Source organism: Delphinapterus leucas, chromosome 19 (assembly GCF_059928025.1).
Source record: "Delphinapterus leucas isolate spDelLeu-1000000601 "Yukka" chromosome 19, BTC_Dleu_Yukka2, whole genome shotgun sequence".
NCBI lineage: Eukaryota > Metazoa > Chordata > Mammalia > Artiodactyla > Monodontidae > Delphinapterus > Delphinapterus leucas.
Window position 1 is genome coordinate 49,724,131 of NC_143147.1, and position 263,290 is coordinate 49,987,420.

General features: G+C 49.6%; 12 protein-coding genes, 1 non-coding gene and 1 pseudogene across 48 annotated transcripts; 10 read left to right on the plus strand and 4 right to left on the minus strand.

The window, feature by feature from the left end:
- Positions 1-9,262: 9,262 nt before the first annotated feature.
- Positions 9,263-12,580, minus strand: LOC111166283 (ribose-5-phosphate isomerase pseudogene; annotated as a pseudogene).
- Positions 12,581-14,178: 1,598 nt separating this feature from the next.
- Positions 14,179-15,110, plus strand: LRRC3C (leucine rich repeat containing 3C). Its single transcript, XM_022557762.2, has one exon. It carries the CDS (start codon positions 14,256-14,258, stop codon positions 15,018-15,020), a length of 765 nt encoding a protein of 254 aa, XP_022413470.2. The 5' UTR covers positions 14,179-14,255; the 3' UTR covers positions 15,021-15,110.
- Positions 15,111-15,451: 341 nt separating this feature from the next.
- On the plus strand, positions 15,452-33,541 carry GSDMA (gasdermin A). Its single transcript, XM_089901830.1, is given in 9 exon segments — positions 15,452-15,574; positions 22,936-22,966; positions 23,390-23,483; positions 24,353-24,524; positions 31,057-31,248; positions 31,716-31,830; positions 32,555-32,628; positions 33,144-33,336; positions 33,339-33,541. Coding segments are annotated over 9 exon segments (1,041 nt in total). The 3' UTR covers positions 33,386-33,541.
- Positions 33,542-36,148: 2,607 nt separating this feature from the next.
- PSMD3 (proteasome 26S subunit, non-ATPase 3) lies at positions 36,149-49,922 on the plus strand. Its single transcript, XM_022557948.3, has 12 exons — positions 36,149-36,660; positions 39,015-39,205; positions 40,848-40,985; positions 42,220-42,356; positions 43,255-43,445; positions 43,620-43,723; positions 47,079-47,193; positions 47,277-47,396; positions 47,656-47,759; positions 48,042-48,197; positions 49,224-49,274; positions 49,460-49,922. Exons 1-12 carry the CDS (start codon positions 36,441-36,443, stop codon positions 49,535-49,537), a joined length of 1,605 nt encoding a protein of 534 aa, XP_022413656.1. The 5' UTR covers positions 36,149-36,440; the 3' UTR covers positions 49,538-49,922.
- Positions 49,923-50,032: 110 nt separating this feature from the next.
- Positions 50,033-59,727, plus strand: CSF3 (colony stimulating factor 3). 4 transcript variants are annotated; one of them, XM_089901229.1, is made up of 5 exons: positions 50,033-56,527; positions 56,641-56,795; positions 57,205-57,312; positions 57,459-57,605; positions 57,897-59,724. In XM_089901229.1, the coding sequence occupies exons 1-5, from the start codon at positions 56,515-56,517 to the stop codon at positions 58,293-58,295; spliced, it is 822 nt and encodes a 273-aa protein (XP_089757355.1). In that variant the 5' UTR covers positions 50,033-56,514; the 3' UTR covers positions 58,296-59,724. The 4 variants fall into 4 exon arrangements, with proteins under 4 accessions (XP_089757355.1, XP_022413779.1, XP_089757356.1 ...); XM_022558071.3 differs by having other exon boundaries at positions 57,932-58,210; XM_089901230.1 differs by lacking the exon at positions 57,205-57,312 and having other exon boundaries at positions 57,897-59,727.
- A 536-nt stretch (positions 59,728-60,263) lies between these two features.
- MED24 (mediator complex subunit 24) lies at positions 60,264-92,924 on the minus strand. 7 transcript variants are annotated; one of them, XM_022558192.3, is made up of 28 exons: positions 92,803-92,924; positions 84,769-85,505; positions 84,157-84,295; positions 83,986-84,068; positions 74,207-74,245; positions 73,787-73,860; positions 73,190-73,422; positions 72,990-73,046; positions 71,434-71,545; positions 71,132-71,282; positions 70,727-70,840; positions 70,173-70,220; positions 69,682-69,764; positions 69,311-69,397; positions 68,760-68,871; positions 68,159-68,301; positions 67,333-67,370; positions 66,807-66,919; positions 66,290-66,468; positions 66,072-66,171; positions 65,577-65,752; positions 63,457-63,721; positions 62,981-63,162; positions 62,713-62,803; positions 62,303-62,402; positions 61,386-61,466; positions 60,983-61,131; positions 60,264-60,821 (listed from the first exon to the last, which is right to left on the minus strand). In XM_022558192.3, the coding sequence occupies exons 3-28, from the start codon at positions 84,284-84,286 to the stop codon at positions 60,705-60,707; spliced, it is 3,057 nt and encodes a 1,018-aa protein (XP_022413900.1). In that variant the 5' UTR covers positions 84,287-84,295; positions 84,769-85,505; positions 92,803-92,924; the 3' UTR covers positions 60,264-60,704. The 7 variants fall into 7 exon arrangements, with proteins under 7 accessions (XP_022413900.1, XP_089757331.1, XP_089757329.1 ...); XM_089901205.1 differs by having other exon boundaries at positions 84,157-84,324; XM_089901203.1 differs by having other exon boundaries at positions 84,157-84,416.
- LOC115803085 (small nucleolar RNA SNORD124) lies at positions 66,968-67,071 on the minus strand. The gene has a single exon (XR_004023709.1). It is a non-coding gene; the product is annotated as a small nucleolar RNA SNORD124 (small nucleolar RNA).
- Positions 92,139-112,942, plus strand: THRA (thyroid hormone receptor alpha). 2 transcript variants are annotated; one of them, XM_022558198.3, is made up of 9 exons: positions 92,506-92,620; positions 103,080-103,427; positions 106,258-106,325; positions 106,875-106,975; positions 108,890-109,037; positions 109,647-109,852; positions 110,861-111,007; positions 111,601-111,859; positions 112,449-112,942. In XM_022558198.3, the coding sequence occupies exons 2-9, from the start codon at positions 103,375-103,377 to the stop codon at positions 112,697-112,699; spliced, it is 1,233 nt and encodes a 410-aa protein (XP_022413906.1). In that variant the 5' UTR covers positions 92,506-92,620; positions 103,080-103,374; the 3' UTR covers positions 112,700-112,942. The 2 variants fall into 2 exon arrangements, with proteins under 2 accessions (XP_089757342.1, XP_022413906.1); XM_089901216.1 differs by lacking the exon at positions 103,080-103,427 and having other exon boundaries at positions 92,139-92,620.
- A 3,157-nt stretch (positions 112,943-116,099) lies between these two features.
- On the minus strand, positions 116,100-124,011 carry NR1D1 (nuclear receptor subfamily 1 group D member 1). Of its 2 annotated transcripts, XM_089901215.1 has the most exons (9): positions 123,319-124,011; positions 121,741-121,909; positions 120,260-120,595; positions 119,876-119,964; positions 119,634-119,778; positions 118,644-119,287; positions 118,167-118,352; positions 117,223-117,433; positions 116,100-116,570 (listed from the first exon to the last, which is right to left on the minus strand). In XM_089901215.1, the coding sequence occupies exons 2-9, from the start codon at positions 121,775-121,777 to the stop codon at positions 116,371-116,373; spliced, it is 1,848 nt and encodes a 615-aa protein (XP_089757341.1). In that variant the 5' UTR covers positions 121,778-121,909; positions 123,319-124,011; the 3' UTR covers positions 116,100-116,370. The 2 variants fall into 2 exon arrangements, with proteins under 2 accessions (XP_089757341.1, XP_022413905.1); XM_022558197.3 differs by lacking the exon at positions 121,741-121,909 and having other exon boundaries at positions 116,101-116,570; positions 123,319-124,010.
- Positions 124,012-143,435: 19,424 nt separating this feature from the next.
- MSL1 (MSL complex subunit 1) lies at positions 143,436-155,903 on the plus strand. 2 transcript variants are annotated; one of them, XM_022557934.3, is made up of 9 exons: positions 143,436-144,533; positions 147,154-147,377; positions 148,653-149,035; positions 150,939-150,986; positions 151,439-151,503; positions 152,146-152,213; positions 152,608-152,732; positions 152,874-152,946; positions 153,347-155,903. In XM_022557934.3, exons 1-9 carry the CDS (start codon positions 143,766-143,768, stop codon positions 153,435-153,437), a joined length of 1,845 nt encoding a protein of 614 aa, XP_022413642.1. In that variant the 5' UTR covers positions 143,436-143,765; the 3' UTR covers positions 153,438-155,903. The 2 variants fall into 2 exon arrangements, with proteins under 2 accessions (XP_022413642.1, XP_022413643.1); XM_022557935.3 differs by lacking the exon at positions 150,939-150,986.
- A 2,300-nt stretch (positions 155,904-158,203) lies between these two features.
- Positions 158,204-179,185, plus strand: CASC3 (CASC3 exon junction complex subunit). Of its 2 annotated transcripts, XM_022557927.3 has the most exons (14): positions 158,206-158,454; positions 158,837-158,864; positions 159,210-159,247; positions 170,615-170,773; positions 170,863-171,014; positions 171,787-171,963; positions 172,700-173,385; positions 174,725-174,789; positions 175,090-175,204; positions 175,446-175,544; positions 175,798-176,012; positions 176,630-176,752; positions 176,938-177,001; positions 177,474-179,185. In XM_022557927.3, the coding sequence occupies exons 1-13, from the start codon at positions 158,224-158,226 to the stop codon at positions 176,959-176,961; spliced, it is 2,112 nt and encodes a 703-aa protein (XP_022413635.2). In that variant the 5' UTR covers positions 158,206-158,223; the 3' UTR covers positions 176,962-177,001; positions 177,474-179,185. The 2 variants fall into 2 exon arrangements, with proteins under 2 accessions (XP_089757332.1, XP_022413635.2); XM_089901206.1 differs by lacking the exon at positions 175,446-175,544 and having other exon boundaries at positions 158,204-158,454.
- A 94-nt stretch (positions 179,186-179,279) lies between these two features.
- RAPGEFL1 (Rap guanine nucleotide exchange factor like 1) lies at positions 179,280-196,039 on the plus strand. 6 transcript variants are annotated; one of them, XM_089901210.1, is made up of 16 exons: positions 179,280-182,119; positions 182,998-183,321; positions 186,124-186,202; positions 187,131-187,266; positions 187,491-187,588; positions 189,635-189,750; positions 189,989-190,156; positions 190,897-190,994; positions 191,092-191,214; positions 191,761-191,939; positions 192,014-192,104; positions 192,679-192,729; positions 193,073-193,160; positions 193,369-193,433; positions 193,790-193,868; positions 194,122-196,039. In XM_089901210.1, the coding sequence occupies exons 1-16, from the start codon at positions 182,041-182,043 to the stop codon at positions 194,244-194,246; spliced, it is 1,899 nt and encodes a 632-aa protein (XP_089757336.1). In that variant the 5' UTR covers positions 179,280-182,040; the 3' UTR covers positions 194,247-196,039. The 6 variants fall into 6 exon arrangements, with proteins under 6 accessions (XP_089757336.1, XP_089757337.1, XP_089757333.1 ...); XM_089901211.1 differs by lacking the exon at positions 179,280-182,119 and having other exon boundaries at positions 182,380-183,321; positions 193,790-193,902; positions 194,122-194,205; XM_089901207.1 differs by lacking the exon at positions 179,280-182,119 and having other exon boundaries at positions 182,381-183,321.
- A 9,656-nt stretch (positions 196,040-205,695) lies between these two features.
- Positions 205,696-248,740, plus strand: WIPF2 (WAS/WASL interacting protein family member 2). Of its 13 annotated transcripts, none has more exons than XM_022557779.2 (8): positions 205,696-205,806; positions 228,592-228,723; positions 232,810-232,942; positions 233,656-233,772; positions 234,125-234,781; positions 241,941-242,150; positions 243,506-243,607; positions 243,850-248,740. In XM_022557779.2, exons 2-8 carry the CDS (start codon positions 228,661-228,663, stop codon positions 243,888-243,890), a joined length of 1,323 nt encoding a protein of 440 aa, XP_022413487.1. In that variant the 5' UTR covers positions 205,696-205,806; positions 228,592-228,660; the 3' UTR covers positions 243,891-248,740. The 13 variants fall into 13 exon arrangements, with proteins under 13 accessions (XP_022413487.1, XP_089757347.1, XP_089757349.1 ...); XM_089901221.1 differs by having other exon boundaries at positions 205,710-205,806; positions 208,679-228,723; XM_089901223.1 differs by having other exon boundaries at positions 205,717-205,806; positions 223,086-228,723.
- CDC6 (cell division cycle 6) lies at positions 243,945-262,826 on the plus strand. Of its 6 annotated transcripts, none has more exons than XM_022557776.3 (12): positions 243,945-244,192; positions 252,359-252,549; positions 253,396-253,677; positions 253,802-254,001; positions 254,253-254,428; positions 255,063-255,169; positions 255,939-256,078; positions 256,926-257,026; positions 258,197-258,261; positions 261,197-261,399; positions 262,065-262,205; positions 262,513-262,826. In XM_022557776.3, the coding sequence occupies exons 1-12, from the start codon at positions 243,945-243,947 to the stop codon at positions 262,600-262,602; spliced, it is 1,944 nt and encodes a 647-aa protein (XP_022413484.1). In that variant the 3' UTR covers positions 262,603-262,826. The 6 variants fall into 6 exon arrangements, with proteins under 6 accessions (XP_022413484.1, XP_089757340.1, XP_089757338.1 ...); XM_089901212.1 differs by having other exon boundaries at positions 244,169-244,280; XM_089901213.1 differs by having other exon boundaries at positions 244,169-244,280; positions 253,449-253,677.
- Positions 262,827-263,290: the final 464 nt, after the last annotated feature.

Genomic DNA, 263,290 nt, shown 5'->3' on the forward strand with positions numbered 1-263,290 from the left:
TTTGGCTTTGGGTGGGAGGCTCTCGGATCTGCACTTTTCACCTCTGCATGCTCTAAAGGCAAGGGCACAGATTTTCCTGTCAGGTAGACTTAGCAGGCACTGCTTCACCAGCAGTGTCACCCTGGGCAAATAACTTGTCTTAATCTCCAATTCCATACCTGTGAAAACCTACCTCCGAGGTTGTGGGAATTCAGAAGAATGTATGTATAGCAACTGTTGCGTGGTAGGAAGCTGTTGCTGTAGGAGGTTGAACTAAACGACTCTTGAGGTCTCCTGGGTCACTCCCACTCTCCGTGTCACCAAGAGTGCCTTGTTTGAGGAGTTTCCAATCCCCTGACCCAGGTTCTAAGTCCACTCTATGCACAACAGGGCTGGAATAGCAGGGTCAGGTGATGTCATGACACGCCAATCTGACTGGCTGTAAACACACACTGAAGGTGAGGGGACAAAAAGGAGAATGCTGGCCCAGCAAACCTGGGGAGCACTCCTCTGTGACCTCACCCACCCCTCCTCAAGGGGGCTTCCAGGGAACAGCTGTCACAAAGCAGGAGTGGGGCCCCCAGAGGCACCTAGTGGGCACCAAGCAGGTGGATATCTGAACCACTCAGAGCAGAACAGGCAGCTTCTCGAATATTTCCAGGGCCAGTAGCCCAAGAGCTCTCAGCCCAAGACCTAAATGGTCACCCCAGAGTCTGAAAAATTTTTGCTGTGTCTTACGGAAGTTCCTACTGGTAGGGAGAGGCCCCTTTCCTTACAGTCAGCCTTGTGAAGAAATAAGCAAAAACTGAGTGTTGTCCTTTCCTTAGAAGCCTCCCCGGTATTGAGGAAAAAAAAAAAAAAAAATCTCTTGGGCTTCCCTGGTGGCGCAGTGGTTGAGAGTTTGCCTGCTGATGCAGGGGACACGGGTTCGTGCCCCGGTCCGGGAAGATCCCACATGCCACGGAGCGGCTGGGCCTGTGAGCCATGGCCGCTGAGCCTGCGCGTCCGGAGCCTGTGCTCCGCAACGGCAGAGGCCACAATAGTGAGGCCCGCATACAGGGAAAAAAAAAAAAAAAAAGTCTCTTATTTTTCCCAAAGTGAGCCTACTTGTCTCCTTCGACTTTTCTCTGGGATTCTTCCATCCTCCCCGAAGTTGATCAAGCTCTCTGATCTTCGCCAGTTTCCTCACTCTCTGTGAAGTTCAGTGACCCAGACTGGATCCATGTCTCAAATAAGGGTCTGACTAATGCATAGTCTTAACAGAAAGATTATTGGACATGCCATGCCCTATTAATAGCTCCTGTTATCAAGGGTTTGTTGTTTTTTATTTTTCACAACAGGAATGAACAGAGTACTGACTCACTCTAGGTTTGTGGTAAATTGTAGATCACTTTCTGCTTAATTTAGCCTGAGCCCCTGTCATCATCTTTCTCCTCTAGCTCTCTGCCTTCTTAATTATCATGTCTTCACCAAACATCCTTCAGCCTTGAATAGGCCTAAGTACTTAGAATGAGTGACAGCACTCTTGTGTGGTGCTGGGGATGCATAACCCCTTGGACAAACGCTTGGTGATCTGTGCCAAGAGGCTGAACGATTGTTCAGGCCTCAGAGCCATGATTCCATTTCTGGTAGCATATTCTAAGGAAGTACGTACCATGCACTATGTGTGAAGATCTTTAGTCCAACATTAGTTATAACAATGGAAAACTGAAAGCAACCCAAATGCCCAAGAAAAAAAATAATCGTACTATATCCATTGGGTGACATAGTAGGAAGCCATATAATAAGCAGTATAGGAAAATGTTTGCTAAGTTAGATGAAAAGATCAGGATACAAAATAGCATGAGCTGGGAGTTCCCTGGCGGCCCAGTGTTTAGGACTTGGGGCTGTCACTGCCATGGGCCCGGGCTCAATCCCTGGTCAGGGAACTAAGATCCCACAAGCCCTGCCCCACAGCACGGCCAAAAAAATATATATGTATATAGCCTGAGCATTCTCCAGGGGTGCAGTCAGCAAAATAAACACAATTCCCTCATTAACAAATAAATCGGAAGAAAAAAAGGAAAGGGAGAGACTTACACTTAAAAGAAATTAAGAAATCTGTCAACCAAAAGCCTTATCTGGGTCCTCATTCAAGCAAACCAACTTTTAAAACTATATATATTTTATTAAATTATTGAGGAAATTTGAATACTAATTATTCAAATTGATGATCTTAATGAAATATACATTTTAAGGCATGATATGGTACTGTGGTAATTTTTTCAATAAAAAACCTCGGGCTTCCCTGGTGGCGTAGTGGTTAAGAGTCCGCCTGCCAGTGCAGGGGACACGGGTTTTAGCCCTGGTCCAGGAAGATCCCACATGCTGCAGAGCAACTAAGCCCGTGAGCCACAACTACTGAGTCCGCGAGCCACAGCTACTGAGCCCGCGTGCCACCCTATTGAAGCCCCTGTGCTTAGAGCCTGTGCTCCACAACAAGGGAAGCCACCACGATGAGCAGCCTGTGCACCACAACGAAGAGCGGCGCCCGCTTGCCACAACTGGAGAGAGCCTGTGCACAGCAGCAAAGACCCAATGCAGTCAAAAATAAAATAAATACATTAAAAAATAATAATAATAAAATAAATAAATAACCTCCTTATCTTTTGGAGATAAATACTAAAATATGTGTGGATGAAATAATATGATGACTGGATTTGCTTCAAAATCATCTGGGCTGGGGATGGGGGAAGGGAATAAAAGAAACAAGTTGGGCCATGAGGTGATAATTATTGAAACTGGGGGAGGGGAACATGAGATTCTGTTTGAAATTGTCCATAATAAGTTTTTATAAACCTGCATATGCATTAACGATTATGATGAGACAAAATAGAGTAACACTGGTAAGATCCTGGCCCCAGACTGCCAGGGTTCAACTCCCATCTCCTGTAGTTACCAGCTGTGTGACCTTAGGCAAGTCACCGAACCTCTCTGTGCTGCAGTTCCTAAAAATGAAGGATGTTGATGATCATGGTGATACCCACCTCATGTTGTTGTGAAGATTAAATGGGTCATTAAGTGTGAAGCATTTAGAAAAATTCCTGGCACATAGCGAGTACTCTATATATGTATCAACTTTTGTTAATCCGTTCCACATTTGAGTGATATTTGAGCATCTACTTTACTAGGCTGTGGAAATTCAATAAAATAAAAACAGATCTTGTGTTAGGATGGAGGGTTTGGGGGTGATCTTTTTCATTCTCTAGTTTCAAACTTTGTGTAATGTGAGATTATTCGTTTTAAATTTTTTATGAAAACTGTTTGTGTTTTTAAAACAGAGTGAGTCACCTTTGCAGGCTCTCCCTGCCCTCTGGGAGCTCCTTAGTCTGCTCAAGTAGATGTGTTCCCAGCCTTGGGGTATTTCCATCTGGCAGGGTGGTGTGGCCTCTGCTTGCCACAGATACACTGTGTGGGCCAAGATAGCAAACACGGGCAGGGTAATAAGCTGGGAGTACATTCCTGGGGTGATGGCAGTGGTGGGAAGTGAGGAGGCGGGGCATCAAGAAACAGAGCCCCTTCTTCTGACTCCTGGGGGAATGAATGGCACCCCTCCATTCTTACCACCTCCTACTCCGCTCCAATTCATTCCTGCTACCCTCCGGCTCCCCACACCTCACCTCCCCACTTCCCGAAGGGGAGGTTTTGAGGTCACACCCAGAGCAAGTGCGACGAAGCAAGGAGCTGTTTATTTCATTGGCAGTTGTTTTTATTTGGGTGGGGGTACCATGGGCGTGTAGTGGCGGCAGAAGGGAGGGGGCAGTGATGCTGAGCAGACAGAGCACTGAGAGCTACCAAGCTGATGAGAAACAGGAGGAGGTGTCGGGACGGGCAGCATTGCCAGTGGGCACTCCGCTCTCCTCCCCTCGCCCAGCCCTGTGGTTAGCTATTTTGGGCTGCAGAGGGAAAGAGTCAAGCCTGCCAGGGCCTCCAGGGCCAGAGCCAAGGCCAGAGAACCAGAACCTCCCTCTGGGAACCAAGAGCGGCCTGTTCTTTAGGAACCCCTCAATCTGCATATTCTCTGATACAGACAATTGAGATTTTCTCTCATGAAATAAAACCAGTTTAGAAAACTGTAAATATTACAGATCAAAAGGGCAATGGATATAAAAACAGTAGCTTCAGGAAAAGCTCCCCTCACATCCTTCCAATCGCATTACTACCCTTAGCAGGCCTCACCTCTTTAGAAATTCTGGGCGGTCACTGCCCCAGATCAGCTTCCTCCTCTTCCTAACACAGCTCCTCCTTCAGTGACAATCACAGCCAACATTATGAGCGTTTGCTGTGTTCCAGGCACTGGGCAAAGGCTTTTACGTACATAAGCTCTCTTAAGCTTTAAAACGGCCCTGCAAAGTAAGTGTTTTTATTGTCTCCACTTTACAAATGAGGAAACTGCCGCACAGTGAGTTTAAATATTTTGCTGAGGGTCACACAACTAGCAGTGGCATTTCTCCCCAAAGTCAATCCTGGACACAAACACTCCTCCAACCATGAGTCCCTCATGTTTCCACAGGTGCCTCGTAAAGACTTCTCTCCTGGGCTTCCCTGGTGGCGCAGTGGTTGAGAATCTGCCTGCTAATGCGGGGGACACGGGTTCGAGCCCTGGTCTGGGAAGATCCCACATGCCGCGGAGCGGCTGGGCCCGTGAGCCGCAACTACTGAGCCTGCGCGTCTGGAGCCTGTGCTCCGCAACAAGAGAGGCCGCGATAGTGAGAGGCCCGCGCACCGCGATGAAGAGTGGCCCCCGCTCGCCCCAACTAGAGAAAGCCCTCACACAGAATCGAAGACCCAACACAGTCAAAAATTAAAAAAAATAAGTAAATAAATAAATAATATTAAAAAAAAAAAAGACTTCTCTCCTACACTGAGGGTGCTGTATTTAAGTTACCTGTTACACATCCGCTTCCCCTGGAGGCTGCCTGCTTCATATTTCTTACTCATATTTGCATTTCCTGCATATACTGAGTCCTCAGTGAACATTAGCTGAAGGAGGTAATAGACCCATACATCCCAAACTACAGTCACACCAAGCCCCTAACCATTCTCAGAACACACCTTACTCTTTCTTGCTCGTGTCTCAGCCTACAATGCCTTTGTCCATCTGGTAGACTCCTACTTGTCCCGCAAGGCCACCCCTCACCTGTCACCTTCTCTGTGAAGCCTTCCCCAACTGTCCAAACAGAATCCACTGCTTCTCCTCTAGGCTCCTCCGACACCTGCAAACACCTCAACTAGAGCCCACCCTAGGCTATCAGGGGGCTGTGTTTGTGCTCACATCCATCTTCACCATTGTCTGGGGGCTGTCCTACTTCTCTCTGCATCCCCAGTGCCTAAGAAGCCCGGGAGGTGTGCGTTGAACAAATGAGAGAGTACATCGGAGGATGGGAGCAGGAGGTGTATACACCCATGTCAGTTTCCGCAAGGAACAGGAATGGCAGAGGCCTTTGCTGCCCCTCCAGCCCACACTGCCTAGGACACTGACGTTAGATGGGTCCCTGGCTGACATGATGGGTAAAGTAGCCAGCCCTCCTGCTTTCCTTTTGACCCCCCTCTACCCATGCTGGATCTTCCAACGTCGGGCAGATAGGGTCCTAGAAGCCTGCTGAACTTCCTTCCAAGGTCACATCTTTGGGGCATGGAGTTACTCCCCTTGGAGGAAGGAGTTGTGACTCAGTCAGCCCAGGGTGGGGGCCTGAAGGACCTACTTTCTGGGACCCTGAACTTGGGAGCCAGGCCCTGACGTGCCTCAGCCTCTTCCCTGTCCCACCATCATAGACACATTGAACGTCAGGCTGGCAGGGATCTCAGAGGCCATGAGGTCCAGAGAATCGAAGGCCCAAGGGAATTGGGAAGGGATGTGCCCAGTGGCACAAATGTCTGATGATCTTGGGCTCCACCAGGCATAGCTCCTTCAGTCCCATGCTCTGGCGTCCACCCAGGCCCTCATCACCTCCCACCTGGACTGTTGCAGTAACTGGTCTCTCTTCCACCAATACATCCCTCACACAGCCAGCAACGTGATCCAAATATCAAAGGTAATTTTAAAACCCTTCAATCGGGCTTCCCTGGTGGCGCAGAGCCCATGCTCTGCAACGGGAGAAGCCACTGCAGTGAGAAGCCTGCACGCAGCAACAAAGACCCAATGCAGTCAAAAATAAATAAATAAATTTATTAAAAAAAAATAACCGTCAATCCATCAGCCATAGAACCAAGTCCTAAATCTTACATGGTGTATAAGACCACAAGGATCTGGTCCCTTTCCACTTTAACTGCAGCCTTTGACACCACCCCTTCTGCTCTACTGTCTAGGAGAAGCCAAGCCTTCTCATGCTCCCTTGACCCTGCACATACTCTGCTGCTTCATCTGATGAACCGAGCCTTAAAGACCCAGCTCAAATGCTACTCCTTGGTAAAGCCTTCCCTAACATCCTGGAAAAGTTAGTGTATCAGGTAGGAATGCTCTCAGTTAAAAGCAACAGAAAACCCAAGCAAAGGAATTTTTGTGACCCTAGGTTGCCATCAGAATCTCTTAAGGATCTTTAAAAAGTCCCATCACTGTACACATGCCAGATCAATTTAATCAGAATCTCTGAGGTGGACCCAGGCATCCGTAATTTTCAAAACCTCCCATATTCAAATGTGCAGCCAAGTTGAGAAGCACTGAAAGAAGCAGGAGATTATTTTTCTCACATAGTGAGTCCAGAGGTGGGCAGTTGCCTGTGTCGGTTGAGCAGCTCAGCAATATCCAGGCCAATGTCTCAGTGATACGCTTCACCTTTCCTTTCGGCTTTGCTGCCTCAAGGTCACAAAAGACTGTAGTTGACCCTTCAAAGCCTGAAGAAAGCTGTACGGAGAAGGGGAGGGCCCAAACCACCCTCTTTTATGAGCAAATCAAAGACTGTCCTAGAAACCCCTTTAGCAGACTTCTGTTTAGACGTCATTGATCACAGTGGACCACGCCCAGCTGCCAAGGTGTCTGGGAAAGTGGACGAGATTTCTGACAAACTGAGAGGACCAATCAATCAGCTCTGTCATGAGGGACGGAGCACATTGCTACTCCCAAAACAGTGTGTGTTATCAAGGAAGGCGCTTGAGAATGGATACTGGAGGGTGGCGGAATACATCACCCCAGGGGCTTCCCTGGCGGCGCAGTGGTTAAGAAGCCGCCTGCCAATGCAGGGGACACAGGTTCGAGCCCTGGTCGGGGAAGATCCTATACCCCGCGGAGCAACTAAACCCGTGTGCTACAACTACTGCAAGCCCACGCACCTAGAGCCCGTGCTCCACAACAAGAGAAGCCACTGCAGTGAGAAGCCCACGCGCAGCAACAAAGAGTAGCCCCCGCTCTCCGTAACTAGAGAAAAGCCCACGCGCAGCAACGAAGACCCAACACAGCCAAAAATAAAATAAATTTATTCAAAAAAAAATACACCACCTCAAAATATGCCACTTGGGCTTAAGGATTATTTTGAGCAGATGCAAGAAGAGCATTCTAATCTCCCCTTTTCTTCCAGAAAACGGGAGACCAAACCCCCATGTGAAAGATGCCCTCCCTGTATGGGGAGAAAAGAAACATTTTTCAATGGAGAATCAAAGCCAAGAGAATTCTGTACAAACAGGTCTTGTTAAAATAGTTTTTCCCTTCCTTTAAGCTCCCCGTATATTTTAGTCACTTCGCTACAATCACTGCTCTTTATTCAACCTAGTATAAAAGTATTAATGTTTTACCACTTCCCTAGGTCTTCATTTCCTTATGAGGGCTCCCGTGTCATTAATATAAATTTTTTAAAAAATGTTTTAATTGAAGTATAGTTGATTGTTTTTTTGGCCGCGCCACACACCTTGCAGCATCTTAGTTCCCCGACCAGGGATGGAACCCGGGCCCCCCTGCAGTGGAAACGCAGAGTCCTAACCACTGGACCGCCAGGGAAGTCCCATTGAAGTCAAGTTGATTTACAGTGTTTCAGGTGCACAGCAAAGTGAATCAGTTACACACACAGTAGGACTTTACAGTAGGACCTTGTTGTTTATCTTTTTTGTATATAGTAATGTGTATCTGTTAGTCCCAAATCCCCAATTTATCCCTCCCCCTCCAAGACATATAAATGTGTACGCTTTTCTACTGTTCATCTGTTTTATGGTACTTTAACTCCCAAGCCCACCTGAAAAGCCCTAATTGGGTAGAGGTTAAAATGTCGCCCCCCCCTCCCCCGACAACACCAGCAGATTCTGCCACAGTGACTTAACCTCTCTCTGGGCTTCACAGCTCTGGGCTTCACACATTGGCTCTGGCAGACATCACATTAAAGGCACTGTGCAGACGTGTGTCCACACGTCCATGTCTCCCTCTAGACTGGCAGTTCTTTTTTTTTTATTCTTTCAAAATGGCACCACACTGTTTTATTTCAGCCCTCAAACAACATAAAGAGGTAACAACTTCTGATGCCATGCAACTAACAATAAAGGAACAAAAAATTTTTTATTTATTTATTTATTTTTTTAAAACATCTTTATTGGGGTATAATTGCTTTACATATTTTATTTTTTTTATTGGAGTATAATTACTTTACGATGTTGTGTTAGTTTCTGCTGTAGAACAAAGTGAATCAGCTATATGTATGTATATATATATCCCCTCCCTCTTGGACCTCCCTCCTCCCATCCCACCCCTCTAGGTCATCACAGAACATCGAGCTGATCTCCCTGTGCTATACAGTAGTTTCCCACTAGCTATCTATTTTACACATGGTAATGTATATATGTCAATGCTACTCCCTCAATTCGTCCCACCCTCACCATCACCCCCTGTGTCCACAAGTCCGTTCTCTACCTCTGCATCTCTTTTCCTGCCCCGCAAATAGGTTCATCTATACCATTTTTCTAGGTTCCACATATATGCGTTAATATACGATATTTGTTTTTCTCTTTCTGACTTACTGCACTCTGTATGACAGACCCTAGATTCATCCACATCGCTACAAATGACCCAACTTCTTTCCTTTCTATGGCTGAGTAATAAGGGAACGAAAAACATATTAACAACAAAAACACAGTCTTTGAAAGGCTGCTCACAGCAGTAGGTTGGCAGCAGTGGCAAGTATTCCTGGCCAATGGCTTCCAACAAGAGGGGTCTGAACGAACCCCCTCATCTCAGCAAAAGAGCTCCCACATTTTCCCTCGATAGTTTACACACTCTGCATCACGAGTGCCACGCCACTACACTCACCAGACTTTTGTAATTCACATCTTAAAACATGTTGTGCGTAATCGCAACAAAAACTGAAAACAAAACAGTGTGGCAGAAAAGTAAACAAATCCAGTGTTTCCAGTAAGGCATCAGGGAATCACTGCTGGCTGCGCCCTTCATTTCACCAATTTAAAGAAAAGTTTGATTTACATCTCTCAGCAAACCCAATATTCAGAAGCTTAACCAGCAGCCTCAAGTTAAAAGTTTAAAAGACAGTCCTCCTTTCTTTTGGTAAATGGTTCATATACAACATGAAATCAAGTTCTACTTTATAAAAAAAACTGAGTATTTTAACAGCAAAAATATATATGTTTGTTTGTATTTCTCTTTTTAAAAAAGACATTTAATAACAATAACTCAGAGGACAGGATTTAACCTTCAACCCCCCACCCTGCCAAGCTGTCTACATGGCACAGATACTTTAAGGCAAAGGCTCCTGGAGAGGCATGTCCGCCTCGGCGGTGGGCTGGGGACGTGAGGGGAACACACTCCACTCCTGCAGGGCCACTTTAGAAAGGCTTCTCCCTCATGTTCACCGAGCCATCCTGCTTCCCAAAGTAGACTCTCTCCGCCATGCTGATCAACAGGCCCGTGTCCACCACACCTGGGATCATTTTGATAGCTGTGTTCCCTTCACTCCATTTGTGGACGCCGTCAAACTTCCAGTCCAGGATAAAATTCCCATTACTGTAAGTCCCCTACATACGAACCTTCAAGTTGCGAACTTTCAAAGATGCGAACGTGCGTTCACATGTCCAGTCACGCAAGTTAGTTCACATGTCTGGCGCACATTGTCACATGCGTGCATCCTTTGCAAGTTGCTGTGCTTTTGTGTACTTTACTGTACAGTGCTGTTGCTATGCAACATGAGGAGCTCACTAATGAAGACCTGGTGGAATTGGAGGCCCAGAGAAAGGACAAAGAGAGACAAGAGGAAGAAGTACCTAAAGAACCGAAGAGAGTCGGGATGCAAGAAATGGCAAGGGGATTTTTTTTATTTGAGGAGGCACTGTTAGTTTTGAAGCACAAGACCCGAATGTAGAAAGGTTCACGAAGGTTGCAGCTGCCGTTCAGGATGCAATCCAGTGCTACCATGTCATCTATGATGAGAAAAAAAGAGCTACTACCCAGACATCACTGGATCATTTTTTCAAGAGGGTAGATAGAATTGAATCCAGCAAGGAATCAGAACCTGTGCCATCGACATCAGGCATGAGTGGAATTGCAGCTTGCCTTCCGTCTCCTATTGTTGATCCTTCAGCTCTACCATCTCCCACCTCCTCTCCCTCCTCCAGTCTGTAACTCTTCTTGCTTGTTCACTCGATGCAGCCCCTGTATGCCAGCTGTTGTACCATACTACTGTACTTTTCAAGGTATTGTACTGTAAGATTAAAAACGTTTTCTTTAATTTTTGTGTTTGTTTTTTATGTATTATTTGTATGAAAGTATTATAAACCTATTACAGTACAGTACTATATAGCCGATTGTGTTAATTGGTACCTAGGCTAACTTTGTTGGACTTATGAACAAATTGGACATATGAATGCGTTCTCAGAACGGAACTCATTCATATGAGTTCTGTTCATATGGATAACAGGGGACTCACTGTTATCCATCACCAAGGGATCTGCCTTGTTGATGGCCATTCGAAGTTCAATCACGCCCCCAAACTTCTGGGTCACAGCTCGGCTCACTGGGACATAGGCCATCGGGATGACCTTGATGGGGGTTCCCCTTGTGCTACTGATTCCCTGAGGTTCTTTGAATCTTTCCTGAAATTGGTGATCACGATGAAGCAACTGGCATTGCCAGCCACAATTTTCTCCTGAGTCAGGCAGCCTCTACTGCCCTTGATGAGATTGAGATCAACATCTACTTCATCAGCACCATCGATGGTGAGGTCAGTCTCTGGGTGTCGGTCCAGGTCACCGAGAGTTCAGCCATACTGCAGGATGAGCTGACAGGCCTGGAAGGAAGTGGGAATACAGACGGGGTTCAGATTCTCTTGTTTCACCCTTTCAGCTATTTGCTGCACAGCGTGGACAACTGTAGAACCATTCCCAATTCCCAGCACTTGGTTATTCCTCACGTGGTTCTCCACCACTGCATGGCCTGCCAGCTTCTTGGCCTCCTCAGCCTTGGACGTGACGGAGGGGGCCAGGCAGATGCTGTTAGCATCCCCGCCACCAGTACTTGTCTAGACCGGCAGTTCTTAACTCAGGCTGCACGTTAGAAATACCTGGGGAGCTTTTTAAAATGCACCAGGGCCTAGACCCCACCCACAGAGATTTTAACTAAATTGGTCCAGGTAAACCCAAGCATAACTAATTTTAGAAGCTCCCCCAAGTGATTCTAATGTGCAGACTGGGTGAACCACTGGGTTAACCACAGCCATCTGAGACCCTCAGAACAGGGGCTAAATCTTGAGCACAGTACTACTTATAACATGGGGCTCACAGGAAACCCTCACTGAACGAATGGATGAATGAATGAATGGCAGGGAAGAACTTCTGCTCCGACCTTGTCAACCCCCAGTCTGCACTGTGCACAGTCCTGAGTGTGGTTCCTCCCTCCTCTCTGTTCTCCCTTCTCTACTGAGCACTGCACTTAACCACCCTCAGTGCACCACGTCCATGAGCCAGCTGGACCCTCCTAGGTGAGCAGACTTCCTACTTCTCCAGCAGCTGCTGGGCTGGAAACCCCAGTCCCACTCTTTCCTGGTAGCTGGCCTAGTCGGAGAAGGAGATAAGTCACCTCTTGTGCCTTAGTTAAAGTCCCTGCCCAGTGTGACGCGAGAGCAGTGGGAGGGGTAGGCTTCCATGTGCTTCCTCTTCTGCTTTCAGGTCCAATCCCAAAATGGACTCCCAAGTATTCAGTGGCGGAGTGCCTGGCCTAACTAACAAGCAACCACAGACAAAATGTTCACTTCTCCTGCCCAGATGTAAAAAGTGTGTCTTATCTGATTCCTTGGACAAATGGGAGTCTGAGAAGTGACCCTGTTGATGTCACCAGAATGAGTCAGTGGTAAATACATGCCCACAGATAACATCATCCAGTATCCTACCCTCTGATTCTGGCTTCCATCACGCGTCTGAAATTGCTCGTCCAAAGGTCACCTAGAGGGCCAGCTTCAGCGGCCTGCGACCTGTGCAGTCCCACAGGGCCTCACGCCCTGCATTCAGAAGGGCCCTGCACCTGGTTTTACGATGTGCTGTTGTTGCTGTCTTGAAATTCTTAACAGTTTTGAATAAAGGAGCCCCACATTTTCATTTTGCACTGGGCCCTCACTTCTGTTGTCGGATCCTGGTCACCCATAGCCTCTTACAAAATCCAGCAAGGTTTTCCTTCTCAGAAAGGTCTCCACAGCGTATGACCTCAGTCTCCTTTGTGCAAATCTCTGTGACACCCAGTTTTCTGTTCCCTTCCCTTACATTAAAAAAGGGTGGTGTGATGGGGTGGCATGGATGCACGTGATGGCAGGGATCAAAAGACCCTGGGGAATAAGTCGTACAAGCCCTCCTTGGCTCCCGGGCCTGAAGGAGAGTTAACAGTACCAACTTGGGAGCTCAAGGCCCCAGCAAACTAAGAGAATCTGAGTCAGCTCCAATCCAGAACAGAAAATCAGCGTGAAAACTTGTAGATGACCGTATTGGACTTCAGAAACCTTGAAGAACCCCTTCCAACTCCTTGAGGGGCCGTCTTCCAACAGTGCAGGGAACTAACGCAGCGCCCCCTGCCAGGCAAGGAGGTCGGGTACCCTGCGAGGGGCCAGGAGATGAGGTCCTCTGCAGAGAGAGACAAGTTTTCCAAGGAAAAGGCTGAGGAAAGTTTGTTCACCATGGGAGACGGTGCACTGTAGGAGGGCAGAAGGGAGGTATGGAGCTGAAGGGAGATGAGTTCAGGAGACAGTGGATGTGAGAGGGGGCCCACCCCAGTTCTGCCCCCCAAGCCTGCCAAGCAGGGATCCCTCTGCTCAGCCAGGCTCTGGGCAGAGGGCAGAGGTTCTAAGAGGCAGAGTTTCAGCCCCGGCTGGGAGAGGAAGGATGGAGGATAGCATGTAAAGGCCTTGGAAGGGGAACCTGAGGCAGGGAATGGAATTGGGGCCCAGTCTTCCCAAGGCAGAGCTCATCAGGGTCCGGGATCTGCCCTCTCTTGGCATCGCCTGGCCAGGCCATGGCTCAGGTATCTGACACCTGGGGCCTGGAGTCATATGCCAGGAAACCCAACACTCTTGGGCCCCAGCCCCCAACTTCCAGCAGCTACAAGCGAGCGAGCAAGGCTTCTGGAGGAGGAACCGGGTCTCCAGAGCCGAGCAGCAGGGAGGCTACTTCCGGGGAGACGGCAGCGCAGGAGAAGGCTCTCCCACCAACAGGGGTGAGAGGCTGGGAGGAGGAAGGAGAGGACAGGGAGGAAGAGTGGGGCGGAGAGGACAAAGCCGGGACGGGCAGAGGGGCGGACGTTCCAGGAGAAAGGGTGAACGGGTACGGAAGCTGGGGCCTGAATCACCTAGCCTAGCTGGATGCTGCAAAGCCCTGTTGCTGATCGGGCTCTCTGGGGCCTACCTGGCCCACCTGGCAGCCATCCAGGTAGGCTGGCAGGAAAAGCCTGTATTCCAATGAAGGAAATCAATACATGAGCAGAAGCAGACACTGAGAAGCCCCTAGACCCAGAATGACCAGTAGGGCTTTGGACCAAGAGACTTCATAGATTAGCCTTCCAGAATCAAAGAACCCTAGAAGAGTCTCAGGCCCAGGGGACCCTCTACTCAAAGGGCCCAATAAGGAGTCTTGGACCCCAAAGAAGCAAAAAAGCCACCCAGGCCTGAGGAGAGCTCCCAAAGGAGAGGCCTCGGCCCAAAAGGAATCCACAGGGGGACTTCAGGAAGAGAATGCTGGCCGTGGGAATGGAATTCTCTGGATTCATTGTTCATTTACGGGGCTTTTTCTTCCCCAGATCCTACTTCACTCCAGGACTATGCCAATCTGTGGCCATGCTCCCACCAGCTGGTCACCTCCTGTCCCTGCTGCTGGTGATAGGCACAGGGGGGACTGCGCCCAGCCCCCGGCTGGCTCCCCAGGGCTGCTACGTGGCAGAAGAAGCTGGGGAGCGGACATTCCGCTGCAGCCAGGCAGGCCTGAGGGCTGTGCCCACCGGCATCCCTAACGACACCCGCAAGCTCTACCTGGATGCCAACCAGCTGGCGTCCGTGCCGGCTGGGGCCTTCCAGCACCTGCCTGTCCTGGAGGAGCTGGATCTATCCCATAATGTCCTTGCCCACGTCTCAGGGGCCGCTTTCCAGGGCCTGGCGGGGACGCTGCGCCACCTCGACCTCTCTGCCAACCAGCTGGCCTCGGTGCCCGTGGAGGCCTTTGTGGGGCTGCAGATCCAAGTGAATCTGTCTGCCAACCCGTGGCGCTGCGACTGTGCCCTGCAGGAGGTGCTTCAGCGGGTGAGGCTGGCACCAGGCACTGAGACGGGCATCGTCTGTGGCCCGGGAGCCCGATCAGACCTCGTGGGGCAGGAGTTCCTGCCGTTGGTCGAGGAGGAAGAGCTGTGTGGGACGGGGCAGGGTGGGGCCCGGCACAGCACCGACGTGGCCCTGCTGGTCACCATGGGGGGCTGGCTGGTGCTGGTGGTGGCTTATCTGGCCCAGTACGTGTGGGAGAACCGGGATGGGACCCGACGTCCCCTCAAGCGGGCCCCCGCGCTGCCTGTGCACTCTGAGGACTCCTCTACCCTCAGTACCATGGTCTGATGACCAGGGCTACTCTTCCGACCCTGCACCCCACACCCCTGCTCCTATGCCCTCTCCTCTCCTCCCACCCCCTCTGCCTCCTCTGCAGCCCCTTCCCACCCCCAATTCCACCTCCTTCCTCCTCTGTCTCCCCGAAACACCTGATCTCTCTCACTCCACCAGCACCATCTTTGGTGCCTGGGAGTTTTGATGCCGACTCTGGGTCCGGGTTGTGCTAGACTCAGACCCAGAGCTTCTAAGTCCACAGTTATGGGGGGACCCCAGAACAGAGAACGGTGGTAGATGGTCACGTATGCCCACTTGGAGGTAGGAGCAGGCAGCTTGAGAGCGTGGCGGAGGTGATCTCAAAGCCTGCGCCGTACGGATGTTTGAACTGACTCTGCAAGAATGACGGGGGCTTTGGGCAGAAGAGGGAGGCCCCCAGCTGAAAGATGGCGGACCAAGACGAAGAAGATGTAAAACAACTTCGAATGTCTGAGCAGCGGCAGGACGTATCTGGGGGCTGGAGAAGAGGACGCATAGAGGGGCAAGGGGATGGCGGGACCAAGCTGGCAGTGAGGTCAGAAAGGAGCCCGTGGGCTCTTCCTCTCTTCTCCCGCCGCCTCTGCCGAAAAGCTCCCCTCCCCGCCCCCTGCCCCATGCTTCTTGCCTCTCTCACGGCCCCAGGCTCTTCTCCCTGTACCTTCTATTGTGACCCCCTGGCTTAGGGTTCCCTGCTTCCTTTTCCAGAGATTCCCTATCTCTCTGCTCTCTCCTTTTTACCCAGAAGGGCTTCCTGAACCATTTCCCTTGGGGGAGAAGAACTTTCTGCGCTGCCTGAGCTGGGGATGGGTCACTAGAGAGCTGGAAGGGAGGTGGGGAGGTTTCCCATCCCCAGAACATCACTGGACAATCCAATAAAGCCCCTTTATTAATGCCCCGATCTCTTTCTTATCATTCAGTTTGTTGAACACATGTGGCCCCGCAGTGCGGAGTGGGAGGGTGTTGAGGCCTTCTCTGCTACCTCCACCACCCCTTTGGTGCGGGTGCTCCCACTGGGCTGGGTGCCAGCTCCTTTCTCCCATGCTACCTCCCAGCTCCTGACACCAGAGCCTGTCTGCCAGGCATGCCAGGGCCTATGCATTAATGATGATGGAATGGAAGAAGGATGGGGAATGGAAGGGGACATGGAGGGAGGACAACAAGGGAGGAGGGAAGGAGGCCAAAGCCCAGGCATCAGTCTCCAGCCTGCTCGGGGTGCACAGGAAGCAAAGGAAGAGGGAGCCGGTACTCTCTTAACTGTCTGTCCCTTCTCTCAGCGGGAGTCTGAGCAAGGGGTAGGGAGAAACTAGATGTGCCCAAAGTTAGTAAAAGAATTCCTGGGCAGAGGGGGAGGGCAGAGACCAGGTTGGCTGAAGGAGGGGGCCATATGAGACATCCCTATAACCAAATAGGCTTTTCAAGGGACCCAAAGGGGCCAACACTCCCGGCCCCTTGCCCCTGTGAGGGTGGTTCATCATGTGGCTTCCATGGAGGAAACAGCCACTTTGGGAAAGCTCTTGGAACCCGTAGTAGAAACTGAAGATAAGAACCACTGAACCAGGGTTCCACCCAACTTACGGCAGAGCCTGGGGCAGACTAGGAGGCCACTCAAGGAGTGGCAAAGAGGAATCCAGTCACCTCCCCTCGTCCCTCTGACCCATCCTGACTTCCCTGTCTCCTTTCCAGCCCTGCCCCCTCCTCTCTTGATCCCTGAGGCTCTTCCCACCACTCCAACGCTGAGCTTCCTCACCTCATCCAGGAAACCTCAACTTGACTCATCTCAGAAGAACATGGGACAGCCCCCCATCTTCTTTTCTCATGGGCCTCCCTCTTCATTTCCAGAGGTGCTCAGGGATGGAGGAAAGAATTTGGATGTGGGAAGTTTCAGGCTGTAGCTTTGACCGTCCACCCAGCCACATCCTGGCCTGGGCCTTAGAATCCTGGCCCCATCCCTATCAAACCCTCCGTCACTCCCTCCCCTGCCACTCTCAGAATCTGTCCCACTCTGCTCACCCACCCCCTTCTGGAATCAGGCTGGGACTCATCTCCCTAGGTTCTGGGAAATAGATTGTGGAGACCCATGGGGGTGGGAGGGTGGGGGTCGGGTGGGGCACCGTGTCCCTATCGTTGATGCCCATTCCTGGAGGTTCATTCAAATTCCTGTCATCCTGAGCAGGGGAGATAGCATCTTTAAGGTCTGCAGAGAGTGGGTTCCCCTACCGTCACCCCTAACCCCAATGCTCAGAGGTAAGTTCAGGATGGGAAAAGATCCAGGGAGGGAAGCTTTGCTTGGAGCCCAGATCAGGAAGGGTCCTGGAGCCCTGGATAATAAACGTCCCACCAGTTATCATTATGGCTCCCCTCTGGCTCAAATTTCTTTCCCTCTCTGGAGCTAGGACAGGAGGAAAAGGAGAGGGAGGACAAGTGGGGCAAAATATGGGGGGGCAGGGTAGGGAGGTGGCAGACAGGTGCTTCACCGGCTCTCCTCCCCAGGGAGAGACCTCTTCACCCGAGCCAGTTGGGGTCTCTGAGTCAGAACTTGGTGTGAGGGGGGTGTCCAACGCAGTAACTTCAGCTCAGCCCATCACAGGAGACTGGGCAAAGTGGGGCCGCCACAGCCTCAGAGAAGCTCCTGCTAGGACAACAGTTACTGAACCCCTAAGCCCTACCATCAGCACCCTGGCCTCTGGGTTGTGCTTGTCCTCTGGGCAGGCAGGAAGGGGTGGCATAAGTGGTTTCAGCCCCATCCTTATCTCTGCCGGAGACCAGTGATCATAGAACCAGTGTTCCGAGATGCCACGTGGGCCCTGGCAAGGCAGCTGGATGGCCTCTTTTTGGTTGCCTGCTTCTGGACATTCTGCCTGGTACAGAGGAAAGGGGGACACGTTATGTCAAGACCAACCTCTCCCATCGGGATGTGCTGGAGCCAGGAACAAAGCTGCTTCCCTGGTGGAGCAGTGGGTAAGAATCCGCCTGCCAATGCAGGAGACACGGGTTCGAGCCCTGGTCCAGGAAGATCCCACATGCCGCGGAGCAGCTAAGCCCGTGCGCCACAACTACTGAGCCTGTGCTCTAGAGCCTGTGAGCCACAACTACTGAGCCCACGTGCTACAATTACGGAAGCCCGTGCGCCTAGAGCCCATGCTCCGCCACGAGAGGAGCCACTGCAATGAGAAGTCCGCACACCGCAACGAAGCGTAGCCCCCGCTCGCCACAACTAGAGAAAGCCCGTGCGCAGCAACGAAGACCCAACACAGCCAAAAAAAAAAAAAAAAGGCTGCCAGCTACCAAGAGAGCCCAGCTACACGCCTGGTCCAGCTCTGATGCAAGAACCCAGGAAGGCAGATCCCGGCTTGTCATCCATGGGCAGCACCCTGGAGCCGGTGGTCTGTGGGTGGAGGTGGGAGGAGAGGAGAGTCCCTCACTCAGCCCTTCCACCACCAGCTTCTGGAGCAGCAGAGGAAGCAGATGCTGCCCTCAGGGAGCCCCAGTCTGAGGAGGAGAGCTATGACCCTATCTCTCAGGGAACCCCCAGACTAATGGAAGAAATAGGGTCCTTTCTCTTTGGAGAGCTCTGATGCTGGTGAGACCAAGACATCCCCCAGACACAGAGACTGAAGCACGTACAAAGCCTAGTTATCTACTAAAGGAAGTGGAGAGAGAACAAACCGAGTACAAGGGAGCTGAGGGAGGCCGTTAAGAAGTAGTGCCCCACCCTTCCTGTCCTGGGCTCCTGTGCAGACATTCCAAGTGCAACCCTGAATGAGGGGTGTCAGTATCAAAACCAGGAGAACCCAGGCAGCTTCTTCCAAGTACCTCCCCCATTAGACTATGGGGAGTTCCAACCAGAAACAGTTTCCCCTCGTTTCTCTGGGGTCCTGTTATCAGCAACCTCGGTTGCCTGTAAGGCATGATTTCCCAAACCAGGAAGGCAGAAAACCAAGCAGACAGAGCAAGGCATCTTAGCTGCCAAAGCGCATGCCACCAGAAGTCCACTGGCTCGTTCAACAAACATTTATTGAGTTACTACTACATACCAGGTGCTGCAGATTCAAAGATAAGGAAATTGTGGTGCCCATCCTTGGAAGACCTGACAGTTAGTGATGACAGCCTGGGCGACAGAGGTGGGCGCAGGGGCCACGTGAGCCCAGAAGGGGCATCTAAAGCAAAGGCTCAGATACTTTGTTCACAGGAGCACTCACTCAGAACCCATTTATTTTGCCTATGTTTTAAAATCTTATTTTACATAGAGTTCTAATAATTTTGGAACTATGGTTTCCTTGATACAACAGGTTAGAAGCACTATATTTGAAGTAGGAAAAAAGTTCACTACAGATAGAATAATAGCAGGGATTATCAACAGCCTGACAGCAGGGAGAGACCTTACTAAAGGTATTTTTAAGAACTCAAAAAGCAATGCAGTAGGGCCCTGTAATGTCTTCTTTTTTAAAATTTATTTTATTGAAGTATAGTTGACTTACAATGTTTTGATAGTTTCTGGTGTACAGCAAAGTGACTCAGTTATACATGTATATACATTCTTTTTGGTTTTTTAATATTTATTTATTTGGCTGTGCCGGGTCTTAGTTGCGGCACGTGGGATCTTTTTAGTTGCAGCATGCAGTATCTTTAGCTGTGGCATGCAAACTCTTAGTTGCGGCATGTAGGATCTAGTTCGCTGACCAGGGATCAAAGCCGGGCCCCCTGCATTGGGAGCATGGAGTCTTAGCCACTGGACCGCCAAGGAAGTACCTACATTGTTTTCCATATTCTTGGCCATTATGGTTTATTACAGGATATTGAATACAGTTTCCTGTGCTACACAGTAGGACCTTGTTGTTTATCTATTTTATATATAATAGTCTGCATCTGCTAATCCCAAACTCCTGATGCATCTCTCCCCCACCCCTCCTCCTCCTTGGCAACCACAAGTCTGTTCTCTATGTCTGTGAGTCTGTTTTTATTTTGGAGATAAGTTCATTTGTGTCATATTTTAGGTTCCACATATAAGTGATGTCATATGATATTTGTCTTTCTCTTTCTGACTTAGTACAATAATCTCTAGGTCCATCCATGTTGCTGCAAATGGCATTATTTCATTTCATTCTTTTTTATGGCCGAGTAGTATTCCACTGTATATATGTACCACATCTTCTTTATCCATTCATCTATTGATGGACATTGAGGTTGTTTCCATGTCTTGGCTATTGTAAATAGTGCTGCAATAAACATAGGGGTTCATGTATCTCTTCAAATTACAGTTTTCTTCAGGTATATGCCCAGGAGTGGGATTGCTGGATCATATGGCAACTCTATTTTTAGTTTTTTGATGAACTCCGTACTGTTTTCCATAGTGGCTGCACCAATTTACATGTAGTGTCTTCTAAATGACCCTGTGTGGACAAATTATCCTCCCCGCCTCTAGGGGGCCTATGGATGTTGGCAAAATGTATACTATTAATCTCACTGACTTTGAGTTACCTGCAAAAAAGGTCAAATCTTGGAGTGTCCACTTTCAGGGACAGGGAGCCCGTGATGCATTTGAGAAAGTTTCCCTCCTATGAGGGCAGAAGTAAATAATGCAGAAAGACTATTGGAAAAATGCTTGTTCTACCAGGGCTGCCTCCTTGTTCCTTCCTCCACGGGACCAAGATCTGCCCTGAGGCTGTGCAGAGCAGCCCAGTCTCCCCCGGAAACGACAGCCCTTTGAATGGGTGAAGATGGCTCTCCAGCACCTGATTCAGCACATCATGGCCCTTCTCTGTTCTTGTCTCTCTGTCCCCGATTAATGTCCCACAATCACCACCACACCCACACACCTGCCTCAGGTCCCTGGAAAATCCAGCTTATCTCCTCCCAGTCACAACACTCATTTCTGCACTTATGACGATTACTCTCTTCCTCTTTTAGAAGTTTTAAAAAAAAAACAAAAGGGCTTCCCTGGTGGCGCAGTGGTTGAGAGTCCGCCTGCCGATGCAGGTGACGCGGGTTCATGCCCCGGTCCGGGAGGATCCCACGTGCCGCGGAGCGGCTGTGCCCGTGAGCCATGGCCGCTGAGCCTGCGGTTCCGGAGCCTGTGCTCCGCAACGGGAGAGGCCACAACAGTGAGAGGCCTGCATACCGCAAAACAAACAAACAAACAAACAAAAAACTCAAGTCCCCACACTGAAACTAATGTCTGAAGTCAGCACTCAATTTTCATTCATTTTAGGGGTCGGGGCAATTTATCATGCAGAGTCAAGCCATCAGGGAAGGTTCTCTCAAAGGATGTATGGGAACAAGCACAATGGCATGGTGTCTGTCCTGGAGAACCAAGAAAAGACTCCAAGATCACCAAGACTGCAGTCGTAGGGCTCCTGGTGAATATCTCTGTCACAGTCAGCAGCAAATGTCAAAATTCCATGGACATCCAAAACCTCAGCATTGTGAATGATCTGGAAAACCTAAGAAGGGGTGAGCTGCTGAGTGAGGTGGGGAGGCAGGTTGAGGATGCCAGGCCAGCCAAGGGGGCTGGCACCAAGGGGCATGCCCCCACCCAGCGGGGTTCAGGCTATCAGAGATGGCAGGGGTCTTCACTTTACAAAAAGGCCCAGAGAGGGATGGTGAGTTGTCCAAGGTCACACAGGGAGTCAGGGAAGAAGCAAGACTAGAACCCACAGGTCCCCTGTCCCTCTGAGACACACACACACACACACACACACACACACACACACGCTTCCTTCCAAGGGAATGGGCTGAGGGAAGGGTAGACCTAGGGGTGCCACTAAGGGAGCTGGACATGGATCGGAAGAGAGCCCCACCCACTCAGAGCCAGCTCCACCCCCACAGCTCAAGAAGCTAAGAAGCTTCAGGAGCATGGGGAAAACCTGTCTGTACATGGTGACCGAGGCTGTGAGATGCTGAGGGAAGCCACCCTGGAGGAGGGGAGCGAGACTGGAGGGGCCATTCCATCCCCCTCCTCACTGCTGCTGGATTCAGAGTTGGGAACCTCCAAGATGCTTTCCATGCCCCACCCCATCCATACACACGCTTGCCCCCACTCCTTCCCTCCCACAGCCCTTGAATCTCCCCTGCATCCTTGCCCATCATTAGGGCATCCTAATGTACCTCTCTCCCGTCCATACCTGCCTCTCATCCATTTCCCCTAATAATGGCGTCTTCATCTTTTATAATACCGCTCTTCTCTTTTCTAAGGATTTTTCCATCTATTATTTCACATGAGATAGGTAGGCTACTTGCTATTGCAATCCCCATCTCACATGTTTAGGAAACTACCTCAGAAAAGTCCATTGGCTCACCAGCTACTCAGTGGGCAATCCGTGAGCAAACCCCAGGCTTTGAGACTCCAGCGGGTGCTTTTCCCTCACAGCTCCAGCCCCTGCCAGAGTTCTCACCTCCCTCTGCCAAGTTCCCCTCTCTTCATTTCTCTTCCATCTTCCCCCACCACCACCTGCCCTTTGACGACCTGTCTTTCCCCAGGGCTCTCTCAGTCCCAACACCACCATCAGCCTACCCCAAGCAGTAGTCACTGGGTAGAGCAGGGGGGTGCCCTGGATGGAAGCCGGGTGAATGTGAAGGAGAGGAGGGGAGGCAGACAGCCCAGGGTTGGTCCCCCAGTCTCAGGGCTGAAATCTGGGCGGTGGGGGTCTTCCATTCCTCTTTAGGCTCTGCCCCCCAAACCAACTGATGACCCCAGCCCCTGCCTCAGGCCCTTCCAACACTTTCTGTGCAGCTCCCTAAAGCATACACCTCTCACCACTCCTCCCCTCTCGGAGACCACACTATGTGTGTATGTGTGGTGAGGCGAGCTGGCCAGGAAAGGCAAGGAGGAGTAGGGAGTCAGTGACAGCCAGTGCCCCATTTCTGAGCCCTCACAGACATCCTCCCGTTCAAGGACCAGAACCTGAAGCTGTTCCCCTCCGAAGGTGAGAGAAGCTGAAGGACTCTTCTTCCCTCCACATCCCATAATGTGATGGGGGCTGGGGAAGGGGGGACAAAGTCTCAGAAGGCGAGAGGGACACAAAGATCCCCCTTCTCCAGCAAACGAAAGAAACCGGTCAAGTGAGGAATTCAAGCCCAGAACCCTTTCTCAAAACCCTGGGGTGGTGGTGGGTGGGATGCAGAGGGGTCTCTCAGAATGCAGTGATGACAGGCATCCCAGCCACGGGTTTCCTGGGCCTTTAAGTGCATCCTCCCCCTGCCCCAGGCTCCACCAGGCTCTTCTAGGCAGGATGAGGCTGAACCCACCCCGGGCTGCACCAGCGGTCAGGAGGACGCCTCTTCCTTTAGGGCTCTCAGTCCTCCTTCTTCGGTCACAGTCACCCGTGGAGTCCCTTTCCCCTCTGCAGTGTCCTCAACGTCCATCAAAAAATACTGTAAGGAGCTGAGCTCCCCCGTCACCCTACACCAGACCCTGCCCCGATCCTCTTTCCCTGGGGAGGGGTACTTGAGGGAGACACAGGACACCAAGCCTCAGAAGGGGGCCTCTGTGCCTGGGGGTGGGGGGACCCTCTGGGTGAAGTTATGTGAAGGCAGACGGAGCAAAGTAGGGTCCTAGTCACCACTGTCCTGTCCTCATAGCTCTGTCTGGGCCTGAGCCGGTCCCCCGGGAGCCCAAGAGGTTTCGGGAGCTACTGGCTTAGGTGGAGGAGGAGCTGCTGGTGCTGAAGGGCCTGACCCCGAACAGCAGACCGCCGGGCTGAGGGAAGGATCGGCGCTGCTGGGCCAGGGGCGGAGGCTGCAGGAGCTGTGGGACACGGCGGGGGCGGGGCTGGGGCTCCTGGGGGCGGGGCCGGGGCTCCTGGGGGCGGGGCCGGGACGGAGTGGGCGAGATTGCGGGAGGCTGGGGGCGGGGTGATGAGGGAGTTCCGGAGCACGCTGGAGTGGTGACTGCAGGACTGAGGGGGCGAGAGGCGGGGCTTAAACGGCTGGCGGGGATCCCTGGGAGCGGGGCTAAACTGGTGATGGCTAGACTGTCCGCCGCGGGGGTGGGGCCGGATGGTGAAGGCGGGGCTACGGGAGCGAGGGGTGGGGCTTAACATAGCTGGGGGCGGGAGTGGGCGGCCTGGGGCGGGGCTACGGGTTGCAGGGGCCAGATGCAGGTTGGATGGAGCGTGACTGGCCTCCTCCGGGGAGATCTCAGCCAGCACGTCCACTCGAGGGAGGATTCTTTATGCTAAGGGAGAGACTAGGCTCCTGCCCTGAGGGAATCCTCACTCTGAGTGGGGAGACCTGCTCCCTCTCCGTCGGGGAGCTTTCTGTCTCACTAACTGCAGGGGTATCTAGCTGATCACTTCCCATCTCTCTGCCAGGTGGATGGGGCCCTGGATTTTAACAAGCCAGAGGTTCTGGGAGTCCGAGGGGCGGGCCTGGTTACTCCGTCCTCGAATGACTACAGGAGACTTCTATAGCAAACTCAGTTCCATACTGGCTGGATACATCCTCTACGTGCTGGAAGTTCTGAGTGATGAGGGTCGGGAGCGGGTATGGGGTCAGTCTCCGCTGTGACTGATGGGCCTACTGGGTTGGGCCCAATTGTACCAAGAAGGACGTGCAACGTAATTTACGAGTCCCACTGCAAAATGAAAAATACAGGGCTCCTTGTTAAAAATTTATTAAGAAATATTCAAGATGACAACAGCAGAGCGCTTAAACCAAGCATGGGACCCAGTGCAACTGCATAGGTTGCATGTCCATCAAGCCAGCTGTGGTACCAGCTACAAAGCAGAGTGTCTCAGGGTCCAAACCCACGTGTCACCTCCGAGGAAAAGGCAAGAAGTGCAAGCCTTTCTACCCCACCCACCCACCCACCCATTTTTCCTAAAAGAAAGGGGAATGTATCCTCTTAGGAATCTTCTCTTATCCTCTCCTGGAGGGAATTGAATCTGCTGCCCCCAACACACACACACACACACACACACACACACACACACACAACACACACACACACACACCAACTACCAGAGCTGCCTTACAATCTGCTGCCCACCAGAGGGAGAGTGTGCCCCTGTCCCTCACGTGGTCTCCACTCCTTTACCCTCCGCAGAGCTGAGCAAGGAGCAACAGCAGCTACTAGCCATGTCCATGGAGAAAGTGCTCCTTCCCCAACAGACAGAGCTGATGAGGATCTGAGGGTCGCAAGATGGGTGTCAGGGATGACAACTAGGGTAAAATTGAACACTAGAAACGATGTGGGAGCGCATCCAGCTCCACGCCCTCTCTCACTGATGAGCACTCTGGACCAGAGAGCAGAAGGTACTTCTCCAGGGCCACACAGCAGCCTCTTGGCAGAGCTCTCTACAGAACTCAGGTTTCCAAATTCTTAACCCATGCCTATTTTTCCTCTGCTCTAGCACTAATGGGTAGAAGGGGTCAAGGATGGGGGCAGGGGCTGAAATTTAAAATTTTACTGCAGGGACTTCCCTGGGGGTCCAGTGGGTAAGACTCCATGCTCCCATTGCAGGGCACCTGTGTTCCATCCCTGGTTGGGGAACTATATCCCACATGCACGCCACAACTAAGAAGCCCACATGCAGCAACGAAGATCCCACGTGGGGGCTTCCCTGGTGGCGCAGTGGTTGAGAATCCGCCTGCCAATGCAGGGGACACGGGTTCGAGCCCTGGTCTGGGAAGATCCCACATGCCGCGGAGCGACTGGGCCCATGAGCCACAACTACTGAGCCTACGCGTCTGGAGCCTGTGCTCCACAACAAGAGAGGCTGCGACAGTGAGAGGCCCGCGTACCGCAATGAAGAATGGCCCCTGCTCTCCGCAACTGGAGAAAGCCCTCGCACAGAAGTGAAGACCCAACACAGCCAAAAATAAATAAATAAATAATTTAAAAAAAAACAAAAACAAAAAAAGATCCCACGTGCCGCAACTAAGACCTGGCACGGCCTAAATAAATAATTTAAAAATAAAATAAAATTTTACTGCGGACCTCCTCTGAAGTTGGTAGCTCCCCAAATGCAAAGCATCTTGTGATGTTTATTCTCTACTGTGCAGGTGGTGATCATCCTGTACCAAAGTTTTCCAGGGGGATGCAGTGCTCTTCTGTCTTCACTTCAAGCTACTCAGGGGCTTTTAGGGCGAGGAGCTGAAGGTCACCTAGCCCTAGTCGGACTCTGCAGCCTTGACATACAAGGGGATGGACACCATTATACCCGGGACCCCAATGCCTTGTCACCATTCTGCGCCCTCCATGCCATCCTCACCGTATTTCAGGTGTGGCCAACAACACCTGGCTTTCCCCAACCAGAACTGGGGAAAACAGAGTGGGGTTTGGTGCAGGCCTGGGGGAGCTGGTGAAATGGAGAGGAGCTTCGACTCCAAGTTCTCCTGGAAGCAGAGCTTCAAAGGCTCCATCTGGGACCCAGTCTCTTCAACAAGGATCTGGGACCTCTGTCCCATCACGAGGGCCTAGCAGTCACAGCTGAGGAGGAAAGCTTCTCTTTCGTCAGCTGTGAGTGGACAGGAGCTCCAGCACCTGGCGCGGCTGCTTCTTTAGCCTGACTACAGGTAGGGGGCCTGGCAGCAGACGGCTAGGGGCAGCGAGGGCACCTTGTAGTTTGACCTTGAGTTTGACGTACTTCTTCAGTGATTCAGCACAACTTTGAATAAGTGTCACAAGCCACTGACCAGTGTCTGCTCAGCCAGGATTTTGGAGATGTCTTAGGCTCTAAAGCAGATTTGAGAATTTGGGAAGAACAATTTTTTAGGGGATAAGAAAAGAGTCTGGGGGTTTTACTCCATTCAGAAAAGAAGTATAGTTTATTTATGGAAGTATAGCTCACAGTCGGCAATCTGCACCCCAAAACTTCCAACCTCCCATGAGAGATATAATTTTTTTTTTTGGCCTCGCATGGGGGATCTTAGTTCCCCGACCAGGGATTGAACCCGCTCCCCATGCTGTGGAAGCGCAGAATCTTAACCACTGGACCGCCAGGGAAGTCCCCCATGAGAAATATAAAATGCAACGTCCTCACAGCACATTCTTCCTGCTTCTCCACCACTCCAGCCTGTCTTCATCCCTAGCTAGTCCACCTCCTTTTACTCAGCAAAGGTCTGGGAGTATGTCTGTGCAGGGGGTCCCTTCCCCCAAGTACTCCAGGCTTCCCACACCCTACAAATTGGCTCTGCCTGCTACAGGCACGTTCTTTAAGCTCCTTCCTGCCCTCATAACTCCCAGGGTGTCAGCTTCTTCCCATTCTTGCCAGGATCAGTGCCTTCCACCCTCCTGAACTTCAGTAACCTACCCCTCTCTCCTTCCTCTTTGGCCCCTTCCTGAGGAGAAAATTAAGAATAATAAAGAAGGACTTCCCCGGCGGTCCAGTGGTTAAGAACCCACACTTCAAATGCAGGGGGCACAGGTTCGATCCCTGGTCGGGGAACTAGGATAACACATGCCATGCAGCGTGGCCAAACAATAAAATAAAATAAAATCTACAACAGAAGGAAACCCCACCCCACCCCCCAAAAGAAGAAAAATAACTGTAAAAAAAAAGGAGAATAAAGAAGAAAATGGTTAAGTAAATAATGCCCCGTCCCAATGTCTGTGTCTGTCTTCAGGGTCTGCAGTGTACTCTGTGGGTCAGGGTCTTAGAGAACAGGTGGCTGGGGCTTCCTCCCCTAAGTCGATTCCCTTGCCTGACCCCCATCTCCTAGCAACCACACACAAATCACGAGATTGGAGCAAAACTCGGGGATAATTATCGCCCATTGCCTCCCTTAACTGACCACCAGAGGGAGATACAGAACAAAGCCTGTGGCCTGCATCAGCACCATGCCCTACCCAGGCTCCTGTTTCAATAAATCACTATTAGTTGACCTGAAGAGTACTTACACGTTAATCCAACTTAAATTTCCTCCAACACAATTTGAATTGTGTCCCAGATTCCCCTGAACATAAACAAGGACTCTGAGGAAAAGAAGTCTCTGGACCCTAAAGTGATTCTGTGGCCTATCCCTAAGGACTTTACTGGAGGTTTTCTTGAGGAGCTGGTGCTGAATGGGGTAGAGGGTGACAAAAAGACAGTATATGCTGGGTGGGAGGAGCAGCACTGGGACAAGCCTGGCATGGATGTTTTTTTTCCAAAAGCACAAGACCTTCCAACCTGACTGACCTCACAAGCCCTTATTTTTTCTCTGTGCTTTGAACCCTCAAAGGCTCCTGCTTGGAACACCATCATGCAGTTGGGGGGATGGTGCGAGGGGGTGAAGGTGGGGTGGGAGCAGGACAAGGAGAATAAGGACAGGCCTGGTAGAGTTCAGAGGGAATGAAGGAGGGCAAGAGAAATAAAGGAGCAAGATTTCTAGGTCAGAGGAGAGAAAGCTGGCTTGATGGGCTTTCTGGGTCCTCAGGAAGAGCAGAAACAGGTGTGACTTTTTTTTTTTAATATTTATTTATTTATTCTTGGCTGTGTTGGGTCTTTTTTTTAAATAAATAATTTTTTTTTTTGGCTGCATTGGGTCTTTGTTGCTGCACGCGGGCTTTCTCTAATTTCAGCGAGTGGGGGCTATTCTTCGTTGCACTGTGCGGGCTTCTCATTGCGGTGGCTCTCTTGTTGTGGAGCACGGGCTCTGGGCACGTGGGCTGTAAAGATCAGGCTCAGTAGTTGTGGCGCACGGGCTTAGTTGCTCCGCGGCACGTGGGATCTTCCCGGACCAGGGCTCGAACCCATGTCCGGGCAGACTCTTAACCACTGCGCCATCAGGGAAGCCCCTGTGTCGTGTCTTAGTTGTGGAACACAGGATCTTTTTGTTGCGGCACTCGGGCTCTCTCGTTGAGGCGCGTGAACTCAGTAGTTGTGGCACTCAGGCTTCGTGCCCTGTGGCATGTGGGATCTTATGTCCCTGACCAGGGATGAAGCCCTCATCCCCTGTGTTGGAAGGCGGATTCTTAACCAGTGGACCACCAGGGAAGTCCCAGGTGTGACTTCTTGAAATCACTATTCTCCAAGTCTTTGGAGGATGAGCTGAACCGGAAACCTTGGCTTGCAGTCAGTGGGAGGAAGATAGACACTAGGAAGAAACTCCTAAAAGTCTGGCTGAGGCAATGGTGGGCTGGGAAGAGGGTGGGGAGTGGAGCTGCCTTCTCTGGAGCTGATTAAAGGATGGGAGACTGCACAGCCCAGGACCACATGCTGGATTGCTGTCGTATCACATCAATGTGCTGAATAAGAGATACAGAGAGGAAGAGATGGAAATCCAGGAAGAACCAGGAAAAGAGAGATGGAAAGGTTATTACACAGACACACATTTCTGCATACATGTGCAATTGTGACAGGAACCGCGTGACTAATGTCAGCCTTCCCCCACGCCCAATCTCCCATCCCACCGCCTAAGGAGAAGGGATGTTTGTTGAAGGTAATGGTTAGAGCTGTCGAAGGAGGAGGTATTAGATAGCTGCACAAGACGAGCCCAGGGTGGATGGGAAGGGAAGTGAACCAAAAGATGCGGGCAGGGACCCAGCAGGGGCAAAGTCTTGTTTTGTTTCAAGACAGGGGAGAGAGATTTGGGAGCAGCTGTCATACTGAATGAGACTTTGGGGACAGAGGAGGAACAGTCAAGTTTTTAGAACTTTTGCTGTGTGTTATGTGGTCTAATCTCCCCCATTCACCACCAGCCCCTCAAGAAAACCTCCAGTAAAGACCTTGGGACTTCCCTGGCGGTCCAGTTGTTGAGTCCACGCTTCCAATGCAGGGGGTGTGGTTTTGATCCCTGGTCAGGGAACTAAGATCCCGCATGCTGCGCAGTGTAGCCAAAATAAAGAAGTCCTAACTTACTGTTCATAGCCTTCAAGGTCACATTTCATTTTTGATGGGTGATACTGAGGAGACCCTAAAGGTGAGTGTATGAAGGCTCAGTGGTATTCAGGTTATACATATGGATGCGCAGACACATATCCCAACACCACAGGAGCCTTGCTTGTAAATGTCTTGGTTTGTCATCTAGAGATCTGCCATGTGTGTAAAGTCCCCTTTAAAATTCCTTCCAGGCAGGGATTTAAGATAAGAGCAAGACCTTGGTAGGGAGGGATAAATTAGGAGTTTGGGATTAGCAGATACAAACTACTATATATAAAACATATAAACAACAAGGTCTTACTGTATAGCACGGGGAACTATATTCAATATCCTGTAATAAACCATAATGGAAACGAATATGAAAAAGAATATGTACATATATGTATAACTGAATCACTTTGCTGTACACCTGAAACCAACACAACATTGTACTGGGTTGGCCAAAAAGATCATTTGGTTTTTTCTGTAAGATGGCTCTAGCAGTGCTTAGTTGTCTTTAACTTCATTCAAAACAACTTTGTTAGATTGTATTGTGACAGCTGTCATATCAGCGTGCATTTAAAAAAAAATCAAAATTGGTGAATTTTTAGAATTATTTATTTATGGCTGCGTTGGGTCTTCATTGTTGCGCGTGGGCTTTCTCTAGTCGTGGCGAGTGGGGTCTTCTCTTGTTGTGGAGCACGGGCTTTAGGCACCCGGGCTTCAGTAGTTGTGGCACTTGGGCTCAGTAGTTGTGGCTTGCAGGCTCTAGAGCGCAGGTTCAGTAGTTGTGGCACACGGGCTTAGTTGCTCCGCGGCATGTGGGATCTTCCCAGATCAGGGCTCGAACCTGTGTCCCCTACACTGGCAGGCGGATTCTTAATCACTGCGCCATCAGGGAAGTCCAAAATTGGTGAATTTTTGTGTAGCCATTTTAATATTGAAGATGGAAGAAAAAAAGCAACATTTTCTGAATATTACGCTTTATTATTTCAAGAAAGGTAAAAACGCAACTGAAATGCAAAAAAAGATTTGTGCAGTGTATGGAGAAGGTGCTGTGACTGATCGAACGTGTCAAAAGTGGTTTGCGGGGGCTTCCCTGGTGGCGCAGTGGTTGAGAGTCTGCCTGCCGATGCAGGGGACACGGGTTCGTGCCCCGGTTCGGGAAGATCCCACATGCCGCGGAGCGGCTGGGCCCGTGAGCCATGGCCGCTGAGCCTGCGCGTCTGGAGCCTGTGCTCCGCAACGGGAGAGGCCACAACAGTGAGAGGCCCGCGTACAGAAAAAAAAAAAAAAAAAACAAAAAAAAAACGAGAGAGACCCTGGAAGTGGAGAAGCTGAGCCCAGAAGGGAAGAGCTCCCTGCTCAGCTCCCTCAGCAAACTCTTAGGGAAGAAAAAGGAGCTAGAAGACCTGGAGCTCACGGTGAGGACCCAAGGGAAGGGTAGGAGATGCAGAAGAAGGAAGGCTTTTGGTGGAGCTGTGTGTGGCTATCTGACGGATCTGGCAGAAGGTGGGCAGTAGCTAGAGGAATCGACAGTGGATGCCTTCCCCAAGGCTGGTCAAGTGTTCCCCAGGCTGCCAGGGTCGCCACTGCTCTCTGTGTCCCTCTGGAGAAGGACAAACAGTGCAGATTCCCCCGAAGCACATGCTCCCTCCTCATGGACAGAGGGTAGGCTCCCCCTCCGTTGGAAGGGGGCTGGACCTTTCCTTTCCAGAGTCCAGGGCTCAGACACCAAGGAACCCAGGAGTCCAGCACTTTTCAGGGCTTGATACCTTGAAAAAGAAACAAGGAAATGGAGATAGTTAGCACATCTCAAGGGAGTGCTATGTGCCAGGCACTATGCCCTTTAACTGTGTTGTCTTAAACAGTCACCCGACTTTCCCCACAGCTTGAAGGAGCTCTAGACAAAGGACATGAAGTAACCCTGGAGGCACTCCCAAAAGGTGTCCTACTCTCAAAGGAGGCTATGGGTGCTGTCCTCTATTTCCTTGGAGCTCTAACAGGTAAGTGGGGAGTGAGGTCTTCATTTATATACCTATTCAGTGGTAGGAATGAGTCACTAAATGAATTTCCAGATGAATAAAGGAATGAATGAATGAGTAAATAAGTAAATGTCAGGCCAATTATACTACAGTTAAGTAGTTTATATCCACACTTTTAAAAGTTGGTTTCATTCCTAAGGATTCACTTGGTCATCATAGCCTAGTCTTGCTAACAGAGGTTGGGAAATAACCCTAGTTTTATCAGCCATATATTTAAAACTTCTACATATAGCTAAGCTCATCACGTTTATATCGATATCTGTTAGTTTTAATTCAAGGATAACATCTTCTGATCTTGCCCCTGAATTCTCTTCTTCCCTCTGCAAGAAACATTCCCCCACCTTGAAAAACTCTCTGGACCTTCACGTGTAAGCTGAGGTGTTTGTTCCTTCACCAAGCCTGCCCTCAAACACCAAGACCAAAGTAGACCCTCAGCTATGGCTCCTGTAACAGCCTGATTATAATTGCATGTTACTTTGTCTTCTCCACTAGACTGCAAGTTCCTTGAGTGAAGAGAGGATGATTTTTACCTAACACATCCAGCAAAGGTGCCTGGCCTAGAGCAGGTATTCAACCATGGATGAATGTATGAATCAACGGATGCCAACATTCTGGAAATACACCCACTGGGAGCCTGTAGTCCCCTTTGCACCCATACATCTCTTTCTCTGCTTTTCTTCTCCAGAGCTAAGTGAAGCCCAACAGAAGCTGCTGGTACAATCCATGGAGAAAAAGATCTTACCTTTGCAGCTAAAGCTGGTGAGAAAAAATGGCAGATGTTGGGGAGAGTTTGCGAGGGAGTCAGCTAGAACCAGTGGAAAGATACAATTTCGCCTAATGACAGAACCATCCTCCAGGGCCTCTGTCTTTTCCCAGGAGCTCATGCCCACTTCTCATTTCTCTCCATGTTTCTTCCTGTTTGCTATTTCACAACTAGAGGGAAAAGAGTGCCCTTCTGGGCAACTATCTGGGTTTTTCAACCTGATCCTAGTAGAAGAGACAGAAAACTCTGACTTGGTTTATTCCTAGCCAAGGGATGTGAGCAAATCTTAATGTCTCTGAGTCTGCCTCAATTCACTCCTCTGTCAAATGGGGCTAAAAACAAATTGCCGCTCATCATTCAGGGTTATTAAAAGGCCCAGACAGAGTCGTCATGTTGTAACAAAAGGGGTTATAGTAAAAGAACGGTAGCCCTCTTCATGGTTTTTTTGAGTTAGGAAAAAGGAAGAGAGGTTTCTAGTTCTTCCTTTTCATACTACTTTGGTTCCTTCCAGGTGGAGAGCACAATGGAACAGAATTTCCTCCAGGATAAAGAGGGTGTTTTCCCCCTGCAGCCTTAGCTGCCTTCCTCTCTTGGGGAAGAGGAACTGACCCTCACAGAGGCCCTAGTGGGGCTGAGTGGCCTGGAAGTGCAGAGATCGGGCCCCCAGGACACATGGGACGCAGACACCCTTCCCCGCCTCTGTGCCGTTACGCTGGCCTCTCCCTCCTGCAGCTACTGACCAAGGCGTCCTAACTTGCCTTTTCCATTGGCTTCCTGCTCTCCTAAGGCCTTCCCTACTTTACTGTGCCCTGTCCTGACATGCAAGGGCATTTGGGAGCCAGCAGACTAAGGATGATGGAAACCTTAGCTGATTACCCAAGAAAATCAATTTCCACTTGTCCAACTCTGTATGTGCCCTGCCCCATGGCTCCACAACCCATCTGCTGATGCTTCAGTCCTCTAAAAGTGGAAGCGCTCAGACTTTTAAAACTATGACCCATTTCAGCAAAACCAAAATTAAACAGTTTCCTAGCCCAACCCTTACCCCTTTAGAACCCCCTATCTAATCAACTATCCGAAGTCCTCTTTTTCTTTATACATTCTAGGTGTTCATCCATTTGTTCCATTGTTCCACTGTGCTAAATATTCAGCGATGATTATAATCTGTGGCGTGTGGCTATGGATGTGTTTCCCCCATATGATCCAAATCATAGGACTGAAAATGTTCTCTCAGTTCAGGAAATGGTTTATCCAGTTGTAGATCTTCCAGTGCATCATCTGGGTAAAACCCCTACTGCTTATGATTCCAAAACATCAAGCTTTACTGGCATTGATGAAACAAATATTATTTCACCTTGGGTGAGATGTCTTTTGGTGTTTTTCTTTGAAGAACCTATCCTAAGGAAATTCTTAATTTGTGCCAGGAAAAAATAAATAAACATTATCGTACTACGTATAGATTATATGTACATGAATACTATCATGCGGTCCTCAGACCACCTGGAAAATGCTCAGAGAAGAACTGTGAGGGTGTGGAATATGGAGTCTAGATTCTAAAGTCAGAAGATGGGACTTCCCTGGTGGTCCAGTGGGTAAGACTCCACGCTCCCAATGCTGGGGGCCCGGGTTCGATCTAAGATCCTGCAGGCTGTGCGGCGCGGCCAAAAAAAAAATAATAAAATTTCTTTAAAAATGCAGATAATAAAAAAAAATGCAGATAAGTAAAACTAAATAAATAAACGGTACCCAAGAATTAGACTGATGCAAAACTTTAAAAAGAAAGTGTGATATTATCTTCTCATTTCACCTTTCCTTCTTCTGCCCCCAATTAGCGTGGTTGTCATATGGGTAGGTTTGGCACGTGGAAGGGCTAATACAGACATTCAGTCTCATAAAACTGTTGGGTTCATACCAGCCTCCTCTGCCTAAAGCTGGCTTTTAACATCTTCCCCCAATCTCTTTTAAAATAGTTTTATGGGTGGAATAATTTCTGCAAGGTTTTTGGCCCCAGGAGTCAGACTCTCCCCATTCTTAGCCACACCCTACCCAGGCTGCTTCCCTCACTCACCAAGAATTCATGACCCACTGACAAAAGCTTTGCGTTAAGCCATCCTCCCCATTCCGGGGCATCTTCCAAGGCCTCGCTATTTTGCTCAAGGACATACCTGCTGACTTGATTGTTTTTCCCTTGTGATGTAAACTTAACAATGAAGTGAGCTAACACCTTAACTATCCAGAAGGGTAACCTCATGAAGATGAACAACAAAACCTGTCGGTTTTCTTCCTTTACCATTCTCATGCCCACCTTCAGTTACAGATATGGTGTTACAAAGAAGAGATTTTCATGAGTTTATTCCAGTGATGATTCAAAAGTCCTGTTATCCTTCTCCCAGTCCTAGGGGGCAGGGGAACAGTTAGGGAGGAATTGGCCAAGGCATTTTTCCCCTAAAACTGGAGCACACACTTTTCCATTGAGCAAGTGGCTGTTCAGTGCAAGGAGCTATTCGCTGCAATAGTGCAAAAGGAGGAATACAGAGAATACCCTCTCTCTGTATAAATATAAAGGAGAATATAGTCGAAACATATTCTCTGCCCTCTAGGACCTTACAACAGGGCTAGGTTGTCTTGCAGGGTCTGACCTGGTCTAAAACTTAAAACTTCCATTTATGGAAGAGATAAAAGTTCCACGATAGGAAGGGAGTTTTTGTTTTGTGTCTTAAGAAATTGGAACCTGTATCCTCCTCCTGCAGAATCGCTGGAGGATTCCTTTGAAAGATAAGTGGCCAGGGTTTCAGGTCCAATTTCTTTCCCTTGGAGGATTCTTAGGTGCTCCTTAGGTGTACTATTATTCTGTTCCCCCATTTCACTACAGTGTCTGTCTGGATGCATAAAGGCGCCCCAACGTACTCCCTGAAGCCTCTCTCTTTCCTCCGGCCTCACAATACACAGCAGCCCAGAGCAAAGCTTCCAGCAGACTACATTCTGGCGCTGTTTTTTTACCACCCCTCCCCCTGAATGTGTTAGCCCTGGGCCTCACAGAGTGGACCCCTAAATTTTATTAAACTTAAGTAATCACACACAAACGCACTCTGCCCCCATCCGCACTCCCAGGCTGCAGAGATTTTATGCCTTATTTTCAGCACGAGCTAAACTCGGACAAGGAAGTCTGAATCCCATAGGGTTCTTCCTTGTCTCCAGTTTGGTTTTATTTTAAGTCCAACAACCTAGCTCCACATCCCTTCGGGAGGCGGTTGAAGACCAGCCTCCTGGATATCAATACGGACCTCTTGCCAGGCGCAAATTGAGCGAGTTTAGGCATGAAACCCTCCCAGCAACTCGTGGCGTCATCACGCCCTACGTTCCGATAGGCCCTACCCACTCCACGCGGGGCGGGGTGCTCTTAGAGTCCGCGGTAACCCAGTTGGAGCCTGAGGTGACCTCTTGTGGACATATACGGAAATGCACTCGAGAGGCGCAAGAAAAAAAATCAACACACTGGAGCACTCCAAAGCAAGCCCCGCAAACCCATAAAGGCTCCTCCCCGCTCTTTCTGAGAATATCCGCCTCCATCCTGCATCTCGGCGGTTGACTTTTTTCCCCCCTTTGATGACTCGGCCATCGGCCAGCCCGGCCTGGCGTTTCCCAGAAGGCCCAGCGCCGGGAAGGGGTTTGCAGGTGCTCCGTCATCGTGCGGCCCGACGCGAGTCCGCGCTCGTGTGCAGGCCCGGCTCGGTTCCTGGTCTCCGGTGCGAGGGTTCACGCGAGGCCCCGGCCTCGGTCCCCGGACTAGGCCGCGACCCCGGGCGCCATGAAGCAGGAGGGCTCGGCGAGGCGCCGCGGCGCGGATAAGGCGAAGCCGCCGCCCGGCGGAGGGGAACAAGAACCACTGCCGCCCCCGGCGCCCCAGGATGTGGAGATGAAAGAGGAGGCGGCGGCGGGTGGCGGATCAACTGGCGAGACCGATGGCAAGGCGGCGGCTGCGGCGGCTGAGCACTCCCAGCGAGAGCTGGACACCGTCACCTTGGAGGGTAAGAGAGCCCGGGCCGGGGACGTGCCATTATCACGGGTGACAGCGCAGCGGTGATCCACCCTCTCCTTGGGATCCCAGCGCATCCTCTACCACCTTGACTTGAGGGTTCCTTGGGATCACCCCGAAATGCCTGCCCCCACTACCCTGACACTCCCGACCCCAACCCGGATAACTGAACATTTTCTCTAGGCTCAGGACTCCTCCCTTCGCACACACCACCCCCCACCAGGGATTGCATCTAGAAGTAGGTCTCACTGAGCCCATAGACTCTTCTGAGTTTTCTTCTCTGACCTTGTTACTCCATTTACATCCCACCGGACTGATTCTAGTGACCCCAGTGCACGATTGATCTCTCTAAAAACCAGTGTCTGTATTTACGTTTGAAGGGGGTCAGAATGACGCCAAATACTGGCCCCTGCATTTTAAGAATGGTTTCTGTTGTCTTAACTACCTTTAGCAAACTCCCCTAAAAGAGCCCTTTCTACCTAGTATCTTGCTTCCTTGTTGCTGTAATTGAGGTGCCCAAACGATCCCATTGCTCTTTTTCTTTTCCTGCAAGCCCTTACTCTTACTCTGTTTCTAAAGAGTTTAAACACATTACACACTTCAACTTTTTAGGTGTCGAATGTGTGAGTTTCTAATGTTCACCTCCCACGTAAACTATATACCAATCCCATTTCTTTTCTCCTAGGTGCCTGTTCCCTGTTTCCTATCATCCTGTTGTTCCTCCAAGTTCATATTTCACTTTTCCTACTTAGAGCATCCTGTCCGCATTTGGAGTGGGTAGAGTGAGAGCTTCCCACTGTGACCCTGGTGCTTTTTTCTGGTTCTGGATCAAGTAGGACCGGACTATTTATCGGGTTTTCTCTGTACTTAACTGCACGAGAAACTAGCTCGAAAACATTGAAATAAGCAAAGTTAGGCTCCTGGGTGGTGATTTGAGGATGTGGTAGTGCTGACTGCATCAGCTTCTACTCTGAAGTTGGATAGCAGGCTCAGTATCTAATAAAGATCATTTTACATGAAATAACAATAGTCAACCAGTGGCAAAGGTGCCATTCAGCATTACCTACTGGGTATATACATGTGTTTCTTATAAACATTTTAATATGAGAGGTCTAAAGTAGGGGGGGGGAAAAAAACCCCACCATGGTTAACATTATTTCCTATGAATTTTTGAGCTGCTCTCCCATAATTGAGATCAAGTTTATATATACAGTTTGGAACAAGGCATAACTAAGTACAGATGATTTTGTGTGCCTTCATGTAACATATCCATAAACAAAACATTCAATGTATTCCAGAAACATTTATTGAATAACTGATATGATGGCTAAGAATATACGCTCTGGGATTAATTTCCTCATCTCTGTAAGTGAAAGTAATAGTACCTACTTAATTGGGTTGTTGTGAAGATTAAAATGTTTACAACTGTGCCTAATACGTGATGAAAACGTAGTAAAATCCTCCATAAATATTAGCTGTTATTATTATTATATCGTTAACGTGACCCCGGCACCCTATGCTAAAAATACAAAGGTAACTAAGAAACGACCAATTGAGTGCATTCCCTTATTTCTGGATATTTAAGTTGTGTCTATTTTTCTCTGTTACAAATAGCTTTGCAGCCGTCATCTCTGTGCCCAAGTGTCTGACCTACCTCTATAATTATTTCTTCATTAGAGATCCCTGAATTGAACGGGTATTTACGTTTGTTTTTAAGGTTTTTGGTAGTTACTGTCCAGAAAAACTGTACTGATATACATTATATGAGCAGAAATGTCTTGCTCACCCCTGTACTCTATATGTTATCATTTTTTAAACACCACTAGAATGGTAATTGAAAAATGTTTTCCCTTGTGATTATTTGAATACTAGTGAAATATACTTTTCATGTCTGTTATTTGTCATTCCTCTGTTTGTATTGTCCATTCGTGTTCATTTTTATTTATTGTAATCCTTTATACGAGCTCCTTGTAGAAAAACAATATGAATCTCTGGTCACATGTGTTGCAGATGTTTTTCTTTTGTTTACAGTTCTCAGAAGAATTTTAGAAGTCTTTTCCTATTTGACGATACGCTAAATCTCCACGTGTTTTTGTTTTTCATTGTTTTTTTCTTTTTTCTGTCACCCTCTACTCCTTCCCCCACCCCAGCTTTATTTTTCTTTGTCTCTTGGTTATGTCTTAAAATCAATGTATGGCATCCATAACTATTGCTCTTAGGGCAAAAGCGGTGATTGGCCACATCCTGCCATTTGTAAGAGGCTCCCTAGGACTGCTTGGCTGGAGTGGCGGGGGGTGGGGGGAGTAGGAGTTGGAATTAACATTTTTCTCCCCTCGTCCTCCACAGACATCAAGGAGCACGTGAAACAGCTGGAGAAGGCAGTCTCAGGCAAGGAGCCCCGGTTCGTGCTGCGGGCCCTGCGGATGCTACCTTCCACATCACGTCGCCTCAACCACTACGTTCTGTACAAGGCTGTGCATGGCTTTTTCACCTCCAACAGTGCCACTCGAGACTTCTTGCTACCCTTCCTGGAAGAGGTAAGTGAGTCAGGCCAGCATGAAGGGTGCAGGCTTGGCTTGACACACACATTCCACCCTGTGTAACTGTTTCCTATCCTGGAGACCTGTCTTGTTACCTGCCATAGCAGAGACATGAAGCAAGACAGCCCCTCTTAATACTCATTTGCCCTCTAACAAGGCGACCATCCTTCTGCCCTGTAGAGTCATTCTTCTGAGTCAGGAAGAAGAGCCAGGAATCAGGACCCTTCCAGCCACACTCATTTCCCACCACCCCCAACAGGGAGCCTATTCCACTGCCTTTTTGCCTCCGAAGCTTCACCATGAAGGATGTATAGAACAGTGGTTAAGGGACTTCCCTGGTGGTCCAGTGGTTAAGATTCCTCGCTTCCACCCCTGATTGGGGAACTAAGATCCCACAGATCCCACATGCCACATGGTGCGGCCAAAAAAAAAAAGCAACAAAAAAAGGAACAAAAGAACAGTGGTTAAAAGCACAGGTTTTGGAGGGGGTGTTGAATTTGAATCCAAACTCTACCGTTTGGTATCTGTGGGACTTGGGCAAATGACCTAACCTCCTTGTGCCTCATTTTCTTCATTTGGTAAATGTGATGAACAGATTTGGGGGGGCGAGGAGGAGGGGGAAAGCTCTTAGAACAGGGTGTGGTACAGAGTGCATGCTGATGAAGTTAGTTTGCTGGTGGCAGTGGTCTCCATGCCAGGAGAAACCTCTCCTTTTCCTTTCTGGCTGTAAAACTCCCCTTATCATCCATGATACAGTTCGGGTCCTGCCCCTTCTCAAACCTCACTGGCCCTTCAGCCACCTTCATCTCCCTAAAATCCTGTATGCTTACAGTCTGTTTCATAGATGTAAAAACTCAGAAAATCCTTGAGGTGGACAGTGAAGACTTTACTGTCTGGGAAAAAGGAAAAGCGCCCCCTCTCCCAGCCCCACCTGGAATGTTTTTAACCTTTACATCTCTAAAGTAACCCACCATGATCATCTTTTGATCTATTACACATTATTCCAGTTTTGGTGACTAGATCTGAAGGTAAGTACTATGTATATGTCAATTTCCCCCCAAATTCCTTTGTTCCCACCAAAAAAAAATTTTTTTTGTTTCATTATTCTTTTTTTTTTTTTTTTTTTTTTTTTTAATTTTGGCAAACCGCACGATTTGCAGGACTCAGTTCCCCAACCAGGGACTGAACCCAGGCCATGGCAGTGAAAGCCCAGAATCCCAACCACTAGACCACCAGGGAACTCCCTGACTCATTATTCTTGATCTCATCTCTAGAATTATATCCCTTTATTAACCCTGCCTGATAGAATTCGCAGTGGTTCCAAGTATGGTGGTTTAATCTCTACTTAGATTGTAGGCTCTCTGAGGGATCCTTACATCATCCTTTCTGTCCACATTGTATTCTGTAAGGATGTTATACTCCTGTAACCCTTTTCTGTATTTATTGTATTGCCAGCCTCCTGGACTCCCTTCAGAAAGAGACTGTGTCATCTTTATTTCTGTACCCCCAGCACCTAGAAAAATCTTGGCGTGTAGTAGACACTTATTAAATATTTGTTGAAATACATAGTGAGTGCTTAATAAATTCTTGGTTGATTGATCTGACTGAGCTCTTCCATGGTAACTCATGTCCTCTCTAGCCCATGGACACAGAAGCCGATTTGCAGTTCCGTCCCCGAACAGGAAAAGCTGCGTCGGCTCCCCTCCTGCCCGAAGTGGAAGCCTACCTCCAGCTCCTCGTGGTCATCTTCCTGATGAACAACAAGAGCTACAAAGAGGTAGCCGGGGCCCGTGCAAGTGACGGACGCGCCCCAGGCGGGGTGCGGGCTTAGTGGGGGAGGGTGCCTCTAGTGAAGAAATAGACAATCGCTGGGTTATTAACTGTCCCCCAGGCTCTTCCCCCGTGTGGGAATGCACCCAGCCCCACATCCGGGGAAGACCCCTCAACTCCTGCTCAGGCTCTGGGAAAGGGCTGGCAGTGGCCACTCTGTACCCGTCTGTGGTGCGATCCCAGTATAGTGGATGCTTTCGAGAAGGATAGGTCTGGAGACAGAAATACCTGGGTTCAAATCCCGTTTGTACGTTAGGCAAATTAATTTCTCCCAGCTGTGTGTAAAATGAGACAAACTGCCCACCTTACAAGATTATTGTTAGTATTAAATAAAATAATATATTTTAAAAATACTTAGCACAACGATCTGCACGTAGTAAGCATTCACAACATTTTAATAAATGGTAGCTATTATTATGAAACTGAAAGACTCCATTTTGGATAGCACTCTTCTACCACGCCTTCCAGCCGGGGCCAGCTCCTTTGTCAGGCTTAGCTGCTGTCCCAAGAGCATGCCCCAAAAATGACAGGTCTCCTCAGTCCTCTGTTTTGTTTTTTCCTTGCTCTGCCACTGGTTGGCTTTTGTTTGGTTGGTTTTTAGGAATAATTCACTCCCTTGAAAGTGTACAACTCAGTAGTCTTTGCTATATTCACAAGGTTGTACAACCGCCCTCACTACCTAATTCCGCACCAGTTTAATCACTGCCCCCCCCCGAAAAGCGCCGTACCTATCTGTAGTCACTCCTTGTTCCGCCCTCGCCCCCGCCCAGTAATCTATTAGTATTTTGTGTCCCATGGATTTTCCTATTCTGGGCGTTTTATCTAAATGGAATTATATAATATGTGCCTTTTGTGTCTGGCTTTTTTTTGTAGCGTGATGTTTTCTAAGTTCATCCATGTTGTGGCATATATCTGTACTCTGTTCATTTTTATGGCTGAGTAAAATTCCATCCTATAGATATACCACATCTTGTTTATCCATTCATTGGGTGATAGGCACTTGGGTTGTTTCCACATTTTGGTTATTGTGAATGATGCTGATATGAATGTTCGTGTGCAAGTTTTTATGTGAACGTATGTTTCCAGTTCTCCTGGACGTATGCCTAGGAGGGGAATTGCTGGCTCCGTGTTTAACGTTCTGAAACCCTGACGCTTGATTCTCTTTTGGCTGCCTCCCCCAGGCACAGAAGATCTCTGATGACCTGATGCAGAAGATCAGCACTCAGAACCGCCGGGCCCTGGACCTTGTGGCTGCAAAGTGTTACTATTACCATGCTCGGGTCTATGAGTTCCTGGACAAGCTGGATGTGGTGCGCAGGTACTGTGGCCAGCGGTCTGGCTCGTGGCCCGTGGGGTCAGAGACATGGTCAGGCACTACCACAGAGCTGTGGACTTGCAGGGGGCTGTGGGCTGGTAGATGTAACGTGCCCAGCAGGAAGTGGGGGTAATGGGTGTGCGAGGGTTTGAGGGCGAGGCTGAGACTAGATGAGGAAATGGAGACGACCACTGGCCTGTTAAGTCCTGTTTCCCAGGCTCTTCCCTTCACCACACGTCAGGGGAGGACTCATTAGTGGGTCAGAGGTGCAAGCAAGTTCAGGCTGGAAAGCCTTTCGCTCCTCTACTTGAAACCTGCAGCGGCTCCCCGTTTCCCTCAGGGAAAAGCCAAAGCCCTCATGATGTAAGCTTATAAGGCCCCACGGGGTCTGGCCCCCGTTACTGCCTCCTTGACTATATTTCCACTGCTCCCCTGACACTGGCCGCCTCGCTCTATCGCGGGCATGCCAGCGCACTGTTCCCTTGGCCGAGAATGCTCTCCTCCCTGCCTCTTTCAAGCCTCTGCTTAACTGTTACCTTCTCAGCGAGTCCTACGCTGACTGGGCTGTTTAAAGTTGCAACCCCATCCTCCTTTCCTTCTGCGGTTCCCGTCGTACTTACCCTGCTTTCGACGTCACCCCACCACCTTTTGTTGAGCTGCATGGTACGCTTATTCATCGTGATGGCTGTCTGTCTCCCCCCACTAGAATGCAGGTTCCCTGAGCAGAGTTCTGTCCTTCTGTGCACCTGGACTAGTGCTTCATTTGTTGAGTATTCAGTGAATAACCAGAAAAGCAGTTTGAGTCACTTTTTTAGGAATTGAGAGAGAATGGAGAGGTCAGAGGCAGCTTGAAGAGTTGTTACATGAAGGCTTTGACCTCCTGGTTCTTTCCTTCTTGAAGCTTCTTGCACGCTCGGCTCCGGACCGCCACCCTGCGGCATGACGCGGACGGGCAGGCCACGCTGCTGAACCTCCTGCTGCGGAACTACCTACACTACAGCTTGTACGACCAGGCCGAGAAGCTGGTGTCCAAGTCTGTGTTCCCCGAGCAGGCCAACAACAATGAGTGGGCAAGGTACCTCTACTATACAGGTGAGCAGGGCCCGGCTCCCAGCCGGAAGGTGTCTCGGGCTCACTCGGGGCAAATTTGCTAAGAAAGTGGTGTCCTTGGTGCGTAAGAGTGCGCATTTGGCACTCTGGTTTGCGGGGGGCCGGAGTTTGGATCACACCATCCTCTTGATCAGTTCTCTTCTTCTCCACACCCAGGGCGCATCAAAGCCATCCAGCTGGAGTACTCAGAGGCCCGGAGGACGATGACCAATGCCCTTCGCAAGGCCCCTCAGCACACAGCTGTCGGCTTCAAACAGACGGTGAGCGGCAGTTCTCACCCCTTTGACCCCCTTACTTGTCTCATACCATGTTAGTGCCTCTTCCCTATCTGAGGAGCCCAGGAGGTCCTTAATCTTCTTACCCTGAAGGTGGCATCGCATGTCTGTTTGCACGTGGCGCTGTTCAGGGCACGTTAGGCAGACGCTACCTGCGCCTCTGGCCGTTTCTGTCTCCAGTATTCTCCCCGATGCGCAGGTTTAGAATATTCCTGATTCCCCAGAACCCCCTGTAGTCGTTCCAGGTGAGGGCCTGGATTGTGTTGATAAACCCCAGGCCCCTACCTGGTCCCTCACATGCCCCTTCGGGAGCAGTGTTGTCTGTGGCCAGGGAACCCAGAGCTCTCCCTAAGGCTGTCTGACTCAGGTGGAGGTAAACCTTGGCCGTGGCAAAGCTGTCAGTCACCAGGTAGTTTTTTGAGTGCTGACCTTCACGTTGGGCACTATGAGGGTTAGAAAAGAAGAATAAGAAATGGTACTTGCCCTCGAAGAGATAGATAAAGAACATTGACTCAGAAAGGCTTGATGGCCTGGGTAAAGGCACAGAGACTGGTAGCCAGAATTAGGACCCAGCTTTCCCAGCTACAAACCTCTGCTCTCACATTAACACGCCCACCTCCTAGTGCCCTTGAAAGAGAGCAGGGTGAGCACGCGCAGTGATTAGCTCAGTGTGGTGGGAGGTTTGTTTTGTTTCAGTTCAGAAGTTCAGAGAACGGCAGATTCAGTTGTGGTCAAAGTAATCTTAAATAGTTAAATTTGATCTGGGTTTTGAAAGATGGGTAGAATTTTCATAGAAAGGAATGGCTTTTCAGACACATGGGGTACATTGCACAATGAGAGATTGCTTTTACAACATAGCACACACACTAAGTCTTCTTCAAAAATTCACTAAAAATACAGGTAATTAACATATAGGCTGTGTTGTGCACCAGGGAGAGGTCTCGTGGGGTAAAGCGGTGTTTTCAGACCAGGTTTTACTATGGATGGATAAGGTTTCACAGTTTTCTGTGGTGGAGCCAGGTCGCCGGAAGAAGGAGCAGAGGGTACTGGAGTACAGTCTTTGACCTGTAGACTGTTGGCCAGGGAGCCAGGAAGGAGGTGGGAGGGTTGCCTGAGAGGGGAAGGGGCAGAGCTGGGGAACTTGCCACCCAGAGAGACTTAAGCAAATAGGCGATGGGCCAAGGCCTTGAACAAGGTAGGAGGAATGGGATAGAGAGCCCACATGGAGAAGCCAGCTTTAAGTAAAAACAGGGAGAGTGAGAAGGGGTAAAGAGAGACATCGAATTTAACTTGGAGTCCACAACAGAGCATGTTGAAAGTATCCATCTGTAGAAAATCCACATTCTCGCCTTGGGTGATTGCATTTGCCTTCATGGCTCAGCTGTGACCTCCATGACGCTTCACCAAAGTCCGTTATGAACTGTCTTAATCTGCTCAGGTTGCTGTTACAAGACTGGGTGGCCTAAACAATAGAAATTTATTTCATCACAGTTTTGGAGGCAAGAAGTCCAAGGTCCGGGTGTCAGCATGGCCGGTTCTTTCGAGGGCTTCTCTTTTGCTTGTAGTTGGCCATCTTCTGACGTCTTCAAATGGTCTCCCCTCTGTGCACGTCTGTATCCTAATCTTTCTTATAAGAACCCCAGTCATATTGAATTAGGGCCCACTCATATGACCTCATTTTACCTTAATTACCTCTTTAACGGCTCTATCTCCAAATCCAGTCACATTCTGAGGTACTAGGGGGTTAGGGCTTCAGCATATGAATTTGGGGGTTCACAGTTCAGCTCATAATACAAATTCTGACCGCTTTCATGAAGCCAGACCTGCAAATCCGACTTCCCACCACGCATCTCTGTGTAGAGACTGCCTGACCCCTCACCCTCAGCTTGTCCAGACAGGCCCTTCTGGGCACCCCTCACCAGTCCTTCCTCCTGCCCTCCTGATCCAGACAGGAGCCTCCGGGCCATCTTGGATTCCTCCGCCCACCCCCTTCACCATCGCTGAGTCGTCTGTTGATTTGCCTCCATGGCTTTTGTATTCATCTCCTCTCTGATGTTACCAGTGCCCTTGTTCAAGCCGCTGACCCTGCTGGTCGCCATCCTCCCCTCCACCAGCCCAGCTTCCACACAGCTGCCTGACTCAGCGGAGCTCCAGGCCCGTCTGCGTGGCCCAGGAAGCTCGCATTTCTCCCCATTGCCTGCCCAGTAGAGTGTTGTAAGTCTTGTGAAGTAGGCAAGCCAGGTATTGTTGTTGTTATGCCCATTTTAGGGAGGTGGAAACCAAAGACTCAGTTGCTTAGCGTTTCCTAGCTAGCAAGTACAGCCTAGCTAGTTCTGTCTCCAAACTCAGAACTCAGCCTGGCATTCAAAACCACACGTCCCCGGACGGGCCCCCACTCATCTCTCCAGGTGGCCCCACACGCACCCCCTCCAGTATGCCGGCCTCTTCACCAGCCTGTTCCCTTGCCTGAAACGTCCTCCCTCCTTTTCTGCTTCATCAGAATCCTTAAGGCATGTGTTAACTTCTGCCATCGGCATGGCTTTCCCCTCACTCGTGGGGTACGCCGAGGGCCAAGGGACAGGGCAGCCTCGTGGGTGTGGGTGGAGGAGCGAAGGAAGGGTCCTTGCCCAGGGGTGGACACCATCAGCCACCACCCATTTTAACCCCTTACCTCCCTCGTGACAGTTGCTGTCACGTGGTTTAGCTGTCTGTGCTCCTGTCCCTCCTGCTTGGTGGGAGGCTCCGTAACTGCTGGGCATCGTCCCCTCCACCGTAGTCGTCCTTGCATGGTGCTGAATCCACGGGAGCCGCCGTTGAGAAATACCCACAGTGGTATTTGGAGGAGGAGCGGCCCGATTTTCCAGCCAGCCGGCTCACTCGCTGAGGTGCTGCAGGCCCTTCCTTGAGCTTCTGCCTCTACCCAGATAACTAATTTTACACATAGTTCACCTCCCTACCAGCATCTTTGGCTGACTCACATTCCATTGCCTAGGCCTCTCGGCCCTGCTTCCTCACCATTTCTGAGCCATAGAACCTACCCATCTGCCTGTACTTTAGAACTTTGCCATTTCAGGGCGCTGTGCACCGATTGGCCAGATGAAATGCAGTTGAGGGCCTGGTGTGGCCAAAGGGTCAGAAGCTCACAAGGCCTGTCTCCCAAGGCAGAGCTTCAGTTCCACGCCCAGCACAGCTTGAGGATTTTTTTCCTCTCTGTGGGCCGAGTCCCAGTGCCACGTTCCCTCTTTCCCTGTGTGTCTGGCTGAATTGAAGCCCCATTTCATCCTCCTCTCCCACCCGGTGGGGCTCCCTGCCCCCTGTGTTCCTGTGTCGCCTCCGCCAGGTGCACAAGCTTCTGATTGTGGTGGAGCTGTTGCTGGGGGAGATCCCGGACCGGCTGCAGTTCCGTCAACCGTCCCTCAAGCGCTCGCTCATGCCTTACTTCCTTCTGACCCAGGGTAAGGGCCGGACCCCTGGCGCCGCGGCCCCTCTTCTGTGCGCACCCTGTGCAGCATCTGATCCACGCCTCTCCCCACTGCAGCTGTCAGGACGGGAAACCTGGCCAAGTTCAACCAGGTCCTGGATCAGTTTGGGGAGAAGTTTCAAGCAGATGGGACCTACACCCTCATCATCCGACTGCGGCACAACGTCATCAAGACAGGTGTGGGGCAGCGCCGGAGGGCCGGAGCAGGCCCCGGACTAGGCTCAGCCAGGGGCAGGGGCAGCCCTGTGGGCGCCTGGGCGGGTGAAGGCTCTGTGCCCGCCCCGTCTTCCCCACAAGACAGGTGTGGGGCAGCGCCGGAGGGCCGGAGCAGGCCCCGGACTAGGCTCAGCCAGGGGCAGGGGCAGCCCTGTGGGCGCCTGGGCAGGTGAAGGCTCTGTGCCTGCCCCGTCTTCCCCACCGCTCCCTCCTCTCCCAGGTGTGCGCATGATCAGCCTCTCCTATTCCCGAATCTCCCTGGCGGACATCGCCCAGAAGCTGCAGCTGGATAGCCCAGAGGATGCAGAGTTCATCGTTGCCAAGGTGGGCCTGGCTCCGGGACCGCGGTTGTCACCTTCCTGCCTTATTTCAGAGATGGGGGTGGGAGGAGGTTGACCAAGGAGGGGAACGGGTAAAGCAGTGGCATAGTCTTTTCAGGGAGTGCCCGTCTTGCAGTGAAGCCAGGAAGTTGCCACAGAAAGAGAGAGGGTGTGTGCGTGCAAGTGAGTGTGTGAGAGATCAAGGAGGACAAAGAGATGGGACAAGATGTTCTAGGACTTAGAAGATGGACTTTCTGGTGACTCTTCCTACCTTTGGGGCCTGCAGGCCATCCGGGATGGCGTCATTGAGGCCAGCATCAACCACGAGAAGGGCTACGTCCAGTCCAAGGAGATGATTGACATCTATTCCACCCGTGAGCCCCAGCTAGCCTTCCACCAGCGCATCTCCTTCTGCCTGGATATTCACAACATGTCTGTCAAGGTGCGGAGCCCTGGGCTGCAGAGGCGATGCTTGGCAGCAACATGCCCCCCTCCACACCCACGGGTTCCTCAGGGAAGACTGGCTTGGTTTGGGGCGCAGTTCCCAGACGATCTCTGTAAAATCACTGGGTGTCCAGAAGGGGCAAAGGACTTTGCTTGTGGGACCACAGCACCTTCCCTTTGCTCTTCAGGGGTCTGGTTGCCAGGGAGGATCAGACAGGGATTCAGAGTGCAGTGTTCTGGATTTGGTTCCAAGTTTGAGTCATTTACCTTCTCTGAGCCTGTTTCTCCTTCTGTGAAGCTGATAATGAGGTGTTACCTGCCCTGCCTGCTTCGCAGGGTTGACAGGATTACATGAAATCACTGTCTTGGGGCACTTAGCGAAGTCTGAATTGTGTAAAAGGTAGGGCTGCCATCTCGTTCCACAAAAGGCTCTTAAGCTTTTACCCTGTGTCAGGCGCTGGGTTAGGTGCTGGTACTGTTGGGCTGCCGATTTTTTCCTGCTCTCTTCCCCCAGGAAACCAGGGATATAGCTTCACTTAAAACCAGGCAAACGCTGTGCTCTGCTAGACAGGAAAGGCCCTTCGTGATCGATCTGGTCCCCGGCGTCCCTGGCCTCCCCCCTACCCAGGACCTCTCCGCCGACCCCTCTCCTCCACCCCAGTTGGCCCCAGTGAACTCAGGCCGGGCCTGCTCACACCCTGAGTCCTCTGCCTGCAACGCCTTTCCTCCACTCCCACAGCCCGTCCATTCTTCGTCTTCCTTCTCACTGCCAGTCCCTCTCCCGGCCCGATCAAGAGGGTTAATCATTTATACCTCTGGCTTCTTCTAATTCTCCATCTTCAGCACTTATCCTGTGGTGTCGTAGTAATGAATTAGTCTCCATGCCTGGCTCCCCCACTGGACTGAACTAGGGAGTGATCACCTATCCCGCGCGTACCGTGGCACCTGGCACGCAGGAGCACGACGAGTGGGTGTTACGTTGATGCCTCCCCTTCACCTTGTTCTTCTCTCTGTTGTGCTTCAGGCCATGAGGTTTCCTCCCAAATCGTACAACAAGGACTTGGAGTCTGCGGAGGTAAGCTGCCTTCTGCTTCGGGTAAGACTGAAAGATCAAACTTCCCTCTAGAAAGGGGAGAGGGGAGCTTTTTGCAAGGGCTGGGGCAACTCCGAAGCTTGGGCAGTCTCTGGCCCTGGGTGGAGACGGAGTGAGAGAGCCCGACCTGTCCTCAGCAGCCCGGCCCTCGCCCCCTCTGTCCCCAGGAGCGGCGGGAGCGGGAGCAGCAGGACTTGGAGTTTGCCAAGGAGATGGCGGAAGACGACGATGACAGCTTTCCTTGAGCTGGGGGGCTGGGGAGGGGTGGGTGAGTGGGGACTGGCTCTTTATCCTTCCCCGTTGGGGGTCCCTGCCCAGGGAACCGGCCCCTTTTCCCACACGCTGCACACAGACTGCATATGTGCAGGGGCTGAGGGGTGCAGGGAGCCAGTCACCCCCACCTCATCCCAGGGCCCCTCCCCAGCCGGTGACGTAGCACACGTGGGCAGGAGGGCGAGCAGGCAGCCTCCCCAGGGCAGAGTCCTGGCTAGCAGTGTGGGCAGCAGGATGGGAGGGACTAGCCCTGTGCTCTCCTCCAGGGAGGAGGGCACTGGAACTGGGACACGTGTTAGGTTGTATGTTTTTTGAAGCTTCAGTTGTGACTTTTAAACAATAAAACGTCCTCCAGGACCCTTTGTACATCAGTTAATTACTCTTACTTCGCTCTCACACGTGCAACGCTAACAGGCCAGGTTTCTTTCTGGCCTGGGAGGGAACGCAGCTAGGGGAGGCAGAAACCCACGAGGCATCGTTCTGATAGCAGAGCTCGCTCAGCAGGAACGAAGAGCAAGTGTACGGCAACGCCCCAGGTGCCAACCAGAGAGCATCAATGATGCAAAGGACCCAGTGTGGGGAGCATGACCCGAGGGCCCGAAGCAGCTGTAGATGAAGAGGAGGCCGAGGGCTGGGTGGAGAGACTCTGATCTGGGATCAGAGGGCCTGGGTTTACTCTTTCATATCGAACTGGCTCTCAAATAACTGGCAGCTCTCCGAACTTCTCAGGCTCCTTTCCCATATCTACCAGATAAATGATTAGACTCAGTGACCTCCTGGCTCTAAAACTGGGAATCTGGGCTTCCAGTGGATCAAACACAAGGTGCAAGTCTGACCCTCAGGTGAGGTTCACAGAGGAGAGAAGGGTCTCCTGCAAGGCTGCAGCGGGTTGAGAGCAGGGTTCTGCCCAGTGGTCCTTATGGATAGGCTGCTCTCTGAGAGCAGAGCGGGGGTCAGGCGAGAGGGGGCTCCCTGTGGACCTCCAGCTGCATGTGGTGGGAAAATGCACCTGCCAGGGTCTCTGTAAGTCTCCCAGTCGCTGGCAGCGGTGCTCCCCACACTGGGTCCTTCGCATCATTGATGTTCTCTGGTTGGCACCTGGGGCGTTGCCGTACATGTACCCTTTGTTCCTGCCGCGCGAGCTCTGCTATCAGAACGACGCCTTGTGGGTTTCTGCCTCTCCTGGCCGCGTTCCCTCTCCTGTCCAGCTCTCGCTCTGCACCTTGCTGATTGCTACACATCTTCCAGGCATCGTGCCTCACAGTGATTCAACTCCCTGGCGTCTGAGCCACTCACTGGATAATCAAATTCTCTTAGGAGGTTGTCGCTGTGAAAGCCTTATCCTCCCAACTAGATTGTAACTTCTTAAAGAGCATGAGGCACTTCTGTCCCCCCAGGGCCTTGCCCAGTACCTGGCATACGAGCTGGTTAACGTCTTGTTTGTTAGGAAAGGTACACGATGTGTTCATCACCAACTGCTGATTTTCATACCCCGATAGCCCGAACTTCCATCAAAGGCATGTTTTAGACTGGCCTTGCTTTGGTTTCTGATCCCACCCCAGCCTCGGTGTGATTTGGTATTGCCCACTTCCTTTAAGCTTTTGTGAAACCCAGGTAGTGAAACTTTTTTTTTTTTTTTTTTTTGGCTGCATTGGGTCTTCGTTGCGGCACGAGCTTTCTCTAGTTGTGGCGAGCAGGGGCTACTTTTCGTTGTGGTGCGTGGGCTTCTCGTTGTGGAGCACGGGCTCTAGGTGCGCGGGCTTCAGTAGCTGTGGCACACGGGCTCAATAGTTGTGGCTCGCGGGCTCTAGAGCGCAGGCTCAGTAGTTGCGGCACACGGGCTTAGTTGCTCTGCGGCATGTGGGACCTTCCCGGACCAGGGCTCGAACCCTTGTCCTCTGCATTGGCAGGCGGATTCTAAACCACTGCACCACCAGGGAAGTACCTAGTGAAACTTTTTAAAGTTTGCTTTGTGAAACGGCACTTTTTTTTCCCAAGCTCCCCCCTTGATCTTTGTGGAAGGTGTTATTATTCCAGCATCCAAACTTTCCTTTTTTTTTTTTTTAAGGATTCAATCTTTTCCCCATTTTACAGGCCAATTCGAAAATCTAATAGGAGATCTTTTTTTAAATTAATTAATTTATTTATTTATTTTTGACTGTGTTGGGTCTTCGTTTCTGTGCGAGGGCTTTCTCTATTTGCGGCAAGCGGGGGCCTCTCACTATCGCGGCCTCTCTTGTTGCAGAGCACAGGCTCCAGACGCGCAGGCTCAGTAGTTGTGGCTCACGGGCCTAGTTGCTCTGCGGCATGTGGGATCTTCCCAGACCAGGACTCGAACCCGTGTCCCCTCCGTTGGCAGGCAGATTCTCAACCAGTGCACCGCCAGGGAAGCCCCTAATAGGAGATCTTTAATTCCCTTCCAGGAAGGATGGGGACTAACGGTGAGCACCCCTCCGTGCCCCTTCCAGGCTTGTGAGGACAGGCTTAGGTGGGACTTGAACACTGGCCTACGTGATACCAAGTTCAGGTCACGTTCTGTAGGCTGTGCAGCCTTCTCCCAGCCTCAGTCTGTGGCTGTGTTATCTGGTTGGTTGGTTTGTTGTTTGGTTGGTTGGTTTTTGTCCCTACATGGCTGTCCTTCTGGCCCATGACCACTTTACCTGACCTCTAAAATGACTTTCTTTTTGAGTGTGTGATAATTAGTTGTAATTACTATTATTCCCAATGACAAATCTTCAAGTCAGCACCCAGCCCAAAGTGCCCCATACCCTTTCCTGGTTGGTAATGGATTGGAGAGTCTATCATCCTGTTACACAGAGTTGGGGTCATTTGTCATGATTTCCTGGTTCTCAACCACCTTGAGTCTGTAGACCATTCTTCTGCCTGCTCACGGTCTGGAAGTTTCTTATAATTCATCGCCACTGGCTTAGCTTTCTTTTCCTGGAGAAGTTCAGTGTTATTTTTATACTTGGAGAGTTCACTGTGTTCTCTACCTTCCAGTTTTGTTTTTTAATTAGAAAACTACAGAGAAGTACAAAGAATAACATAAGAAATACCCATGTACTTTCCACCCAATTTTAATAAATATCAACCTTTTGTTATCATGTCAAGTATTTTCATGCAAGATAAAACATGACAGATGTTAAAAGCCCATCTTCCTTCCCCAGGCCTCCTCCCTCCTTCCCTAAAGGCAGCCACTCTGATGAATTCAGTGGGTATCCTTCCAGTTTATGTTTTTATACTTTTACTACAAAATATAGTATTGTCTTGAGTTTTTAAATCTTTGTTAATGATGTGTCACATGAAAGTAAGTTCCTTTCACTCAGTGTGGGTTTTGAGATCTAATCATGTTTAAACCCGTGCCCAGCACTGTTCTAGGGACCAAGAAAAGAACTGAATGAAACAAACTGCTTTCCTCGTGGGTTTTCTATTGTGGAAGGGTGGAGAGGCACATGTGGTATGAATGTGCCACAATTTATTTGTGCATTAATTTATTGGTGGCCATTGGTTTACTGTTACAAACAACACTGCAGAGGACATTTCTGTATGTCCCCTTGTACATATGTCCTGTGTACTAGTTTGCGAACTTTTCTTAAAGGGCCAGATGGTACGTTTTTTAGGCTTGCGAGCCATGTGCTCTTTCACAACTACTCACTTCTGCCCTTCTCGAAAGGGGCCTTACATAAACAATATGTAAACAAATTATTTATGAACACTGGCTTTTCATGATTTTTACCTGTGATAAAATATTCTTTGGGGACTTCCCTGGCAATCCAGTGGTTAAGACTCTGTGCTTCCACTGCAGGGGGCGAGGTCCCTGGTCAGGGAACTAAGATCTCGCATGCTGCGCAATGCAGCCAAAGAAAAAAGATCTTTTGATTTTTTTCCAACCACTTAAAACATGTAAGACCGATTCTTAACTCAGGGTGTACGTATCTTGGCCCACAGGCCAAGTCTGCAACAAAGGCATTACGCCGGAGCCTTCATAAGGACACTCCAAGCCCAGTTCCAGATGAAAACAGGAAGTGTGAGTGGAAGCCACTCACCCACTCTGGCCATTGAGAAATAACTGGGAAAGCCTTTAGGGAGCTGGAGGGATGAATAACAGCTAGCGGGGGGTCTCTGGAGCCAGGACCTTTGCCAGATCATTTCAGTCTGGCTCAGCCCGCATGTGTCAGGACTGGTAACCGGGCTTTCTCTCTGCCTGGTCTTTATTCTCTCGTGGGTGGGGCTGAGATCTGGATTGAGCCATCATCCAAGAAGTACGCACAGCTCTCTGAACAGAAAGATAGTGTAATAGGAGTGACGGGGGCTTGGGAAGGCTGATCACAGATCCTGCCTCGCTCTGCCCCCGACTTGTTCTGTGATCTTGGGCCTTTCGGTTCTCTGAGGCTGTCCCTTGTCTCTAATGGGAATAGTCCACACTTGGTTGATAGGATGAAAGACAAAAGTGTAATGGAAGGTGCCTGGCATATAAGAGGTGTCCGGTAACTCCCAGCCAACATTCGGATTTTCCCTCTATGGAATGGAGGCCAGAACACCTCCCTGGTCAGGCAGTTCACTTCCTCTGGAAGTAGCCCACCCCATCCTCCAGCACCTCTGGCGGTTAGAAAGCTCTTTCCTTGAGCTGAAAGCTGGCTAGCTGGGCTTCCACTCCCTGTCCCACTTCTAGCCCTCGAGACCACGCAACAACCTCTCCTCTTGACCAGACAAAATGGCGTGTTTTCTTCAAATCATGATCGCAAGCCCTTTCACCATTCTGGCCACCCTTGTTAGAAGTGGCATTTTCTGAGCCAAACCTCTGACACACTTGGACTGTAAGTGAAAATTAAAGTTTGGGTCTAGAGCTGGCCTGGTTATGGTTGAGGAAGGCCAAACATTGGTCAAGAGATTCAACGGTGGGCACTTCCCTGGTGGTCCAGTGGTTAAGAATCCACCTTCCAGTGCAGGGGACGGGGGTTTGATCCCTGGTCAGGGAACTAAGATCCTACATGCTGTGGGGCAACTCAGCCCTGTCCCTCTAGAGCCTGCACACCGCACCGAAATACCCCGCATGCCACAAGGAAGATCTCGCGTGCCACAACTAAGACCCGACACAGCCAAATAAATAAATGAATTTTATATAAATAATTAATGAATAGAATGAAAGAGATTCAATGGTTAAGAGTTTAAGACTCTGGCACAGTGCAGACCTTGGCTCTGCTAGTTTTGGGCAAGTCAACCTCTCCAAGGTCAGATTCATCTTCTGTAAAAGGGGAAATGGTTCTGATACATTCCTCATAGGCTTATTGAAAACAATGCATTTGCCAATGTACAGGGCATGCTCTGCACAACATCTGGGGCGGGCTGGGTCCTCTGGAGGTTCTTAGTGGGAAGGAGAGGAGGCATGTTTGTGAGAACCTCTGCCATCCCCCCACAGTTCTGTTAAACCCACCCCTCTCCTCCCATGGAGGTGGGCGCAGAACTGGGCTTAATAGGGGCATGGTGGCCAGTTGCCTGGCCTAAGGTGGAGCTGGGGGCCAGGGCGGCCCGGCAGGACCAGGGACCAGAGGCAGGACGTGAATTGATTAGCAGGTGAAGGCCCTGCCAGCTGTGGCCACCAGGGGGCACCCCCGCCCCAGAGATGGCCTCGCCCAGTCAGACACACCCACTCCTCATCCGAAGAGACTGTTCTGGCCCGTCCTGGGGTAGAACAACGTTCTGTTGGGACAGAACATGACAGTCTTGCGTGCAGTTGGTCAGACTTCCCCAGGCAGGCCCCATGGCCTGTGGAAAACTCTCAGGCCCAAGGCAGAGGTCTGGATTATAACCCTGACTCTGCTACCCATGACCTTGGGCAAGCCTCTTCCCTCACTGGCCCGGTTCACAGGGTTGGAACAGACTCCAAAGTCCCTTCCAGCGCTAAGAGTACGTGGTTCTCAGGTTTGAAGCCGGGTGGTTTCTTTTTTCTCACCCTAGCGCTTCTCCACTCAGGGCAGCACACACATGCCCGCTGGCAGTGAACCTGGCCAGGGAAGCCACCTGTCCCAGACCCTCAACTCCAAAGCACTGCGACACTAGGGGGGAGGGGTAGTGCGGGCGGGGTGGGGGGTGGTGCGGGGAGGAGGAAGGGCAAGGTCAGGTGAACCTGAACCGAGAGCCTCAATGGGTCTTGCTTCATTCGGGACAGACATCCGGTTTCCTCTGGTCTCTGCCAGGATTCCGGGGGCTTAAAGGAATGAGTCATGGGGGGGATTGGGGAGTTCCCAGCTAACCAGTTCGGGACAGGAACCAGGGTGATGCCTCTCAACATGTGCGGTGGGGAGAGGAGGCAAGACTCCAATGTTCCTATCTCAGGCCCCTGGCCCCTCAAGAGGGCACTCAGAGAGGCAGCCTCTGGGAATTGGGGGGGGATAGAAATAGGGCAACTGGTTTCTTCCTTCTCAGAATTGGGGGCCTAGGGAGCAGGTGGCTTGAGAATCCCAAGGGAGAGTGGCAAATGGGGCTGACCCAGGAGATGTGCCAGGGGAGGGCGGGAGGGAGGGCCCGGAGGCCTAGGCCTGCCTCTTCCCCGGGGTCGACCTGACTCCAGCCTCCCCGGCTTTTATCATTGGCTCAGCTTTGGTTCAGCGGTTCAGTTCAAACACTCTGGGGCAATTCAGACTTGGGTGGGGCTGAGGGGAGGAAGGGAGTTTGAGGGGGGCAAGACGTCAAAGAAGAATCAGAGATTCCACAATTTCACAAAACTTTCGCAAACACTTTTTTTTGTCCCAACCCCCCTGCATTGTCCTGGACACCAAATTTGCATAAATCTTGGGAAGTTATTACTAAGCCTTAGTCGCAGCACCAGGTAATTTCCTCCCAGGCCTCCATGGGCTTGTGTATAAAGGCCCCTGGACCTGGTCCCTGACAGAACCCAGAACCTACAGACCCATCCAGACCCCCGGCTGAACCTGCTGCCCAGAGCCCCATGAAGCTGATGGGTGAGTGTCCGGGCCCCAGGAGGGGAGAGCTGCGGGGCCCGGAGCGGCAGAGGGCAGGGTCCCTGGGCTCCCAGAAAGGTCTGCACGTCTCCTGAGCCCCCGTCTGCTCCCAGCCCTGCAGCTGCTGCTCTGGCACAGTGCACTCTTGACGGTGCAAGAAGCCACACCCCTCGGCCCTGCCAGCTCCCTGCCCCAGAGCTTCCTGCTTAAGTGCTTAGAGCAAGTGAGGAAAATCCAGGCTGATGGCGCTGAGCTGCAGGAGAGGCTGGTGAGTGAGGGCAGCCTGCGGAGGGACAGGGAGGGGACAGAGATACTGCAGCAGCGGGCAGGGAGGAAAGAAGGTGTGCGGGGCAGAGCTGAGGGGAGAGAGAGAAGCAGAGGGAAGCAAAGGGAACCATGGGGAAGGGACATGGGATGGGAGAGGAGAGACTCAGGGGAAATGGGAGGAAATTAGGAGAGGCAGAGCCCCGGCGGCTGGTGGGGAACTGGGGGAAGAACCTCTAGGGGACAGTGCTGGGAGGGGCTGGCTGGGGGCTTGGACGGAGGAACAGGGCTGGGAAGCCTGGCGGGACGTGGAGGGAGGGGAAGACGTGGATGTGGAGAGATGGGGGCACTCGGGAAGGAGGAGCCGCCCGGCTCTGCCAGTCCCCCTCACTCAGCATCCTTCCCATCCCCAGTGCACCACCCACAAGCTGTGCCACCCTGAGGAGCTGGTGCTGCTTGGGCACTCTCTGGGCATCCCCCAGGCTTCCCTGAGTAGCTGCTCCAGCCAGACCCTGCAGCTGGTGAGTGTCCAGAGGGGAGAAGGGAGATGAGGGGACGAGCGGGAAAGGATGACCTGGAAGGCTCCCCAGTCCTCCAGGCTCCATGCTGGGGCCCTGAGGGGAGCAGCCCAGGCAGCGTCCCCTGACTTTCCTATCCCATCTCCCAGACAGCCTGCCTGAGCCAACTGCACGGCGGCCTCTTCCTCTACCAGGGCCTCCTGCAGGCCCTCGCGGGGATCTCCCCAGAGTTGGCCCCCACCTTGGACATACTGCAGCTGGACGTCACCGACTTTGCCACCAACATCTGGCTGCAGGTGAGTCTCTTCGGGAGCAGCAAGCATTAGGGCCCCGGACCGAGCTGGTCCTCAAAGGTGGTGCTGCCAGCCTGGGGACCCCGGAGTTCTCTAGGGCTGGGGCAGAAACGTTCTCAGTGGGCTGGATGTAGGGAGCTACCACCTCATCCCAGGACCCTACCCCATCCCCCCTAGTTGAGGGCACTGGACCTTAAAGAGACCTGGGTTCGGTCCTGGCTCCACCATGAACCCTGGATCGTCTACAGCCCATCAGCCCTTCGCCTTTCCTCCCTGTGCTAACTACCCACTCAGCAGGGCCTGATTGCTGACCTCACCTTCCCCCACAGATGGAAGACCTGGGGGTGGCCCCTGCCGTGCAGCCCACCCAGGGCCCCATGCCGACCTTCACCTCAGCCTTCCAGCGCCGGGCAGGAGGGGTCCTGGTTGCTTCCAAGCTGCAGAGCTTCCTGGAGCTCGCGTACCGTGTCCTGCGCTACCTGGCCGAGCCCTGAGCAAAGCCCTCCCCATCCAGTGTATTTATCTCTATTTAATATTTATGCTTATTTAAACCTAATATTTAAGGACGGGGAAGACAGAAAGGAGCCCCAGACTCCTGGATCCTTCCCTCCACCTCCAAGTTTCATTCTCCCACCTGTAGCAGGGAGAAAAACTCCCGTCTTCCCGTCCCCTGGACTGGGAGGGAGTTGGTAAATACCAAGTATTACTTCCTGTGACTCCTCCCTGCCTGGCTCCGTGGTGGGCTCTGGGGAGAGCCACAGCGAACCCCTACCCTGAGGGTGCCTACCTCGGGGCCCTTGGAATCATCGGGAAGTCTCCCACGTGGGAGATGAGACAGCCCTGTTTAATATTTAAACAGCAGTGTTCCCCAACTGGGTCCTTGCACCCCTGGCTCTGGCCTGACTTGGCTGCTTCCCTCGAGTCCCCTTTGCCTCGGGCACGGAGCCCATCAGAGGCAGCCGAAGCCGGGACGCTTGACCCTGGGGTCCCGCGAATTTGCTGGGGAATCGTTTTAAGATTTTTTTCGGGCACGTTTTGGCTCCTTGTGTGGGGAGCGCAGGCATCCGTCAGCGACGCCTCGTTTTTCTGGATGCGCTACAGACACCATCAGTCTAGTGGCGCCTGCCCCACCCCGCCGGGGTCAGGGTCGGGATTCTGACTCCTTTTCAGGCTGGGCAGTCGTGTCTCTGCCTTGCTGGGTGGGACTGGGAATGTGGGAGGGAAAAGATGAGGGGGCTCGTGTGAGGGGGTGTGAGAGGGACGCTCGACTGTTCACCTTCCCCCTCGGCCCCCACTTTCTCATTGTAGCCAAACTTCACGATAATAAAGTGTTTGTCTCCAGTAAATGTCCTTCCTCCTTCTTGAGTCCAGCTGGTGCCTGGCCAGGGGTCGCGGGCAGGGAGTTGAATGGAGGGCGAGGCCCGAAGGAGGGGAAGAGGAGGTGCACCCACTGGGTGCAGACACTGGGCCGGGTGCTAGGACACGGCAGTGAACGAGGCAGGCGTGGTCCCTGGCCCCGTGGAGCCGCCGCCTAGCAGGGAGGACAGAAGGTAGATGGGTCACCCGTACCGGGGGAGGAGAGAGTAGGGTCGGGAGAGGGGGACTGGGGGGCTCAACAGTCCAGACACAGATGGACACGGGCCCGAAGTGAGGGAGGATTTAACATGTGCACAGGGCTTCAGTTTACCACCTTCCATAAACCTTCACCCATCCATGCTCACAGCCGCCCACAAAGACAGAATTATGAGGGGCCTTTTACAGATTAGGAAGCTGAGGTCAAGGTGACAGCTTGGGTTGGACCCCACATTCCAGGCTCTGCACTTCTGTCCTTCGTCAAGCACTGCCTCTGATCTGGCGGGGAGCCCGCAGCCTTCCTACCTGTCTCGGGGCTAATGGGCTGAAGAGGCCTGAGCTAACACCTGCGGAGACCGGAGGGGCCGCTTCACAGCACAGATTCAAGAGAAACCTCTCTGTGCTCTCAGCTGAAGACGCATGTATGCTTCCAGGCTGCCACCACCAGACCAAGGACATCCAGACGGCCAACCAGTCCCCAGGTCCCCTCCCAAGACTTCCCCATCCTCAGCTCCTGAGTCACTTCCCACTTCCCTTCCCCATCTGGTTCCTCAGAAGCAGGGTCGGGCTGAGTGGGGCTAGAACCCCCAGCTGCACGGCTCAGGGTCCCCGCTCTCTAGTTGGTCCTGAAGAACTGGGGCTTGGAGACAACCAGACAAAGAAGGGTTAAACAGAGTTCCTGCCTCCATCCCCCCTCATGCCTCAGCCCCTCACCCCTCATACACCCAAGTCCTTACCGGAGAGGAAAGATCCAACTCCGGGCCAGTCAGACTCTGGGTGGGGCTTGGCCGGGCTGGGGAACATCAGAACAGGACACCCTACCCCAGCACCAGCGGGGCCTTTAGCCAAAACCTCTCCCTTTTCAGAGTAAGTCTGACTTTGCGAGGTGGGGGGAAGTGGCAGGAGGGAATGAGGAAGGCAAGCTGCTCCCGCTGCCCCGCCCCGCCCCTACTGAGCGCACTAACAGGGACCCTGAGCCCAGCCCTCCTCTGCGCCCTCCTGCTTCCTCCAGCAGGGCCTGCAGGGGTCCAAGGCGGAGCCAGCCGTTCCCCACCCCCATCGGACACAGGCACCAACAGCACCAACAGGCACAGAGGGATCCACGAGGTCTTTATTTACAAGCCAGCCGAGGGGAACACACCCATGTAAAAAGAGATTTTATATATATATATATACGCACACACACACACATACCCTGCACCTGTAAAGTTCCCCGGAAGTAAATCCACACTTGGAAGCGGGAGGCACGCACAGGGGTCAGGCGGGAGGGCTGCAGTGAGGCCACCCGGAGCCAAGGAACCAGGCTGCTCACACGCCTCAGGTGCTGGCAGTGGGAAAGGAAATTATGAAAGAAACTGGGAGCCGTCTTAGAGGTCAGAAGTCAGGAGCAGGGGAAAGATCTGGAAACCGACTGAGGGCAGTTACATCATGTGGATATGAGCAATGATGTCTCATCTTTCCACACGTCCTTTTCTGAGGCGCCCGGGGCTGGGACCCTGCCTGCCAGCCCCTGTGGTCACTCCAAGCCCCTCAGAGAGCGGCAATGGCTTTGGCGGCCACCTGGCGGCCCAGGGGCAGGCTGAGGTCCGTGATGGCCAGAACCACCTTGGGGCTGGACATGGCTGACACCTTCACCAGTTCCGATACCTGTCAGACAGACAGACAGCTGCTCAGCAAGGTAATGGTGGGTGTGACGTCCAGGAGGAAGGAGCCCTCCCTCCTGGCTGCCGGACCCCAAGCCCTCCTGCGACGTGCTGACCCGCTCTGAGCTGGAGGGTGGGCCAGCGGCCTGGGGGCACAGCACTCACGGTGGTAAAGGGCATGAACTGCAGGATGCTGCCTCGGCCGCCCTGTTCCAGGCAGTCCACGCAGCCCTCCATGAACCACTGCGCAAACTGCGTGTGGGGGCCGGCGGTCCGAGAGCCCAGGATGGAGGAGATGAGCAGGAACAGGTTGGCTGTGAGGAAAGGGTGGCGGGGGGAAGGAGAACTCCATGAGAAGGGTTTGGGAAGAGGTCAGATTCTGGGAGAAGAAAGAAGTGCTAAGGGTGTCCCCCCAAATGGGGATGTCAAAAAGAGAAAGCACAAAGGAAAGCTGGGGGTGAGCCAGAGAGGGACGCGACGGGGGCCTGGGGGAGACAGGAGAGCTGGCAATCAGGGGGGACGGAGGGCAGAGGGGAGGAGGGTGGGGAGCAGGGCTGGGAGGCCTCACCCAGGACTCGGTTCAGCGGGTCTCTCATGTTAACCGTGTGAAGCTGGGAGGCTGACAGGTTGCTGCTCATGGAGCGGTCCGCTGTGGGGCAAGCGAGGGGCACTGAGCCAACGGCCTCCCACGGGAGCCCTCACCTGCCGGGGGTGGAGGGCCCGGCCGGAGAAGATGCTTGGGTCCAGTCACACGGGCCCCAAACACAGGCTTCCGCACAAGCAGGTAAGAGAGAACTACCATCTGGTCACGCCAGGTGCCAATCTGCGGGCTGCATACGGCTGAAACCGCTAATCCTCACATCTCCATTTTACAGACAAGGAAGCTGAGGCTAAGATTTGCTAAGTAACTAGCCAAAGGTCATGGCATCTTTCCTCTGTTCAAGTGCACAATTGGTCCCCTAGTCCCTAAAAGACCTCAGAGAAACTTCTAGGCTCAGGAGAAACCTCTGGAAACAGGAAAAATTAAACGCCACGGAAGAGTCCTTAGCAGGGAGAGGCGATGACATCTAGGGAAGCAGGTGGAGTTGGGGTGCTCTCCAGGCAGGAAGAGTGGGGAGCAGTCCCAAGTACCAGCCCAGGCCTGCTCCAGGTCTCGGGGCCTGCTTCAGGGGAAGGAAGGTCAGAGCTGTGAGTCAGTGGCACAGACTGTGACCAAGGCAGTGAACTCACTGCCGTGAGGAGTGGGGAAGGGTCAACTATGCACCCCGGGCTGGGATGGGATCTGGGCAGAAGAGCTTCAGCCCTTAGGGAGTGATCCACAGCAAGCTGTGGTTGCTCGAGGATAGGAAACAGAGCATCTGTAGGGGACAGAATGCGGCAGACTCCTACCACAGCCTCTCTGACCAGCCAGCGAGCTGCAGAGCAGCTCTCAGGAGTGAGTTCCCGGGAAAGGAAACAGCCCGCCCGGCCCGTCCACACACTCACTGGGACTCGAAAGGATATTTGCATCTTCCTCATTGGAGCTCAGCAGTCGCATCAACTTCGAGGGCTGCATGTCATCCAAGGGGAAGAGGCTGATGTAATCCTGGGGGGCAGGAGAGCCACTGTTACCCACAGCTGCATCCCCAAATCTTCCAGGACTGGAGCTCAGTTTGGAGTCAAGCCCCCATAGGCCGCAGGCAGCATCTCCAGGGGGTCAGCTTCCCTCTCCTCGCCTCTCCCACTACCCTAGGGAGAGACCCTCCCACACAGTCACCCCTGACACAGTGGCCCAGAGGCAGGGACCATGCCTGGCTGCCTGTGCCTGGGAAGGCGCCTCTTACCAGAAGAGGCTCAGTGAACATCTGCTGAACAAGCACAAGGGCAATGAATGGGGGAAGGGGCCCCTATCCTACCTCGATGTCTTCGCGCTGTCTCTTCTTTTGGCGGGAGGAGGCCTGCCCCTTGTGGGAAGAGTAGGAACTCAGGGCACACCAGACGGCCAGCCTGGCAAAGGGGTCCAGGAAAAGGGGGTAAAATCAAAGAGGCCCCAACGCGGTTTCTGTGCCCATGCTGATCAGGCCCCACCCGACAGGGCTTCCCCACAGCCCAGCTTCCTGGGTGGCCCAGGCAGGGTGCCCCACTCCAGGCTGGGGGTACTTAAGGCTCTCCACAAAATCCTACTTGGCGAGAGCGGTGCCAGGGGGGTCCATGAGGCTCTGCCACTTGGAGGAGTCGGTGAGCAGACCAGGCAGGATGTGGCCCAGCAGGACCAGGGTCACTTGCTGCATGTCCAGACAGAAGATGGAGTAGAGCAGCTCCACCGCCCGCAGCGTGTGCTCCTTCCGCGTCTCCTTCAACAGCTCCTGGAAGGACGGGGCAGAGGAGGACCGAGGAGCTGAGGGCCCTCAACGTGGGCAGTGACGTCCTGCAACTCCCTTCAGACCCCAGGAGCTCCCGAGGCGAGGACCGGCCTCTGGAGTCCAAGGAATCTTCTCTGCATTCAGTGGGCCTCGCAGAGAAGCCCCGCCGACTGGGCTGGGGGTTGAGAAGCCAGAGGACCAGACCACGCTTGGTCCCGTCAGGCGTTTTCTCAGCTGTCTCCGGCGGTCTGAGGACGCCTGTTCCCCCCAGCCCACCCCCACCCCCGACCCCAGTACCTTAATCAGGTTGTTGCAGAACCAGTAGACGCCTCCCATGTGCAGCAGGGTGTCAAAGATGTGGATGGAGCGACTGTCCACCCATCCCTTCTCCAGCACCTTAGCAAATATGTCCGTCAGCACCTCCTTGATGGGTCGCTTGGGGGGCAGCAGGTTCCAGTAGGGCATGGTGTCCATGCCCGTGGATGGGAACTTGATCTGTGTGGCCGTCTGCTGCAGCACGTCCGCACACATATGCTCCAGGATGGAGCTCATGATCACCACCCTGATGGGGGAAGGGAGGCGGGAGGTCCTGTGGTTCAGGCAGCAGCAGGTTCAATAGCTGGGGTGGGGGCAGGAACAGGCAGGCCCGACTCTTCCCAGGACTTGGGTTACGGAATTAACCCCATTCTATGCTGAGGGAGGAGACAAGGGGAAGTTGCAAACCCCTAGGAGACCTGACCCCACGAGTCCTGCTCCGGCACCAGCCTATGGGGGGCCGGGGCACTTGCCTCCCCCAGGTCATTCTAGCAATATATTCATTCATACTTTCTCTCACTCTCTCTCTCCAACTTCCTCCATCCCCCAGGCCTGGGCCCTGACAATCCTCTGGCATAAATAAATACAATCACTTCCCTCTAGGCTGAGTGCTTGCGGGGGTTCCCCACCCAGCCTTGGCCTCCTCCCAAAGTAGCTGTTACTTCCAGGACAGGGGCCCAAGGACTGCCCCACAAGACTTTTCCCGGCCGTTGGTAGCTGGGCAAATATAAATGTATATCCAGGAATTTTCTCATGAAGAGTCTTCGACAAGAAATGCAGGCCTGGGCCTGAGCGTTAACCGTTCGGGGAACACTGGGTGGCTCTGGGAGAGTCACTATGACTTTCACGGCCACTATTTCCACCTGCATGATGGAGCCACAGATTTCCCAGACAGGAGTCAGGGTGCTTTGAATGGATTACGTCACAGAAAACAGTCCATGACTTTTGCGGGGAGGACGCTGAGGGAGGGGAGGAATAAAGAGGAGACGGGATTTTACAGATCCTCCCAACCTCATTTCAGCTCAGTGTTTCCACTTCTCTTAAAAGATATCCTGATGGCTACCTTGTGGGTCATCACTCATAACTCATTGCTTGGTGCATGCCCACGTTCACAGCAGCACTATTTACAAATGCCGAAAAGTGAAAGAAACCCACGTGTCCATCAACCAAGGGATGGATAAGCAAAATGTAGTATATACATACAATCCAGCCTTAAAAAGGAAGGAAATTCTGACACATGCAATGACATGGTTGAACCTTGGGGACATTACACAAAGTGAGATATGCCCGCCACAAAAAGACAAACACTACATGACTCCACTTACATGGGGTACCTAAAGAAATCAAATTCATAGAAACAGAAGGTAGGACAGTGGTTGCCAGGGGCTGGGGGAAGGACAGGAAGGGGTGTTGTTTAACGGGTCCAGGTTCAGATTTACAAGATGAGAAAGTTCTGGATATCTGTTCCACAACAGTGTGAATATACTTAACACACTACTGAACTGTGCCCTTAAAAATGGCTAAGGTGGTAAACTTTATGTTATGTATTTTTCACCATAGTTTTTTTAAAAAGCTTATTGGATGGGCAAATGAACCAACACCACTGAACTCAACACAGCTGAAGTCGCTAGGGAGGTCCTCCAGGTCCCTGAAAAGCCCAGGCAGGAAAATGGCACAGAAGATGGCTGGGCCTGGAGGGGCAGGGTAGGGAGGGGGTGGACAGACCCAAGGCCTATAAGATCTACAGATGGGCTCACAGTTCCTTAAGAGTGACAGAGCTAAGATAACCATTCCATTCTGGCAAGCCAGCTCCCCAGGACTCGAGCCCTTTGAGGGCAGGAATCATAGCCATGCGGGGCCTGTAGTTCTGGCGCACACGCAGCGGGTGCTGGATGGTAACACTCCCGGCAGAGACACACACTAAGCGTTGCTGAGTCAGTGAGTGAAGACGTGATTGAGAACGTGAGTGAGTGAGGAAGAGACTGAGCAGGTGAGCGGCACGCTTGGGAAGGTAAGAGAAGAGGAAGAGAGTGGTTTCCGGAGGCGCTGGCCTCTCAGGACAGACCTGCAGAGTTCCAGAAGGGAGGGGACGGGCCGCTGACCTCTCGTTGTAGAACTGCAGGGTGTTCTCGCTGTACAGCGGCCCTGCCAGCTGGCGGATCATCTGCAGTGACTTCTCACGCTCGTCCAGGCCCAGCATCCGCACGTGGGCCACAAGCCAGGCCACAGCGCACACTGCCAGGCTGCACACCTTCCCCTTGATGTTATCCGTGATTTTCTGGGGGGGGAGGGGGGGAAGGGTGACGGGTCCACCCTCTCCCCTTCCCTGGCCACCACCCGCCCCGGCCTCCGTGGGCAGCTCAGCGCGGCAGTGGGATCCAGGGCCATGTTCCACGCCTCTTTTCACCACAGGTCTGATTTTCCCCAAGTTCCCTGCGGGGGACGGAGCAGCTAACACTATGACTACGAGAAAGATCAAGAGCCACACACAGGCTCCTGGATTAAGGGCCTTTTCGTTCTTAGGAAATCTAACAAGCTATCGAAGACTGCCTCTGTGTCTCAGGGAAGAGAGAAGGCCGCTGGAAAGGTGGGGCTACCTGGATGGACTCAAAGGCCAGCACCCCATTCTCCCAGGCATTGAGGATTTCCAAGATGGCCGCCGAAATGTTGAGACAGGCTTCATGCCACTTCATCTGCCTACAAGAGGGTGGGAATGGGAGAAAAATCACCACTGGGGGGCGTGGGATGGGCTGAGGGAGAGGGTCTGGGCCCTACCCGCACTACCACCCTTGGAGTGGGCGCCCAGGCCACTGACACCAGCTTTATCTCCGAGGAATTGTTGAGCAGAGCCACCAGGGACTCCACTTTGGTGGAGTCGGGCCGGAAGCAGGGGTGGTCAGGGTTCAGGATTTTTCCCTCCTCGGGCATGCAGGTCTGCATCCAGGTCTCAAAGAAGAACACCTCTCCTCCCGTGTTTGACTCGGACAGGATCACCTGAGAAAGGAGGGGGTGGGGAGGTGCAGCACCCTGCACCTCTCTTCCTGCCCACTGGCTTCCCCGCTCCCAGCCTGAAGAACTGGGGACAAATTGGTCTGAGGGGGAAAGACAGGGGCTATGCTGCCACCTAGTGGTGGGTGTGGAACTGAAGGATTCAGGACATGACAAGGGGGCATCTATTGACTTGGGGCGGGGGCATCTGATTTCTGCAGCCAGGAGAACTGGCTTGGGACATTGACGGGGGTGGGGTAGGGGTGTGAGGTGGGGAGAGTTATTGGCTGTTACCTTCCCCTTTGTCCCAAGTGCCCCAATCCTGACTGCTCCCCGTCACTCACCTCTGAGCCATAGGTCTGGGCCACGTGGCACAGCATGAGAAAGGAGATGTCAAAGAGCAAGGCTCGAACTGAGGCCGCCTTGGCTGTGAAGGATGAAAAGGCTGACCCCCAGCCTAGGGCAGGGGCCCAAAGGCCTTGTCTGGGTCGGGAGGGGCTCAGGATCTGCCTCAAGGAAGGTCAGGGACCGAGTGGCTCCTTCAAAGCTCTGAGGCTCAGAATCCTTTTCTTGAGTCTCAGTTGGAACATCATCCCTTCCTTGGAACCAAAGACTCCTGAACCCTCCTTTCCCCCAACACCTGACCAAATCGTAACGGGGGATGGAGAGAGACAAAGGGTGGTTTTGGGAAGAATGCTTTTCCCAGCATGACCCTCTTTCAAGGCTCCCCAAAAGCTTCAGTCAGTCATCCCTAGGGGAGAACACAGCCTCCCCAGGATGAGCAAAAGTGTCCTCTTCCCTCCCCTGTTCTCTCCCTCCACACCCCTCCTTCAGCACCACTGGGCCTGGGGGTGTGTGGAGCTGACTTACTGCTTTCTTCACTGCGGTGTGTCGTGAATTCATTCAAACTGCAGAAGGAATGGAGACAGGTTGCATCAACCAGGGCAAGGGCTGGGCAGCGGCTGGGGTCAGGGGCTCTGCCCACTCAGAGAGGCGGTCACTAGAGTCTGAATTATGGGTTCAACTTAAAAGGAACACCATTGCTACAGAAACAAGAACTCTTTCTATTTTTAAAAGATTTCCAAGGCCTAGAGAATGGCTCGCTGAATGGAACAACATTCTACACATCAAATTCCAGGTCAATCCAAAAAGTCAGCAGAATTTGAGAGTCCCTTATTAATAAGTGGGTATGAACACCATCCCTCCACACCTGCTGTCCAACACCTCGTCACCTTGCCAAACACCTGCACTCCATCCTCAGCTGAAGAGAAAACAGCACTTCAGGTTCAGAGAACGGGCCCTTCCCCCAGGTCTCCAGCTGGGATGTTCTGCCTTGGCATCTCTGGGGAGACTCAGACCCCAGTGCCTCGCCCTTATTCTGCCACCTCCTCCTTTGTTTTTTGCTTTCTTTCTTTTTAATATTTATTTATTTATATTTGGCTGTGCCGGGTCTTAGTCGCGGCACACGGGATCTTCACTGCAGCATGTGGGATCTTTCAGTTGCGGCATGTGAACTTAGTTGTGGCATGTGAACTCTTAGTTGCGGCATGTGGGATCTAGTTCCCTGACAAGGGATCGAACCCAGGCCCCCTGCATTGGGAGCACAGAGTCTTAGCCACTGGGCCACCAGGGAAGTCCCCACCTCCTCCTTCACACATGCCTCCCAGACCCTGGTCAGGGGCTCAGGCTTCCTTACTTGATGAATTTCCGGGCAAAGGACTTAAGCTTCCCAGTGGCCGCAGCAGCAGCCAGCAGCAAGTCCAGGCTCTTCCCGGACAGCATGTGGCCCAGGACCCCCAGCAGCCCCTCCGGGGACTTGGAGTGGTCTGCATCCATTGTCTGGGGACAAGACAGGAAACCAAGTCCTGAAGAACACTGAAGACCCCCCCAGATACAGCCTAGCCACAGTTTCTCTCTCTGCATGTCTCCATTAAACGGGATACCAGGACCTGCCATTTAATCGACATCTGACTCCAATCTGGAAATCCGTTCCTTAAATTCTTTGCTCTCCGATCCATTCCTCTCGACTAAACTGGGACGATGGCGCTGGAGTCAGGATGGGCGAGGTCTCTGCTGTGCGATTCAGCGCTGTTTCCACACCCACCACAGCGCCTGGCTGACCAGTGAAGCTCAACAAACACTTGTTTCCAGGGGCGCTTCCCTCACCTTCCCCCTTTCTCTACTTCCAAAGTAACCAGAAGAGAGAGAGGTCCGTGGCCTATTTACTTATCTGGAAGAAGAGGGAAACTGGAAAGAGGGAAGGTATGCCCCTGGTGGCAAGGGAACAGCGCACTCACTTTGAGGATGTTGGTGACGGTGGGCTCCGCGCGGAGGATCAGCCCGGGGTTGGGCTGGATGTTGGCATTTTCATCTGATTTCAGCTGGGGTGCGTGCTCCCGGTCTGCTTTGCTGTGGCCACAAGAGAAGGTAAGGGAACAGAGATGAATTCCTGACACGCTCCTTAGTCCAGGCCCAGGAGCAGAGGCACAGAGAAGGCGCGAAGCACATAAGCACCACGGGCTCGGGTGATGCCTATGAAAGTGCGTCCAGTATCGCAACTGCTTCAAATCGTCTCTAGTCATTACCTCTGTTTTGAAAGTTCATTTAAGACTGAAGGAAGTCTTACAATTTCTACTTCGATCACAAAGGAGGGCGAGAGTTAAAGCCCTAACAGTGCAAAACCCTGGTCTGCAGAAATCAGTGTCTCCTGTCCCTGGTAACCCTAGGTGTGGTTCCCGTCACCCACACTCAAGCCCTCGACAGGAGGGAAAAGGCACCCAGCAGCCCAGTCTGGACATGAGGCGGGTGGTCAAGGGGCCCTTGGGCCAGCCCGGGAGTTCATACTTACCGCTTGGCCATGAGGTTGTTCGTACTGGCTTCAGACAGAAGCCCCTGCTTGCTACATTCTTGGAGTAGGAAATTTGTACAGTCACAGCTGTGAGGGAAAAAGATGATGGGGGGCCTAGGCATACTGCAGGGATTATGGAGGGCGAGCCGTGAGGCCCTGCCCAACATCCTCCCTCCTTTAGGGTGAAGAACATTTTGAGTGCCTGAGGGGAGGCAGAGGGGCTTGGGCACTCGGCAACCACAAGGCTGCTGCCTCCTGCCCCTGCCGAGAGGAGGAACACGGAGCCGGTCCCCGGTGCTGATCTGGCACAAAGAGCAGGGGAAGAGCCGGAACTCCTTCCAGTACAGCGAGGTGAGCAGGGGACCTCATACTTGCAGCGCTGGTCGGCTTTGTCCAGCAAGGGTGTGAGCTTCAGCAGGAACTCAAAAGCAGAACTGACATCCTCGGTAAAGTCCTGCAAAGAGACAGAAACTGCCATCTGGCTTCCAGGTCCTCCGCCCACCCGTGGCCCGTGATGCAGGCTCACAATGACACCCTGCTGGGTACAGCAGCCTACAGGTCGGCCGTGCCCACCGCTGGCTTCCAGCGACTGGACGAGGACAGCACGGGGCATCACTGCTCCCTGCCATCTCGGCCCTGGTCATCCCGGGCGCCCTCGCCTCCGGAGCAGCCTGGCTGCCTTCTGTGCGTGGATGCCCACGGATGCTCGGGGGACACCCCCACTTCCAGCCCTCCCCAGCACAAGAACGCGCTACCGCCCAGGTAGGGCCAAGTGACCCTTCCCTTGCCCTTGTTTCTCCAGAGCTGTAACAAGGATTCACCTGTTCCCATGCCAACTCCCCATCTCATTTCTTTAACTTACCTTGTCCCCATGGGAGTATTTCTTCAACTTCACCAAAACCTGTGGAATCTACAGGGTGAGGCAGGGGGAAAAACAGGAAGCTCAATTTCTTCTCTCTTTCACCCAGAACGAAAGGCATCCCTTCCGCCCCCTGCTCTGGGTTGAGACAGGAACACTCCTGCCCTGGAAGTGAAAGCGCTCAAAGAGCCAAATGCAAAAGCTGACGTCTAGCCAAGCGCCCGCTGCCCTCAGCCCGCAGGGCCCAGGAACCCCGCACTTCCGTGGCTCAACAAGGAAATGCTCTAAGTGAAAGTGGGCTCCCGGAGCTGCCCCGTGCCAACATGGCTGATGACCAAGCTCCCAGCACCTGTGGGCCAAGACATGGCAGAGGCCTGCCAAGCAGGCTGAACAGCCCTGGGACCTTCAGGGAAAATCAGGGCAACTTGTGCTGGGGGACCTGGCAAGCTGGGCATGAAGTCAGCGGGGAGAAATGCGGGGCAAAGGTCCAGGGTGTCTCCGCTCTTCCTGAGAACCATTCTGAGACTGGCTCTCCGTGGCTCCCACGTCCCAGGTACCTTGAGGAAAGTGAAAGCTGTCCACTTGAGCTCCCCCGTGCCCTCAGGAGACTCGATAAGGCCCACGAAGCAGGCTTTCCAGATCTCCAGGACAAAGAGCGGGGTGGGGATATGCTGTGGGAGACCCAAGGGAGAGCATAAGAGGGCGCCCACCCCCCTCCCGTCTCCTGACCCCCGGGGGTCAGTGGGTCACAGGAGGGCAGCACAGGCACCTCCCCGACTCTTGTGCAAGAACCAGGGACAGCAGGTGACATGGCAGAACCATTCCACCTGACAGAACCATGCACGTTCCACCACGAATTAGGAGAAACCCTATTTCTCCCCTGAAAGACCAGAAGAATCCTCCCTCCCGCCCCCGCACAGCCAGCCCGCCCCGGGGACAGAGAAGCAGCGCTGGCCTCCCACCTGCATGCGTTGCACCATCACCAGCTGCTCCACCAGGGGCTGTGTCTCGCCGGTCAGGTTCACGGTGCCCTCAAGCAGGACCACCGCGTGGACTGTGGGGAAGCCAGTCTTGTGCAGCCGCTCAGAGTGCACGGACAGCATGGTGGGGATGCTGAGGGGACACAGAGGGGACAGTGTGCGGGCAGTAAGGGAGAGTCAGAGAGGAGGTGAGAGCAGAGGGGTCAGGGCCAGAGGCCACATCTTCCCCCCCATACCCGGGCCTTTCCTCTCTCCCTTCACCGGATCCCCCTGGGAGCAGGTACCTCCTAATGAGCGTGCCACACTGCTCAGCCTGGCTCCGGAGCTGGGGGCTGCTGAGATTGGCCAGGATCTCCCCAAGCTTCAAGAGACAATGCTCGATGGCAGTCCAGGAGGCTGGCAGAGAAAAGAAAATGCAGAGAATCATGGGGAGCAGAGGAGAGAGAGAGACTGGCCCCAAACTCCTTGACTTGGCACCCCCTGGGCCCACAAAAACCACGCAGGGAGGCTTCCCCCGAGGATGGCATGGAAGCTAGGGGCCTGAGGGCAGCATGCACTGTTTCCAGAAGGGGGGTGAGCACCAATGATGAAGCCACTAGAAACGATCCCCAGAAGCCCGATTCCTTAGGGGTCGCCCACAGCTGACTTCAGAAACTAGGTACGGCAGAAGACAGGCAGTGACAGAGAGAGGCCCAGGGGGCTTGCAGTCCAGTGGCCAGAACAGGGAGGTGACCACAAATCATTTCGAGAGTGGGCCAGCTTTGCAAGCGGCCACCGCTCTCCACCGCAGTCAAGCTGGATTCCTAAACAGCCTTCTGTGTTCACCTGCTCCCTGTCTGGGCCTTTGCTCTCGCTGTTCTCCCCTCTGAAAAGCCCCTCCTACTCACCTTCTCCCCTCACACAGTCACTACCCTGCGAGTCTATGTTCAAGCCCCGGCTCCTTTAACAACTTACCCAACTGGTCCAACCCACTGACCTCTTACTCCTAAATGCCTGGACTCATGGTCTATACCACATAGTTTGGCACTTATAAGTCACTTATCCTAGTTACACTTCCAGAGGGTCAAATGATGAATAATGGCACCAACTAGCCCATTAACCTCCATGTAGCATAGGGGAAAAAAAACAAAAAGATAAGACCTGAGATCCAATAAAATTAAGTTAAAAGTTCATTCATTTTTCAGCCAATAAACATTTGTCAAGCGCTCAAAATAGACAAACTGTCAACATAGCCCACTTTTACATAGTGATCATCTTCCTGGACTTTTCATAGCCAATAGCCATATTTTGAGAAGTAATGAATATACTAATCCTGTAACAAGTTCTTCAACCAGGTCCTAGAGACCTGGGTGCAACCCACCCCGGCATTCTCGTTACTGGAGAACAAGCGATCCTTAGGTGGCCCCGAGCCTCATTAGCAAGACCGTGGCCTTCAGGCCCCACGTCCAGAAATACCCGTCTTCCCTCCCACCAGGTGATCCGTCTGATCCCGGGCTCTGGAGGGTTCCAGCGTTTAACATCTGTGCTTGAGTAGACAGGCGTATGGCTCAACAGGCCTGGCAGCAGGCAGGCACTGCATTTAAAGGGATGTTTTAGGCAGCACTCAAACACAAAAGTTATTTGCTTTCAGATGAGTAACATGGAGACAAACACAGCGATGGATGGCGTGCTTGTCTTGACCTCTCGTTTTTTCCATGTATATCATGTACTAGCCTTGCTCCCCACTAGCACGTACACTTGTTGAGGGCAGGGACCCTGCCACATGCCCCTTCGGTAGCCCCCCGCCCCCACCCCCAGCACCTGGCACAGTGCTGGGCATACAATAATGCTCAGTAAATACCTGTTGGTTGATTGGCTCGGGTGCCACCCTGCCCAAGTCCCTGGGATGTATGCAATGCTTATGGGGAGAAAAAAAAGGAAGTGGGATGATTTCAGATCCTCCTGGAAAAAAGTGGGATGGCATCCTGCCTCTCCCCTCTCAATTAAAGAACCGGCTATGGGAGCAGTGACGGGTGGGGCTCAGGGAACCAGGGGACATACAGGCCTCCTCTAGTTTGGCGATGTGGAGCAGGGCCCGGTTCTTGGTGCTGCTGAGGGTCTTCTCCAGGCGCTGCAGGCACATGGCAAGCTGCTTCTCACCAGCCGCTGGGGTGCCGGCCTCCAGCCCCTCCCGGAGCCGCTCTGCAGAGGCTGCGGTGCAGCGCAGCAGCCAGTGGAGGGCGCTGAGAAGGGCCCGGCACAGCCCGATGCACTCCTCTGCTTTGCCGTGACAGCTACCGGGAAAGGATGCAAAATCTGTCTTTGATCCAAAGGCTGAAATCCGACCCACACCCATGTTCCCCAGAGTGCCTGGCACTCCCTTACTAGGGAAGAAAGTTGGGAAGCTTGCAAAGTCCTGGGGAAGACTGCCCTGTTGGCTTTCACTGGATAAGATTTCAAATGAGTTACTCCAAATAGAGAAGAGGCACTTTAGTCCTAAGGGAGTAAGTAGAAAAAGACGTGGATGGGTGGGTGCAGACGAGCAGGTGGGAAGAAGTGTGGGAACCAACAGAGGTGGTCTGAGCCTATATGCCGGGAGCTTCTCCTTTACACTAAGATAATGCTGGAAGGTGGTGAGCTCCTCATCCCTGCCATTACCTCAGTCGGTCACAAAACATGTCCATGATATCCAGCAAAGCCTGGACACACAGGTCCCGGGAAAAGTCATCAAACTGTGGAGAGAACAGTGGCGATGCGACGGGGTGTCCCAGTCACCCCCCAGTCTCAAACATGAGGCAGTTGGCGCATTCAGGAGTCCTGCTCATCTTTCCTCCAACCCCAGGTTTCAGACTCGGCAGCCTTTCAACATTGGAAATCGGCTCCTAATTGCCGGTGCCCACTTCCTAGATCCCCCTCCCTCTAATGGGAGGCAGCCATGCCAGCCAGAGGCATGCTGTGCCACCTGCCCAGCCACAGAGGCCACTCCATCAGAGCAGTCAAGGAGGTGGGGCCCCATCTGTCACTACCATATCTCTGTCCCCCATCCCCCATCTAGCTTGTAAGTATCTATGGTCATACCTTACTGATAGCTGTGAGGACGGAGGAGTAGGACACCATCTGGAGGGAAAGAAGAAAGATAAAGTTCAGAAAACTGGTGTCTGAGGGGAACAACACAGTTGAGAGGAACAAAACACAGACACTTAAAGTTGCTCCTAAAATCTCAACCCCTTCAAGAGGCCTTCCACAAGCCCAGAGGCAGTAACACCAGGCACTGTGCCCATCCCTGCTTCCATCAAACTCACTATGATTGACAGCACCAGCATAAACCCACTAAGAAGATGATTTGGGAGTATTCAAAGGGGCCATGTTTCATGTTCACCTGCCACACCCTGTCCACCGTATAGTACAAGGTTTGACTGCTGGTGGGCAGAAGAATGGACACGAGTGAGGTCAGTTACTCTACTCCTGCAACTCCTACCAAGGGTGATCTTATCTGGACAAGAACTGGAGACATACGAACTGCTCTTACAATGAACAGGTAGTAACTCCACTTTAAAATAGGAAGTGAATTTTAATACACATACTCATTCTCTAGGATACCTCCAGGACACCACCCAAAGCTGAAATCCTTTCTCGGTGCTCCAAGTAATCCCCTTAGACCCATCATTACACAGTGGGTACCTGCTGCCCCCACCAAACTAGGAGCTCCTTGAAGACAAGGGTGCTTAGGGAGGGTGGGAGGGAGACGCAAGAGGGAGGAGATACGGGGATATATGTATACATATAGCTGATTCACTTTGTTATACAGCAGAAACTAACACAACGTTGTAAAGCAATTATACTCCAATAAAGATGTTAAAAAAAAAAAAGACAAGGGTGATTTTACTCAGTGACCACCATCAACTTGTTGATGTTTGTAGAATGAATAAGTAAAACACACCTTTAGATCAATATTTCTCAAAGTACCTTCCAAAGCTGCACTGTCCAATAGGGAAGCCACTAGCCACATATGGCTGCTTAAGTTTAAATTAAAGTTAAATAACATTAAAAATTCAGTTCCTTAGTCGTAGTAACCACATTTCACGTGCTCAACAGCCACATGGGGCTAGTGGCTGCTGTACTGGACAGCGCAGATACAGAACATTTTTATCACTGTAGAAAGTTCTATTGGGTGATGCTGTTCCAAAGGGTCCTCAAGATGTTAAAAACTTTTACACACGCACACACATACACAGAGCTTCTGTGTGATATGAATTTGAGAAACCCTGAAATAAACATATACAGAGAGCTTTTTTTAAGGGTTCTTTTAGTAAAGAGCTTTCTTTACTGTAGGACTGCTCTTACCCATAATAATATACTTGTATACAATGAGACTCTCTAAGATCACTGGAGATGAAGCAAGCAATATTTTTCCAATTTACTTGACCAAGGAATCTCATTTAACTAGTACCTGCAAAACACATTTCGCAAAATGCCACCTGAACAGCAAGATCCCTGAGGACAGAAATAGCGTTAAATTTATATGTTTCCCTAGAACCTAGTCTAGGGCCTACCACATAGTAGGACTGCTTTGGTTTGATGAATTCTAGTAACTAGCATTCTGAAAAAATTTTACCATAACACAAATTTCTATTAGTAAAACCTATTATCACCATTGTAAGATTGGAGATGTAGTTCAAAAGAAATAATCTGTCCTGAATGAAATCAAACCTAACAGAGAGCTTTTAAGTTGTCATATTTTTAAAAAATAATTATAGCGGGCTTCCCTGGTGGCGCAGTGGTTGAGAGTCCACCTGCCGATGCAGGGGACACGGGTTCGTGCCCCGGTCCGGGAAGATCCCACGTGCCGCAGAGCGGCTGGGCCCATGAGCCATGGCCGCTGAGCCTGCGCGTCCGGAGCCTGTGCTCCGCAACGGGAGAGGCCACAACAGTGAGAGGCCCGCGTACCGCAAAAAAAAAAAAAAAATTATAGCATGCTGATCAAATATGAATAATACTATAGAAAATAGTTACAACTCTATACTCAAAATCAGTGGCAAAATATACCAAAATAAAAAGCAGAATACAATGCCAGAAACTGTCAGGATAATCACCTGCCTCATAGGTTGTCTTCACTAGAGGAAAAGAAATTTCCAAAGATTTAAGAAGAAAGCTAGGGCTTCCCTGGTGGCGCAGTGGTTAAGAATCCGCCTGCCAATGCAGGGGACACGGGTTCGAGCCCTGGTCCAGGAAGATCTCACATGCCGCGGAGCAACTAAGCCCATGCGCCACAACAACTGAGCCTACGCTCTAGAGCCTGCGAGCCACAACTACTGAAGCCTGTGCACCTAGAGCCCGTGCTCTGCGGCAAGAGAAGCCACTGCAATGAGAAGCCCGTGCACCGCAAGGAAGAGTAGCCCCCGCTCGCCGCAACTAGAGAAAGCCCGCGCGCAGCAACGAAGACCGGATGCAGCCAAAAATAATAAATAATTTTTTTTAAAAAAAGAAGAAAGCTAAGTCACCCTCAATGACTCAGTATGGCAAATTTTACATGCTTGGCAATGCCTTCCATGTATAATTTCTCCCTCACATGAACAGGCTGCTCTCTGTTCAGACATTTTTTAACCAGTATTCTTGGATAAAGAGGAGCAAAACACACAGAGGACTTAAATACGCAATTAGTGTTTAGCGCCACTCTCAGCGGGTCATGCTGTGAAGCACTAGCTGGTGTCTGACAGGGACCAGAAAGTTGGGAGCCTGCCTGGCAGGATGACCATAGCATTCCAGGCGAGTGTTTGTTTATTAATAACTGATGTCCCCATAGCAAGCTTGGAAGTGAACTGAACCTTGTTGGATACCAACCTGAAGGGGGAGCTGGACGTTTCCACTAGAAACTGACCCCAAACTACCACAAGAGAAAGTCCCAATTCTGTATGTTCTAAGGGATGTTGTTAGTTACTATAAATTTATTGTCTCCAAATTCAGAATTGTGTTCAGTGAATTTCTGCTAACAGTATCGATAAAGCCCTCTACTCTAAAGACCTAAAAATACTTTCCACATGGTGAACTGTCATTCACAGCAGGACTTATAAAACTTATCTCAGTCCTACTATATCTATCAACGTAGAAGCTCTGAACTACCACCAGCCCCCGAGGCTGGAGCCCATTGACGCAGCCCAGTGCACACCTGGCCAGCCCAGAGAGACCCTGCAGCTGCTCTCTAATCCCCCTTCCCTTCTTCATATTCTATGCCTTCAGCTACTCCTAAGGGCCCTCTACACGCACAGCACTGGACCAAAGAGCCTCTTGACTCCGAAGGAAGAATAAATTACTAATTTTGCATAGCACTTTACAAGTCATGGAGGTCTTGCATATATATTTATTTCTCACTCACTGGTACTTCAGCCTCTTCCTCTCTCTTGCCTTTGCCACCAGTTTACACATCTCAAGATTCTTCTCTTTTTAAAAGAAACTCCCGCAGACGCTATACTTCCAATTAACCACCACGCTCTCTTCACAGTCATAGGAGTTCTCTACACTCTACCTCCCCACCTTCCATTCACAATGCGACCCACTCCAATCACTTCTGTCCTTCCCACCACATGAAATCTCTCATTAAGCTCATCAACAAACTTGTTAAACCCCATGGATACTTCTCAGTTCTGATCTCGCTGACCTCTCAGCAGCATCTCACACCAGGAAACACCTCCTCATCCTTCGGTCCTCTCCTCCGTGGGCTTTGCTTTTTTTTTTGGCCACGCCTTGAGGCATGCTGATTCTTAGTTCCCCAACCAGGGATCGAACCCCCGGCCCCTGCATTGGAAGCACAGAGTCTTAACCACTGGACTGCCAGGGAAGTCCCCCCTGGGTTTTTCTTGATACCACACTCCCTTGTTTTCCTTCTCTCCTCACTGGCCCCTTCTTTTCAGACTCCTATGAGGAATTCTTTTCCTATGTGTGTTCCTTAAATGTGACTGGTTCCTTAGAAACATAGTTTGGGTCACTTCTTTGCTCCCTCTGCATGCTCTCTCTGGGTAAATCTCATCCATGCCCATAGCTTCAATTACCACCTGCGGCTGACAACTCCTAAACCGTAGCTCCAGCCCTGACCTCTCCTCCTGAGTCCCAGACATCAATGTTCTACTGCCTACTGAGTGTCTTCTCTTTGACAGCCCACACAGGCGCTTTCCACGAAACAAGGCCAGAATCAAACAAGGCATCTCCACCCCTCATCTGCAATGCTAACAACAGTCCTGCTCTTCTCCCACCATCTCCTTACGATCCCATCAGCCATCCGGATGTCCAAACCAGACACCTAGACACTGGCCTTGACTTCTTCCTCTCCCTCACACCTTTCATCCAGCTAATCACCAAGTCCTCGCAAGGCCACTTCCTAATTTGTTCTTGAATTCACCTTTTTTTTTTTTGCTGCCACTTCTCAAGTTTATGCTAGTATCATCTCTTATCTGAATCACTGCAACAGCCGACATCCGGGGCAGGAAAACAACAGCTCGCAAGCCGAATCCGGCTCATCACCTTTTTTGTAAATAAAGCTGCATCAGGACACAGCCATGTCCACTTACTTCTATATCGCCTACATGTTATAGGCCTGCTAACAGAGACCATACAGCCTGCTAAGCTGAAAGCATTTACTATCTGGTCCTTTACAGAAAAATTGTCTCCCTGCTTTCTGTCTTACCTCCCTCCAACTCATTCTTCAAACTGCAATCAGAGTGATCTTTCTAAAATTGATCCACAAATCCCCCAAATCCACAAAGTCAAGGAAACCCCAATCAAAATGCAAAAGGCCTTTTTAAGGAACTTAAGTCTAAAATCTGTCTGGAAAAGAAAATGCCTGAAAATAGCCAAGAAATTTTTGAAAACTAAAACAACTAAGGGAACACTTCCCTAACAAGATATCAAACATACTATAAAGGTATAGTAATTAAAACAGTAAAGTACTGGTACAAGAAAAGACAAGTATGTCAATGAAATATACTAGAATGTCAAGAAATAGACCCTAGTCTATAAGAGAATTTAAGATATGACAAAGAATGGCCTATTCAATAAAGGCAGTTGAGCCAATTGTCCATCTATTTGGAAAAATAAATAAATTTGGATCTCTTCCTCACACCAGAATAAGTTTTAAATGGATTAAACAAAGTGAAGTGTTGGCAGAAATTAAAGACTATATTCTGATCCTTGGAGCAGGGAAGCCCTTATGCAAGACAAAAGCCATATAGAGGAAAAAATAGTTAAACCTGACAACAAATACATATTTAAAATTCTTGGGAGGGACCTCCCTGGTGGTCCAATGGTCAAGAATCCGCCTTCCGATGCAGGGGACGCAGGTTCGATCCCTGGTCGGGGAACTAAGATCCCAAATACCGCGGGGCAACTAAGGCCGTGCGCTCTAGAGCCCGTGAGCCTGAACTAGAGAGAAGTCCACGCCCACAACGAAGATCCTGTGTGCCGCAACTAAGACCCGATGCAGCCAAATAAATAAATATTTTAAAAATTAATAATAAAATAAAATTCTGGGGAATTCCCTGGTAGTCCAGTGGTTAGGACTCCACGCTTTCACGGCCGAGGGCCTGGGTCCAATGCCTGGTTGGGGAACTAAGATCCTGCAAGGCACACTGTGCAGCCAAAATAACTAAATAAATAGAATTCTGCTAAAAAAATAAGATGATAAAGTAAAAAAGTGACAGAAAATCTAAAACATAAAAATCAGACAATGATTACAAGACAGGATATACTAAAAGACTGAAAAATTAGTAAGAATTCTTGGAGTGATGAAAATGTTCTAAATGACTGTGGTGATGGTTGCACAATTCTAGATACACTAAAAACCAGTGAATTGTACACCTTAAGTGGGTAAACTGTACGGTATGTGATTTATATCTCAAATAAAGCTGTTACTAAAACATTTAAGAAAACAAACGAATGACAGAAAAATGGGTAAATGATATTCATAAGTAATTCACACAATATACACAGAGAGCCAATAAACATGAAAAAATATGCTCAATATCACAATCATGGAAATACATCTTATAACATGTTGTCATTTTTTGCCTCTCTAGAAAATAATCTTAAAAGATTCAACCTTGGCAAAGGTGTGGGGAAATACTATCAAGCACTATGGGGCAGGTGTAAACTGATACAATCCTTTTTTTGAGGGCAGTCTGCAGGATCTACTATAATTTAGTATGTGTGCACTCTTCAAATCAGCAATTCCATTTCTAGGTATCTATCCTAGGGAAACAGTCCCAGATATGCAGAGGCAAGTACAAGAATGTTCAGTAAAACATTGACTATAACAGTAAAAAATTTAAAACAACTTAAATTACACTACATATGGAACACTAGGCAGCAGTGAAAAAGAAAAAGGTAGGGACTTCCCTGGTGGCACAGGGGTTAAGAATCTGCCTGCCAATGCAGGGGACATGGGTTTGATCCCTGGTCCAGGAAGATTCCACATGCCACAGAGCAACTAAGCCCATGTGCCACAACTACTGAGCCTGTGCTCTAGAGCCCGCGCACCACAACTACTGAAGCCCGTGCACCTAGAGCCCGTGCTCCACAACGAGAAGCCACCACGGTTGAGAAGCCCGTGCACCGCAACAAAGAGTAGCCCCACTCATCACAACTAGAGAAAGCCCGCACACAGCAATGAAGACCCAACACAGCCAAAAATAAATAAATAAAAAATAAATAAATTTATTTAAAAAAAAGAACAAGGTAGATGAATATGTGCCAACACAGAAAGCAGACTTGATGCCAAGAGGAAAAAGGAAGCATAAGAACCATGAGCCAGCTGAGGAATACTACTCAGCAATTTTTTTTTAATATTTATTTATTTATATTTATTTTTGGCTGCGTTGGGTCTTAGTTGCGGCACACGGGATCCTTGTTGAGGCATGCAAGATCTTTTGTTGCGGGTGTGCGTGCTTCTCTCTAGTTGCGGCGTGCGGGTTTTCTCTTTAGTTGTGGCGCACAGGCTCCAGGGCGCGTGGGCTCTGTAGTAGTTGTGGCATGCAGGTTCCAGAGAGTGTGGACTCTGTAGTTTGCGGCACACAGGCTCTCTAGTTGAGGCATGCGAGCTCAGTAATTGTGGCATGCGGGCTTAGTTGCCCTGCAGCTTGTGGGATCTTAGTTCCCTGACCAGGGATCAAACCCGTGTCCCCTGCATTGTAAGGTGGATTCTTTACTGCTGGACCACCAGGGAAGTCCCTACTCAGCAATTTAAAAAAAGAATGAAGGGCTTACCTGGTGGCACAGTGGTTAAGAATCCGCCCGCCAATGCAGGGGACAAGGGTTTGAGCCCTGGTCTGGGAAGATCCCACATGCCACGGAGCAACTAAGCCTGTGCGCCACAACTACTGAGCCTGTGCTCTAGAGCCTGCAAGCCACAACTACTGAGCCCACGTGCCACAACTACTGAAGCCCGTGCACCCAGATCCCATGCTCCGCAACAAGAGAGGCCACCACACCACAACCAAGAGTAGTTCCCACTCGCCCCAACTAAAGAAAGCCCACGCGCAGCAACGAAGACCCAACGCAGCCAAAAATTAATTAATTAATTAATTAAAAAAAAAAGAATGAACTACTGACATACACAACAACATAAAGCTCAGCAACATTTATGTTAAATAAAAAAAGACAGCATTAAGAGTTTATACTATATGAGTCCATTTCTATGAAATCCAAATATAGGCAATAGTAATCTATGGTGATAGAAAACACTTAGTGGACTAGAGAAGGAAAGATGGACTAGAAAAGGGTACAAGGAAACTTTCTGGGAGAATGGAAACATTCTGTATCTTATTTTGGAAGTTAGTGACATGGGTATACACAATTACTAAAACTCAATGAATTAACCTTAAGAGCTGTACGTTTTATTGCACGTTAAATAGTATATATATGTATATATATACATATATATATATATATATATATATATAAATCCTATCACACTATTCCTCCACTTAAAACCCTTTAAATGATTATTCGTCACCCTAAGATAAAGTCCAAACTCCTTACCATCACCCACAGGTCACTTATGACTTAACCTCTGCCTTTCTCTCTAAACCATTCTCCTCCTTGAAGTGCTAACCCAGCAGTTATCAAAATATGGTCCAGGAGCCCCTGGGGATCTGTGAGGTCAAAACTGTTTTTAAAATACTAAGATGTCATTTGCCTTTTTTACTCTTTTTTTTTTTTTAAAGCAATGGGATGCTTTGTGTGTGTGTGTGTTTATAAAAATTTATTTATTTTTGGCTGTGTTGGGTCTTTGTAGCTGTGTTCAGGCTTTCTCTAGTTGCAGCGAGTGGGGGTTACTCTTCATTGAGGTGTGCGGGCTTCTCATTGCGGTGGCTTCTCTTGTTGCGGAGCACGGGCTCTAGGTGCGCGAGCTTCAGTAGTTGTGGCACACAGGCTCAGCAGTTGTGGCTCGCGGGCTCTAGGGCGCAGGCTCAGTAGTTGTGGCTCACGGGCTTGGTTGCTCCACGGCATGTGGGATCTTCCTGGACCAGGGCTTGAAGCCGTGTCCTCTGCACTGGCAGGTGGATTCTTAACCACTGTACCACCAGGGAAGCCCCCGTTTTTTACTCTTATTCTCTCACAATTGTACAGTGGAATGTCCCAGAGGCTCCATGACATGTGATGACACTATGTAATTAAATGTGTCAACAATTAGAATATCTATATAACTTAGTAATGGATATTTACCAAATGACCAATTCACAATTTATAAAATCAGGCATGGGTAAAAGATCTATTCAAAGCGTAAGAGAGAGACCAATGGATTTTAATGTAACAGAGTGTTAAAAGTTCATTGATGTGATTTCACATCACCTATTGAACTTTAGTGTAATGTCAAAGAATATCTACAATTATCTGAAAGGCTTATTAAAATGTCCTTCCCTTTTCAAACTAAATACCTGATGTGTGAGGCCATGTTTCCTTCATATACTTCAGCTGAAACAGCCTACTGCAACAACTGAATGCAGAAGCAGCTGTGAGAATTCAGCTGTATTCTATTAAGTCAAAGTTAAAGAGATTTGCAAAACTGTAAAACAATGCCACCTTCCTCACTAATTTTGTTTGTTTGTTTTGTAAAATATGGTTATTTTTCATTAAAATTTTACTTATATTAATATATAATGGGTTTACTTTTTATTATTTTTAAATACATAGTTTTTACATTTCTCAGCTTTCATCTTTAAAGTGGTAAATGTGAACAGATATAATACATCTAAACAAAAGCTCTGTAGGAGACTCAATTTTTAAGAATACAAAATGTCCTGAGACCAAAACTGCTACTCTAGCCACACCACATTATTTTCAGCTCCGAAACATCATGTGAGGTCTGTCTCCCAGCCGTTGCATATGCTTTTCTCGGCTCTGTACACACTCATCAATCTGCCTGGCTAACTCCCACTCAACACTCACATCTTGGTTTAACATCACTTCCTACCTGGTTGCTCAGGCTGGATTAGGTATCCCTCCTATGTACTCCCATAGTACTCTGTCCGAGCCTACATCATAGTCCCATCCTGTGACTGACTGCTTATTCACATGACTGGATTACCCACTATACTCCTTGAGTGCTTGGATTAGACCTTGTTCACAGCTAAATCCCCAGAGCCTATGGCACCGTCTGGCACATACAAGCACCTGTGAATATTTACTGATAGAATAAGTTAATGTAATATTCATCATAACCAATGAAGTCTTATTATTTTCACAAGAAAACTGAGGCTCAGAGAAATGATGTGTTCAAACAAATTCACCTAGAAAGTGTGAGCTGACAACTGTATTCCAAGTCTTTTACCTTCAAACCCTCCTTCTCTGGCATAGGTGGAAGAGTTTACCTGGGAACTAATGGCATACTTCAGGTAGGACAGGATGAGAGGATTGGGGGAAGGTCCAATCATGGCCTGCTCCAGTAGTGCTTCTGCAAGGGGAATAACAAAGGAAGACTGAGTGGTTACAACAATTCTGGGTTTAGCCCTCCCATCCTTCCTTCCTACTTCACTTGAGACCTGCTAGGTTGAGAATGTCCCAGGTGGCTCCTTTGGGAAAGAATTTCTTCATGTTGATTGCCCACTGGTAGTCACTCCATCGCTCCTTCCAAGCTTGCAGAATGGCTTGCTTCAGGTTCACCACCTTCATGATTTTACTCTGAGGAGGCGGGGCCAGTGGCGGTCAGCCTTGAGGTGGGAGAAGTCGAGCTAGAGAAGGGGCTAGGGGATTCTGAGGAAAAGAACGGCGGGCGGGGGGAAGGGGTGCAGCACAGAGTTGACTGGAATGGAGAAGATACAGGAAGATTAAAGGGAGGCAGAACTAGAATGAGGAAAAGGAGAAAGGGGCAAAGTAGGGATCCTGTCGGGTTTTTCCCTCCTGAATCAACTTTCTCTAAACTGGAGCACTAAGAAGAGGGTGTCAAATGGGCTTAATACGAAAAATAAATGGGTACCAAGGGGTTAAGCCAGTTCCGGTTGCCTAAATACGCCCTTAGCTCTGGCTGCGTCCCTCAACCACTACCACCCCAAATCCAGATTCCCCCCCCCCCGCATTCCCTCCACCTTCCCCAACCCTAAAACTATAATTCCCTCTTTCCTTTTCATCCACCACCTCCCCAAATTTAAGCCTACCGGATAATCCAGTCCTAGATCCTAGGTACCGCCATTTTGGCACTTATCAAAGAGCTAATTTTCTATTGGCTGGGAGTTACAAACATGAACCAGTAGGAATGCAGCAAGAGACCGCTCGTGCCACGATGTCTTCTGGGAGTTGTAGTTCCTTGGACTCCGCTAGCGAGGAAGCTAAGCGAGGAACCCAAGAGACGAAGCTGGTCAGCTCGCATTGTTTCTCTCCTTTAGGAAAAGACTACTAGGAGCTGAGGCATCCCAAAGACTCGGGGGGCTTAGGGAGAAAGGCTCTCGAAAGGTCTCCCGCTTATCAGGCATCGTCCAGTGACGTCACTATCGACCGAGCATTTAAATCACTTTCCGACACCCTTCCATTACCCGTAGTTAGTAGGCACACCAAAGGTGTGGCATACGTTCAGCAATAGGTTTTCCCTTTCCTGGCCTCCTTTTGTTCTCCTAAACCCCTGGATCTACCTGAGTTCTTCTCATTTCCACACCTGTATTCCAGAAGTGACACTGAGTCTCTGTCAGTTGTACACACCTCACCCACTACTTCACCCCCAAATCTGGAAGTCCTCTCAGAATCTCTTGGCCCAGAATACTGCTTGACTACAGGGAGACGTAAGGAGGAAACTGAGGTTTAGGATATAGAAAATAAGGAAAGTTTGAGAAACTGTTACAGTCAAGAGGACCTAAGGAGACACAATGACTAAATGTAACTTGGTATCCTGAATGTGATCCTGAAACAGAAGAACATTAGGTGAAAACTAAGCAATCTGAATAAAGCATGGACTTTCGTTAATAAAAATGTATCAATATTGGTTCATTAATTGTAACATGAACCATACTAATGTAAGAGGTTAAAGGCGGGGGGTTGGGTGTGGGGTACATAAGGACCCTCTACTATCTTCAAATTTTTTCCTATAAATCTAAAACTATTCTTTAAAGAAATGTTTATTAAAACCAATATAATGTCTCGCTTTATCCTATGGAACCATATCATAGATAATTATGTCCAGTGTTTGGGGTATTAGCCCTTCTTCCTCCCTTCCCTGCAGTGAGAAGCCAAAAGCAAATGCTACCCACCTCTGACTCCAACATCTGGGCCTCATCTGAGCTTCCCTATACACAGGCCTCATCCCTGTCCTGTCCCGTGGACAGGTCATCGCTAACATTTACAACCAGAACAACATGGAAGCCTCCAGCCAGTGTCCTGCTACCCCTATTTTCAGCCCCCCATCCCATACTGTAAGGAGCCTCATATCCCCATCCATGAGTCCAAGCTCCATCCATATCTCCCAATAACCATTCTTTGGTCATACTTTCAGTGGCAAAATCAGTTCTCAGAGGGATGACTCTGGAAGAGCAGTCCACTAAGGCCCTGGAAGCAAACATGAGGCCCTCAGGGCAGAGAATCACAGGATCCTGGGTATCTGGAGCATAGTCGAAACAGGGAGACAAGAACTCCTGTTCTGAAGAGGAGAGTGTACCTGGAGGAGAGCCAGATCACATCCCTCTAAGGTCATGACTGCCTATGGCCTTCCTCCATCCCCATAACCCACCACAACCCCTTCCATTCTGCTCCCTTTAGTGCCTGCCCAAGCGACACCACGGGGAAACTATGTTTATACAAAACAGCTGCCAAATATGTGTAGCCAAAGCTTCCAAAGCAGGAAGGAGGGAGAGCCCAGACTCCTCACACTTAACCTCCAAACTCCCCCCCACCCCACACACACACATATACTGGAGACAGCCACAGACCCTTTTTCTCAGCAGTCCCTTACATATCTGGCTCCCCTTCTTCTCCCAGGCCCCTCACTCTACCTTTGCCTCTTCCCTCCTCTCATCTCTTTGCTGTTACTGCAGCTTAGGGCTCCCCACCTTGACCCAACCCTGGATCCTGCAGCTCCTTTCCCATCCCTCAGAGCCCAAACTGCCCTCTTGCAGAAAAACTGTCAAGTTTGTTACTGCTCCTGACTTAGTAGGTATCTGGTCCAGTCCACATGGGAGTGGAGAACGTTTGGGCCCTGAGGATAGTGATAGTCTGAACTCAAATCATCCCCTTCTGGGCTTCCCTGGTGGCGCAGTGGTTGAGAGTCCGCCTGCCGATGCAGGGGACACAAGTTCGTGCCCCGGTCCGGGAAGATCCCACATGCCGCGAAGCGGCTGGGCCTGTGAGCTATGGCCGCTGAGCCTGTGTGTCCGGAGCCTGTGCTCTGCAACGGGAGAGGCCACAACAGAGAGAGGCCCGCGTACCACAAAAAAAAAAAAAATCATCCCCTTCTTTCAGGAAGCTGGCAGATCTCTGGGGGGCGCCTCCTCCCCACTTTACAGTGGCAGGGAGGTGGCTTCTGTGGTGAGACAGTCTGCCTTCCCTATCCCCCACCTGTCACCAGCAGCCCTTTCTCTTGGCTTGGCAGGGTTTCCCCAAGGACTGGACTTCTAAGGGTGTGAAAGGACTCCCTTATTATTATTTTTATTATTATTATTTTTTTGGCCATGCCGCATGGCTTGTGGGATCTTAGTTCCCCAACTAGGGATTGAACCTGGGCCCTTGGCAGTGAAAGCATGGAGTCCTAACCACTGGACCACCAGGGAATTCCCTAAAAGGGCTTCCTTAGTTCTGGGCAAGGGCTATTTCCAATTTCTCTACTTTGGCCTGACTCTCTAGTCTGTCAATTTCAGAGACAGCCTTTCTGTACACCACTGCTTCCCTTCAGACCAGAATAGCTTCCTAGGACTCACAAGCTCTTGGCTTGCCCTCCACAAGGACAGGACTCCATGATAATACTCCTGTGGATGAGAGAAGAGATGCCAACATCCCCTTTGTGTATAGAAGGAAACCCACCCCACACACAGCCCCTCTTACATATTCCACTTTCCTTGGCTATCCTTTCCTTCTCCCTCAGCACTGATACAGACTGGGCTCCCACTTCTGCTCTCTTAGCCCTGAGCCCCAAGCTCTTCATCTTGTTGCCTGGTCTGGCTGGGGAAGGAGTCTGGCTGGAGAAGAGGGGCAGATAGAAGCCAGCCAGGCAGAGTGACATGGCGACACTGGAGCAGTAGCAGAAAAGGAACTAGGTCAGAGTGAGGACTTGGGGTGGGGTAAGAGGCTGTGAGGAATTGGGGTTTTGGTAACCAAGGACATGGAAACATTCCTCACCTAGGCTGTAAAGAAGTATAAGGAAAAGTGGCAAGTCTAGACCCAGAAACACTGAAATACTTGGTAAGCATACAACGCACAAAGGGTTTCATCTTCCCTTCTCTCTATAGGGTAACTGACTCGTTTCCCCTCCTCTAACTGGAACATTTTCCTTTGGATGCTTGCCTGGGTCCCCCCACTAAGGGGAGTTAATTGGCAGCAGGTGGGTGGGAAAGAAAGAGAGTTGTTCCCACACACTCATACACAGCTGGCTCCAAACCAGTTCCCTCCCCCCACCAGTCCCCACCTCAGAATCCCTGCTCTCTGTCTATCTGGGGAAGAGGAAGATGGGGGAGAAGGCTACGAGGTAGTTCCAGGGACAGCTCCTGGATGCCCACAGTTCCATCTCTGTCTTCCCACTGCCCCCAGGAAAGGTCCAGAAAGAGACAAGCCAGGACAGTGAAAGGCAGAATTTGAACCAATCCTTGGAGTTGTTTCCTCCCTAACACCCTGAAGGATGCCTTCCCTCTCCACACCCTCCAGCACGGAGAAAAGAGTGCTGTGATCCTGAATCCTGGACAGGCCAGCTGCTCCTTCCTCCGGGCCCTGAGAGCCACTCTGTACTCTTGGCCTCCACATCAACCTGTCCCACCTCTCCTTTAGCTGAAGGGGGAGGGCTGCAGTGTGGTAGGTAAAGGAGACTGCCCCATACCCCTCCCCTCCTCTCTCCTCCTGGCAAAGCAGGACGAAGGGGATCCACACGGCAGAGAAACCAGAAGCTGGGCACGTTTAGGGGATCCAATACCTGGCATGTATTAAATGTTCAAAAAAAAGTGTCAAATGAATGAATAAAAGTAGGAGAAACTCTGAAAGACAACCTGGAGAAGGTGTCAACTTGGTTTTCCATTTCTATCCTCAGATACCAAACGCAAGGCTCAGCCAGGCCCGAGTCCCTTCGCTGATTCTTTTTTGTGACCCATAACCAGGGCACGTGATGGGACAAATGTGGTTGATAGGGGGGCATTAAGTGGCCACTTTACTCTTAGCAGGACAATTGTTTGCTAATTTCCCAGTCTCTCATCTCTGCCAGCCACTTAATCCCCAATTCCCATAAACTGACCCCCCTTTCTTTCCTCCATGTCCACCATCTTTTCTTGATTAAAAAATTGGTAAGAGGGAGAAATACCTGGGTTTTAAGTTCTCTTAGTTGGTGATACCTCAGCTTCCTCTGCTTTCCAGAGTCTTTCCAGAACTCCCCAATAAGTGGGGCTGTGTCTGCAGAGTCAAGGGGTGTCTGCTGGACACCTCATCACTTGCTGACATCACCCAGAGCCCAGGAGGTCAAGATGAGATGGGGAGAGGAATTACTGAGGCCCAGGCCACTGAGCTAGTTCCAGGACAGGCTGGCAGAGGGCTTGTCCCCTGTTCCCCCAAACTGTTTGGGGCTTCTTGGCATGGGGTGGAGAATGCTCTGTGGGGTCTTGGCTTCCAGGCTTTTGGGGAAGCTATTCAGAAAGCAATCTGGATCCCCTGGCTTCTAGGGGTGGGACCCTTGAGAAATCTTGGGGTGCTTCCTAGCAACAGTCTGGGAGGGAGAGAAGGAAAGGGAAGGAAGAGAGGGAGGGGCCTGGGCATAGCTGTTCCAATGGGAGCCCAGAGAACAGGCTGTTCTTACTGCCTCCTTGGCAACCAAAGTCTAAGAGGGAGGGGGCCGTCAGATGTATCCCCTTGCGGGGTCTCTATCCATCCTCACTCATGCCCCACCATTCTGTTCTCCCCTTGGACTCAGCGCTGAAGCAGGGGTGGCGGGGATGGTAGGAGCATCCCGGTAGAGGTTTCATGGCAAGGAGGGAACATGAGTTGGGGATGAAATGACCATGAGGCGAGCTATAAGCTTCAAGAAATGGGGGTAGGCAGGGTGAGTGCGGTGGGAACGGGAGTGATGCAACACAGGGCCAGGGGCTATAAGCACAGACTTGGGCTGGATCCTGGCATCTGGCAAGATGCCTGCTTTGGAGGCAGTATGCCCTTCATTTTGTCCTTGCCCAGGTCTGTTACCAGCCCACATCTGGAGCCAAGGAAAGGGAGAGAGGTAAGGAGAAGATAAGAATGGTGAACTTTCATCTTTGAGTTCAAGGTGCTCACTCTGGCCCTGGGGAAAAAAGATGGATCAGGAGACACTTCATTTTCTATGGCTCTGGGTCTAGGATTTCAAAAAGTCTCCCTCATCCAATAACTTTAGGGCCTTTCATCAAAAAGATGTGGTGGGGGGCTTCCCTGATGGCGCAGTGGTTGAGAGTCTGCCTGCCGACGCAGGGGACACGGGTTCGTGCCCCGGTCCGGGGAGATCCCACATGCCGCGGAGCGGCTGCGCAGTGGTTGAGAGTCTGCCTGCCGACGCAGGGGACACGGGTTCGTGCCCCGGTCCGGGGAGATCCCACATGCCGCGGAGCGGCTGCGCCCGTGAGCCATGGCCGCTGAGCCTGCGCGTCCGGAGCCTGTGCTCCACAACGGGAGAGGCCATAACAGTGGGAGGCCCGCATACCACAAAAAAAAAAAAAAAAAAAAAGATGTGGTGGGGAAGCCAGAACGGAGGGGAGACAAAAACCATAGCACTTTCACCTTCTCGCTCTGGACTCCATCCAGATTGCTGCTAGACCTCTCCACTGCCTCCTGCTTCTGGCTGATGGATGCAGAGGACACAGCACCTCATCTCATAAATGTATCTTACGTACTGAGATTGTGTACCGCCTAACTCCTTGGGCAGCCCACTCCCAGGGGACTATCTCCATACATGGTACAGCCTGCACCCTAAGTGCTGCACACCGCAGCCCTGCCCTGCGCCCCCCCCCATCAGCCAAACCCGATCACTGAGGAGGTGGCATTGATTGGCAGACAGCCACCATCACTGCACCTCCCCCTGCATGCTGCCCTGACCCTGCGTGATCAGCTTCCTGCCCCATATTGCAGCTGTTGCATGTCCACCGTGAGCCCAGGCTGAACCCACAGGTTCATTTACTGCATGCTGACACTGCACACTGCAGCCCCAATTCCCCACTGCAGGCTCCCTTCCCCCACTGCAAACCCCTAATCACCACCACTCCACTCTGCATCCCATGCATTTCTCATCCCCTTGATTCCAGGGGGTCCCAAGAGAGTCACTCTCCCCTCTCCCATGCATTGCAAACCCCAATACCCCCAAAAGAAGTGGCTCCAACAGAGCTGAGGTTGCAGGTGGCTGAGACTAAGAAGACCAAGGGCAGCCCAATTCAGATAGGCTGTTGGTCAGAACCCCACATTTGACAAGTGATTCAGTACAAACTGGGCAACTGGTAGAACAGCTCCCCTTAACACACACACACACACACACACACACCTCTCCAAGAGCAGACAGTGGAGACAGGGCCCCGCCCTGGGAGCCGTGGGAAGGCTATGGCCCCCACTGGTAAAAACTGAGCTAATGACAGCAGGTGAACCGGAGGGGTGGGGGAGGGTGCTGGGGTAATTAGGGCTCTGCCTGGCGCTGGGAGATCCTGAGATGAAAGGATCTGGCGTCACTGGGTTGGTTTTATGTCCGTGAATGCAGGTGTGTGTGTGTGTGCATGAGGCTGGCATGATGGAGACCTCTCCTTTGGGGAAGGGGATCCATTTTTACACAGCCCACCCTCCTCCTTAGACTGGCCCTGTACATTTGGATTGGGGGGGGCAAACATGGGAGGAAAAACCACCTCTGTGAAGCTGAGAGTTGATGGGGTAGGGCAAGCCTTACCCCCTCCCCAGCTCAGCAAGAGGACCAGATTGTTGAGGAAATGACTGGTGACAGTGAATAGAAAAAGCCTATACTGGGGGAGGGTGACATTTGAAAGAGGAGGCAGTGGATCAGGTAATGATGTTAGAAATGAGCCTGCGAGGGAGGTAATGGGGAAGCATACCTCCAAAAGGATTAAAACACAGGATGATTGAGGTTAAAAGGACCCCAGGGGTAACCGTGCACAATCCTCAAATTTTAAGCTTGAGGAAGCTCTGCCACCTAGAGCGGTGGTGATTTGTTCAAGGTCACACAGTGAGTTACTGGCAGAGAAGGGACCCGAACTCAAAACAAACTCTAAACCTCCTGGGGTTTGGTATTTAGACTTTCCCCCCGACTTCTAAGGTGCAGGCGGCTCGCCGATAAGCCCTTCTCCATCCCCGTGGTGCATCTCCCCCAACCCTGCAATTCTTCCAGCAAGGGAAGGCTATTTTCTAAATGACATCTCTTCCAAAATATGTCACCAAGTACCACTCCCGCCGGAGACGCCTGGAGTGGGGCGGGCAAGTGCGGGCGGGGCGGGGGCAGAGGCGGCCGAGGGGCAGCTGGCCGGGGTCCCGGGGCGCGGCGGGGGGCGGGGGGCGGGGGGCGGGAGGCTGGGGCCGGCGGCGGCGGCGGCGTCTAGGCGGCCTGCAGGGAGCAGCCGAGAGCCGGCCGGGCGCGCAGAGCCCGAGCCCCAGCCAGAGTGGGGCGGGGGAGGGAGGAGCTAAGAGCGGCCGCCGCCTCTGCCGGAGGAGCCGCGGGGCCGCCACACTCGCCCCCCGCCCCCCCGCGCTCACTCGCACTCACACCCGGGCGCAGGAGGCGGGCGGCCCGGGCCCCACCGGCCCCCCATGGACGCCCCCGGCACGGGGCGCTGAGACCCCCGCGTCGCTGCCCAGCCCGGTCCAGCGCGCCACGCCGAGGTAAGGGGGAGGGAGCGAGGGGGCATTAATATGCAAATGCATCGCGATTGATTATGCAAAGCCGCGGGGCTCTCTGGCCAGCTCCCAGGTGGGCTGGGGGCGCCCGAGGGGTACCCGCTGCCAGCCTCAGCTTTCCCGGACGCCCCGGTGACCCTGTCACTGGCCGGGAGCTTGCAACTTACGCCCTGGGGAAGAGAGGCGTTGCTGGGAGGTCGGTGGGCCCCGGGGTTCGCCGGCGGAGATGGCGTCCGGGCCTCCCCCTCGAGGGCCCGCCCGGCCTCTGTCCGGCCCGTCCGCTGCGCATTCCCGGGCCCGGCCCCGCTGCCGGCCGCCGGAGCTCCCCCGCCCGCCGCGCCGCGGTTTGTTTACGGTGCGCCGGAGGCCTGCCCCCCCAGCTCCCACCCCTAGCCTCCCAGGCCGAGGCCGAGTGGCCTTTGCAAAGCTGCCTCCAGCTGCGGAGGGCGGTAGGAGTGGGGTGGGGGGTGGGCTTGCACTGGCCCCGGGAGGAGGAAGTCCCCCCCCTTCACCCGCCTCCCCAATTGAACATGGCTCTCTGGTTGCAACACTCCTAATTGCAAAAACGCGACTGGTTGGGGGGGCGGTGTGTGCGGGGCGGGGGGTGTATCTGAGGGTTCCTAGATGATTAAGGGAGTTGCAAGCTAGGGCGGTTAGGGAAGAGAGGGAGGAATGGACCCGTGTTGTGTGTGCCACCCGTTTCCCTCCCCTTGCAACGTGTCTCTGGTGCCCCTTCTCTGCCTGGGGCCTTCCCTAGTCCAGTGTGAAGGAAAAGCCTGCGGGGTGGGGGATGATAGGGGCAATGGAGAGAGCCACGCGTTTCCAGGGGTGGAGGTTGCAGAAGGAAAGTCAGTGAGATGGGAGCCCACCTCTCAGTGCTGGCTCTGGCCCCAGGAGGGGGAAGGGATGAAGGGGGCTGTTGTCCAAGATGAGGGGGGAAGCAAACGTGACATGCAGACACACAGATGTGCCCACATAGACAGCCACATGCACACCCAGGCGGATTCAAGGACAGGAGCTGCTGGACACACCCACATGGGGACAAGGGAAGAGGCTGGCTGCCACTGCACAGGGGAGCTCAGAGGGGTGAGACACGCCCACAGGAGACCAAGAGCAGGGAGACCAACCCATGCACATACCCATGCACAGGGTCACATGGAGATGCTGTCACACACAGCAAGGAGGAGTCGCTGTCACCCACACAGAAAAAGTCACTATCGCACGCTTGCATGAACACAGAGCAATTGCACACAGCCGTACATTACAAAAGACCCTGTCACTCACAGGCACACACGTGCTCGCATGAGCCCAGTCACACAGGCATCATCTCCTTGCCGTATCAGTCGCTGTCACTCAGTCAAACGCAAATGCAGTTACACATCAACACACGGATACACAACTTAGTAACAAGTATTTTCCTGGACTCTTACTGTGGCTCTCTGAGGTTCTGTATACCACAAAACCCCTGCTCCCATAATGGTGTAAGGCATGCATTCACGATAACATTTTCCGCCTCTTTCGCTTGTCATCCCCCCCCCCAGATGGTGAGCTCCTTGAGACCTGGGAGAATCTCTGGAATTGCTCTGGATCCCACCCAGAGCCTAGCATAGGAAGTGCTCTGTAAATACTTGTTAATTGATTGACTGTGGGAACTCCGGACACAGGTACACTCATTTGCACACAGTCCCAGGGCCTCAGGTGCAGAAGGCACTTACAAGGCTCAGGCCCACACAGTCACAGGTCTACAACTCTGGATGCGCACGGTGTAGCTGTGCAGTCAGGCACACCCCTAGATGGACATACAGTCATAGACTTTTCCCCTCAAGCTTCCTCCTGTCTTCTTTTTTGAAGTTCTTTTTTTTTTGAGGGACAGAGAAATTAGAGCAAAGAGAGTAGGGGGTAGGGGAGTTCTAGAGGGCCGAGTCATGGACCTGAAGCAGTGCTCAGTGACTTCAGGAGCTGAGATGATCCTGGCTGCTGGGGGGAGGGGCGTCTTGGGGAAACCTGGCTCCTAGGAAGCAGCCTCTATCCCCACCCCAAAAGCAAATAAGGAACCTAGCCGCCCCTGCTGGGGTTGTTTGAGCCATTCCTGGGGATGCTCATGGGCCCCCAGCTGAGTTCCTGCCTCCCACCGTGAGTCTGGCCCCTTTACCCACCTCTGCCCTCCTGTCTAAACTTGGAAGCCTGCCGTAGGAGGCAGTATGTTGGTGAGTGTCTGGGTGAGTGATGTGTATTTTTGACTTGGAATTTCGCTCCAACGCTCTGTCTCCGCTGTGTCTCCTCCCTCCTCGCTTCTCTGCTAGTCTGTAACTCTCACCTGTCCCTGACCCCGTCGACCCCTGTTCTGATCTCCGTTTCTGCCGCAGCCTCCTTGCTCAGAGCTGGGAACTGGTGGTGAGGTTCTTCATTCTTCTCCAGTTGTTCATACTCAAACCCCGCCCCTCGGCCCGCCTGCCCTGCCTCTGGGGTCAGCGGGAGGTTGGGGTGGGGGGCAGGGGGCTCAGCTGGCTGCTCAGGACATCCTGCACTTCCTCAGTACTGCAGCTGCGGCCAGCGAGTTTGGGGGGCTGGGAGTGGGGGGGAGAAGGAAAGGGGGTCGGCCACTGCCCATGCTGATCTCTCAGGCTGGCAGGCTCAGCCAGGGGACACCAGCTGGGTGGAAGGCCTGGGTGTGCAGGCCATGGCTAGCTAGCTCCCAAACAGGCCGGTGAGGGGGCTCCCTCCACACTGACCTGCTGGAAAATAATTGCCCCCAGGGGCAGTGGCAGGAGTTGGCAGGACCCGGCTGAGCTGGGTCTTTGGCAGGACTCACAGTGGCCTTTCTCCACACCCCTGGCAGCTGAGACCCACCTCAGAGATGCCCAACAGCTGTGTCTGCTTTGCCCAGCCTCAGAGCCTGGTTCTGAGGGTACAGCTGCCCAGACTTCGTGAGGCCTTCTCCCATGCGCTGGCCCTCCAGCCCGGAGTGGCAAGTCTTCCAGAGAGGGAGTTTGAGCAGGGGACATCTACCATTTCTGGCCATGCTCCCCTCTAGCTGTGGCCCAGACCATGGATGAGGAGGCACTGGTAGGGATTCTACCATAGAGAATCCATGGCTGCTACTGAAAGGGAAACTGAGGCTGGGTCACAGGGAACACATAGCTGGATGAAAGAACAAGATATTGTTCCTCTAGCAGGTGATATGCTGTAATGGTTAAAAGCAGGGATATATATATATATATATATATACATATATATATATATATATACATATATATATTGGAACTAGATTGCCTGGGTTTGAATCCCAGCCCTGCCACTTTTCCGTTGTATACTCCTGGGCAAGCGATTTAACCTCTCACTTGCCTTGTCTGTGAATTGAGGATGATAATACCTACCTCATTCAGCTTTTTGAGGATTAGAGGAGTCAGAATACATAAAATGCTTTAACAAGTGCCTGGTGCATAACAAGCGCTGTATGTGTTAGCTGTTACAACAAGGAAGTCTGTAGGTCACTTCTTGGAGAAGCTCGGTGGAGAATTGGATCTCCTAGACATCACAGGAATGGGATGGGGATGGGGCGTGGTAGGGATAGTGGGTCCCTAATCGCCAGCCTCCTCAGCCTCCACGTCCCCTCTCCCTCCCGCATGAGTTTGTGCAGCCTGGAGCCCCTCTGCCTTGCCCTCCTCTGATCACCTTTTAGCTGCTTCTTAAAAGGAGCTCTTGACATCTCAGCCTGGACACACCTCCCCAGTTAGGGGCAAATGCATGAATGTTTGGGCATCACTGCATCTCTGGTTAGGACAAGTCTGAGCACTGGGAATGGGGGAGAGAAAAAACAAGGAAAGCAGGCTCTCTCCATACCCCCGCTCCTTTCTTATGAGTAGAGTACGGCACACTTCCTCTCTCCTGGGGACACAGCATCTCAGCTGCCTGCCATTGATCAATCAACCAGGACCCAGCCCGGGCTGACAGACTCCCCAGCCCTGCATGGAGGGGGCATTAGTGTGGAGGACGGTGGCAGTGAATAAGGAGGGTGTTAGGCGTGGCACCTCGAGATCCAGGGTCTGTCCTGGGTTGCCACCTTTCCTCTGCGTCTGGTGATAAGACTCCTCTCTCCCCCCAGATCCCTTTTATGCAGCTCCCCCAGGACAGTGGTGGGGATATGCCTTGTGGTAGGCCACTGGGGAGCCTCTGGAGTAGGGAGCTCATCTCAACCCTGGTTCTCATGGCTCTAAAGGTGCTTGGGGGACTTTCGCGCCTCTTGGGGAGGGAGGCGAGCGTGACCACGGCGGGAAGAGTGCAGGCTGAGAGTTGGAGGCTGGGTTTTCACCATGTGCCAGTTTCTGACGCTGGGCCTAGGTTTTCATAATCTGGAGACAGTGATGCCCACCTCACGCAGAGTGAGGGTAAATAACATAACGTGGGGTGACACCTGTGGTCAGTCGGTATTGCATCCTGGCACTGGCACGGCAAACAACGCCTGTGGATTCTCCTCTCTTCCCAAGGCCTGGAACGCTCCAGGGTGCGGATACACACGCTGCTTGGAACCAGAGACAGTTCTCCATCTCTCACAGAGGCATCTGGGGCTGCTGGAGGGAGGGGAGCATGTGGTTTTCAGGCATATGGTGTCGCCTGCCTTCCTGGCAGGCCAGGGCTGGGGCACCAAAGGGGACCTCCCGCTTGCATGCCATTGTGTGAGGTGGTCCAGAGGGAGGGGTCAGAAGTTCTCCGGGTAGACAAGGGGAGCAAGATGGAACTTATTGGTGCCCAGAAAATGCTATCCTTGGTCCCCTGCTTTAGAGGTGGGCACCCAGCGCTGGGGACTGGGGTTAAAGGTTAGGGCCAAAGGCACAGCCACACCTCCAGCAGTAGCAGAGCAACGTGATTGGCCCCAGCTCCCAGCCCTCTTCCTCCTCTTTTACTCTTGTAAGGAAGAGATGAGCTCTTGGCTCCTAGAGCCTTAGCTGCCTGTTTCATTTTCTCTTTTACCCAGGCGCGTGGGGCGTGGGCGAGGGAAGGGGAACGGGACCTGAGGCTTTGGTGGCTATCAGCGTCTTTGTACACATCAGTGAGTGGGTGTGTTGTGCGTGCAATCCATGTATGCGTGTTTTGGGCATGTGTGGGCTGGGGAGGGCTCTGAATATCTGCTGGAATGGGGTACCCCGAGCCCGAGGCTCTGCGCATGCGGGGTGAGTGTGTGTGTCTGCACGTGTCCGTGTGTGTGCGGGAGACTCAGCTGCATTTACTTGCTCGCTCTCGCCTGCTCTCCCTCCCTCGTATGCGCTCCCCTCCCTCCCTTCTCCCTCTCTCCCTCTCTCCCTCTCTCCCTCTCTCCCTCCCTCCCTCCCTCCCTCCCTCCCTCCTCCCTCCTCCCTCCCTCCTCCCTCCTCCCTCTCTCCCTCCCTCCCTCCCTCCCTCCCTCCCTCCTTCTCTCTCTCTCTCTCTCTCCCTCTCTCTCTCTCTCTCTCTCTCACACACACACACACACACACACACACACACACACACACACACACGGTTTTCAATCTCTCTCTCTCCCCATTCCCTCCCTCCCTCTCCTGGCTTCTCTCTCCCCGCTTCTCTCTTCGTCCCTCTCCCCCGCCTCCCCTCCTCGGCCAGCTCTGCTTGGGTGGGGGCTATCTCCCGCCTCTCTGGGGTGCCTGGGAGAACATCCCTGCTTTTCTTTTCCCATCCACCATTCCCTTCCCTCCTGGGTGTGCTCCCCAGGGCTTGCAGACTCCTCTCTGCAGCCTCCTCCTTGGAAGAGGGGAGTGGGGAAGGGAGGACCCCAAGCCCTGTGCCCCTGATGCCATCTGCACTGAGCGCCTTGGCCCTGTGACATTCATGCCTCCAGCCTTCAGCTGCCCCACCTCCCAGCTCCGATTACCCGCTGGCTGCTGGGGGGAGGGCAAGGAGAGTATGCCCAGCTTGTGGGTGCTCCTAACTCTGCCTTCTTGGCTATTTGGATCTCCCCCTCCATTTCTGGGGGGAACTGGGGCAGGGGGCACGAAGTTCTGTGGGTTGACAGGGAAGGGGCTGAGCTCTTAAGCATGGATGTGGGCACAACCATCGTCAGTAGGTGTGAGGGGGATGGAGGTGAGCCCTAGACTTGGGCGCCCACCTTAATGCCTGACTGGAGCTGGCCTGGGGTGGGAGGAGGGACAGGAGAGCAGCAGGTGGGTGAGGTTATGGTGGGGCTGGGCGGGAAGCACAGTCTTTGATGTTAATACTGGGCATCTGGCCCAAGTCAAGGCTACTGTTTATGTCTTTCTGTCTGTGACCTGCAGGGGGGAATTTCCTGTTATATTCTTTTGGAGGAGAGGATCCTTTTGTTTAAGTAACGTATCTCCCCCTTATATTATATCCCCCAACCCCATCTCCCATTCTCTAGCCTCCAAGGCCCCACAGTGGCTAGGAGATCAGACTTAAGGGTCACTGCCCTTAAGCTCCAGAATGCCATCTCATGGGGGCCCAGCGAGAGCCCACCAAAGAGTGCTGCCTCACCCCTGCTCACCCACGCCCCCCCCGCCGCACTTGCCAAGCTGGTGCCTCTGTCTGTGTACTCCACTGCCATGTCACACCTGCCAAATAGTACCTCCCTTCCCGCCTTCACGCCTCCTCTCTCTGCTGGCACTAGGATAACAGCGGGTTGGGTGGGGCAGTCCCCTTCAGTCCATACCTGAGAATAGAAACGGGGGGGGGGGGGGGCGGGATCTGGGAGAGGAGGAAGAGGTCCCAGCCCTGAGAGGCATCTACTCCTCAACCTGCGTGCCTGTGTTGCTGCCACAGCCTCCACCATCTCCAGACTCCCGGGGCTGTTGTGTTTGTGGCTGTCCATGGGAGCCCACGCTGGCACAGGCGGCAGTGTCTGCACACAGATGCCTGTGTTTGCCTGTGCATGCCCGTGTGTGTGTGTGTGTGTGTGTGTGTGTGTGTGTGTGTGTGTTTGGGCTACAGTGGCCACCTGGCCACCCTTCTTGGCCCCCATGGTGTGGAGTCAGGGCGTCAGTGCCAGATAATTGGGAGTGGGGGAGAAGTACCTCCCCCCACCCTAGCAGCAGGCAAAGGGGAAGGGGAGAGGGAGGTGTGAATCTCCCCACAGCACTATTAATAGCCCACATGCCAGGCCACCAAGAACCAGCTGTCACCGTGGAAACCATTTCTCTTCTCCCCTCCCCCCAGCCTCCATGAGGTGGGACTTAGGCGGGGCATGAAGCACCCCCCACCCATCTTTCTTTGTTACCTTTCTGCCTTTGTCTCCCCTTCCCTTCTCTGTCCTCTTTTCTCCCTCACCCTTCTCTCTCCACTCCCATCTCCTTGCTGCCTTTCTTCCTCTCCCTTGGCTTCATTGTCATCCCTGCCTCTGCCCCCACCCCTGCCCATCTCTTTGTTCTTGCCTCTCCTCATCCTTCTCCCCCTCTTCCCCCATCGTCCCTTTCACCCCTCTGCTTCTTCTCTTTCTCCCATTTTCTGAGCCCCCCTCTCTCTATGTGAGTCTTTCCCTCTGTGGTTGGCAAGGAGGAGGGCCGGGCTTCCCGTAGAGCATTAAGGACGAAGTTCATGGGCCCTGACAGGTGGGGCCAAGCCAAGGGCAGACACTCAGGAGAGTGGTGGGCACAGAATTGGGGGCTGGATTCTGGGGCAGGGGGTCCCCTCTGGCAGCCCTAGGAGTCCTTCCGGGGAGTCCCTTGGGTCCACAGGACTGCGGAGTGGGACAGTCCAGCAGCAGGAACATGGCATGGTGCCCATGGATGCCGCATTGGCCTCTTGTCTCAGTCCCCCCGTTGCAGAAGCACTTAAGCTTAATGAAATGCTTCCCCCTCCGCAGGCACCTTGCCCACACTGCCACCAGGCATCTCTTATCTGACAAAGAGGGAGTGGGTGGCCAGGCCAGCCAACAGGTGGGCCTTGCCTGCCGGCTGTCCGGCCTAGTCTCAGAGCCCCATAGCTCCAGCCCTCTGCCTCTTGGGGGGATGCTGATCCTCTTCCTCTGCAGGGGGTGTGCCAGGCTGGCACTGGGGGAATTGAGGACTCCAGGAGGAGGGGAGAGAGGCTGCCCTTCAGCATGGGTATCTCTGCCCCGCCCCCCTGCCCCACTGACTTTTTTCTGCCCACAGCTAACACAGGCTCGTGTGCTATGTGCCTCCCCGCATGCTGGGCCCTCTGCCTGCCCTGTCGCCTCAGAGGCCCAGGTATGTCCCCAGAGAGATGACAAGGACTCCCCAGGGGTTCCAGCCTCCTGCTAGGTGCCAGGCAAGGGTGCCCTAAGCAGTGAGGGCAGGACCTTGCTTCCCTGCCCACTACCAGGGGCTCAGTGGAGCCTGGGTGGCATCAGGCACCGTTCGGCTCAGCATAGAGGTGAGGCAGAGTGGGGGCCTCCTCCCTCCACCCCCTGTAGCAGGCACGTGCAAGCCCTTGGCAGTGCCCAGCCACATTTGGAGTTAAGGCCAGGCTGGGTCGGGGGAAGGGAAAATAAACATGGTGGCTTAGGTTGGCACTGCCTCAGGTGTGCCCTGTAGCAACTGGCGGTAGCAGAAGTCAGGGGGAGGGGTCTTCCAGAGCTGTGGCCTGGGGCAGGAGCTGCCCATGCCATGCTCTGCCACTGGTGCTCCCTGCCTGGTCTGGCCCGTAGCCGCTGATACCCATTCCCACACACCCCGGTTCCCTTCACCTGCCTCCAGGGCCTGCTCGCAGGGCTGCCCCTCTCTCAGCATGCCCACTCCTGTGCCTGCCTCCTCCCCTCCCCGGGGGCACTCAGGCCTCAGGCTGGCGAGTGGATTTTTCCAGCTTCTGTAAACAAGTGGTGGCAGTATGCCAGGTGGGCAGGAGACGGGCGGGGGCAGCACCGCAGCCAGGGTGTGCCAAGCACCGAGGCACAGTCTTGGGGGGAGGGGGAGACAGGGAGACACCCAGACCCAGAGAGAGAGAGAGAGAGAGACATTCAGATGCAGACAGACAGACCAAAGGAAGCTTCACTGGGCACAGATAGAAGTGGAAACAGAGGCGACAGAAAATAGCCCTCTATTGTCCAGCCCAAGGCCCACGCCTGCCTCGGCCCCCAGCCCCTCACTGCTCTGGATGAGAGCAGCAGGCCCCTATGCCCAGGCTCTGGGCATCCCCACCCACTCCTTCTCCCCCCATCTCCACCCCTTAGGGCTGGCTACGCCATTATAAATTTATAACAGGAATTTCTCCGCAAGCCAAGAAAAACTTGACCTACTTTCTTGACGGCTCCCTGGGCTAAGGCTCCCTGCTCGCACCCCTCCACCCCATGTCTCCTGTCCAGCCCCCAGTGCCCAGCTCTGGTCTGCGGGGGCATCGAAAGCAGAGTAGGCCACCCTTCTGTCTGAGTGCAGAGGCCCTGTCCCATGGTCCAGCCGGGTCCTACCCTGCCCAATGGCCTGACTTATCTCTCCTTTCCCCTCCCACCCTGGCTCCTTATCAGTTCCTAGGGGTGGGGCCGGGGGGGCCCAGGGGCAACGACTCTGGTGCAGCAGCCACTCGATGGAGGCTGTGTGCGGAGAGCTGCACCTTTTGTCCCCTCTCACGTGCCCACACCTGCCTTGTGTGTGCAGACACGGAGCCTCGGGTCTGCAGGCTGGGGTCAGCGGAGCAGCATGGGGGGAATGGTTGGCCCAGGTTGGCACTGCCCTGGACCCCAGGTAGCAGGACAAGGCAAGCATTGGAGGCAGGCTGCTCATTAGCTGTGCCAACTCGAGTGAATGGTCGGGCTTTCTGAGGCTTTATTTCCTCACCTGTGCAGCTCTGATACCAGAGGGCCTATATTCTCTATTCCATTAACGCGGGTTAGTTTCCTTTCCCCTCCTCTTGCCATCCTGGTGAGTGGCAGCTCAGCTAAACCAACTGGGAAGTCTGGTCCTCAGACTGGGAAGTGTGATTCGGGACCTTGTATGGGAAGCTCCTTGGGGGGCCGGGACTGGGGAGTCGTAACTGAGCCAGCAGCCGGGGAGGTCGTCTCCCTACTATTTGCAACGTCCCTCTCCGTGAAGGCACCCATGTGGGCATTCAGGATCCCTGCATGCTGCCCCCACAAACCACACTTCCTTCACCAGTACCCCCCATGCCTGGGCTGAAGCTGCTCATCTCTGGTGGCCTCTTGCCCTGTAATACTGATGAGTTTTAGGGAAACTGGGGGGTGGTAACAATAGCTGGTGTTTAATAGACACGTATTAAGGGCCAGACACTTGATTGAATGTGAGGGCTGAGACGAGGTACATGGGTGACCTCATTCTTTCCCTCCATCCCTTTCCATGTCTGGGGAGCAGGATGTGGATCTCCAGTCTTGCCTGCTGTCTGTTAATCTGAAGGGTTGTCCTGGTGCCTGCCCTCCATGACTACCACCATCTCGTTACGAGCCCCCAAATGTTGGCACCAAAGGAATCCTATTCACCTAGCCCCACCGTGGCGCCGCCTTATCCCTGCCTCTTTCCTCTCTCTGCAGGGACCTCCGGACAGGACAAGATTCCGAAGCTACTCCCCCAGCCCAGGACCCCCCCACAGACCCGGCTTCCCCCACAACCCCACTATTTGCTGCTCCCTGGCCCCTCTCACCGCCCGCCCCCCTTGGGGCGCAGGGCATGGTGTGAAAGGCCAAGTGCTGAGGCGGGCACCATGGGTGCTGGGCCCTAGGGCCTGGGTGGCGGGGGGTGGGCGGCCTGTGGGCGTGCCGGGGGGGCCAGTGTGCCCACCCCAGTCTCTTGGCGTGCTGGAGGGCATCCTGGATGGAATTAAAGTGAATGGAACAGAAGCCAAGCAAGGTGGAGTGTGGGTCAGACCCAGAGGAGAACAGGTAATGGGTCTGGCAACTAGGTCGTGCCAACTCCTAGGCAACAGGAAGGGTCACCTGGCTGGGCCCGAGAGAGTGGAGCTTGGGCCTTTTAAGCACCTGTGGGGGGATGGGCATGAGGCCAACAAGCCTGCTGCCTACCTTTGCCCAGGAGATGAGGTCATGTTCCCATGCGGCAGGGAATTAGGCACCTCAATGGAAAGATGCCCATTTTGAAAGGGGGAGGTGATGCAGAGCAGAGTAATTACAGGCAGCAGGCACGTGGCCCCTCCCTTGACAGTGCTGGGAGTCTCAAATGCCCCCCAGTGTCCCCTCAGCCACCCTCACCTGAGCATGTGGAATCCAAGCCTTGCCATTCCCCTCCTCTCCCTACCAGGTTGTTCACTTCTGACCACCAGCGTGTTGTCCAGAAGCCATGGTGCATGTGACATGACATTTCAGGGCACATGCACCAGTAGCTGTTGGTCACAGCTCACGCTTATATTTGGAACCTATTGGGAGCCTCACAAGCTCTTCCTTCGTGGGCAAGGGCGGGCATTGCCATGGGGCTCCTCCCAGGAAGGGAAGGTGAATGCCAGCTATGAAGGTTTTGCTCCCACGTGGAGGAGGCATCAGCCCTGCACACGCGACTGGGGATGGGTTCCCTACTATCCGCATTGGGCTTCAGGAGCCCAGAGGGTCTCTGCCTCTCCCATCAGCTCCAAGTGGCACAGAGCTCAGTCTCAGTTGGCGTGGTGCCCTGGGAGCTGGGTACAGCCTGTGCCTATGGCCAGGGAGAGGGTGGGGGAGGGGGTGCTCTGGGGAGTAGTGTGGCCGTTGCCTAGGAGACCAGATCCTGAGCCAGGAGGCCGGAGGCCTGGCCCAGCAAAGCCCTGGGGCCCAAGACTGGGTCCCTGGAGGGGTAGAGGAAGTGGATGGGGCTGGCAGCTGGGTAGGGCAATGGGGGTATCCCCCCAACCCAGTCCGCACCCCAGGGGGCTCTGAAAAAGATTTAGCCTGTCATTGCGTAGCTCTCACTTACAGCCTCTGTACCTCCCTGCCCAGACTTCTGTGGACCTGGGAAAGTCTGCTGCTAACTCTGAGAAAGGCGGGAATGCCAGTTCCTGGTCCCCCAGGACTGCAGCCCCTCCCCTGTCTGCCTCCCCTCCCCCATGTCCCTGCGCCACCTTGTGGCTGTCCCTGGGACTGCACCCAGAGGCTGTGAGTCTAGTTAATTGCTGAAGACTGCCAGCTCGACTGGGGCCTAGGTGGCCGGGGAGTTCCCCCCACACCCACCCCTCCAGAGGCAGGAGGGAGATCCGACCCTCGAACTGTTGTAGACATCAGACAGGGGTAATCCCCAGGGCGTGTGGAACACAGAGTTGTCTGTGGCTGTGACCCTGGCCAAGGTCACTGTGTCAGTGTGTTGGGAGCCGCATCAGGCCCCAGGCGGGTGGAGGGAGGGGGGAGGACCCTGCAACATGCCACACACAGGGTGGGTGTGGGAGGTTATACAATCCGTGCATGCATGTAGAAAGCTTATGTAACCTGTGTGTGCCGAGGTTATGTAACATGTATGTGGAGAGGCTGGCAACATATGTGTGCAGTGGCTGAGGGTTGCTAATACCTTACTTGGAGGGGCCCAGCGTCCTTGTCCTGGCTCTGACTCCAGCCACAGTGTCACCAGGCACAAGCGGGGCCTAGGTTTGCTGCTCTGCTAAAGGGAGGCCATGGACTGGGTGGCTCTGGGAGTCCCATCCTTTTCTCATATTCTTGGGTCTAGGTTCTAGTGGTCCACTGTGGTTATTTAATTTACTTTTATTTTAATTTTTGGCTGGTGTTGGGTCTTCCTTGCTGCACGTGGGCTTTCTCTAGTTGTGGCGAGCGGGGGCTACTCTTCGTCGCGGTGCGTGGACTTCTCATTGCGGTGGCTTCTCTTGTTGCAGAGCACGGGCTCTAGGCGCGCGGGCTTCAGTAGTTGTAGCACGCGGGCTCAGTAGTTGTGGCACGTGGGCTCAGTAGCTGTGGCAGACACGCGGGCTTCCGTAGTTGTGGCTTGCGGGCTGTAGAGCGCAGGCTCAGTAGTTGTGGCGCACGGGCTTAGTTGCTTCACAGCATATGGGATCTTCCCGGACCAGGGCTCGAATCCATGTCCCCTGCGTTGGCAGGCAGACTCCTAACCACTGCGCCACCAGGGAAGTCCCACTGTGGTTATTTAGCGTGTGTGCATGACCTGGAAATCAAGTCACATGTTCACTGGGGGGAGGGGCATGGTATTATTAGGTGCCCGTCTAGAGGGTTGTGTAACATGTGGGCATATCCTAGAGGTCATATAACACATTTGAGAAAGCCTTGAAAGTTGCATAGATATAGATGGTAGAGCCTGCTTCTTGTTTACCGTGGCTGGGTTTATACTGAAGGCAGCATAGTTGCTCGTGTGTGCTGGTCTTATGTTGCACACATTTGTGTGTATTCTAAAGGTTATATAGCTTTAAGCATGTCCTAAAGATTCTTTCTGCATATGTGTCATGTACTGAAGGCTTAAATATGTGGCTATCTTATAGATTATGGGCGTGCTCGTGTGTGTGTGTGTGTGTGTGTGTGTGTGTGTGTGTGTGTATGTATGTTGGGGCCCTAGAACATGCTTGTGCCCCAGCCAAGCCCTTTATCTCTCTCCCCAAAGCTTCCAGATAGCTGGACCCTTCTCAGTTTTGTCAGTTGACCTGGGGATGGGAGGTAGGATGAGGACACAAGAAGGAGGGAGTCAGGCATGGGGGATGACTTCAGCCTATGGGATGAGAAGGGGGCTGCCCAAGGACTGCTCTCTGATTCGGCCCACTTTGCCCCCATCCAGTGCCAGGTCACCAGATGGAAAGCGAAAAAGAAAGAACGGCCAATGTTCCCTGAAAACCAGCATGTCAGGTGAGCCTGGCTGCGTGTGCCCTTCCTTCCCACCCTCAACCCGACAGAACCAGGCCGGGACAATTCCAGGGCCTGGGCCTATACCAGCAGTTCCTGTGTCCCACGGGGAGAGCCTCCTGGAGAGCGTGGGATGGACTTGTCTGGGGTGAGAGGGATGATGTGGGGCACGCTCCAGCCTTTGAGGATGGATTAGGTCAGGAAGGGCCTCTTCCCTTCCCCCATAACTCCCTTGCCCAAGGTCCCCAAGGTGAGCTGCTCTGACATTTGCTTCTCCTTCTCCCATATCCCCTGACCCTGGCATGCAGCAAGAGAAAAGCCCTGAATGGGGCATTCAGAAGAACTGGATTCTCCATATTCTTAGGGAAGGGGATGGACAAGGTGACCTCTGATGTGTCTCCAGGATTATACCTGGAGACAGAGAACCCTTCAGGGAGGTTGGGCTAGGGGATGGGCCAGGAAGGAAAAGCTGGGGGATGGAGAAAGTGTAGGAGCCTCTCTGCTGGGGACCCAAGCCATGCCTGCCTGCCTGCCTCCCTTCCTCCCTCCCAGGGTATATCCCTAGTTACCTGGACAAAGACGAGCAGTGTGTCGTGTGTGGGGACAAGGCAACCGGTTATCACTACCGCTGCATCACTTGTGAGGGCTGCAAGGTATGGACCAGCCAGCTCCTGCCCCTCCCCCACCACCTGAGCGCCACCCTCCCCCCCGCCATCACATTCCCTTTAAGTCCCTCAGCACCTGGCACAACAGACAGCTCTATAAACATGTAAGCTAAAGCCCACCTGTTATATCCTCATTTCTCTTCTCTTATTCATTCATTCATTCATTTGTTCATTCATAATCCCTGCTCTGCCACTCATAGGTAAGATGCCTAATCTCTCTGAGCCTCAGTCTCTTCATCTATAAAATGGGGATAAACATACTACCTACTTCATAGAGCTGCTAGAAGAATAAAATGAGATAATGCACATAGAGTACTTAAAACAGTGCCAAGTACAAAAGAAGCACTCAATAAATGTCTGCTTTCATCCATCCATTCAGTGTATTAAGTGTGAGATGTGCAGTATATGTGCTTCCCTCAAGTTGCTCACAGCCTACCAGAGAAAGACTGACGTCAGTTAAACAGCATCAGTGTTTCTCAAAATGTAGTTCCTGGACCACCTGCAGTACTTGTTAAGTGCAGATCCCAAGGCCTCATCCCAACCCTACTCAATCAGAATGTTTTGTGGTGGAATCTGCCTTGGATTGCTTCCACTGCACCTGAAAGGGTGAGAACCAGTGCTGGGGGGCATGGCGGAGGCCAGAGAAGAGGATGGCAGAGTCTCCCTGGGCAGAGCGGGTCTATGACTTGGAGAGGCTTAATTAGATCTCACTTTGGACATTTCAGCCTACATGGTTTTCCCAGGATCATCACTTCCTGACAATGTAAGACCTTTCAAGAAACAGAAAGCTTTAAGAATGTGTCAAGGCTTCAAGTTCCTCTCTTTCCTGGTGTCAATCAGACCAGGACCACCAGGGATATAGAGTCCCCTAGCAGTGTTCCTGCAAGCAATGCCAGCAGTGTAATATAGAACAAGGAACCTCACCCTCAAGGACATCTGAGTCCCAGCGGGGCATCCCGAAAGGACAGAGATGCCTTCTCACTCCTAGAGAGCCTGATGTTGTAGGTCTAGCGTGAGGCCCAAGAGTCTGTATTCTTGATGGCTACCCAAGGTGATTTTAATTGCACCCCAAAATCTGAGAGCTCAGACCTTGTGTCTTATACCTCAGGTCCAGTTCTGAGTCTCTGCTGCCCATTTAGACATATGACTTTGAGCAAAGTGCTTAATCTCTCCAAGCTGCAGTTTCTTAGTCGGCAAAATGGAGATAATAACAGTTCCTACCTCACGGGGTTGACATGAGCGTTAAATGTGATGATACAGGAAAGAAAAGGCTTATAAGTGCCCGACACATAGTAAGTATGCAACAGACATTAGCTCTTCATATTATCACTGCCATCTTGAGTCTTGAGGTTTTTCCTTTAAAGCAAAGACTAAACTCTGTATATAAAATTGAAAATATTCTCTTCATGCTAGTAGAGTTCATACCCAATGCCTTTTCTTAACTTTTTGACCCCCCGCCCCCCATTTCATGAATTCCACCTGCATGGGCAAAAGGCAGCATGTATGAGAATGGTTTTGGGGCCAGTGTTGTTTTTAGAGTCATTTAACAGATGGAAAATCAGGTATTAATTGGCGTCCATAGCAGCTATTCCTTCAGGCCTCTAAGCACCTCACACCATCCCAGGCTCAAATCTCCTAACTGCGGTCACCATCCTTAACTCTGCCACCACCACTACCCATGTACCCCGGCCCCTAGGCAGCTGGGGGGCTGAGGATGTGTATTTCTAAGTCCTGGCAGAACCCAGTGATGCTGGGCTTGCTGCGTCGAGAGGATGCCAGGTTCCCTCACTAGTTCCCCAGCCCGCCGCCCCCCACCCAACCCCAGAGAACTGCCCGGTTGATTCAGGAAGGGAGGGTTGTGATCACAACATGCTAAGTCTCCCTGCCCTCCCCCAACTCCAGGGCTTCTTTCGCCGCACAATCCAGAAGAACCTCCACCCCACCTACTCGTGCAAATATGACAGCTGTTGTGTCATTGACAAGATCACCCGCAATCAGTGCCAGCTGTGCCGCTTCAAGAAGTGCATCGCTGTGGGCATGGCCATGGACTGTAAGGGGATGGGTGGGGGAAGCGGGCCAGGCAGCTGTGGGGGGGGGGTGCGTTCAGACACGGCAGCTCCCTTCCAGGTACCCACAGAGCAGAGGGACAGTCTGGGTCAGGCTGGTGGCAGAATGAATGTTCAGAATCTTGGTCCCTGCTGCCCTCACCCCTGAAGAAAAGGAAACAGGATCCCTCTCTGGGCTCTGGACATGGGCCCCAGTGCCTGCCTGCCTTTCCCCACTCCAGGGCCTTAGAGTTGTTGGGTAGAAATAAGTCCTGAGTAACCCCCCCCCAAGAGCACAGTGTCTCTGACTACTAGAGAAGGCACCCCACTTCTGGGTGAGAGAGGGCATTTTTCATTAGCTAGGGATTGGATGGCACAGTCTTCTAGTAACTACTGTCACCATAACCCTTTAGATCAGAACATGGTCTTCCTCTGGGTCAGCCCAAATTGGAGTTGATGTGGTCTCTGATCATTCAGGATCCAGGTTGTGCCACCCGACTGCTAGGTGATTTGGGAAGTCACTTAGCCTCTCTTGGCCTACTGGGAAGCATAGTTTCTGAGTGGGTTACGGAGTGTGCCATGCAAAGGGCATCGTATCTGTCTGTTGTTGACAGTGGTTCTAGACGATTCGAAGCGGGTGGCCAAACGCAAGCTGATTGAGCAGAACCGGGAGCGGCGGCGGAAGGAGGAGATGATCCGATCACTGCAGCAGCGACCAGAGCCCACTCCCGAAGAGTGGGACCTGATCCACGTTGCCACGGAGGCCCATCGCAGCACAAATGCCCAGGGCAGCCATTGGAAACAGAGGCGGAAATTCCTGGTAAGGAGAGAGGGAGCACAGGGGAGCGGCAGCCAGGTAGCCAGGAGAGGAGAGTGCACTCAGAGTCTTGCCTCCTCTAGAAAGCCGCCTTAGTTTAGTCTGACCCAAGGCCGATAGCCTCCACAACTTGACAGTGCTGACTCGCACCCCTGTGCGTGTGTCGCTGCTCTCAGGGTCCTGCCTTTTCCATCTGACTGGGAGCTCCATGAGGGCAGGGCCTTGCCCTCCTCATCGAATTTCCAGTGAACGGAGGTGAGCTCTCCTCTTTTTCCCGCCCACAGTGACTGGGAGGAAGGGTGAGGACACAGTCATGTAACAGTATTTTGGGGTACCTCTTGGTTGCTGGGCATTGTTTTAGGCCCCGGCAAAACTGAGTGCCAAGAAAATGGCCAGCTTGGGAGGAGATGGATAGTTGGTTGTGTATGGTGGGGAGGGCAGAAAACTCCTGGTGGAGTGTGTCCGCGTGTGGAACAGTATGCTGTTAGGAGCACTGACTCTGCTACCAAGCACGTGTGTGCGTAACTTGTCGGGGATCAGACTGCCCGGGTTCAAATCCTGGTTCTACCACTTACTAGCCACATGACCTTGGGCTTATTACTTAGCTGCAGTCTGTCTCAGTTTCCTCATCTGTGAAATGATGATAAGTATAACATCAACTAATGGTGATAAGTCGTGGTGAGGATTAAATGAGATAGTATGTGTAAAACACACGGCTTAATGCCTAGTTACGTGTTAAATATTCAGTGAATCTAGCTTCTATTGTTATGACATTACCTCTACTGCTATTATGATCCTTGTGATTATTAGCCAACTTGGAGCTCTGATGCTGGTGTATTCTCTGCCCCAAGATGGGAGAAGCCTTAGACCTGGGTTGGGACACAGCTGTCCCCAGGTGCTAGGGGCCCCGCCTCCCCAAGCTGCCTTGGAGCTCCCCCTGGTGGGCAGGGAGCCTCTGTGAGAGGTTGAAAGGGGTCTGCAGCCCCAGCTGACCCCCATCTCTCCCTCTAGCCGGATGACATTGGCCAGTCACCCATCGTCTCCATGCCGGACGGAGACAAGGTGGACCTTGAGGCCTTCAGCGAGTTTACCAAGATCATCACCCCGGCCATCACCCGCGTGGTGGACTTTGCCAAAAAACTGCCCATGTTCTCTGAGGTGAGTGGCAGATGGGAGGAGAGACACGGTGCCACGCTGGAGGGAGACCTCGGGCTGCTCCCCAGGTCACCCAGTCCCAGCTCGTGCTCATCTGAAGCTCTCTGGATGGGGAGCAATTCCTGTAGGTCAACACACCCAACACACACGCACGCACACACGCGCACACACACACACACGCACAGGGTGAGCTGATCCCTAAAGAACCAGCAGGCTCCACGGGCCCAGCCTCCCCAGCCCGTCCCTTCCTGTCTCCCCTGAAGTCTACGCAGCCATCCTGACTCTGGAAGTTCTCCTTACTTTAAAGAGCACTAACTCTGGGAACAGGCTGCCCTACTGGCTTGTGACCTTGGCCACGTGGCCTAACTCCCTATACCTCCCTTTGCTCATCTGCGGTGGGCATGGAGGTACTGACGGGACCTAACTGAGAGGCACAGTTGGGAGAGTTAATGAAACAGGGCAGATCCATCGCTCATTGCAAGGGAGCTGTTCAGAGCACACGTTCCTGGCCCGTGGTGGCCTTGCGGCTCCCAGGGGGCCCCCCGCGGGGGATGCTTACGGGGAGGGGCCTGCTGAGTGTCCCTGTGGTTCTGCAGCTGCCTTGCGAAGACCAGATCATCCTCCTGAAGGGGTGCTGCATGGAGATCATGTCCCTGCGGGCGGCTGTCCGCTATGACCCCGAGAGCGACACCCTGACACTGAGCGGGGAGATGGCTGTCAAGCGGGAGCAGCTCAAGAATGGCGGCCTGGGTGTCGTCTCCGATGCCATCTTTGAACTGGGCAAGTCACTGTCTGCCTTTAACTTGGATGACACGGAAGTGGCTCTGCTACAGGCTGTGCTGCTAATGTCAACAGGTACCGAGGCCTGGCTGGGAGGGCTCGGGAGCTCCCAGGGGCCCAGAGTTCGGCTGGGCCCTGGGCCTGTCACGCTCCTTCTTTAACCCCGTGGTCTCTCTGCTCCACAAAGCTACCTCTCTGTCCCCTGCTCTTTCACCCACCCCCACTCCGTTCTGATATCCAGGCCCATCTCTTACCTCCCAGTCCCTCCTCTACTCCTATCCTGGCTTCATTCGTTCTCTCTGCCCCCACCTGCTCTCTGTCTCCCCCAGACCCCTTTGTTCCCCATCCCCTACTCTGTTCACCTTCTCTCCCCCATCCCTCCTCTGTCCCCAGTCCCCCTTTCTTGCCCCTAACTCCCTCTGTATTGCTCTCCCCACCCCATCTCTCTGTCCGCTAGTCCTGCCCTGTCTCCAGGTCTCCTCTCTTTCCAGCCCTACCTCTTGCCCTCTGTCCTCTTTACCTGCCCCTCCACCCCCCGGTCCCCTCCCTCTGCCCTGCGGTTGCCCCTCCACTTGCCCAGAACGTGTTTTTCTTCCCTCTCCCCCAGCCTCTCCGCCTCTGCCCCCCTCCGCCCGCTCACCCGCCTGCCCCTCCTTCCCCGCAGACCGCTCGGGCCTGCTGTGCGTGGACAAGATCGAGAAGAGTCAGGAGGCGTACCTGCTGGCGTTTGAGCACTACGTCAACCACCGCAAACACAACATTCCGCACTTCTGGCCCAAGCTGCTGATGAAGGTGACTGACCTCCGCATGATCGGGGCCTGCCACGCCAGCCGCTTCCTCCACATGAAAGTCGAGTGCCCCACCGAACTCTTCCCCCCACTCTTCCTCGAGGTCTTTGAGGATCAGGAAGTCTAAAGCCTCAGGCGGCCAGAGGGTGTGCGGAGCGGGTGGGGAGGAGCCTGGAGAGAAGGGGCAGAGCTGGGGGCTGAGGGAGACCCCCACACCTCTTCTCTCCTCCCTCTCGTCCTCGGATAGATTCAGCTCCCCACACACACACACACACACACACACCCCGCATTGCCCCGTCCCTCCTCAGAACCTCCAGCCCTGGGGCAGGGCAAACAAATGAACTTGCTATGAAAAGGACAGTGTGGGAGGCGGGGGGGGGGGGGGGGGTGTCAGGGGGCAGGGGGGACCGTGTCCTGCAGTTCCCAGGACCCCGTCCTCCGAGAAGGTAGGAGAAGGGAGGGAGAGCTAAAAGGGGACAAGCCATCTTGACTGTAGGGGATGGAGGGATGGGGGAAGATGCCCTCAACTCACCCCCTACACACATGCAAGAGAGAGCCCCCCGCCCAGTCTCTTGGCCTAGGTTCCCCCTCCAGGCTAAGGGCCTCTCTGCTTCCCCAGATGCCTGGGTGCAAAGAAAGGCTTGGCTTGGCCCCTCCCCTGGAGGTTAAAAATTACAGTCATTCTAACTGCACTTTGGAAACCAGGCACGGAGAGAAGATAAATGAAGAAGTACTAGACAGAAGAAAAAAAGAGAAAAAAGAGAGAGCGAGCGATTGATAGAGAGATGATATTAAGTTATTAACTGAGGCTGGCCAGAGGGGAGGACCCCCCCACCCCCAAGCACTTTGAGAGCTGCCCCTCCTCCCCCCAAGTCAGAGAGAACTGCCCCCCGCACCAGGTCCCCAGGGGTAGGGCTGCCGATCAGAGCTGTGAGTCAATACAACAGGGTCCTGGCCACCCCCCCTTGCCTTGCCCCCCCTCTGTGCCCCTTTGGCACCCCCGCGCCAGTACTCCCTCTGCTCTCTGCCACTCGTGCCCGCTGAGTTCCATCTACCTCTCACGCTGGATGCCAACTGGCCCCTCACCAGCCTGCCCTGCTGCCCGCACAGCTCCCCTTTCAAGTGCCCAGCCCCAGGGGCCTCTCCCTGTGTCCCCCACCAGCTCCTTCCGCATCGTGGCACCCACACAGGAAAAACTGTGGCTCAAGGTCCCGCCCTCCTCACATCCTGCAGTATTAGCTACGATCCAGATGCTGCTGCCCTGGGGGGTGGGGGGGGGTGTGCGTGAGCTTCTCCGAGAGCCTCCACCCCCTTAGGCCCCTGTTTCCATCTGTCTGCTGGGCTCTCTCTAACCCCTGCCCTCCTCCTTTCCACTCCCACTCGATGCACTATCCCAGACTCTGGGCAGGCAGGCACCGGAATGGGGGTGCTTAGAGAAATGGCACTTAGTCGAAGCCCCGGGGGAGGGGGTGGTTGGTGCTCCTCCTTTTTTCTTTGAAGCTCTTTAGGCCAGCCGCCCCTGTGCCCCTGGAACCCCTTTCCCCTCTTCTTTTCTCTAATTCAGGGACTTTGGCTTGAGCCACCTCCCACCCTCCTGGTGAGGAGTGCTCTGTTGGTCTGCACTTGGGTGAGCTGCCCTCCTCCTCCCTTTGGCTATGGCCCACTCCGCAGGGGAGAGAGGGAGGGAGGAGGTAGCCCTCTGAGGGTGGGGGGAGGGGAGGGTGGGGGAGGGACGGAGCAGACCAGAGGGCCCTGGGCTCAGGGCTGCATGTCGGCAGGGATGGATGGGTGGACACAGATGCCCCCGGAAGCCATGGGGAATGGGGCAGGGGGCGGGGGGAGGGGTGCCAGGGCTTCCTGCGCTTTGCACTATTGGGGCAAAAATGTCTTAAGCAGTGGGGAACCTGCCACCCCACCCTGACCCTCAGCCTGCCACAGCCCCCTTCACACACACACACACACACACACACACACACACACACACACACACACGGGAAGGCAGTGCTATGATGCCCATCAGGGCATGTCCTTCCCCCACTGTTCAGGTGTTCCGACAGGGCTGGAGGGCCTAGAAGAGCATCTGCTATCACCTGTGCATGTGCCTGCCCAGCCCCCCTTGGGCTTGTGGGCTGCCCGTGCTGTCCTTGTCCGTCTCTACCCTCTCTCTCTCCTGGGGTACTGATTCCTATATTACTCCGGTCCCATGGATAAGCCCTCTTGTACCCTCCTCCCACCCCCTGGGGGCCCAGTGGAATTCCTGACCTGTCTGCAGTCTCTCTATCCCTCCATCCCCACGTCCCCCCCCCCCCTCCCCCCGCCCGTTCCCATTCTCAGCCATGCCCATGGTGGAGAAAAGGCCTTCAAGAGGCCTGGCCCCTTACAGGCACTTGGGAATCCCCCCTCCCCTCCCCCTCCCCAATCATATGAGCTGTGATCCCCCACTCCTCCCCGTAACCCCCGACCCCTCCCCCCACTCTCAGTGACGTGGGGTGTATGTGTGCGTTTTCTCTGTGTGAATGTGTGAGCAAGTACACGTGGTGGGGGAGGAGCCGGGGGGACTCAGGAGCGCCACGCACCTGCTCTAGAGAGGCAGCTGTCCCAGTCCCTGCTTTGGAAGTGAGGGACAGGGCCCTCTCCTGGGGGCCATTGGTGCTAATGAGGGGGATGGCCTTGACGTGGGTGCTTAGCATGCCTCCCCCAGTATTGGCCCGGGGCACTAGGGCAGGCAGAGTGGGGCAGCAGGTGCAGTGTTGGTGGGAGGAGGGTGCCAGGCCAGGACAAGGGGGTGCCAGAGCCATGACCACTACCCCACCCCCACCACCCGCCTCTCCATCTCAGTATTCCCCCTCCCATCACTCATAACACACATACCTCATCCAGCCTCCTCCCTGCTCAGACTTGGGGAGGGTGGGGGTGGAGGAGCCCCTACCCCTTCCCCTGGTGGCGGGTCTACAGGGCTGGGAGAGGGCAGGGCGTGTGACACGGACACCGTCCATAAGGGGGACAGTAATTCCTGCCCTGGGAACTCCTGGGTGGGAGGAGGGGGACACTTCCTTGCAGGCGCTACTGAATGTATGAGAAGCTGGTGCTGGGGTGGGGGGAGGGGGGGCTGTGGCCAGAAACAGGGAAGGAGGTAGGTCCCTTCCCCAGGGAGGGGTGGGGCCAGTAGGGGTGACTTGGGGGCTCCTACTCCTGCCCCACGTTGACAATCAGTATGTCTGTTTTGTGCGATTTTTCACCCCGTTGTGTTCTGGGTCAGGATTTTAAAGAAAGATATTTTTATGGTAATTGTTGCTCGTCTATTTTACTATATATTTATGTAATAAATATATGATGAAAATAATCCCCTTGGGCACCCCCCCCTTAGACTTGTGTGCTGTTTCCCTGTATCCTCCCATCTGCTGGCCAGAGGACCCACCCCACAAACTGACCAGGTGGAGAGGTGTGCCCCCAGCCTTGGCCACGTTTCCGCCCCGCCCCCCAGAACGAGCACACACCACAGAAGCCAGCTCAGCTGTGAACTACTGGATTTGAGACAGGAATAGAACAAATCGGGGGGCTAGAGAGTAAGAGGGGGGAGAGAGTGGTTTAAATAGGGGAGGCGGGGGAGGTTCAGTGATGGGGGAGGGAGGCAGGTATTTACAAGAAGGCTCGGGGGGCCAGAGGCTCATCTTGGAATATTTTATAACAATATAAATAAGATTCTGGTTTGCTTTTCCTTTTCGTCTCGTAAAGGAGAGAGAAGTGCAGAGTTCGATTCTGTACAAGGGGGCAGCGGCAGAAGGCCGGCCGGGCGGGTCACTGGGCGTCCACCCGGAAGGACAGCAGCTTCTCGGAATGCATGTTGTTCAGGGTCCGCAGGTCCGGCAGCTTGAGCAGCAGCTTGGTGAAGCGGGAAGTCTCCGAGGGCCGGTTCTTCAGCACCAGAGCCCGAAGAGCCCGCAGCAGCGTCTCCTGGAGCTGCTCCACCGAAGCGGAATTCTCCATGCCCGAGCGGTCTGTGGGGAAGACGACGGCAGTGAGGCAGGCTCCCTGAGCTCCTCTGACGAGGAGGACCCGGAGGCCTGCGAGGACGCGGCGGCGGCCATGCAGCCTCTCCCCGAAGCCCCTCAGAGGGCCGATGGGGAAGGAGGAGGAGGGGGAACATGACTCCCTCTCCTAGGCCTCTGACCCAAGAGCAGGAGGTGCCTGCGACCTGGGAGCCCAGGCTCAGCAGGGCTGGCCCCCTCCCACCCCACCAGGCCGCTCTCCTTCCCTGAACAGGCCAAACACGCCCAGGCTCCCTTGCTTTTTGTTCTGTAGTTCCCTCTGCCTGGGATGCCCTTCCCTCTCTCTCTGCCTGGCAGTATCTTTACTTGTCCTTTGAGGCCCCACTCAAGTGTCACCTCCTTCCCCAGCTCCCCAGGCAGAAATAGTTGTGTGTGCTTCCAAAGCCCTTGGTTCATGCTTCTACTGTGACACTTATCTCACTGTTTTATAATTAGTCGGGCATGAGTCTGTCTCCTGAGCTAGACTGTGTCTGAATCATGTCTGTATCCCCAGTGCCCGGGTGCAGGGCCTGGCCTAGAGTAGGTACTCCATAAAAGGTGTGTTGAATCGAACTGCGTCCGCCTCCTCCCGGGGTCAGGCTCAGGCGAGAGCCTGACCTACCTGCAGAGACGAGCACCACCGCGGTGAAGAGGCCCAGCTCCTCCTCGGTAAGCGCCAGGGAGTTGAGCTTCTCGCTGAAATCGAACATGGCATTGAGCAGGTCTCCCATGCCCATAGCGCCGAGCTCCTGCAGGCTGTAGGTGGTGCGGCTCAGAAACATCACTGTCTGGTCCTTCACGTTGAACAGCGACGCAAAGCGTACCATCAGCACCTAAAGCGGGGACAGTCATCCTGGGTGGAGTGGGAGGAGCAATTGCCAAGTTGCCCCTAAAGTTTTTTTTTGTTTTTTCTTGTTCGTTTTTTTGCGGTACGCGGGCCTCTCACTGTTGTGGCCTCTCCCGTCGCGGAGCACAGGCTCCGGACGCGCAGGCTCAGCGGCCATGGCTCACGGGCCCAGCCACTCCGCGGCATGTGGGATCTTCCCGGACCGGGGCACGAACCCGTGTCCCCTGCATCGGCAGGTGGACTCTCAACCACTGTGCCACCAGGGAAGCCCTCCCCTAAAGTTTTGTGAAAGGGTTACTGGTGCTGCCTTAGATTTCTCAGTCAAGACTGGGGCTAGTTTCTGAGTAAGCAATGAGGGGGATGCGGTGCCAGGTGTTAGGATGGGGAACATCCCACTGGCTTTGGAATCCAGCCTGAATCTGGGTCTCAACCTTGTCGCTCCCTGTGACCTTGGGCAAGGCACTTCACCAAAGTGAATGTGCTCATGCCTAGAACGGGAATAGCACTGTACCCTAAAGTGTTATTTTAGGGTAATAGGATGTAATTAGACCCCAGCTGAGATGACAGAAGTCCCAGCCATCCATAGGCAGGACTGGGAGGGATTCTGCCCCTTCCTTCATCCGTCAAGAGTAAGGTTTCAGAGCCCCTGCCCACCCCAGACACCCTTTCTGCTGGATCCTTCCCAAGGTCAAGAGCAGGGAGCACAAAGGGTCACTCACCTCAAAGGTGCCAGCCTTAAGCAGGGTGACCTGGTCGTGCTGAGAAAGGTCACGGAAGCCAGGGATGTGCTTGGCAAACTCTACCACCTCCCTCACAGCGGGCGTGAAGCTCATGGAGAAATCCTCCCAGATCTCCTGCACAGTTCGCCCACTGCGTCCGTGCGGGTACATGTTCATGGGACATGCCTGGAAGAGGAAAGAATTTGGGGAGGGGAGCATCAGTCAGGCTGCCTCAGATAGGCTTCCCCAGCAGTGCTGGGCCCCAGATTCTGCTTGGGTTAGAGTTGTGGCGTTGGAGGATGGGTCTTTCAGGTAAAGTAGCAATCAGGTGCCAGGTGGAGATCAGGGATTCCCAGGCACAGCCCTTCCTGCAGGGCTGAGCATCCTCCCTGCACCTAGCCTTCAGGCACACCCAGCGGCCCTGTGCTAAATCCAGTCTCCCCAGTCCCCTGCCCGCTTCACCCCCAGTGCCCTCACCAGCAGAACGTTCTTGGAGTTGCCCTGCCGCAGACTGTTGGCAGGTGCTTCGCCTTCTGGGGCTGGGTACACGTGGGTGGGGCACAGATGGTGCCCATTGCTGTTTGGCTGGTGGCAGCTGTGATGGGCAGGGCCAGGGGGCCAGGTGGGAGGGTAAGAGGAGGGAGCCTGGCGTAAACTGTTCAGGGCCTCATTATGACGCTGGGCGGCCATGATGTTGTTGTCATTGGGGGCAGGCGGGCAGCCCTGACTTTCCCAGTGATGTGGGGTGGTGGCTGGAGGGTTGCCCGAGGCATGGTTGGCATTTAAGTTGCCAGGTGAGGTGCCCAGCTTGTCATGGGCGTAGGTGAAGATCTCTCGGTGGGCCCGGGCTACCTGGGATATTACATCCTCCACTGTGGGCTCAGGACTTGGGGATCGGGGAGGCGTCAGCTGCTGGGGGAACTGGGAGAAGCCCACCAAGGGCGAGGGGGCAGGGGCTGGGGGTGGTGAGGGGCCCATGGGGCTTGGGGTGGGGTGCTGGGTGGGCGGGGTCTCCAGCGGGCACTGGCTGCTCAGCTGGGTGTTGGCCAGGTTCATGGCACTCTGCATCTCAGCCAGCATCCGCTGCTTCTCTCGTTTGGGGATGCGCCCAAAACGCACAGCTGCGACAGGATGAGAGCAGTGTCAGGAAGTTCTAATACACACTCACATGCTTCTCTTCCTTCCTCCTGAAAGGGCAAGCCCCTTAGAGCTTGGGGTTCCACATAAAACCCACAAGGCCACACCCATCGAGGAGGTTTTCCAAGTAGGCATTACAGTAAGAGGTGACCAGAGAGACTAATGGGGGAAGATGTGTGTGTTTACCTGAGACCCGATGAAATGTGGGCATCCCCTATGCAAATGAGATGCCTAGTATTGGGCCTTCGTAAGGGAGGGATTAATTCAGAAACCTCCGAGGGGAAGAAAGGGGGAGGGGGAGGGGAGCTCGTGGGCACGGTGCTGCCTCACCATCCCGAGACATGCCCACGGAGAGGCACTTCTTGAAGCGGCACTGCTGGCAGCGGTTCCGATTGATGCGGACGATGGAGCAGTTCTCGTTTTTCAGACACCTTTTGTACTGGATGTTCTGCTGGATGCTCCGACGGAAAAAGCCCTGTGGAGCCGGGGCAGCTAGTGAGCATCTCCGTCTAGGCCGGGCCTATGTGTCCTGTGGGAGAGGGTCACCTGCCCTTACCCCCACCCTGCCTCACCTTGCAGCCCTCACAGGCATGCACGCCATAGTGGAAGCCCGAGGCCACGTCCCCACACACCTTACACAGTAGCACCATGCCATTCAGCTCTGCGGAAAGAGAGGGGCAGTGGGTGAACAGGGCAGGTTTCTGAGTGGCCAGAGAGCTGGAGGTTTTCTGAGCTGGAGATTGGGCGGGGGTGGGGGGGTGGGAAACTGAGGAGGAGCTTCAGTATCTAGGGGGCACCCGAATGAGCAGACAGGGCTGACAGCAGTTGGTGCAACTCTAGGAGGAATCCCTGAGGCCAGCGTAGGTCCTGGGAATAACTGTGTCACATGAATGTCAACTCCCCACCTCAGCCTGGACACCTTCCCTTCCCCCCAGATCGGCTGGAAGTTTACTCACTGGTGATGTTGCTGGTGCTCTTGCTGGGGGACACTCGGTTGCTGTCTTCCAGGGCCACTTGTAGACCCCTGGGGGGGCTCCCATTATAGAAGGAGGAGGATGACGACAACGAGGAAGATGAAGAAGGGGAACCATCGTCACCCAAGCTGGGTGGAGTGCTCCCAAAGGAGCGAGCTGGGTCCTGGGTGAGGGAGCCAGTGGGTGATGGTGGGAAGTAGGTGGGACAGCCTTGGGTCAGGGACTGGAAGCTGCCATTCGAGCTGTCACTGTAGAGGGACTCGGGGCTGGTGCGGTTTGGGGAGGAGCCGCTGGAGCCTATGTAGGTGATGACGCCACCTGGCAGGAGAACCCGAGGGAAAGGCGTGTCAACCGCCATATATCTTTGGTCCTAGGTCACCACTCTGCCCATCTCTCACCTGCCTCCCAAAACACTGTTGGATACTCAGAAGTTAACCACGTGAAACACCTAATCCTGGAGTCCCCAGAAGAGCCACAGTAAGCAACTCCCCAACACATACCAGACATGGCCAACCAACCACCGCAACTCTTGGCAGGTACACTCAGCTTCTCTGCCTGGCGTGTGAGGTACCTCTCTAGAGGCATGACCTCTGTGATGCTCTGCGAGTATCTCACATATGTACCAATCCCCCACCCCCGCCCTGGATGCCTTCCTTTAGAATATCAACCGCAGCTAATGACTTAATTGTCAGCAGCTGACCTCGGGATAGGATGAGCAGCTGAAAACCATTCATAATGCCCAGGCTTCAAAAAAAAAGAACAAAAACCAGCTGCTGATTTTAATACCAAGACCATTCCAGTGATGAGACCATGGAGGGGCAGCTAGCCAACAGTGAGGAGAGTGGGGGTCTTACAAGAGCAAAACAATCACATTCCCTCAAAACTGGAAGACGTATTCTCCAAAGGTACTGTTCCCCTGGCCTCCAAGATCAAGAGTCAGAGTGGACTCTATCCCTGAACCCAGGAAGGGCTTAACAGTATGAGTTGCAGGAGTTGGAAGTGAAGGACAAACTGTCCAGCCTAAGGCTTTGGAATTCCCCCTTCTAGATCTCTCTGCCTGGTGACAATGACCTTGGCTCTCTGGCCATTCAGGGACTTTGGCCCTCTAGTTATATTGCCAACCAGGTGGCTGTGTTCCCATTGCATTAGCAGGAGAAGAAGGTGACCTGCCTGCCACACCTTTGCCAAGTACCTCGCATGGCCTGCCATGGATGGGGTGGGAGGAGGGAGGATCCCAGGACACGTGTGAGCTGACAACAGGGCATGCCACCGTGTCTACAGAGGCACATGTCTTGCTCACCCACTGACACACACTAAGCTGGGCAGAGCAACCCTAAAATAGCTCAAGGTTGGTCAGGGTGAACCGAGTTCCCTGTAAAATAATTGCACAATAGATCAGCTCCTACAGTTTCAGGGCTGAGGTGGGGGAATGGGATATTTATTTGGTGGTAAATGAACCTGACCCAGTTCAGCCATCCCCCAAAGAGAAGTAAGACTCATCCGAAGAGACTTCCACCTGGAAGTGTGGGGCACACTCAAAAGAGTCTAGTTTTAGATCTGGATCTATCACCACCAACTTGATTTGTGACCCAGAGGAAATCAACTCCCCTCTCTGGGTCCCAGTTTTCCTTTCTGTGGAGAAAAAAAAAAAAAAAAAAGATGAAAGAGACTTAATATCCTTTCAGCTATGTTTCTGGGATGTAGTTGTTCTGCGGGAAGCCCTTAGGAGACAAACTGCTTCTTGTTTGGTGGGAGTAGGCGTAAGACAGTGTTTGCAGGACTAAGAAACGGAGATGCTTGGGGAACAGAATTTGTAATGTGGAGAAGCTGAGTCTAAAGGCAGTACGGTGAGGTAGGTGCAAAGAGAATAAAGAGGAAAAGAGTGAGGAGAAGGGTGGCTAGATGTGAGGTCCCCTTGAGGAGTGTAAACATGAGGCCACGAGAGGTCAGGGATGGCTCTGTCTTACTCTGCATCGGTTATGGGGAAGGAGGAGGGGGCCGGGCAGGCGGACAGGAAAAGGAGGCAGGCGGGGGCGGTGAGTCAGCCCAGCTTCACCCAGATCTCGGCGGGGCGGGGCGGGAGCCGGGCCCTCAGCCGGCCTCACGTCCCGGCTCCACGTGTGCCTCTTGCACGTGGCTCCCCAACGAGGAACCCCAGAACCCGAGGTTCCGCCCTCTCCGCTTCCCGTCAATCGGGAGCAGCAGCCCCGCCCCCAGCCCCGCCCCTCCTCGGCGTCCGGGGTCCCAGTCTAGGGCTGGGTCCCTCAAGCCAGCTGGGTCAGGACTACTAAGGGGAGGAGAGAAGGGTACACGCGTTGCCGGGGCAACGGGGGGCGGAGCTCATTATGTAATGGGGCCGGGAGGCAACCGCCAATGGGGTGGCGGCGACGGCTTCTGCAGAATGAAAACAAACGCAGCACGTGGGCCCGGCTCCGCAGCCATGTGAGCGCTCCGGGCTGCCGGGGCGCTCTGGGTGTCCTTCCTGGGGCAGAGCACCACTCGTGGGGCTCCTCAAGTGCCGCTCCCTACTGAGGATTCACCAGTGAGATCCGACCCATCCCCCCAGCCCCTCCTGCCTGGAACCCAGGTCGCCCCACTGCTTCTCGAGTTCCCTCGAGCCTGCAGGAACTAAGGGAAGAGGAAGATTGGAAGGAGGGGGTCCTCCTTCCGAGAAGTCCAGGCATGCCACAGCTGCAGGGGGTGGACAGATGGGGGCGTTTCGGGGCACTGCTCCAAAACTCCCAGTTCTTGTAAACTGTTCATCTCACCACAAGTACCCGCTCTCCATTTCCTCCTTCCCCGCGATCCGAGTCCTTCAGGCTAAAGAGAGGGGCTCTGAGGGGTGATGGTGGGGCGCCTCCGGGCGCATTCCCAGGCCGAACAACCCACTCTGGAAATCCCAGCCTACGGCCCCCATCACGCTAGCAAATCCCCAGGCCGAGGGAGTCTCCAGTCCCTTACAAAGTTCCTTACAAAGGCGTAGATGGAGGAGAGGAGACAGTGACAGAGAAAGAATGATGGTAGCAAAGGAATCTTAGTACCTGTGTTGTTGTTGGAGTCCAGGGTCGTCATGTCTTCACCAGCTGACAGCGGTCATTCAAACTGGACCTTGACACAAACTGGAGATTACAATTGCCGCTGTCGCCCCCTGGGAACTGACCGAGGACGGGGAGTGGACCCCGCGGCTCACGATAAGGATCCTAGGCACCCTGCAGCAAGGTCTTGGGGTGGCCGACTGCAGCCCTGCAGAAGGGTAGGACGCTGAGGCAACGGAGGTCGGCTTTGCATGGGAAAAGCAAGAGAGTGTGGGGGAAGGGGGCGGAGGGAATCAGCCTGCAGTAGTTCTGGCTAGAAGGTAGCAAGGAGGGTCGGATCTCTGCAGTGCCCGGGGTGCCACTGCCTGAAGGCTCCGCAGCGCTGCAGGGTAGGGAATCTGGAGCTCCCGGTGCAAAAGTCCCAGAGGGAGAGAGGTTGCAGTCAGGAAGTAAGTACGTGATGGGAGAAACGGGGCACCCAGGCGCAAAGAAGCGAGACGTGTGCCCTGCTACGTTCCCTCGGCAGCAGTATTTCACTCTGCCAATCTCAACGGCCTTTTGCCCCAGCCTTTTTCTCTGGGACAGAGGGCTCTGCGCAGGCGCCAGCAACCCAGGGTTCCCGGGCCGCACGCGGCACTGGAGCAGGTACCATGTGATCCCAGGGAGCGCCTCGTGCCCCAGTGACACACTTTTCCAGCAGCAGGCACGTTGAGTTCCGTGCGCCTGCGTAAAGCCAAGGCTGTCGGGATATGTAGTCCATTGGCAAAGTGGGCGGACTGCGTATATTTCCCCGTTTCTGCCTCGCAAAAGCTCTTGCTGGAACCGGGGAGGAGCTGAGAGCCTTGTGGGGTGGAGTGCGCTGAGAGTCAGGGTGGCGTGTTTGGAAAGCCTGTATGGCAGAGGCATGTGAATTCCTGGGGAGCGGCTGGCAAGCTTGGCCGCTCCCTGGGAGATCAAAGCTAACAGCCCCTTTCTGCAAACCTTGCAAACGTGAGGGCTTCACGTGATTGCAGGACTGACTTCGCCTTGAGGTTACTGGTGACACGAGAGAGATGACAAGTAGGAATATCCCCTCGGTCAGGAGCTTAAGCTGAACTTCTGCTGCAGAGCCAAGTCCTGAGATGGAAAGGAAATGTGGCCCCTGTTCCATTCTACTCCCCTAGGGAAACGAGTTGCCATGGTGGGGGGGGCGTGGTGAGGATGTCCCTGGGGACTCCCTGTTTGCGTGTATGACACCACCCCACCCACTGAAGGTGACTTCGGGGTGAGTCATTTCCCTTTGTCTAGGAAATAAAAAGGACAAGGGAGGAGAACTTTGTGGTGAAAGTGCTTTGAAGTCCTAAAGGGGCCAGAGGTGAGGCAGGGCTTGGGGGCAGAGTGACAGCCCCCTCCCCACCCTCAGTGCTTCAGGGCAGCGTGGATTCCACGGAAGGGAACACAAAGACCATCTTAACCCTCCCTCCTTTACTGACGAGGAAAATGAGTCTTAGAAGAAGTGATTGGCCCAAGGTCAGGCATCCATGGCTAGTTTCATTTGACCACCATCAAGGAGGTGGGCAGACATGGAAGTGAAACGCTGAATAGGGGTTAGAAACAGCCCGCATCTCCCTTCAGAGGAGCAACTCTGCCCCATTGGCGAAAAAGGGTCTCCAGTCAAGGTCTAAACTGTTTTGGGGTGGTTTTTTTTGGCCTCGCCGTGTGGCTTGTGGGATTCCCCAACCAGGGATTGAACCCGGGCCTTCGGCAGTGAGAGCTGGGAGTCCTAACCACTGGGATGCCAGGTATTTCCGGAGGTCTATCCTGTTTGAGGACTTGGCTTGCGGGGAGAGCTGCGAGCCTCTTCTTGAAGCAGCCAAGTGAACCTGGGCCACCTGCTGCTTCCTGCTAGTCCCTCCTCAGTCCCACTGCTCCTAGGGAGGGGTTTTTTTTTTTTTTCCACACAGGAAGCCCTTCTCCACTTGTTCACAGATAGCTCCTGGGACAGCATTGATGGATGCCTGGAAACAGCTACCGAAAAAGTAAAGAAAAGGAGGCGTGTGGACACCAAGGAAGGAGTAAGCTGGGTGGTGAGGAAGTAAGCAGAGAGGACTGTGAAGATGACTGAAGGGGAGGCGGCTGGGCAGCTGGCCTGACCACTCGCTGGCCCTCTGACTCCCAGGGGAAGACAGATGGGCTCCCTAGAACGGCCTGGGCTTTAGCTTTGTTCCCTTGCCCCCAAGAACAGTGGGAGAGAGAGGGCAGTGGGCTCTTCCCTGGCCTGCCTTGGCCCCTTGGCCCAGAGCTGGGAAGCTGCAGCAGAGGGTGGGAGGACCTGGGAGGGGCTAGGACAGACAAGGAAAGAGGCTTTTCAGGAAAACTTGGTTCTGAACTCAGCCTCCACCCCCTCTCCCTCCTCCTGCTGGGCTCTGGAGGGAAAACTGGGAGGTGAGCTGCCATGTCCGGCACTGCATGCTCTCTGTGCCCTTCCTGAGTCTCCATCAGAGCCAGGGCCAGGGCCAGAGCCCAGGGACCTGCCAGGGCTAGACTCAAAATCAGGGACCTTGGTATGACCGCTAGCTCCCCACCAGCCCAGCACCCCTGTCAGCACACTCCCTTTCGTTGCCCTGTTAGGCAGCTACAGTTCTGCTTGCTGTTGTGGTCACCCTGCCCACCCCTTGTTCTACTTGCTGGTGTTTATCCCTATTCGGGGAGGGCAGGGGTCAAGACTCCCTCCCTGAGTTTACAGCCAGTGAGAGGGAGGAGGAAGCAGAGGCAGCCAGAGCTGAAATGCAGTCAGCCTGACTCTTGGCAAGAAGCTGGGTTGTTTTGCAGTCTGTGTGAGGTACGAAGGCGGAGGCTGGGAGGGAGGAGGCAAAGGAGGGGGGTTACTTCTGCGCCCTCCTTCCTCTGCACTTCTTATAGGGCCCCTCCTTTGCTCCCTGACAAAGAAGTAACTTTGGGATCTTCCTTCTACAACTGGAGAGAAGGATACAGAATAATGACGAGGCAGGACTCTCCCTTGGCTCCAGAAGCTTCTGTCTATCCATCCTGCTCCTCTCTCTGTCAACAGCTGCTGGGAGAAGGACAGAGACTATGGGACTAAGAGCCACCAAATGGAGGGAGAAAAGGCTGGGTTGTCTGGCCTTTGGGGACCTGGAATAGAATCTAGCTTTGGCCTCTCTATGACCTCAACCTTGACCTAAGACAACAGGTGTATCTCAACACAGCCTCCCACCCCTCCTGCCAGCTGGACATTCCAGTTCACTTCTATACACACACACACACACACACACACACACCTGTGCATGCTCACGCACCATATCTCCCATAGCGAAATTCAGCCCAAGAACAACTTGGACCCTTAATAAACAGTGCCCAGATAGAACCATGGGGAATGGGTGCATTTCCAAGACCCAGCACAGCAAAGCACACCTGGCTCCGTGTTGCCCACACTTCTGCTCAGATTCCTCAGAGTCTGGGATTCTAAACTGACCTCACCATTTAGGGGCCGGGTGGAATCCTGTGTGTGTGTATATGTTTCCAACTATGTGTTAAATTCTCTTGAATTTCTTTGGTCTGGGGAGGACAGCAGAGATAGGGTAGAGGAAGAGAGGAGAGTGAGCGCTCCAAGCTCTGGCCAGAGTGTGATCCTAGGATTATGAACGAGAGACTGCATGTATGAGTGTGTAAGTATGAATGGCAAGAATGTGTGTGGATGTGTGTGTTTGATCCAAGACCTATTTTCCTCATCAGTAGGATGCTCTGGGTAACAAGGCAACACCCTGTGCAAATCCTGGGTGGCCTAAATCTTGGACTGACTGACTGACTGGGGTGGGTCCTTGCTGGAAACCAGGTCAGCCTTCAGTAGGAAGGAAGTGCCTTCCTTCCCCGCTCCTTTCTCACGGAACGAACAACTGCCCCAGGAAAATAACCTGCCTGCCCAGGTGATGCAAACCCAGGACAGAAACCCAGACAATGGGTTTGCCTGGGAATGCCCCAGACCCAGGCAGCAAGCCCTGGGCCTGGGAGAGACTCATTCCCAGCCCTCCTAGATCCTTTTTCTGTTCTCTGAAAGACCAGCCAGCTTTCCCTAACCCACCAAAAGCTTTGATGTCTTGGGGAGAATTTCAGGAGAATTAAGTAGGAGGGTTAAAGTCCGAATTAATTTTTTCTCTGGGGGTGATAGAAAAAGGGAGGGTGAGGTATGATCCAAGCCTGGGTCCCATGGATGTGTTTTGTCTCAGATTCTATCTTTACCTCACTACTCCTTTTTCCAAGGAAAGGAAGTAATAAATATGTATTAAGTACCAACTTTATGCCAGGTACCGGGCTAAGTGTGTTACACACATCATTTCATTGAACGTCCACGACAGCCCTATGCTGTAGGTCTCATTCTTAGTTTATTTATTTTTAAAATTTATTTATTTACTTTTGGCTGCGTTGGGTCTTTGTTGCTGCACGCGGGTTTTCTCTAATTGCGGCAAGTGGGGGCTACTCTTCGTTGCAGTGCGTGGGCTTCTCATTGTGGTGGCTTCTCTTGTTGCGGAGCACGAGCTCTAGGCGCGCGGGCTTCAGTAGTTGTGGCTTGCGGGCTCTAGAGCGCAGGCTCAGTAGTTGTGGCGCACAGGCTTAGTTGCTCCGCGGCATGTGGGATCTTCCCGGGCCAGGGCTCGAACCCGTGTCCCCTGCATTGGCGGGCAGATTCTTAACCACTTGCGCCACCAGGAAAATCCTCATTCTTAATTTAGAGATGGGGAATCTGAGACTTAGAAACATTTATTAACTTGCCCAGGACGCTCCAGAGACAAGGCAACTTGTCTTGAAGCTGTATTTGAAGTGAAGCGCTTAAGATTGAGAAGGTGTCACATTAAAGAATGGTGGAGTTAATGGACACTTATGGAGGAGCTAAAGCTCCCCCAGCTGTCTCTTGGAACTACTACTATCAATGGCACAATGAAGATGGCAATGTTGGGAATTCAACCCCAGGCCTGAGGGTAAAACTCTTCCCACTAGCAAGACTGCCCTTCCTTGAGAGAATGATTACTCTGGGTGGAATGTCTGAGCTGCAAGCTCATCCTGGTGTTTCCTAAGCAACGATGGTGCTGGAAATGAGGTGTGTCACCAAGAAGGGGAAGCCCGAAGTACCCCTTGCTCCTGTCTGCACAAGTACCTTAGTTTCCCAGAACCTCTAACTCCACCCTCATTTCTTCTTCCCTTAAACTCCTCCCTCTCTCACTCCTACATTCCCCTCCTCTGGTTAGGTAGAAGGGGGCCAGATTAGGGTGCAAACAAACACACAAAAAAACAAACTTCCACATACATTGCTACAGAAGTGAGTAACTTAAGCAGGCATACGAATTCTCTTCTCTGACCCCGTGACTCTGGGATATGCAGCTGGTGATAAAGGGAGAGGGACACATAGGTCTGGGCCCCTTAAAGGGCCATGGTGTATCAGGAATGGATTGGTTGGGGAAAAAAATGGAAATTCCCTGGCGGTCCAGTGGTTAGGACTTGGCGCTTTCACTGCCAGGGCCCTGGTCGGGGAAGTAAGATCCCACAAGCTGCGCGGTGCAGCCAAAAAAAAAAAAAAGGATTGGTTGCGTGGTGTGGTCTCTATCTTGCTGGAAGGCACCCTCGGTGGGGCCACATGAATGGGGGTTGCATGGATGCCCCCCTCCTGTGGGAGCCTTGTGCATGCAGACCCTTTGGTGAGAACCATATCTACATGTACCCCTTGGTAGGAACCAATCAATATGGGCCCATTGCCAGTAATGACCTGTTACATACTTGCTTACCTTTATAATTCATTTAGTCGATTGACTTTTCCAGTGAACCAAAGTTCTCCTTCCTTGTTAACACTTCAAATACAAGTTTCAATTAAAAAAATTAAAAATAAAAAAGAATGGATTGGTTAAATGAGAGTACGGAAGACCACCAAGGACAGACACAAGTTGTATAAAAAGCTGTAAGGAGGGACTTCCCTGGTGGCGCAGTGGTTAAGAATCCGCCTGCCAATGCAGGGGACACGGGTTCGAGCCCTGGTCCAGGAAGATCCCACATGCCGCGGATCAACTAAACCCGTGTGCCACAACTACTGAGCCTGTGCTATAGAGCCCGCGCGCCTAGACCCCGTGCTCCGCAACAAGAGAAGCCACCGCAATGAGAAGCACGCACACCACAACGAAGTCCAGCCCCCGCTCTCTGCAACTAGAGAAAGCCAGCGTGCAGCAACGAAGACCCAATGCAGCCAAAAATAAATAATAAAGTAAATTTATAAAAAAAAAAAAAGCCATAAGGAAACAACATCCTTCTTCCCCATTTACCTGCTTGAGAGATGAGCATGTTTGAAAACAGCCCTCTGAAAGCCACCCACCATCCTGGGTCAGTGCTTCCTCAGCAGGTGCTTTGGGGAATCCTCCTTTGGGTTCCCCTCTCTGAGCCCAGGATCCCAGCAAAATCACAGGATCAAGGAGGTGACATGGACTGCCCTTGGCAGGAGAAAACTAAGCCCCAGAGTGCCCACTTTCTGGCACGGGGTTCCTCCTCCCGGATTGGGGGGCAGTGACATCCAGCACATGCTATGGCAAGGCCATCCTGTCCAACCTTTGCTATGCTGATGCTGGAGCCCACGGGTGGTGTCACCTTCCAGGTCCCTGCACCTGCCCCTTGGCTGTCCTTGAGCCTCTGTAGGACTAAGATGCAGGGGAATGTATGGGGAGTGGTGAGGCTGGGATACCTGTGTGCCTGCCCCCATCGCCATCCCTTACCCCAAGCTCCATCTCAAACCCCCTCTGTGTCCAACATCTCCTCATTCCTTGGGCCTCTGCAGATCTCCATGCAGCTGTCTGGGGAGGCCGGAGGCTCATGACAGTCCTCGTGAGCAGGACGGACCTTGGAGGAGCTGCGGCCTGGGCAGGCATTAGGGGCTGTGTGTAGCTTCTGGGAGGCTTACATAAACACTGGCTGGGATGGGGAGGGAAAGAGGGATGCAACGGGTTGCCCAGGAAAAAAGCAACCCCGCCCCCCGCCAGCTCAGTCTGAGTGGAAAGGAGGAACAAGGCTGATTTTTCCCACCTCCCATCCCTCTCCCCTGGTCTGCAGCTGTTAGTTGGGCTGGAAAGACTGCAGTATGTTGGGGGAGGGGAGCAGGGGAAGGAGAAAGGGAGGATGCGACTTCACAAATTTGGGATCCCTCCTCTTTTTCTAAATTGGGGGTGGGGGTGGGGAGAAGCAATTTGCCAGAGATTTTCAATGCCGCGGGAAGGAGCTTTGGCTCATTAGAATGCGCAGTTTGCACCCTGAAAAAAAAATCTGTACTGGTTGCAAAAATGCAGACGCGTGTAGGGGCCCAGTGGAGAATTAAAAAAAAAAAAAAAAAGCGCTAGCTCTGCAATGCAGGATCTGCGAAGTTTTGGTGCGGTGAGGAAATGTGGGTCGTGCTCCTTTCATTTGCTTGTTCCTGCTAACCTACTGTCCGCCTGACTCCAGCACAGTCTCACATCCCAGCAAGAGGCACTGCTGCTCAGAAACAGGGTCACGGGTGGGGGGCCGGAGCAGAGGGCTGGAAGCAGGGGTCTGGGGTTAGAGTGCTGACAGAGGTCTGTAAGGGGCTGGGAGGGCCAGATGGATGAGAGGGGACACTTCCATGAGGGATGGAGGCTGAGCTTGTCTCTCGCGTCACAAGGAAGAGTTTGTTCTCCAGCTGGACAGAGTTTGTGTTCTTCCAGATCTCACCCCCCCATCCCCACCCCATCCCTCAGCTCTTCCCTATCCCCAGTTGGCAGAGGGATTTTGCCCTTCCTGTCCACTAACCCCACAGACCACTGCTGCAGAAAGAATCCTTGCTTCCAGTCCCTGACCCCACAAATCCCTGAACACTCCTGGTTCTAATTCTGGACCGGGCACTCACTGCATCTCTGTGCAGCATCCTCCTTCCTAGAAAGAGGGGACCAGGCAGCCCGATTTGGGGAGCCCAGGCTGCAGGGAAACCAAGTCTTGGCTCTGGGCTGCCATTAGCACATCAGCTGGAGGACTGGGGCTGGCATTCTGTGCTCTTGGCTTGGGGAGGTCCTTTGTTCATTTGGGGCTTAGGGCTCTGGGTTGCGTAAATGCCAAGGGGCTGCCTGGGAGGAGAATATGCCTGGGGAAACCATGTTCCTTTCCTGGGTGTTTCCTCTCCTGGTGGCTTGGGAGAGACAGAGGAGACAGAAGCAGAATAAAGAGCCAGGAGACAGGGGGAAGGGAGCCCAGTGCCCTTTCACTCCTTCCCCATCTTTCCTCCTGTTTCTCCAGCCGGTGGAGGACAGGGCCGAGTGTGTGTGTGTGTGTCTGTGCCGGCTCGAGGCTCACGCGGGCTGCTGGGGTCACATGGCCCGGGCATGTGCAGCCTGCTCCATTTCTACCACAACAACTCGCTCATAAACAGCCCGGCTACTGCGGCGGTGGCGGTGCAGACATGTGCAAGCGAGGGGGTGGGGCACGTGGCCCTGCCCGAGCCAAGGGAAGGCGCTCGCTCAGCAAGGCCTCTCCCCTCCCCATGCTGGCGCTGCCTCGCCACAGGAAATTCCTAGTGCTCCGTTGCTGCTGCAAAACATGTTTTGGGAAGTGACTTTAAAAAAGGATGGAGTCGATGGACTATTTAAAAAGAGAACGTCTAATCAATCGGAGACCGACTTCTGCTCACCCTTGCCCTATCTTTCTGGGATCCCTGTAGGTGTTGGGGTGGAGGACTGAGCAGGAGTCACGTGTTCCCAATTCTCACCTGTTCCTTCCTCCTAAACTATATGACATTGGGACGAACCAGGTCCCCATGGTGAGCACTGGGGTGAGGGGCTGTGGTTCCCTAAGACAGTGATTCTCAGGATTAGTGGAGGGGTCAGCATCACCCAGGCACCTGTTAGAAATGCAAATTTTCAGGCTCCATCCCGGCCCATTGAATGAGAAACTCTGGCGGTAGAGCCCAGCAATCTGAGTTTCACCCAGCTCTGCAGGTGATTCTGATGCAGGAGAACCACTGCTCTGGGTCTCTGTTCCCTAGCAATCAGTCCTGTAGGAGAATCTAGCCCAGGATCTGGAGAGGGTCTACCTTCTCCTTTTGTGCTTTTTCATCTCAAAGTTTAGCCAGAGAGCATAAGCGGATTCAGTTTGACTCAGTGTAAAAAGCATTTATTGAGTGCCTACTGTGTGCAGGGATTCTGGGAATGAGAGCAAACGAGTAGTAGGAGGATAAGTAGCTGAGACGCCAAAGGGGAGGGTAAGGGTTTGAGGGGAAGAATGAGGGGAAGAGAATGCTAAGACTGATTATTTATCCTTTCTCCATCTTCCCTACTTTTCTTCCTGTCCTGAGACTCCTACAGAACAATTGATTGTGGTTTAAGTTGTTTTGAGTCTGGAGGTAGAAATTGGTCCCTTGTCTATTTTTCCTGGCCATGAGGACCCCAAGCTCATTACAGCCATAGGTCCTTGACACCCCATGCAAAACCAAGACAGTATGGGCACCATGCATGTACACAAAAACACACACTCCTTGGGATCTTGGCGGGTAGGGAGAGCCAAGAAAAGAAATGAGGCCCCAGAGGGTTGGAAGTACCCTGGGCAAAATGAGTTTAACAGATAACAAGCAGGAAGAGTCTTTCAATGGGGCGGGTGGGGACAACCCTGGCCTACTCTAGCTTCCTGAGACACAGAAACTGTGACCAGAGGAAGCAGAGGGTCTTTGAGGCAAGTCACAAAGGCTCCAGAGAATGAAATCTAAGCCTTGAAAGCAAGGCGACTGGAGAATGGGGGATGGACAGTAGATCAGAAGGGTTCCCTTACACAGGCAAAGAAAGCAAGGGTGGGGCATGTGAGGGAAAGCCAGGGAGGGGGCCATGCTCAGCCCCTCTCCTCTCCCTTTTCCTCCTCCATCACATGCAGCCTCTTAGGAGCAGAGCTCCCATCACTGTCTCAGGTGTGACCAGTTGACTCTTGGCCTCTCCATGCTTCATTTTTTGAGGAATGCTTTCCTCTGTTACTCACAGAGCCCTTTCTCTCACTTCTCTGCAAGGTTTCCTCTCTGTGCCTGAAAGGCTGTGCACTCAAGGAGCAAACAGCCCCGCAGGCTCAGCTGCAGTGACCTACATCGGCTCTCCTCTAGGCCCTGGGTGTGGGGGGCTGAGATTTCAAGATGGGAACTTGGGAATCTGGCACAGGTCTACAGATGATGACTTCAGGTAGACAGTCTGCAAAATCTGCACCGAGGGACCGCGAGGCAGGCGATGCCACAGGACTGAGTTCTCACTTTGTCACTTGTGGACAACATCAGAAGATTCTCCAACCCCCTCAATGCAAAAACGTTTCTGAGCAGTGACCCCTCAGAGAGGAGGCAGAGGCCTCTGACAGGCGTGGTCTCTATTCATTAGATTTGGGAGTAGTTTCTACCTGTTCCCCATTCTCGCTGAACCCATCCCAGTTGGCTACAGCTGGGTGGAAAGATTTCCTTGGCCTTGATGTAGACCACAAGTTCAGATCTCAGCTGATTTATTTCAGGAACATGGAGAGTGAGCAGAGGTAGTCAGATATGCAGAAATTCACTCCCAAGCTTTACTACAGAGAGACGTACTTCCTTAGACCCAATGGTCCTGAGGAGGATCCAGAAGGAGCCCCAGGGCCAAATGACCGCTTACAAAACCCTTACCTTCAGGACCTGGCAGCTGAACCTCTCCTTCCAGCTACATGCCTTCTGCAACAGGGAAGGCAGGTTCTGTAATAGGTTTTTTCCGCCTCTCTCACTATAAACCAGTGTTTAGAATGCCCACCGTCTCCATATTGTGGATGTTTTGCCCTGGCAAGGAAATCCTATTGTGGGGGTAGGAAATTAGGTGATGGTGACAGAGAATGATAGATGAGCCTTTTGCTTGGGGCCGGGGTGGGGGGGGGCGCGGAGGGAGAGAGAGACACGGAGAGAGCGCGCGAAAGCAGGCTATGCAGGATTGGGTGGCTCTCCTGTCCAAAGGGCTTCCCCTTGGCCAAGCCCCACCCCAAAGCCCAGGAAGTCCAGAGCTTGGCACCCAGCCAGGGTGAGAGCATTCCTCAGGACTCTGACAGGCTGTGGGGGATGGTGGTGGTGTTCCTACCACAAGGATGGGGGAGGGGAAGGAAACGCGCAGGGGAGGAAATGACCTCGGAGGGTAAGAGGTGGGGAACTAGTCCCAGTCCCACGAGAGAAGGGCTGAGGCTGGATGTCTTCCCAACGGCCATGCGAAGGGTCTGCAGCTTCAGAGCAAATGTCCCCTAAGTCACCTCTCTGCTCAGGGTCACCACTGACGTCCCAAACTGTCCTCTGAAGGCTCTCTCTCTCTCCCCGCCCCCTCCCCCTTCCCCGTCCCCATCCCCGTCCCCGTCCCTAACTCTGGGACTGTGGTTGAGCTCGGGAGCCCCCGAGTGGCGAGAATCTAGAACTGCAGCTGGGCTGGGGGAGGAGCCCATCGGGTCTCCCTCTGTCTCTCCACCAGGGCCCCTCCCGTTTCCTCCACTAGACCCAGGACTCTGGAAATAGCACCTGGTAATGAGACCGCTGACAGATGCTGAGTTATAGGAGAGCAAGTGTCCCTAGTCCTTAACGTTCTAGCTTGATTGCTTTGGAGCTGTTTCCCTTGAAAATAGGTGCCTTAGGACTCCTCACATTCCCTTTGACACATCTCTCTTTAACATGCCCCTGGGTGGTGTGCTTCTTGGCTACAATGGAAGTCCCCTTGTTTGTGCCCCAAGATTTGTAGTTCTTGGGCTATCTACTATTCATGACCTCTGTGACTTTGGAGGGACAAATGGCACCCAACTATTCTGATTTTAAATTTAGCCTTCCCTACCCTTCCTTCTCTGATCACTACCTGATGTACAACCCTTTCTCCTAGTCAGCCTCCAACCACATAACTTCCGTCACCCCAATTTCCTACCCCATCTCTCAACACCACATCTCATGTGGGGATAAGGAGTGGGGCGGAAAATGGACAAAGCCCCGGTCAGAATTTGTCCCAACGAAAACAGTTCCTCTGTTTAGCTTCACTTAACCTATTTTCTAGCTTTTCCTCTTTAGTCCCCTTGCTCTGCATCAAGCCTTCCCGCTGGACTAATTTTTGCTGTCCTGCCCTCTCCCCCTTCCTTCACCATGATCTCCCAGGGCTCTTCCCATCCAGGACAAATGTTCCCAACGTTGAGAGAGGAGTATTCTCCATTCTGGAAGTAATTTGCAGCTTGAGGAAACTGAGCCCATGGAGGAAGAACTGTTTCCAGTGTCGTTGGGGAAGAGGAGGTGACGGAGGAGGCAAGAAGCAGAACGCTCACCTTAGGAGAGGCCACGTTCCCATCATCCCGCCCGTAACTGAAGAACTCGGGTGGTATTCGGGGATCTCAGAGAGCTCTGCCAGCATCATGAAGAAGTCTAGGGGAAATGGAGTAGAGGTAACCAACTTTGCAGCTAGGGATTAAAACTCTACCCAACTCCACCTCCAAAGCAGTTTTCTTTTTTTTTTCTAATTAATTTATTTATTTTTGGGTGTGTTGGGTCTTCGTTGCTGCGCGGGGGCTTTCTCTAGTTGGGGTGAGCAGGGGCTACTCTTTGTTGCAGTGCGCGGGCTTCTCACCGCAGTGGCTTCTCTTTTTGCAGAGCACGGGCTCTAGGCACACGGGCTTCAGTAGTTGTGGCACGCAGGCTCACGCAGGCTCAGTGGTTGTGGCGCATGGGCTTAGTTGCTCTGCGGCATGTGGGATCTTCCTGGACCAGGGCTCGAACCCGTGTCCCCTGCATTGGCAGGCGAATTCTTAACCACTGAGCCACCAGGGAAGCCCCCAAAGCAGTTTTAAAAAATGATATCCTTCCTCTTGAATTTGCCTCATCTTTTTTTTTTCTGCAAAACAGCATGTTTATGAAAACTCATTTGATCCATTTTGTGATGACACTTGAAATAGATTTACTAATTAAGACAACCAACACTCTGCTTTTACTTTTATTTGCATTTAATTTTTGCAGCATTTATTCCCAGGCCATAAGTTTTTGTTTCTTCAGTTTCTTCTGGGATATCTTTTTCTTCTGCGCAACCTCCTCGTCCAGTTTAGGAGCAATCTGTTCTTTTTCAGTAAGGATCATCTCAATGTGGCAGGGAGAGCTCATGTATGGGTTGATCCGACCATGAGCTCTGTAAGTCCTGCGCCGCGTCTTGGGGGCTTTGTTCGCCTGGATATGCTCAATGACCAGGGAATCTACATCTAAGCCCTTAAGTTCAGCATTACTCTCTGCATTTTTGAGTATGTGCAGTAAAAATTCAGCACTCTTTTTGGGCCACCGACCCTGCGTTCAGCCCCACTGTTTGGCCTGGGCACACCTACCAACTCCAACATTGTAACGACGGAATGGCACACATTGCTTCTTTAAAGTGACATCCTTCAGATACTTGGTGGCTTTTCGGATATGCATACCCTTAATGGCCTGGGCAGTTTCACGAGTGTTCTTAAAGTGAACACGAAGATTTGAACCTCTTGACTTGCATGATTTTGTGGAGTTTTCTGGGTCAAGTAAATAGCGAACCATTTTTAGAGGTCACCTCAGGCCGCTTACCGGAAAAGCTGCCTCATCTTTTAATTGTATGATCCTTAAAGTTATTAACCAGGGAGTTATGGTTTAGAAATCATTTTAAGCAGAGGCAGTCACGTTCCCCTATTGTACTCCAGTCCTCAGTCAACTTTCCTCTTCTCCCCAGGCTGCTGCTCCACATTCACCCTGAAGGGGGCACTTTTGTTCAGTCGTTAGTTGGTGCCAGCGAAAAAGGACCCCAAGAAAGAAATATAACAATTGGTCACGTGTTGGGGGTGGGGTCCTCGCAGAGCTTGCTGGGCCAGGGAAGGGAGGTCCACGTGGAGTGGGCGGAACTCGCTGAAAGTTTTGGCGGGGCTGGCAAAACGAGAAAAATAGCCGAATTTGAGTTGTAATTTTATTAAAAAAAAAAAAAAGAAAGGCAGCAGGGAGGGTGTGTCCTGCGGAGAGGCCCCCGCGGAGGGGAGAAGGGGAGCGGCAAACGAGCATCCTGCTCGCGGAGGCCTGGAACGCAGGGCAGGGTTTTTGCCAGAAAGCTCTGAGCCGGGGCAGGGCTTCAGAGCCGGAAACCTTTGGGGCTCCATGCTGGTTCCCCATCCCCCATCCTCCCAAAAAAGGGAAAGGTGGCCTCTCCACCCGTGGTCTCATTTCAGTGCCATGTGGAGCTGGGTTAATGCCAGCCACGCAACCCGTCTTCATTTACCTTTCCAAGAGCCTCAGGAAGCCGCCAAGATGAGTACTCTGTCTCCGGGAAGAAGCCAAAACAAGTCTCTTTTTACTATACCTAGTTCGGCCCCACTCTTAGTAGGAAAACACAGCTTCATACGGTCTTAAAGATGATCTATTTCAATTTTCTTTTTGGTCTGGGGAAACCAAGACCCAGACTGTTAAAAGGGCTTGCTACATGCTCTTTCCACACTATAGGCATTCCCTTCAAAGAATGTAGGTCATAGAAACGGAATTCTGTCATTCCAAAAAGTCTTAGAGGAATGATGAAAGTGTTGCTCCATCCATACACTTAGCCAGAGGGCAAATGGGACTGGTCATTATCCCATTAGGGATGAAACAGAGATTTGTTTAGGGACTTCATTTATGGGTCCTATGGTTTTCCTAAGGCTCCTCAGCCAGTAGGTCCACTTTCTCCCTCTTGTCCTTTACTCTTTGATATCTCACGTCCTTATATATGTCCTAGTTCAGGAATTATCACAGTTTAGAACCTAATGGTTTGGCAGCAAGAATTCTCTTCCCTTTTTAGAGAGCTTCTCTTCCCAGGTTTCAGTTTTCTGGTGGTCTGTCCACCTCATCCTGTGAATTGAGATCAAGAAGATCAGACCTCAAATCCAGAATTCCAGCCTTTTCGCTTTGGGGGAGAAAAGCATGTTTACTTAGTCTGGAGCAGTGAAATCCTAGACTTTGGATTTCAGAGCTGTAAAGTTTTCAGGAAAAAAAATTGTGGGGGACTGATGTAAGCTTTTTTCTTTTTCCGTTGTGGAGCACAGGCTCCGGCCATGGCTCACGGGCCCAGCCGCTCTGCGGCATGTGGGATCTTCCCGGACCGGGGCACGAACCCGTGTCCCCTGCATCGGCAGGCAGACTCTCAACCACTGCGCCACCAGGGAAGCCCCTGATGTAAACTTTTTATTTTGCCAAGTAAGGACATTAAAAAACTACCCACCACCGATTGCTGTGTACTATCACTATCATTTCACGAAAGTACATTTTAACATACACAAAATAGGAAGTATGTGATCTCTGAGTAAATGACAGTATTAAGCCACCCTGCATAAATTTACATGGGTGCATTTATTTGTAGACTTTTAAATGATGGCCATTCTGACTGGTGTGAGGTGGTACCTCATTGTAGTTTGATTTGCATTTCTCTAATAATTAAGCTAAGTTTGTGTGTGTGTGTGTGTGTGTGTGTGTGTGTTGTTATTTATTTATTTTTGGCCACACCCAGAGGCATGAGGGATCTTAGTTCCCTGACCAGGGATTGAATCCTTCTCCCTCTGCATTGGAAGCATGGAGTCTTAACCATTGGACCGCCAGGGAAGTCCCACTAAGTATTTTTAAATAGTTGAAAATCTAAAATAATATTTCATGAAACATGAAAACATATGAAATTTAAACTTCAGTGTTCCTAAATAAAATTTTATAAAATGGTGGGAATGTAATCGCTGGTTGCAGCCTCACCCCAGAGCCTTTGCTTTCAAACAATGAGTCTGCCACCTGTCATTCCCTCTAAATCCCCGTACCACTGGTACCTTAGATTAACCACTCATCAGCCACCACTCATTCATTTACACATTGTCTTTTGTGCTATGGTGGCAGAGTTGAATAGTGCAAGAGACTCCACAGCTGTCAAAGCCTGAAATACTTACTATGTGGCTCTTGAAGAATAGGTCCCGGTATAGACTCCAAAGCAGTGTTTTTCAAATTTGAGGTGCATCAGAATCACCTGAGGGCTTGTTAAAACACAAGACTGCTTGAGTCCCACTGCAGAGTTTCTGATTCATTAGGTCTAGAGTGGGGCCTGAGAATTTGCATTTCTAACAAGTTCCACCAGCTCATGCTCATGATGCCAGTCCAGGACCACACTTTGTCTAGTGAGGAAGAAAACATATGCAATTTGTTCATGGAATTGCCATCTGCCTGACCTTAGAAATCTTGACCACAAAGTCCTCCTTCTCCCTCACCCCCTCCTCACACTTTCTATCGATCAAGAAATTCTGCAAATTACTCATCATGTGATAACTACACTCTCAAGCCTGAGATTAACGATTCATCATCCCTCACCTGGACTAACAGCCTGCAAGCCGGCCTCCTGCCTTCCGTGCAAAGGTATATTGAAGTTAGCTTTCAAACACAAATCTGACCATTCCACACTTTGGTGGAAATCCTTCGATGTTTCACCTTGGCTGATAAATTAGTTGTCCCTCAGTATCCGAGGGAGATTGGTTCCAAGACCCTGCTCAGGATACCAAAATCCTCGAATGCTCAAGTCCCTTATATAAAATGGCATATATTTGCATATAGCTGATGCACATCCTCTAAATCATCTCTAGGCTACTTACAGTAACTAACACAATGTAAATGCTATGTAAATCCTTGTCGGGCTTGCGGCAAATTCAAGTTTTCCTTCTTGGAACTTTCTGGAATTTTTTTTCCTGAATATTTTCTTTTTTTTTTAATGGTCAGCTTTTTAAATTAAATTTATTTACTTATTTATTTTTGGCTGCGTTGGGTTTTCGTTGCTACGTGCAGGATTTCTCTAGTTGCGGCAAGCAGGGGCTACTCTTTGTTGCAGTGTGCAGTCTTCTCATTGCGGTGGCTTCTCTTGTGGCAGAGCATGGGCTCTAGGCGCACGGGCTTCAGTAGTTATGGCACACGGGCTCACTAGTTGTGGCTCGTGGGCTTAGTTGCTCCCCAGCGTGTGGGATCTTCCCAGACCAGGGCTCGAACCTGTGTCCCCTGCATTGGCAGGCAGATTCTTAACCACCGCGCCACCAGGGAAGTCCCTTCCTGAATATTTTCAATTTGCAGTTGGTTGCATCTGCAGATGTGGAACCTGCGCATATGGAGGGTCGGCTGTATCCATTTCTTAACTGGGCCTTCAGACCTTAACAATCTGGTCTCAACACACCTTGCTTGCTTTACCCCCTGTACTCCCCACTATCCAAGCTAAAGTCCAGCCAACTTCTCCTATTTACTCCAACACATCCTTTTATCCCATGCCTAGGCAATGTTCTCACCTCTGTCTGAAATGTCCTCCTATGGCCTCAAACTTTAAGACCCACTTCAGTTGTCACTTCCTCAATTCCCTCCAGATAATATGTTCTATCTTCTCTGTGCTTCTAGACAACTTTATTCTTCCCTAGGTTTCACTAATTTTTACACTCTATTAATGTTACAAGACTGTCACTCTCAACCAGGCTAAAGGTCAAGGGTACATGCTTTCTCTTAACATAAACAGCTCATTTACTCATTCAATGAATATTTATTAACTGCCTACTTTGTGCCAGGTATGGTTCTAGGGGCTAAGGATACAGCAGTGAACAAAACACAAAGCTCACATTCTAGTGTAAGAGGACAATAAACAAGGTCAATTACATCTTAGATGGTAATAAGTATATGAAAAATATAAAGCAGGAAAGGCAAGGGAGGGTATTCGGAAGAGGTTGTGCGTTTACACAGGGTAGCCAGAGAGGAAGGCATGATGAAAAGATGATATTTAGCAAAGAGCTGAAGGAGATGAGAGAGGAAGGTATGTGACTATCTGAAGAAAGAGTGACCCAGGTGGAGGGAACAGCAAGTGAAAGGACCTGAGCAGACACGTTGGGTGTGTTTGAAGGACAGCAAAGAGGCAAGTGTGGCAGGAGGGGGGTGAGTAAGGGGGAGAGTAGTAGGAGCCAAAGTCAGAGAGCAGTCCCGGGGACCAGATCCTGCAAGCCACGATGATGATTTTGTTTTTACTTCAAGTAAGATGGTAGGTAAGTCATGAGAGGGTTCTGAGCAGAGAAAGAACATGCTCTGCCTCATATCTTATCAGAATCACGATGGCTGCTGTGTTGAGAACAGACTTAAGTGGGGGAAGGCAAAGCTTGAAACTGAGGGACTAATTACAAGGTTACTGCAATAAGTGAGATACGATTATGGCACAGATTATGACTCAAGGTGCAAGTTGTGGAGATGCTGCAAAGCTGTGTGATTCTGGATATATATATATTGAAGGGCAATGGGATTGAAGACTGATTGGATGTGGAGTGAGAGAGAAAGAGAGGAAGGCTGTAGAAGAAGCAGGATTTGGGTGAGGGAAATTCAGGAGTGTGATTTTAGACGTACATTTGAAATGCCTGTTACACATCCAAGTGGATATGTCTCCTAGGCAGCTGAATATATGATTTTGGAGTGAGAGGATGATCCCAGAAGAAGATATAAATTTAGGAGTTGCCAGTGTAGAGATGGTATTGAAAGTCTCGACACTGAAAAAGATCACCACTATTCTATATGCCTCCTGCCACACACCTCCTTCACTGGTATCCCTAACTCCAGTACTCCCCTTGCGGATCTGAGGCCACACAGTCTGGTAGAAGAGGGCTGGGGCTCCCTTGGCTTAGCATATTCGCACCCATTTATTTAAAATTTCCAGTGCTCTGTGTTTTGGGGAGGTTTTCACATTAGACCAAAGAATGTTAAGTCATCTCCATCTCCATACACTGGAAAAAAAAAAATCCCACCTCAACACAAAACAATCAATTAAAACTACTTAAAAGTTTTTCCAGGAGAAATTCTGTGAGGACTTGTTGGCTAAAGTTGCCTGTAAGTTAAGACAGACAGACAGACACACAAAATGAACACTGAAGAGAGAGGACAAAGTGCTCAGCATAGGAGAATACCCTAAAGTATTCCTATTCCCGGTAAAGGTAAAGGTCCCTTCCGAGACTTCCTTTGCCTCAATCCTTCATGAACCCCCAGAAGATGCTAGAAGTGACTTAAGAAGGCTGGGGAGATGGCCGTTGGGAAAGAACTGTCGGTAGTTGGCAATACTTCATTCCAGGGAGGTGGTGGCAACAACTCCCTAGACAGCAGACATCATGGATTTTCCTCCCTCGGGGAACCAGAGGTCCCCTCCGTTTCTGGCCTGGATCCCTTAGAGACAAAGAACTTCATTCTCTCCCATACCAATGTGGGGCTGCTGGGGAGTGCTGGGGGTGGAGGGTTAGAATTCTATGCCCAGGAAACACCCATAGGCTCAAACAGGAGCCTGCATCCTGACTGGTCCAGGAGGCGTGCGGGGCCGCTGGGCCCCTCCGGCGAGGGCCAGGCCGGTTGCCAAGGTGCCCGGGGAAGGGGTAATCCAGCGCAGGCCGGCTACGTGGACCGCTCGGTACACTTCCACGGAGGGCGCATCTGCTTCCCGAAGACCCCTTCCTTCCTCTCAACTCCATTCTCTCACGCTCCTCTCTCCCGAGGAGCCTCCGCATTCGCCTTCTACCCGTCCTGGCCCCAGCCCTTTCTTCACTCCTCCTGACCCTCCCCCGGCTCGCCCCTCCCCCGGCAGCCCACCTTCACCCCGCCGCTCCGCGGGCTCCTCGGTCCTCGCCCCTCATCCCCGGCCTCCCCTCGCCGGCCCCCCGCGCCCGGGGCCCCCGTGGCCCCTTGCCCGCCTTCCTCGAGGCGGCGGCGGCCCCTTTCACAATAGCGCGGCCCGCCTCCCTCCTCTCAGCTCCCGGTTCGCTCCCGCCCGCTTCCCTCCCGGCGCATGCGCCCTCCGGTCGGCGGCGGCTGCGGTTGTGGCGGCTCCGAGCGGCTCCGTTTTTTTTAAAGGGAAACGCTGAGGCGCCGGGGGTGACTGTGGGGGAGGGGGACCCCGAGCCCGGAGACCCGCGGGAGAGGCGACAGACCCCCTCCCGGAGTAGGAGGGCTTTGGGCGGACCCATCCCTCCCACCCCCTCCTGAGGAGGAGGGGGGGGAAAATGGAGGCTCGGGGCGGCTGAGGCGAGCTCCGGGGCGGGGGGCCGGGGCGGGGAAGGGGGTGTGTGGGGTGGGGAGACGAGGCGGGCCCGGCCGGGCCAGGGGGGGCCGAAGCGAGCTCCGGGGATGAGCTCGGGGGCGGCTGGGTGCGAGCTCCTGCCTCTGAGGCGAAGGCGGCGGCGGCGGCGGCAGCAGAGGCGGCGGCGAGGCCCCCATGGGCCGGCGGCGGGCCTCAGCCGCGGCCTCCACTTCTCCGCACGCCGGCGGGATGGCGCCCGGGCCCCGGAGGAGCCGCGCTAGCCAAGGCCTGCTGCCGCGCTGCTGAGGCGAGCCCGCCAAACTCCCCTCCCCCTCCTCCGTCCTCGACCCCCCGCACCTCACCCCTTCCCCACCCCCTCCTCCGTTTCGGTCCCCGGCGCTGCTCCGGACCACTATGACCATGAGATCCGCAGTGTTCAAGGCGGCCGCGGCCCCTGCCGGCGGCAACCCTGAGCAGCGACTGGATTACGAGCGAGCTGCGGCGCTGGGCGGGCCCGAGGACGAGCCCGGGGCGGCCGAAGCCCACTTCCTCCCCCGGCACCGTAAGCTCAAGGAGCCGGGGCCTCCGCTGGCCTCCTCCCAGGGCGGGAGCCCTGCGCCCTCCCCGGCCGGCTGCGGCGGCAAGGGCCGGGGCTTGTTACTCCCGGCCGGGGCGGCCCCCGGGCAGCAGGAAGAGAGCTGGGGCGGCTCGGTGCCCTTGCCCTGTCCGCCCCCGGCCACCAAACAAGCTGGCATTGGGGGGGAGCCAGCGGCAGCCGGAGCCGGCTGCAGTCCCCGACCCAAGTATCAGGCGGTGCTGCCCATTCAGACGGGCTCTCTCGTGGCGGCGGCCAAAGAGCCTACGCCCTGGGCTGGGGACAAGGGTGGGGCGGCTCCCCCAGGTGCCACCGCCTCGGACCCGGCGGGACCCCCACCACTACCTCTGCCCGGGCCGCCACCCCTCGCGCCCACCGCCGCCGCCGGGACCCTGGCGGCCAGCGAGGGCCGATGGAAGAGTACGAGGAAGAGCCCTCTCGGGGGTGGCGGCGGCTCGGGAGCCTCCAGTCAGGCCGCCTGCCTCAAACAGATCCTTCTGCTGCAATTGGACCTCATCGAACAGCAGCAGCAGCAGCTGCAGGCCAAGGAGAAGGAGATCGAGGAGCTGAAGTCAGAGAGAGACACGGTACGGGAGGGGTTAATCTGCGTTCGGGACGAGGAGCGAGTTGTGCGCATGCTCGGGGGAAGGGGGCTGTAGGAGGTTAAGGTATCCCTGGGTTAGGGGTAAGAAGGTTGGCCACCAGCGTAGGAGTCTTCTTAGTTAACGGGTCCTTGGGAGCCAGGCCCACAGACACGTTGGGTTGGAGGGAGGGGTTAAAGGGCAACCTCCCAGGGGGAGGGGGAGGGGAAGTTTCAGGTGCCAAAGGGTTAATTTAAAATGACAGCCCCAGACGTGTGGGAAAGACGTTTAGAGTGGGAAAAGACCTGATTTGTGAGGGGTTGAAAAATGAAAAGGTGGGATACATATGTGGTGGCTTTATGGAAGGGGTTAACTTAAAGAGCTTTGCGTTATAAATGTATTCTGGAGGAGAGGGCCATAGCAGCTGTTGCTCTAAGCACTGCTGTAGCATCTTTAGACAGAGTAGTAGGCCTTTTAATTGGCAGAGGGGTCAAGGTGATTCACAGTGGAACCCTATTACAGCTTTTTAAAATGATATTAAGAGAATCATCACCTTTGATTTCAGACAGTTTTTCATAGGAATCTGAGTTATAAAACATGACCTGCTAACCAGCTCCCTTGTATGAGCATGGTGTTTAGAGGCTGGAAGGTTTTTAAGGCATCAGGGGAAATTAAGCTTATTAAATGTATTAAGTAGACCAAAAATTTTTCCCCTATATTAGAATCTTAAGGTAGTAGAGAAGTCATTTATTATTTCTTTGTACTTCTGAGGAGCACGACTATATAGGATTATTTTTACTGCAGCAGTAGTTAAGGGCACCTTATGTGTTAAAACATATTCCTCCAGATATCAGGAAAGCTGTGGTGGTGGGATATTACCGTGCTAGCATACCTTACAGCTGCCTAAAAATAAACATGGTTTCTACAATTGTTGTGTTCAGGCTGCAGCAGTCTCTCTCTCTCCCTCCCTCTCCCTCTCCCTCTCCCTCTCCCTCTCCCTCTCCCTCTCTCTCTCTTTCTCTCTCTCTCTCTCTCTCTCTCTCCCTCCTCTCTCTCTCTCTCTCTCTCTCTCTCTCTCTCTCTCTCTCTCTCTCTCTCTCCCCCCCCCTCTCTCCCTCTCTCCCTCCCTCTCCGGCGTTGTGTGCGCCAAGGGCTGAGCAGGAGAGCAGAGGGCTGTTCATTTTGTTTGCTTTCCAAATGAATCTCTCCAGGCAGCGACTGTTTTATTGGAGAATGCATTCTGCAAGGTGGAATGGGAGCTGGGGCCGGTCTCATTAAAATATCTCATGGTGTTGATTTGTGGAAGTTACTCAACATGGAGGTGGCACTGCTCAGCTACTGTACTGCAGTCTAGGGGTGTGATGGTACTGTAATTACAACACATCGTGTCCTTATTTGGGGGGGGGGAGGCGGGAAGAGAACGACCAGTGAAGGAGAAGAAATCAAGGAAATGTCACCCATAAGCCGTGTTTAAGTAATGTTAAGGCTGTGAATCAAAACAGAAGATGAAATGAGAATGTGGCTGACAGGGGGGGCTGTCTGCTGATTGTGGAGGTTTCTGTTCAGTACCTGAGGTAATGGCCCCTTTGCAGACTTTCCTAGGCAGGAAAAGCGGGGTGAGTTAAGGATAGAGTGTCAGTCTGAACTTGGCATTCATTGCCTCTGTTGTGTATTGCAGTCTTAGCGATGCTTAAGCTTGTTTCTCTTATTCCAGTTGTTGTTTGGCCTCTCATGAAATCTGTGCAGCTAAGTGGATGTAATGAAGTCAACATTAATATCACAGTCTAACCCAAATAAAATTCTTATTATAGGGTGTAAGTAGCACATTTGGCATCTTTTCTCAGAACATTTTAATGTGAACTTTTCAATGATAATAGACTTCCATTTTCTGTTTGATTATGTGGTCCTCCCATTAACTAGAATTAAAAGACTTTGTTTTCAATATTCAGACAAATAGGTATAATTTTTTTGTTATCTCAAATGCAAAGCAATATGTATATTTGATGATTGATGGGATTTATGGGTACTGGTTCTTTTATAATTCTTCCAAATTGAGTGTTCATTATTTAGGTGGCACCTCCCCACCCCCACCCCACCCGCCTTCAAATAACACTGCAATCCCTAGTGGCACTGTGATTGTGTGAGCTTTTAATTCCTTCTCAATGTACTGTCTGGACTTTGTCCTTGTGTATAGTGTTTTAGAGTGGAAGTAGAGAGGATAGTGTTTGGAGAACCTTAGGGCCTCCTAAAAGAACATTAAGGTTAATTCTGGAAACTCCCAAACTGACTTGGAGCCACATGGTTAGCAGTAGCAGAGACCATTGCCATTTAAAAGGCATGTTGTGGCCCCTCCCAGTGAAGAGGATTTTCTTTCAGAAGAATGAAGTACAAATTCCCCCATGCCCCTCCCCAACTAGTTTAGCCCCTAAAATCAAGCAGTGTACCTTGTCTTCTCTATTGTGTTTAAGAAAATCTATTCAGATTAATGTCTGCCTGTTAAAAATAAGTTGAATTGCTATGGTTCATGGAAAGAGGCAGAAGACCATACTGATTCGCAAATAGGGCTAAGCACCTGTGTTTAATTTTTTTGTTTTTTAAGTCTGCATTTTGCCATTCTCTCTTTTAGCTCCTTGCTCGGATTGAACGTATGGAAAGGCGGATGCAGCTGGTAAAGAAGGATAACGAGAAGGAAAGGCACAAGCTGTTTCAGGGCTATGAAACTGAAGAGAGAGAGGAAACGGAGATATCCGAGAAAATTAAACTGGAGTGCCAGCCGGAGCTTTCCGAGACATCCCAGACTCTGCCTCCCAAGCCTTTCTCCTGTGGGCGGAGTGGAAAGGGACACAAAAGGTGTGCTGATAACTTTGTTACACTGTCTGGACATGAGGTCACCTGTTTCCAGTGACTGAGAGTAAGGGATTAGGACTTATGAATTTGTTTTAATAGAACTATATCTTGAATCATGAGGTCTTCTGTGCTGAGAAACTGTCTTGAAGCATTCTTGCACAGACTATGTACGTCTGTTAGGAACATTTTGGTCACCGTAGTAACTACAGAATGCAGAGTACATCATAAAGAGAATGGGCAACAAATGTGACAGCTGAGTTTCTTAAAGAAAACTATAGCCCTTCATTTCAAGTTAGGAAGTGTTAAATTCCTTCATTGCATCAGGCACTGGTAGACATTAAAATGTAAGCTCTAAGTGTCTTTGGACTCAAAGAGATTAGTCTAGCTATAAGGATGGCATAAGTTTTGAAAACTCAGAATTCAACTGCAATAAAATATGCAGATAGACAACAGTGATACAAACTATTGAGAGATTAAAGATTATTGTGCGTTAAAATAGTGAAACTTTAAGGAGGAGATGGATCTTGAAAAAGAAGTATAGACTTTAGATTGGTAAAAAGGAGAGGAGATGGCATTCTAGAAGTGTGTGTGTGTGTGTGTGTGTGTGTGTGTGTGTGTGTAGACTGGTGGGAGAAAGAGAGCCAGAAGATAGCAAGAAAAAAGAAACAGAGATTGTAATTAACGTGTAGGTTTGGAGGGGTAGAATAAGAGACTGGTCTCTGGTTGACAGGAATGAAACAGGCCACAAAGTAGAGGCCTCTAATGTTAGCTAAAGGGTCTTTTTTTTGCGGTACGCGGGCCTCTCACTGTTGTGGCCTCTCCCGTTGCGGGGCACAGGCTCCGGACGCGCAGGCTCAGCAGCCATGGCTCACGGGCCCAGCTGCTTCGCGGCATGTGGGATCTTCCTGGACCGGGGCACGAACCCGTGTCCCCTGCATCGGCAGGCAGACTCTCAACCACTGCGCCACCAGGGAAGCCCCAGCTAAAGGATCTTGAATAAAATAGGGACCTTTTTAGATTTAGTAGGCAGTAGGATACTAGTAGAGGTTCTTAAGCATGGAAACTCACTTGTTCAACAAACATTTACTAAGGGCCTATTATATATACTGTTAAGCATGAGGCTGTTCCTGCTCATGACAGCCAAATGAACACAGATATTTAGATACTTGAATACTGGTTATTTTGAAGCAAGCTAGTTCTCTTGCCCCAAAATGTAATCAAATTAGATTTTATTCAAGAGTCAATAAATTCTATAATGTTTTCTTCCCTATCTAATAGGAAATCCCCATTTGGAAGTACAGAAAGAAAGATTCCTGTTAAAAAGCTGGCTCCTGAATTTTCAAAAGTCAAAACAAAAACTCCTAAGCACTCTCCTGTTAAAGAGGAACCCTGTGGTTCCTTATCTGAAACTGTTTGTAAACGTGAATTGAGGAGCCAGGAAACTCCAGAAAAGCCCCGGTCTTCAGTGGACACCCCGCCAAGACTCTCGACTCCCCAGAAGGGACCCAGCACCCATCCCAAGGAGAAAGCCTTCTCAAGTGAGATAGAAGATTTGCCGTACCTTTCCACCACAGAAATGTATTTGTGTCGTTGGCACCAGCCTCCCCCATCACCGTTACCATTACGGGAATCCTCTCCAAAGAAGGAGGAGACTGTAGCAAGTAAGGCATAGAGAACACTTGCTCTTATACCCTAGTGGTGGCGGTCAAGCTAACAAGTGTGAAAATGCCTTTGGCATTTTTAAAAAAGTGCAATCAATAAAGCAGAGTTCTGTCAAGATGAGTAAGTTAACAGCCAGAGACAGACACTGTGCAGGCATTGCAAATAGATGGAATTACAGCAAAATGTGCTCAATGTATTTGCCTGCTTACAACACTGGGAGATGTGTTTGCCAGTAAGTTGCTCATCACAAGAGCACCAGACTTGGGGGTGTAATCTCCGGCAACTTGCATGCCCTCTGAAAGAAGGGTTTTCTGTGCTGTGAAATGCATAGAACTTATACTTTGCCATGCACGACTGTTCCTGCAATTGATATTGTGTGAAACCTGGGAGGGTGGTCTTTGGGTGTTCTCAGGGGCCAATGGTAATTTTTGGGTTGGGGAGCCAGTTTGGGGTGGGGAATTTCACCTGGGCCTCCGCTCTTTAACTATATAAACATTTATCTGTATCTCTATGTCCCGGTCTGGGGGGCAGGAGGAATCTGCCAAAGACCAACAGTCTTACTTTATCTTACGATACTTCACAAAGGTTCTAAATGTGAAGAGTTTACTTGGATTGCAGTAGCCCATTGGTTGTTCATATATTTAAATAAAATGGTCTACAAACTATTTTTCAAACAATAAGGACTATCTTGGGATATCTGAGCTGCTTGGGATGGGTGTGGGGTATGGGACCTTGGTCTTCATTCCCTTTTTTTTCTTCATGGCTTCCACACAGAGATGCTCCCCTATCTCCTACATCAACCAGTAACTGGAATGTGCCTTCAATCGTGTAATGTTAGTCTGTGACAGTCACAGTGGGTGCTCCGGGGTGACGGTGGGGAAGCCTTGGATAGAGTCACAGCCCTGAGTTTCTGATGCTGTGTCTTGCCCTAGTAGGGATGGGGATGGGAATCCATTCCAGTAAGACAAGAGCATTCTCCAGGCTTTGTTTGGCTGTTCTGGTGACAAAATTAAGTGGGGAAGATAGATTACTCTTCTTAATTATCTAAAATTCATTAGGCCTTACACTTGAGTACATGCGATAGACCAGGACCCTGATCTAGGCTCAGGTTTTTTGTTGGTTCAGTTAGTTGAACAGGTTCATCCTTAATGGTTAACCTTCTTGCTGCCATGGCAATGCTGTGTAACAAGAGAAACCGTGAAGCAATTTCCCATCCGGGATTGGGAAATGGCTTAGTCCCGGAGCTGTTCTGTGTGACTGGCTATTTTTGAAAACCCTTTCTGCCCTAGTACAGAAAATTCCAAACACCTCTAATATTGTGGGCCTAGCAGTACAGAAAGAGTCTGATTGGGGGGAATCCCAGTCCTTTTGAGGACCCTGAGTTGTGAATAAACGTGTGAATCCTTATTCTTGACGCCCCTATCTCAAGAGGAAGTCTCAATGGCTTGTTCTAAGGAAGCCAAAGTCTTTGTGCATGTTGTTCAGGCTGGACCAGCAAGGTAGTTTGTTTGGAGGGAGGAGGGAGCTGTTTAAGAAGACTACATATGTAAGTTTTGAGAACACTGATCTTTTATTTGAAAAATAGGGTCAACTTTTACTCACCTGCCATGTTCTGAGTTTAAGGTTTGATATCCTTGGCCATCAACTGTTGCAGGGAAACCACCCTAAATAATGAAGAAAAGAAGTCGTCTCAGTGTAAAAAAAAAAGTGGTGGGCTTATTTTCTTTTCTTTTGTCTGTTGTTCCCTCTTCCCCTCCCCCAGAGAGAAATTCTCAAAAGAACAACTCAAAAAACCAAAATGGCTTCCTAGTGAGAACTTCAGTGATGATCCTTTCCTCCATTTTGGGTATGGGCTTTTTTTCTTTTTACACTGAGGTGATTCTTCTTTCCTGCATTATTTAGGGTGTCTGATGCCATCAAGTGTTGCAGGAGAAACTTCAGTCTTGGCTGGTGAGTAGAATAGGAATTGTGCTGGCTGGGCCTGGGGTGGGGGTTGGTGGGATGGTGGATGGTTGGGAGCTGCATTCCCTATCAGTTGGATGGGGGAGAGTGAGATTCCTTGGTGTATGATTACACTATAGACTTCAAAATGACTACAAATTTCAGTTGTTTTTCAGGAACTGCAATAGCATCCATTATGTGAATTGTCAGGTATTGGTTTAGGGTTTTTTGTGATCCTGTGTTTGGCAGACTGCAATGGCATTTTAGGTTCTTTTAATACCGTAGCAAGGACACTGAATATGGCTTCAGGTGAGGCCATAGAATGGATTCCTATCACTTGGTAACTTTGTCTTATCTGGGAGAGGTCTCTTGTCCTAGTGAATAGCAGGTTGTGTGACCTTGGATTTAAGGGTGGTTCCACCCCTCCTCCCTTTCTTTCTCTCTTTCTTTTTTCTTTCCAGTTCCTTCTTGGAGGGACCACTCAGTAGAGCCTCTAAGGGACCCAAATCCTTCAGACCTTTTGGAGGTAGGTACCTAAGACCTGTCAGTAGAAGGGAGTGAGAGACAGAAATGGGGCTGTTACTTGAATATGTCATTGTAACTGTATGGATGGGTTAAATAGAACTTTGAAGCAAGAAGGTAACTTGAGAGATTATCTAGTCCAACTCCTTTGTTGTATAGATGAGAAAACTGAGGTCCAGAGTGGCTAAGTGATTTATTAAAAAATAAATAACTAGGGAATGTTCAAAACAAAGCTAGATTCCATGCTAAGTAGAAAAGTTAGCGTGTACCACTCAGCAACAGAATTATATATTCCAACCTCATTTGACTCTTATAAGTTTGATACTTACTTTAAACTCAGACTCTTATAAAGTATAGAGGTAGGGAGGGTTTGTGGCAGTCTCAAGGGTTGTTTCAGTTTGATGTGACTTTCATCTTGGAAAATTATAGAAATGATTTTGGAATATGGAGATTCTACAGGGTAGGGGTGGGGAAAGGAGTATGTGTTTTGTTGATTTTGTTACCAGGAGGTTCCTATGATATCCATAGAACTCACAGACTCAGGTGGGACCTGAAGGTGAAAGATTTTACATTCCTGGAAGCTGGAAATGAGTATACATGTGTCACACGGTGATAAGTAGCTTATCAGCTGCTATTCTTTACACAGAACCTGGATGACAGTGTGTTTTCGAAGCGGCATGCAAAACTGGAGCTGGATGAGAAGAGAAGGAAAAGGTGAGGCTGGAGATGTCCATTCTGGGGACAACTGAGCCCTATAGGACCCTAACCTCTCTTATCTATGCTGAGGGGAGCCCTGGAGCTCTTAATACTTTTCAGTTACTCAATTGGTTGAGTATCAGAGTGTGAAGTGGTTGTTGTTATACACGTTTGGCCTCTTTTTCTTCTGGGGAACACCAACACATGATCTAGACTGCCAGACCTATACAGCTCTTCCCTAACCAAGCAGGCGGTTCTCTTTACCCCCCTACCCCTCCCCACCCCCCATCCCCCATCTAGAAGACTCAGCAGAGATCTCCCTAGCATCTGGATTGTGTGAGTTGCCTTTATAGAGCTGGTTTTCAGTAATGTTGGGTTTGTTTGTTTTGTTTGTCTGGTTTGTTTTTCCCAGATGGGATATTCAGAGGATCAGGGAACAAAGAATTTTACAGCGACTGCAGCTCAGAATGTATAAAAAGAAAGGAATTCAGGAATCTGAGCCCGAGGTTACCTCATTTTTCCCTGAGCCAGATGATGGTAAGTTTTGTTTATCTAAAAGAGTACAGGGCTCCAGGATACAACTTGCTCTGAATGAATGCAGTATTTTGGAACAGGTATAGTTGCTAGACATTTTCCATCTGTGTCACTAACAAGGTCCCGTTTGGCTTTCTTCCGTAGTTGAAAGTTTGATGATTACCCCCTTCTTGCCTGTTGTAGCATTTGGACGACCATTACCAAAACTAACTCCACAGTAAGTATAAAGTTTTTTTCCCCTCCTCTCTCAGGTTGTCTGTGCTTCACCTCCCTTCCAGACTTCATGAAAGCCTAGATATAAGGTGGAATAGCTGGCTTAGGGACAGCCATGGCTCTTTGACAGAAGTGAGGCTGCCTGGGCCACTAGTTTTTGCAGTGATAAGATTCCCAAGCCAGGAATTTGGAGGATTGCTTTTTGAATTAGAAATAGATTATTCAATCACTTTAATAGCACACCATTGCTCTGGCTTTGAGGCAGGCAAGACACTCTAAACCTGGGACTTGGGAGTCAGGGCTAGGAGTGGTAAAGGGCATAGTGTCTTTTTCTGAGTTAGTCTCATGTCCATACTGAGTTTCTTCTAGTCTTGCAGGTTGATTTCCGTATCCTTTTTTGCCAGGAATTTTGAGCTGCCCTGGTTGGATGAGCGTAGCCGATGCAGGTTGGAGATCCAGAAGAAGCAAACACCTCATCGGACATGTAGGAAATAGCTGTGCTGGCAAGAACCTTCCGTCTTCAGATAGTTGTAGCATGCCATTCCCAGAGAGTGGCAGAGACCTGTATATGTGACCGATGTCCTCATGTATGTTATCATTCGCTGGTAATGCCCTTCCATACTCCCCTGATCTTGGTTTTGTTTTCATCACTCTGATTTCACAAATACTCTTTCACTGGGCTAATTGTGAATTATGGAGGGTGATTGGGATTTCTTTTCCCTTTTTGGGGAAATGAACTCTCAAGCTAAATCTATAGGATGGCAGATTTGGAAGCTTCAGGGGTCTGCTTCTCTACATTTGCCTATGTTAAAAGGGTGAAAGGGCTCTCTTCATTAGACTTTTGGAAGATGAAGCAACCTCTGCCTTTAGAGCTGTGCCTGCATGGCACTCTTCCTGCCCTGGTATACCCTTCCTTATAGTGTGAGTATAGTGGTTTTTACCCCAAAACAAAACAAAACTAAAAACCTCACCATGAGCTTAAGGACCAGATGAGGAATAACAAGTGACGTGATAAAGCAAGTCATCTTCACAGGGTAGAAAAGAGGTTGGAGTTGGTAGATAAATACCTGAAAAGACAGTTCTCTTAAAACTATCCTGTGATATAGCCATGTGGGAAGGGATGTTTGGCTGTGATTATTTTCTTAGTTAATGGCTAACTGAATTTCTTCCCCCACCCCTCAAAGAATAAAATCTTCTGAAAAGAGAATGAGGATGGTAAGTTTGGGACCAGTTATGGCTCTAAACAAAAGCCGTTGGTGTTTGGGGATGGCATGCCAGATCCTGTATAGATGTCTTTGTGTCACATCACTTCTCCAGTATTCCTTAGTTGGGTTTTATCCTTTTAGCTGAGCTCTTGGTGGTGGGATAGAGATTTAGGGAGGGTGGGGGTGTGTGTGGAAATATGTGCTTCCTTTGGCTGGCAAATGTCTACATCTTGAAACAAACAGATGTACCTAATGAGCTTCTCCGTTCATTTTGTAAAAATAGATTTGTATGTGTACCATCTTAGTTCCCCCCTCCCACCCACCTCCCACCCCACCCCCATTTTGTTAAAAGAATTTCAGGACAGCACTCCAGGCCACTTTGGTCTCAGTGTAAGATCCCTGTAACTATCTGGAAGGAAAATAAAGCCAAGACCTCTGGTCTTAAATATATAGGAATTGCCTTTCTTTAGTCTTCAGGACTATTGTATGAAAACAAGTAGGGGTCTAATCTCCTAGAAGGTAGGGGCTTTTATCCTTGAAGAGAATATGTCCCCAGATTATTAGCACTTTTAGAGGAGAAGCCAAGGTATGTAGGATGTGTGGCCGGCCCATCAGTGGAGCATGAGAGAATGGGATACCATTGTGGGAAGGGAAGAAAAAAGTTCCTCAGGGGCCTCCCACTGCTAAAGCTTTTTGTGAGATGTTGATCTGTGCTCCCTGAGTTTGACTTTTAAAGGAATTACTCTGGCAGCACATGTAGTATTCTTGGATGATCTTGCTGCTCTTATTTCTCCTTTGTGTGTGTGTGTGTGTGTGGCTATGGGTTTTCATTTGTAACTCCATCTGCTTAGGAGAGTGGGCTCTCCACAAGGGAACCTGCTGTGAACTTCATTGCAGCAAGAATATAGAGAGAAATAGGACTTATTCCACTAGGGGCTCTCATCTCACACCTTAAGGAGAGGAAGGAGATTTCTAGAAAAACTGGGCCAGATTTTCTTTGTTCTCCATCATTTTAATATGGCAAGCTGTTTGGCTTTCCTACTCTGACCTATGTTATGTTCCTTTATAATGTGCCCAAGAAGAAAAAGACCAGTCAGTGTCTCTTTTATTCCTTGATTCCTCTCAGTTTCTTCTTGATTTTCAGCATTTGTCAGACTCCTAATTTGGGTATGCATTAGCAAACTTAGCCTTTATGTTTGTGCCTATCCAGCAGACTCCCCAGATTTTGAACTTGAGTTAGACTAAGAGGAATCCATGGGTGCTATCTGGCCAGTCTTAAGTGGATTCTATTTCCTTGGTTCTCCCTCTACCTAGGACCTCTTATTTTATTGTCCCCTCTTCTAGATCAATTCTCCTTTGATTTGGATATGTTGAAGTTTTGTTGAGAAGGAGGTTGGAGAGTAGATTAGCAAAGTTCCAAGAGCAAAATTACAGTGTGTTGAAGTGTGGGGGGAAAATTAGCCTTATTTTTTCCCTACATGGGATACAACACTGAAATTCAATCTTCAACTGAAGGACCTGCAGTTCTCCTAAAACACAGTTCTTTGTTTCTTTCCTTAACAAAGTTTAAGCTAGTGTTAATAAATTAAAAAGAGAAATTGCTTGTCTGTCCACTTCAGCTTTGTTTTATGCCCGTTTCATATTGTTGTCTGTGTTGTAATTCATACTTTTGATACCATTTCTGATGTGTAAAATTGGTTGTCTTGTAAATATCTTATAAAGAGTTCAATTGTAAATAAACTATTGTGGCTGTTAATTTTGAACTTCTGCTTCAATTTATTAGATTTATTGGGAAGCATTAAACAATTCTGCTTGTATATTTTAAAAGACTAGAAAAAGAAATTCATTTTCACAAAATAGAAAAACACCATTTTCCCTTTTATATGAGATATTAACTTCCATTTGTGTATGAACACAATGTATGTTTCATCCCTCTTTGTCCTGTGTTCTTCCTTACACATAATTGGCAACTTTAAAAACAAGAGATGATAGGATACTTGGTGCCTGGTGTCTAAATTAGTAAAACCTCAGTTGGAAAGACCTTAGAGGTTATCTAGTCTGACTCCAATACATGATTTCCCTTTGACAACATTCCAGACAAATGAAGTCCAGCTTCTCCTTTAACACTTTGTTTTCTCTTATACATTTTTTTCTAAATGTTAGAAAATTCTTCCTCGTTGACAAAATCTAACTTCTTGTAACTCGAGCCCACTGGTTCTTGCTTTGCCTTCCAGGGTGATGAAAAAATATCAATTGCTCCTTTCCTCATAGTCCCTCAAATAGTTAAAGTTTGCTGTGGCAATCCCAATCTTCATGGTTAACATTCAGAGATTTTACAATTGTTCCTCAAAAGAAAGGATCTTGAATGTTTCAGTTCTCTGGATGAGTGAATGATTTGCTCATGTCCATTTAAAAATTGAATCCAGGGGCTTCCCTGGTGATGCAGTGGTTAAGAATCCGCCTGCCAACGCAGGGGACTCAGGTTTGAGCCCTGGTCCAGGAAGATCCCACATGCTGCGGAGCAACTAAGCCCCGTGCGCCACAACTACTGAGCCTGCGCCCTAGAGCTGGCGAGCCACAACTACTGAGCCCGTGCACCTAGAGCCCGTGCTCCACAACAAGAGAAACCACCGCAATGAGAGGCCCGCAAACCGCAATGAAGAGTAGCCCCCGCTCGCCGCAACTAGAGAAAGCCCACGCGCAGCAACAAAGACCCAACGCAGCCAAAAATAAATAAATAAATTTATAAAAAAAAAAAAAATTGAATCCATACCAAACAACTGAAAGGCAAAGTGGCAGACTATCACTTTCCTTATTTAGACACTAAACTTGGCAGCTTTACTATATCAATTTACTTTGAGATAGATAGGATCCTCTGGGTCTTTTTTTTTTTTTCTTTCTGTTAACACTTATTAGATCACACATCCTCCATTTTGAACTCAGGCAGTTGGTTTCTGGAGCTGTATTTACAAGTTGTCACATTTGACCACTTGTTTAACCAGCTGAGATCTGTTTGGATCCTGATTATATCTCTGAAGGCATTCAGAATACCTTCTGGTTTCATATTGTCTATAAATTTGATAAACATCAATATCCTTAACCATAGCATTTGTAAAAGCATTACACCGGACACAATCCTGTGCTATGATAGTGACCTTTCTCTGGTGTGTATTATTAAAATGTGTACTCCCGTAGGTGCACTAATAGCTTACGCTTCTTATATGTTTTTATTATGGCACAAAACAAATATACCAATTTTTTTCATTGCTGAAAAATGCGTTGCCAAAATCTCAGCATTCCCTCATCTACCCGTCTGGCATGCCCTTAACAAGAAGGAAATCATGTCAGGATATTGAACCAAATGCCCATTCCTATGATTATCTTTTTTAAAATCGGTTCTAAAATCTTGGTAAGATTACCATCATACCAGCCTGCGCTTTGGGAGAGGTGATGGCTGGGGTGGGAAGACACTTGAAGAGGGAAGAGTAAATGAGAATGCAAGGGAAAACACTGTAGTGCTGCAACACTAAATCCTCGGGCTTCACTACGGACAACTGGTTTCTCCTCCGCCCTTTAGCTTAAAATGGGCTGGTGTAACAAATCTGATGCAGCACAACGGCTTCAGAGGTTTCCCTTGATTCGTGATTTTACCAAGCAAACGAATTCAGTCAAACGATCTGCTTCAAACGTAGGTAGAAACGAAAAAGAAAATCATGAAACAACTCCAATGCCGCAGTGAAGCTGTGACAGGTCAACGATATCCACTCGGAAAGCCCAAGATGGCCGGGCGTGGAGCCGAAGGAGGCTGCCCGAGTGCAACTCCCCCCCTTGCCCGGTGCCCTACCGGGGGAAGTCAGGGGCCGCGTCACGCCCCCTCACGTCACCGACTTACGCAATCCCGCTCGCCGGCAAACTTGTCGCAGCGCGCCAGCTCCGCCCCCAGCCCCTCCCTCTGAAGAGCCGGGCGATCAGCGCCGCAAGTGAAGCATGCTGGGACCAGGTCTCGAGCTTCCCGGCAGCCCCTGCGACGGGCGGGGTACGTCAGGAGCTGGCCGGCGGCGGCTGTTCTCCGTAAGATGGCGGACCGGCGGCGGCAGCGCGCTTCGCAGGACACCGAGGACGAAGAATCTGGTGCTTCCGGCTCAGACAGCGGCGGTTCCCCGGCGCGGGGCGGCGGGAGCTGTAGTGGTAGCGCTGGAGGCGGCGGCAGTGGCTCTCTCCTTTCCCAGCGCGGAGGCCGAGCCGGGGCCCTTCATCTGCGGCGGTTGGAGAGCGGGGGCGCCAAGAGCGCTGAGGAGTCGGAGTGTGTGAGTGCGCGCGGGCGGGGCGGGCCGGCGGGCGGGGCGGGCCGGGGGGCGGGCGGGGTGTAGGTGAAGATGGGAGGCTGGGAGTTGACGGTAGATGCTGAGGCGTAACGTGTTCGAGAAGAGAGCTATCCCAGTGCGGTTTGCCTCCGGAGCCCCAAGCGAGGAGGAGCGGTTTGTGGGGGGAGGGCAGAGTTTCTGCGGATGGGTAGTGGATGTTTATTCAGAAATTGGGACTGGAGGTGAATAGACGGGACCTCCCGCGGATGCTGCTTGTTAAAGATGTACCTTTTCTCGTGCCCCTTTCCAACCATTTTGTGTTCAGTTTTCAGCTGTCACCCTCTGGAAATCACAGAACTAACCCATGTCTTTTCCTTTCTTTTAGGAGAGTGAAGATGGCATCGAGGGCGATGGTGAGTAGCATCCTGACAGTTGTTTGCCCATAAACTCAGGTCAGCTGTTTCCAGCAATTGACATCCTCTCAGGCTGTAAGGATTTGAGGGAGGGTGCCGCAAAGTGGCTGTTTGTAGCATAGAGCTTAAAAGCGTACGTTTTAGCAGTATGATCTTGGGAAGGTCAAAGTCACTCTTTGAACCTGTTTTCAGTCTGGATATGGGGACTGTAATTTTATCTCCCTCATAGGTTGAAGTCAGAATTAAATGAGAACTTTAGCTTGATCCGCAACAGGCAGTCAGGAGATGTAATTATAATAACTTGTGTTGAATTTTTTTTCTTTCCATGTTTCTGTTTCCTTTCAGCTGTTCTCTCGGATTATGAAAGTGCAGAAGACTCAGAAGTGAGTGTGATAGTTTCTTTCTCCTGTGGTGTAGGTTGGAAAGTGTATTTTAAAAACTGTACACACCTGTGGTTCAAAAGTACCATCACCTACTTGTTACTCCTCTTGTGCATTCTTCATTTGTGCTTCTGAAAACTATTATAAAGGGTCTTGTTCAGTTATAGGGAGGGAAGCTTGGTGTAAGCCTCTTCAGGCCACATGTGTTATACTGTTAATAGCTGGCTTTTCACCCTATCTAAAGGAAATAAGGTTCTAAATGAGAGAATGAGAACATTCTGAAGCCCTTTACAGGTTGTTTGACACTCCATTTCATGATGCCTAGGTAGTGAAGCCAGCCAGTTGGATATTTTTTCTGAGTATATCTGAAGACCTTAAAAGGGTAGGATTCTGAGTGGTTTGTGTCAGAAGCATTTCTCAGTTTATGGATAAGGTTTTCTGTCTTTAGCAGAAAGCTTCCCTAAGCCAAACGTTTGTGAACTTACTTGTTTTGATTGGATAAACTACTAGAGACGCTATCAGAATGGCTATTTGTTTACTGGAGTTGTTGAACAGAGCCCTGAGATATAAGGAGGAATTGGATTGTGGATCAAAGGTTTATTCTATAAATTTTATAGAACTGTTGCTACATATGAGACTTTCCATTAAGCCCTGGAGATGCAACAGATATAACAAAGTTCCTATCTTTAGGAATCTTACAACTTAATAAGGAAGTCAGACAAACATTGAGGCAATCGTAGGACTTGGTGACAGCTGCTAGGGGATAGGGTTAAGTAGGGTGTTGATGGCCGGGTACTTAATCCATCTTAGGCAGTCAGAGGAGAATGAATTGGAGTTAGCCAGGCAAGCCATGTTCTAGACAGAGGGAACAACCGCTACAAAAGCCCAGAGACGGGAGAGAAGATTAAATATTTGGAAACTTGAAAGTAGTTTGGTGTGGCTGGAACATTGTCGGGACAGGATGGATACAAGAAATAAGGGCATATTAGTGAGTAGGGGCCAGATCATGCAGGGATTACTTGTTCCTTCTCTTTATTAAGTGCCTGCTCAGAGCCAGGAGCTGTACTAGGCACTGGAATAAAAGACAGGCATGGTTCTGCCCTCATGGAACTTAGCAGTACATTCCAGGTCAGAGGGGGAAAATATAGACAGTTAACTAAGTAATTACAATAATGTTTGGTAAATGCCATGTTATTGGAAGCATATGGTGCTTTGGGAGCACATAGCAGGGACAACTAACTGGGTTTAGGGTGTTTGGAAATGTTTACAGGAGCGAATGTTCAAATAGAGACCTGAAGGGTGAGTAGGAGTTAGCCAGGTAGAATTTTCTAAGCAGAGGGAACAGTGTGGAAAGAAGGTCTAGAAGGGATGGACTCCATGGTGAGTTGGAGGATATGAAAGGTTTAGTATGACTGGTGGTAAGGATGAATCTCAGTCCAAATTTTAAAGTACTTTATAAGCCAGGTTGAAAACTATTTGGATATTATTCTAAGGAAGTAAAAAAGTGTACCAGGGTTTTAAACAAGAGTGTGATACAGGTTATGAATTAGACTTAAATTTTAAAGCAGTGTTTGTCAGATCCAGGGAACACCTACATGAAAAAATCCTATTGAAACAATCTTGCAGAGGGAGGGAAGACTCAGACGTTTGTACGTTAACAAGATTCCAGGTTGAGGCACAGTAATATTTTAGAATTATTATTTTTATAACCATTATTTTGTGTGCAGTGGGGAGAGTTGATCTGAAGGGAGCAAGATTAGAGACAGCAAAGCTAGTTAAGAAAGCTACTGTGGAAGTCTAGGAAAGTAGTAAGTGTGGCATGGAGTGGAGTGGTGGCAGTGAAAATAGAAGTGGACAGCACTGACAGTTATTTAGGCTATGGAATTGACAGAATGTGGTGATTGATGAGATGATTTATTTTCTTTGAAGTCAATGGTAAAGTTATCTGCAAAGAGTAAAAAGGAGATAAGAGGTTTTGGAGTGAGGAATGTTTGCAGTAGTCACTAGAGAACAGAAACATCAGAAAGACTGCCAGGCAGTATGGAGTGTTCAGTGAGGTTTGGTGCTTGTGACTTTATAGGAGTTTACCATTCTGTGTATAAATGAGTTTGGATGTTACTCTAACAGCAAAGAAAGAAAGGCTGTTGGAGGCTTAAGTGTGGGGGATGCATTGTGGATGAGGCAAGACTAGAGACAGAGCTGTTAAAAGGTTATTAGGATAGTCCAAGGAGCATGATGGTGCCCTAAAGAAGGGACATGGCAGTGGCACTAGCAAGACATAGATTTGAGAGATATTTCGGTGATACTAACAGAACTTCTTGATTGATTGAATGTGGAGCCTGAATTAAGGAGGAGTCAAAGGGATGCCCAGGTTGATGAATGGTGTTATTCAGTAAGAAACGGACCACAGTGGGAGGAGATTTCAGGAAGGACAGTGTTGGGTTAAGTTTTGGTTGTTTTGAGATTGAGGAACATGTGGGACTTTGATGTGGCAATATCTAGTATATATTGTCTGAAATTTAAGAGAGAGGTGTAGTTCTGTTCTGTCTGATAGGGTAGTCACCAGCCAAATGTGGCTATTTAAATTAATTAAACTGAAAAGTTCAGCTCCTCAGTTGCAGTAGCTACATTTTAAGTACTCAGTAGCCACATGTGCATAAATAAAAACATTTCCATCATCCCAGAAAGATCTGTTGGACAGCACTTGTCTAGATTAGAGAAGTAGACTTGATATCTTGCCTTTCATTGTAATCTGTTACTTGCTTGAATTTCTTGTTGATTACTAACTGTATATACCTAGATGCTACACTTTAGTCTTGCCTATTTTTTAAATTTTGATCTATCTCTTAGTCTGCAGTTTAGTTTTTCATCCCTTTCTTTTCTTTACAGTGTATCCATTGAAAAGATTTTGATGGTCACTCATTCATAGTACAACTCAGCATGCTCTCTCTGTCCTTTGTATTTCTTGCAAATTGTCTTTCCATGATATCCTTGGAAAAATACCAGTGTGACCCAGAGCTTTTATCTTGCACCGGACTGACTGGTGAACACCTGATTTTTCTTTCCCTTATAAGTCACTTGCTATTTTTGTCTAGATATTCCCAGTATATTTTCTTTAAGGTCCAATAAATTTATTAGAATTTGTCCTGGAGTTGGTCATTCTGGATCAGTGTTCATAGGTATGAGATGTGCTCTACAGTATGTCATGGAACTTCTATCCCAATATTCTTTTCCTGTCTTCAGTGTTTGACCCTCCTTCTGTAATCCTTTATATCTGTTTCTTCATTTTCTGTTGATTTTTAAATATTTTCTTCCTTTTCACTTTTAATTTCTCATAAGGCATTATTGTTGTGTTTGTGTTGTTTGTGTTCCTTCTAGTTTTAGACTTTGTATTTGAAATGAATTTTTTTTTTAATTTCTAATATCTCCCTTTGAATGAATGAGTTCTTTCATTTCATTTTTGGATTTTTCTAATTCTGACTGATGTTCTTTCATGCCTTATATAATATTAATGTCTTTTTTGCTCATTTTGAAATAGAAGTTACAATTTTGATATGATATGCATGTCTTTTTGGCATGCTTTCATTGTAGGAATGCTATTCTACGTTCTTCTTTTTCTCATAGCAAGTTTATGTGGGACTTGATCTCTGTATTTTTCCTTTGTTGATTTTAAAAATTAGTTTTCCTGATCTTTTCGAAGGAAGTACGGCTCAGAGTAACTTCTTCTAACTTCATAGAGCTCCCTCTTCAGTTGTTTTTCTGTAGTGTTAAAAAATATATATATGATGGCTTGCTTTCTGAGATTTTCTGCTTTTGTTCCCTTCTCTAACTTGTTTTGGACTTTCTCTTTCCTTCATTCCTTTTATCCCTCTTCTGCTGAATTTGATTCCCTTCTCAACAGTTTTATCTTCAGTGTGTTACTCTCCTAGAGGGGAACCCTGGCAGCCAGATTGGTTTTAAGATTTCAGAAGGGTTAGACTGCTCTAACCCTTTCAGACCTTCTTACTGCAGGACCCTTAAACACACATTCTATTGGAGACAGTAAAACCCCTTCTGGTTTCAACTGTTATTCTCAGTTTTGCTTTCTATTGACTAGTTCAGGGTTCTTCTGTTTTCAGGTCCATTTAGTGCTCTCTGCTTTTTCCAGCACTGATACCAATCTGATGCATGTCTTGTGGCTGTTGATGCTTTGCTCTTATGTGCTTATATTTTGGGTCCTGGGGGATAGCTTGTAACCTAGTTTTGTTGTAAATGTTATCCAGAGGGTTTTGATCTTGCTCCCATTTCATGTGGAGATTTGAAGAGATCAAAAACTATGCTGCTGCCATTTTCGCAGAATCCTCCAAGAAAATTTTTTAAAGAAATTAGCCTATGAAGGGGAGGCTAGAGAGCTGGTAGCTGGAAAGAAGGCTGTAACGTCAAGAGAGGGTTTGGTGTTGTTTTTTAAGTTGGAGAATAAAGTATGGCTAAAGGTTGAAGAAATCAGTAGAAAGGGAGAGAAAAGGGAGGGGATAGGTAATGCGTGTATTGGTGTCCTTGACTGAGTACATGAGAAGAAATAGGAAACAGACAACAACAATAGGAAACATCTTCCATTGTAATTATAGAGAAGTGGGAAGCAAAGGTATATGGGGAGGAAGCTGGTGCGCCCTTTGTTTTGTTTTCCTTGTGAAGTAGAAGGAAAAACGTAAAGAATGGTTGTTGGTGGAAGGGCAGTGTAGGAATTGTGAGACTAAAGGAAGTTTGAGTAGTTGAGGTTGGAGGTGGCACTGATGGGTGAAGTTGTATGATTTTTTTTTTTTTTTTTTAACTCCCTTTAGTGATGATCCGAAGTCTGGTTGTAAGCTTAGAAAAAGATAGTTGATCCAGTCTTGGGCACATGGGAGTAGGGGACTTGAGGGAATTACTAGTAGTGATTGAAATGAAAGGGTCACAGAGTTGAGAGAGGAAAGTGAATGTGGGAAAGGACTGATCGGTAGGGAAAAGGTAGAAATGTCAAGGGAGTGGATGACGTAAGAAATTGGAGACTAGAGAGTAAAGGAGTAACTGGGGAAGAACAGGAATAACAGGCGGGTTTTTGTTTTTTTTTTTTTAACAGCTTTATTGAAATATAATTTATGTGCCATTCAACTTACCCCTTTAAAGTGTACAGTTCTATAGTTTTTAGTATATACAGGTATGCGTGACCATTACCACAGTCAGTTTCAGAACATTTTCATCACTTCAAAAGGAAATTCTGGGGACTTCCCTAGTGGTGCAGTGGTTAAGAATCCGTCTACCAATGCAGGGGACATGGGTTTGATCCCTGGTCCGGGAAGATCCCACATGCCACGGAACAGCTAAGCCCGTGTGCCACAACTACTGAGCCTGCGCTCTAGAGCCCGCGAGCCACAACTACTGAGCCTGCGTGCCTCAACTGCTGAAGCCCATGCACCTAGAGCCTGTGCTGACCAAGAGAAGCCACCATAATGAGAAGCCTGCGCACTGCAATGAAGAGTAGCCCCTGCTCGCCACAAACAGAGAAAGCCCGCATGCAGCAACAAAGACCCAACGCAGCCAAAAAATAAATTAATTTAAAATATATATATATGGTCCACATCAAAAAAATCTTAAAAAAAAAAAAAAGAAATTCTGTACCCTTTAGCTGTCACTTGCCCCCCACAGTTCCTCCATCCTTATTCGCTCCAGCCCTAAGCAACCACAAATCTACTTTCTGTGTCTAGAGATCTCCCTATTCTGGCCTTCTATATGAATGGAATCATATATTATATGGCAACATAATATAATATACTGGCTTCTTTCACTTAGCATAATGTTTCCAAGGTTTTCATCCAAGCTGTTAGTTGCGGCATGCAGGGTCTCCGTTGAGGCATGTGGGATTTTTCTTTGCAGTGTGCGGGCTTCTCTCTAGTTGTGGTGTGCAGATTTTCTCTCTAGTTGTGGCATGTGGGCTCCGTAGTTTGTGGCACACAGGCACTCTTGTTGAGGCGCGTGAGCTCAGTAGTTGTGGCGCGCCGGCTTAGTTGCCCTGTGGTGTGTGAGATCTTAGTTCCCTGACCAGGGATCAAACCCATGCCCACTGCATTAGAAGGCAGATTTTTTACCACTGGACCACCAGGGAAGTCCCCTGTACTTCATTTCTTTTTATGGCTGAATAATACTACGTTGTATGCATATACCACATTTTGTTTATCCATTCATCCATTGATGGACACTTGAATTTCTGTTTTTTTGTTATTATGAATAATGCTGCTGTAAACATTAGTGTACAAGTTTTTGTGTGGTTGTATGTTTGCATTTCTCTTGGTTATGTACCTAGGAGTGGAGTTGCTGAGTCATGTGGTAACTGTTTAATTGTTTGAGGAATTGTCAAACTGTTTTCCAAAGCAGCTGCACCGTTTTACATTCTCAGCAGCAGTGTATGGGAATTCCAGTTTCTCCACATTCTCAACAGCACTTATTATTGTCTTGATTTTTTGATTCCAGCCATCCTAGTAGGTATGAAACGGTATCTCATTTTGATTTGTATTTCCCTGATGAGTAATGATGTTGAGCATTTTTTCTTGTGTTTATTGGCTATTCGTGTATCTTCCTAGAAGAAGTGGCTATTCAGATACCTTGTCCTTTTTTTAATTGGGTGTTTTTTTTTATCATTGAGTTGTAAGAGTTCTTTATATATTCTAGATATAAGTTTCTTATCAGATATATGATTTACAAATACTTTTTCCCATTCTGTGTGTTGTCTTTTCACTTTCTTGATGGTGTAAGGTTTCAGTGTTGATGAAGTCCAATGTATCTGTTTTTTCTTTTGTTGCTTGTGTGTTTGGTGTCATGTCAAAGAAGCTTTTGCTGAATCCATGCCAAATGCAAAGTCATGTTTTCTTCTAAGAATTTTATAGTTTTGGCTCTTATATTTTAGGTCTTTGATCCATTTTGAATTAATTTTTGTGTAAGGGGTGAGGTAAGAGTCTAACTTCATTCTTTTCCATGTGGCTTTTTTTTAAAAATAAATTTATTTATTTATATATATATTTTTGGCTGCGTTGGGTCTTTGTTGCTGCACGCGGGCTTTCTCTAGTTGCGGCGAGTGCGGCTGCTCTTTGTTGCGGTGCGCGGGCTTCTCATTGTGGTGGCTTCTCTTGTTGCGGAGCACGGGCTCTAGGCGCACGGGCTTCAGTAGTTGTGGCTCGTGGGCTCCGTGGTTGTGGCTCGTGGGCTCTAGAGTGCAGGCTCAGTAGTTGTGACACACGGGCTTAGTTGCTCCAGGGCATGTGGGATCTTCCCGGACCAGGGCTCGAACCCGTGCCCCCTGCATTGGCAGGCAGATGCTTAACCACTGCGCCACCAAGGAAGTCCCCCATGTGGCAGTTTTGATCAAAGTCTGAGGTGTTTAAATTTAAGATTTTTAAAAGTAGATCAGGTTTACTTAAAAAAAAAGAAAATGTATATAGCAGTTCCAGGTAAGACTGAAGTGTGTACGTGGAAGTGGATGACCAAAGTGGAGGTGAAAACTGTGAGCTCCTTGCCATAGTCTTCAAATTAATGACAAGGTGGACCCAGGCAGAGGCATAGAGGTACAGGTTTCCCCCTTGGTCTGATAGAGCGTCCCTGTGAGCTGAAATGGCTTAAAGCAAAGAAGCAATTACCTTAGGACACATCTTGCCAAGGGATGCACGGAATAAATCGACATAAAGCACGGATGCTCACAGACACAGTTCAAAGCTGTGGTAGTTGATGCTGAGAGGCTGAGTGTAGTTCCCAGGGCAGGAGCTTGGTGGTGCCACTATTTCTGCTTGGGGTGTGGAGCTGCCAATATGACAGCTCACTGCAAAACAAAACACTGAGTACAATTTTAACTTTTGCCTTTTTTCTTAAAACAAAAATTATCTTCAAGTTTCTTTCAGTTTGTGAAAACAAGTGCTACTGTAGGTCTTTCGTAAAAGTAAAGTGGTGTAATCCGAACTTTCGAGAAGCAGGGTATAGCTAGGTGATAGGAGCCTCAGAGAAACAGCAGTTTAAAATGAGGTGGAGTTGGGATTAGCACATACAAACTGGTATACATAGAATGGATAAACAACAAGATCTTACTGTGTAGCACAGGGAACTATATTCAGTATCCTGTGATAAACCACAATGGAAAAGGACAGGAAAAAGAATGTTTATATATGTATAACTGAGTCACTTTGCTGTGCAGCAGTAATTAGCACATTATAATTCAACTATTCTTCAATAAGTAATAAATTAAAAATAATAAAAATTAAAAAAAATTTAAAATGAGGCAGAGGAGTTAGATCTGGAAGAGACATTGACAATGAGGAAGATACCAGGTCGACCTCTTACTCTGAAATATGTGGGAAATGGAAACATGAGCTAAAACCTTTGCATGAGGATTCTGCCAGGGAAGCAGTTGCTTCAGTAGAGAGCTAGGCTTTAGGGTTGGGAAGGGTGTTCACTGAATGGGAGAGTCAGCAGTAGGGGAAAGGGTTTTGATGTCAGCCCATAGCTGAAGAAGCTTGACTCTAGGGTAGCACCTTGGCTTCCATTACACCAGACTTTGATGCTAATTTGGAGTCTCCTCAGCGCTGTGCTATTTGTATCTTTCTGTCCTGCCCTGGAAACAAAATTAGTTTCTCATTTGGAATAAAAGAGTTGCCTCATTTGACATTCCACCACAGACTAAGAGGGGATAGAGCGTAAAACAAAGTTCTCTCATTAATCATGCTGATACTATTTTAAGGTGTTTGAATTCAGTCAGTGTTGGGGCGGGGGGGGGGAGTAGTGAATTAAGGTCACGTACACACCAAGGAAGACATTTTTTTTTCAAAGATGAAATCTTTATTATTATTATTTTTTTTAATATTTATTTATTTGCTGCGCCAGGTCTTAGTTGTGGCATGTGGGATCTAGTTCCCTGACCAGGACTCGAACCTGGGCCCCCTGCATTGGGAATGTGGAGTCTTAGCCACTAGACCACCAGGGAGGTCCCCCAAGCAAGATTCTTGCAATTTCTGCTACAGAACCTGCAGGGAACATAGGACCAAGGAAAGAACTGAATGATTACCACCCACCTATTCTCAACTCAAGAGGAGAGAAAACTTCTTGTGATTGAGGAGAAATGGGAAGAATCAAGGGTACTTGGTTGTTAAAAAGCTGTAGGTAAAGGTGTGGTTCTCATAGTGTGGGTGTGGTCAAGCAGTCTCCCTTAACTCTGTGGTTTCATAGCAGTGTCACCTTCCTGGGACTCCTAACCCAAAACACTTAGAGGCCGAAACGCCCTGATGCTGAGCAGGGAATAAAGGGGAAGGGGAATTAACTGACTTGTCTGGGCCAGTCAGCAATCTTAGCCCTATTTGAAAAAAGGTCAAAAACTTAGAACTTGAGAGCTTCTTGTTTCATCAGGAGTCTCAGTGAGTATCTTTGATCAGATTCCTGAGGCCATCCTGGACCTGGAGTCAGGAGAGGGTCTGGTACAGATTGAGTGTCAGACCCAGTAGGAGAATAAGAGACCAGTGTACATGAATATACCAGGGGGGCAGAGGTATATTGATACCCTTACATGTTAACCCAGCAGTGGGGACTAAACTACCTTCCCTTGAATTCATTTCTTTGTGTCCTCATAGGTCTCTAAACCTACCTCCCCTGGCCTATAGCCCTGCCTCCTTAGGTCCAAATCTTGGAATGACAAGGATATGAGAGTAACTTTAGTCTAAAGCCAGCCCCCTTAGCAGGAGCCTTAGCTGCTCCCTTTCCCTACCTAGAATTAGCTACACCTCTATCGCCTAACCCTTTCTAGTGGCCCCTATTTAAAGGATGGCCTAAGGGACCCTTCTTTGTATGGGCAGACCTAACACTTCTATGTCACAAGCAGGATTATCCAGTTGTTTTTTTGGTTGTTTGTTTTTTGCGGTATGCGGGCCTCTCACTGTTGCGGCCTCTCCCAGCCACATGGCTCATGGGCCCAGCCGCTCCGCGGCATGTGGGATCTTCACGGACCGGGGCACGAACCCGTGTCCCCTGCATCGGCAGGCGGACTCTCAACCACTGCGCCACCAAGGAAGCCCCTGTTTGTTTGTTTGTTTTTTTAATTGAAGTATAATTGATTGGATTATCCAATCTTGCTGTGCTAAGAGAGGGAAGAAAGTGGAGAGGAGAGAGAGCATTTGGGCTTTAATTTTTTTCATTTCTCAGGTGCAGTGATTGTACAAGTCCTTCTAATGTTTTCCAAGTCATAATTTTATAATTTTATTCTGGACAGAGTTGTTGGCTAAGGGGCTCTCACGCTACAGAAAATTTAGTATTTATATCATAGACATAAAAAATGTAAGCCACTATTTCCCAACTTGAGAGTAATAGTGCCTTGGGAAATCATGGAGTTATTATAAAGGGTTGCAAATTCACTAGCTGTGTTCTCATTATCTGTAGACCAAATGGACATCTCCCACCTTTATGTACTACTATTATTGAATATATATATGAATTAATAAAATATAAAGGTATTTAAAAGTATTATTGAACGTATAGCAGTTGTTTGTCATTACATGTTTTCTCAATTTGTGGATACTATACTAAGCTATTGTCTCATGGGGATCCATGAAAATTTTAGATCCTAAAAAAAGGGTTCATATAATCTAAAAGGTTGGGAATCTCTGTTCTAAGCCATTTTGAGATGAGAGAATTAACAGCTTGAGTTAGAGTGTAGTTATTAGGCACTGCATGTTTAAAGAGGCGATTCATTGAGAGGGAGAGAAATTATCAACAAAGATAAAGCTCCTTCTGTATGCTAGACACTTAAAGCCTCCCATCCATATCCCCTGGGCTTCTTCCCCAGAGGCTGCCACTGTTTTTGGTTTTTGGGGTTTTTTTCTCCCAGCTTTATTAAGGTATAATTGACATATAGCACTGTGTAAGTTGAAGGTGTACAGCATGATTTGACATCATGAATGATTATCACAGTAAGCTTAGTGAATGAAAGAGGCTGCTGCTGTTAACAGACCCTTGCATTTCTTCCTGGAAAACTTACAGGAATCTATATAAACATATATATTTTTTGGCCACACTGCACGGCTTGTGGGATCTCAGTTCCCTGACCAGGGATTGAACCCAGGCCCTTGGCAGTGAAAGCATGAGCATGGAGTCCTAACCACTGGACTGCCGGGGAATTCCCTGTATATATGTATTTTTTAATGTGCCTTTAATTTTTTTAACAATGCTTCTGTTCTCTAGAAATTTTAGTAAGAATATTGATGTGTTTGCTTCTAATTCGTTAGAAAATGTTTTCCTAAAGAATGGAAAATTTTTTTTAAAAATGGAAAATTTTAAAATACACCATTCAGATCTTATCTCCACAGCTGACAGGGAAACTTTTTTCAGGGTGATGAAGGGGAGTACAGTGAAGAGGAAAACTCCAAAGTGGAGCTGAAATCAGAAGCCAATGATGCTGCTAATTCTTCAGCAAAAGACGAGAAGGGGGAAGAAAAGCCTGATACCAAAGGCACTGTGACTGGAGAGAGGCAAAGTGGGGATGGACAGGTTAGTACCCACCAAAGGCCTCCATTTGGGTTCTGGAATAGGAGCTCTTAACTTTGGAGTGAGTAAGGAGTCCTTTATCTGTCCGATAGGAGAGCACAGAGCCTGTGGAGAACAAAGTTGGTAAAAATGGCCCTAAGCATTTGGATGATGATGAAGATCGGAAGAACCCAGCATACATACCCCGGAAGGGGCTCTTTTTTGAGCATGATCTTCGAGGGCAGACTCAGGAGGAGGAAGTCAGGTAACAGCCACTTGCCACTGCTCTGTAGTATGTTAGTATGTATTTAGTGCTTACTATTGAAATATATGCCAGGCACGTTGCTGAGTATTTTACTTGTATTATCTCATTTACCGTTCACAACATTTTAAGGTAAGTACTGTGATTATCCCTCTTGTACAAATGAGGAAAGTAAGGCTTAGAATATTTAGTAACTCTTGGAGGAGCTGGGATCCAGAGCCACACTTCCACTGCCTTCTTTAATCTGAGGCTCAAAACCTCTGGGATTTGAAATACTTGCATATGTGGCCTTATAGGAGAGCGATGTTTCCAGAGTGCTGAGTAGTTTGAAGTGAAGTCTCTCCTCATTTCTATTCCTGTTACATTTGAGCCCAGCAGGCCCTGAGGTGCTGTGATTCACTCTTGCTTTTGGAAGGCCTGTTTTGTATAGCCTGTCGGGAAAGATGGAGAGAATACCTGAGTTCCTACTGTTTCCCTGCCCAACGCTGTTTATTTCATGAACATCTTTTTTTTTTTTTTTTGTGGTATGTGGGCCTGTCACTGTTGTGGCCTCTCCCGTTGCGGAGCACAGGGTCCAGACGCGCAGGCTCAGCGGCCATGGCTCACGGGCCCAGCCGCTCCGCGGCATGTGGGATCTTCCCGGACCGGGGCACGAACCCGTGTCCCCTGCATCGGCAGGCAGACTCTCAACCACTGTGCCGCCAGGGAAGCCCCATGAACATCTTTACTTGGCAGAATCTGCCAACCTAAGACACTTTTCCCTGGTTTCAACCAGACCCAAGGGACGTCAACGAAAGCTGTGGAAGGATGAGGGTCGCTGGGAGCATGACAAGTTTCGGGAAGATGAACAGGCTCCAAAGTCCCGACAGGAGCTCATTGCTCTTTATGGCTATGATATCCGCTCAGCTCACAATCCTGATGACATCAAACCCCGAAGAATTCGGAAACCCAGGTGAGGAAATTTTGGAGCCTACACTATTGATATTTACAGGAGAAAATCTCTGCTTTTTTTTTTTTCTCTTTTTTTTTTTTTTGCGGTACGTGGGCCTCTCACTGTTGTGGCCTCTCCCGTTGCGGAGCACACGCTCCGGAAGCGCAGGCTCAGCAGCCATGGCTCACAGGCCCAGCCGTTTCGCAGCATGTGGGATCTTCGCGGACCGGGGCACGAACTTGTGTCCCCTGCATCGGCAGGCGGACTCTCAACCACTGCGCCACCAGGGAAGCCCAGATCTCTGCTTTTTAAAACGCTATTCTGGGGGCTTCCCTGGTGGCGCAGTGGTTGAGAATCTGCCTGCCAATGCAGGGGACACGGGTTCGCAGCCCTGGTCTGGGAAGATCCCACATGCCGCGGAGCAACTGGGCCCGTGAGCCACAGTTACTGAGCCTGCGCGTCTGGAGCCTGTGCTCTGCAACAAGAGAGACCGCGATAGTGAGAGGCCCGCGCACCGCGATGAAGAGTGGCCCCCGCTTGCCACAACTAGAGAAAGCCCTCGCACAGAAACGAAGACCCAACACAGCCATAAATAAAGCAAACTGTCAACAAGTAAAAATAAATAAACACTATTATAAAAAAAAAACAAACATGCTATTCTGGCCCATAATTGGGTGAGGAATATAGGAAGTCTCCCTGACCCTCAGTTTATGTCTCTAGTGGTCCCTTTTGTTATTTCTCTGTTCCATTTGTTCAGGTTTGGGAGTCCTCCACAAAGAGATCCAAACTGGATTGGGGAGCGGCCAAATAAGTCCCATCGCCACCAGGGTCCTGGGGGCACCTTACCACCAAGGACATTTATCAACAGGAATGCTGTAGGTACTGGCCGCATGTCTGCTGCCAGGAATTACTCTCGATCTGGAGGCTTCAAGGAAGGTTGTGCTGGTTTTAGGCCTGTGGAAGCTGGCGGGCAGCATGCTGGCAGGTCTGGTGAGACTGTTAAACATGAGACCAGTTACCGGTCACGGCGCCTGGAGCAGACTCCAGTAAGGGATCCATCTCCAGAAGCAGATGCTCAAGTGCTTGGCAGTCCTGAGAAGGAAGAGGCAGCCCCAGAGATACCAAATCCTGCTCCTGACACTGCACCACCAGCTCCTGACAGACCTATTGAGAAGAAATCCTATTCCCGGGCAAGAAGAACCAGGGTCAAAGCTGGAGATGCAGTCAAGGTTGCAGAGGAGGTGCCCCCTCCACCTGAAGGGCTGACCCCAGCACCTCCAGTCCCAGAAACTACGCCTCCTCCGCCTGCTAAGACTGGGAACTGGGAGGCTCCGGTGGATTCTACTACAGGTGGACTTGAACAAGATGTGGCACAACTAAATATAACAGAACAGAATTGGAGCCCAGGGCAGCCTTCATTCCTGCAATCACGTGAGCTTCGGGGTAGGTACCTTAGGGATAGTGACTCGCTTTTTCCCCTTTGTATCATTGGACTTAGGTGCATGGGACTTATGTCTCTCAGGGATGTGGTGTCTGACAATATCTTCATTAACTGCAAGAAACAGATGGATTCATAGGTATATTCATTCAAAAACCTCAGAGCAGTTTTATCTATTGCACAAGACTACCCCACTACTTTGCTTACTATTAACTGATCAGTCATCAATACTGAGCTCCTGAGTACAGAATCCATTACCAGTCGCTGTAGAAAAAGTGGAAGAAGGCAGTGTTCTTATTATTTGAACTAATGGTTAAATGTTTCAGGGCAGAAACTGCATTTGAATTTGGATGAGTATCTCCTAATCTTTTTGAAAGGAAAGCCTCTCTAATTTCTTCAGTCTTCTAGAGCCAGGCTGCCCAGTAGAACTTTCTGTACTGATGGTGCTTTTGAATACTTGTAATATGGCTAGAGTGACTGAGAAACTGAAGTTTTAATTTTAATTAATTGAAATTTAAATAACCACATGTGGCTAGTGGATATCCTGTTGGACAACATAGTGCTAGTGACTAGGACCTATCTACCACCCCTCTCCCCAATCCTTTTTTTCTTCCTGCAGTCAGATAGATTAGAGGATCTTTTCCTTAGTTTCTGAAATCTAAATCGAACTCAAAGATTGGAAATCCTCATTTGGACTGGCAATTTCTGCATTCTTATCTGGTGTGCGTAATTTTTGAACACCGAAAACCAGGGTAGCCTAAACTGGACCTGGAGTTGATCTTTGGATAGAGGAGTACACTCTCCTACCAATGCCTTATTACCATTGGAAGACAGTCTCTAGAACATTCCCTTTTGTCCTGAGTCATCTTCTGCCAGAGGGGAATCTCTTCCTATACTTCTAGCCCAGACCTCTGTGGCCAGGAATAATCAGGTAGATTTAGAACATCCTCCCCTCTCTAGTTGTTGCTCAGAGACTTCAGGGCTGAGATTTTTCAAGATGTTTGATAATGTAATATGCTAATTATAACCTCCCAGGGATTCTGTTCAGGGAAATACTTGATGGGAAAATTTTGAACTTGCATTTTCTGAATTGCATTACTGAAGTAATTTTTTTTTCATGTTCAGAGGTTTTATTGCTGTATTAAGGTGGCAGGCAATGGGGGCAAATTTCCAAATGCTGGAGTTGACAGGAAGCAGAGATAGTTTAAAAGGAATTTTGTTAGTTTAAAGGAAGAAAGCCATTCCCCATGTTGGGATTCTTCAGCCTGTCACTTTCTTGATGGTATCTTGAGTCCCGTTCACATCTGTCTGCTCTGCAGCAGTGAATTTTTTGGTGTATTACAGGTATGCCCAACCACATACACATGGGAGCAGGACCTCCACCTCAGTTTAACCGGATGGAAGAAATGGTACAGAAGGGGGAAAGGGGCACATGTAGGGGGTTGCATGTCACAGCTCATTCACTGTTTAAACTAAGTCAGTTTTCGCATGTTTCCCTTTTAATTTGGGTCTCCCGAAATGTAGGGTACAGGGTTTGGGTTTAGATCTTGATGCTTTTTCATTGGTTTTTCAATTCTTTTTGCAAATACTTTTTTTTAACACTGCCATGTACCAAGTAAGTGTTTTGCAGTACCTAAAGGAGGGTGGGACATGATACGAGAGTCAGCCCTTTGGAAGTCTTCTTGCTCAGACCTCTTTCTTTATTTCAGGGTGTCCAGGGTGGGCGAGCCAAGCGCTATTCATCTCAACGGCAAAGACCTGTGCCGGAGCCCCCTGCCCCTCCTGTGCACATCAGTATCATGGAGGGACATTACTATGATCCATGTGAGTTTATTTTTATTGTTGGAGTATCTTTCTTGGCAGGGTGAAGTGAACTAAGAGACCAGCCCCCTGCCTCCTGAATTTCCCTTCTGACCTCTCCTTGTGGTTAACAAACATTCTCTGGTTGCTGTTTTCTTCACATGGAAATGAGAACATCTTTTCAAAGGGCTTGGGGGTCAAGGAGACTTGTCCATGTGATGTGAAGAGTGAGGGTTTATGAGAGTCCCAATGTGATATCTTACAGTGCAGTTCCAGGGACCAATCTATACCCATGGTGACAGCCCTGCCCCACTGCCTCCTCAGGGCATGATTGTGCAGCCAGAAATGCACCTTCCCCACCCAGGTAAGCTTTGCGCCTCTGCTTATATGCTTCCAGTACGTAAGGATGTGTGTTGGGGGCTTCACAAACCCCATCCTCTTGAGCTCTGTGCTGCTTGCTAATGAAGCTGGCCACTTCGGCTGCTTGGGCAACAAACTCCTCTTGTGTCCATCCTGAGGATTTCCATCCTGAGCAGTTTGTGGTGAGCAGTTCAGCCAGGCCATCCCATGGAAATGGTGTTACCTTTTATTTCAGTTTTTGTTTTCTTATTGTCCAGGTTTACATCCCCACCAGACACCGGCACCTCTGCCCAATCCAGGCCTCTATCCCCCACCAGTGTCCATGGCTCCAGGACAGCCACCACCTCAGCAGTTGCTTGCTCCTACCTACTTTTCTGCTCCAGGCGTCATGAACTTTGGTAATCCCAGTTACCCTTATGCTCCAGGGGCACTGCCTCCCCCCCCACCGCCTCATCTATATCCTAACACACAGGTGAGATGGCTAATGAGATTTTCCTAAGTACACATCCTTTAAATCAGACAGGAATATAGTATGAGGAGAATGCTCAAGGAATTGGAGAGAACATTTCAATGCCACTGATTTGCATGTGGTGTCAGGACGCCTCTTGGTGGTCATGAGCTAGAAATGCAGCTTATGTGATGCCCATCATCTGTTTATTCTCTTCCGTTTCTTCAATGGTGTTTCATTCAAGTATTTTAGTATGTCTTAGGTGCGCATGTCTGCTGTTTATTCAGCTGCATAATGAAGTTGTATTCTACTTACCAGCCCTACCCCTCCCTGTACTGTTTAACTCCCAGAAGGTTGACACCATGTGGTATCTGGAGTGTCACCACTGAGCTCAGTTTCTTCCATTTGTCAGCTGATGGTAGGAATTAGAGAAAGCTGGGTAGTACTTTGAAGAAGTAAGAACCCTATTAGGACATATTAAGGCAGAAATGAATAATTATTTTAAAGGGGGGGCAGCTTAGAGATTTAAAAAATTATAAATTCCTCAGTGCTCTTATTTTTGTGCCTGAATAATGTTTCCTGTTTATCATAGTTTGGATGAATTAATTCCTTTTTCTTCTCCTTGCTTATTGGGGTCCCAGGCCCCATCGCAGGTATATGGAGGAGTGACCTACTATAACCCCGCCCAGCAGCAGGTGCAGCCAAAGCCCTCCCCACCCCGGAGGACTCCCCAGCCAGTCACCATCAAGCCCCCACCACCTGAGGTATGAGAGCTCCTAGGGAAGGAGCTCTAAACAAGGGATGTTTAGGGCACATCCAACCTCAGTGGGCTTTCCTTTTCTTCAGATTTCCCTCCTTTTCTGGGTGTGTTTCTATGGAAAATGGTCTTTTTTTTTTTTTTTTTTTTTTAATAATAATGACCTGATAACAAATTCCAACTTTATTTCAGGTTGTAAGCAGGGGTTCCAGTTAATATGAATTTCTGAATATTTTAAATCTAACATCGTATAAAAGTAAGTGTACAACTTAATATGACTCAGAACATTCTTAAAACTAATGCTTATGCTTACTTGCTCAACAGTCACCTAATTAGTGCTCCAAGTTGTAATCATGGGATATCTCAGGGGGAGGCTTAGAGGAGTCCCAGAATTTGCCAGTTTCTTTGTTTTATGAATGCACTGAGCAGGGTTGAGTAAAAACCACTGTTAATTTGGTAGCATTTTATTTGGGAAGCTGGAAGGAAAAAATGCAGGAGGGCATTCCTTATTAAGGAAAAGGGAAATCTAAATTTGAGGTGTTACAGCAGAGCTAATTCTAAAGGTCGTGGAGGAGAAAGACCATGGGGGTTTTGTTGTTTTGTTTTGTTTTAGGGATATTACTTTAATATACATTATTTAGAAATGTGGCTTTTTGGAAATAGCTTATAAATACCCAAAAGGTCCACTAACACTTTGGTGGTTCTTCCCTTTTTCTCACCCCTGTCAGGACAGCAGAGGTGAGAACCCAGGATAGAAAACAACTGGCTGTCTACTACCAGGAGGGCTTCGAAGATATAGGATGGCTCCTACCAGCAAGCAGCTGAATGGGGGAAACCCCTGCCTTCCTCTGAGGATAGGCTCTGTTGGAGAAAGGGAGAAGCAAGTGGACTTCCTCCCGTTTTCAGTCTTTCTTTGAGTTGGCTGTGCTCAGAGGAGCAGAGATCCAGACAGCCCAGGCTTCTGAGTCTACATCTAGGAGCCCACATCTTTTGCTCTTCTTCACTTTCTCCTGGGAAATTCAAGCATCTGCTGCTCCCAGGGAAGCTCCATCCTGTTTTGTTTTCTAAGATGTTCGTTTTTAAAGCCTGGCTTGCTATTCTTAAATTAATATTCCTTTAACACCCCCCCCCGCCCCCTTCTCTCTCTCTGCCTTTAAATGAAACACGTTCATTCTCTGGTTTGCTAGCTTCTCTGGGTTCCCTTTTGGCTCTTCCCTGCATCCCAGATAATTGAGACCTTACCAGCCAGTCTTCCCCCACCAAGTCTACAAAGAGCTGGCCTTTCATTTTTGGTTGGCCTTTGTTATTGTATACTTGGACTCTCTTAACTCTTCTAACTCTATGGAAACATAGCTGTCTGCACAGAGTGTCCCATTGTGGAGAAGATCTCAAAGTGTGTGGTAGGAGTCCTTCTTCTTGACTTCGGTTTTTAGAATTCTGGGCCTTCATCAGTCTCTGTACTCTGGTAGACTTCACTTCTCTACTAAGGGCAAAGTCTCAACAGTGGAGAGAGATGGCAAACTAGATGCTTTAGTGAGAAAGGGAGGGTGGAGTGAGACCCTTTGCACCTTAGGGGTGTGTATTCACACAGTCCTCAGGGCTCAGTCTTTGAGGTAAGTGGAATTAGAGGGCTCTGCTTTTCTTTACATCCTTTCTACCACACCCCTTCCTGTTGCTATGGACCAATGCATCTCTCTCGAGGCAGATATTACCCAGCCAGCGGTCTTCCCTGTCCTTTGCAATTGCTCTTCTCCGTGTTTTTCCTGCTACAAGTGTTTTAGATGTTACTACCTTGTTTTCCCTAAGTTTTATTACTCCTGTCCTTGCAGACAGAGGGTACCACACCTGGGCCTAAAGCCTAAGGACGCCAGTCACTTTTCAGGGCAAGGGCTCCTCCCTCCTTTCCTTCTTATCTATGGCGCTGAACCACTCCCCTGCTGCCTCTTTGGAAGAGATTCCTGTTACTGCAGCACTTGTGACTGCCAGGGGTAACTTGGCCATTGTCCCTGTCCTTCTACAGAACCTGAGGGAGAAGGTGGCAGCTGTGTCTCTCCCCAAGTAATGTCACTAATTCTGTTCCTTCTCTTCAGCAGCTGGCTTAACCACTCTGAGTCACAGGGGTGGGAGGGGAAAGAGGCACTCAAGCTGTAACCCCCAAGGAGGAAACAACTAAGAGATTGTTCCGGGGTGGCTGATGGTTGTGCCTTTTGTAGGCTGTTCCCTTTGCCTTAAACCTGAAGATGTCTCCTCAAGCCAGTGGGCCACATGCCCAGATTCCCAGACCTTAAGACACTGTGACAGTTGTCTCTGTTGGTCCACTGTGTTTTGTTGCAAGAGTTTCTCCATGTGTATTGTTCTTGTTTGTTACTGTTTTAAAGGGTGCACATATGTGATTGGCATTGTGACTTGGAGAAAATAAAATTTAGACATGTAAACTTGGCTCCTTTGCCAGTGTTTTGCATGAGTCTTGATTTGGGAGGGAGGGAAGGGGACCCCCTGATTCCCTACAGTCGCAGTCCCAGCTTGAGCCAACTCAGAATTGTGAAATGGAAGCCCAGAGAGGTGAAGACCCCCCCCATGAGGCCACAGATGACTGTACTCCCTATTAATTTTCTTAACCCCATTGCCGCATAGACACCAGGATATGCAGTCTCTTAGATTGGAAGTGCAAGGGACAGAAAATCTAGTGAGATGTTGCTTACCTACATGAACAGCTAGTAACCCTCATGCCTGCCTTTGTGCTTGGCAAGTAAGTTTCCCAGGGTGATGCCCCACATATCAATACAACTGTACCAGGTCTTGGATGAGGGGAAGGTGCAAATAGCTAGCTGTCCTCTTGAAAAGGAAAATTTGCGCTGGCACTGAAGTATCAAGGACCACAGTGTAAGAGAGAGGCTCCTATCAGTACAAGTAAAGAAGAGGGGCAATTGAAAGACCAGCTCTGGCTCACACTCCCAGTTACCTAGGCCACTTGGTAGCTAGCTTTGAGTTGACTATTTCCTCCTGCAGATCCTCCAGATCCTGGGTGGTGTGGAAGTTTACTACAAAGGCTATCCCTGGTGTGGGGAAGCAGCTGAATTCAGTGTGGAGCTGGCAGCATCTGTCCTTGGGTCCCACAAGTCTTTGTACACTGGGGGCATGGGCATCATGGTGCATCTTAAAATGACAGTTGGGACTCCCTCCTATACCCTTTGGTGCTGCTGCCACAGCCAGAGAACCATTGACTCTTCTGACCCTCAGCCCTAATTCCCCTTTGATTCATGTCAGTTTACTTACCTTCTCCCCTGCAGAGTGATGGGTAACTATGGGCCTGATCTCTTGGGGTCATCCAAAGGATGCCAGCCAGCCTTGGGGGTGCGTTGCTGGCAGGAGGAATGAGCATGATATTTCCCCCTCACCCCTGCCTCTTGATTCTCCAGTCCTGCAGTTAGATCCCATTGCTCTCTCTGTTGCCCTGGTAACTAGCTCAGCAAGAAGAAACTCAAGCTCAGCAAAGCCCCCAGGTTCTCTGCCCTCCTGGCCTGCCTCTCAGTGGGCAGAAAGAAGGCGAGTGTTAAGGGGCAGACAGATCAGCCTTAGGTAGCCCTGCCCTATCCCCTTCCAGAAGTCCATGGGCTGGGCTCTCACAGTTTTTTGCCTCCGTCTCCTCACAGGAGGTGAGGAGGTATGGTGTTAATCATACCACCCTCTCTCCCTCTATTTCTTCATGGAGTGTAGATGCCCTGCCAACAATCCTCCCCACAAGGTCGGCGCACAGGCCTTATGGGAGACTCAGAAGAGCCAAGGACTTAGAAGCCCCAAGTTGTCTCCCAGCGTCTGCAGCCCACTTAGGTTGGGTTGTCCCTCTAGGGCAGTGATTTTCAACCCTGGCTATATGAATCACTTGGGGATCTTTTTTTTTTTTTTTACTTTTTTTTTTACTCGGGGATCTTTTAAAAAATACCATAAACCTTGGCCCTACCTCAGAGATCTGATTTAATTGATTTGAGGTGTGGCCTGGGGAACAGTATTTTTGAAAAGTTCCCTGGATTACAGTATGCAATTGGTGTGAGAACCACTGCTGTTCTAGGAGGACCATAACTCGATGCTGGTTTTCCTCTCTGATTCAAGGTCTTGAACTTAGTCTATGCCTGACATCCTTGAGTAGTTGGAGTGTGCTGAGGTCCTGTTTCCCCACACTCCGGTTTCCAGAAGTCTCTTTGACCCTTTTATTTGCAGCCCCTACACCCTCCACACTGCCCAATTCTTCCCCCTTCCTAGCCGACAATCCCAGATCCTGCCCAGAGAGGACGTTACCAAGGCAACCAGTTTAATCTGGTAACTGTGGCATGTGCTGGGAGTGGAGCCCTCCCCTCTTCTTACTTGGTTCATAAAATGCCTGGGGAGCTCCAAGCCACTCCAGCCAGTTTCCCCTCTTAACCCCAGGGCTATTAGGGTATCCAATAAAGTGGGTCCAGGAAACTGATACTTTGATATTTATTCTAGCTTCTTAGCCAAAATTGTGCTCTCTTTTTTTTTTACTGTTCCTTTTTGCAAATCCACAAACAGATGGGTGTGCAAAGCTTTATTTCTGTGAACACATGCTCCTGTACACGTAGGACCAGATAAGCACACACAGTGACACATGTGTAATACACACCCTATTCAGTTCTACCACCACTCCCAGCCTTTAGCATTCCTGTCCCCGCCTGGTCCGTGCACGGTAAACAGAGGTGGGGCATTGTCCAAGGAGCCTCGACCCATCTGTTGCCTGGTGCCACTCTCCCACCTTGTTACCTTAACCCTGGTGTGCTTACACTGTGCGTGTCTCTTTACAGCCCTCCTCCTGGGACAGTGTACCCTTAGGGACAGAATGATCCGGGCATAGGATCAGGATTAAGGATTATTTGGAGTGCAAATTCGGTACCACTTTCCCCACTCCATGATTATGTCACCTCTGGAGGGGCTCTCTATGCCTGACGGTGTTGGTTGGCAGTTCTAGAGCTTGTCACCCATCTCCAGGGCTCTGCTTCCTCCTGCTGCCAGTAGGCTCAGGTGCCCTTGTGCCCCTGGTCTCCTCCTCCACCTGCCTACTGTCTCCTTTTCACCCTAATTAGACCTGCCACAACCTGCTGCTCCCTACCTGGCTCCTACCTGCCTGCCAGTACCTGCCTCCCACAGGCCAGGCCCTCACCACCTATGGTGCCCTACCAGAAAGGGCAGATGGGTACCGCCCCCAGTTCCAATGCCAATGCACCGGAGGCCTTCCCATCCCTTCTTACAGAAGCAAGATAAAGACCACATATTCCAGTGAGTATGCCAACAGAGCACACAATCGAGATCGAGAGTGATGGACACCCAATCAGCAATTTTTGTAGGCCTCACCTGAATACAGGTAGGTGAGTCAAGGTTCAGCCTGGCTCTTTGCAATGATACCAAGAGTCCTCGTAAGCCTCGAGCCAGGAACCCCCTCTCCATTGGTAAATTACTCCCTCACCCTTGCCCTTAATGTCTGCGTCTGCTCTGAACCCAATGCCGGTCAGCCCCTACTGTTTCCCTCGCGGTCAGCCCCAAGTTGAAGCCTGGCGCGGCCCAGGGGGCGGGTCCATTTAGGGGAGGGGAGGGGACTGGGCGGGGACTGGAGGAGGGGGCGCGGTCTCAGTTCTGCCACCTTCCTCCGGGCCGGGAGCGCAGCCGCCGCCGCCGCCGCCGCCGCCGCCGCCGCCGCGTCCTCTCAGCCTTGCGCTCCGCCCGCTGGCTCTGCCGCCGCAGCCCGGCCCAGGAGCGCAGAGCCTTGGGCACCGGCCCCGCAGCCTAACCACCCTTCGGGCCGCGTGCGCTGCAGCCGGCATGGGGGGCCACTAAGAGCGGGCACTCCTTCCCTCTGGCACCTCCCCCGGTCCCTGGCCACTGGACTCCGGCCAGCGCACCTCGGGCACCTCTGGCCCCCAGTCCGGCGCCTGGCACGGCCCTCCGCTGTGACCCTCCAGATCTGAGCACCGTGTCCCCACCCCCCCGCCTGTGCCTGGGACACCTGGGTCCCCCGGCGGCCCCGAGCAAAGGGGCGGGGGGGGGGCATGAAGCCGCTAGAGAAATTTCTGAAGAAGCAGACGTCGCAGCTGGCGGGGCGAACGGTGGCGGGAGGTCCCGGCGGGGGTCCGGGGAGCTGCGGCGGGCCTGGAGGGGGTGGGGGACCTGGCGGGGGCGGCGGTCTAGCCGGGGGACCGCGGCCGCTGCAGCGGCGTCAGAGCGTGTCTCGTCTGCTGCTCCCAGCTTTCCTCCGGGAGCCCCTCGCCGAGCCGGGTCTGGAGCCGCCCCCAGAGGAGGACGGTGGAGAGCCGGCGGGGGTCGCGGAGGATCTCGGCAGCGGGGGGCCCTGTTGGCTGCAGCTGGAGGAGGTGCCGGGGCCCGGGCCTCTCGGGGGAGGGGGTCCCCTGCGCTCCCCTTCCTCATACTCCTCAGACGAGCTGTCCCCGGGCGAGCCTCTGACTTCCCCACCCTGGGCCCCCCTGGGCGCCCCCGAGCGGCCGGAGCATCTTCTGAACCGGGTTCTGGAGCGGCTGGCCGGAGGGGCCACCAGGGACAGCGCCGCCTCAGGTAAGGGGTGGCTGGCTCATCCATCCCGGAGTAGGGGGTTGCCACCTGGTGGTTCCTCTTCCTTTGCCCTTGGACGGTGGGTGGGGGTTGCCCTATGCCGAGCCTCGGCGTGGGGGGGGGGGAGGGTTGAGTGGTCAGCTGGGGGCCTATGGGAGGAACAGACCTTTCTGCAGCAGAGAAGTGGCAGTGCCACCTTCCTCCCTGTAGCAGCCTCACCCATGGCTGCAGAAGAAGCTGAACCCCTTCCTCTCCTTAAGCCACACTTCCTCTCACCTGGACGTTTCATCTAGACCCTCATGGGTCCCTGATGCTGACTACCTCCTTCTGCGGCCCAAAATTAAGGCCTGACACACTAAGATGGAAGCTGCCCAGACCAGTCAGTGCAGCCCCCTAGAGGTGGCCAAACCCCACAAGACCTTCCAGGAGTCCCCGATTCCGTTTAGAAGACCCAGAGCAGAGGGCTGGCCCACTCAGTGGGGCAGTGCCAGACAGGCACACGGCCCAAGCTGCCTTTTGGCCTCCGGCAAAGGGATGCATTGTCCTTAGCAGCTTGGGGGGAGGGAGGTATTCTAGTTGGGGGCGGACTCAGAAGATATTTGTTGGGGGAGAGGCAGCTGGGCAGACATCAGGGCCCTGCAGCATCCCGGGGGGTCTGAACCTCTCCGACTCCCACCCTTCCGGTGGCAGGCCTCAGCACATGGCCTCTTTAAAAAATAACCGCACCCTGAGAGGCTTATTCCCTGAATGATGATGTTATTTTGCCACTCCCCACCAGCACCTGTACTAAGGGGATTCTGAGGAAACTGAGGCCTCAGATTGCTGGTTAGTGGCTGAGGTAGAAGACCGGAGGGTCTTTAGGGCTAGCTCTCGGCATTTCACTAAGCCCAGCAGGGTCTGAGTATTGGGAGCCCTGGTTGAGGGCCTAAAGATGGGGTTTCATGCTTTGCTCCCAGACCTTTGCAGGGAGTCCTAACCCAGGTGTGTGGAATGGGGCTCCACTCCCCTAGATTTTTCTCAACACCCAGGTACTCTCCTTGGCTCAGGTTGTAGTTGCCCTGGGGAGCTGACACCTTTTGCATTTAATTAGAAAAATATCAGACACACACAGCTCTCTTAACCATAACTTCCCGCCTACACCACACACCCTATGTCTCTATGACACATTCCCTGGGGAGGCTGTACATTGGACCAGAGCCTGCCTTGGAAGAGACAGACGCCAAACTGTAGCCCCCATAGCAGCATCTCCCCCACTCTGCCCCCACGTTCCTCTTCCTTTGCTCTGTTTAGCTCTCCTGTGAGATAAAGAGTAGAGGAAAGATTTTGGGCATCCCTATTCCTCGTCCCCATACCTGGAGCTGAGGGTCAGGGCTGGGAGGGCTCAGACTCACTTTAAAAACTTGGCAGAGAGGTAAAGGGAGAAACTGTCTTTCCCCTTCCGCAGGGGCAGGGGCCTGGTGCCACAGGCGCTGCTCAGTCTTCCCTGGGGAAGGACTCTTGAATTGACTGTCACCGTATTATCTGGACTGGCAGGCTGGATCCCCAGAGTAACTGCTTTGGGGAACCCCAAACCAGTCCCAGAGTGAATGAGAATCAGCTTAACCTGCCACTCTGATATTCTCCAATATAACCAATGTTCTTAAGCCATCTCGGTTCCCTCCCAGGGCGTGTGGGAGGAGGGGACTTACAGAAGGTACCCCAAACTAACCAAAGGCTCCCAAACGTCTAAGCAGCCCCACCTGCCCACTGTACCCTGACGCTCTGCTGGCCTCAGGCATGGCGAGAAAAGAACAAAGACTCAGGAGTCTGGGTTCTTACTCCAGCTCCAGGCAAGTCCCTCCCACAGCTCTGGGCCTCAGTTTCTCATTTGTGAAATGAAGTAGTTGAAGTAGAGGATCTGGTGTTGATTCTCCTGCTCCACCTTCATGGCTGGAATTGGAGGCCAGGGGACGGTGACCCGGGGGCCATCAGAAGCCTTGGTTTTGCCCTGGGGCAGTACCTGGGGACCTGGCCCTAACCTGTCCTGGTGAGGACACCTGGCTCCCTCCCCAAACCCTGCCTGTCTGTGTGTGCCAGGCTGCCCTGCCCCACCCCAGGTCTGGCTGCAAGTCAGGGCGACCTTGTACCTGGCTGACGGGCTGAGCCAGGCCCAGATGGGGGTGTGGAGGGGGAAAGGGTGGTGTGAGGAACCACTCCCCTCCACCCTTCCATCATTAACTCTTCCATCCCTGGGCGTCAGGAGGACACAGGCTTTGTATTTAAAGGCTTTGGGATCAAAGAGATGGCAGTCGCTCCCTCTCCCTTTGAATGGGGCTCGTTCTCACCTGCCTAGTTGGAACTCAAATTTGTTAGGTAGGGAGTGAAGAGGGGCGGAGGGACACACACACACACACACACACACACACACGTTGACCCTAACCTCTGTGCTTAAAAGTTCTCTTTGTCTAGAGACACTTCTGGGGGCTACCTCTTCCTCTTTTTTTCAGGCAGATCTCAAGCTTGGTGTATTAACTGACCAGCTTCCCACACACATTGGAGAGAAGTGGGCGTGGCCATGCAAGCGCGCCCCTTCCTTCTCTCCAGCCGCCTTGGCAGCTGCCAACCCCACCCCCACAGCGGCTGCCCAGAACCTTCACATGTGTGTGTGTGCGCGTGTGTGTGTGCAGAGCGTGACTGGGCAGGTGGCTGGGGCTCCAGCCTGGCTAAAGAGAATTTGCCCTCGGAGGCAAGAGAGGGGGTGGTGAGTGTCAAATTGGGTCCTGGAAGTGCCCTCCCAACATCAGTGGTGGCAATCGCTCTCTACAGATATCCTGCTGGATGACATCGTCCTCACGCATTCTCTCTTCCTTCCCACGGAGAAGTTTCTGCAGGAGCTACACCAGTAATATCCTTTTGGGGAGCTTGCAAAAGGGGAGGTCAGGAGGGAGCCACCCCCCCTCACCCCACATGTGATGTGAGGGTCTAAGCTCTTCCCTAGAAAACACACCTGGGTTTCAATTCCAGGTTTTTCACTCACCAGCTGTGTGACCTTGGGCAGCTCACCTAACCTCCTGGGGCCTCAGTTTCCTCTTCTGTAAAACGGGGGTAAATAGCACCTGCCCTGCCTCTCTGTGGGGCTGCTCTGGAGACCATTCTGACAGCAGATGTGGGAGTGCTCTGGAGACTGCAGAGCCCTGTATAGATGTAAGGGGTTATTACTCTATTAAGAGTGCCTCTCTCCCTACTGAATTATTGCTCTAAACATCTGGTTGCCCAGTGAGTTATTACAGGGTCTGATGTAAACATCAGGTCGTGGCTGTGCTTCAGCAGGGTCTACTAGAGACAAGCCACTGGCTGGGCTATTCTCAGGGCTTCTCACCAGGTTATTCTAGGACCTAATTATAAACGTCAGGCCAGTGAGTAGAATATCATAGGCTCTCTTAGAAACACCAGGCCTTACACTGAAGTATTGTCAGGCTTGTGGTTAGCACCATTGGCCTTTATCAGCCTGCTGTAAGCTCCAGGCTGTGGGCTGATCAGGGGTTGGGTGGGTCCAGGCAGAGTAGCTTCTAGTGAATTTTCTCAGGTGAAATTCGAACAGGCAGGGGCAGGAGCTGGATGTGGTCAAGTGGGTGCCATCCCTACCTACTCTGGCAAAAACCTGGGCTGGGGCATGAGGTGGTCTTGGTTCCAAGGACCCTTGGAGCCCCTTTCTCCATAGCCCCAAACCTAGAGAATTTTTAGGGGTAGCCTTGCCTCCCATTGCCTCCCATACCCCTTCCCGGTGTCCTCAGGTCTGCCTGCCCAGGGCTTTTTCTTAACTTAGGGGTCAGCTTTGTTTGGGCAGGAGGCATGGAGGGCCCCGAGGGGCTTGGCCGGAAGCAGGCCTGTCTAGCCATGCTCCTTCATTTCTTGGACACCTACCAAGGGCTGCTGCAGGAGGAAGAGGGGGCTGGCCGCATCATCAAGGTGGGCCTGGGATGAGAAGGTGGGTGAGCAGGCTGTTTGCTCTGGAAGGGGGCCCCTTTGAAGGAACCATACTTCTCAAGCTGGGTACCTGGAAGGAAATGATGCCAGTGAGCCTTAGCATGTACGGTTCTTCTGTGCTCGCAGGCATGGAGACCCTGCCCCGCCCTTGCAGAGGGTGATGCTTGAGACCCCTGCCCTCACCTTCTCTCTTCTCATCTCTGCAGGATCTGTACCTGCTGATTATGAAGGATGAGTCCCTTTACCAGGACCTGCGAGAGGACACACTGAGGCTGCACCAGCTTGTGGAAACAGTGGAGCTAAAGTGAGGGGAATAGGCTGGGGGAGGGGACAGGAAAGAAATCCCCCTTTTTCCTCTATTACAGGGCTGGGTGTCTGTGGCCTTTGGGCTCCAAGATGCTTTTATTTTCATTCCCTTTCTCTTACTGGAGAGTAGCACAAAGCACTGTCTCCAGTCATTTTTGGGGTCCATTCTCCCATCCATTTATTTGTCAATCCAATGGTGTACTGATAAATATTGAACGATCAGCACTTCAGGAAAAAGAGCCCTGGTTTATAGCTTTTGCTGATTCCCATGGTGTAAATTCTCTCACTGTGGTTGATTCCAAGCTACCAGTATGACATTACAGAATGTGAAGTTGGGAAGAGATGTGCAGTAGCAGGCCATTAGGTACTATCTTCACCATATAAATCCAACAGACGTAACTTAACCTGAAGAGCATAGATAAGAGTAAAAGGTAGTGAAACAATTAGGAAACTACTTTTTGGGTAATAATTTGGCTGTAAGTTTATAAAACATATATATATATGTTTATATATAATTATATATTTTATATATATGTAAGTTTACATATATATGTATAATTAATTTTTGAATGGCTATGTTTAAAAACCAGTTGGCAGAGCTCCCCAAAATTTAACAATCTGCTTTCATGAACCAATGTGAGCTGGCTTCAGGACACTACCGCATCCATCCCTCCATCTTTTCAGCCCTTTCAGTTTCTCCCTGCTCCATCCCACCATCATAACCCTCATTTAGGCGTCATTATCTCTCACCTGGATTATCGCCACAGCCTCCCATCCAGGGCTTCAGCTTGTGGTTTTGTGTCTTTCTTATGCTGACCTCAGAGAGATCTTTCAAACTTGACAACATTGTGCTTCTGTTCCGAGAATATCCACGGCCCCCCATTGCCTACAAGATAAAGTTGCAACATCCGAGACTCTCTCTGCCTCTGGTCATTCTTCCCATCTCATCTCCCACATCCCCCTTCACCCGTGACACTCCCTATACACCCCACCATTCCACGAACACCTTTGTGTTCCCAACTTCCTGCTGTCACTTATGTGGTTCACCCCAGCGTGCCCTCCTCCCACCCCCTTCTCTTCCTGTTGTTCTTCAAGGTCCAGGTCAAATGCCATCCTCCCAGTGAAGGCATCTTTTAGCAGTAGCTGTCCCTCCCCCATACCAACGTAACCCTTCTCGTACCTTTATTATATCACCTAACACCTCCTGCCTCGTGTTAGATGTAGCTGTATGCACGTCTCCCTCCCTCCCAGACTGTGAAGTTCTTTTTTTTTTTTTTTTAATTTATTTTATTTTTGGCTGCGTTGGGTTTTCGTTGCTGCGTGCGGGCTTTCTCTAGTTGCAGTGAGCGGGGGCTGCTCTTCATTGCGGTGCGCGGGCCTCTCATTGCAGTGGCTTCTCTTGTTGCAGAGCGTAAGCTCTAGGCGCGCGGGCTTCAGTAGTTGTGGCACACGCGCTCAGTAGTTGTGGCTCGTAGGCTCTAGAGCGCAGCCTCATTAGTTGTGGAGCACAGGCTTAGCTGCTCTGCGGCATGTGAGATCTTCCCGGACCAGGGCTTGAACCGTGTCCCCTGCACTGGCAGGCGGATTCTTAACCACTGCACCACTGGGCAAGTCCCCCAGACCGTGAAGTTCTTGTTGGCAAAATTCAGCAGACAGCTGATGACCTACACCTACCATGTGCCAGGCAGTGTGCTAGACCTGTAGGATGAAAATAAAATTCAGTCAGCTCTCAATCTTGTAAAAGAGATAAGACATGAACATAAACAAATATTAGCCCAATGTCCTACAGCTATTAAGACAAAATGGTGACCTCTCATGGTGGGTGGGATGGATAGAGAAGAATTCACGGAAGAGGTGGCGTTTGATTTGGGTCACTCAGTCAGTTGTCCCATGCTGGCCATTGTCCTCTCTTCTTACCCCCTTCACCACTCTCTGAACCTGATGCCGGGGCATCCTTGACCAGTTCTGATATCCCTGATTGATGTTGCCTGCCTTGCCTGCAGTATGCCTGGCAGGGCTTCCTGATGCCCAGCTGTGTCCACAGCAGGATCCCGGACGAGAGCCAGCTGCCCAGCAAGCAGGTGAAGCCACTCTTCCGCCACTTCCGTCGGATAGACTCCTGTCTGCAGACCCGCGTGGCCTTCCGGGGTTCCGATGAGAGTGAGCGCGGGCCGTAGGAGGGGCGGGGATTCCTCAGCGGCTCCGGCGGCTCTGGCTCTCGGGCGCCCTCTGTGGAGTCTCCCTGTGTCATAGAACCAGTCCTTTTCACAGCATGTTTTTCAGAGGCCAACCAATTTCAGGTTGGGGTGGGGTGGGGAACAGAGGTGCCCAGGGGGGAACTGTGCTGATGCTGCCGTTCTGCCCACTGGTGAAAATCCACCTCCCGGTCTCTATCCAGTCTTCTGCCGGGTCTATATGCCTGACCATTCCTACGTGACCATACGCAGCCGCCTCTCAGCATCTGTGCAGGACATTCTGGGCTCTGTGACGGAGAAATTGCAGTACTCAGAGGAGCCTGCGGGGCGTGAGGATTCCCTCATCCTGGTAGCTGTGGCCTCCTCGGGAGGTGAGGGTCAGAAGGAGCTGGGCTGGGGACGGGGTGGGGGGGTGGGGCGGGGGCGCACAAGAAAAGAAACTCACGAGCCCAGTGCCTTGGGGCAGGAGTAAAGACTGAATTCCAGGCCCTGGCTGCTACTCCAAGTGCGGTCCTGGGACCAGACACATGAGCATCACCTGGGAGCTTGCTAAAAATGCAGTATCTCAGACCCCACTCCAGACCTGCAGAATCAGAATGTGCGTTTTAACAAGATCCCCGGGTGATTCTTGTGCACATTAAAGTTGGGCAGCAGTGGTCCAGGACACTTGCATGCTGCTCTGGGTGGTTTGCCTCTTACATTGGAATCTTGTCCTTTAACTTCCACGAGCATCTAAGGATGCTACGTTTTTGAGGCCAAAGGCACAGGGTGGCCCTCCCGGTAGGAAGGCAAAAACCCTGCAGTGTAGTCATAGCCTTATTTTCCTCTAATTCAGAAAAAAAATTCCTGCTTTCCCAGTGTCACAGGGATGATAGACTAAGAGAAGAGCTATAAAGAAGGTTGGGAGCCAAAAGGAGGTTATAAATGCAAGAGAACTCATTTTTTGAAAAATGTCAGATAAATATGGCATAAACTGGTGATGATATGAGTCCTGTTAGTCTAGAACATGTCTGGGCGGGATTAGGAGTTTCTGGAGGGGACGGCGGTGGTGGCTGGGGTGTGTGAGGGTACAGGGGCCGGTGCTGAGGCAGGGCAGCTCGTTCTCCTGCAGAGAAGGTCCTTCTCCAGCCGACCGAAGACTGTGTCTTCACCACGCTGGGCATCAACAGTCACCTGTTTGCCTGTACCCGAGACAGCTATGAGGCCCTGGTAAGAACTCCTTCACAAGCCTCGGCTGAGAGGGAAGGCTGAGAGGGGCCGGGAGCAGAAATTCAGAAGCCCAGCCCATGTCCCTGCCTGCCACCAGGTGCCCCTCCCCGAGGAGATCCAGGTCTCCCCTGGAGACACAGAGATCCACCGAGGGGAGCCTGAGGACGTCGCCAACCACCTTACTGCCTTCCACTGGGAGTTGTTCCGCTGTGTGCATGAGGTGGGGATTGAGGCTGGAGCTGAGCTGGGGGCCTGGAGGGAGGCAGCGTCTGGGCTGAAAGTTCTGGTTAGGACGCTCCCTTGCAGCATGCCCTGGGGCAGTGTGCCGCCAGAACCTCTCTAAGCCTTTGTTCCCTTTATCTTAAAAAAAAAAAAAAAAAAAAGCAAAGAGAGAGGAAACACCTCGCCTTACCCGCCCCCCTCCCTGGGTGGTTCAGGATCCAATTGCTGCTTACACAGAACCTGACCCACGGTTAGAATTCGTAAAATATTCACTATTAAAGAAAATAAGGCAAGGACAATAATGTCGATCAGATGGTTCAAGCGCCTGGCACCGGGTAAGTGTTCAGTAGACGGTAGAGCATTATTAATGTTGGTTGTCTTTTCTCCCCCCTCTCTGTTGCATCCTGCCCTGTCCCGGTTTTCTTCTATTTTCCACCCCTCCCGCCCCCGTCCTCCTGCCTTACCCTGCTCACCGCCTCGCACTGCCCTCTTCCCACCCGCACTCCCCACGCCCTGGCGGCCCCTCCTGCCACCGCGGGTGCAGCTGGAGTTCGTGGACTACGTGTTCCACGGGGAGCGCGGCCGCCGGGAAACGGCCAACCTGGAGCTGCTGCTGCAGCGCTGCAGCGAGGTCACGCACTGGGTGGCCACAGAGGTGCTGCTCTGCGAGGCCCCGGGCAAGCGCGCGCAGCTGCTCAAGAAGTTCATAAAGATCGCGGCCATGTGAGTGCGGCGGCCGCGGAGGGGGAGGCCATGGCCAGCCGCCCCCCCGCTGACCCCGCCTCCCGCCCCCGCAGCTGTAAGCAGAACCAGGACCTGCTGTCCTTCTACGCCTTGGTCATGGGGCTGGACAACGCCGCGGTCAGCCGCCTGAGGCTCACCTGGGAGGTGATGAGACCTCTTCCCTTTCCTCTCCTCCCACCTGTGCTGGCCCACCTCGGGGGTCTTGGCCTCCACCCTCAGCCTTGACATCTCGGGCTCACCCCAAAGCGGCCTCCCGGGACCGCTGCTCGCCTCTGGGGAGCTTTTGTGCCGATTGGAAGGAGGCGCCCTCTTCTGGCAAATACAGCCCCGGGGCACACCGCAGGGCTGAGGGACCCGGTCCCAGGGCAGATTCGTAGAGGCGGATTCCCCTGGGGGTGGGGGTGGGGGTGGGGTGGGAGGGGGCAGTCCCGGCCAGGTCGCAGCCTTAGCTCTTGGCTTTCAGACAGCACCCAGTGAGGCCTTGTACGTGGCAGGTGCATCTGCAGAGGCCTCCATTTCCCCAGAATAACTCATTCCTCTGGGCCGCTTCAAGCTCCCCACACCTAGCCCAGGGCTGGTTCTACTTCCCCGCCGGCCAGCTTCCCAGCCCCCTGGGAGACAGGCCCTTTCCCCCTCTAACACCTGGGGATTAGTCAGGAGATCCCGTGAAACCCAAGGAGCTCCAGACTCTGACATCTCCTCTTCCTTCAAACTGCAGAAGCTGCCAGGGAAATTCAAGAACTTGTTCCGCAAATTTGAGAACCTGACAGTGAGTGGGTTTGGCTCTATGATCTGCCCCTGGACTGGCACCCCAGAGAATTTCTGTGCCCATAAACCTTTTACCTCAAGCTTCCCTTTCAAAGTTTTTAGTGCCTGGGTCCCCCCACCCCTGCCCGCCCTTGCCCACCACGCTGGGAGGGAAGATGGGAGGACTGCTGCTTTGTTATCCCTGGAGGAGAGGGGAGAGCAGTTGAGCCCCAAGCAAGACACCCAAACACACCCCTATCTGATTGGAGATATTTCTAGGGCAGGGGCTGAGGGAGGGAGTGGGGGATGACTTTGGGGTACACTGGGCCTGTCTGTCCCTTTATCCCTCTTCTGTGGGATGCTAGGACCCCTGCAGGAACCACAAAAGCTACCGAGAAGTGATCTCCAAGATGAAACCCCCTGTGATTCCTTTCGTGCCTCTGATCCTCAAAGGTGAGAGTCACTTCCAAGCTACGTTCTTCTCTCCACGCTCTCCATGCCACATTCTGACCCTCCGTCCCCTCTGAACTCAGCTCTGTGTGTTCAGCTCTCTCTGAACCCACCTAGAGAGGAGCGCCCCCCAGATTGAGTGCGGTCGGGGGGAGGGGAAGGGCCCTTTGGACCTCCTCTCTTACCCATTTGCTTCTCTCCCCATCCCTAGACCTGACTTTCTTGCACGAGGGGAGTAAGACCCTTGTAGATGGTTTGGTGAACATTGAGAAGCTGGTGAGTGGCACTGCCAACCTCACTCCCATTGAGTGGGGGAGGGCTGGCATCCTCGTCCTCTCCTGGCATCCCCCCTAAAGGTGCCAGCCTTCCTCATGGCGCCCAGCTTGCCTGACAGACTCCTGTCTCCCTGGGGGTGTCACTGTGACAACCTGCCCACGGGTGGCAAAACTGACAGGCAGCTCAGGGTGGGGGGGCAACTCTGCCTCCCCCTCACCTGGCACCCTATTGTACCCCTTCTTTGGTCCTTTAGAGACCCTCCAGAGCTGGGGACTGGAGGGAGTTAAACCAAGAGAGTTGGAGATTGGAGGAGGGAGAGCATTAGAAGGGGGGGCATCTTTCTGTGCCCTTTTCAGGACTCATTCCTTGTCATCTCCCAGCATTCAGTGGCTGAAAAAGTGAGGACCGTCCGCAAATACCGGAGCCGGCCCCTTTGTGAGTAACCCACGGCGTTTTGAGAGCATTGCAGGTAGAGCTTTGACTGAGCAGGGGGGGTTCCTGGGAGAAGTCCCCACTTAAATGTTTATTTCCTTAAATGTGTCATTTCTCCATTCTCTCCTTGGCCTGCCCGGGGGGCCCTCCTGCCTAACATCTGTCCCAATCCACACCCTTCTCCTCTGGCTGGTATGTGTGTAGGGGAAGAAGGGTGGCCAGCACCCTGACTGCCTCCCTGTCTTCACACCCCCAGGCCTTGATATGGAGGCCTCCCCGCATCACCTGCAGACCAAGGCCTACGTGCGCCAGTTCCAGGTCATCGACAACCAGAACCTCCTTTTCGAGCTCTCCTACAAGCTGGAGGCCAATAGTCAGTGAGAACGGAGCTTCTGGCTGGCCCTTCACCAGGGTCCTTGGGCGCCTGGCACTCAAGCACTTTGCACGACGTCCCAACCCACGTCTGACCTCTGTCCCCGGGAGCAGGAAAGAGTTGGGTGTACTTAGCCCTGGACTCACAAGCCTGTTCGTCCTGCTGAAGTCCTCTCCGCCTTGCTCCTTCAAGCCCAAACCACACTCTGCTGGTGCCTGCCCTCCCAGGGAAAGTGGGCAGAGAGCTCCTTCCCCAGCCCCTCCCATAGAGGTCTGTTCCGGAGATGCAGTTCCCAGCCTCCTCTTCCCAAGCAGGCAGGAAAGCTGCCCCCCTTCCCATCTCGCAGAGCAGAGTTACAGGAGGGATTGGCGTCCTTCCTCTCCACCGCCTGCCAGGCTTCTCCATGGTCACGCTGGGACCCCTAGATGGACCCCCGAATATTATATTTACCTTGTGTCCGTGTGGGTGTGTGTGTGCGTGTGTGTGTGGGTATGTGCGCCCCCTTTGAAGGAGCAGGAGTGCATCTGGTAGTTGAGGGAGGGTGTTGTGTGTGCCGGGGAGGGGGTCCTTCTGTTTGGTGCTACCCTTGTCTACTCTGCCGCTGGGACGGTGTGGGGTGCTTTCGCCGCCCCACCGCTCCCTGCCCAGCTCCTCTGATGCCCTGTATGTCCAGGCTTGTGGGTGAAGCTGCTCGGGAGGGCAAGGAGAAGCAGCAGACTGGAGGGTTACCCATCAGCCCTTAGGATTTCCCCCCTCAGGCCTCCCACAGGTCCCTGGGTGGGCTCCCATGCGAGGGTAAAAGATGCTCAGGGAAACACTGGCCTAAGCTGCCTATTGGACCCTCCGTCTGCATTGCAGTGGGGTGAGGTGTGGCAGGGTCGGTCGGGTTGGGGTGCCCGCTGTCCATACTCCTGCTGTTCGGGTGTCTCACTGCTAAGCAGGGAGTTGTCACCTCCCTTCTGGCTCTTCTGTGGGATACCAACACATGGTCTCATCCTCCTCCCTGTCTTGACTCCCCCTTGGTCCTTCCCATCAGAGCTGGGGTGGGGTGGACCCCTGTACCTGGGGCAGGCAGCCCCCCAACGTGGGGAACGAAACGGCAGAGACTGGAAAGGCAAAACTGGGCTCTGGCGATGCCTTTATTACCTGTCTGTCTCCCATCACGGGCCTCCAGGGCTGAGGGGTGCAGGGCTCCCGGCAGCTACGGTGTGAGGTTTCCTGGTGCAGCCTCACCCTCCTTTCTGGCACCACCTCTTTCCCTTCCGAAGAGGCAGCAGCCAAAGCAGCTGCCGTTCCTATCCTGAGAGTGTATATATTTTTTACCAAAAGCTCGGGAATTGTAATTTTATTTTTTAAAACTCAAAGAGGGAAAGAGCCTTGTATCATATGTAAACAGTGTATCATAGGTTATGTTGTACAGTCCCTTTTATACAGCGGTCTGTCTTGCTCCTGCCACCCCCCAAAAAAAATGTCTATAGACTCCCCACCCCCAGCACATTCACAGGCGCTGTGTCCCACCCCCTCCATCCCTCACAGACAGGGACCTCTGTCTATCTACTCCTCCCTGCTACTGCTGATGTGCCCTTCTCTCCCTGCAGCCGCCCTTCCTCCTGACCCCTCTCAGCAGCCTTGTCACTCCAGCTCTCATCATCCTTCCAAACCCGGGGGCCCGCTGGTCCAGTCTCTGCTGCTGCCCACCCCTAGCCTTGACGCCTGCCCTGCTGCTGCCCAGGGGCCTCTCGGTTGTCATTGCAGAAACCTCCCGGTGGAGTAAAAGCTGATAAAATTCTGAATCAACCCGCCTGCTGTTCTCCATTCTGTTTCTTTGAGCCTGGGGAAGGAAAGGCCGAGGGAGGGGAGAGGGAACCACCTCTTGGGGCTCTGGGCTACCTCAACCAGGCTGTTCCGGAGTGACTGAAAATGTGGGTGAGAGGAAAAGGCGCTAACCTCGGGAGAAATGCCACCTAGTGCCTGGGACTTGCAAGAGTGAATGTTTTCGTTCTTCCACGTTCCAGGTGCCATGGATATGTGATCGCGTTTAATTCTAACACTGTGAGGTGGAAGCTGGAAGCTGGGCAGTCCCAGCATAATGTCCAAGTTACAGGGCGAGCGAGGGGGCAGAACGGGGCCCCTAACCCAGATGTGTCCGCTATAGACAGCATGCACGTTCTCTAGCCCAGGGGTCCCCAACCCCCAGGCGGCGGACCGGTAGTGGTCCGCGGCCCGTTAGGAACCGGGCCGCACAGCAGGAGGTGAGCGGCGGGTGAGCAAGCGAAGCTTCATCTGCCTCTCCCCATTGCTCGCATCACCGCCTAAACCATCCCCCCCGGCATCCGTGGAAAAATTGTCTTCCACGAAACCGATCCCGGGTGCCAAATAGGTTGGGGACCGCTGCTCTAGCCGCTACCCAGACAGCATGCACTCTGCACACAACCAGTACCTACCAGTTATACTAAGATGTGGAGAATCTAGAGCCTCGTGTTAGGCTCTAATGAGAGCCTGAGCTCCGGGAGACATCATATACTCAAACAGCTACACGTGAGCCCTTGACCTTCCCTCATCCTGCATCAGTTATTCCCTCAGTCTTCTGCATCTCAGAAAATGGTCCTCTCGGGCTTCCCTGGTGGCGCAGTGATTGAGAGTCCGCCTGCCGATGAGGGGGACGCGGGTTCGTTCCCCGGTCCGGGAGGATCCCGCATTCCGCGGAGCGGCTGGGCCCATGGGCCATGGCCGCTTGAGCCTGCGCGTCCGGAGCCTGTGCTCCGCAACGGGAGACGCCACAACAGTGAGAGGCCCGCGTTCCAAAAAAAAAAAAAAAAAGGTCCTCTTATCCACCCAAGTTTTCCAGGCAAAACTCTAAGACTCACCCTCGATGCCTCTTTCCCTCATCCCTCACTCATCTCATCGGCCCGGCCCGGCGGTTACAACTCCGGAACACAACCTGATCAGCCCACTTCTCTACGATTTCTCTGTTACCACCCAGTCCAGACACTTTCACGTCTTCCCTGGACGACTGCACTAGCCTCCTACCTGGGCTCTCGGCTTCCTCTCTCCAACCTGCTCTTAACCCCACCAGTTGGGTCTCCACACTGCAGCCAGGGTGCTCTTTTACAAACCTGAATCAGATAATGTATGGCTAAACTTAAAGAGCAGCGATACCAGGTGTCAGTGAGAATGCGGAGCAACTGGCACTGCTATACATTGCTGGCGGGAGTCTAAATTGGTACAACCAGTTTGGAAAACTCTTTGGTCGTATCTACTAAAATTAAATGTACACCGTACCTGTGACCTAGCATTTCCATTCCTAGGTGTATATTCATGATAAAGAAGTTAGAAAAAACCCAAGTATCCTTCAACAGGTGAATGGACAAATCACTTGTAGTATATTCTTATAATGGAATATTACATAGCAATAAAAGGAACAAATGGCTACTACCTGTGTAAATGAATCTCATAGACATAATATTGAGTAAGCAAAGCCAGACATATAAACTACACACTATATAATTCTGTTTAGAGAAGTTAAAAAACAGGCAAAATTATGGGGATTGGAGTGAAAATAGTGGTTACTCATGGGGTGGGAGAGAGTACTGAAGGGGTGTGAAGAAGCCCTGTGTGGTGATAATAATGTTCTGTGTCAGGGACTTCCCTGGTGGTCCAGTGGTTAAGAATCTGCCTTCCAATGCAGGGGATGAGGGTTCGATCCCTGGTGAGGGAATTAAGATCCCACATATGCTGCGGGGCAACTAAGCCCTCGTGCCACAACTAGAGAGCCCGTGTGCCGCAACTAAGACCCGACGCAGCCAAATAAATAAATTAATTAATTAAAAAAATATGCCCGGGGGAATTCCCTGGTTTAAAAAAAAGTTCTGTATCTTTTTTTTTTTCATTGAAATATAGTTGATTTACAATGTTGTGTTTAGCTTTAGGTGTACAGCAAAGTGATTCAGTTATGTATATACACATACATATATACATATATGTATATGTACATATACATATATGGATGTGTATATATATATATTCTTTTCCATTATAGGTTATTAAAGATATTGAATATAGTTCCTTGTGCTATACCGTAGGTCCTCGTTTATCTATTTTATATATAGTAGTGTATATCTGTTAATCCCAAACTCCTACTTTATTTCTCCCGCACTTTCCCCCTTGGTAGCCATAAGTTTGTTTTCTATGTCTGTGAGTCTATTTTTGTTTTGTAAATAAGTTGCTTTGTAACATTTTTTTAGATTCCACATATAAGTGATATCATATGATATTTGTCTTTCTCTGTCTAACTTACTTCACTTAGTATGATAATCTCAGGTCCATCCATGTTGCTGCAAATGGCAATATTTCATTCTTTTTTATGGCTGAGTAATATTCCATTGTATATATGGACCACATCTTCTTTATCCATTCATCTGTTGATGTACATTTAGGTTGCTTCTATGTCTTGGCTACTGAGAATAGTGCTGCTATGAACATAATGTTCTGTATCTTGACCTGGATGTGGTTACACGTGTGTGTGTGTGTGTCCATTGAGATTTATACATTTCACTGTAATGTTACAGTTCAACTAAAACAATTCCGATTATTATAACGCTCCTCTGTTTTTGATAACACTTAGGTGAAAAATCAAAATGCTCTCTCTCTGACCTCACCTCCTCTCCCTTCTCTCACTCATCCCACTCCAGCCACGTTGACTGCCTTACTGCTCCTAAAACACATAACACTCATTCTTGTCTCAGGGATTTTACCTTTGCTCTTCCCTGAGCCTTTCCTGGCTATTCTGATCCCACCCCCGCACACCCCCCCACTCTCTCTCCCCTAATCCTCCTGTGTTTTCTTCAAGGCTCTCATCGCTACCTGACATCATCTACTCTTCTTTGTGTATTTGCTCCTCCAGCCCCCAGAATGTTAGCTCCATGTGTTTCTCTTGTTCACTCTTCAGAACCTAGAACAGTACTTGGCACCAAGAAGACACTCGATACATATTTGCTGAATGAGTAAATTAGGTTGTTTGAAATAGGAGCTGTAAGAAGGGGACAAGACACAGGATGATAAATGCTCTAGGAGTTAAGCCAAGGAGATTCACTACTCGTCTGGGGATAGGGGGTGGGGAACAATAAGAGAAAACTCCTTGGGGGACTTCCCTGGCGGTCCAGTGGTTAAGACTCCGTGCTTCCAGGGACTTCCCTGGTTGTGCAGTGGTTAAGAATCCACCAGCCAATGCAGGGGACATGGGTTCGAGCCCTGGTCCTGGAAGATCCCACATGCCGCAGAGCAACAAAGCCCGTGCGCCACAACTACTGAGCCTGCACTCTAAAGCCCGTGAGCCACAATTACTGAAGCCCGCGTGCCTAGAGCCCGTGCTCCACAACAAGAGAAGCCACCACAATGAGAAGTCCGCACACCGCAACGAAGAGTAACCCCCGCTCACCACAACTAGAGAAAGCCCGTGCACAGCAATGAAGACCCAATGCAACCAAAATAAAAAAAGACTCCATGCTTCCAATGCAGGGGGTGTGGGTTCAATCCCTGGTCTGGGCACTAAGATCCCACATACTGTGGGGTGTGGCCAAAAAGTACACACACACACACACACACACACACACACACACACAAAACAGAGAGAGAAAACTTCTTGGAAGAGATGACCCAGTCCTTGAAGCAGGCAAAGGGTTTGATGGGCAAAGTGTGGACATGGGAGCATTGCTCAGCACTGAGAGCTGCCCCTCATGACATGAGGTGGTCAGAGAGCCCTGTGGGCTGTATGGGGAGAGGATGAGCTTACTTAATAATGTTTCACCTCCTAGGCTGGCTTAGCAGTGAAAAAAAGGTGGAAATAATTTAGCGTGTAATAAATAAGATGTAATAAGATGCTCTCTGGATCTGGGGCACAGTGAAGAATTTAAGCAGTGCCCTTTGCATCCACTAGGTGTCGCCACCAAGATTACGTCTCACCACGCTTGGGAATAGGGAGGAGGCCTGGGACGGGGAGAGCGGGGTAGAATCTTGAATCTCTCAGAGGGTCTATCTCCAGGCATGAGAAATTTGACCAGAATAACCCATATCTTTCATTCTCTGCCTTTCTACTGGCTCTTTCCCATTAAGCGTTTAAACCCCTCTCAACTCTCCATTTTTACAAACTCTTTTTTGTGTGTGTGGGATCTCAGTTCCCTGACCAGGGATTGGACTCAGGCCACGGCAGTGAAAGCCCGGAACCCTAACCACTAGGCAACCAGGGAACTCCCTACAAATGCTTTCCTTCACCTGACATACCCGCTCTAGCTTCTGTACCCCCTCACTTCCAGTTCTAGGCCAAACTTCCTGAAAGGGTTGTCTCTACCTCCTCATGTCCCATTCATTCCTTTTTTACTTTGCCTTGTTCCCCCAACTTTTCATCATGAAAGATTTCAAACACAGAAAAGTTGAAAGATTAGTACAATGAATACTTAGATCTTTTTAGACTCTATGATTAACATTTTGCTAAATTTGCTTTTGTTCTCTCTGTACACACACACTCACACACACACACACACATTTTTCTTTTGCCAACCTACTTGAAAGTAAGTTGCAAACGTTAATATCATTTCATTCCTAAAAGCCTCAGCAGAAATCTCCTAAGAATAAGGACGTTCCCTTACATGTCTACCACACCATTATCACACCTAAGAAAATCAACAGTTGTTCCATGATATCTGCTAATATTCAGTCTATATTTAATTTTCCCAGGTTGTCTCAAAAAAATCTGTAAGAAAACTTTTAAAAATCCGGATCTGGGCTTCCCTGGTGGCGCAGTGGTTGAGAGTCCGTCTGCCAATGCAGGGGACGCGGGTTCGAGCCCCGGTCCGGGAGGATCCCGCATGCCGCGGAGCGGCTGGGCCCGTGAGCCATGGCCGCTGAGCCTGCGCATCCGGAGCCTGTGCTCCGCAACGGGAGAGGTTATAGCAGTGAGAGGCCCGCGTACAGAAAAAAAAAAAAAAAAAAAAAAAAAAAAATCCGGATCTAATCAAGGTCCACGCGTTGCATTCGGCTGTTATTTCTCTTTAGCCTCTTAATCTAGAACAGCTTCTTTTCTTTTCGATGACATTGACTTTTCAAAGTCTAGGACAGACGTCTTGTAAATTCTTGACTTGTCTGATTGTTTCCCCATGCTCTTGTTTACTTGCATCCCCGTCCCCTCTATAGAGTATAAGCTATTAGTTCTGTCTAGAGAGGAGTGTCCAATACAAATATAATGTGAGCCATATCTGTAATTAAAATTTTTCTAGTAGTCACATTAAAGAAGAAGAAACAAGTAAGTTAATTTAATACTTTAACTCAATATATCCAAAATAATATCATTTCAACATGTAATCAATATAAAAATATTGAGACATTTTACATTCTTTTTTTTGTATTAAGTCACTGAAATCTGGTATGCATGTTATACCCACAGCATATGTCAATTCAGACTAATCACTTTTTTTTTTTTTTTTTGCGGTATGCGGGCCTCTCACTGTTGCGGCTTCTCCTGTTGCGGAGCACAGGGTCCGGACGCGCAGGCTCAGCAGCCACGGCTCACGGGCCCAGCTGCTCCGCGACATGTGGGATCTTCCCGGACCAGGGCACGAACCCGTGTCCCCTGCATCGGCAGGCGGACTCTCAATCACTGCGCCACCAGGGAAGCCCTTTTTTAAAATTTATTTTTTATTGAAGTAAAGTTGGTTTACAGTGTTGTGTTAATTTCTGCTGTGCAGCAAAGTAACTCAGTTATACACATATATATGTTCTTTTTTAAAAATAAATTTATATATTTATTTTCTTTTTTGGCTGCGTTGGGTCTTCGTTGCTGTGCGCGGGCTCTCTCCAGTTTCGGCGAGTGGGGGTTACTCTTCGTTGTGGTGCGCGGGCTTCTCATTGCGGTGGCTTCTCTTGTTGCAGAGCACAGGCTCTAGGCGCGCGGGCTTTAGTAGTTGTGGCACGTGGGCTCAGTAGTTGTGACACACGGGCTTAGTAGCTCCGCGGCATGTGGGATCTTCCTGGACCAGGGCTCGAACCCGTGTCCCCTGCATTGGCAGGCTGACTCTTAACCACTACGCCACCAGGGAAGCCCTACGTTCTTTTTTTACATTCTTTTCCATTCTGGTTTATCCCAGGAGAGTTAATATAGTTCCCTGTGGTATACAGTAGGACCTTGTTGCTTATCTATTCTCTATACAATAGTTTGCACCTACTAACCCCAAACTCCCGGTCCGTCCCTCCCCCACCTCCAACCCCCTTGGCAACCACAAGTCTGTTCTTTCTTTATGTCTGTGCAGAATAATGACATTTTAATTGATCAATAGCTACAAGTGACTAACGGCTCCCAGCTTGGACCGTATAGCTCTAGTAGTTTTCCAGAGCTTAAATATTCTAGGGAAGAATACTTTATAGGTGCTGCTGTTAATAGCATTATGCCGGGAGGCGAACAGTGTCAGGCTGGCCCATATTAGTGGTGGCTGAGTTTGACTCTGTGGTTAAGGAGGCACTGCCAGATTTCTCCATTAAAAAGACACTTTGTTTTTTCTCTTTGCAAAGACGCTTTGTTTTTTCTCTTTGCAGTTACTATGCGGTGATTTTTGCATCTGGCAAATATCCTGTGTATCCTAACCATTCACTCTTGTTAAAAAGTTATTTTTAAATGTGTTGTGTAATATTTCAATCATACAAAAAGTTTAAAGACTAATATAATGAACACCCGTGTCTCCACCACTCAGCTTAAATGAAATCTTACCTTACAGCTGAGGCTCCTAGTACCTGCCCCCAGTCACAGGCTCTTCCTTTCTCCCCAGAGGCCACCACTTTCCTGAGTGTGGTATCATTTCCATGAGTTTCTGTAAACTTTCATTACATATGTATATATCTCAAAACAATATAGTGTTTTGCATTCAGGGGGAGTAGCAGTTTTACTGAGATATAATTTGCAACCACTATTTAAAGTGTATAGTCCGGGACTTCCCTTGTGGCGCAGTGGTTAAGAATCTGCCTGCCAATGCAGGCGACACAAGTTCGAGCCCTGGTCCGGGAAGATCCCACATGCCTCGGACCAATTAAGCCCGTGTGCCACAACTACTGAGCCTGTGAGCCACAACTACTGAAGCCCGTGCGCCTAGAGCCCGTGCTCTGCAACAAGAGAAGCCACCGCAATGAGAAGCCCGCACACTGCAACGAAGAGTAGCCCCCACTCACCGAAACTAGAGAGAGCCTGCAGACAGCAACGAATGTGACATAGTGAATATACTATGACTCATGAATGCTTTCCAAGTGTGTACACCGTTCAGGTGCATTCCATTTAGTCTTTTCTCCACTTTGCAGATGGGGAGCCTGAGGCTGGGAGAGGTTGAGTACCTTGCCCAAAGTCTCACCCTATTCAGTAGTGGGGAGAACTAAGACTCGAGGCCTTGGGCTCTTCCGACAGCACTGCCTCCAAAGTCTTTGTGCCCAGTCATACCCAGCGGCCACTCAGTGCAGGCATCCATCATCTCTCACTTAGATGTCCACAACACTTTTGCCTTTAACCTGGTCCCCTCTAATCCATCCTCTATGCTGCAGTCAGTCAGAGGGATCTTTCTAGAAGGCAAAGTGGGTCATGGCAGTTCTCGGCTCAAACTTTCTAGTGGTTTCCCTCTTGCCCTAGAGATAAAAATCTAACTTTTCATGAGAGATAAAAAAGTCCTTCACAAATTGGCCCCTGGCAACTTGACAGTGTAGCATGGGGCAGTGGTTCTTCATGGATGCATGTTGGAAATTCGTGGTAGCTTTTTTTGTTTTTTGCCCCACTGCAAGGCTTGTGGGATCTTATTTCCCTGACCAGGGATCGAACCTGGGCCCTCAGCAGTGAGAGCACGGAGTCCTAACCATTGGACCGTCAGGGAATTCCCTGTGGTTTTTTTTTTGTTTATCCCAATGATAAGTTCGTGCTACTGGCATTTGGTAGGCAGGAGTTAGGGATGCTATATTTTGGCAATGGAAGGGACCATTCTGCACAACCAAGAACTATCCACATGACTTTCACTGTCTTACTGAACATTCTGTGTGAAAAATCTATTATCATCTGAGCCTAGAATCTATCTCTATTAACCCTACATCCAAGGGAGGAGGGGACAGGTTTATTTCTGGTTCACCCTAACCATGAGGATGTAGTCCTTTGGGGTCCCATCTTTATGAAGGAGAATGTCTTGTTAAACTCCCCTGTTGAGGAGGTCCTGGGGTGTTTTCTTTTCCCACAAGACCTGGAAAAAGCTCAAATTCATCTAGTTAGGCAAGTGTCCTCAGAGCAAAAGCCTGCTTCAGTGTTCCACTTATCTCTCTTTATGTCCCCTGCCTTCACTTACTTTGTTTGCCCTGAAAATTCCTCAATTTTCCATTAAAGCATTTAAGAGTTGGGGACCTGATGAAAGCACTTTATCACGTGCTTTCCTATTCATCACCTCATTTGGGCCTTCCAACAACCCTATGAAACAGTTGGGACAGGCACTATTATGTAGACCCATTTTACAGATAGGGTAGCTGTGGCCCAAAGGCACGCAGTAAGTAGTGAGAACTAAGTCCCAATTCTATCCCCTTACTTCGGATTCAGCGTAAATAAGGATGATGGAGAGACCCAAAGGACATTGTGAAGATATAAGACAATGGGGTTGACTGCAACGGAAAAGCATTTTTGTGGGTGGACTAGGGAGGGATCCTTACTCAGCTGGGACCGAGTTAACAGCAGCCCCACCAGGGAGGGCACAGGATTCCTTTCCCTGATCCAGGCAGCTGGAAGTCCGCAGCACCAACCCCCAGCTCTGGAAACTGAGGAAGCCTAGGCCCGGTAAAGAGGAGACGGATGTTCACAGGTGTTCGAGTCAGGCTGCTAAGATGACGTTAAGGATAACTTGTTAACAAGGCCTGCCTCTGTTCCCGTGACAACCAGAGCTTGACTACTGAGCCCTTGCAAGGTTGACTGGGGCGGGTTCTTCGTTAACTCGAAATTAGGAAAGGATATTTATGGGGTGTGTGTGTGCGCGCGCGCGCGCAAAAAAGATGAAAAAGATATTCAAAAAGATGTTCAGCTCAGTGATTCTCCACCTCCGCAACATGTTAGAATCACTTCCGCAATTTTAAAAGTTCCGATGCCTAGCCATACACAAGACCAATTAAATCAGAATCTCTGGGGATGGAACTCAGGTATCACTATTTAGTCAAGTCTTACCAGGTGATTCTAATCGCAGCCAAAGTTGCGATCCCAGCTTTTAGCTGCTAAACCAAATTCCTGCGACCTTCTCCAGATGGCGGCCACCCGCCCACTTCCGCCTTTACGTGCCCTGGCAGGGGGCGGGCTTTCCAGGGGCGCATGCGTGTAGCTTCTCTTCGCGCTCTGCTCCCTCCTCCTTTTCCCCTCCTCCATTTTGTTCGCGGACGCTGGGGACGGTGGGAGCAGATCCATTTCCGGGTTGGCAAAAGGGGCGGCGGCGGCGAGAAAGGGAGCTTGCCGGGGGGCAAGCAGGACGGGACGGAGCCGGAGCGGAGGTGGCGGAGGATTCGCTCCCGGAGCGCTGTGCCCAGGTCGGGAAGAGGCCGGGGAGGGTGGGTCCGTCGCTGAAATGACCTGAGGACCTGAATGGGAGGGAGAGCCGGGGGAGGGGCGATTGGGGCGGGGCTTGAAGAGAGAGGGGGGACTTTGGAGGAGGGGCCTGTGGGAGAGAGGGGTCCTGGGGGCGGGACCTGAGGGGAGGGCGAGTGGGGGCTGGGCCTGAAGAACCTGGAGAAGAGGGGGCGTGGGGAATCTAAGTAGGGAGGAGTGGTCGGGAATTGGTGTGGGGCGAGCGCCGACTGTGAAAAGGTGAGGAAGGTTATTGAGAGACGGGAAATCAGGGATCCTGAAGGGTTGGGTAAGGTGAGTAAGACGGCGACTCAGGGTGAGGAACGAGGTAACCGTGCGCAAAAAGGGAGATGGGGAGGGAGGACCTGTTGGGAACAGGTAATTAACAGGATGCTCCGGGTGAGGAGGTCGCCGTGACATTTTGGGAGTTGATGAGTGAAAACCAATGGTTGAAGGGATAACTGAGGAAATTGCTTACTCTAGAGGGAATCTGGAGAACATTAGTTGAGAAGGAATCAGATTTGAGTTAAAGGTTGGATTGAGAAACGTTGGGGTTCGCATGGGAGCAACCTGCAATTGAAGGTTCAGGTTGGAGTGATGTGAAGTCTAGTTCTGGGCACCTCCAGGATCCACCTCCCTTTTCATCGTGTTATTTTTGCCCTATGTTTGTTTCTGAATGACTTATGGTATGTTTTGGGTGACTTTTTTTCTCCTTTTACACACCAGAACAGAACCTCAGGGAACAAGGACTCCTAAGGATTTACTAAGTAACTTTGAGGCAAATCATTAAACTGTCTCATTTTTTTCCCTTGGAAATGTAGGTTTGATCCCTCTCTGCTTCTAAAAGATTGTGTTAACCAAATGGGATCTTTAAAGTGGTTGCAAAGAAGTGATCCCTGAAAATTGGATTGAGATATTGATATTTAGAAGACATGTCTTTCCCAGTTTCTTCCTCTCAGCCTTGCACATTTTTTTGTGTGTGTGTGCCAGGGAAGAGTTGGTTTTGATTTGATACATGTCCAATTATTAAACTTTTCTCAGTGTCAACTTTTAGTAGCCAAAAATTTCATATTGTTGTGTTACATTGTATTGGCTGCCATCAAGACCGAGATGGGGAAGTTAGAATTGGGAATAAATAAGGTTGGTTGATGGAGAATGTGGAAGAATGCAGTATTTTATTTCTATTTTATTGTCTTTGAGAATTCACTGGAAAATAGTGTTGTAGACAGTTGAGCCTTTTGCTTTGGTCCAGTCACTTTGGCCCTTTTTGCCAGTTGTTGGGGAAGCAGTGTGTTTGTGGACAATTTTAGCTTCTTTATTCTTAATCCTTTAGCATCTTGACTGTTCTAGCGTTTTCTTTGGGCATAATACTCTATAAACACTTTGCCCTTAGGTGAATTTGTTTAGCTTAGAAGTGTTCCTGAAGGTCTTGGCATTTCTGAAGTCTGATGTGGATTTGCTTAAGAAGGGGCAGATTCTAACTCACACTTGATATCAGAGTAGTGTTTACCTTAGTTGGTACTGATTAGTTAGGTGATGTCAGCACAAAGGTGAAATGCAGAGGAAAGTGGAAGGTGTTGAGAACTGTACAGTTTTCTGGTTTTACTGATGGCTTTTAAGAAGGGAAAGCACAAGTCCTATTTCTTTTGAAGAGAAAATTGTCGGGTGTTCTTTCTTGACTTCTTGGGCTCTTTGATTGGGAGAGTAACCTGGTGGACTTGAACCTGTGTTCTTATTGTTTTGAAGTAATTTTGAAAACCGTGGGCCTGCTGATTCAGGCTGTTTCAGCAACCCAACCCCAGGAAGAACTGCAGGTATGAAGTGTATACAGGTGGTCCCTGACTTACCGTGGTTCCATTGAAGATTTTTCAACTTCATAATGGTGTGTGAGTGATATGCATTCAGTGGAAGCTGTACTTCTAATTTTTAATTTTGATCTTTCCCTGATTTGGCACCATACTCTCTTGTGATGCTGAGCAGAGGCAGACAGCCGCAGCTCCCAGTCAGCCACACCAACTGATACACTTACAACCTTTCTGTGCCCATACAACCATTCTGTCTTTCACTTTCAGTACAGTATTCAGTAAATGACGTGAGATATTCAACACTTTGTTATAAAATAGGCTTTGTGTTAGATGATTTTGCCCTACTCTAGGCTAATGTAAGTGTTCTGAGCGCATTTAAGGTAGGCTAGGCTAAGCTATGACGTTCAGTAGGTTAGGCGTATTAAATGTCTTTTCGAATTAACAGTATTTTCAACTTACAATAGGTTTATCAGGATGTAACCCATCTGTACACTTATTTGGGGGTAAAAACGTGCTTAATATTTTGCTGTCATTTCAACCTACAGTGTGTCTTTTTGGTTTGTTTTTAAGGTATTGAAATAAGTTGTGGAGGCTCAGAGCTCTGGGCAGACTTTTGGTATAGCCTGCTTCTTTCACATAATGGTTTTCCATTTTTCCTATCCTGTCATGTGTTTCCATTGCTCTACTGGAGCCAGTCCGAAGTGGAAAATGGCAAATTGCACATTTTTTTCCTCCTTTTCAGTCTCTGGTGGACATCTTGTCTGTGTCACAGTTTGATACCACCAAATTGAAAGGATTTTTGACTGCTTCAAATGGGGAGGGTGGACAGAAGCTGAGCTGGGTTTGCTGGGCCAGAGAATGGACTCTGTCAAAGCAAAGAATAGTTGCAGAAACACAAACCAGGACCTTGAAGCTGTGACTAACATTTTGGCAACATGCTTCCCTTTGCCAAGTAACTTCTTTTCTTCTTGAGTGTGATTGTTGATCTCCTTCTCAAAGTAGGCTCTTGTTGCTACTGTTCTTTACACAGCTCCCGAGCAGAAGTTGGCAGAGTTCCGGTTGACTGTCTCTTGAGGGATGTGGCCCGGATTAGAGTGGATGGGGTGTTTCATGTCAAAGTGAGGTTCATTGGCAGATCCTGAGAGCTGCTCTGCAAGGAAATGGAGGCGGTACTCTTTACTGAATGTTCTTACATGCCTTTATGTTTCTCCTAAATTCAAACCTGTTACTTATTCATCTGGTGATTAAATGCAGAATCATTGCCTTTGCCTAGCTTTGAAAGTCCAAGGCATTGAGGAAGAGAGAAAGAGTGTTTCCCACTCTTTTTTTCGCCTCCCTCTCACTCCCAAGCCTTTGAGCCTGGGGAGCCACAGGCTAAACTCACACGCACTTCTTGGTATTATTATCGAGGGGTATTTTAAAATGCTGAATAGAACTTTATGGAGAAAAACAATGTTAGTAGGGAAAGAAGGTGATACATTTGCTAATGTCTGTGTCAGTCTTAGATCTCTTAATATTTTGGCTTACCATGCCTGTGGAGGCAAATAGGTTATCAAATAGGGGAGCCAGGAATTGGCTTCTAACTTGCCATTTAGGCTTGGCAAAGTTACAGCAATTTAGTATGACTACACTGAATACTTTATTTATTTGTTTTTTGAAGATGTTGGGGGTAGGAGTTTATTAATTAATTAATTTATTTTTGCTCTGTTGGGTCTTCGTTTCTGTGCGAGGGCTCTCTCCAGTTGTGGCAAGTGGGGGCCACTCTTCATTGCAGTGCACGGGCCTCTCACTATCGCGGCCCCTCTTGTTGCGGAGCACAGGCTCCAGACGTGCAGGCTCAGCGGCCATGGCTCACGGGCCCAGTTGCTCCGCGGCATGTGGGATCCTTCCAGACCAGGGCTCGAACCCGTGTCCCCTGCATTAGCAGGCAGATTCTCAACCACTGCGCCACCAGAGAAGCCCTACACTAAGTACTTAATGCTACTTAGTAAATGTCCTTTTCAGTGTGTTCTACTTACTGAATACCCCCTTTTAAAAAAATATTTATTTATTTATTTGGTTTTTCCGGGTCTTAGTTGCTGCATGTGGGCTCCTTAGTTGTGGCACGCGAACTATTAGTTGCTCCACGGCATGTGGGATCTAGTCCCCTGACCAGGGATCGAACTCGGGCCCCCTGCATTGGGAGCGTGGAGTCTTAGCCACTGCGCCACCAGGGAAGTCCCTACCCTTTTGTTTTTCAGGGGATAATTATTTGAAGATAACTGTGTCTCCATTAGGTCTTGGAATGGATTATGAAGATCATTTCTTGCAGTGTGTGACAGTGGCCCTTGTAACACTGGAGATAACCCCAAAACAAATCCTCTTCTTGGTGGCCTTGGATTCACCTTTCTCTTGCCATCGTTAGTCCAGAGTATTCTGTTCCTGATATGCAGGTTCAGATCCAAAGGTTTTGACTCTGGTCCAGGGCTTTGATTGTGGCAACAAATATGATTATTGGAGTTGTGTTCAGCCTAGTCTCAGGTCTTTCTTTCCTGAAGAGTGTCTTGAAGTTTGGCACATCTGTATATCCAAGGAACGTGTGTAGATGTCCTCCCCATTTTAATAATTGGTTTTCAAAAAATTTTTAGTTTCTTAAACTTCATGGATTCATATTAAGCTCCATTTAGACTGAGGCCCCTGAGTGAAAGTAATTTGTTTTTAGTTGGTATTTATGATAATTCTTCAGTACAAATTCATCAATCGGCTTTCTGTGCTTATAGAAATGCTGAATCCAATAATCCCTTTTTTTTTCCTCCCAATAATCCCTCTGACTGTGAAACATTCTCCATAAGTCCAGATTGGAACAATTGGTTGTTTAAAAAAGAAAAAAAGGCATTTTCTAAAGTGGTACAGTCTACTATGGGACAAGCTGTCTAAGATTTGTAGATAGTGTGTTTTCCTTCTTTCCACTTCTACCTTCCCTGTGCTCAGATGTAGGCAGGGTGTTTGTCATCAAAGATCCAGGTATGAGATTAATTTAAACTCTTGCTATCACTGTCTTACAAGGACAGGACTGTCTTTAACAAATATTATTTTTAAAAAAATACTTTATTTATTTATTTGGCTGCGCCAGGTCTTCATTGCAGCACACGGGATCTTTGTTGCTGCGTGCGGGCTCTTTAGTTGCAGCATTCGAACTGTTGGTTGTGGCATGCATGTTGGATCTAGTTCCCTGACCAGGGATTGAACCTGGGTCCCCTGCATTAGGAGCGTGGAGTCTTAGCCACTGGACCAACAAGGAAGTCCTGACAAATATCATTCTTTTAAATAGATAATACACTCACGTGGCCCAGAATTTGAAAGGTAAAAAAAAAGGTTTACAGTCAGTAGTCTGCCCTCCACCCTTGTCTACTCTTCATTCCAGTTCGTCTCTCCAGAGTCAGCTAATATTATCAGTTTCTTGAGATCCTTTGCAGAGATACTGTGTACATGTAAAGCAAATACATACATTTCTTGCATTTTTTTAAACGAGTGTAGCACACTGCTAATTCTGTCTGCAGTTTATAAGAAACTTATTTTGACCATCATTCCGCATGAGCAGTAGAGAGAGTGGGCACCTGCCCTGTACTGGTAGATATTTAATGTTTCCAGTCTTCTGCTGTTACAAACTATGCTCCGGTGAATAACTATATATATTTGGTCCTTTGCATGTGTGACTGTATCTGTAGGGTAAATTATAAGTAGAATTGCTGAAGCTGCTTTTTTGGGGCCCTGTCATTCACTTATGTGACAATTTTTGAGCTCCTGCTGTGTGCCAAGCACTGTGGTAGGTGCTGGAGATACAGCAGTGAACAAAACTGACTCAGAGCTTGCACTCATGCGATTATGGTCTAGTGGGGGAAACATCCATTAAACAAATAATTAATTACTCTTGCTATAAGTGCTGTGGAGAGAGCTAATGAGAAGCCTAACCCTGGTTCATTGGGAAGGCAGGCACTCAGGGAAGGTCCCTGAGGAATTGACTTCTAAGGCTGAAACCTAAAGGATGAGGGGAGGAAATGGCATAGATGAAGGTCCTGAGGAGGGAAAGAACTTGGCTATTTTGAAGAATTGAAGGAAGTTCCAGTGTGTCTGGAGCTTAGGGAGTGAGAAGCAGAGAGATAGGAGGCAAGGCTTCAGAGAGTGTGAGCTCTCCAAAGATAAAGTTAAATGGCATAGTAAATTTTGAGCTCAACCTTTACAATAGACACTTTTTCCTGCCACTTCTTTCCACATGTAGTAGTTGACCAGTGTTGATGCTGAAACCCATCAATATCATAAAGGAGTATGATGCCTGTACGGTGGAACATGTTTTCTAAAAACTTTCCTGGGTAAAGTCTATTCTTTTAATCTTGATTTCTTTTAGGTCCTGCAAATTAAACTTGTGTGGCTGGATTAGGACTTAAAGTTTTGGGCTCTTGAGAACTGGTTTGGAGATTGTTGGGGAGCAGTTCTTATATGGGGGATGATGAGATTGTTAGTTTGCCAGACCTGCTTATTTAGGAAACAGAAAACCTCTTCACTTCTGGAGACTATTGACTGTTTTTTTTTGTAAGCCTCATGGGGCTGGAGAGAGAACACAGATGTTCTTATTGTGAGCTACTGAATATAATTTGTCATACCCATCATCTAGGCCATATGTCTTAACATAATGCCTACGACTTATTGGACATGCAAATGAATCAGTAGCTCAAGGGCCATTATAACTGAATATATGAAAACATTTTTATCTGCTATGTCTGCTGTATATTTTATATTGACGTTTGTTCAGGAATCACAGTACTCTTCCCCAAAGCCCAGGTGGTCCTGTTTGATTTAGTACCTTTCTTGTGTGATTGGATCAGCTTGTCCTGTTTTCATAGCTCAAAGTAGACTCTTGGTTTAGCAGAAATGTGCAAGTTTTTCTAGCATTTGAGCAAGGAGCATATGTGTATCTGATGGCTTAAGGGTGTTAGAGTGAGAGAAAGAGACTCTTCAATGAAAGTCATAGCTTTGTTATAAGATTATCTGTGGTGAGTTGGGACTTAATATATTATCTTTGAAATGAGGCATGACACTTCTCTCCATGTGGAGTCTGGATCAACATTTTATGGAGCATCTGCTTAAATTTTCTTTCAGGCCTTTTTTAAAAAATATTTATTTTTGGCTGCGTTGGGTCTTCGTTGCTGCATGCGGGCTTTCTCTAGTTGTGGCGAGCGGGGGCTACTCTGTTGTGTGCGGGCTTCTCATTATGGTGGCTTCTCTTGTTGCGGAGCACAGGCTCTAGGCACGCGGGCCTCAGTAGTTGTGGCACGTGGGCTCAGTAGTTGTGGCTCGCGGGCTCTAGAGCACAGGCTCAGTAGTTGTGGTGCACGGGCTTAGTTGCTCCACGGCATGTGGGATATTCCCGGACCAGGGCTCGAACCCGTGTCGCCTGAATTGGCAGGTGGATTCTTAACCGCTGCGCCACCAGGGAAGCCCAGGCCTTTTCTTAATGGAGACTGTCATCACTGATTTTCCTTACTTCTGACTGTTCTGTGTCTAAGCTTTCTACTTTTATATTTGGGGTGTGCAAATGAAGGAAGGCACACAGAAGTCGAGGGCTAGTACTATGAGATGGCCAACCTAGAGTGAGAAGAGCTGTTTTTTGTCATCGGTGACTAGGTTTCAGCCTACCTGGTAACAGTCTTTTAATCTCATTAACAGTTTCTTAGAACTTCTAAAGATATTTTGACAACAGATGGTTATTTTTGTTTTTCAATTAGTTGCATTAAATTGAGGAGAAGACCTTTTAAAAAGGGGGCTAAGGTAATTGATTTTAAGATTTATCCCTCTATTTTTGTGCTTACCTTTGCAGTTAAATTTTGGTCACGAATTCTCACAGTGGCCTGGAAGTTCCTCCCATATTTGACCTGTGGTGCAGTGAGCTCTGGGGTGGTGAACATTGTTTGGTTACACCCAGGCTGTGCCAGAGATTCAGGTTGCATTAGGCAGCCTGCTTCCATTACAGTGAGTGAGACACGGGTTATTTTGGTTTGTTTGGGATTTTCTACTCTCTTTAACTGCATTGGTAACAGATCCAGTACTGACCTCATTTTTTTGAAATTTTGGTCAGTCTGAAGCTTGGTTTTGCTTATACGGCATTAGATTTTTTTGATTTTTAGTAATTAAATTAAAAAAATAGAGTAAGAATACATCGTTTAAAGAGTCAAATAGTACTATAAGTCTTACAATTTAAAAAGCTGCTCCATTTCTCCTTATTTGTCCTCAATCACTTTGAATACTTCTGGTATTTTTTTCCTGATGTATATTACCTTCGTGTTTCTACATAGTATACTCACACTGTTATGTCTTGGTTTTTCAATTCTTAGATATTATCTATTGAATTTCTACTGTGGACACTGAATTTTGCATTCTTATGTTGCTTTTCACGCTCAACCCTTCCTGCTATCTGCCTAATAGAGATATATCACAATCTTACTTAAATCAATATTTTGTATTATATATCAGGATTCAAATAGAAAAGCCAACCATTCTTGAGATTTCACAGATTACCAAATCATTGGAAGGCCAGGGGAGCATAGGTCAGGGAAAGCCACTCGTGCGGATTGTAAGAAACTGCTACCATTAATAATCTTGGCTGCCTTAAACACCAAAGCAGGCAATTTACAGAATATTGAAAACTGTTGCAAACCACATGTCTGTCATCTGTTGGAGGCCACACACCTGCTCATTGCTCCTGGAAGGTCAGTAGTAGCATCTACCTTCCTTCCATCTTCCAGATCTTGAGTGAATGAGTTGTGTCGGTGGAATTTAAACCACAGCCTCGTTGACAGGGGATTCTAGGAAAAGTAGTTCCCAGACCTCCAGCCTCCCTCCTCTCCCATGAGTCCAGAAGGGAGTAGAGGTGAGTGTTATCAAAAGAAGGAAAAAAAAAAAAGCATCCAGTATATTGACTGTGTACTATATTTCCTTCTTCATACTTTTTTCCCCTAAGTATAATAATTGCCTTTTTTCTTTTGTTGTTGTTTTTTTTTTGCTTGATTTTCTGAGTGTCAATCATTAATTCATCCCTAAACTCGGATGAAAGTTTCTCTTTTCAGTACACTCGAACACATTAGTGGAGTCTCTTCCAGAGGCTTTATGAAAAAAGGTTTATAGGAGGGAGTGCATTTTTTGAGGTCTTGCATGTCTGAATCATCTCTTTTCTACCCTCACGCTGGTTGGTAGTGTGATTAGATATAAAATATTATGTTGGGGATCATATTTCTTTGGAAATTTTAAGCCTTTGTCATTTTCTAACTTTCAAAAATCATATTGTGAAGTTTGATGCTATTCCGATTCTAGATTCTTTGTGGGGGATCTGTTTTTCCTCTGAGAGATTTTAGGGTCTTGTCTTTACCTGCACCCCCTGGAAGACTCTGCAGTGGAAGCGCAGAGTCTTAATCACTGGATTGCCAGGGAAGTCCCATTTAGGGTCTTGTCTTTATCCCTGGTATTCTGAAATGCAGTGATGTGCGTTGGGATGGTTATTGGAATTCATCATGCTTGGGAATTCCCTGGTGGTCCAGTGGTTAGGACTCCACGCTTCCACTGCTGGGGGCCCAGGTTTGATCCCTGGCCAGGGAACTAAGATCCCACAAGCCTGGTGGTGCAGCCAAAAAAAAAAATCATCATGGCTGACCTTCAGTGGGCGTTTTCAGTCTGCAACTTATTTCCATCTGTCTTGGGAAGTTTTCTTGTATTAACATCTTTTATAATGTATTCTCTCTCTGATAATTATTTCTCTCTTCTCTCTTTCTGGGAACCCCTTTTGGGGACTCCAGATGGTGAAACTCCTAGAATGGCCCTGTAATTTTTTTTCCCTTGTGAATTTTTTTTTTCTCATTCAATTTTCAGATAACCTTAGTTTTTTCTTCCAACTCTTCTATTGTATTTTTAATATTTGCTATCAATTTTTTTTTGCTATCAATTTAAAACAAATAAATTTATTTATTGGCTGCATTGGGTCTTTGTTGCTGTATGCGGGCTTTCTCTAGTTGCGGTGGCGAGTGGGGGCTACTCTTGGTTGTGGTGTGCGGGCTTCTCATTGTGGTGGCTTCTCTTGTTGTGAAGCACGGGCTCTAGGTGCACGGGCTTCAGTAGTTGTAGCACACGGGCTCAGTAGTTGTGGCTTGCAGGCTTAGTAGTTGTGGCGCGTGGGCTTAGTTGGTCCACAACATGTGGGATCTTCCCGGACCAGGGCTCAAACCCGTGTCCCTTGCATTGGCAGGTGGATTCTTAACCACTGCACCACCAGGGAAGTCCTTGCTATCAGTGTTTTTAATTTCCAGGAAATTTTTTTGGAATTTTATATATAAATATTTTTGCACGTTGTCAGGAATTGTGTTTTGTTTGCTTTGATTCCTGTCTTTCATGTTAGAGGTTTTCTTGAAATGTCTGATAATTCTTGGCTATGTCTGTTCATTTTTAAAGATGAGGCACTAAAAAGCTGAGTGTGGAGCCCTGGCTCGTCAAGTGGTGGGCACCATTTTAGGGTGAATTGGCACTGGTCACTTTCCTCAGAGAGGGCTGCTCCAGTCTTCTGCCTGGAGAATATAAGCCCAGCAGCAGGTGTTTTTGGAGCCAAGTGGGAGAAGAGAGCTGGGGATGGGGGAAGAGGTCTCATTGTTGAGTACAAGTTAGACTTTCACTTGATCCCTCTGTTTTCATTATGGCTCTGCTGCCCTTAGCTATGACTGGTCCCTTGGTTCAAGAGGCCCTCTGGTTCAACTTCTCTCATCTTCTGCCAGGCATCATGGGGGAGGGGGCAGAGAGGATGGAAGAATCTTATTTCTTATACAGACTTTCAACCAATTCTGTTTTAGCCCCTCCTACACTCCTTTATCCAGAGGTATTAGGTGCCTACAATTTCTGAGCCTTTTCTGAGATTCTGTGGTAGGAACCTGCTTGCTTCGTACTGCTGCAAGCATTTAGCTTTTTCCTTTCTGTGAAGTTATTTATCACTAGTGCATCTGCTTTCCAGCTTCCAAAATTTTGTTGACGTCTCTCTTTATGTTGTTGTCTCCTTTCCCGTTTTTTTTTTTTCTTTTTTGAAGTTTATGCCTTAAAAAATCCCTTTGCTGTAATTTTGATGGTGTTTATGTGTGATAAATGTACGGACATATTCATGTTTAACCAACGTATTCATCACCTTTTCCTTACTGAAACCCATTCAGATAGCAGTTGATTGCTAATGCTCCTTTAGAACCCTGTGTTCCAGACTTCCCTAACACCAAGAATACTTAAGGTGCTCACTGAAAATACAGATTCCCAGATCTCTCTCCTGCAAAATTTCTGATTTTAGTAGGTCTGGATTAGGGCCCAGCAATCTTTTTTGTGCTTGATTTTTAAACAGATGCCCTACGATGTGTCTTATCTTCAGACAAGTTTGGAAGCTCTGTTTTAGAAGGATCTTCTAAACCATTTATTGCTATCCTAAGTTGCTTCTGTATTCCGACTACGTTTTAGTCTGTCTAGCTTTGGTCTGGATTTCTAAATTAGAATGTGTGTCCTTCATCTGATTAACTCCTCTCTTCTGTAGTTAAATGCTGGCTAATGGTAATAACTTTGGCCTTGTATGACTCCATTTTTTTAGCCAACATTTGTAAACCCACTGGTTCCTGGGATGTGTGGGTGGGGAGGAAATATTAGTTATGAACATTGAGCTACTCTGCATCATTTCACTGTCCAAATCCAGGAATCTGTTTTGTATTTGAAATGGAAAATTGACTCAGGCTTTAAAAACAAATTTACTAATTATCTGCCTTAGATTTATGCAGCATCATTTTTGGAGATGTTAAAGCACTGTGATTTGAAGTTTTTTTTTTTTTTTTTTTGCGGTACGCGGGCCTCTCACTGCTGTGGCCCCTCCCGTCGTGAAGCACAGGCTCTGGACGCGCAGGCCCAGCAGCCATGGCTCATGGGCCCAGCTGCTCCACGGCACGCGGGGGATCCTCCCGGACCAAGGCATGAACCCGTGTCCCCTGCATCGGCAGGTGGACTCTCAACCACTGCGCCACCAGGGAAGCCCTGAAGTTTGTTTTTAACTTTGACAATATGAGAGGGCACATTCTCTTCTTTTTGTGTTGTAGATCCCTAGGCCTTAGAAGGAAAAACAGTTGTTATCTTTTATTGTTGGTATGTAAAACACCTGGAAATGAGGTGTTTGCTGCTGCTCCTTGGTTGCTGTGAGTCGCTTGGCGATCAGGAGCTAAATAGTACCTGTCTTAGCTATGTTGTAGAGGCCAAGTGTAGTACTCTAGTACTCAGGTGTTGGAAGTCTTACTATTATTAGCTAAAATGCAGCCTGAGGAAGCCATGTCGGCTCTGACATAGATTTACATTCTAAGATGAACAGCTCTATCAAAACAGCTCTAGTAGAATTTTACAGGTTTCATTGAAACAGTTTTGCTGAATGAAGTCACAAAAACAGTGCTAAATCTAAAGTGTTATTGTCTTGGGAGTTCCCTGGTGGCTTAGTGGTTAGGATTCCAGGCTTTCACTGCCATGGCCTGGGTTCAGTCCGTGCTCGGGGAACTGAGATCTTGCAAGCCGCACGGCCAAAAAATAAAAATAAAGTGTTATTGTCTCATTGACTATGAATCACTGGCTATGTTTTGAAGCACTACAGCACTTTGAACTATTACTGATTTACTGCAGTTGACTATTTTCTATATATGTTCCCCCACCTTCCCAATACTTCAGTGCTTTCAGGATAGTAGGATTTTCTCTTTGCTTTGAGGGGTGTGTGTGGTAGGGGCTGGGGATGTTTGGTGAGGTCATTCCCTGATCTCTGTTTAGGACGATTTTCAGGTATTATGTTTACAGTTGCTCTTGCATTAGTTATCTCTAGCCGTCTTTTTATTGAAGCAATTTTTCACAGATGTGGTTATTTTATTGCACACAAGAGTAGACTTCTCATTGATTTGTGATCATTTTAGATGAGAGGACTTGGCTGCTGGGTTGCCCTGTAACTGGGAATCATAACCTGTGGTACCTAATATTTACCACATCAAGTCGTCTATGAATATGTAGGCTTCTGAGTTTATGTTTTTCGGGCTTTTGAAAAATAATCTGAGACAAGAGGAAAGAGTCATATTAGGGGGAAAAGCTGCATTTTGGGATGTATACTTATGCTCTTATTAGGAAAATTATATTTGAAAGGATTTCATCATATAGTTATATATCTTTCTTTTGCCTCTATCCTTTTCTCTTCTAGGGTTGTGTTCTGCTTGTAACAGTGAAAAATCATTGAGGTAAAGAGTAAAACATCCAGGTTTAGTTGCAGAAGTCTAGGATTTTCAGTTTAAATTATGGTGTGCGTGTAATTTTTTTAAAAATTAGTTTACTTATTATTTATTTTTGGTTGCGTTGGGTCTTCGTTGCTGCACGTGGGCTTTCTCTGCTTGCGGCGAGTGGGGGCCACTCTGTTGCGGTGCGCAGGCTTCTCATTGCGGTGGCTTCTCTTGTTGTGGAGCACGGGCTCTAGGCGCGCAGGCTTCAGTAGTTGTGGCACGAGGGCTCAGTAGTTGTGGCACGTGGGCTCTAGAGCGCAGGCTCAGTAGTTGTGGCTCACAGGTCCAGTTGCTCTGCAACATGTGGGATCTTCCCGGACCAGGGCTCGAACCTGTGTCCCCTGCATTGGCAGGCGGATTCTTAACCACTGTGCCACCAGGGAAGCCCCTTTGTGATTTTTTAAAAAATTACTTGTTGGATCAATCAAATTTGCTGCAGAGTTGAATTTCCATGATGGAATATGCGTGCAGTTGGAGAAGTGATTTTTTTCCCTTCATGGAGTAACCTTGGAATTTTAATTAATTCCATTTCTACATATGATAGAAATCTGTTTCACCAGGTTTGACTGAATTGAATTTCAAGGGGGAGGGAGCACCTTTTCCATTGAGAGACGAGGGCTGTAGATTATTTTCAGACTATATAAAGCTTTTTTGGGCGGGGAGGGTGGTAAAATATGAATAACAAGAATGTTACTCTAGTCTATTTCCTTGTATTTTAGAGAAACCAGAAGTGCTTTAGTGGAAACTCTCTGCTGTATTCTGTCCTAGAACACGTGGAGGCGTGTTCATAGTTCACTGTTGACATCAGTTCCTCCGTAATTATAGGAACCTGTTTGGCTCCTGCTGTTCGTTAGTCTCCTGCAGTGGCATGTGAATACTCTTAGGCAGTAGCTCCTGGCTGTTCTCCCATGTGGGGTTCTGTGACTTAGGAACTGGATGCCATTATGCCACTGTGGTAATGAGCCCCTCCTTCCCCATACTGTACTGCTTTTCAGGAGCAAGGTTGAAGGGCAGGTGGACAGGTAGGCAGACTGCCATCAGGGGACTTTTAACCCTGAAAGGCTTTCAGTTAGTACCTAGGTCCCTAGCTGTACTCAAGCCAACGAGAGATGAGGTGTACAGTCTGTGAGATTAGTGAACGAGATAACTGATGGAACTTGTTTACTTTGGGTGTGAAGCTGTTGGTTTGTTTAGACTTCTTTGGTATAATAGGCATATTGGATGGAGAAGGATACTACTTTTGGATTTGGAGGATGGCCTATATAGAGGCCTTAGATTTCATCTCCTCTCACTCTTCACCTCACCCTGTTCTAGTTACTCTGGCTTTTTCACTAGTTCTCTAACACATCAAGCTCATTACTATCTCAGGCGGTTTTCCCTTTGATGTTTGTGAATTCTTTTTGGAATGCTCTTTCCCCAGATGTTTCTAGGGCTTGGCTGTTCATGGAGAGACTTCTTTGGAGAGCCAGCCCCCAGCCCCCACCCCTCTCCTCATCTAAAAGAACACTATACCCTACTCCTGCACTCTCCCTTTATGATTCTCTTTTTTTCATTCTTTTTGTCAGTAATGGAAATGTTGAGATTGTATTTGTTTCCTTGTTTATCTTTTCCTCTAGAATATAGGCCCCAAGATTGTAGAAATTTGTCTAGTTCAGCCTCTAGAACAGGGTTTATCAACCTCAGCATTATTGACATTTTTGGACGGGAAAATTCTTTGTTGTGGGAGGTTGCCCTGTGCACTATAGAGTGTTTAGCAGCATCCTTGTTTTCTATCTCCTAGATGCCAGTAGCACCTCCTAGTCATGACAGTCAGAATGTCTCCAGACATTGCCAACTGTCTCCTGGGGGACAAAATCACCCCGCTTGGGAACCATTGTTATAGAACAATGCTTTGGCACCTAGTGGGTGCTCAATAAATGTTTATCATATGATAGATGGATTAATGAATGAATAAACTCAGCAGGTTAAGCAAGTTAAGATTTTTTGGAACACTGAAATACACATGTGTATATAGCCTTGTGTTTCTTCCTTACCTCTTTTCTTGTCTTTTCCATTTCTGGCACATTGATCCATCCTTCACTGCTTTTTTCCCTCAACTCAGGCTTGCTTGCTCTTTCAGACAATGCTACTTTTAAATTTGGTTCGGTTCAACAAGTGACAGATGAGCCCCTACTCTGTGCTGTAAAATAATAGGAAAGAACTATAGAAGGATACGGTGCTGTCTGTGCTTAAGAGCAAGCACATTGGGTAAAATGGACACAGATACATGAAATGTTCCTCTAAAGTTTCTTAGTTCAGGGTAATGTCTAAACTGGTACCAGGGCCATTATAGGGTTATTTAAGGAATAGTTGTTAAATGAAATGCTTATCAGAATGGGGTGATTGCTGTTGAATTTGGAATCCAGTTTTAACAAAAACCTACCCATTCAGGGAATTCCTTGGTGGTCCAGTGGTTAGGACTCTCACTGCCAAGGGCCTGGCTTTGATCCCTGGTCAGGGAACTAAGATCCTGCATGCCGCACGGTGTGGCCAAAAAAAACCTACCTAATCATTTTCTACTTATTTTCATTGTTGCAGTTACCCTTGGTTTCTTGCTATTGATTCTGTCAGTAACATGGTTGAGAAATATGCAAAGTGGGCTTGCTCATTTTGCACTTGTTTGATGGGAATGTTTCTAGGGTTGGTTATTTTATTGGATGGTCTTGACAGCTGATTCATCAATGGTTCTTTTTTTTTTAATATCCGTAAAACCTTTTTTTAAAAAAATATTTATTTACTTATTTATATTTATTTTGGCTGCGCCGGGTCTTAGCTGCAGCACATGGGACCTTCGTTGCGGCATGTGGACTTCTTTAGTTGTGGCATTTGGACTTCTGAGTTGCGGCATGCGGACTCCTAGTTGCGGCATGCATATGGGATCTAGTTCCCCGACCAGGGATTGAACCCAGGCCCCTTGGATTGGGAGCTTAGAGTCTTACCCACTGGACCACCAGGGAAGTCCCATCAGTGAGTTTTTAACGTCCTTGCTTGGAAAATCTTGCCACCTCTATCCTCCTGGTATGAAAATACACCAAACAAAAACCCCATTGTCTGTTATGTGACTTTTCTTTGTCCTAGAGCAACTGATTTTTCTCTTTCTGCTGAATATTTATGTTCCATCTCTCATACTGTTAGAGAGGTGTTTTGTTTGTTTGTTTGTTTGTTTTGAACTATGGGATCAGAAGAATTGCATTGGGGGAACATTTGGAACCTTTTCCTCTTGAAGACACAACTGTCTTCTCTTTAGATTATCTGGAGACAGAGTAGACAGAGCTAAATGGTCTTTCAGTGAGAATCTTGAAATGTCTCTTTTAGCTGTCTCTCTGTTCCTTTATATTACAAAGTAGTTTAATAGGATATTAAAGAATTGACATGTATTTAACAAAGGAGAGATAATTTTCTTGTTGACATCCCAAATTCCTATCCATATGACTGAGTCTTGTAAGGTAGAACTAAGGCCCTTGAGACTTTGCTGAGGGAGACAGCCTACTTAAAAATGTTCAAGGTCAGGTGTTTTTTCTGTTTTTTTTTTTCCCCTGTGGGATTTTGTTGGGTACTTTGGTACAAAAACTGTAATTTACTCTGTAATCAAAGCTGAGATCAAAGGAGAGTGCTGTTACCTGAGGTCACTCAGCATGAAAGTGGATGTCGTTAAGATTTAGATTTAAAATAAAAATTTTTTTCTTTGTAAAATAACTTGGTATTGAAACCTGAGTTTTATAACAGCAGAATACCATTTGAGTAAAGCCCTCAAATTGTAGTGGTAACTGGAATACCTCTTAGATCTTTTTAAATATATGATAAAAAGCAGCAACTAAATTGGATTCTTCATTTATCAAATGTAAAAGGAAGTAGTTTCTGTCTTTGTCCTCAGGAGGTTTCCTGCTCCTAAAGTGTACGAATATTTGGAAATTGAATAGAAAAATAGGTTTTGTCTTCTGAGGAATAGAAGAAAGCACTTTTTAAAAGTGCATTGCTTGAGTTTTATGGAGACTTACCTCTGAATTTTGTGATAAATTTGATATTAAGAAGACTTGAAATAATGCTCTCTGATCTTTATTTCAGAGAAACTGACTCCTGAGGATGTGAAAAGCTATCATGGTTTTTAAGTGGAAAGGCTTAAGAAGGGAATGAGAATTTTTCTGAAAATCAGGGACTCTGAAGAACACAGATGGTGAGGTTTGTAGTTCTAATTTAATAGATCAGAAAGGAAAGACTTAATTCCGTGATGAACCCTCTTTTTTCCTTTTTTTAGTTTAATCTCAGGTTTAACTTCAGGAATGTTAGATTCTTTTTTTAAAAAGTAAATTTATTTATTTTATTTATTTTTATTTTTGGCTGTGTTGGGTCTTCGTTGCTGTGCATGGGCTTCTAGTTGCGGTGATCGGGGGCTACTCTTCATTGCAGTGTGCGGGTTTCTCATTGTGGTGGCTTCTCTTGTTGCAGAGTATGGGCTCTAGGTGCGTGGGCTTCAGTAGTTGTGGCACATGGGCTCAGTAGTTGTGGCTCGCGGGCTCTAGAGCGCAGGCTCAGTAGTTGTGGCGCACGGGCTTAGTTGCTCTGCGGCATGTGGGATCTTCCTGGACCAGGGCTTGAACCCGTGTCCCCTGCATTGGCAGGTGGATTCTTAACTACTGTGCCACCAAGGAAGCCCGCTTCATTTGTTCTCAACTGAAAGCAGTTCTCAAAGCAGACCCTCTGCATTGGGTTAGTGCTTGTAGTGTCGATCCTGAATTGGTTTGAATAAAGCTTCTTTAGGGAATCTTCAGGGCAAGGAAAGTTGTGTTAATTTAAATTTATATAAATTGGGCTTCCCTGGTGGCGCAGTGGTTGAGAGTCCGCCTGCCGATGCAGGGCACGCGGGTTTGTGCCCCGGTCCGGGAAGATCCCACATGCCGCGGAGCGGCTGGGCCCACGAGCCATGGCCACTGGGCCTGTGCGTCCAGAGCCTGTGCTCCGCAATGGGAGAGGCCACAACAGTGAGAGCCCCGCGTACCGCAAAAAAAAAAAAAAAAAAATTATATAAATTGGTTTGCTCTTGGAAAATATAGAGATCTGTTTGTATTCCATCCCTAAGATAGGAATTTGGAGTGGGTTAAGTTTTCATTTAGGAAAAATAGTAGAAAATTGCTAAACCCAACCAACTTGCAGTGGAGATTTTTTTCATGGTGATTGGTGAAATAGAAAGGGATCAGGAGACCTGAGTTTGAGTCCTAACTCTGCAGTTTACTCCTGAGTGATCTGGGGGGTCGCGCTTAGCTCAGTCAGTCTGCCTCTCTCCCTAGTGTGCATACATGTAACCCCACTCCTCGAGCTTCAGAGTCCTCACCTGTAAAATGGGAGTGATAATACTCTACTGTAGTGTATCATTGTTTGCTCAGTGTCCCTGGTAGGAGGGTGTCATGCCTGCAGTCTTTGTGGAGACAGAAGAAAAGTTGAAAGCCACTGCTGGTAGTCAACCATGGTGCTGGTAGTGATTTTTTTTTTTTTTTTTTTTGGCCATGCTGCATGGCTTGCAGGATCTCAGTTCCCTGATCAGGGATTGAAGCTGGGCCACAGCAGTGAAAGCCCAGAATATCCTAATCACTAGGACACCAGGGAACTCCCAAAAGTGATTTTTTTTTTCTTTTTCTTTGTGGTATGCGGGCCTCTCACCACCGCGGCCTCTCCCGTTGTGGAGCACAGGCTCCGGACGCGCAGGCCCAGCAGCCATGGCTCACGGGTCCAGCTGCTCCGCGGCATGTGGGATCTTCCCGGACCGGGGCATGAACCCATGTCCCCTGCATCGGCAGGTGGACTCTCAACCACTGCGCCACCAGGGAAGCCCCTGAGCCTATTTTAAGAAGGCATCTTTAACTGCATAATGTATTAGTGGCCTTCTGCAGTGGGTGACTTTAAAAAAAGATTTGCCTTGCTAGAGAACTACTGCTTTGCCTAATAAATGACTCTAACTGTCAGACTTAAGTTTGTCCCTTTAGGTCATTTCTTACTCCGTAGCATGTAGATTGGATCAACTGTGGATCTGGAAAGAACTAGGGACTTGTCTGAATCTCTTTTCCGGGTCATTCTAGGAGACCATTTCAACTGTGGCAGTGGCCAAAGTAGGTAGAACTGGAAACCCAGAAAAGGTGGGAACTGAGGTGACTGGAATTAGTTAAAAATGTTTGTTTCTGAATAAACTACTATTTTCCTTATTCTTGGGCTGCTAGCTTTATGACTGCTATGGGGACTTGAGTGGAATGGTCATAGTGAACCCAGAAAATTTAATAGAAGAAAGGTTTTTTCTTCTTCTCCACGTGTTTCTTTCACTTTAACACCCCCCACGCCCCGAGATAGATGTTCTGCTTATGAGGATTTACTATTTTGATCAATTTTTCAAGCCTAGTATGTTAGATTCCTGGCAAAGAAAGACTAGACTTAATTTTGAAACCAGAAATGAGAAGGTATTTCCCTTAGAGGGGAGTCAACTGCTCGTTCCTTGAAGTGAGTTCAGACATCATTCCCTGTGGGAACCACTTAGCCAAAGTACTGTCCAGTTCTTTGTGATTGGAGCAAAAAGCTCTGTTGGGCAGCCAACCTAGAGTGGCATTCCACTGTAAGGAGTTGGGATTTTGAAGATGTTAACGGTCATGTTTTTGATCAAATTTACTACCTACAAAGGTTCTTGGTTTTATAGAACCTTTGGAATATTTGCCCTTTTATCATTCTCAGGGCATTGAGAGAAGTGTTTAAGTGGTTACTTCTTTATTCACAGAGAGATTTTGATCACCCTTGTAAAGAGTTTAGAACCAAACCTCTGCAATTATTTGGCTTTGACTTTTGAGGGTTCAAGAAGTAGGATTTCATTGGGGTGACTTTTGGGGGGTATTGTTCTTGAGTTTTAGTTTTATCTTTGCCCCCTACTTCAATGTCTTATGAAGACTAAAGTTCCCTGGCTTTAGTCTCATTTGTGAAATGAGGATCACTTACAGACTGTAATAAGGAGACAACTGTATACTTTTTGAGTGTTAAATATTAAGCCACTGATAACTGGATAAATTCTCATGTGGTATTTACGCTCTTATCAGATTCCAGTGATGTGACTATACCAGGGGTCAGTAAACTGTGGTCCATGAGTCAGATCTGGTCCATGGTCTGTTTTGTATGGCTCAATGACTAAGAATGGTTTTTACAACTTTCCTTAATAAGTTTATTTATTTATTTTTATTTTATTTATTTATTTTTGGCTGCATTGGGTCTTCGTTACTGCACATGGGCTTACTCTAGTCGTGGTGAGCAGGAGTTGCTCTTTGTTGCGGTGTGCGGGCTTCTCATTGCGGTGGCTTTGTTGTGGAGTTTGGGCTGTAGGCACACTGGCTTCTGTAGTTGTGGTGCACGGGCTTCAGTAGTTGTGGCGCATGGGCTCAGTAGTTGTGGCTCGCGGGCTCTAGAGCACAGGCTCAGTAGTTGTGGTGCACGGGCTTTGTTGCTCCATGGCATGTGGGATCTTCCTGGACCAGGGATCGAACGCGTGTCCCCTGCATTGGCAGGGCGAATTCTTAACCACTGCGCCACCAGGGAAGTCCCAGTTTTTACTTTTTTTTTTGCAGTATGCGGGCCTCTCACTGTTGTGGCCTCTCCCGTTGCGGAGCACAGGCTCCGGACGCGCAGGCTCAGCGGCCATGGCTCACGGACCCAGCCGCTCCGCGGCATGTGGGATCTTTCTGGACCGGGGCACGAACCCGTGTCCCCTGCATCGGCAGGCGGACTCTCAACCACTGCGCCACCAGGGAAGCCCCGCGGTTTTTACATTTTTTAAATGTAAAATTCAAGAGAATGAGAACACAAGCCACAGAGTAAGAGAAAATATTTGCAAAAGATACATCTGATAAAGGACTGTTATCTAAAATGTACAAAGAACTCTTAAAACTCAACAATGAGAAAACAAACAACCCGATTAAAAAGTGGGCAAAAGACCTGAACACGCACCTCACCAAAGAAGATACATAGGGACATCCCTGGTGGTCCAGTGGTTAAGACTCTGCGCTCCCAATGCAGAGGGCCCGGGTTCGATCCCTGTTCGGGGAATTAAGATCCCACGTGCCGCAACTAAGCCTGTGTGCCTCAGTGCAGCCAAAATAAATAAATAAATTAATTTCAAAAAAAGAAGATATATAGATGGCAAGTCAGCATATGAAGATGTTCCAACATCATATGTCATTTAGGAATTGCAAATTAAAACAGCAGGATACTGCTACGCACATTGGAATGACCGAAATCCAGAAGGCTGGCGAGGATGTGGAGTAATAGGAACTCTCATTCATTGCTGGTGAGAATGTGAATTGGAACAGCCATTGCGGAAGGTATTTTGGCAGTTTATTACAGAACATACTCTTACCATATGATCCATCAGTCATGCTCCTTGATGTTTTACCCAAATGAGTCAAAAACTTATGTCCTCACAAAAACCTGCACAAGGATGTTTATATCAGCGTTATTCATAATTGCTAAAACTTGGAAGCATCCCAGATGTCCTTCAGGAGGTGAATGGATAAACAAACTGTGGTACATCCAGACAGTGGAATGTTATTCAGTGCTAAAAAGAAATGAGCTATCAAGCCATGAAAAGACATGGAGGAAACTTAAATGCATATTACCAAGTGAAAGAAGCCAATCAGAAAGGGGTACTGTATGATTCCAACTATACAGCATTCTGGAAAAGGCAAAACTATGAAGACATTAAAAAGCTCAGTGGTTGGGCTTCCCTGGTGGCACAGTGGTTGAGAGTCCGCCTGCCGATGCAGGGGACACGGGTTCGTGCACCGGTCCGGGAAGATCCCACATGCCACCGAGCGGCTGGGTCCGTGAGCCATGGCCGCTGAGCCTGCACGTCTGGAGCCTGTGCTCCGCAACGGGAGAGGCCACAACAGTGAGAGGGCCCGTGTACACCCCCCCAAAAAAAAAAAACAAAAACTCAGTGGTTGCCAGGGGTTCAGGGGTGGGGGGCAGGGAGAGATGAACAGATACAGTATAAGAGATTTTTAGGACAGTGAAACGATTCTATATGATACGACATTGGTGGAGAGTTGTCATTATACATTTGTCCAAACCCATGGAACGTACAACACCAAGAGTGAACCCTAATGTAAACTATGGATTTCGGGTGATAACGAGGTGTCAGTGTAGGTTCATCAATTGTGACAAATGTATCACTGCAGGGTATAGATAGTGGGGGACTCTGTGTGTGTGGTGGGGGACAGGGGTTTTAGGGGAACTCTGTACTTTCTGCTCAGTTTTGCTGTGAACCTAAAACTGCTCTAAGAAATAAAGTTTATTAATTTAAAAGGTTGTCAAAACAAAACAGAAGGATAATGTGCGACAGAGACCATATGTGGTTTACAAAGCCTAAGGTATTTTTTTATCTGGCCTTTTACAGAAAAGATTTACCGAGCCCTGGACTAGATCACAGTGCGACTAGGAGATGAGTGCCTAGTTTCTCCCTGGTGTCATGCTCAGTCCTCTGGTTCTCCGGGTACTCAGTGTGTCTCATGGCAAAGTTGTTCTCACGAATTTATTTCTGTTTCACTTGCAGGTATATGAGTGACCTAAAGCTGCAGATTAAAAAGGAAAGAGAGCAGTGCCAACTGCAAACAGGGCAAGGATGCCAATTCCTCCTCCCCCTCCACCACCCCCTGGTCCTCCTCCACCTCCCACTTCTAATCAGGTAGGTAGTCCATCCACCTGGCTATCTCAAGACCTGAATGGATACTTAGGGCTTCCTGCTATGAGACATAGTGTACTCAAAGACATGGGGTGTAGGAAGATGGAGAATAAATAAGTAAAGTCTGTCTTCCTCAATTCGTTCTGATTCCTGAGAAGTCCTCTTAGGACCATAATGGCTTGTCTTGGTTTTTTTATCCTGGTTCAGTCTAAATGGAGATTTGGGCAGGTGGCATCAGAGTAGGAACTAGTGTGTCTTCCCTAAAACTATTGTAGGATAAAGGTCAATGTGTCCTTTTTCTGCATCTTTGAGAAAAGGGATGGCAATTCCTAGTTGTTGTTTCTTGCTGCCATTTCATTTCCTTCTCTTCTACTCCAAATCAGTTCACTTTAAAGTCAAGTCCATCAGGTCTAAATGCCCCCATGCCCCATATCAAGAAAGAAAGGAGTTAATGGAATTAGGAAGAAGACTAAAGGTTCAGTAATGGGAAGAAAAAAAAGCAATGTGGCTTCTGAACCAAGGACACAGCCACTTTTACTATATCTGAGTTGTGATACCTGGAGTCACATGAGAAAGAAGGAAGGAACCTGGGTGCTTCATCTCGTGTGTGTGTGTGTGTGTGTGTGTGTGTGTGTGTGTGTGTGTTGGGTGTTTAACAGATGAGAAATTGTGCCCTGAAAGAGGAAAGGTGACTTAACCTAGCTAATTTGTTTCAGAACTAGGACAACAGTTCAGGTCTGCCAACTTCTGGGTTTTTTCCTGTAATTTTTGGGGTGTGGTGAGAGCTGAGGCTGGAGGTGTAGGTGGGGGGTTTGGAGTTTTCTCTTGGTCATGATGGGGAGATGCTGAAGTCTCTTCAGCAGCAGAAGGAACCTGCTTGGGTTTATATTAGGAAAATTACTCTTCACAGTGTGGACGGTAGGTTGGGAGTTGAGACTACAGACAGGGAGGTTGAGACTGGAGACAGAAGCCTGTGGCAATTGAAAATGAGAGTCTGGACTAAAGCAGTGAGGATGGAGAGTGGAGACAAGAGACAATGACAAAGTAAAATCTTAAGAGTCTGATGACAGATGGAAGAGTGAAGAAGAGGAAGGAGATTTGAATGACTCTAGTTGGGGGATTGATTTTTTTAATTTTTGTTTATTTATTTATTTTTTGTGGTACGCGGGCCTCTCACTGTCGCGGCCTCTCCCGTTGCGGAGCACAGGCTCCGGACGCACAGGCTCAGTGGCCATGGCTCACGGGCCTAGCCGCTCCGCGGCATGTGGGATCTTCCTGGACCGAGGCACGAACCCGTATCCCCTGCGTCGGCAGGCGGACTCTCAACCACTGTGCCACCAGGGAAGCCCTGGGGGATTGATTGAATGCTGGTGCTATTTACAAGAGAAACAGGTTTGTGGAGGAGGATATGAGCTCAATTTTGGACATGCTTAGTAATATTTTTCTCTTTACAAAAGTAATATGTTCAAGAAATTTATGAACTGTGGTTAAGCAAAAAGGAGCAGTTACCCATAATCCAACCATTCATAACAGTTTTGTGTCTAGCCTTCCCCTCCCTCCTTCTTCCTTTTGTATCTGTCTACCTTTTTAAAAATTATTTATTTATTTATTTATTTATTTATTTTTGGCTGCATTGGGTCTTTGTTGCTGCACACGGGCTTTCTTTAGTTGCAGTGAGCGGGGGCTACTCTTCGTTGCGGTGCGCAGGCTTCTCATTTTGGTGGCTTCTCTTGTTGTGGAGCATGGGCTCTAGGCACGTGGGCTTCAGTAACTGTGGCGCGTGGGCTCAGTAGTTGTGGTTCGCGGGCTCTAGAATGCAGTCTCAGTAGTGTGGTGCACGGGCTTAGTTGCTCCGCAGCATGTGGGATCTTCCCAGACCAGGACTCGAACCCGTGACCCCTGCATTGGCAGGCGGGTTCCTGACCACTGCGCCACCAGGGAAGCCCGTCTACCTTTTTTTTTAAAAAAAGGCTGTGCTTTATATACATACTGATTTCTGATTGGCTCTTCTTCCTCATTAATACATCATGAATGGCTTGTCATGTCATTAAATGTTTAGTGATATCATTAAAAAATTCTTTACTAAAAATCCAGAAAAAACTAGAGAACACCAATAAACATAGAAAATGTTAATCTATAATTAACCTTTGTTAACATTTTGTATGTTTATTGTAGGAAAACTAGAAAATACAGATAAACATAAATAATTATTACCCCAGATTAACTTTTGCTAGTATCAGTGTATATCCTTCTAGAAATTTTCTGTATGTGTGTACCTTTTTATTCTTCACAATATAAGCTAGCTGCTACTTATTGAACTCTTACTATACACCAGGCACTGTGCTAAGCTCTTAAAAAGTGTTATCATTTAATTCTCAAAACTACCCTATGAGATAGGTCCTGTTATGACTCCTGTAGAAAACTGGAATCATGCTATATGTATTGTTCTATAATATTTTTTGCTTGATTGTGTCAGATATTTATTTCCATGAAAAGATGCTTACTTCTACATCCTTTAAGAGCTTAACTGGCATCCCACTGTATGATTATACCATTGTTGTTCTTTTCGGTTGAACTTTTAGATTACTTCCGCTTTATGCTATTATAAACTGTTTTTTGCTATTATTATCGTCTTTGTGCACGTCTCCAATTATTTTCTTAAAGTTAATTTCTGGAAGTAGAATTCTTGTGCTAGACTTTTACAAGGTGTTTGATACATAAATTACTTTCTAGAAAAATCATACCAATCTATCCTACCACAGGTAGTAGAAAAGAGTACCTGTTTTCCTGGATCCTTAAGATCACCATGGGGCAGCTTTTTATTCTATACATTGTTTTGAACATCTTCAGTGTGCCAGGCACTGTACAGGCAGTGGTCCCTGCCTTCACAAAGCTAGCAGTCTCTTTGTAATTTTAACCTTTACCAGTATCATAGGTAGATAATGATAGTTTTACACTACATTTTTTTTTATTATAGTTGTTTTTTTTCCATATTTGTTGGCTCTTTTGACTTCTTTTATGCAGTGTTGTTCATATCTTTTGCTTATTATCCTACTGATTTCTAAGTCATCTTTATATGTTAACGCTCTATAGATTTGGGCCACTACCTTTATTTCTATCATATGTTAACATTTGTCACCGACAATTTTTCTTCCAGTGTGTCATCTGCTTATTTACTTATATTCCTAAGTAAATAATTTGAAATAAGCAAATCTGTCGATCTTTTCCTGTATTTTGATTATCTTGATTAGAAAGTCCTTCCCATTACCTATATTTTTGCATATAGCACTTCTGTGGTTTTATTTTTTTACACTTAAATTTTATAATTCAGCTAGAATTTATTTGAGAGTAAAGTGCTAAGGTAGGTATTTAACTTTATTATTTTTTTCTAAAAATTAACCACTTGTCGGACTTCCCTGGTGGTCCAGTGGTTAAGACTCCACGCTTCCGCTGCAGGGGGTGTGTGTGCGATCCCTGGTTGGGGAACTAAGATCCTACATGCCGCCTGGCATGGCCAAAAAAATTAACCACTTGTTATTAACACCTTGTATTTAATAATCTATCCTTTCTGCACTGAAGAAATATACTTTTATTATTTCTGTATAGACCTGGGCCTGCTTTATGGACTTCCTGTTTTGTTCCAGTTATCTAGCTGTCTGTCCCTATGCTCCTGTTGTTGTTGGTCATAGGAATATTTCAGGATTTAAACAAGATAATGAAAGTAATGTGCTTATTATTAGCACAATGCCTGGGATATAGTGGGGGCTCAATAAACGTTTGCCTTGGTGGTGATGATACAAATAAAGTGTCCGGCACACAAGCCTAGCACATAGGTGCTCAGTAAGTATTGGTGCAGGCCTCCTGTCAGAAGCTTCTAAACAGGAGGAAGACCTATATCCTTCACAGAAGGTACAGCATGAGAGAAAGGTCTAAGGAGGAGGATAATGGACATTGATACTGTCGTTCGGCACATGTATCTTATTAGGTTAGACAGGCATCTCGTGGAATCCAGTTTGGCTTAAGGCATTTATCCTGAGCTTGTGATGAAGGGGATATTGAGGGTGAACTTATGTTTCCCTCTTCCTTCAGGCCAACACTGAGCTGCCCAAGCTGAGTAGAGATGAGCAGCGTGGTCGAGGTGCTCTCTTACAGGACATCTGCAAAGGGACCCGGCTGAAGAAGGTGACCAACGTTAATGATCGGAGCGCTCCCCTCCTCGAGAGTGAGTCTAAGCTTCATCTCCTAATGAACCACCGGGATCCCAGGATTGACTCGGGGACTAGGCTTGGCTGTCATTTTTATTGTTGGGTCGTGAGTGGGAGAGTTTTGTCTTGGCATGTTCTTTGGCTGTCTTCTCATCTGTTCGTTTGAATACCTTAGAAATTGCTTTTTGACCTTTGAGAAGCATTCTCGGGGTCTTAAGCCTCCCATCTCCTACTATAACTAGTGCTTGTTAGGGCATATCCTTGGCTTTTCTCTGACAAGACCACCACAGTCCTAAAAACCTGTAAGCTGAAGCCAACGATGATTTTATAATTGCTACAAGTGTTCATTCTGAAAGGCCTCTGGGGGTTTTCTCACAGCTGGGTCCCTGAGCCATTAAGCCCCCTCACCATCTGGGACTTGGAGAGGAAAGCCTAGAGAACTCTGTTGAACAGGTCTTCATCCTGGTTACCACGCTGCCCTAAATAAAGGAAGATTGGCTCCTCGTTCCTTTTGTTTTCTCTCTTTCATCACAGCACAGAGTTTCATCCCCACACCTACATGAAGCTGTGGAGCAGAGAAGCCCAGCTTTCTATTTCAGTGGAAAGGCAAAAGCAATATCGGTTTGTTTGCAAATTAAAGCCCAGGTAGAGGAGGGGTTTCTCCTCAGGATTGACTTGGTCACCAGCCTCAGAGCATATGAAATGAAAATCCTAATGGTGTGCTTTCCAGAACCCAAAGGAAGCAGTGGTGGTTATGGCTCTGGAGCAGCTGCCCTGCAGCCCAAGGGAGGTCTCTTCCAAGGAGGAGTGCCCAAGCTCCGCCCTGTGGGAGCCAAGGACGGTTCAGGTATGTGATAAGTACTTTCTTAGGATATTTCCCAAGCGTGTTCGTTTCTGACTGGTCCCAGGTGGGCCCTCTGGGGTTGAGGAGTGTGGTAGAGATGGGAAGAAGGAGTGGGGGCAGGGCAGGGGTTATAAAGTAGAATAAAGCAAAAGCTGAGGGTAAATAAGAATGCATTCAACTTGCATCAGTAGTGTTTGTTAATGGGCCCTGAGCCTGAAACCAGGTTAAAACCCAGAATCATATAGGTATTTGCCCTGCTGCCATGCAGGTTGCACTAAGGAGGCGGGGTGACGTGGAGATACCCAGCAACATAGGTCCAGCTCTGTTGACCCAGTGCTGTCTGGTGTATTTGTAGAGAACCTAGCTGGCAAGCCAGCCCTACAAGTCCCCAGTTCTCGAGCTGCTGCCCCAAGGCCTCCGGGGTCTACAGCCAGCGGGCGCCCTCAGGATGATACAGACAGCAACCGAGCCTCACTCCCAGAACTGCCCCGGATGCAGAGACCCTCGTTACCGGACCTCTCTCGGCCTAATACCACCAGCAATACGGGCATGAAGCACAGCTCCTCCGCCCCTCCTCCGCCTCCCCCGGGGCGGCGTGCCAACGCCCCCCCTACGCCTCTGCCTGTGCACAGCAGCAAAGCCGCAGCCTACAACAGAGAGAAGCCCCTGCCACCCACACCTGGACAGCGGCTTCACCTTGGTCGAGAGGGACCTCCCGCTCCACCCCCAGTCAAGCCGCCTCCTTCCCCTGTGAATGTCAGAACAGGACCAGGTGGCCAGTCTCCAGCTCCTCCGCCTCCGCCTTACCGCCAGCCTCCCGGGGTCCCCAATGGACCCTCCAGTCCCACTAACGAGTCAGCCCCTGAGCTGCCACAGAGACACAATTCTTTGCATAGGAAGACACCAGGGCCTGTCAGAGGCCTAGCGCCTCCTCCACCCACCTCAGCCTCCCCTTCTTTACAGAGTAATAGGCCACCTCCCCCAGCCCGAGACCCTCCCAGTCGGGGAGCAGGTAAGTGCCTGGAAGCACCTGATTTTTCCTACCATACTGAGATTGAGTTTATCCTTCCTCTTCACCCTTTTCCCCAAAGCTCTCCTTCAGTGATTGAAGTGAATACTCATTCAACAGGTTTATTGAGTGCCTCTTTACGTGTCAGACCCTGTTGTTAGGAAAACAGCAGTAAATAAAAAAGACAAAAAATCCTGTTCTCCTGGACAGTTAACAAATTAATTAGAAAAATATATATATATATAAAAATACATAGTATATAGATGCTATAGAAAAATACAAAGCAGAGAAAGGGAATGGGATATACTGGAGTGGGGATGAGGTAGTATTTTAAATTATAGGGGTGAGGGTAGAGGTGGGGTCAGGGAAGGCCTTACTGATAAAGTGACAGTGTGGCAAATACCTGAAGGAAGTGAGGGAGTACGCTACGCAGGCATTGAGGGCAGCAAATGCAAAGACCCTGAGACTGGGGACAGCAAGGAGACCATTGTGGCAAGACCAGGATGTGTGAGGGGGAGAGCGGCAGGATGTGTGAGGGGGAGAGCGGCAGGATGTGGAGGTCAGAAAGCCAGATACCACGGGAGGACACCGGAGGACTTTGTGAAAACTTTGGGTTTTACTCTGTGTGAGATGGGGAGCCACTGGCGCGGCACCGGGGCTTGGAACACAGAAGTAGCTTTGATTTACCTTTTGAAAAGGCAACTGGCTCTGTTGTTGAGAACCCACCGCAGGAGGACAAAGGGACCAAAGGAGACCACTTAGGGGGCTAGTGCAATAATCTGAGTAGATGGATAGGATCACAGCAGGTTTGGGGAAAGGTGGGTGTTCAGTTTTGGATGTCAAGTTTGAGGTGCCTGTTAGACATACAAGAGGAAATAGCCAATTGTCGATTGACTCTCAGACTTTGAAGTTCAGGGGAGTGGTCTGGGCTAGAGAGAGAAATTTGAAGGATATTGAGAACCACATGCTGGGGTGAGATCACCTGGGGCGTGAGTATAGAGAAGAGGAGAGGTCCGAGACCTGAGGCCTTCCTACATTGACAGGTGAGAGTGATAAGAGTACTAAGCAGAGAAAACTGAGAAAGAGCCTCTAGTGAGGAAGAAAGGAGGAATGCCAAGAGGGTAATGGAGAAAGCCCAGGATAGAGTGAGTGAGCGGCTGTGGCCTGTGCTGCAGGTGGGTCAGGTAAGTTGAAGACTGAGCATGACGTTGGTCTCAGCAACGTGGGAGTCAAATTGGGGACCCCCAAACTACCCTTCTAAGTAGTTTCAGTGGAGTGCTGGAGGGAGCGTGAGGGTGAAAGTCTAATTGGGGTGGGTTCAAGCATGCCGGAATAGGAGAGGACTTGATGAAGATAGCAATAGAGAAACTCTAGGGAGTTTGCTGTAAAGGGGAGTGGGGGGTACAGGTATGTGGAATGGTTGCTGGAGGAGGATGAGAGATTGAGGGTTGGTTCCCCCCGCCCCACCCCACCCAAGACGGGAGATATTTCAGCATCTGTTCGTGCGCTGATGGAATGATCCAGTAGAGAGGAGGAAATTGCCTGGATAGTGTCCTTGGGGAGGCAAGAAGGAATGGAACCTGATCCACAGGTCAAGGGCTGGCCTTAGAGAAGAGCACAGTTCTTTGTGGTAACAGGAGGGAAGGCAGAGGATATAGGCAAAGAAGCAAGTAGGTAGGTGGGTATAGTGGTAGGAGCATGTGGAAAGTTTCTTCTAAAACTTTTTTAAAATAAATGTATTTATTTATTTATTTATGGCTGCGTTGGGTCTTCATTGCTGCGCACGGGCTTTTCTCTAGTTGCATGGAGCGGGGTCTACTGTTCCTTGTGGTGTGCGGGCTTCTCATTGCAGTGGCTTCTCTTGTTGCGGAGCACGGGCTCTAGGCACGTGGGCTTCAGTAGTTGTGGCACACAGGCTCAGTAGTTGTGGCTCGCAGGCTCTAGAGCGCAGGCTCAGTAGTTGTGGGGCATGGGCTTAGTTGCTTCGCAGCATGTGGAATCTTCCCAGCCTGGGGCTTGAACTCGTGTCCCCTGCATTGGCAGGCAGATTCTTAACCACTGTGCCACCAGGGAAGCCCTTTTTTTTTCTTTTGCTTCTATATTCTGGGTGAAATTGAAAGCAAGAACATATGCTGCGAATGAGGGTAAGGAAATAGAGGGAGATTTGAGGAGAGAGGAAAGAGGGCACAAAATGGCCATCTGGGCATGCAGGAGAATGAGTGGAGGAGAGAAGTGTGCTAGGATGACCAGCATCACGGAAGGCCCGCTCGAGCTTAGGGGCCACACATTTCAAGTGAGATTCATCAGCGCGGTGTGTGTTCAGCTGTGCTTCTGCAGGTACTGAGTTGGAGCAGAGTTGTATTTAACCAGGTTAGTGGTTTTTAGGCATGTGCGACTGTAATGGAGAGCAGGGCAAGGGAGTTAAGGGTGTGTGTAAGGGAGTGCTTGTAACAAGGGACCATGGTCCTGAACTGGGTAAGGAGGGGATTAAGGAACCTTCAAAAAGGTGGGAGAGGTTGTGTCATCTTACAAAATAGCCTGACTGAAAGTAGAGAGGGAATGAGACCATGCTGGGGCCTTCTCAGACCTAGGAATTTTGGCTCCTGTATTCTCTTGTTTCATTGGGCTTTGAGCCGCAGCCTCCACAAATGGCTTTTGAACTTTGATTTTAAACAGTCCCTGCAGGTATAGATGAGATCATCGATTAAGCAGGTGTGTCATCAGGAAGTATGTATTAAAGGCCCATTAACTGGTACTGCTGCTTGATTAGGTACAGAGACATGTATTCTAGGAGCTGGCAGTAGCATCAGGCGGTCACACAGGAGCCTGGTACATGGCCGACCCTGTATCTCCCTGGCTTCAGCCATAAGGATATAGTCCTTACGTGACCTTTGACTCTACAAAGTTTAGGTTAAAAAGAAAATTTTTTTTTAACTTAGGGATATTTTTAAAATGACCCTTTATCTGAGCAGAGCCCATATCTTTCTGAAGCCAACCAGGAATAGAAGCAGAGAAAAATGTAATTTCTGTGGGTTGAACTGAGTTGTTTTAAATGTCTGCAGACTTCTTGCTTCCCACTTCTCAGTTCTTTTTTTGTGATTTCTTTAGAAAAATGTGAAGTTATGAGCCTTGTTCTTCTGTCTACTAGCCATCACCAACTTCGAGGCCTGACATAGGCCTCAGCCTGCTTTCTGTATCAGTAACCAGAGCAGCAGTTCTCAAGAGTGACACTCTGAAAAAAAATTGAGATATTTTAGTCAGAGATCTTTCGAGTATTGGCTCCACTTGTTTTGTGACATTGGGCAGATCACTCTGATTCTCTGAGTTTGTTTCCTCATCTGTAAAATGGTGTTCACAATGGTGTTCACATCTTTTCAGAGATGGTTATAAATAAAAGGATGTGTAAAAGTGCTTTATAAACTGTGGTGTGCTGACGAATTTAGCGGTTTTATGCAAAGGACTTCTAGGCAGTTTTCATGGACTTATCTCTATTAATAAATCATATGGTGTGATAACATGGGATAATTTACTTTTGTTTCTTTATGAATTATTTACATTTGAATGAGTATGTAGCCTTTTACCCTCCCCGGGGTGCTCAGAGACCAGAAAGTCCCTTATTGTCCATAGCATTTGTTTTCTGAATTTTTCCTTTGCAGAGTAAAGCACTATTTTAAAAAATATGTATTTATTTATTTATTTATTTATTTATTTTGGCTGTGCCGGGTCTTAGTTGCGGCATGAGGGATCTAGTTCCTTGACCAGAGATCAAACCCAGTCCCCCTGCATTGGGAGCACGGAGTCTTAACCACTGGACCACCAGGGAAGTCCCTAAAACACTATTTTTTTAAGGGAATTTTTTTCTTTTTAAAAGAATCGAGAATGGAGTGGGAGGTTAGATTTAGCAGATGTAAGTGATTATATATAGAATGAATAAACAACAAGGTCCTACTGTATAGCACAGGGAACTATATTCAATATCTTATGATAAACCATAATGGAAAACAATATAAAAAGAGAATATAACTGAATCACTTTGCTATATAGCAGAAAGTAGCACAACACTGTAAATCAACTATACTTCAGTTAAAATAAAAATAACATCATGCTTTCTTTAATACGGGTTTATCTTGGATTACAAAAGTCAGTCTTCCTATCCTAGGGTTTCTTTTGCACGCTGCTTGTTTCTTGGGGTCCTTGGGTTCTGGCTCTGTCATTTGAAAGTCTTGAAACTGGATGTGACAAAGAGCTCAGAAACTTCTTAGAGATGGCAGAGTCTGGTCAGGGTGGTCCCTGAGGGAGGGTGCTGAGGGAGCCAAGCAGGCAGCTCTTGGTCCTGCTCCGTTTTGCCCATCCAGGTTGGCCCTCATCACTGCCTCCTGCTCAGAGTCTAGCTGGTGTCCTTTTGAGCCTGACCGACCATCTACCTTACTCTCCCTGACCCCACCCTCGCAGTAGATGCAGACTCTCAGGGCCCTGAGAAATCTGAGTCTTAGGGAAATACTTTGAGGATGACCTGAAAGAGCTTCGGTTTGGGCAGATTTGGAATGAAAACAGGGTTCAGAGATCTGCTGGGAGGAGTTAAGGAGATTTCTCTTTAATTATGGCCTCTAATGGCCCCATCCATACTTATACAGACCTTGGAGAGTGAGGGAGAGTTGACATTCTGAGTGTGTTTTATGGGAAGCTAAAACTAACATTTACTGGGCCTACAGTGCCAGACTTCTTGTCTATAAGCATCATCCCAGGGTCTGCCCTGGTAGTCCAGCGGTTAGGACTCCACGCTCCCAGTGCAGGGGGCTCAGATTCTATCCCTGGTCAGGGAAATAGATCCCTCATGGCACAACTAAGAGTCTGCATGCCACAACTATAAGATCCCACACACCACAACGAAGATCCCTCATGCTGCAACTAAAGACCCGGTGCAGCCAAATAAATACTTAAAAAAGACAAAAACAATAACAAAATCATGCCATTACTGTTTCATTCTTAACTATGGTTACTCTATAGAAATTCTGACAGTAATTCAGGAAGAATGATATACACTCTTATTACTAAAACAGTGTTGTCTGTTAAGCCAAGTAGTCTCCATGTACTGTTTGGTAACATGGCCCAGGTACCAAAAGACACATTTTCATCTCACTGGGTTATACATTTGTTCGGGAGATATTTAATACTTGAGGTTGTTGTGAAAAGCATTGTGTAGCAGTTTTCTTACTATGGAAGAGCAGACGTATGCTGGGTCTGTTAGATCTGTGACCTTAGACAAATAGCTTGAGTCCCAGTTTCCTCATTTATGAAATGGGGATAATGCCTCATACTTGTGCAGGGGTGGCTACAAGAATTTTTAAAGATTTAATACATATAAAGTGACCAGGACAGTGCCTGGAACATGATGGATATCAAATAAATGGTAGTTACTATTATTGTTAGTGCAGAGCATAGAAATAATCTAACTTAAACACATTCGAACCTATTCCAGTGATGTCCAGCATGCTTTTTATTTATTTATCTATTTATTTATTGGCTGCATTGGGTCTTCATTGCTGCACGCAGGATTTCTCTTAGTTGCGGCGAGCAGCGGCTACTCTTCGTTGCGGTGCTCGGGCTTCTCATCGCATGGGCTTCTGTTGTTGTGGAGCACAGGCTCTAGGCGTGCGGACTTCAGTAGTTGTGGTGCGTGAGCTCAGTAGTTGTGGCTCGTGGGCTCTAGAGCACAGGTTCAGTAGTTGTGGCACATGGGCTTAGTTGCTCCGCGGCATGTGGGATCATCCTGGACCAGGGATTGAACCTGTGTCCCCTGCATTGGCAGGCAGATTCTTAACCACTGCACCAGCAGGGAAGTCCCCCCAACATGCTTTTGACCTTACCTTATGCTTGGTGGCAAATTTTGTCTTTTAAGGGTGAATTTGATTTTCGAAAATGGCCAAAAATCAGAGCCAGACGTAGGTATGAATTTTTTTGTTGGTGGTGCAACCTCAGAAATGAGAAGTGACCATCATATGATAATATTTATGGATCTGTCTGACAACCTGGGTTTGGAGGCAATTCCAAAAGAGGTGTTCCCTATTTTTTTTGAGCAATGAGCCTATCATTGGAAATATATAACTTCTGCAGATGAAATTATTATAGATAATTTGAAAATCACTCATTTTAGTCTGTACTACTAAGTGTTAGAATAAGTGACATAGCCTGTAAATGCTGTGGGAGAGCAAAGGAGGGAATCAGGTTAGTGTGGATTGCTTTGGAAAAGCCTTGAGAAGATGGGACTTGAGTTGAACCTTAAAGAAAAGTAGGATTTGATAGTAAGGGATGAGGGGTGGTATTTCTGAGTATTGTGGGGGAGTCACAAGAGTAAAGCATATGTAATTTGGTTTATTTAGCACGTATTGATTGAAGACCTACCATGTGCTGAGCTTGGGAACTCAGATGAATGGACACTGCTCTGACTTTAAGAAATATACAGTACCCTCGGGAAGAAGCACGTGTAAAAAACATAGTAGTGGTAGAGAGAGACAGAGTCGATAGAGCAGTACAGAAGAGTGGTACCTAATCCAGTGTAGGGATCAAGGAAGAAAAGAAGGTGCAATCAGGCTGACTGATGTGGTGGGTTACTGTGTAAAAAAGGAAAATGATTGGGTGAGACCCAGTCAGTGTGGAAGCTAAGGATTTGAAACTTTATGATATGGGAAATGCAAAGCCCTTGGAAAAGTTTGAGCTAGTATTTTGGGGAGATTAGTGAGTTGGTGGTATGCAGAATGGATTGAAAGGCTAAGAGATGAGAAGCAAGGAAAACATTTGAGAGGCTTTTTGCAGTAGAACAAGATAAAAATGAGAAAGCCCTGACTTAGAATCGTGGAGGAAGGCATGCGAAAGCAGAGAAAAAAATCATCGAGGATAAGTGGAATTCTTGACTGACTTGTCTTGGGAAATGAAAAAGGGTCATAAATTTATTCTGAACTTTGGTATCGAGAAGAATGGTGATGTTGTTAAAGAAATAGGGATGAGGGGAGGGTGAATATGATATTTAACATGCTGCCCAGTGGTTCACAGGGTCTGGTTCTTTGGGAAAGCACCGAGCACTCTTTTGGCCCATGTCTCTCAAATCCCTCCGTCCATCGCCGTCTCTACATCCAAACCTAACTGCTTTGAACTTTAATTGCAGCTCCTCCACCCCCGCCACCCATGATCCGAAATGGTGCCAGGGACGCCCCCCCTCCCCCCCCACCGTACCGAATGCATGGGTCAGAACCCCTGAGCCGAGGAAGGCCCCCACCTCCACCCTCAAGGACGCCAGCTGGGCCCCCCCCACCGCCTCCACCACCCCTGAGGAATGGCCACAGAGATTCTATTACCACTGTCCGATCTTTCTTGGGTGAGTAGCTAGCTGTTTTAGTCTCATAGTTCCTGTGGTGACTTCACTAATTCCAGTGGCCGCTGCAGAGTGGGAGTGGTCACTTGGTGTCCTCTGTTCACTGCAGTTCCTCTCCTGACCTTCCCTCAGACTTCTGGGTCCATCCATGGACATCCCTTTCCGTAGGCAAATTCTAGGCACGATTCCTTTGGAATAGATGGAAGTAAGATCAGCAGGTGTTGTGCTAACTCTAAAGCCAGTCTCTTGCTCCCCAAGGCTCATTATTTGTGGTTAGCTTTTAGGTCAGAGACTGTATCCTCTTCAGGATTATTGAGACAGGAATTACGTATCCTCCTAGGAAGAAGAGCTCCTTTCTGGACCTTTGAAAACAAAACAACACTGTGTACCCAACTTTTATCTAGTAATCCAAAGCCACTGACTAGTTGTGTTACTTTGAAGAAGTCACTTCATTTTTTTGGACCTCACTTCCCTTATCTATGAAACAAGGAGACTGACTAGCTCAAGAGTGTATTGGATTAACTTTTCCAAGGCTATAAATGAATCTTAGACTCTACCTAAGAGATTCTAATTCATTAGGTCTGGGATGGAGCACCAAGTAAAGATTGTCCATCAGGTATTGTTAGACCCTCTGTTGAGGAAGTCTGGAAAGATCTGCACAGTCCCTTGTAGCCTGAACACTGTAGATTCTTTAATGGCTGACTCTTCTCTGGCCCTGCTCTAGTCTGTTCCTGTTAAGTGGACCAGTATTTTTGCTTGGAGGATATGCCCTTTGGAATGTGATCGAGCCACACCCATAGAACATTTGAGCCTTCTTGTAGAGGGGCCATGGAAAGTGGGAGTGGGAGCCATGACATGGCCATCCCGACTGTGTTGCAGAGCTCAATGAGGGGAGCCTGGGCCAAAAGGGAATTTTCTGGTCAGATCGTTCCCTAGCTGGTGGCATATAGTCCCATTTTAGATTAATTTCTGCCAATTTGTGGATTTAGTTCAGTTGGTTTCCCATGGTGATAGTCTCTAACATGACTATGTTACTGAAAGACAGAACTATATTTCCTTCTCCTGCCATGCAAACAGCTGGGCTCCTTTCCTGGTATGTGCCTGGTTTGGGGTGGAAAGATTTAAAGAACCAGTTCAAAGACTCATTCCTTAACGTAAAGAGCCTTTGAACACACTGTGCGTACGAGGTGCAGAGAGTAATGCTGTTGCTGCCCTCACGAACCTTGCTTCAGTGGGCAAGGCAGGCCCTCATGGTACATCAGGAAGCCCGGGAGACTGGTATGGGGAGAGTCGGAAGTGGCAGAGGGGTGAGTGGGAGCACGAGGAGGGGGTATGAATTAATATTGTTCCTTTTGCAGATGACTTTGAGTCGAAGTATTCTTTCCACCCAGTAGAAGACTTTCCTGCTCCAGAAGAGTATAAACACTTTCAGAGAATATATCCCAGCAAAACAAACCGAGGTGAGAGAAGAGAATCATGGAAGGTCTTCCATAATTGCATAGGCTGTAGAATCGGTGCGTGCTTTTCTTAGCTTAAAATTTGCTTCTCCTTGTCTGCATTTTCTTAAACAGACAACGAAGCCTTGTCCCAGATTGTAAAGGTTAGCTTGAAGAGCCTGTCTGTCTCTCATTTTAGGAATGTTTGAGTTATTCAGGGTGTGGTGGGTGACCTTGCGTATGTGGTTTTTATTTATTTTTTTCAGCTGCCCGTGGAGCCCCACCTTTGCCACCCATTCTCAGGTGAAGCCTGGCTTGGTCCTGTTCCTCAGGAAAAGGATGGACCCTCTCCTCTTCTCAGATGGTCCCTTCCATTCTCCCTGAAACCTGCATGACAGCTCCTAACGTGTTTCTCCAGTGCAACCAACCTCGAGACTCCAAGCGTCCACCCAGCTCACCTCCATCTATGCATCTCGTCTCTGGACTTGGTGACCGGACTCTTTATATTGACAGTAGGGTCTCAAACCCTGCATCCATCCCTCCTCTTGCAAGCCCTGCTGGCCAGATGAGGAAAAAGATTCCATGTCTCCTGCTTCCCTCTGGGGAAAGGTGCCTTGTTGTGATGAATGAACTCATTGTCGGGGCGGGGTGGAGAATGGTACTCCTACCTTCTCCTACCCATTGTGGGGGGAGCTTGGTGGGTATATTATATTTCATCATTTTAGGAGGCTGGCATGGCCAGGACTTCTGGGGGTGGGCATTTTTAGTGAAATGGGAAAGGAGTTTGCAGAGAAGTGATCTGTTTTAAAGGTCAAGTTTAGAGCATGGGCAAGGAAGTGGGTCTGCTTTATTTTTAGGGGTATTTTGGCTTTGCCCTCACCCCACCCCACGCTTATACCCAGAAATAGGTTGGATATAAACACTAAATACTAATCAATTGAACTAAACATCTAATAAAAAGAGAGGGTGAAGTAAACTGGGGGTCCTTTTAGAGCTAGTCAGTTCCTCTGCGTCACAGGGACCAGGAGCCATGTGAGCCCTCTGGGGCTCCCTGCTCCATTTCTTCAGGTGCTGAGGCTGAGGGATGTTTTTCCTCCTCTCACCACCTATCCCCTCAAGAGAAAAGTCCCTTTCATTCATTCATTATGGATTCAGAAACCCCCAAAACCTCTAGTGAGAGATAGGAAGATAGGACCTTGGCCTTGGCCTTAACCTTGACCTTGAGGCTGCCTCAGTCTTCTCTGCTTGGCCCTGAAGGCCACTGGCCCTTTCATCCCTGTTCAGAAACTTCAGCCCTTGATGGGTGCTCCAGGATGACGAAGAAGGGAAGGGTGAAGCACCTTGTGGAAGGGACCAGCTCTGCGGGCTGTGAATGGCTTTAACTGAGGCCCACTCGTTGTGAAGTTCATAGCCCGTCTGAGTGAGCAGGCTCTTCCTGTTCCCTTCTGCACCACTCAACCCCAAGACTGCAGGGGTTAGCACAGCAGAGTAGAGAAGGGTGAGGAAGCTTATGGGGGTAGTCAAAGATTCCTCTGCCAAAAGCACAAGGACTTTGGTGCGGTGTGCCTCAGTCCAGTTGATCTTCCCTGGCAGCCAGCAATATGTTGTTTCGTCTTCCAGGTCCTAGTTAAAGAGCACAGAGAAAATGGAGGTTCCCAGTCTAGGTAGGAACTGAGCTTGGATCGTGGTACAGGGACTTCGCCTTCTCCAACAGCATGATGGAGCTCCTGGGCTCCACATCCAGCTGGTTTGGTTTGCTAAAGCTCTTGTCAAGTGCAGAGGCTGCTCAAAGCTTGAAGTGAGAGCAAAGGAGCTTTCATCAGTTACATCACAGGCTTAAACTGCCCTAGGGACCTTTCCTATCTGTTGGATCACAGACGAAGGATCTGTACATGGTTCCCAGTGAAACCCAAGTCCTCCCAGTGCTAGATGAGAGAGCTCTCAACTTGAGTTATTTATCTGGGGTCTGCGATCCTTTGCCATCCCCTGGACCATATTGACTGTTGGGGCAAACCATGATTAGGTCTGTGACCACGCTTTTTCTAATCATTCTTTATTTATCATTCTTATTTTCAAATCTGTTAGCAGTTACCTCCCAGCAGTATCCCCCCAGCATCCTGAAGCCAGTGGAGCTTAGAGAGAGGATGCTAGTGGAGGGAAAAGGAGAAAGTACAAGACTTGATACTGCAGCAGAGTTCCAGGGTAGATGCTGACCCCAGTTACTGAACTTGGACTGTGAAGTCTTCCCATTTATTTTTGAAATGGGAGTTGATGCCTTTTGTACAATGTTATCAAAGCGTATCTCTTTTCCCCTCACTCCTCAAACATAGAGCATCGAAATGAGCATCACATGTAAAAGCCAAACCCCAGCTTTTCACTGGGGCTACTATCTTCCTCCCGTATGACCTGCTGCCCCTCATATTCCCCAGCATTTGGACTGTGTCACGTGGGTATTGACTGTATTTTCATTTTCTTGGCCTCATGGAAAAAGGCCTGGGACTAGATCTAGTCAGATGGATTTTCTTCTTCAGAGCATGTTGATGACACAGTACCTATTTAAATGTCTTTGCCTTATACCCGATTTGGTCCCTGTGTTAATAACAGATTTATTATCATGTATATTTACTATTGATGAATGGGAATGTGAGCCTCATAGTTACTGATCTATTTTGTATGCTGTAAAAAGCTTGTAATATAGGTTTGAGGTGGGCTGGCTACAAGAGCACTAAAACTTCTCACCTTTTAAACTGCTCTTTTTATCTGCTTGTGGGAATGTCATCTCTTCAGTGGAAGACTGGGTGGTCTCACGTTGAGGCTGTCGCCCAGTCCCATTAACCCCCTTATCCCTTCCCAGAAGGAAGAGACATTGCCCAGCTAGGCAGCAAGAAGCTGTGTTAAAAGCCCTCGTGTGGGTTTGGTTTTATGATGTTTTTCTCGGGTGGGAAAAACTTCATAGTTGTTTCTTACCGCCCTTTCTGGGAAGCAGGCCAGTGGTCTGCAGGTTTTTAAATGAGCTAGATGCCCCTCTCCCCGCCTCCTCTGGTCCCCAGACCTGGATCGCAGCACTGTGGTGCTCCAGGTGTGGTTTGCTCTATCGTGGGGGTTTCCTCCAGCTGCAGAGGCCCAGCGCTTTCCCAGCTGGGCCCGCAGAGTGAGAGCGCTTAGGGGCTATCCCACCCAGCAGACATGAGGCTGCTGTCTCCAAAAATTCATCCCAGCCCTCTGAACTGGCAAAGGCAAGGAGACTAGCCACTGACCATTGCCCTGGGGGCATCCCCTCACCCCACAGCTTCCCCTCTTGAAACCTAAATTTACCTCCAGGGAGAGGTGAGATAAAATTGTAAATAGACTTGCTACAGAGCAACTCAGGGTTGGGGTGTGTTTTAATTCTCCTGATCACTTGAAATAATCTGTAGGCTGAGTGCTTATGGGAGTGGGGGTGAAGTGTGACTCCAGGGTCCTTCCCTTCTGCAAAGCTCTGGGGGTGGAGTAGAGGGCATCTGAGGCCCTTTGATGGCACTACACTGAGCTGTCTGTTCTTCTGGAAACCCAACCTACAATCAACTGCAAATCAGATTCCTCACATTCCAGTTGTAGTCTTTCTTTCCCTGTTGAATCTCAGTCCCTGGCTGTACGTGGTCAAGGTGGCTTTCTGTGAGCCACCCTACTTTAGGGAATGGGAGGCATTACAGCTCTGCCTTCGAGACTCGTCTCTTAAAAGCAAAGTGAAGCAAAACTACAACCACCTTCAAAACACATACAGAAAAAAAAAGGATAATTTTAACCAAAGGAAGGGTTTGGTTCCATTCAACTCCACATTCATTGTGCCTTTACTTGTGTTAGATTTCTGTGCTTTCTTCCTCTCTCCCTCTTTGAAGCAATTAAAATCTTCCTTGATAACTGCTGTTTCCTTCTTTCTCCTCTTGTCTGACAACTTAGTGGGTTCCCTCTCTAATGGTCTTAAATCTCATTCCACTGGTGGCAGAGGGGCCGAGCCTTCTCTTCTCACGTCTAACCCTTGTCCTTTTCCACGGCGACCAGCATGGGAGCCATCGTCAACACTGAATAAAAGACTAGAGTGACGTGCATGAAGAGTGTATGTATGTATGTGTGCGTCCATCTTTGTCTGCATGTGGATTGGTTTCTTTTCTTCTAAAAAATAATTTATTGTATGATTTATTTTGGAGTTGTTTCTGATTACAGGGCTCCCTCTCCCAATTAGCATTGATTTCTTTACCCCCTTCTACAGTGTATAATCCGGTCTCAGGTTGGATTCTTTGGTACATTTCTTTCTTCTGGATGCCGTGCAGTTTAATTAAACCTTGCTTAAAAACAAAAGCAAAAAACCTGAAAACTGTGTAGTCTTGTCTGGAATACCACCACAAGTGGTGGCATAGAAGAGAGAAAATCTGTTGCCTCCGGTTAGGGTACTGGTTTGACTCCAGATCCTCTGAGGAAGTAGAAATACTAACTTGGGCAGAAGCACCTGCAGTTTCCTCGGAGTTTTCTCTCCTCCCCTCCCGCTGTGTTTTGAAAGTCACAGTTCCAGTTAGCCAGGCTGACTGGGTGATTCTGATAGAGTTGGTCATTATTTATATTTGCCACCTAACTCCCCTTTGCCCATGATTCCAGGGAACTCAGGAGACCCCCTGGCCTTGTGTCCTTTCCTTATATCCCTAATGCTTCTTTCCACCTGTCTGTGTCGTAGATTCTCACACTGAAGTGTGAAGAAAAGGTGAGGGCAGAACACGCAGACTGTGTCTGTTTTTATGTGGGTGTTGCCTTTTTTTCTTCACTGCTTAAGTTGAAATCTTAGCTGGCTTTCTTGAACTTTGACTATAGGTGTCAGAATTGAACCAGACATTCTCTGCTTACTGTGGTCAGCTGACGTAATCACCACTAAGATTTAATGAGCTTAATCTACACTTTCATCACTAGCAAAGGTCTTGAAATTATTTCCCGTACTGGTTCATAATAGGTGTGTGTATGAGCCACTCTCACACAGTTTGATATAAAAACCTATGAGGGTGCGGGAGCGAGGGGAAAAAAGGGCCTCCTTTCATTTTCATCCATATTTGCCAGGTTGGCTGAATTCCTGATTCTTTGACCCATCATTGTTATTAATATGATTAATAAACTACCTATTTATTGATTTAATTGTTCCTCCTGTGACTTTGAATAGCCCTCAAATAGAGTTTGCCTAGATGACTCTCAACTTCCTAACCCTATAAGCTTTCTCCGTCCTATTGGGATGGTATTGCTAGTCTGTGTACGTGTGCACGTGCCCGCCAGTGCACACGCGCACGCACACAGACACACGTAAGGATGCCGGACAGGTTCTTCCTGTGTCGTTTGGTCCCTTCCCCCATGACACCGTGTATGGATTAGCAAGTGATAAGGACACTAGTTTGCCCACTTTAATTATTACCAAGACATAGCCGCTTATGGTGACTGTGCCTCTTTAAGTATTTTCTGGCCCGGCCCAGCCCAGCCACTAACTGCAACTTACTGCAAGGAAGCTACCTGTCTCTGACTTCCTATTACTCTGCAGACAGAGGTAAGAGAACTAAAATGTCAACCTCAGGATCCTAACCACCCCAGAGGATAACTGTGGGGAAATGCTTCATCTTTGACATCACTGGAGCCCAGTCTGGATTGTTTTTACACATAATTGAATTGATTCTCCACTCCTAGGTTTAGGGGTGTGAGATTTAAAGGACTGTATACTGTCTGACCACAAAAAAATGTTCAAGCAAAAGATGGATATCCACTTGGCAGGAATGTCCTTTCCACTCATTGAGCAAGCGTTGATTGCGTATTTCACTCTGTGCCAGGCACCGACAATACGAAGACGAATAGGACATGGTCTTTGCCTCCAAGGAGCTCAGAGTCTAGCAGAAGACTTCAGGACAGCCACCAAGGGAAACCTATGCGGGGCATTAAAGGCTTTATGGTAATTAGCCAGGGCAGGAGGATGGTGACTGGCATTCCAGACATAGGAAACGGCAAGGACAAGGCACAGAAGCAAGAAACAGTATGATGGTATGCTCATCATGTTACTGGAGTAGTGAAAAGAGAAAACTTCAACTAGGTAACCTTTTAGAGAACTTTCAATCTGGACGTTCTGTGATTCTCTGCCTGCTTCCACAATAGTCACTTATTCTTGTAGGCTTTTCTTGGACCGGTGCTATATTTCCTGGTGAATGCTTTCATAGGCTCCAATATGCGCGTTAAGTACTCATGGCTTCCTCTGCCCCCTCTGTCCCACTGTAACTGAGGTAGTTGTTCACCACCATCCCTTAAAAGCTGGCTGGGCACTTGTTACTACCATTTCTGGTTATGAAGGACAAGTTTTAGGTGTCCAGGTTATAGAAATAAATATGAACAGTGAAAGTTGCTTCTTTCTAGGTTCTGTTCCCCTGTTAAGAGATCAGAAATACCAGCTGGTAAAAAAGTCTCCATTCTGTGGTAATGCCTTCTCCATTCGTGGCAGCCTACGCTCTTCACTCTTGTAGTTTTCAGCTCCTAGAAAGCCTTCCCCAGATGTGCTCCTTCGCCATCTCTCCCTCTAAAACCTGCATCTGTCTATTCCCCCTCGGTATGTTTAAGTGGTCAGGAGTTTGATCTCCTGTTAGACTTCCTGAGTTTGAATTCCAGTTCTTCCACTTACTAGTTGTGTGACCTTGGGCAGATTTACTCAACCTCTCTATTTCAGTCTTCTCATTTGTGAAATGGAAATAATTCCAACTTCATGGGGGTGCCTGTGAGAATTAATAAGGTGATATAGGTAAAATACCAGAGCTCAGCCCCTGGCACACACAAGCACTCAATATTGGTTTTTATCTCCTATATGAATGAACTACAATTAAGTTGATTGTATTATTGTTTCCCTATTTCTCGGCTTGCTCTATTTCATTTGATATTGAAGGATGACAGATACATGCTTACCATCACCTAGAATTGGATTTGGGTTTTTAGTGGAACCTGGGTTGTTAGCATTGGAAGCTGGCCTGTAAATTACTGCTTTAATTTATATTTTTCATTAAAAGTTCAGATTGCCACTCCATCTGTAGTGGTCTTCTCTGGCCCTGAAACCTTGTATTTAGCCATAAAAATATATTTTAAAATTAAGGGGCCATAATTCTCTCCACTCCCCACATTGTGTGGATTAATGGGATTAATGATAGGAAGGTGCACAGAATATCGTATTCTTATCTTTAACCAAAATAAAAGCAAAGGCCTGGCCCTTTTTCTCACCCTTGAAACACAAATCAGGGAGATACTGTGATGAAGTGCAGTGTACTTATGTATGTATGTATAACTTTACAAAGAAACATTGCTTTTGGTGTCAGGAAATGGACCTAGGCCCTTCGAGGCCACCAAAATTCTGTGACCTCTAACCCTCGGCACATTTGCTTTGTGTCTTGCAGTGTTGGGCATTAGATATGTAAAGCGCCTAGCGTCATACCTCGCACCCAGAACCGCCCAAATAATGGCAGGTATTATGTAGTAGCTCTCTGAAAATATAGCCCATTAGGGTATGGAAAAAATGGGTATGTGCCGCAGTGAGAAGGTATTGAAGGAAGGGCGTGGGAATACAGTCGCGAGCGGCAAAGACTACAGCTCCCGCCGGGCCTCACTCAGTCGGCCCCGGCGCAAGCGCGCATCTTTCCGCCGAGGCCCCGGATGTAGACTGCCCCTACGGGTCGGTGGGCGTGGCCTCATGGTGGCGCTGAGACCTGAGGCTCTCTTATTGGTTGTGCGCCTTCCCGCTTGATTGGTTGTGAAGGAGGGGGCTGGGGCCAAGGCGTGCGGCGCTCTGGCGACACCCAATCAGAAACGTGGCCGGGCTTTGGCGGGAGGCGGGAAAGCTGCGGCTGTGCAGATTTGGCGCGAGCGCGTCTGGGCTTTCCGGCTGACGGTGTGGTGTTTGTCCAGGATCCTGTCGTGGACAGTCCCTTTAGTTTTCTGTGGGAGACGTGAGAAGGCGCCGGCACTGAGGTGACGCAGCACTGTAAGGTGGAAAGGAGAGGAGGCCCGAGTCCTGGGGGGCGGCGGAGTTGGGTGAGGGGCTAGGGCGAGGACCGCGGGTTCCGTAAGAGGAGGAGAGCTCAGATCGCGGGAGGGTGAGAAGGTCAGGGTAGGGAAGGGAGACGTGCGCCCTCGGAGTGCTCTGGCAGTTGTGTTGAGTGCGGCAGGAGGGAGACGTTCCCCGAACATCTGGGGCTATGTGAGGCCGAGAGTTGGGTAGAGCGGGGATTGAGTGCGGAGTGAGGGCTTGAGGAAGCCTGTAAATGTGGGAGGCTGCTGGGCTAAGCTGGTGTTAACGATGTACCCCGTGCCTGGAGCCAGGGGGGTAGAAGTACTATGGACGCCAATTAAGATCAACTTGTTATTGTACGTCTCGAGTGGTTAAAAATTTGGGCTCTGGAGCCAGAATGCCTGGTCTTATATCCTGCTTTGCTGTGACGTTGGGCCTCTCTGCCTCTGTTTTTTTATCATTAAGATAAGGATAATAGTACCTACCTCTAAGGTGGTTGTAAAACTTAAAGGAGTTAATACCTAAAATGTTCATGACAGCCTTTTACTCGTAGTAGGTGGTGTTCGCTATTGTTGCATAGATTCGGATATGAAGCAAAATTAAATGCTAAAATATTGTTACAACATAATCTACTTATGAAATGAATTTCGATCCTCGGTATAAGTTACATGTTAGTTGTTTTTTCTTCACTTTTACATGTTGACTGGCTGTCCTGCTCTCTTTTTTGTACGCAGCTGTGTTGCCGTCATGCCTCAAACCCGCTCCCAGTCACAGGCTACAATCAGTTTTCCAAAAAAGAAACAGCCTCGGACATTGGACAAAGCTAAAAACTCCAGTGACACCAAACTAGAACTGACAAATGTCCAGGCCATACCCCGTTCTCCTTGTGCAAAAATTCTGCCTCTTAGCCCCAGAAAACGTCTGGGTAAGCTGTCCATTATTTGAGTACAACTTTTTGACTGGTAGCTCTCGACCTCTCTTTCTCAATAATAAGATGCCTTTGAAACAGCTTTCTGAGTTCAGTTAAGACCACTCTGTTCCCTTTGGTTATTTTCAGAGTGGTTGCTAAGTGCTTACTGAACTTCAGAGTTAAGCTACTTATTGAGATCACTTTCTGAACTACTTAATAGGTCTGATCTTCAGTTCCTTAATACTGAACTTGGTTCTGTCAGTGTTTTAAACAACCTTGCAGTTAGTTATATAGTATTTTGAAACTTGCCTCGTTAGTTGTGAAATTAAGAAAAACAGGTGACAATTCTTATTTTAGAGCAGTGGTTGGTAATCCTTTATTTTTCTTTCCTTTTTTTTTAAAATTATTTTTTGTTTGTTTTTTCCTTTCTTGTTTTAGATCATCTGTTTTTAATGAGGGGTGATTTGGTAGGATCTGGAGACATTTTTAGTTGTCATAACTGAGGGGGTGATACTGATATAGTGAATAAAGGCTGGGAATGCTGCTCAATATTCTACAGTGCACAGGACAGTCCCCCACAATGAAAAATTACTTGGTCCAAGATATCAATGGTGCCAAGGTTGGGAAACCCTGTTTTAGAGCAATCCTAGAATTTCATCCCATTAAAACCGCTACCAGATAGTAAGACTCAGTGGTGCCATCTGGTGGCCACTATTTGCTTCTGGATGAGAGGCATTTTATTTTGGTGGTTCTGACCATGATAGAAATTCATCCCCCTTTTTGGGGGGGATGCAGAGATCTTTCCAAGTCCTTTTACTGTCCACTGCTATGAATGACCACATTTTGATTTTAATGTTTCAGGTGACGACAACCTGTGTAACACTCCCCGTTTACCTCCCTGTTCTCCACCAAAGCAAAGCAAGAAAGAAAATGGTCCCCCTCGCTCACGTACATCTAAGGGGCGCAGATTGGTATTTGACAATCAGCTGACAACGGAGTCTCCTAGCAAAAGAGAACAAGCCAGACTTCACCAAAACAAAATATGTTCCTCAGTTCCAAAAGGTCAAGACATCGCAACAAATTCTGAGCAGAGATGTCCACTGGAGAAAGAATCTGCATGTCTGAGACTTCTCAAGCAAGAAGGTTGGTTCTTACATGGCAACTGTTAGTGCAGCCTCATAAACATGGCTGGTGATTCCAAGTGAAACCTGGTGGGTCTTCTCAGTCACCTCTGTTGTGTCTAATTGTTCTTTCATGTCTGGCACAGGCACTTGCTACCAGCAAGCAAAGCAGGTCCTGACTACAGCTGTCCCAGATCAGCTGCCTGCCAGGGAAAAGGAGATGGATGTCATCAGGAATTTCCTGAGGGAGCACATCTGTGGGAAGAAAGCTGGAAGTCTTTATCTTTCTGGTGCTCCTGGAACTGGAAAAACTGCCTGCTTAAGCCGAATTCTGCAGGACCTCAAGGTACATTGAGAGTCTGAATTATGATGCTCTTGCCAAAATGACACTTGGTTATCAAGGCTTAAGAAAAAGTAGAAGTGCTTAGGGCACTGCAGTTTTCCCCAAAGTAAGACATTTTTAATTTCACTGTCTAAATCTTTCCAAATGAAAGTGGACCTTATTCTCTTGTATGCTGTTAACTCTTCAAAGACACTTCACGTTCCATCAAACCTTTATCTGAGGCCAAAATAACTCGCATGTTTCCATTTTTCTAGAAGGAACTGAAAAGCTTTAAAACTATCATGCTGAATTGCATGTCCTTGAGGAGTGCCCAGGCTGTATTCCCAGCCATTGCTCAGGAGATTTGTCAGGAAGAAGTATCCAGGCCAGCTGGGAAGGACATAATGAGGAAACTGGAAAACCATATGACTGCGGAGAAGGGCCCCATGATGTAAGCATTGCTCTGCTGCATGTTGCTCTGTGAAAATCTGCAGGATCCATTGCCCACAAACTCACATTCTCGTCTCTTGAATGTATCAGTTTGCTCATAAAAAGAACATTTCCTATATTTTCTCTCTGAGGGGTAGTTACATAAGCTTAAAGGGAAAGAAGAAAAGAAAAAACAAAAGCCTTCTAATTTTAAATTGGGGGAAAATGTTTTTAAACTAATTACTTGAAAAACCTGTATGTTACTTTCTGGTGATGATGGGGGGTATCATCATAACAGTGACTGGAGGTGGGACAGATTATGATCTTCAAACTGGTCTTTTTTTTTTTTTTTTTTTTTGCGTTACGCAGGCCTCTCACTGCTGTGGCCTCTCCCGTTGCGGAGCACAGGCTCCGGACGCGCAGGCTCAGCGGCCATGGCTCACGGGCCCAGCCGCTCCACGGCATGTGGGATCTTACCTGACCGGGGTACGAACCTGTGTCCCCTGCGTCGGCAGGCAGACTCTCAACCACTGCGCCACCAGGGAAGCCCTTCAAACTGGTCTTAGCTGTAGGAATGTGACCTAGTGTCAGCCCAGATCAAACAGATTGGAGAGTTAAGGTGAACATGGATACTAATTGTTTCTCTTTTTTTGTAGTGTGTTGGTGTTGGACGAGATGGATCAGCTGGACAGCAGAGGGCAGGATGTACTGTACACACTGTTTGAATGGCCATGGCTAAGCAATTCTCGGTTGGTGCTGATTGGTTAGTGCTCTGTTGTTGATGTTACATGGTGGTTCTAAAGACCTTTTTCTAATCTCTTCAGTTTATTCATCACATATTTTGTTTTGTTTTGTTTTTTGGCTGTGCCATGCAGCTTGCGGGATCTTAGTTCCCCGACCAGGGATTTAACCTGGGCCCCAGCAGTGAAAGTGCCGAGTCCTAACCAGTGGACCACCAGGGAATTCCCTTATCAACTATTATTTGATCTTACACCAGCTTTCTGCTCTCTTACCAAAATAAGAAAGTTACTATAAAATAATAGGAATCTTAATCTAAGTCAAGTCAACTTTGTTAACTCTGGATAGAAATGACATAATGCTGCATTTCAGAGACAATTGATTTTGGGAGTATCTGATCCTGCTTATAATTGAACAATTCTAAATCTAACTCAAAAAGAGCATTCTTTGATGATTATACACATCTTATCTAATGGGTATTGAGGGTGGGGGGTGGGGGAAAGTGCGAAGCAACTGTTGGAATGCTGGATTATAACTGGAAATTTTATTCAGTTTTTTGGTGGGTGTTTTTTTGTTTTTTCAATATTTATTTATTTGGCTGCGCTGGGTCTTAGTTGCAGCGTGTGGGATCTAGTTCCCTGACCAGGGATCAAACCCGGGCCCCCTGCATTGGGAGCGTGGAGTCTTAACCACTGGACCACCAGGGAAGTCCCTTATTCAGCTTTCAGAGGGTTTGGTTTTCCTTTTACGATGATTTGACCAATGATGCTTAGTGTCATTTATCTCCTCCTCAGGTATTGCTAATACCCTGGATCTCACAGACAGAATTCTGCCAAGGCTTCAAGCTAGAGAAAAATGTAAGCCACGGCTGTTGAACTTCCCACCTTATACCAAAAATCAGATAGCCACTATCCTGCAGGATCGACTTAATCAGGTGAGTGCCAAGCATTGTACCAAGCTGAGTGTTCCTTGTATCACCTGTGAAGATGGTTCAAAAATATTTTGCTTTGATTGCATTACTAAACAGGGAGTTCCTATAGCCCATTCATTTTTATATGAATTTCTACTCTTGGCTCCATTTTAGATGCCTTAGTGTTGGAATAAAAAGAGTTAGAGGAGTTACCCAAATGCTTCTCTAATGGCCTTTTAAAATAGGACCTATGGGGACTTCCCTGGTGGCGCAGTGGTTAAGAATCTGCCTGCCAATGCAGGGAACACGGGTTCGAGCCCTGGTCTGGGAAGATCCCACATGCTGCGGAGCAACTAAGCCCAAGCGCCACAACTACTGAGCCTGCGCTCTACAGCCCGTGAGCCACAGCTGCTGAGCCCACGTGCTGCAACTACTGAAGCCTGAGTGCCTAGAGCCTGTGCTCCACAACAAGAGAATCCACCTCAGTGAGAAGCCCGCCCACCGCAACGAAGAGTAGCCCCCGCTCACCGCAACTAGAGAAAGCCTGCAAGCAGCAACGAAGACCCAACACAGCCCTAAATAAATAAATAAATTTATAAAATAGGACCTATGAAAACACTTTCTCTACTGGAAATGACCAAATAGATTTTAGTTTAGTTTAGTTTTGCTAATTTAAGTTTCAAGTGCTTTTTTTTCCCTTTGTGGACCTCTACCACATTCCTACAAAATGCTTAAATGTATGAAATCCCCATTTACTTCTAAGCAGAAAAGGCTTCTTAGACCCTAAAGGTTGGTCAATCAAGTCTGGGACCTAAATTGCAGAGGGGAAGTCTTATAGTTCAAACTGTCATCTTCTATGTCTTGTTCAAAGGCATCTAAAGATCAGGTCCTGGACAATGCTGCCATTCAGTTCTGTGCCCGCAAAGTCTCTGCTGTTTCGGGAGATGTTCGCAAAGCGCTAGATGTTTGCAGGTGAGTTATGGCGCTGTTGGCTGCTTTTATTAAAAAAAAGAAATGCTGTTAATTGTCTCATGTAACTCAAGTGAATGTGGCTTAAGAGGCTCCATTCTGCCACTTTTTACGCTCAGAAAGGAGGACTTGTTTCTCAGTGGGGAGCTCTGCATTTCCACCGTGTTAATGTCTAAAACATTATCAGTCCATTACCTACAGAGGGAGAAACAAATGAGATGTTGCTGGCACTCCCTGTGGTGATTATAGATTGGTTAATTACATTTGTATTAAAAAAGACTCCAGTTTACTTTTCCATTAGCTGGTCTCAAGCAGGTTTATTTATGGACCTGAACCATCTTTGCCTTTAGACTTTTTTTTCCCTTCCTTTGCTTTTGTGAGCACCCCTTCCTCCAGTTGGTGGTCCCCCACAGTTGTACTCCAGACCTCTCTCTCCCTTCCCATCCCCCGGCCCCTCCTGCTGGGGAAAGCCTCTGTGCTGACTGATGAAATTTCTTCCTTCCCAGTAGGGACACTTGGTCCATTAAAATGATACTTGCTGTGTTGGCCCGCTGGTCCAACTTCCCCCTACTGTGATGCAGAAGATCCAGGTCTGGCTTATGGCTTCCTGTGGGCAAAGTACTTTGGAGAGAGCAGTGGGAGAGTAAGCTCTTCCTATTGCTAGATGGTGTCATCCTGGATTTGAAAGTTTCCCCTAGTCAGCGAACTACTTGGGTAAAGACTGCAACTATGAGCAAGAGTCAAGTAGGCCAGTGTGGTTCTAGCCTACACATATCCTGTGTGGAGATAACTGAGGACCCTCCTCTTAGGTCTGGTGTGTATGGGCGGTACTGGCTCTCTTAGTCAAGCACCCACACTACGTGTCCTCTCTCCCATCCATGACAGGTTTTCCTTGTTCAAAATGTTATCATTGGCTCAGTGTACGATGACTTACTTGGCCTCTGTAATAGGAAACCATGTAGTGTTGAAGTTTCTCAGATTCCCTGGTCCATGAATTATTTCAAGGCAATTAAGTCCCCTGGAGCTGAGACATAACCCAGTTTTGTCTGGGGGCTTTAAAGTTATAAGACATGTTGCTTTTTGTTAATGTGCCTGTTTTTGAGCTTTGGTGGTTTGGTGTGGTGTTTGGTTTGGCTCAGCCTAAATTAATTTTAGAAATTTTTTTTTTTACAGGAGGGCTATTGAAATTGTAGAGTCGGATGTCAAAAGCCAGACTATCCTCAAACCACTGTCTGAATGTGAGTAGTTTATCTCCTTTTTGTCTTCCTTTATAATTTGAAGCTTAACTTCTCTGAGGAAAGAGAGAGAGAGCTGAAATGAGCATAGTTAAATCCACACTCACCCATTTGTGTACGGGTGTCGTGTTTTTCATCAGTTTCATCCACTTTATTTCCATCTTGCCTGCCAGTGCTATAATCCATGTGTTACTGGAAATGAGTTCTCCAGGGTGTTACATGAATGGTTGGGACAGAGTCAGTTTTCTTTCCAAGCTCTAGGAATGAAAACTAGACAGTAAGGTTGGATCAGCTTCTCTCTGGGTACTTACGTTGAGTGCACTTTACGTCTCAACATAGGTGAAAGCAAAGCCTGGGAAGTAAGAGAGTCAGACGGGAAGGAATTGAGTTCAACTTGAGATATCACAAGCCTTTAAACAAGTCTAGGAGGGCGGAGGTACAAAGATAGTATTGCTACGGTAAACTGCAGCCGTTTACAAAAATGACAAAATTAATTTTCCTTTCCTTCAACCTTGTTCTCTTAGCTATGGCAGAGGTAAAATGTCCATGAACTACATATCTTGTGTTTAATATCCACTCTTAATCTTTAGAAACAGGACAGTCTGATTTGATTGTTTCTTCCTTCACTCCTGCACTGGTTGAGTGTTACTAAAATTGTTTCTAGCACCATAGCTCCACAGAAAACTCTTTTTTTCATCAACTTGTTGAAAGAAAATTAATAAAAGTATTTCAGAATTAGCCAAACTTAGTGCTTTGACTGATAGCAGGTAATATTTGCCAATGCATAGACTAGATACTGGTTTCTCTTCAACTTTTCACATTATTCCCTTTTTTCCCTTACCAATAACATTTAGGCTTATCAGTGGACCCTGTGAGCACCGCCTACACACATACAACTAAAAGGGGTTGTGGATTCCTGTCATAAATTATTAATCTAATTCCTGTCTTTTGACCTCTGGTAGGTGTGGTTAGCTTTTTACAGGCTCTGGACGCGCAGGCCCAGCGGCCATGGCTCATGGGCCCAGGTGCTCCGCGCATGCGGGATCCTCCCAGACCGGGCACGAACCCGTGTCCCCTGCATCGGCAGGCGGACTCTCAACCACTGCGCCACCAGGGAAGCCCCGGTGTGGTTAGCTTTTAATGGCTCTAGAAAGCTATAGGGAGACTGACTTGAAATAAATCTAAGAAGACACTCTCCAGTAAATAGCACTAACTGGGCTTCTTTGACACGGTGTGGGCACACCAGTGTTGAAGATACTCAGACACAAGCTGGATAGGTGACCACTTTTTTTTTTTTTTTTTTTTGCGGTACGCAGGCCTCTCACTGCTGTGGCCTCTCCCGTTGCGGAGCACAGGCTCCGGACGCGCAGGCTCAGCGGCCATGGCTCACAAGCCCAGCCGCACCGCGGCATGTGGAATCTTCCCGGACCGGGGCACGAACCCGCGTCCCCTGCATCAGCAGGCGGACTCTCAACCACTGCGCCACCGGGGAAGCCCAGTGACCACTTTTTGGGATTGTTTTGAAGAGACTCAGCTGTTGGTAGGGAGCGAGACTAGACCTCTAAATTCCTCTCAACTTTAAGATTCTGCTTGTTTGATCGCTGATCTCCAGTTTCTCCATGATGATTAGTCCTCGGTAGCATCCCTTTTGTGATCATGAAATAGAAGCAAACTCTTGTGAGACAACTGACTTGGTCTCAGGAAGTAACTTTAGGCAAAGGTTGTTACAGAGCAAATCGCTCCTCTGTCTTGCAATTCCTGCGTCCAAACAATGAGGCCACAATCCTCCGAAGCTTGTTGGCAGTTTCCCAACCTCCAGACTCTGAGATGGTGCTATCTGCTAAGATATCCAGTGACATTTTCTCAAGTGTTGCTCTCCTGGAGATCAGCTTGGGCAAATGAACCCAACCTCAAAGGTCATTTGGGGAGGCTATCTAGAGGACTTAGGTAGGATTGTCCACGTTTAGCCACTCTTTTTTTGATGTGGACCATTTTTAAAGTCTTTATGGAATTTGTTACAATATTGCTTCTGTTTTATGTTTTGGTTTTTTGGCCGTGAGGCATGTGAGATCTTAGTTCCCCAACCAGGGATCGAACACGCACCCCCTGCATTGGAAGGTGAAGTCTTAACCACTGGACCGCCAGGGGAGTCCCCTAGCCACTCATTTGATTTGAAATATTAGGTAATTTTTTGAGCCTTTAAAAATGACCAGGGACTTCCCTGGTGGCACAGTGGTTAAGCATCTGCCTGCCAATGCAGGGGACACAGGTTTGAGCCCTGGCCCGGGAAGGATCCCACATGCCACGGAGCAACTAAGCCCGTGCACCACAACTACTGAGCCTGCACCCTAGAGCCCACGAGCCACAACTCTGGAAACCCGTGTGCCTAGAGCCCGTGCTCTGCAACAAGAGAAGCCACCGCAATGAGAGACGCCCGCCCCACAATAAAGAGTAGCCCGTGCTCGCCGCAACGAGAAAAATCCTGCACGCAGCAACAAAGACCCAACGTAGCCAAAAATAAATAAATGAATTAAAAAAAAAAAAAAAAAAAGACCAGACCCAGCCATCTTTGTTTCAAGGTTCTGTCCTTTGCCTTTGAGATATCAGGAACCTTCCAAGTAAGGCTGAGTACATTGGTTCTCTGTCTGGTCCTTATTCTTTCATGAGGTGGATTTTGTCTCTCTGACATTAAATTGCACTCTACAGGATAAAATAGCTCACCGTTCTGCCCAGAAGAAGGATTACTGTACTTTCCAAGTCATGTCACACTTTGGCATCTTTCTAAGGATCACATTTTGTCTCATCCTTTGGCTTCTAGTTACAGAATTGGAACTTCTGCTTTGCTCTTGAATTTCCTTCTGTTAAAACTTAATATCATCTGTCTCAATACCCACAATATTTAAAAAATCTAATTAAGCTTGATTTATTTAATTTATAGGTAAATCACCCTCTGAGTCACTGGTTCCCAAGCGGGTTGGTGTTATTCACATATCACAAGTCATTTCGGAAGTTGATGGAAACAGAATGACTTTGAGCCAAGAAGGAGCACAAGATTCCTTCCCTCTTCAGCAGAAGATCTTGGTCTGCTCTTTGCTGCTCTTGACCAGGCAGCTGAAAACCAAAGAGGTCACTCTGGGGAAGGTTAGTTGGGAATCTCAGCAGATGGAGCTGGGGTGGAGATGAGAATCTGCTTTGCAGAGCAGATATTTTCCAAAAGGCCTATCACGCTCCAGCTGATGTGAATTAAAAATGGATTTTAACAGTAAGAATAAGTACTGGTATCATGTAAAAGGCAGCTGACTTTATTTCCCTTGGGTTGTGGTTGAGACTTTACCATTAATCTTCTCCCCTTTATTTCTGCCTCTCCCTATGAAATATATAAAGCCCCTTTCTTGCATTACAGTATAGGTTTTTGGCAGTATCTCCAAAATGCCTTTTCAAGGATTTCATTGTAAAGGGAGAGAATTAGGGTATTCAGATAACTGTTTTGCAAACCCAGATTCACATTCTTTTAAAAGATTACAGGGTTACAAGAGATTTGACTTTTGGGCTTCCCTGGTGGCACAGTGTTGAGAGTCCGCCTGCCAATGCAGGGGACACGGGTTCGTGCCCCAGTCCGGGAAGATCCCACGTGCCGCGGAGCAGCTGGGCCTGTGAGCCGTGGCCGCTGGGCCTGCGCGTCCGGAGCCTGTGCTCCACGGCCGGAGAGGCCACAGCAGTGAGAGGCCCGTGTACCGCAAAAAAAAAAAAAAAAAAAAAGACATATGACTTTTAAGCAACATTTGTTCTCCCTTGTTTCCTCTCAGTTATATGAAGCCTATAGTAACGTCTGTCGCAAACAGCAGGTGGCAGCTGTGGACCAGTCAGAGTGTTTGTCACTTTCAGGGCTCTTGGAGGCCAGAGGCATTTTCGGATTAAAGAAAAACAAGGAAACGCGTTTCGCAAAGGTACAACGAACTGCTTCTTTGTGACATTGCTTTTAACTGTCCTGCTTTGGCGACCTTATCTTTTGCTAAAGTAAAGATTTAAAAATGACCACAAATAGATAAACAATTTTTTTGTTAGGTAGGGTTTAAGGTGTGTGAAGATAGGGCTGTAGTAAGTATGAATGAGATTTTTTCTTTTTCGGGCTATTGCAAAAGCAGTGTTTAACTTGCTTGCCTCTTGTGAGAAAAGTTTAATACGGTAGAAGTTTGTGTAATAAAAACTGCTTTTGTGAGTTCTCCACCATGAAAAGTGCTTTTCTCTTTGCAGGTGTCTCTGAAGATTGAAGAGAAGGAAATAGAGCATGCTCTGAAGGACAAAGCTTTAGTTGGAAATATCTTAGCTACTGGATTGCCTTAAATTCTTTTCTTTTATACTAATACTCCGCCTAAAAGTATCTGGCTGGCATTTGGAGAGGGATGGAATCTTCATTTTATTACTTTATATACACTTAGGTCTGAAAGCAAACATGACCTTTTTTACTTAAAAGTGATAAAATTTAAGCTATAAATTCGTGAATATTAGCACAGAATTATTTATCTTTGGGTCTTATTATGTTTATGCATTAAAAACTACCAAGTAGACCCTTTTTAATTACATTCACTGCCTCTACCTCTAGTGTGCCTCTCACCAACATGCTTGCAAGTATACAGACTTAGGCTGTGGAAAGTTTATATATTTATCTCTGTTTCCTCAAACATTGGTGTATTTTAAAGAATTTTTGGGCTAGAGGAAGAATGAAAAAGGGGTTGATCCAGGAAAATAAGCAAGTCCACGTGGAGATCTGGAGGACACTTTGATCAAAGAATGTCTTTCTGTTTGGAGTATACTGTGTTCATGTTGCAGATACTTCCACGTTGTGACTTTTTTTTTTTTTTGCGGTACGCGGGCCTCTCACTGTTGTGGCCTCTCCCGTTGCGGAGCACAGGCTCCGGACGCGCAGGCTCAGCGGCCATGGCTCAGGAGCCCAGCCGCACCGCGGCATGTGGGATCTTCCCGGACCGGGGCACGAACCCGTGTCCCCTGCATCGGCAGGCGGACTCTCAAC

What these genes read in the sequence shown, in the direction of transcription:
- LRRC3C (XM_022557762.2), top strand. Translation starts at nt 14,256, where the DNA reads ATGCTCCCACCAGCTGGTCACCTCCTGTCCCTGCTGCTGGTGATAGGC.
- PSMD3 (XM_022557948.3), top strand. Translation starts at nt 36,441, where the DNA reads ATGAAGCAGGAGGGCTCGGCGAGGCGCCGCGGCGCGGATAAGGCGAAG. An exon ending in GGACACCGTCACCTTGGAGG is followed by an intron (nt 36,661 to 39,014) that starts GTAAGAGAGCCC and finishes CGTCCTCCACAG; the next exon opens with ACATCAAGGAGCACGTGAAA. An exon ending in GCACAACGTCATCAAGACAG is followed by an intron (nt 47,397 to 47,655) that starts GTGTGGGGCAGC and finishes CTCCTCTCCCAG; the next exon opens with GTGTGCGCATGATCAGCCTC.
- CSF3 (XM_089901229.1), top strand. An exon ending in CCAGCCAGACCCTGCAGCTG is followed by an intron (nt 57,313 to 57,458) that starts GTGAGTGTCCAG and finishes CCCATCTCCCAG; the next exon opens with ACAGCCTGCCTGAGCCAACT. An exon ending in CCACCAACATCTGGCTGCAG is followed by an intron (nt 57,606 to 57,896) that starts GTGAGTCTCTTC and finishes CTACCCACTCAG; the next exon opens with CAGGGCCTGATTGCTGACCT.
- MED24 (XM_022558192.3), bottom strand. Translation starts at nt 84,286, where the DNA reads ATGAAGGTGGTGAACCTGAAGCAAGCCATTCTGCAAGCTTGGAAGGAG. An exon ending in GGACATTCTCAACCTAGCAG is followed by an intron (nt 84,069 to 84,156) that starts GTCTCAAGTGAA and finishes TTCCCCTTGCAG; the next exon opens with AAGCACTACTGGAGCAGGCC. An exon ending in CCCAGACCTATGGCTCAGAG is followed by an intron (nt 66,469 to 66,806) that starts GTGAGTGACGGG and finishes CTCCTTTCTCAG; the next exon opens with GTGATCCTGTCCGAGTCAAA.
- THRA (XM_089901216.1), top strand. Translation starts at nt 92,154, where the DNA reads ATGACATCTCTTCCAAAATATGTCACCAAGTACCACTCCCGCCGGAGA. An exon ending in CCTGAAAACCAGCATGTCAG is followed by an intron (nt 106,326 to 106,874) that starts GTGAGCCTGGCT and finishes CCTCCCTCCCAG; the next exon opens with GGTATATCCCTAGTTACCTG. An exon ending in AACAGAGGCGGAAATTCCTG is followed by an intron (nt 109,853 to 110,860) that starts GTAAGGAGAGAG and finishes CTCTCCCTCTAG; the next exon opens with CCGGATGACATTGGCCAGTC.
- NR1D1 (XM_089901215.1), bottom strand. Translation starts at nt 121,777, where the DNA reads ATGAGTCTTACTTCTCTTTGGGGGATGGCTGAACTGG. An exon ending in GAGCACCAGCAACATCACCA is followed by an intron (nt 119,965 to 120,259) that starts GTGAGTAAACTT and finishes CTCTTTCCGCAG; the next exon opens with AGCTGAATGGCATGGTGCTA. An exon ending in ACTCCAAGAACGTTCTGCTG is followed by an intron (nt 118,353 to 118,643) that starts GTGAGGGCACTG and finishes TTCCTCTTCCAG; the next exon opens with GCATGTCCCATGAACATGTA.
- MSL1 (XM_022557934.3), top strand. Translation starts at nt 143,766, where the DNA reads ATGACCATGAGATCCGCAGTGTTCAAGGCGGCCGCGGCCCCTGCCGGC. An exon ending in ATCCTTCAGACCTTTTGGAG is followed by an intron (nt 151,504 to 152,145) that starts GTAGGTACCTAA and finishes TTCTTTACACAG; the next exon opens with AACCTGGATGACAGTGTGTT. An exon ending in GATGAGAAGAGAAGGAAAAG is followed by an intron (nt 152,214 to 152,607) that starts GTGAGGCTGGAG and finishes TGTTTTTCCCAG; the next exon opens with ATGGGATATTCAGAGGATCA.
- CASC3 (XM_022557927.3), top strand. Translation starts at nt 158,224, where the DNA reads ATGGCGGACCGGCGGCGGCAGCGCGCTTCGCAGGACACCGAGGACGAA. An exon ending in GGGACATTACTATGATCCAT is followed by an intron (nt 175,205 to 175,445) that starts GTGAGTTTATTT and finishes GATATCTTACAG; the next exon opens with TGCAGTTCCAGGGACCAATC. An exon ending in ATCTATATCCTAACACACAG is followed by an intron (nt 176,013 to 176,629) that starts GTGAGATGGCTA and finishes TTGGGGTCCCAG; the next exon opens with GCCCCATCGCAGGTATATGG.
- RAPGEFL1 (XM_089901207.1), top strand. Translation starts at nt 182,802, where the DNA reads ATGAAGCCGCTAGAGAAATTTCTGAAGAAGCAGACGTCGCAGCTGGCG. An exon ending in GGGCTGGCCGCATCATCAAG is followed by an intron (nt 187,267 to 187,490) that starts GTGGGCCTGGGA and finishes TCATCTCTGCAG; the next exon opens with GATCTGTACCTGCTGATTAT. An exon ending in GCAAATTTGAGAACCTGACA is followed by an intron (nt 192,730 to 193,072) that starts GTGAGTGGGTTT and finishes GTGGGATGCTAG; the next exon opens with GACCCCTGCAGGAACCACAA.
- WIPF2 (XM_089901218.1), top strand. Translation starts at nt 229,954, where the DNA reads ATGGCTCACGGGCCTAGCCGCTCCGCGGCATGTGGGATCTTCCTGGAC. An exon ending in GGGAGCCAAGGACGGTTCAG is followed by an intron (nt 233,773 to 234,124) that starts GTATGTGATAAG and finishes GTGTATTTGTAG; the next exon opens with AGAACCTAGCTGGCAAGCCA. An exon ending in CACTGTCCGATCTTTCTTGG is followed by an intron (nt 242,151 to 243,505) that starts GTGAGTAGCTAG and finishes TTCCTTTTGCAG; the next exon opens with ATGACTTTGAGTCGAAGTAT.
- CDC6 (XM_022557776.3), top strand. Translation starts at nt 243,945, where the DNA reads ATGGTCCCTTCCATTCTCCCTGAAACCTGCATGACAGCTCCTAACGTG. An exon ending in GCGGAGAAGGGCCCCATGAT is followed by an intron (nt 254,429 to 255,062) that starts GTAAGCATTGCT and finishes CTTTTTTTGTAG; the next exon opens with TGTGTTGGTGTTGGACGAGA. An exon ending in AAGAGGTCACTCTGGGGAAG is followed by an intron (nt 261,400 to 262,064) that starts GTTAGTTGGGAA and finishes GTTTCCTCTCAG; the next exon opens with TTATATGAAGCCTATAGTAA.